Source organism: Cheilinus undulatus, linkage group 6 (assembly GCF_018320785.1).
Source record: "Cheilinus undulatus linkage group 6, ASM1832078v1, whole genome shotgun sequence".
In the NCBI taxonomy this organism is placed as follows: Eukaryota; Metazoa; Chordata; class Actinopteri; order Labriformes; family Labridae; genus Cheilinus; species Cheilinus undulatus.
The window spans coordinates 5,537,579-5,796,991 of NC_054870.1; the positions used below are offsets into that span (position 1 = coordinate 5,537,579).

A 259,413-nucleotide genomic window follows, 5' to 3' on the forward strand; every position below is an offset into this window, starting at 1 on the left:
TACACCAAGAAAAAGGAATATTCCTCACTGATAACTGGCTAATAGCAGATACCAACACAACCAGTACATCAGTGTATTTCTAATATTTCATAATTTTCCAAATCTTGATCCTAAAGGTGCAGCTGGTCCTGGTTTAGGACCAGCCAAAAGGCTACTTCAGTTCTGTATCCTAGCTGGACTAAAAACTACAGAGGCCTTTTGGAGACGAGGCAAACCATCTTCAAGAACCTAAACCTGTCCAGGTGCCTCTTTAGGATTGAGCCAACCAGGAGACAACAAACAGATTAAATCTGCCGTGCTCTGCTTAATGCAGCTTCAATCTGTGGTCATATAGGGTGAAAACATCACCCTGACACATGAATTTACCTTTTCTTTGTAGTTTTCAGAGGTGATCAAGGTGGCAGCGTTGTGATACGTAGATGTGAGTCGGCCGCAGGGTCAGCCTGAGGTTAGTGTGCTTACTTTACATAAGAGCAGGTATAGAAGAACATGTAGGTCTGTGAAGATGTTGAGCAACTTCAGGTGGCCCTAACACACTTGTGACACATGACGTTATCTCCACTGTGGAGACCCTGACAAGAAGCGAGGGTACACAATCACACGAGAGGCAGCGCTCACATGGACAGGAGATCAAAACGCACAGAGAAGCTCACAGAGAGATAATTCAATGACAGGAAAGGAAGTCCCCGAGAGTCTGGTAGACGATGAAGGGTGGAGGAAAGAGTGGATTAAAGTAGGGGACAGAGAAAGACAGACACACTGACGGAGAGAGGAAGTGACAGGAGAAGGATCAGACCAGTGACCCCACAAACCACGAGCTTCTGTTGGAGAACTCACTCACACTTTATATTTTTGTCCTTGTAATGAGCATTAAATAATAGTTAATAAGCATTTATTAGACCTTATAAGATGCTTAAAAACATTGATAAACTTCAAAGGGAGTTAATAAAAGCAGAGTATTGCAGAGAGAATTTTATTATTGCTTATCAGAACCTTGTTAACCGTGTATATGCCTCATTAATTCTTTATATAAAGAGAATTTATTAATGATTTATAATCTTATTTTAATTGTCTCATATAAAGTATTGTTGTTTTATAATTTCTCTTTGTATTCTTATATTTCTGAATTTAATCATTCAAAGACAAGGAACATAGCCACTTTTCTCAGAATGTTAGTAAAGATAAAACCAGAATTGTGGGTACATGCAGCAGTGATGAACTGTCTTTTCACTGAAGCACAATGAGACTGAAGCATAGATATCAAGAGTCGTAGATGCTGCGTTCACTATCTGACGGTACGTTTACGTGGCCGCGATCTTGTTTTTGTTGTATCGGCGTTTCATCCACACATAAACATCCGGCCAACACCACAATGCTGGATTACAGGGTTGTGTTCGTGCTGCAGAAGCTACTAAGCTTATTATGGCTTGACAAGGCGCCTAGCCACTTTTCTCAAGGAGCTGATCTGAAAACTGTCCCTGAGGTGAGAAAAAAAGCAAATACGAAGGGCGTGTAAACACACCTGTTGTTTAACGTGCATGCAAAATATAAAAACACTTGTGTGATGAACGAAACAGCTGTGCAAAAATAAAGCCTGCATGCTTAAGAAAAATAAATAAATTTGCCTCCTGAGGCTCCGTAGGATGAAACTTTGGTTGACATTAAACTGTTAGATTTCAGTTTTATGGGAGCATACTATTGATCCTTTTTCTTTGTCTAGGAATGTTTCAGTTAGGTTGGAAGAGGAAATATACAAAGTCCTTACAAATTTAATAGCCATTATATTTGCAGGAATTTTTCAAATAACCACTGTAGCAGGCAGCTGCTATTCCAATTGGGGGAATTTTTGCAGTTACCCGAAAAGTTTCAGATTGGTGTTACATTTTTTTTTTTTTTTTTTTTTTTTTTTTTAATTGTCTGTCTGTACTCATCACATTACACCAGGGTGTTGCCTGGGACAGGAACATTGCAGGGCCCCTGAAAACCTAATAAAAGGGTTCTTCAAAGGTGTGATTTTTTTTTTTTTATGATAACAGGTGCAAAGTCAAAGTGCTGCATAGCCCCTGAAGTATCTTTCAGTCTCTCCTCTTAAGGGCAGCCTTGCAGGGTGGCACAGCAGCAGGCACCCCGAGCAGTAGGGTCATCTTACCTTCCTAAATGCCGTCCTGTCTTCCTAAGAGACAGAGAAATAAACTGGTAGATCTCCAGCAGTCTTCCTTTTCACAGTTCATGCAGAGATGCCTTCCTGGTTTTCAAACTGACCCCCTCTGAGGGAAATGAGAAAGACACTTGAAGGTTGCCCTGTGGATGATGAACTGCAGACACCAGGATCAGGTTTTTCTCTTATAACAGTGTCCAGTAGATGGCATCAGAGAGTCAGTAAATGAACCGGTGTCTCCCACATGTCTCAGGCTCATGCTGCTGACAGATTCAATCTCTGTACAGACGTCGTTTGTCTTTATCGATGATGGCTGACTGAAACAGAAAGGGTGCTCAGGTACTAAGAGGAATGCTTAGTGTTTGTTGGAACAAATCATTTTTAGTACGACTGAACATGAACTAAAAAAACTATGACAGTGTTTCAGAACGTCACCATGCCAAGAACTGCTGTAGCATTAGCTTCTAGAGGAAACCCTCTACTTTTAACTTTTCTTTAATTACTCAAACATTATGGTGGCAAATATCAAAAATTTAAATTCCCTAAAATGTTTCTTTTAATCAACAAGAAATAATCCTGTCATTTCTTCATTTCATTGCACATTTTTCTTTGAGAAGTCTTTTATAATATATAAACATAATATAATTATATATGTATTAACAATAAATGACCGGAGCAATAAATATTAGTGCTGTCAACTGATTTAAAAATGTAATCAAGTTAATCACATCCCTATGCTGTGATTAATCATGATTAAACAGATGCTGCTGTTGATCTCTGTTGTCCTGACCTGTCCCATCTGTTTGGAAGTTGCTGTAATATGAGACCATATATCTAACAGCACCTGTATTTTGGGTAAAAAAAAAAATCTTTACTAAAATTACATTTCTATTACCATTGTCAATAAAATGTTACGTGGTGTTTATGTACTTTACTGTACTGTACTTTACTTAACTTTACTGTTCTTTACTTTACTTTACTTTACTGTTCTTTACTTTACTGTTCTTTACCTTACTTTAATGTACTTAACTTCACTGTACTTAACTTCACTGTACTTTACTGTTCTTTACTTTACCTTACTTTACTGTACTTTACTGTTATTAACTTCACTGTTCTTTACTGTACTTTACTTCACTGTACTTTACTGTATTTTACTTTACTTTACTGTACTTTACCATACTGTACTTTACTATACTTTACTGTACTGAAAATGTACTGTACTTTACTGTACTGTACTGTACTTGACTTAACTGTACTATGCTGTACTGTACTTTACTATTCTTTACTTGACTTGACTTGACTTTACTGTACTTTACTTTACTTTACTTTACTTTACTTTACTTTTCTTTACTTTACTGTACTTTACTGGTGTCAAATTCAATCCCAGCTGGCCTCAGATTACAGATACAATAGCAACATTATGAAACCATTAAACTAAAGTCTGGAGGAACCGCTCATTTATGTTTAGTTTCCACAAAGCAGTCCAGTTTGGTTCAGTCCACTCAGACAGGACCCATGTTTCCTCAACTGATGTTAGTCCAGTCTCTCTCGCTGTGACGTGAAATCCATCTCTTTTTAGAGATCCAGATCATTTGGCTCAGCTCAGCAGAGCTGGTTGTTTGGTTCCCAAATGGCTTTTCATTTGGCACCAGTTTAGCTTTTCAAGTATGGATTAAATAACAAAGGATGGAGGAAAGGAAACTGGCACTCCAACAGGCGCTGGCTACAGAATGGACTCGCTCATGAACGGCTCATCATTTCTCACCCCACATGGTTTATTCAGTTGATAGTCTATCACTGTTCAATTAAAAGCATGTTTGTGATAAAAGGATTTTTTTTTGATAGGTTAAAAGGGTTTAGCTAGCCTCTGCAGACACTCTTGTCTCCCTTCTCTTGTTATACTGATTGCCTCCACACCAGGTAAACCAGTTAACCTTTGGTAAAAATCAGTTTACTGTATTGTGTTCCATGTAGAAGTTTTCTCATGATAGCTGTGGACAGTCTTGATCAAATGATCACAAATAACCTGTAACATGTGGTCTATTTTCAATCAACCTACAACAAATTTAGAAAGTGAAATAAAACATAGACATATTAGAATAGGAAGCTTGTGCTCGACTGTGTTGTATTTTCTAGTTTTGACATTTTGACCAGAATATTTCATTGATTTGCTTTTCTTTCAGGACTAAATTAAGATGACAGCATCCTATGAAGTTTGGCAGCTTCCTGCAGTTTACTCTTGTTTTGTGTCTGAATCTGGGGATGACTGTCAGTGTCTCCCTTCTCTGCAGCATGCAGCTAACCCTAACCCTAACCCTAACCCTAACCCTTTTAAACAACCACTGTGATGAGCTATTGCAACTGAATCATAACAAAAGTCACAGAAACATTTGCTAAACATGAATGCAGAACATTATGCAAAATGGTAACACTTAGATATCCTGTTTTCATGACTACGTGCAGACAAGATCATTACTGAAATTGAAACTGAAATTGCCCAGCCCTATCTTGCATAAATTTAAAGGACAAGAGCTGCAGAGCTGCTCTGTATTTCTCTTTAACCACTTCTTGGTTTGGACCTGGGGCACGTGGCACTGAAGAATGTAAAATACAGGACCTAAAGCTGCGACACAATCATGTCAGATAGTTTCAAATATGGTCTGTATCACCTTTAAACCCATGGCCTGCCAGAGGACGGGCAGCTCAGAAACACTGAGCTAAATCAGAGCCGTCAGATAGAGTAAACAGGCCGGCAGGGGCCAATCTGTGCCAGATGATGCTGTGAGAGTGTTGGGCTTTTCTCTGTGAAGTGTGTTGGGATTTGGACCCGGGTTAATCCCATGTGAAAACAGCCCAGGGTGCACTCTGCTCTCCTGGGCTCCTGGATAAATAGTGGCCAATTAGAGGTGTCTGGGAGAGGTTTTAGACGGGAGCAGAGCAGAGCTGCAGCCGCTGGGAGCCCGAGAGAGTGTGCATGTTTCTGAGGAGTTACTTCATGTTGTTTTTAGACATTTCACACAATCAGGATCTGCTGTGATGATTTTATTTAGTGGGATACACCAGTATAACCTCACTACTACGCATAGCAAAGCATTAGAAGATACTGAGGCTGTCAGCGCTGATGCATTAAACTGTGATTAACATCCATACGTAGTGCACTATTTTTTAATTGTAATTTCATGCTTTATTGTCCTTTCATCCACTTTAGTTAAGCTATGTCAGCGTCTCCCTGCAGCCACAGTGATGTTAAATAAGCCCGTTTACCTGGCTGATGATGCTGCTGATCCCCTTTGTCTAACTGAGTTGAGACAACTGAATGAATCTCATTCCTGCACACCTTGGCACATACTCCAATAGTTAGGATGGGGCAATAGATGGCGATATGTCCCCATTTAAACAACTCCCATTGTTTTTCCAGTGTTATGCTAGGTAGGGACTGATGGTAGATGGCACTATGTTAAAGCTTAATAAATAAGCTGAAGATTCAGGGCTAATGAGGAGACATTAATAAGTTTAGCCCTGTAAGCAATCCCTTAGCACCACTGATGACAGTAATCCATTTAAAGACTAGGGCTACTAAATCTCTGTATTAAACCCTCGTGTGTTGATTAGATAAGTAAATGCCTGTTTTCTCCGCTAGACAGCACTAGTGTGTAAAGCTCCGCAGAGGTCATTATCGTGAGGTCATTATCTTTACAACATCACTTTCTGTTTTTACCTGTTCTCGGCCTGCAGACCATGGCTGTTTTCGAATTGGCCCACTGCATACTCCAGCCAAACAGAGTATGCAGTATACATTGCACACTGCGTACTGTGTTCGACAGTAGTATGCGGCATAAATGTCAGTCGGACGTTATTGTGCAGTATGCTCGGCCCGGTTTAGCTGGTTTCCGGTATACAGAAGTACATCATACCCTGGTCAATATTAAACGACGCTACGGTGTTCTCCATCCATTTACGTGCCGAAAAAATCTGGGAAGTGTTTTTATTTGATTTTTCAGGATTTTTATAGCCGTTGTTTTTAGCTTAGCATGTATAGTGCAGTGCCAGGACACACTTGACAGCACCTTCCCAGCTGTTACGAGCCGCAAAACAAAAACAACAGTGACCCTATTACAACTTATTTCACTATAGTACATGTTATAAAGGTAGAGATAAAAGGTAATGGCACTTTTTGTAATCGTCAGCTGTTCCGGTGAAAGTTCCGCCCCTCTCCGCTATTATGAACTCTGACCCAGCACTTTGCATTGTGGGTTACAGTAGGCGAAGCAGACTGGTCCGATGCATACTGTGAAATTTTCCCGAATCAGTACGTCATCTGGGTATTTTTGGCATGTTGCAACTCTTGCATTTGTTCACATACTGCATACTGCATTTTGGGCAAATCAGTATGCACTGCTAGTATAGTAGGCGAACTCGAAAACAGTCCATGGGTCCATTTGAAAAGTCCAAAAAATTACCTCCTAAGTCCTTTCCTATTCACTTTCACGTTACAGGGTCAAGGAAAGGTGGGAGTAAGAGGATAGGAAAGGAGAACTGTGGTGATTAAAGAATCCAACTGCACTTTCCCTAGGCGGATGTTACAGATGTGACGTTGATTTTTTTGAGTAAAATCTACAATTTAACGTTGATGGACTACAAAATTCACATCCACCACTCAGTGCATTCTCTGTGTTGTTATGTGCTGGGAATGAAATGCTAAAACGTGAGAGATATGAGCTCATTAACATTTTTATATGCCAAAGTCTCTTCAGGAAGAGGAACTTTGACTGTAAACGTCCAGAACAGCAGAAACTTTTCTCTTAATCTGAACTTTCTGCTATGCCAACACAACTACATGAATAAAGTTCAAGTCCTTTTATTTCACAACAATATTAAATAGTTTTGCTTTATGGGCTCGATGCATGAACTGCTTCCGCATTTGGCATTAGACCGCTCCCACACTTCCAGTCGGGAGAAGAATAAGGCATATGATGGCAAATTCATTGCAGTTTACTCGCTGTTTGCATGAGTTGCCTGAGCTGACTGTCAATGACGAGTTAAATTTAGCTGAAGATGTACATTGCAGCACGCAGCAACGATGTCCAGAATTGCTTTTAACCTGGTTTTGAAACATCATTTTAGCTTGTTTGGGTGCCAAGGGATGATGATAGAGTAAACACAAACAACAATCGAAACAAAAAAACCAACGAAACGGACAAATTAAGGCAGTATAGGAGGGTTTAGATTCCGTTTTGGCTTAGCACGTATTGTTGGGCAGAAGTTGTGAAACGGTCTTATTTTCCACTGGAAATACGCCACCCCCTGCCGTGTATAGAGCCCATTCCCTACCTGTCCATTTTTTCTTTAATTCTCTTGTCTCTGTTATTTTATTACAGTCTACTCTGATTCTTTCTTTCAGCTGGTTATGTGAAAAGCTCTATACGCTGCATCTTCCTTGCGCAATAATAATAATAAATATAATAATCACAATATGGCAACATGCCAGCTTTATCGCTTTAATTGATTGTGAATAACAAACTTATCGCATTTACTTTAATATTACAAAATTGCAACTCAAATACAGTTTAAAATACTGACTGATCAGTTTACTATTTGAATAAAATGGAAGTGAGAATGAAATCATTATCATAAGTTGAATCATAAAGTTTTCATGTCTGTTATATTCCTCTGTTCATCCCTACTGCCTTCTGTTTATCGCGTGTATTATACGTTTGACAATGAATTTTACTGTTTAAATCAGGGCTAGTAAAGTTACAGTCAAGTTATTCAAATGTTCTGATGAGCGGTCAGCAGGTGCCCCACTTTAAAAGAAGTTTACGCAAAGAATTGTGGGTCATCTTTTCATCTTTCCTTTGGTAAAGGATAGTTCAGTGTTTTCTAGGCTAAAGAAAATAGTAAAGGAAATAATGAAGATCCTCTCCTTTTCAGTTGGAAAATTAGAATGGCCTTTATCATGGCTGACACTAAAATACTTTCAGGTCGTTTCACTTAGGGACCTTCCTAAGCAGAATGGACTATTCGAACGGACCCCATGATACAGTCGGTTGATCAACACATCGAAGAGCAGTCTGGATATTCTGGTATAAAAATGCCATAAAAAGCTCTAAAACTTGATTAATCCAGTCATAATCACATTTAGAGGTGTTAATAAATGCATTCTTTAAGGAGATCACTAACAGCAAGCCACAGGGAAATACTTCAGCCAGGATCTAAATATCTTTACAAACCTTAGCTGAGTTCACAAATTTGTTAGCCTGTAGATTGCTAGCTACTGTGAAGCAAAAACAGACAATGTAGCTTGTTAAGCTTGTTAAAACTATTATTATTCAAATGAAGCAAAGTTAGAAGGTCTTTTCTACAGTGTTTTGTGTATTTTGGTACACTTTCTATCATGTTTTGATGCTTTGGAGATTGTAAACACTAATTGTTAGTGCACAATACTAACAGCTAGCGCGCCATGCTAATGGCTATGTGGTAAATACTAAAGACTGCGTAAAGCTAAATCCAAACTTTGTGTCTTAACACACTAGATATGTTGGAATATGGTTGCTGTAAACATGTCTACGTGTAACTTAATTTTGGATTTAGACCATTAGAAAGTTTTGTCACCTCTTTTCTCCTTAGTTTAATATGGAAAAGGCAAATATGTGGACTGGGGGCTTCACTTGCCCACGATGGGGATTTACCCTGCCCCTCTAAAGGCCCATTTATGCTCAATGTATAATACGAATCCGGATACGGACGTAACCTGTCTGTGCTTTGGTTTCCATAAAGCTTATGGATGCGGGCCAAACGGAGCAGTACCTCCAGAAACCGTGAAGGCAGTGTTGCTGCCACTACCCAACACGTAGCTCTAGTGAGACACCAAGAAGAAATAGCAATGGCAGAACTTTTTGAGGAAAAGTTGTGCAAGTTGGTGCAAGCTGCCTCCGTTTTTGTCTTTTATGCAAGAGGTACATTATCAATACCTCCTACACAGTCGCCATGTTTGTTTTTGAGTTTGTTGTCATAAAATTTTGACTCTGGGCTGCCACAATGTTTTATTAATGGGTAAAATCTTTAAAAGTAGGCAAGAAGGCAGAACTAAATTGGAAACTTTAATTACATTTAGAAGTTGACAAAACCATTACATAATGTATCTTAACACAAAATAAACAATGAATATGAACATGAACATCTCAAGGCCAGCCTACAGGCCTACAGCAACATAATGAACAAAACAAATGGGCCTAACAATGATAGCCCACTCAACTAGGCATGAAACATGAAAAACACAGAGTCCTCTCACCTGAAGTCCAGCTGTCCAACCTCATAGAAGGCGATGTATGATCTTTGGTCCTAATTCTGGAAAATTCCTTACCAACCTTTGGGAGACAGCGCCCTCTGGTAGTGAGATATGATGAGTGTGACAACCAACCTCTGTGACAACCAACCCAGTTCCCCCCAATGGCCACATCATCAAGAAATAGTTCTGAAAAAGGTTTGCACTTCTCAGAAAGTAAAGCTGCTTGCTGCTTCTTCCCTACTGATTCCTGTAACAGTTCATCCTTTGTCAGTAGCTGGAACTACAGAGGCTCCTTTTAGGTCCTCAACAATGTGAGAACATCTCATTTCTCTTCCCTTTGAGCATAGATAAGCATGATTGCTAATGAGTTGACATGCTGAGTCAAAGCCAAAGAAGTTTTCTTTCTTTCTTTTTTTTTTTTTTTTTTTTTTTTTTACAACTAACCTTCGGTTTATGAATGAAAAATACTCTTGAGTTGCTTTTGCAGACACTCCAAGCCAACCTTTTAACCACACTTAAGTCATCAAACGAAGGTTGCTATTTCACCACCATACACTGAAAAGAGAAATTTTGCCTGACAGGAAGAAGCCTAGCAACATTTTCTATGAGAGGGTTTTCTTCTGATTGGTGGATCAGTGGACCAATCAGAGATCCACCAAAGAATAAATTAAAGCGTGCACTACAACAGCAGCCTTGTAAATGATACGGAAATAATGATTAAAGATGTTCAAATTAGAAACTGACATTAAATACCTAAGTAAAGAGTTTGTTTATTTCACATTTTTATTGACAGAAGATATTTTCATTCTTATCCGTGAAATATTATAAAATAAAACTTCTCTCTGTAATTTATCAGACTTTTTTCTCAGACGTGTTCGTAGAGTCGCTGCTGTCAGCACCGTGAGCGTCTGCCTGTCTACCTGCTGTATATATGGACTCACAAACAGAACTCCAATCTGTGTACGTGGCGTGCATGTGGGAGGACATTATTAGGATGGTGGGGGAGTTCTAAGGCAAACGGGAAATTACATGCAAGACAGCACAAGCTGGAGGGGCTGAGCAAGAGGACAGAAAAGCTCGGGAGGTTGGGTCTGCAGCTTACTGTAGGAATGTTAATCCTCCTAATGTATTACAGTTGGAGGAAGAGCAGGACCACAGGCTGAACTGGGCCTTCAGGGCACCAGGAGAAGGGGGAGGAGGGGGTAAGGGGAGATGAGAAGGTGAGAGGTAAGAAACAGACTAAAGAAAGAACAGGACACAAAAAGAAGTCTGGTTACAGTCACACCATTTACATGCAAGAAGAAAAGGAGTGTTAATATTTGTCTGTTATTCCATCTAAAATCATGAAATCAAGTTCTTTAAGTCAAACTAACACCTGTAGATAAAGCTGTTGGGTACCAGTATTGTCCTGTGACCACAGATGCCATTTCTTGGATTTAATTTAAAGCCAGTTCTATCCAGTGTTGTGTTGTTCTTTGTCGCTGTGTTCATGTCACAGGAGATTATGTGGCATAGAAGGAGAAGATATGGGCATGTTTTCAGGCATTTATTCACTCCTGAAGAAGACAATAAAAACTCTGACATTGCCCTCTGTTATCTTCCCCTCTGCTCATTCAGCAGAGCTAAAAAGCTTTGTTCAGGCATCAATCCGTATACAAAATACATAAAAACACACTTTGCTAGCGCTGTTGTATGTATGTAACACAGTGTATACATTAATAACCAAGAACTGCAAAAAACAACTGAAAAATATCTGCTTTTTAAATCAAATTTAACCTTTATTCCGTAACAAATACTGAGATGGTCAAACAGTGACACCTAGGCTTAAATAATCGGCTATAAGAAAGCTCACTCTGGTAAAAGCCTTACCTCATATAACATCTACACTCATTAATCTATGAACAGAAACTTAAATCACAGCAGTAAAATAATTCACCTCACATGCATATTTGCACTGTTAATCTATTTAGCATACTGATTACTGTTAGTAATAAATCCAACAATCTCACATACAGTCTGAAGGCTCTCTGTGGTAAAATGCCTCATCTTATATGCACATTTGCACTAATCATCTACCTCAAATTATCTCTTCTACCTCGTGTAAATCTGCCCACATTCTTGCATGTCTAACACTCTGATCATGTTTAGTCACAGTTTCTTCCACTCCTTGCACATCTTCCAACCATACTATCAATGCACAAAACTAACAGGATCTTGTACATATTTAAATCTTAAGTTTTTATACTTTTTCACTTTTATTTATTGAGTTATTTATTTGCATTTAATGTTCAATTCCTGTACACTGAGAGCAAAGCTAACTAGAGTCAAAGTCCTTGTTGCATACTTGGCCAAAAAAGCTTATTCTGATTCTAGTAAATAAGCATGTGTAGCCTTAAAACAAACAGAAACCTAAATATCTAAGACATTTCTCAAAAAAAATACCTGTAGAAGACAATGCATTAATTAACCTTCTGGTATCTGGGTTCTGCATCTATGCCCCCATATTTACAAGATAAAGTTTACACTTGAAAATAACAGCAAGAAGTGGTTTGGCACAACCAGGACTCTTCTAAGAGCTGGTGTCCCAGCCAAACTGACCAATCAGGGGAGAAGAGAGTAAGTAAGAGAGATGACCAAGAATCTGGTGGTCACTCTGACTGAGCCCCAGAGATCCTGTGTGGAGATGAGACAAAGTTCTAGAGGGACAACCATCACCTCCGCCTTCCACTGTCTGGGCTTATGGCAGAGTGGATAGATGGTAGCTTCTCCTCAGAGCAAAACACATGAAAGCCTGTCAGACGTTTGCAAAAAAGCACCCGAAGGACTCTCTAAACTCTTTGGCCTCAATTCTAAACTCGTCGCCTGCCCAATACCATCCCAACAGTGAAACATGGTGGTGGCAGCATCATGCTGTGGGGGTTTTATCAGCAGCAGAGGCTGGGAGATTGGTCAATGCTGAGGGAAATCTGAATGGAGCAGAGATATCCCCAATAAAAATTGCTTCACAGTGCTCAAGACCTCAGACTGGGCCAAAGGTTCACCTTCCAACATGGAAATGAGCCTGAGACCACAGCAAGACAACACAGGAGGGGCTTGGAGACAACTCTGTGGATGTCTGAGAGTGGCCCAGCCAGAGCCCTGACCTACACCATCCCAGCATCCTAGGAGAGAGCTGAAAATGGCTGTCCACTGATAGTCCCCATCCAACCTGACTGAAGAAGAATGACCTCAAATCTCCTAATCCAAGTGTGCGAAGCTTTTTGGGTCATATTCAAAAAGACTTGAGGCTGAAACAAAACAAAACTGAAAAGTGAAGGGGGTCTGAATACTTTCTGAATTCACTGTAAATGTTGAAAATGTTAAATGAGCGATAAGCAAATTTTAGTGTGTATTTTCCAGTCTTTCTAGTGTCATTTAACAGGACGGAGTTTCAAACCAAAGAAACATTCAATCCACGTCTGCAGTCTGAAGGCAAAAGAAGAATCTGTTCATTTTATTTCCACATCTTTGAAACTTTTCTCCTGAATCGGTGCTTCATTAACTCCTGAGATTGATCCCCCTTTAAACAGAGCGAGCAAACAGCTCATAAAAAGTCTCACCAAAAGTCACTTTGTTTAGTTAATAACTTTGAAACGCGTATATCAGGCGGTTCTAATTTTTTCTAATCCCCGACCAGGAACAAACAGACTCCATCTCTGCTTTTGCTCCTCCACAAATTACCATGAAGGTGTTTTCTGCTTCAGTCCTAATTATAAATAACACTTTCCACCTCGTCTGAAACAATAATCAAGCATAGCAAGAAGACACAAAAACACTGAACTTCACCAGATTATATTGAGATACTTAATGCAACTAGTGGATTTAGAAATGATCTGACCTTTAATTCACTCGTCAACAGCATTTTAGTATCGCATTTACATTAGAGCACATTTAATCACGCTAATATCCATAGGAATGTTTGGCTCATAAACTCATGAAGCTGCATAGTGCTGCTCTCTGAAGCAAGGAAGAGGATATGACACATGTTTGATGGCAGTGTGTAAGACATAAGAAAGTCTGTAGCAGGATTGTTGGCATATTAAATGACCTGAAACTGTTATAAAATATGATCCTAAATCCCCCCTCCTCACATCTTCGGGTTTTTTTTTTTTTATCCAAGGCTTGAAACAGATGTAAACTGTCTGTTAAAGCGATCCTCGTCCACAGGAAGCGGTGGTGACGGGGACACAGACGGATCTGGTTGCACAGAAACGTGTGGCTGTGAGTTTTGGCTCGGCGCTGTAATGATGTTTTCTGGATCGAGTTCTGACAAAGAAATAAAAATTACCACTTTATTCTCTCTTTGTTCTTTTTACTTTGACTGTGAGATCTGTCCGTGGTTAAATAACTGGTGGAGAAACTTTTAGACTGTTGTGCTGAGGAAGACTCAGCAAATACAACCCTGGCTGCAAAAAAGTTGGGTCGCTGCTGTGTAAAATGTAAATAATAACAGAAGACAGTGACTGTCAAATAGAACATAAACAACATACCAGATGTTGAAAATGAGACATTTTGCCATTTCATGAAAAAAAAATCAGCTCATTTTGAATTTGATGGCAGCAACATGTCAGAAAAGAAGGGACGGGGCAACAGAAGGCTAGAAAAGTAAGTGACATTAATGAAAAACACCTGGAGGAGTACTAATTAGGCCACTAATTAGGTTAATTTTCAACAGGTCAGTAACAAAACTGGGTATAAAAGGAGCATTTTAGAGAGGTAGAGAGTCTCTCAGAAGTAAAGATGGGCAGAGGGTCATCAATCTGTGTCTAAAAAAATGTCAAGAAGTTTCAGAAAAATGTTCCTCAACCTTATTCGTAACACTTTGAATATCCCACTATCTACAGTCCAAAACATCATCTAAAGATTCAGAGAATCTGGAGAAATCTCTCTGAGCAAGGGCCAAGGCTGAAGGGGGCCACTGCATTAAACAGGCATGATTCTGTATGGGCTGCATGGGCTCAGGAACTCTTCCAGAAACCGTTGTCTGCCAACACAGTTGGCCGTGCCATCCATATAAGACAGTTAAAGCTGGGGCCACATGTAAACAGGATCCAGAAACACCGCCATCTTCTCTGAACCAAAGCTCATTTAAAATGGACCGAGCCTAAATGGAAAACTGTTCTGTGGTCAGAACATCTCCTCTTTAGTCCTGAGAACTAAAAAAGGAAACAGACCAAGGGAGCTTGTTCTCCTGGCTCAGTTCTAAAGCCTGCATCTCTGATGGTATGAGGTTGCAGTAGCGTCTATGGCGTGGGCAGCTTACACATCTATCAATGCTGAAAAGTAGAGAGAGGTTTTAGAGCAGGGGTGTCAAACTCAAGGCCCAGGGGCCAAATCTGGCCTGTGGAAGAGTCATATCCGGCCCGCCAGATCATATCATATTTTATTTGGACTGGCCCACTAGAATGAGGTCTGCAGATTTCCTCCAGTTTAAAAAAGGAAACTTGAAATTTGTTTGTTGAAATTTGTACATCTCATAATTTTGATTTTTTATCTTACACTTTGACCTTTCAGATTTTAAATGTGAAATTTTAAGTCATGTTTTGACCTTTTAAACTCATAATATTGAAGTTTATCTCATATTTGGACCTTTAAAACAAATGGTTTTGAATTATATCTCACATTTTGACCTTTAAATCTCATGATTTTGAATTTAAGCTCAGTTTGACCTTTTAGATTCACAATTTGAAATTTTAAGTCATATTTTGAGCTTTTAAACTCCTGTTTTTAAATCTTAAGGCTCATTTTGACCTTTCAAACTTGCATTTTGGAATTTATCTGCTTTCTAAAATTTTAAACTCATGATGTTGATATTTATCTCCTATTATGATCTTTTACACACCTGATTTTAAATTTAAAGACACATTTTGACCTTTCCAATTTATGACTGATATTTATCTCATATTTTGACCGTTAAAAATCATATTGTCAACTTTCTATCTCATATATTTGCCTTTTAAAAACACTATTTTGACTTTTAATTTCATGTTTTGAACCTTTAAACTTATAAATTTGAACTTTCAATCTCAAAATCATTTACCAACAGTGCCGAGTTTTTCTTTTTTTTCTTTTTTTGCCTTACGATTCATTTCTGGTGAAAATGAGGGTCACATTATGGTTAAACTCTGACCCTGTTAGGCCCTCAGGTTAGACTCAAATTCAGAATCCGGCCCCTGCTGTGATTGAGTTTGACACTCCTGTTTTAGAGCAACATGCTCCCATTCAGACAATGTCTCCATCATGAAAAGCCTTAACTATCTCAGCAATTTAAAGTTAAACCAAATACCACAACTATCACAACAGCATGGCTTCACGGTAGAAGAGTCTGGGTCCTGAATTGACCTGCCTGCAGTCTAGACCTTTCACCAATAGAAGACATTTGGAGCATCAGAAAAGAAAAAATCCAGCAAGGAAGACCCAGGACTGTTGAGAAGTTAGAGTCCTACATCAGACAAGAAAGGGACAACATTCCTCTCCCAAAACTCCAGCAACTTATCTCCTAACTTCCCAGACTTTCCAGACTGTTGGTAAAAGAAGAGGGGATGCTACACAATGGTAAACATGGTCCCTTCCCTACTTTTTTGAGACGTGTTGCTGCCATCAAATTCAAAATGAGCCGAGATTTTTCCTGAAATGGTAAAATGTTTCAGTTTCAACATCTGATGTTATTTATCCTGACCCACTTTGCTTTACCGTCCTGCAGTCATCTACCTTGCAGAGTCACATGACCTTAGGTGCTCTGTGTCTCCTTGCAAAGGTGCAACTGCATGCATCTTCTTTGCATTTCTTTTTTAACATTTCTAATGCAGCTCTTCGTGTTTACAAGCTGGGATCATTATGTTAACCGTTTTAACAGCAGCCCTGTTGATCTGAGCAGCCGTGTTTTCCTCCTACAGCGCTCCACCTTTAATCCCTCCAACTCTTATTCTGTCTTCTCTCCTCTTTATTCTCGGAGGGAATCGTTAGAACTTCCTCTGCCTCTGTATTTTGTTCCACGCTCCGTGCTCTCTGGTTCTGTGCCGTAGTTTTGGCCTGTGAGTAAACATCAGGGACCCTCGGCTGGAATATTGATGGCGTGGTGTGTTGTGGCGCTGAGGAGTGAACACTGTGACCGCTCCACTCCACTCCACAAGCAGGTCTGTGTTGGGGTCACCACGAGAATACTGCTGTTGATGTGGAAATCTGCTCCCTGTCTGTCAGAGGGTGTTTTTCAGTGCTTTAATACTGTCTAATGAAGCAGGCGAAAATGAAACAAAGAGACACTGATATTTACGTTATCCAGTCTCTGCTGCAGTGGAATAGCATGACGTTGTTTTTGGAGCATGTTGTCCTTGCTCTGGGCTCAATCTTCTTCTAAATAGTAGATAAACAGATGTAACTTCATAGACTGTTTCACCTACCCATCTCATGGGATATGTCTTACATCCATCTGGGCGACCGCTCATTTGGAAAGGCAGAACCTTTGAAAACAATCTAAGAACGTGATTGGATAAATGTTCTGTCTGTCTCGTTAACGATGGGCCAATCAGAGCATTGAAACATGATGTAGTATGATGTGGCCCACACCTCCTTTAAATAAAAATGGTTTTATATTTTAGTTATTCATCTCATTAGCTTCTGATAATCACTTTCAGTATTGACCCTGTAGCGCCACATTATGTAATAATGCTGTATTATGTAATAACTCTAACCATAGGACTTAGTGTGGGCTCAAAGGTATGCCCTACCCAACTACCTTGCCCTAACTCTAAACGCTTAGTGACTTATGCCTAAAGTAACCCCCCTTCAGGGCTGTAGCGCCTCATTATGTGATAACGCCGCATTATGTAATAATGTAATAAATTTTCAATTCATTATGTTATAATGCCGCATTTTGTAAGCCACTAAGCAGTTAGGGTTAGGGTAAGGTAGTAGGGTATACCCTGGAGCCCACCTTAAGTCCTAGGGTTAAGGTTAGGTGTTTAGTCTAGAGCCCTGAAGGGGTGTTAGGTTTAGGAATAAGTCACTAAGCATTTAGAGTTAGAGTAGGACATACCTTGGAGCCCACACTAAGTCCTATGGTTAGGGTTATTACATAATGAGGCGTTATTGCATGGCGCTACAGACCCTGAAAAAAATAATGATGGTCGACCCTTACTGTAAATGCAAATCGGTCCACTTATCAGTTATTGGTATGTCCTGGATGTTAGACTTATCACTAACCGTTGATTTCTTTATCTCCATAACGCTGGCTAGGGGCCGATTATTGGGTGATGGTTGGGGACGTCTCAACCTAGTCCAGCGGGGGTGAGTGCTAGCCCCAGTCAGGGCACCTCACCCTAGCTCTGCCTTCCCCCTGCTCTTGCTCTCCTCGGTATCTCTTGTGTAGCTTTTGCAGTAACATGTGTCATGTTGGTGATAGAAATAGAAGTCTTGATGTAGTTTGAGTCATGTTGACTCATTATAAACCTTCACGATGGTGTTTCCTCAGTATCCTCAGTACGTAAGTTCCTGTTCTTATAGTGACCTTTATTTATGATGTACATCACCGATGGATGGGTGGGTTAGAGGGTTGGGTGGGGTGGGGTAGGGTCATATTTCCTATTATTTGTTGGTTTGTAAAGCACTTTGTGCTACATTGTTTTGTATGAAAAGTGCTAGATTAATAAAGTTAAAATGGTGAGGTAGGTAGAAAGGGGAGGTAGAGAGTCAGCCTAGTCAGGCGGGGATGAGTGCTGGCCCATGTCAGAGCACCTCACCCTCGCTCTGCCTCCCCCACCCTCTTGCTAAGCCTGGGTGTGTTGAAGGTGGCTATGCTGGTTAGCCATGTGGTACGAAAGGTAAGACTGAGAATGTGTCCATGTTGGCATGGTGGATGTTGAGAGCTGGTGTGGAGGGGGGGTTGGGTCTGGGGTGTGTGAGATTACTGTTCAGTCCTCTGGAGGTGTCGTGGGACTAAGGCCCCGTCCACACAGAGAAAAATTCAGGAGTATACGCAAAAGTATTTTGTCGTATCGGCATTTCATCCACATGGAGATGGCGTTTTGGGAGGCAGTAAACGTTGCTTTTTGAAACTGGGTCCCAGAGTGAACAGATCTGTAAACACTTACTGTTTTTGTCTCCATGTGGAAAACCAAACATATCGTAGCTTACTTACGCCACAAGTGCAGTCAAACCAAAACAACGATGGCGGATTACAGGGTTGTGTTTGTGCTGCAGAAGCTATTGAGGTTATTGTGGCTTTATCAGCAAAATCTGATGCTCCTTTACTACCATCGAGGACAGCACACACCAGATATTCTTAAATCCACCGCGGAGAACAACCTGAAGGGCAACTAGGAGAGCATTTGTGGCAGTTTTTCAGTTATCTTCTTCTCTCTTTTGTTGCATTTCCATGGCTATGGAGCCTATAAATATAAAAGCAATCGTTTCAAACTTTCTTTCATTCCTACCTCAATCACACTGCTCAACAAAAAACAGACTGCAGTCCCAAATGTTCCCCCGTTTTGTATATTCATAAGTGCTATATCTCCCTGGCACCTGCTTGCATGTGAGCACTCTTTGTGGTAGGTTGTCTAGCTGGTAATGTGTAATTTCCTTTTTTTGCGTGTATATTCAGTGCTGTTCTTGCAGTTTGGAAGTTGGAATTATCAGTATTTATTGTATGAACTCTTATGATGTTGGATGCTCTCAGGCACTTTATATAGTATTACAGATTCTGTATTTTATTCTTAAATCTTGATGTTTACACATCAGTTTCTGTTTTGAGCTGAGTATGTCACGTGTGTACTGCCCAAGGCAAATTTCCCCTCTGGGACAATAAAGTATATCTTATCTTATCTCTCTTTTTTTAAATTTAATTTCATACATAAAGTCTGGAAGTTACCCTCACGTCTGTGTTTGGTGCGGTGCATTCACATGGACAATGTTCTTGAATTTACAGACATTTCTGAAGGAGAACATAAGGAGGCTGCACAGCTGCAGCAATGAAAATATACTATCAGTTTTTATTTCTCAAATTCATACATAATGCAATATTGTGCACATACAGCTGAAATTCACTCAGAGAAGCACTGATTATAATCTGTACGTGTCAAAACTTTATTTACAGTCCTCTACACAGCCTCTATTTTTATTTTTGGTTATAAAAAGAAGCAGGAAAAGCTGCACGGACTGTAAAAAACATGATTGCCATCCTAAATTACAGAGGTGCAGATTTGTATGGGATTAAGATTACCTGCGGACCTCTGTGTGTGCTGAAATGTGGTCGGTAGTTTGCCCTGGAAATTTTATTCCACAATTACAGACATGGTTGATTTACACAAGATTATTACAGGTTACCAGAGGTCCCTAAATAATACTAGTCATTTATTATTTTTGTTATCAGTACTTGTGTTGTCTGAAATCTTGTTGTTGAAACAGTTTATTACTGCAGATCTCCCTGGATGAGATCTCTGATCTCAGTGGGTTTACCTGGCTAGATAAAGGTTAAATAAATCAAATAACTGCTATCATCTCTGAAAAATCTATATCAGTCAACCCTTATTGTTAAAAAATAACAGTGATCATATCACTACGAATGATTGCTCTATTTATAGGACCTAAAAAAATCAATATCGATTTAACCTTACTGTTACTGCTTCTTATTTCCACAATAATCAGTCTTATTCACTACTAATATTTGCTATCATATTAACCTTAAAATAAATATCATTTGACCCTTAATGTAAATACATGTAGGCTCCAAGTACCAGTTGAATTACTGACAATTTTCATCTGTCTCAGCCCTTAAAAAAATGAATAAAGCTCCAGCCTTACTGTAAATGCATACTGGTTCCATATATCAGATATTAGCCTTATTAACTGCCAAAATTCATTAACTTGAGATACTGGTCCTGAAAAAACAATATCACTTGTTCACTTTTGTAAATAAACATCAGTTCAAATATTTGTTATCCATATCATGTAACATTTATCATCAGTTTTGGTAACAGCCCTGAAGATCAACACCAGATGACCCTTACTTTAAATAAATATCAGTTTTATAGATCAATTATTCACTGATAATCATTAAATTTAAAAAATATTATCATCACTGTATGTGCATATCAGTTACGTATGAGAGTAATCTGTCTCACAAAATACTATCGAGCCTAATCAAACGTTTGTTCAACCCTAGTTTCCATGTTTTAAATTTTTTTAATATTAAGAACATATTTCTGTCTTTATTATAATTTAATATTGTCAGCATCAAAACAAGAAGTGTTTTTAAATGAAATCTCTTTTCAGGTTTTCTGATTGAAATTTTTAATCCCAATTTCTGTCAGAATTTCTGTTGTTCATCGCAACTAATCTCCCTTTTATCACACTTTAGAATTCCACCAATTTTTTTTTATCTAAAATTGTTTTGTTTCATTTTTTATTTTTGTATAGTTTTTGACAAGTTAAAATCCTGTTTGGATACAGACCTTTTATTTTGAAAGAAAATAAGAAACCTTGGGTGTATTGGATAGGGTTGTTCTGATTCTGATACCAGTATCGGAAACACGTCCGATGCTGCTTTAATTTCAGGTATTAGTATTGGAGAGTTCACAAGCTTACGCGCCTATCCAATATCGTTTGGTTTAGCTTTATTTTGCTTTGTTTAGCCATGAAACTGGAAATAAATTATTTTTTGCTGCCAGAAACACTGCATGCACAAGCTACCGTTTATAGAGCAGCAAAGAAGAACCCAAAGACCCACTGTAGCAGCAAAGAATGGAGGCTGCGTGACAGTTTTTCTCTGAATGTGATCATTAAAATGCCTTCCAGACCGGCGCTGTCGTGACACAGAAGTGACACAGTTTATCAAAGGTTAAATAACCATAAATCTTTGCCTTTTACTTTTCTTCCTCTTGAAGCTAGCTGTGTTACCATTGATGCTATTGATGCCTTTGAATCCCTTGTGGCAGCATTTTCAGCAAGCCTGAAACTCGTGTGAATGATTAAATCCAGACCAGCAAACCCAATATTGAACATCTTTATATCCATTTTAATAGAATTATGATCATTTATTTACTGCCAACCGAAATGCCAATTCGAATGCTAACCGCCATATTGTTTTTCCTTTGTGAGGGTCTGTCTGCCAGTTGCAGGCTGTTCCATAATCACACCATGCTTAGAGCATAATGTAGGGATAGAGAGAGCCTGTGATGCACCCCCTCCATTATTATTTTAATATTTAGCAGAAAAACTTAATAATCAGCAAAAAAAAACGACTTTAGGGTCACAGAGATGCTCTACATGATGATTCTATTTGTTGAGCCATGTTCTGAGTCAAATCTAGGTTCAAAATAATTTGCTAGTCTGAACAGTTGGTCCAGAAAGTTCACATGCTATTGGAACAGTACCTGGTATCGGCCGATACCCAACACCTTGGTATAGGACTTGTGTCAGGAAGGAAAAATTGGTATCGAAACATCCCTAGTATCGAAGATTGTGACATCAACTTACCACAGAAACAGGAACCTGTTATGGATCTTAAATAAGGGAACAGTAAAAAGGTGAATGTTGGACCCCAATTTCTCTCGATGCTGGCAGCCATATTATTTTTAGATTATTATTTTCTCTGTCTAAGCTTGTTAAACCTTTGCAGTTTTTGAAAATGAATGATTTGGCTCCATAGGACACGTTAACGAGTAAAGCAACAAGCAGCGATAAAGGGCCAGCTCACCCCGGCGTTTGTCAGGGTGTGTTACAACTGCAGGGAGTGCGGCAGCCATAGGGTGCTGTAAAGCTCTGGGGTGTGTGTGAAGTTTGCTGACTGTACAAATACGATAGACACTTAAAAAAGCTACTTCCTGTTTTTTGGCGTTCAGAACTTTGGAATACAGCATGGCCATTGGATATTGCACATCAGTTCAGAGAAAGATCTGGCCAGCCATGTAGAAATGAGGAATAATAATCCAGAAAAGTCACTTCCTGTTGCCACCAGGGGATGCTCACACAAAATAAAAAACCATCTATGCATTCGGGCTGGTAGTGTTTTCATTGCTGAAAGTCTGACGATAATTGACAAAAGCACTGCAAAGATATAATGATGAATATTTTTGGCACAGTGCCAAGATTCATCATGCAACTTTGGTGCCTGATTGTGGCCCCGCCCTATGGTGAAAATCCAAGCATTATATAACTTAAGATCTCCCTCTTGTCTAGAATGAGGGGAAAAAATCGGGAGTCAATCAGATCAAATCCCTTTAAGGAGATATTCAGCCCGAAAAACAGCAAAAAAAAAAAAAAAAAAAAAAAAAATGACCTTTACCTTTTATTTCTCAGCTCCTGTACATTTTTTGAAAATTGCAGTAAATTGTTGTTTTGTTTGTCTGGGCATGATTTACATGTGTCCCAATGTATGTAGCTCAATCTAGTGGAAGGGATTATCCATAAAGGCTCCAAGGGGGCAAAGTGGAGCATCACATAAACATGTACATTTTTACCAATACTAATATGTCTGCAAATATTGGTAGATTTTTAGAAAATGTTAAAGCCCCCCAAATATACAGTCATTTGACAGGATAACTATGATGCTTTCAGTTTCAACAAGGTCTTCTCTTTGAGGTCAGTGCTCCTGCTCTCGAAATAACATTTTTTGAGCCATGTAAGCTGAAAAAAGTGGTAGAATTAATCATAAATATGTGGTGATTTTGTTGTTGCAGGATTGATGATTTGTTGAATGATTCCTTCCCTCCTGAAGAGAGAAAATTAGGAAGACTTTGTGGTTTTAAATGTGATTTTGTTGAAGTTTACCTGCAAAGAAAAAGCAAGAACAACAGCGGAAATGTCAGAGCAATAAACAGTTGCAGGGGCTGATGGGGATTGATGGGCTGCTAACCCCTCGTTTGTGGCTCCGCCGGGACACCTCGCTCCTTGAAGGCTCTTATGTAATCCTGGCGCTGCCTCTGTGAATTCCTGCTGTGTTATTGGATAGCCTGCGGTTAGCGCTCGGAGTGTAGGTCAAACATATCAGAGAGAGGCATCGGGAACATCTATATCTCTCTCCAGCCAGCGACTCTCTTTCATCGTTGCGCAAGTGCTGCCATGGAAGTGAGTCGGGGTTTCCATGGTGCTGCGCTCATTGTTGTGAGGACATAATGTTTTGGCCTGTGGGACGCCAGAGGATATAGATACATGATAGTGAAGGACATGTACCAATCTGCTTAATGTCAAATCCCATTTGTAGTTCATAAAAACTGATCTTTTAATGGTTCTTTAATGAGACAAAGCAGGCTACATCGGGAAAAAAAGCTTGTTTTTTTGTTATGACAACTGCACTCTTACATACAATATTTTACAGTCATGGACTCCCTTTGTATAACAGCACACAAATCTATATACTCAATGGCTTTTTAGAGTTTTACTTGGAAAAAAAATCTGTTAAATGTGTGACTAAATTTTTGATTTTGAGGTTAATGTGTTCACTCTCCAGGTCTAAAGTTCCTAAAGGATTTGCTCACAGTACATCAACCTAGGGCCTTTTGCTTTTGAAGAGCATGCTTTTCTCATCTTTAAAGTACATTTTCATATATTTTTGTCACATACAAAACAGAAAAAAGTCCATTATATACATCCTCCATTTCTCCCGCATTGCAACCACAGGTCCCTTTCTCCTGCGATAGAAGCATTTGGTATTTTTGGGCCAAAGTTGACCGCCAGTCCAGTTGACGCATCCATGTTTTATTTACCCTTGGTTTCTACGTTTACTCTAATCATGCAGTTCAAAAGAAGAAAAAAAATGTGTATTATAATCTTTAGAAATCCTTTGAAGCACTTGGTCAGTTCAGCGACAAAGTCTCACAAACGGGAGAGAATTCCTCTGAAGCGCGGTGGTCCTTCTGGGCGTGTTTACGTGTATATTTGTCAGTTTTGAGGATGATTCTTTCTACCATCACAACACAATCTGCCAGCCTGCAGCTCGTCCAGCAGCTCAGAGATGGAATTGACGAGATGTAATTTTAGTGGTAGTGGACTTACAGCTGGTCGTCGGATCCTCATTGAAGCTGCGTCTTCATACCGGCCGGTCCACGGCATATTGGCAGGGGCTCAAGTTGGACACGGGGTTCTGCACAGCCGGATATGCAAAGTTGGCGTGCTGCTTGGCCTTGAGCCGCAGGCTGGCCAGGCTGGAGTTGCAGGTGTCTCTGTACATATAGGGGCTGGCTGTGGTGGCGTAGGGGCACGTGGCTGCTGTCACCGCTACGGAGTTGAGCGCCGTTGGGCTGTTGAGGTTATTGAGGTTGCCCAGGTTGTTGAGCCCAGTGGTGGGAACCCCGGCCACCGCTGAGGGCACCATGCTGGAGGCCATGTTCATAGAGGGGATGGAGCTGGGTGGCGAGAACATGGGCTGGGAGGACAGGGGGCTTACATTCATTGAGTTAAAGAACGGGAAGCTCTTGGCGGAGAGCGGGCTGCTTGCTAGGCTCTTGGTAGCCCAGTTGTTGTAGGAGTAGCCCGTATACATGTCATCGTAGGGCTGCATGAGTCCATTGAACTGGGCTCCAAAACCATTTTTGCATAACTCTGCCTGCTGGTTCCTCTCCCGCTTTCTCCACTTGGCACGACGGTTCTTGAACCATACCTAGGAGAGTCAAAAAGACAAACTTGCTTTAGTCTCAAGCCTTCTCTTAACTGGTTCTCAGGGCTGAGGGGTCAGGGAAAATCTTTCACCACCAAACAAGGTGTCTAGGGCTGTACCATACTGGAAAAAAACATCATTGTGATGTCTTGTCTTACTGCAAAATTAGATTATTATTACAAAAATCTTCAACAGATATTGCAACATGTGAAAATACAGAGAATTAAATTGCATATAACATGGAGAACAATACAATATACTGTATGCTTAGAACAAAAGTAGGTTAAATAAGTATTAGCTATAACTACCACCAGGAATATGTAGGGGAAGTACAGTGGTTGGCCAAGAAAGGTTTGACTGTTTTCTGTGCTACTGAAGTTATAAGCGAAGGCATAAGGCCTAATGACCTTTGACCAACAAAATCTAATCAGTTCATCCTTGAGTGAGGGTGAAGCTATGTGCAAAGTTTGATGAAGATCCCTTGAGGTATAGACTTGGCTATGGCAGGCTTAATATTTGAGACTTGACTTGAGCTTTCAAAAAATGACTTGTGTGCACCTCTGGAATACGGTATTAGTCATAACCAGCTTAGAGGTCCAAAAGCGTGAGCCCCCTGGTTCAAAAACTAAAGTGAGGCCAAAACCATGAGAGGCAGCAGTGGGTGTTCCCCTAGATTATTTTTGAGTATCCAACATTTAATCCCTTTCAATCAGTGAATATTCAAGCAACAATATGTGATGGGGTTCAATTTTGTAAAAAATGAAATAAAAACTAACATTTAAGTAATTGTTAATTTTAAAAAATCAGCAACTGCATGCATTGAGTTCATAATTTCTTACAAGATTTTGTTTTATTATTCAGATGTTCGTTAAATAATTGAGTTGTTTATGTAAATGACTATCTAACGGGAGAAGTTTGTGTAATTTCTCAAACACTTTAAGTCACAAACCCTAAATAGCAGCCAAACCTGAAATATATCAGGAGTGATTTCATCACAATGAAGAGATTGTTTTATGTTAAAGTAGCAAAACTGTGCAGGAAAAGTGAGCCACAACTTGTTAGTCAAACTATTAATGTATAAAACACTAGGGAAAAAAATGTTGCTGTGTTAAGGGCATTTTCACATTAGGCAGAATTGCCTAAGCATGACTGCTTCCCCTTCCACATTTAAACTCACAACCACAGCAGAAGGGATGGGAATCGAGAACTGGTTCCAGTTTGGAACGGTCCAAATGGTTTCCAACCCATCAACATCATTTACTTTTAAGCTTAATGATTCCCTTGTTGATGCCTTACTTCCATGTGCCTGGAAAAACTTGGTCTTACTAGAGGCAGTCAGCGGAAACAAGACCAGAAGTTGAGGAAGTAAACATGGAGACCAATCAGACATGTCTTAACCTGACACGGCAGATGGATTTGTTTCACACAACCATCTGAAAAACCTTCAATACTAAGCGTATGGGAAAGGGCAGGGGCTTTGAAAAAAAAAACAAAACACATGACGTAGCTGCGACTGAGGTGCGCATGCGCAGTTACCAAGGAATAACGCGAACCATGGAGACTGTAGACATGTCAGTACACAACTTTTGTCATTTTTGAAAAGAAAACAACTCAGTGCTATTCTTCGCTCTTCTTTTAACAAAGAAATGTTGTCAAGTTCTGACAAAACTGGCACTTAAGGGAGCGAAGATGGTCGAGTGGTTTAAGGCGCTGCCCAGGTTTGAATCCGGCCTGTGGCCCTTTGCTGCATGTCTCTCCCCACTCTCTTCCACTGTTTCCGAATCTATCCACTGTCCTTCCTCTATCATATAAAGGCATGAAAAGGCCCAAAAATAAATCTTAAAAAAAACAAAAAACAAACTGGCACTTAAGCAGCATCCATGCTAAGCTCTTCCACCATAATTGCACCGGCCTCTTGTTGCTGCTTGCTTACGTCATGACTCCTCCGTGCCTGAAAATGCTGCCTTTGGGGCCCAATCATAGACAAGTAACAAATCTTAGCAGCTTCCCTTGCATGTTTATGAACCTGGCCATGCCATCCTTCAACTCAATGAGGCCTCAGAGTCAACTTGAAAATTTGAGAAACTATAATAAAAAGTACTCTGAGGCCACAGGTAAATACCATACAATACTAGAAGACTGTAGGAACATAAAAAAGATCATTTCTATTAACATTTTTGATCACTTCCATCCATCCATCTGTTTTCCTTTGCTTATCCGGGGTCAGGATGCAGTGGTAGCAAGCTAAGCAAGTCAACCCAGACATCTCTCTGCCCAGCAACATTTTCCAACTCCTCCTGGGGGATTCCAAGGCATTCCCAGGCTGGATGAGATATATAGTCCCTTCAGCCAGTTCTGGGTTTACCGCAGGGTCTCCTTCCAGTTGGACGTGCCCCAAAGACCTCCACAGGGAGGTGACCAGGAGGCATCCTGATCAGATGCCCGAATCACCTCAAACGGCTCCTTTCCACACAAAGGAGCTGCAGCTCTACTTTGAGATCTTTAATTTCTTCATCTGAATTAAAAGAAAGAAAAGAAATGGGGCGTTTTTTTATGTTGTAGTTATTTTAATTTTATTTTGTGCTTAAATTATTTATTTTGATCTATTTGATTTTTTATCTGCTTGCACAAACATTTCAATTTTACTCAAAATTTTAAAATTGAAGTAAATTTAAATTTGAGTTATTGAGTTAAATTGAATGGACGTAAATTTCTTAATGACCTGGCTACATCATTTTATTTGCTTGAAGTATGTACCTTTTAAATGATTGAATGTCCAGTATTTTAGGGTGCTTTCACATTAGGGGCCCAGTCCCAGATCCAAGTGCACTTGAGTCCAAAGTCCAGTTCGTTTTGGTCGTGTAAATGTAAATGAACAGCGCCCGGGCACAAGGCCTGGGCCCACTTGGGAAGGTGGTCTCAGGCACGATTCAAGTGGACTCTGGCACTGTTTGAATGAAATGTGAATGCAACCGCGCCTGGATATGGGACAGAGCGTTGTTTCAGCTTTATGACATCATCATAAAAGACTAAACTTCTTTCAACAGCCAAGCAGTTTGTTCACATTTTGCTTCAATAAAAGGTCTGTTGTGGCTCACCTTACAGATGAACACAAATCGAAGTCAGTGAGAGGAGGTGCAAAGGCATTAAAAGTCTCCTGTCACCTCAAAAACCACTGTATCTGCATAGCGCAAGCCCATTTAATCATCTGAGCTGTAGTAGATGTGCAGATACAAAGAGCAAAGTCTTAAAAAAGTGATTTTAAATCATCCATGGCTGCAAGACGGACTTTTTAAAACAAAAACAATTGTCGCTTAGGTCATGACCCGAGTGGTTGCCATGGTAGCTTCTTCTTCTTCTCTCTCCTCCTTCGCAGGTTCATGAACCCGCTACGTGCATACTGCCACCTGCTGTTTCAGACCAAGTACATACGCAAGTGGGCCCGGGCGTGGATCAATGTTGCTAGTGTGAAAGCAAGCCGGTGGGAGGGGAGTGATCACGCCGCACCGCGGTTCAAAACAACTGGGACTAATGTGAAAGTGCCCTTATTCTTTCTTCAAAAGTATTAGTAACAGTATCGGTAAAATTACATCAAAAAGTATCAGTATAATATCGAATTTTAAAAATTGCTATTGCCCATCCCTTCTAAAATTGGCTGGTGATGCAGAAATACTGTATTCTGGGGTATTAAAAAATAGCCGAAGTATTACTTTAATTACTTTCATAAAGAAGGCGCTGTGATGATTGACGCTTAAAAGTGTGTCTGTTTCTAGCAGCAGCACCTCTACCTGTGCATGTGGAGGAAGTAACAGTGATAATAGAACTCCTGTTAACAATGCAGGAATAGTTAGCCAGCTGTTGTTTTGGGCGCCAAAGTAGTATGTACCTCAACGATGCGTAACGCAAAATGAATATTACATCGAATCTTTGTCCGTTTAAAAGCACACAGAGCATTTCTTACCATTCATGGATAGGCAGTAGGGGAGGTCACTCCCCTGGTGCCCTGATGGTCCAGAGCACCAGGACAGACAGAATTACTGAGATAGTGTTGTACTTCTACCCACTTCTGACATCTAAGAATTTCATGAAGTTTGATGTAAAAATATTGAGTCAGAGTATCCTAACCTCTGTCAAATATCCTCCGTGTGCAGATGCGTGGAAAGAAATGATGGAGAGAAAGTGGAAGTGTATCGTCAAACAGCCGTATTAGGTGAGGCTTATTAAAACTAATCATTGACTTATTTGAATAAGGAGATCACAATGAAAAAAAAGTCACCCAGGATAAATCTTCACATTTGTCATTCTTTGGTCCTATTTTTGGAGGAAATGAACAGGATTAAAGCTTCAGGAGAATCTTAATTGAAGGTTTCAGAAATTAAAAATCTCAAAGGAGCGTTATAGAAAACATTAATTAAAAAGAAGCCTAACTTTTAATGACAGTATCCTACAAAAGGTCATCTGTTAACACTCCTGTGTTTAAACTGATTCAGTATCAAATGTTTTGATCGCTCTCACCCTCATTAAACTTCTCTAAAAGTCTGGTGACGATATTCAGCCCTGTCTCTGCTCCCCCAGCATGCATGCAGAGTATCATCCAAGCCTGGGTTATTATAGCAACAGCATGCTGTTGACCATTAATATGAGTATAAAGTGCATGACTCTACATTTTCCATTCCAGTGACAGCAGGGGAAAGTCCACGATGGGGGACAGGAGCTACCCAATCTTTGTGGTGACTCAGAGAATATGCTGCGTGAAGGTTTGTGGTAAAAGCCGATCCAGCAGCTTATCTGCAGCCATAGTTATCTGAAAAATGGCGCACTGATAGCATGAAAATGTCATCAAAATACCTTCTCTAAGGAAGAAAATCCTCTAATACCAACTGATGTCAGATTAAATGGAGCCAGTGAAGATCTGAAACAGTGGCAGCTTTTAGCATACTTACAACGTGGTAAGAAAAGGAGGACACTTGGGACTAAAAAATACTCAATTCATGCTTTTAACACTGACCTCAGAGCGAGGACCTTATTGAAACTGAAGGAATTATTATTCTCATCTCAAATGAATTGCTGATTTGGGAGCCTTAACATGCTGATAAAGTCACCAAATGTTGCAGTAGTGGTCCAATTTATGTATATCAGTGGTTTCATGGCTCACCAGCGCCTCCTAGAGGCCATTTTGGAATGCTCCTTCCACTGGTTTATGCTACATGCATGGACATTAGCACACATATGTATCATGCCCAGACAAACCAAAAAGTAATTTACTGTCATTTGCAAAAATGTACAGGAAGTGAGATAATAGAGGGTATTGGTCAAATTTGTGCCATTTTGGGCCAAATCACTCACATGGAAGCTGAAGCATTTACTCAGAGAGATTTGATCTGATTGACTCCTGATTTTTTCCCCTCATTCTAGACAAGTGGGAGATCTTAAGTTATACAATGCTTGAATTTTACCACAGGGCGGGGCCACAATCAGGCGCCAAAGTAGCATGATGAATCTTGGCACTGTGCCAAAAATATTCTTCATTTTATTTCAGCAGTGCTTTTGTCAATTGTCAACAAACTTCACGTCCATAATTACACTCCCAGCCTGAATGCATTCATCTAATACATTTTTAATCTTGTGACAGCGCCCCCTGCTGACAACAGGAAGTGACTTTTTCTGGATCATTATTTCTCATATCTACATAGTTGGTCAGATCTTCCGCAAAATTGTTGTGTAACATCCCAATGCCTTGGCCATTCTGTAATCCAAAGTTCTGAAGCCTGTCTCTAACCCTGTTGCAATGGTGATGCAGTGAATGCCATAAAACAGGAAGTAGCTTTTTAAGGGTCGAACACGCTGGTACAGTCATCAAATTTCACAAGCTTTAACTAGAGTTGTAAGGAGTTGCTTCCTGCAGCACTTCACTCCCTCACCTTCTGTAGCAGCTGTTGATGCCACATCCAGTGATTTCATGGGGACCATAAAATTCTGTGTCTGCCACAGCAGCTCTGACAAATGTGAAACGATAGTAAATACTCAAAATATTGCAAAAACTCAACTTAAAAAAAAATAGAAAAAAGCACTAGTCATTTCGATCAATATAAATATTTCAGTGCCAAAGTTTAACGTGTTGTTCCTTTAAAAATGTTTGTAACTGAGATACAGCTGCAATAAAAAAATAAATAAAAAATAAAGAGATGGGGGGCAGAGAATGAGAAAATGAATAAATGTCAGCTTTAACCTGTTATCCAAAGAGCACGTACATACATATGTGAGTTATTTGTAAATACTATTTAGCAGGGAACCTTAGAAAGAACGTAGTGACTTTCCAAGTGACTTCAGTAAGTAGTTACCACTCAGGGATTGTTTTAATATTAGTCACACTCAAGCTGCTGAGTGCAAAAGATGTGCTTTACATATGGTAGAAAAAAAATTATACATAAATATTTTCTTCTACTATCATCGAGCTCATTTTTTCCACCCGCAACTGACCTACTTATTATCGATTAAAAAAAAAAAACAGAAAAATGAATTATTTTCCAAATATTACATGCAAAGTAATAGTTTTGTGTTAAATTATCACAGCCTGGGATGTGACAATGATTAGCACTAACACTGATTTTTATGCATTATTATTTTCTGCACACTGTCACATATTCCCTCTCTAGCTGCTACACACAAAAAATGGGCTTTGCATAGGGTAGCAATAAAACAATATAATACATTAATATTTTATTCTACTCTCATTGAGCCAACTTTTTTCACCTACAATTTGCCGAACTATTGATATCAAATATTGATTATTTTTATGAAGAATTTAACCTGTTGAAAGCCATTTATTTGTTACGATGCCACCATGTTTCAATAAAAAAGGAAAATGAATTATTTCCAAAACACTACATGCCAAGTATTTTTTGTGTTGATCTATTACTGCCTATGATATGTGAGTAATTAGCAGCAACACTGGTTTTTATGCAATGTTATTTTTTACATGTTTCACATTTTTTCTCCAAATGCCAAATATGGTCAAAATTACACTATCCGGTGAAGAGTAGTAAAAATTATCCATTCAAAGTTAAAAGCCCAGGCTGAAATCCAGATATAATAAAACACATGTTTTATGCTTTAATAGATGTGGGATTGAAAATTGTGGTTTGAAAGGGTTTCTATGGTGCATTTTTGCACTTAACAGCCTGAGTGTTGCTCTTGCTTGTAAACAGTGTATATTAGATGTACTGTAGGAGCTGAGCTGGAAATAACAAGAGCAAAGAAAAAAAATACACCTTCTTGCCAAAATTCATGCCATTTACATGAACACAGCCAAACTTATCAAGAAATAAAGAATGAAAAGCATGTAAATGTGCATAACCTCCCCTAAGGGATAACCTCCCAAAAAACAAAGTTTTAAAAATTAGGATAAGTGTTTGTTGGTCTCATTGGAAAAAAAAGACTGGAGTGTTACCGTACCCTAAAGTCAGGCCTAGGACTAACTGACAGGAAGGATGAAGGTTAGGTTCAGGGAATCTGCACATGAGGTTTTTAACTCTCTGTAACTACTGGAGCATGAACGCCCATGTTCTCCTTCATGATTTGATATATCTCTATATATAATATATATATATGTAAGAATGCACAGTCACAACACTGCCCATAATGCCCCACTAGCCCCTAGGTCATCTTTTTGTCTCTGTTTTGATTTAGAGCCACCTAGAGGTGTAATTGAATCAATTAAAAAATAATTCAAACTGAGCCCTGATTCATAGAAACAGTCCATTGGAGGCTGTCAGGCACAGGCAGAGAACAGGTCAAACGAGTTTTGTTCAGATCAGGGTTTGAGTGCTGTTATAGAGTCAGATGAAAATTATCTAGAAAATGTTTAAATCCATTCACAGTCTCAGTCTAACTGTGACCGATGGTTCAGGTCTGGTAGAGGTCATGGTCCAGGTCACTATGACACATCAGCGTTGACCTTTGACTCTGTGTTCAAATGTATGCCAAAGACGGATCGTCCCTTTGTTTTCTGAACATCCTCTCCAACCGGTCCCGCTGTTAGGGCACCCTAAGCTGCAGGAAATTTCAAATCATAAATTAGCTTTAAAATTCTTTACAGTCTGTACACAGCCGCTCAGCTGGGCGTCATCAGTATATTCCATCAGACCGTAACTCCCACGATTAACAACCCCTCCTTGACAAACGTCATGAATCAGCGTGACAGGTGAAGTATTTTGAGCATGAAGGAATGTGGGCTTGGAAAGGCCGCTGATAGACATTAAGTAGGAGACGTTGGACAGTCTGTTGTCCTTTCAAAATAACAACCCAGAGTGGCTGCTATGTGACCTTTCAACCAGCCAACATTAATTTGATCCATTACTCGTCGGCGGGCCGGCGATTGTATTGTCATCCATCAGAATGTGCAGCGTCCTGCTGCTTATAGCTGAGTGACTAAACCACGGTGTGTGGGCCACCTCGGCCTCACCTCTGACTTTTACATCCAGGGTGTCACCTCAAGCTTTGGAAGAAGGGAATATGTTAGTCGTGCCTCCTTCATGACATAATTTATTTCTTTATACCCTCCTTCACCCAGCGTTCAGAGACTTCTACAGCTGTTCACTGCTGCAATTAAAGAGGACAAAAGCATCCTCTGAATAAAGAATTTGATTCTTAGGCTGGTTTCACATTAGTGACATGGCCAGATCTGAGTTCAGTTAACCCCAAAGTCCAGCTTATTAGCTCCGCCAAGGAGATTATGTGATCGGCAGGGTTTGTTCGTTTGTTCGTTTGTTAGCAACATAACTCATAAAGTTATGGACAGATTTTGATGACATTTTCAGGAAATGTCAGAAATGGCATAAGGAAGAACTGATTAGATTTTGGAAGTGATCCGGATTACTGTCTGGATCCAGGAATTTTTTCAAGGATTCTTCACTATTGGGATATAGGGCTAATGGTGGAGGTCTGCACTCTCCGAGTGCTCTTCTAGTATTATCAATGTGAGCACGATGTATTGAAGGTCCCCTTAAAGAGGTAGTCTGGGAGAGGATTCCTGTGTTCTCAGGCACAGTGCATGGAAGATGGGAGCACAATGGCACTTAAGTATATAGGTTACTTGTCAGGGAGTAGAAGAGTAGTCACTTTCATCGTCTCCTGTCTCTTCAAAAAGCATCGTATCTGTGCAGAACGTGCTCATTTCATCGACTGAGTTGCATGGTAGCTGTAGAAGTAGAAAGCGGGTCGATGTTGGGGTCATAAAAATAATAACACATCCATTGTAGCAGGATGAACTCGGTCTACATAGAGCATAAACACATGTTGGCCCAAGTGGTTGCCACTGTTGGCCCATTTTCTTACTGCTTCTTGGTGGATTTGCAAACCAACTACATGCATACCTGTACGGTATCAGACTGTGTAAATATGGCAGGAACACAGATGTGAAGCAGTGTCAAATTCATGAACTAAAACTCAATGTTCATTGACTACCTTTTCTCATGAAGAGGACTAGACTAAGACCAGCTAAACATAAATCTTTGATATGAAAAACTTTTCAAGAATGTTGAAATGAGACAAAATGCCGGAGCTAGACTGTTGCTAGAGATATAAAATAATATAAAAATGTATGTAATTATTATAATTGCCTTAAATGTCATGGTTATTACTGTTGTCATAATGTTGTAATGCATTGGTTCCCATCCCAAGGTCCAGGACCCCCTTGGGTGGGTGTGAGGGTCTGTCTGCTTTGAGGTTGTCAAATTCACTCATAATAACTTAAATTATGCTTAAACACTTGTGAAAAGTTCATGCAAAGGTTTCTTGATAAGAAAACATTTGTGTGTGGCTATTTCATATCGATTTCAACAATGAAAATTTTTAAAGGTCACATATTTTAACCCTTTAAGACAAGTTTCTTAACAAGTGGTCTTAGAGGTCCTCAATACATGCTTGTGAAGTTTTTTTGCTGAAAAAACACTCCAGTATTGGATTTTTGTATGTCTAAAAACCACCCTGTTTCAGCCCTGCTAAGAACGAGCCGTTTCTGTGTCTGTGGCTTTAAATGTTAATGAGCTGTCTGACTCCGCCCTTGACCACGCCTCTCTCAGGAAATGGATGTGGCTTAATAGATGTGGCTCTCCTGACCCTCCTCCGAGCTGCCAGCTGAGAGGAAGATCAGGAGAGGAGGGCCAGCGAACCTGGGGGCGGGGCTTACTCCCCACATGACATCATGAGGGGAAAATCTGAGAATGGCTTGTTTCAGCACACTGTGGATTGTGGAAGGGCCAGGGGCGCATATTTTTGCAAAAACTGCCTGAAAACGTGTATTTTGCATAATATGTGATCTTCAAATTTGATTATTTTTGAAATCCATGTATCCTCATGTTGGTGTGGGTCCTGGCGGTCCTCAGCTCCTCCACAATACAAGTAAGGGGGGCTCACAGGAAAACAAAGGTTGAGAACCACTGTTGTAATGATTAGTAAAAAAACATCTACAAAACATTGATTTATCGTTTCCAAATATTTCATCATGTCTGATATTTAAAACATTATGAATCAAATTAGCAGCTCAGATCACTATATGATCTGAGTTTGTATATATGAAAACCTTATCATATGAGCATTAACTATCACAGTACTACTGTACTTTGATTAAAAAGTTTCTCAACATTTTTGATACTTTTAAACTTTTTTGATACCACATTCTTCAAATGACATATTACCCATTATTTTAACGTTCAGGACAGAAAAGAACCAAAGTTACCAAAAAAAAACAAAAAGCAGATATTTAATCTAAAGCTCCGTATCAATCCGAGTCCTGAACTCCACTGCTAATACTTTTAGACAAATGACTGATCTGTTTTTAAAGGAATATATAAGATGAGTAGATTTTAGTAACAGAGTTAGAAAGCTTGTGATTCCATCTGTTAGATCTGCTCTATGTTGCTTAAAAAGCAAACAGATTGTGGTTAAATAATCATTTGCACATTTGCATGAATTAATGTAAGTTATGTTAATTTGTCTTATCAATGTGACATAACTCTATCATATTATTGCATACTCTTATAATTAAGATCATATCTATTCAGCATTCTTGCACACTTTGCACACCTTGTAATTAAACCAACATTCACATGGACTGTACAACCTAGTTAAAATACCAAACAGGAGCTTTTACACATTTAAAAGTTAATCTTCACGTTTTAATTCCTGCACACTGAGAGCAAAGTTTACCAGAGTCAAACTCCTTGTTGCCAATAAAACTAGTTTATTTTTTCTTAATGTCCTCAAATGCATCATATTATAGCTGTTGGTCAGTTTGTTATGTGAGCTAATTAATTTCTATTCTAGTGATTTCTATGCAGTTTTTAACACTGGATTAATATTTTATCTATCGAAGCTGCTCCAAAGTCTAGGAGGGTTTTTTATGGACACTGAGTGCAGACTGCTCCTAACCTTGCAAAGCAGATGGATACGCCCGCTTCCTTGTTTTTCACTGGCTAATTCATCTTGCAAAGCTCCCATCTGAACCGTTTGGGCCGGTTAGAACGTGACAGAACCAATCAGCAACGAGGGGCAGTACTTTCAGGCACGGAAGAGTCGTGATGTAAACAAGCAGCAGCAAGAGGGGGTACAATTATGGTGGAAGAGCTTAGTGTGAATGCTGCTAAAGCGTAAGTTTTATCAGAACTTGACAACAATTCTTCGTTAAATTAAGAACAAAGAACAGCAGTGAGTTGTTTTCTTTTCAAAAACGACAAAAGTCGAGTACTTACATGTCTATGGTCGCCATGTTTCGCGTTATTCCTCAGAGCTGCGCACGCGCAGCTTGATAGCTGTTACGTCACGTGTTTCGTTGCTCTTATTGGCCCATAGAGATGTGACAGACAGAACGTTCATCCAATCACACTCCAAGGTTTTTCAAAGCCTCTGCCTTTTCCCAAATGTTTCCTATTGAAGTTTTACCAGATGGATGTGTGAAACCTGACACGCCAGATGGATGTGTTTCACACATCCATCTGGCGTGTCAGGTCAGACTGCTCCCACAGTCTGAGTTTTTTAGGCCTTTTTATTTTATTTTTTTTATCAAGCTGACAGTCTCGCATAGGCTACAGTATTTAGGTTTAATTTGATTCCTAATGCTGATGTGTTTTAAGCTTATCCAACAGATAAACTGTTCTTTAGGCCTCCTAGCCTCTAAACTCTGACAGTCACAGTGAGAGGGGCAGGCAGGAGGAGAGACACAGTGATGTCTCCTCCCTGAGATGTTTCCTTACATCGTCAGCTGACCTGTGGACGTGTTTTTTTTTTTACATTCACATCAGTGAACGATTCTACGTAGCATGCTGTCTGGACATTATTTACTTCTTTAATCTGGTTTATGAAGATACCACTAACATTGTACTCTTCTTTTGCAGCTTGAGCAGCCATCCTGCAGATTATCCACAAGGCCCCTAAAAAAAGCCTCAGATTTCTAGCATTTCACCCTGACCCTCCATTCCAACAAGAACCAGGACGCCCTACCACCAGAGGTGAACCCACAAAATGTAGGGGAGTGTTGTTGGACTGAGACTTAATCTTCATATTCATCCTATAAAAGTTAAACATTTGGCATGTTCGATGATGAGGGAAGGATTCAGGATCTTCCTTCAGACCAAAATGACTTTTCCATCATATTCAGAGTTTTTAAGCTAATCCTTCATGGCCAGAGGAGAGGACTTCATCACAGGAATCATCAGCTGTAATCAAAAGAATAACCACTGTACCCACCCTGACCCGGGCCTCGGTGAGGTTGGTCCACACGGCAATCTCCTCTCTGGTGCTCATGTCGGGGTAGCGGTTTCTCTGGAAGGTGGCCTCCAGCTCCTGGAGCTGCTGGCTGGTGAAGTGAGTCCTCTGCCGCCGCTGCTTCTTCTTCAGCGAGCCGTCCTCTGCGCTCGACTCGTCCAGCTGGTTCTGGTGGGATTTCTCTGTGTCTGTGAGGACAGAAGAGGAGGGCGGCTAAGAACAGTGTTGTTTACCTTTAACTAAAAATGCTTTTTTAATAGCTGTTGCAATAACCTTGTTTAAATTTCTTTCTTCACCTTTTTTGTTGCTTTTTTGAAACCAAAAATTTCAGTTACAAGTCATTTAAATCACATTGTATGATCACCAATATTATATTTTTGTCAGCATAACACAAAATCAAGGACATGTGTTTTGATGAGTATGGCAGTGTGAAATTTTAAAATCTGATTTTTTAACGGTTTATTTTGGGCCTTTATTCATAGTGGTGGATGATGGATAGAGTCAGAAACAGGGATGAGACACTAGGGAATGATATGTGAGAAAGGAGCCACAGGCCGGACTCAAACCCTACCTGTCATTGGACATGGGGCCTTACCTGACTCCTCGGCTAGGCCCCATTTAACTACAAATGTTAAAAAATGTTTAAGTTTTAGGTTTAAATATTTCCTAAATGCTTTGAAAAGGGAGTAGCATAGTAAAATGAGAGAAAATACAGAGAAAAGAAGACGCAAGTTATGAATTATAACTTCATCCATCCACCCGGGTGGGGTCACAGAAACAGCAGGCAATTAAGTCCATCCAGACATCCCTCTCCTCAGTGACATTTTCCAGCTCTTTCTGGGGGATGCAGAAGCGCCCCAATGAGATATCTGATCTCTCCAGTGAGTCCTGAGTCTACCCCAGTCCACCTCCCAGTTATACGTGCCCAGAAGACCTCCACAGGGAGTTAGCTGTCCATGAGGCATCCTGGTCAGATACCCCAACCACCTCAACCAGCTCCTTTCCAGACAAAAGAGCAGCCGATCCACTTGGAGATACCTCCGAATGTTTGGGCTCCTCACCCTATCTCTAAGGCTGAGCCCAGACATCCTCCTGAGGAATCTCGTTTTGACCACTTGGGCCCGGAATCTCATTCCTTCAGTCATTACCCAGAGTTCATGACCACAGGTGAGGGTTAGAACAAAGATCGTCCGTTAAATAGAGAGCATTTCAGCTCCCTCTTCACCACAACGGTCCGGCACAATGCTTGCAGGACTGCAGACACTGCACCAATTCGCCTGTCAGTCTCTCAGCCCAGTCTTACCCTCACTGTGAATGAGACCCTGAGAAACTTGAAGTCCTTCACTTGGGGCAAAGACTCAGTCCCCACCTGGAGGGAAGAATCTACTGTTTTTAAAACTGGCAGATTTAGTACTGTTAAGATAAATTTATCATCACAGAAAAGCTGAAAATAAGCATGTTGTTTATGATCTCTTTGAAGGTATTTTAAACATGAGTAAGTTTTATTGACATGACAAAGTAGCTATGCTGACATAGTTTGTCTCAGGCTCATTGTTAAATGCTGGATCAACTGGCTAGTTACTGGGACAAAGAAGGAAACTATGGGCAGATGTTTACTCTCACATGTATTTGCTGATGGGACAGTGTGTAAAATTTTGCCCAGTAGCATTTACTGGAGCAAACATAACATAATTTAGAATAAGTCTTTCATTCATAGGTTCTCTCCACAGACCTCTCCATCTTTATCTTGCATTATTCTACAGTTCCACAGAAGAGACCAAATAAAGACATGCATTTTAAAAATTCCACTGGTTGCCATGCAATCTAGAATTTGACCATTAGATGTCACTAATGTCCCCAGTTTCACACACTGTATCTGTAACAGGTGGTTTCACCATCAGTCAGAGGTAGATAATACATGAGCCTCGTGATATTGTGATTAAATACATGCAAAGTAAACGTCTAAAAGTAAAGCCTGGTGGTTCTAGACCTCCATGAAGGATACCAGTAGATTACACTGATGGGTCCAGAAATAGGCTGGGAGGTTTTTTTTTATGTACATGTGACTGGTAGAAGTCGTATATTTATTTACTGGTGTATGTGCATGTTTTATAATGAAACGCAATGAGTCAGGATGCAGCTAGAAACAGAGCTCTAAATAAATCTGAACATTTTAGGCCCACTCATGTCCCTGCACGGCACAGCATGTCCTCCAGAAGATGATAAAATTCAGCTGGTTTGGGGGGGGGGTTATTTCAGCTATTTCAGGTATTGTTTTAAAATCCTGATACTATCACTTAATTTAATTTAATTCAATTTAATTTAATTTAATTTAATTTAATTTAATTTAATTTAATTTAATTTAATAATTCATTTAGTTTTCGGATTAAAGTACAGAAATGTCTATTTCCACAGACATACATAAAGATGTTGTACAGTGATATTTCTTACCCCTGTTTAGCGTGAAATCTTTAGATTAATTTCATGTTTAAGCAAAACTGTCCATCTTCTCATTGAAAAGGCAGAAAAGCCCCAAAGAAATGTATTAAAAAAACCATCACAATTAAAAATCTTGTTTTCTCAGAATTCTTGGATTAAAGTCAGGATTGTCTCTTAAATCTCAGAATTCTGATTTAAAAAGTCAGAAATCTTGACTTCAATCTTAGAATTCTGACTTTCATATCAGAATTCTGAGATGTAAGAGACAATTCAAACTTTAATCTTAGAATTCTGAGGGAGAAAAAGTCAGATTTGAAAGATAAAAGTTAGATTTCAAAGGTTAAAGTTAGATGTCTAAGATAAAGGTCAGATTTTTTTCTTGAAAATCAGAGCTATGTCTATAAATTTTAATATTCTAATAAAAAAAGATCAGAATTCAGAGATGAAACTCAAGATTTCTGATTGAAATCTGAGAATTCTTGAACAGAAGTCACAAATCAGACTTTAATCTAAGAATTCTGAGGGAAAAAAATAGAATATTGAGATTAAGTCAAACATCTAAGAAAAAATACAGAATTGATCTCAGAATACTGAGGAAAAAAATCAGTTTTCTGAGATTAAAGATATCATTTTGACTTTGATTCTGAGGGAAAAAGTCAGATTTGTAAGACTGAAGTCAGAAATCTTAAAGTCAGAGTTGTCTTAAATTTCAGAATTCTCATTTAAAAAGGTTAGAATTTGGAGATTAAACTCAAGATTTATGACTTTAATCTCTGAATTTTTTGATTGAAGATACAACTGTGAGTTTTATCTAATAATATGGAAAGAAAGAAGTCAGATTTGTAAGATTAAAGCCAGATTTTTTACTTTAAAGTCAAAGTTGTGTCTTTAATTTCAGAATATTAATTTAAAAAGGTCAGAATTTGGAGAGTAAACCCAAGATTTTTTACTTTAATCTCTGAATCTTTGGATTTAGTCACAATTCTGACTTTAAAACATTTTTCTCAGTCTGAGAAAAATAACCCTCCAAAAATCTATATTATTGGTCAGAATTTTGGCTTTACTCTCAGAAATCGGACTATTTCACCAGGATTCTGACCTTTTCCTTATATTCTGACTATATTTCTGGGAGAAAAAGTCCGACCGTTGTGCAGAGATAGTTGATGACCCCGGCTGAACGGCCTGAATTCAAAGATCTATTCAAACATTCTTCATCTAAAAAGCAGCACGTTATTCTGACACCCCTCGTCATCATTGTTCGCTCTAGCTGGCCCTCGCTGAAAGCAGTGGATAATGTTGTCAGATCAAACATGATGTGAATCCCTCCACCCCACAAGACGAAGCGGGGGTGACGTTGCCAGGAGAGGGTGAGTCCAAACACTGCATCACGTTCAAAGATGTGCAGGAGCTCTGAGTGATTGCATTTGGCCCCCAGCGCAGACACTTTAAAGGACCACACATCCATGTTATGTCTGCCGGGGCTCCTCTCACTCCTGCAATTTAAGGACCTCACAGAAAGAAGCGAAATTAGTTGGCCAGCTAATCCCAAGGATCAGGCTTTTGTGACTCGGGCAAGTTGGGCTCTGTTTGGTGAGGGCTTAGCTCTCAGAGCAGCTCCAAATGATCAGCAGGGTTTAAAAAGAGGCTCCGCAGGGCCACCAGCAAAACCAATAAGGGCCAGAGCCAGGCTGTTATCTGGCAGTAAACTGACACTGGGTAAGCTGTCACTTAAGGCCAAAGTCTATCACAATACAGAGGAAAGGGCAGCAACGCGCGGAGCAACAATAGGAGCAATCCGAGCCATAATGTGCCGACATGACAGAGCCGCTCCAGGTCAGCTTCTCAGAGGGATTTAACCTGGAAAACAACGGCCGACAGAGGCTTTTAACCAAATCACTTTTCAGCTCCTGGAAAAAAAAAGCAGACCTTTAGAACAGGGCCTCCAAACACCAAGACCCCCATGTCGAATTGGCCTTGTCTGTGGACCCTGTAATTACTTCCATAACTGGCACATTAGAATCCATTCTTAGCAATTATAGACAGTGAAAATATTGTTAAAATGTGAATTAACAGTGATTAACCACAATTTTTTGAAAGCTGGGTTCTGTCTGATCATCCACACCGAGGCCCTGATTCCTGCCAGACCTGTTGGATCCAGAAGTCCCTTAAATAGAAGCTGTCTGACAAAGTGAAGTAGATTAAAAGATCTCAAAAAGCAACACCTCATGGCACCGGTGATGAGAAACAAAGTCACTGACATCTATGAGGCTGGAAAGGGTTACAATGACATTTCCAAGGCTTTGAGACGCCAGCCAATAACGCTGAGAGCCATTACCTACAAATGGAGAAAACTGTGAACAGTGGAGAACCTTCCCAGGAGTGGTTGGCCTACCAAAATGACTCCAACAGTGCATGGACGACTCACCCAGGAGGTCCCAAAAGAAACCAGAACATATAAAGACCTGCAGGCCTCACTTGACTCAGTTAAGGTCAGAGTTCATGATTCAGCAACAATAAAGACACTGGGCAACAATGGCATCATGGGAGAGTTCCAAGACCAAAACCACTGCTGACCAAAAAGAACAAAAACGCTCCTCTCACATTTGACTAATGATCCCCAAGATTTTTGGGGGAAATGTTCTGTGGACTGACCGGACAAAGTTGAACTTTTCGGGAAGTGTGCCCGTTCCATCAGGAATAAAACTAACACAGCATTTCATCATACCAGCAGTCAAATATGGTGGTGGTAGTGTGATGGTCTGATCCATACTCACTTGGGATCCCAGACACATCAGCAAGTCCACCTCTGAACAGGACGAATAAAACTAAATGAAGGTTCTGGAGAGGTCTAAGTCTGGACTCAAATCTGATTGAGACGCTATGGTAGGACCTTAAACGGGCCGTTCATGTTGGGAAACCCTCCAGTGTGGCTGAATTAAATCAATTCAACAAAGAAGAGTGGACCTAAATTTCTCCACAGTCATTTGGAAGACGCACTGACAGTTATCACAGATGCTTGGAACAGCCAGTTATTAGGTTTAGGTGGGGATTACTTTTTCACATAGGGCCAAGTAGGTTTGGATGGCTTTTTCCCTTCACAAATGAAATCCTCATTTAAACACTGACTTATGTATACATTTGTTAAATGCTTCTTCTTCTGTGCACCAGTTTACAAGCACCTGGCAATCATCAACTTACAAACACAGGAGAAAAAGATGAAGCAGTTTAGGAATGAGTCAAGAATTGCTCGTAGGTTTTTCTTGGGAATTTTCTTAAGAAAACAAAGGGAGATATTGGTAGATGTGGTCCAAGATTATTACTAGAGCATCATTCCAACATAAGGCTATTTAAAATGCTTTACAGAGTTAGAAAAAAGAAATTTAAAACAGCAGGAGCATCAAAAGATGGGACAAGAAAAAATATGTAAAAAAAAACACCAACTCAAATAATAATAATATATTATAGTATGTTAAATTGTTCAAAATAAAAGGGTCACGAGTACAGCAAGGTTGGTTTGTATAGTCCAATCACACCCAAAAAATGGTGGATACTGTGTGGTAAAATGGAATAAAATAATGTAAAAATCAGGATTTTATAACAGAAGAATGAATACTATACCTCTAACTGCTTTGATTCATATTCCTTTTTGTCTCCTCCTATTATATTATTGCTCTTATATCTCTGGTCCTTAGGTCTCTTTTTTATGTAGCTGGGTTCCTGTGTTGCCTGGATTCGTCTAGGTTATTCTGGGTTTTTAGTTTTATTTTTATTCTTGGTCTTTAATTTTATTCTGGAATTTCATACATCAAGGATTCATAATGTATTTCTTATTTGTCATGTTTTCATGTTGTTGGAGTTACATTGCTGGCTTTATCTGTCATGGGTTCACCTGCTGATGCGGTTTTGTCTTGTTATGTTCTTTGCTTGTGTTATGATGATGCTTTCTTTTATTTGTGTTCCTGCTTATTGCCAAAGCATTCTGCAAACCTCTGTTTTTAAAGGTGCTACACAAATACAGTTATTATCATTATTATACTAGTATTGTGCATTTACTGTTTATAAGTTACAACCTCCTGACCTTTCACCAACAGTAAACATTTGGAGCATCAGAAATGAAAAGATCCAGCAAAGAAGACTCAGGACTGTGGATCAGCTAGAAACCTACACCAGACAAGAATGGGACAACATTCCTCTCCCAAACTCCATCAACTGGTCTCCTCACTTACCAGATGTTTACAGACTGTTAATAAAGAAGAAGAGGATGCTACACAATGGTAAACATGGCCCTGTCCCGACTTTTTTGAGGGGTGTTGATGCCATCAAATTCAGAATGAAGTAATTGAATGAAGTTATAGTAATTTCATTTTACACAGCGACCCAGCTTTTTGGAATTGGGGCTGTACATGTTGCCTCAACATATGTAAATATATTGAGATTAAACTTTGATTTCTATCCTTACTTATGTAAAAAGTGATCAGGGTTTGGGTATGTCTTGTGAATTGAAAAGAGATGCTTTAAAATATTTTATTGAACTTCCCATCTTTGTTGCTGACCTCGACAGAGAAGCTCATCATATTGCCTAAAATCACTAAAACCATGCATATATCCTTTATTAAAGAGGACAATAAGTGAATAAAAAATTCATATAGATTTACTTGCTCTAAACGGTTAAAATCAAAGCCTGTTACACTGAAGCTCTGCCTTTTATTGCATACAGAAGCTTTTAATGATGCTGAGATGGCTCTGCCTGAGGCGCAGGCGTCAGTCCGCTGTGATGAGGCGTGGCTGCCATAAAAAGCTTCAGTACAAACAGACATAAAAGGATTTGTTTAGCATCTATTATGAAGAGGACAGAGCAACAATGAGCCGATTAAAAAACAATTTTGTAAAAATGATCTTGAAAGGAAAAATCCCCCTGTGGATAAAAGTGTTTCCGTCGTATTGTCTGGGTCTGTTTTAGCCGTTTAGAGGCCCTGGGCAAAAACCAACATGGGCCCCTTTCCTATTGAACTTAGAGCAATTATGGCAGGTGAACAACATATTTAGAAGCCTCTCTTTGCAGGTGCCAAAGCCAGAGAACTACAGGACATGCCTAAATATGGAACCTACATATCCACAAACATCCTACAGTTCTCCACCAGCTCTTAAAGGGCATGAAACTCCTAATATCTGAACATCTCTAGTCCAGGTGGAACTTGGAAAATAAAAATAGATGCTCACTAGTAGTGACATATCTATTCTTCTGACTCCCACTGCTTCTAAATGGAAACAGATTAAAATCTAGTCTGGTCGTCATCAGAAAGGTCTCATTTCTTTACTTTAACAGACTGATGTCATGACTTGACTGTGTGATAAGATGAACAAGTAAAAGAAGCTGGGTTAGGTGATCAAAATCTGCAGATATCATCCTCAGGAAAACTTTAAATATATCCCCACATGCCGCAATTTTTCAAAATTAAAAAAATAAAAACTGTTCTTTTTTCTTGACTGCAAACTAGCATCAATATTTGAGGAGATAAACTCTGAATGACTTTGAATTTTATTAGTGGGGGATGCTGAGGAAGCATCCACACTATTGATATTCGCATCAGCCATTTTGTTTATTATTTTTCTTCTTCAGTGTCCGCTATCTCCTCCTTCATATCGACACCATTTAAACTCTAAAAACTCAGTTTTTTCTTCATTTGACTGCTATGACTTTTCTCATTTCTAAATTTTATGATTTTTAAAAATATTTCACTTTAACAATGTAAAACAGATGGCAAAATTTCACAAATCTGCACTTTCTTCAACTCCTCATAACTTTGGCATTTCTTGGGCTATTTTCACTATTCTACTATCATACTCTTCAGCTGCTTGTGCTCTTTCAGCTATTCATAATACATTTTTATACTATTTATACTTTTTTAAACTATTTTTCTTTTTCTAAAACCAAAATAACATTACTTCAGATGGGCCCTTTAAATCTTCTAAAAAATTCTTTTTTGTTTACTAAATTCTATATTTTGAGCAATGATTTCACATTCTTCACAAATCAGGTGTTGCACTCTTCAGCTGTTATGCTATTTTCAGCTATTTTGCGACTATTTCCATGGTATTTTCAGCTATTTATATGCTTTTCAGCCATTGCTTTTCAGCTGAAATTGCAATTTTGATCTAGCGTTAATATTAAAGTATAAATAATCTAAAAACAGCTGACATGTGCAAAATACAAAAGAATAATGATCGACCTCATTTAAAGTTGTATCAACTGGTAACAAGTCTAATCGAGTTTTTTCAAATGAAGTTCAAAAGTAAAAAATATTGGAAGAACTCAAACTCTGAACTCAAAAGACAAACAACAAAAATCCGCCCACTTTTGTCCGTTTTATGTGTTTCAATCACATGATAAATTTCTATCTGATTGAGTTCAGTAATTCTAACTTAAACCAATAAATATGTGACGAAACTTTAAATAACTGCTTCTCTGCTTTTACACACAGGTCCCACTCACCCATTGGAGATGGAGAATTAAACATCAGGATTGCATGATCCCATTCATATGCATCTACGCATACACATTTACACGCCACAGACACAGGGGTGAAAGCTGATTGGGGTTCAGTGTCTTGCCTAAGGACGACTGACTTTTCCTCCTGGGCCACAGGTGCCATGGATCAGTGGTGGCTGGCAGTAAACTGGTATCAATACTGTATCAGTATGGTCACTAGTAAAATGTCAGCCATAGAGTAGATTTTTGCAGCACCATCATCACCAGTTAAAATGCATGTGATGTGTTGTAATGCACACATGAGGCATAACTGATGCCGCTGTTGGTCTCTGTCCAGTCAGCAGCATGTTTCACTCTTGTATTAAGAGCAGCTGGGTGACTAACTGATGTCACCCACTCATGTTGATGTAATTAAGCACAGTAAAAAGGTAAAACATGTTCACTCCTCTCCAAGTCTGATGTCTGTAACAACAGCAACTTGCAGCGAGCGTGATCCCTTTGCAAAGCGTCTCTGTTGGCCTGTCTGAGGCTGTAACAAACACTGCATGCTGCATTGGATTACCTTCGTTTCTCCTTAACAGCATTGCAACAATTCATCTTAAAATAGCAACTAAACAACTGAAAGTGCATGATGAGTCAGAGGACAAGGCTGTGACATCAAATGAAGTGGTCAAAGTGCAAAAGTGCCAGGTTCAAGTGCAGATGCTCATCTTCTATGGTTATAACTGCTGACCACAAAACAACAATACAGAAGCAACTGCTGCTAGCTTGTTATGATTAAAGGTTGAAAATATCTGTAACTGGGTAAAATCAGGTTCATTTGTTCCTATAATACTAATGAAAGTCAAATATATATTTTTTTTGACTGTGAGTGATACCACCTGCTGGCTACTGAAGGGTGCTTTTGAGTAGAATATGTGGGCTCAAAATTGTTGGGCCTACTTTAAAAAACTTGTTTCATTTTGCAAAAAGAAATTGGATAAAGTTATCTCAACTTAAGTTACAAAATTTCACGAAGTGGCAAGAAGCTGCAGTTTCTCTCATGTCCACTAGAGGCTGTCTGCAGAAGCAGCAGAAGTTCCATCCACTCCCATATTTAAATGTCACTTTAAACAGCATTTTCAGCCTTTATGTCTGTTTCTGGGTTGATCTAATGTTAAACCAAGATAGGGTCACCACAGATTGAACTCAAAAGCTCTCTTCAGTCCAACAACGGCTGACATCACTCTGACTTTAACCAACATTCTCTCATGTCTGTCGTAGTGACTTGTTAACATGAAAAAACTGAATTCAAATGCTTGTTACCAACTGGAGCATTTTATTAAAGTAGGCCATGATTTTTTTCTTTTCAGTGTACTTTTGAATAATGATATTATTAGCTCTAAACATTGAGAGAACATCACCTGACGGTCCTGGTGTGGTGTTCCCTGGATCCTAGTGTTGCCTCTCAGTAAATAAAATCCATGTATGGAGAGAGCAGTAACTGAGACATCTTTGTCAATGACTGATTTATGTTAAAGCGTCTTTATTTATCCCTCCTTTGCTGACTCGGCTCATCTAATCCATGTGACGTCAGAAGCCAATGAAACGCCTCCTGTCCTGAATCAGAGAACGTGTTTACAGACGGCACATCATAAATTCCCTGGGACTATCTGAGACACTGGAGGGGCTCTGAAGAAGTCTGAGGCAGCAGCAGAAACATGAAAGCATTTTTAGACTAAAATACTTTGTGTTTGACAGTTTGTTATGACTGGATTTCTGACCACACACACTTTAGCAATAAGATTGGGTTACAAACACATAAACACACACACTCACACACTCCTGCATAGTTAGATACAGACGGGCTGAAAGACGACGGGAGTGTTAAATCAGAACAAAAATATAATAACAGAAAAATCATCAGTGAGAGAACTGAGAGAGAACTGTTTGATCATCATGAATCAGTTTATCTAAACCAGGAAGCATCCAAAATCAACCAATCAGCAGTCAGCATTCATAACAGCCTATTAACACAGGCCTACACGGATGACCATCTGTGAGCACGGGCATGACCCAAAACAGGGACCACGCAAAGAAAAATATATGTACAAATCACATTGTAGAAGGTAAGTTATCATTTCATCTCATAAGAGAAAGAAAGGAAAAGAAAGAATAACGAGGGGAAGAATGTGTGGGAGGAAAAAAGATGGAAGGAAGGGAATAAAAGAAACTGGCAAGGAAGAAAATAAGGGAAGGAAAGAAAGGAAGGAAGGAATGAATGAACAAAGAGAAGATATGAAGACAGAGAGAAGAGGAGGGAGAAAGAGAGAGAGTGCAAGGAAGGAAGGGAAAAGAAACAGAGAAAGAAAGAGAGGGAGGAAAGAAGGGAGGAAGAAAGAAAGAGGAAGGTAGGAAGGAACGAATAAACAAAGAAGGAAGCTATGAAGGAAGGAAGGGAAGAAGAAAGAGGGGAGAAAGAAAGAGAGAGGGAGCAAGAATGAAAGGAACGAACAAACGAAAAAATGAACAAAGAAGGGAAGATATTAAGGTAGGAAGGGAGGAGGGAAGGGAGGAAGAAAGAAAAAAGAAAGAGAGAGGAAGGAAGAAGGGAGATAGCAAGAAAGGAGGAAGCTATGAAGGAAGGAAGGAAGGAAGGAAGGAAGGAAGCAAAGGAAAAAAGGAAAAAAGAAAGCCAGACAGAGCAAGAAAAAAGGATGGAAGGAAAGGAGGAAGTAAGAAAGAGAGAGGGAGGAAGGATTGAAGGAAAATATTTAAAAGAAAGGAAGAGTGGGGGGAAGAAAAGAGAGAAGAAAGAAAGGAAAGAAGGAAGGGAGGAAGGAAAGAAGAGAGAGAAAGGAGGAAAGGAAAATATAAGAAAGAAAAGGAGAGTGGAAGGAAGGAAAGAGAGAAACAAGAAAGGAAAGAAGGAAGATGGAAAGAAAGAGAGGGAGGAAGGAAGGAAGGAAGGAAGGAAAGAAGGAAGGGAGGAAGGAAGACACACAGGCGGGAAGGAAAGGCGGGAAAGTGGGAGGAAAAAAACAGGGAAGGAAGCAATTATAATAGTGTTCAATAAGTTAAAAATACGCACCTGTAATAAATGAAAGAAATTTTAACAGTTTATGTTTTTTTTTTATCGTTTTATGACAAATAACATTGAGGAAAACAATGAGCCATTAAATCTAAAGTTTTATTTAGTTTTTTATTTAGTTATTCCACTCAGTGTCCTAAATAAAACCCTCCTGCTGGCCTCGTTCTGCTCTCGTCAATAAAAGCTTTCACTGATTAAAAATGATTGAAAATGTTCATATTCAGATATATGAAGAGTTACAGAGGCCATCAGCTGACAGGCTGCTGATTAAACAGACGATCAATAACAGTGATCAGTCAAACACTGACCAGCCTGGTCTGGATCAACTGATAACATCAGGTCTGAGAAACATTCGTTTTTATATTTGGTAGTTCGGGACAAAAAGATAAGATTATATTAGATAATATCAAATTATATTATATTATATTATATTATATTAAATATCAAATTATATAATATTATATTATTTAGTTTTATAGTGAATAATATTATATTATATTATTTTATTTTATATTACATTATTTTAAATAATATCAAATTCTATTCTATTCTATTCTATCCTATCAGATTATATTATATTAAATTATATTATATTATATTCAGGGCAGTCAGCATTAATGCATAAATCACAGTGTAATTAATGTCTATTAGTAATTCCCTTATTTCCTTTAATCGCGTTCATCTCCTGGTTTATTGTCCTTTTCTTTGGTTCATTCTCGTCAGCGTCTCTCTGCAGCCACACTGATGTAAAATAAGTCCACCGCTCTCTAACATCTCATTTACCTTTAAAACTCAGAGACAGCTCAGTGGACCAATCAGACGCCATCAAACATTTACCTTTAAACTGTTCACTTATTTTCTTTAAGATTCAGAAGTTTCTTTTTCTCTGGTTGAGTTCCTCATTTTCTTTAAAATAAAAGCAGGTGTGTATCCACACAGGAAGTCAGTTACCCTTAGTTTAAGACCATAGAAAAATACAAAATGAAACAAAGAAAGAAGAAAAAAATGCAAATGCTGTGAAATGTTGATACAAAAAGTGAGCTTAATTAGGATTTACTACAGAAACTCTGAAAGTTATAGTGACACAAAGATGAGTTGTGTGACAGCCCTAGTAAAGACTCAGCTTCTTATTGATAATGCATAATAACAATAATAATAACTATTATTATTCACTTGTTTTATTTATGAACATAGCTGTAAATGCTTTAACTCAGGTCCCGTAATAATGCACTACTGATTTATTTTTCTTTACTTTTTTATTTTAATGTTTTAATATATTCTCTGCTGTAATGGTCGATAGATAACATGGTAAAGTTTAATTATAAGCCCACCTCAGGTTTTCTTACCTCACCTGAACAAACTCACTGATGTTCTTTTCCTCTGACAGATGTGCTTGCAGCAATAAATAATTAATAAAAATAAATTACAAAGATAAATACTGATCCATACGTAAAGCATTATTTAGGGGTTCTTAAAGATTATTAATTCCCATCATTTATAAAGCATGAACTAGCTGATGTATCACTAGTGATCGCTCACTGATACATCTTTAAAGAAGAAGTACAATAAGATGGGAAGCTGCATATCATAAAATTAGACAAAAGAGGAGAAAAACTGGAACAAAAATGATCAAGCAGTAACAGTTGTTCTGACCATACATTTTTAATGTCTTTTTAGATGTTACTATAACTAAACTTGCACATTTCTCCTTTTATTTTTATTTTTTAAATAAAATAAAATAACATTTATCAATCTATATCTTTCTATCTATAAATATCAATATAAATAAAATTAGATAAATAAATATATATTAAAAAATATGTTGTTCTTACTGCATTAAAAGGATTTTCTAATGTTCCTTCTATTACTAACAAGCAATAAAATTGAGTTTTTTTTATTAATTTTTAAAAATAAATCTTATTAATCAAACATTTCTAATAAGTCTAAACATGGAGAAACCCAGATTAACAAATGTTTGCTCTGTGTAAATAAGATAGGGAATGACTTAGACCTGCTCTGTTTATTGTATGAAGATATTTTATTAATTTTAACATTAAAGACTGCTTGATTCAGAATTATTATTAGTATAATTATTATCTATTTATTTATTTAAATTATTACTCCCTTAACAAAGGCGCACACCTGCTTTTAGATAAATGTCCACTGTGACGGATTTTTCCCATGACTCTCTCCGTGTCTGATGCCATTGTCCCTGTATGGTGCATGTCTACATTGATTTAAATAAAGTTTTAACATTATAAAAAGTGTTCATAAACATGCAGTGAGCAGGCGGGCTGTGCTGGACTCACCGCTGGCGTCCTGGCCCTTACATCCCGGGTCGTGCTGCGGGGTCCCGGAGTCAGAGAGCGACAGCGCGGGGCTGCGAGCTTCACTGTCCGTCAGCAGGTTAAAATCCATAACCAGGCTCTGCAGAGACAGACGGGCACAGAAACACGAGGTAAGAGGTGAGGAGTCTGCACAGACACCGTCATTAACTTCATTAACACCACAGTCCAGTCATTCAAGGGTCATTAAACACGCGGAGTGTTTTTGTTCTGCTGCTTTTCTGGAGGATTTCCGTCCTTGACCGAGGCAGCCATGCTTCTTTAAAATCATGCAGCGTGGATAAACGCTGCAAAACACGGATCTCAGTTTCAACAAAGAACGCCACAGATCACAAATGAGTTTTCTGTCGCTGTGTAGAAGGCATAGAGGCGTCCATCAAAGCCTCTCTTACTACAACATTGCCTTTAGTTTCCCTTCCCTCTCTATCTGCTGCTTTAACCTCCATGGAGACAACGACAGCAGAGCAACGAGGCCTCAAACGCGGGAACATATCATGGCTTTTCCCGTATTTTTGCCTCTCAGGCAAATGTGGACCATTGAAACTAAAACGGAAATTGTAATCAGCAGCATGCGTGGGTTTTTAAAAGCTTTGCACCTTGAAACCCTGATTAAAACAGAGAAATCCAACATTTCTAGGCTGTTAAAACTAAAGAAAACGCCTTTAAAGAGAAACAGAGGGTCAAATCTTTACTGTACAGCAGGTAACGTTTAATGTGTTTATTTACATTTTGATCAGGAATGGGCAGTGTTGGGCCTTGTGTGTTGTCTTGAGGCACCCATGTCTTCAGGATCTTCATGATATTGTTTTGCATCACTTATTTTATTATTGTTCTTTACACAATATCAGGGCTTTAAAATGAGAGCTGTAGCAGAATTCCTCATTGTGTGGGAAATAAAATTTGCAGTATGACTTCATTGCTTGGCTCTTTTTTTTATAAAATGCATTTAAAGCTCAGTTCTGCTAAACTTTGTCTTTAGGAGCCTATTGCAAAAAAAAGACATTTACAACAATGCAGAAATTTCAGCAAGAAACAGAAAGAATGAAAACATGTATAAGAGGTGTGCTGTAATAAAGAATGAATGGTGTGCAGTGATTTAACACCATTTCCCTGCAAAATTAAGAGAGAAGAGCCTGATTCTGGGCCACTTTCTGATGAATTAGAGGCTGTTTCTGAGTGCTTTGTGGGTTAAAAATACAAAAAAAGCATTTTTATTTTAAGAGTCAAGCAGAGGTGGTAAGACTTTTGACCCTGAGGTCAAGGAAAGTCAAGAAAATGCATTTTTTCCTCACCACCAGATCATCTCCAATTAAAACGACACTCTCAGTTAGACTACCATAGCTGCTTTTGAAATGGCAGTTAAAAAAAACAAAAAAACAAAAAACAGATTCAATCAGGATTTATAACACCAATATTTAGGTTTTTCAGTGCATATGCAAACTGCAGAGCTTTATTTAGTGAGTTAAACATGGGGTTTAAAGCATAAGCTCAATGCAATTACCAAAGGATTAAAAAAAAGTACAAAGTATATTTTAATTGTATTTCTTTTCTTTAACGCATTCAGTGGTGCTGCAAATATTTACAGAAGCAAATATTATCCACCAATTTCTTGCAAAGGACAAAAAAGTAGAAATCAAGCAGAGAAAGGTGTCTTTTTGTCATTTTGTCTTGAGATTTATTTCGTAAGGGAGTTGTATGTCGGCTCAGTAGCTTCTTATTTAATGAATAACACTCACCAGCATGAGTAAATGTTAAGTACCTGTTTGCTCTAGATTAATTTATTGTCATAATGATTAAAAACAAAAATGCTGACTTCATTGTTTTTCTCAAAAATCAGCATTTCCCTGCGGTGAATTGACTTTTTGATGAAAGTATCAGCTGGTCTAAACGAGCCGCCTTGGTTCGATGCGGCTCCACGTGTATTTGTTTAAATTGGCAGCACACTCAGCTTCTATTTTCTCTTCGATCTTTCCATTCAGCCCCGGTTGTGGTTGTAATCCGGATCCCTTTATACGAGCCTGACATAAGCAGCTATAATGGGAGCTGCCCTGAATTGACTCTATTTTGGGCTACGTGGGGAGAGCAATTGAGTTATTGCTGTAAAATACATGATGACATTTTAGAGGCTGATTCCAGCCGCTGAGGTAGAAGTGTTGCTCAATGGAGGTCAAAAATAGCTGCTGGTTTATTTATCTGAGGGCAGTTAACACCTTGAAATATTAGGACACAAATACTGTCTGAGATGATATAGTGTTGTGTGATTTATGATGCTTGGAAAGTGAAAAGAAACATCTGTAAACTGATTTTTTTTCTGATTATGCAAACCCCTTTAAAGAGTCACTCCAACAGTTCTAAAAAGTGATCTATAAATCATTCTGAAACGTCTACACAAGGAGGAATAAAAGAGATTAAAGAGGCGTTAAGTGAAGGCTCACCCCAGCTGAAGTCAGCATGCTGTTACTGTTTACCCTCCTTTTTCTGTTTACCTTTGCATTTCCCAGGACACTGGCTGAGTAAAACCCAAAGTTTACAGGTTTAGAGGAGAGTCTTAAGGCTGCCGTGGGCCACAATGACTCCATGTCATCAAAGATTTAGGAGGGCGATAAACCTCATCCCTGAAAATCAAACACACTCAGAGTCGGGTATTAAGCTTCCAGGTTGCCTGTTTGGATGTGTAGTCAGCGCTGTGGTTTTATACTGAAAGGAAGTGAATTTGTATTTTTTTAGGGGAAGGCACATTTGTCAGCACCACCGCCGCCACCGCCTCTCTACGCCCCCCGTGGAGGAGGGGAGGAGGGCTGTGTTATTGCTGTTAAATAGAGAATGTGTTTGCCACCAGCCCTTTGTGTGCCGGTCACATGTGACTCCTGCTGGGGTTAAAGCTGAAGCCTGGCAGGGGCAAAGGCGGGGCTCAGAACATGGCATGGCATCAAACAAGCCCCCACCCACTCATCCACCCACACATAACATTCACAACAACACACTGTACAGCCTGACTGAACTGTTGAACCAGACTCACTCGGTACGTTTACATGAACAATGAAAGCAAGAACCAGATTCACTCGGGAGGTTTACATGAACAGAGAAGTCAAGAGCCAGTCTCACTCAGTACATTTATATGAACAATGAAAGCAAGAACCAGACTCAGGACATTTACATGAACAGAGAAGTCAAGAGCCAGTCTCACTCAGTAAGTTTATATGAACAATGAAAGCAAGAACCAGACTCAGGACATTTACATGAACAGAGAAGTCAAGAACCAGACTCACTCGGTAGGTTTACATAAACAGAGAAGTCAAGAACCTGACCCACTCAGTACGTTTACATGAACAGAGAAGTCAAAAACCAGACTCACTCAGTACGTTTACATGAACAATGAAAGCAAGAACCAGACTCAGGACATTTACATGAACAGAGAAGGCAAGAGCCAGTCTCACTCAGTACGTTTGCATGAACAAAGAAGTCCAGAACCAGACTCAGTACGTTTACATGAACAAAGAAAGCAAGTGCTAGTCTCACTCAGTATGTTTACATGAACAGAGAAGTCAAGAATCAGACTCTCTCAGTACGTTTACATGAACAGAGACATCAAGAATCAGACTCAGTACGTTTACATGAACAGAGTAGTCAGTTTGAGCTCCATTAGCATGTTAAACTGGACTCAAGCTGACTTTATATGAGTCTATGAACAGACATAGAGGACATCCATCAGTCATTTTAAGAACACAAATATACCAACAATAATGCTGTCCTCTGACACTCTGGATCCTCAAAAGTTTTCAACTTTGGCCTACAACTTGGCAAAAATGTATGGAAAAGCTCCAATGACCCCAGCTTAAAAACATTCTGTCTTCTGCCCTTGAAGATGACATCATTCTTTAAAGCTTATAAAACATTCAGTCCATGCCTTTAAAGTTGCCGTCTTCCTTTGAAGCCTATAAAACATTCCAGCAGCTACCTTTGAAGATACCGTCATCCTTTAAAGCCTACAGAACATCCCGTTATCTGCATATAAAGATGAAGTCATCCTTTAAAGCCTATGAAACATTACGTTATCTGCATATGAGGATGATGTCATCCTTTGAAGCCTTCTATAAAACATTCTGTTATCTACCTTTGAAGATGAGGTCACCATTTTTAGTCTATGAAACATTCCATCTCTACCTTCAAAGATGATTTCATCCTTTAAGCCTGTAAAACATTCCGTTATTTGCCCTTGAAGATATCCTCATCCTGTGAAGCCTATAAAACATTTTGTCTTCTACCTTTGCAGATAATGTCATCCTTTAAAAACCAAACAAACATTCCAGTTGACATCGTCCGCTAAAGCATATCCACCTTGTTCCTAGCCCTGATGATACTCTGTGTGAAATATGGGCACAACTTCCGGTCCTTTCTGTCTAAATGGGACTTTGCATAGAAGTGAGATGCTAAACACGGTTAAAAGAGTGATTACGAGATTAAAATTAAACTTTGTCTGTAGCCACCGCCACCGTCTGTTCTCAGACCAGGCACAAACATTTTAGATTGGAGCTCTGCAAACTGATACTCTGCTCATAGAATGATTGGACCAATCAGCATCATTTGAGGAGAAAGAGGTGGTAGCCTCAGGTGTGGTTTAGTAAACAATGGTGGACAGTGAGGACATAGGCATGGTTGCAGCAGATTAGAACAATATGATTTGGAAATCAGACCTGGAGATGAAGCAGATAGAGGAGAAAATGAACGCCATTCCTGCTGCTATTTACCACTCAAATCCACTCTTCTCTATGTGATATGTTCTTTAGACACATGCAGGTAGGGCTGGGCCATGTACTGAGTCTTTAAAGTGGGGGTATTATGCCTAAACCCACATGGTTTACAGCTCATGTTTCTCACACTGGCGTCCTGAAAACCCCTAATTTTAACCTCTGTCTGAAACGCTTCGTTTTCGCTGCTGTCTCTGTAACCCCCCCCCCAATGGACCTGCTTTCCTCCGATTGGCCCATTTTCCAGAGGCTGGTCGGCAGCAGGACTCAATCTTTTGTGCCCGCCCCCTCTAATGTGGCTACTGTTATGCTAGTAGTTGTAAACTTTGAATGAACCGGTCCGACTGAGTAAAATATGGCGAATTTTGATATACATCCGTACGTGTTAGACCCGGAGTCTGATCCTGATAGTTTTGAGAGAGGAGGAAGAAAACCAGCAGCAGTGAAGGATAGAGCGTAATATATCTGTTTGGTAAGTGTTTAGCTACTGTGTTACTAAATGGCTAAAAGGCCCTAAAAGGCCGGCAGCACGGACGAACCACGAACCAGTCAGGAGATCCTATTGCGATGACCTCATCAGTTCGCTCCATCGGAATCTCGTCTCGGGAGAATCTCAGAGAGATTTTCAACGAACCATTTTCATCAGTTTACACACTAATTCCAAGATTACCACCACATACGTTTATCTTGCAGTTTGAAAATTTGCATACGTGGGGTATGGACACCCAACATTGTGACTTTATGTTTTAAAAATCAGAAAAGTATAATACCCCCTCTTTAAGATATATCAATATATTTCAAAACTAGAAAATATTGTGAAATCTTTATGTTGGTCCGGAATAATCAATAAAGAGTTTGTGCCCTGCCTAATGGTGGGAAAAGGTAGTTAACAAACGAAGCACCAACAGTGTTAGGCATATTGATTACAGGATAATCTATTTGAACTGTTCAGTCAAAACATACATAGCAGGTATTTCTATCCACTAACACATGAATGATTTTTGTTCCACAGCACCCAGCCCTACTGACAAGAATGTTTTATTTTGTTGAAATGCAAAGCAGCACTGCTGAACCATATAACTTTGACTACAAAAACCTAAAATAATTTGGTGAAACTCCCAGACATGGGCTGTCCCCAAAACTGCACATTTTCTCACTGTTCAAACTAAATGTGACTTCACATTGAGAATGTTGTACTTTCTGTATTCACAGTACGCAGTTTATGTCATTGACATGTCCCCAGATTTTTACCAGATTGTCCAGAACGTTAAAGTATAGAACTGGAGAACAGTGGTTGTACTATACTGTCCCCACAATGCATTGCAGCTCCCAGATTATCTAATGGCAGAGTTGTCAAGCCAGCCAACGAGCAGTCAAATTGTTACACAAATTTAAACATCGTACATATCCCACAAATAGCTAAACTAGACGTGCCAATTAGCTATAGCATGGACTGTACCTCGCATCTATCTTGGCAACACCCCGTAGACGGTGCTTAGGAAGGGAAGGACCTTTCAAAATAAAACTCTGCAGAGTGATTGGACATTCAAGACAATCATTACAGGCCAATCAGAGCAGCAAAATACTCAAAGCAGTAAACAAGGAGTTAACCCAGTTGTTCACCATCAGTGGAGCCAGTTGGTAAATTAAACTCTTTCTGAATCCGGCCAGGAGATGAGCAAAAATGCCCATAAAACAAGAAAATCTTTCAGTGTGGTTCTTTGCTCCACCATTTACGGGATTGCAGTTCAACTAAACCAAGCCCAAAGCTGCCGCCTCTTTTTCCTGATATAATGCTGATTGGTCCGGTCATTCTCTGAGTGGGATCAAGCCTATCAGCTTAAAGCTATGAAGGATGGCTCCTTCTGATGACAGACATGGAATCTGGACAATCCATCAGCTTTTTTGAGGTCACAAATAACTATTTAGCTGTATTTAAATGACCATTTTGTTGTTGCATTATTGTATTTACAGGCTAACAGTTGCACTAGCTTATGGCTGGCTTAGCCAGTGGAGCAGACTGCGGTATGTTGGAGTATGTAGTAGTGATAGTACGCGGTTTAACCCCATGACTCATATCTGTGAGCATTACTGTGAAGGTTGACACCTTAAAAATGTAATGTGACTGAAGTCCTTCCTTTTGCATGAATATTAATTATGCAATTAAACTTTAAATACAAAATCATTAAGGGGGAAACCCTCATTTACAATGATGTCAATTCAATTGCAAAAGAAATTTAAAGAATAGAAAATAATTATGAACAGAAGACAGACTGATAAGAGGGAATTACAACAGTCAACCTACTGAGCGAGAGAAAAAAGAAGGAGGGCTGATTAATGGTTTTTAGAAGCCTGTGCAGTTTTATTGTGAAGGTTCCTGCACTGCATAGCGTACTTCCTGTATATATGGTGTTCTTCCGCTCTTTGTCCATGATATTGCGTGTCCAATTGTGTTCGATGTGGCCTATACACTGCTAAGCCCAGCAACAAAATAACTCTGGAGGACATATCTGAGTGCTGACGGTCTCTTTTTTATTTTTGATCATGCACCTGCAGAGGTAAAATTGTTCAGTCCTTCCTTTGCCTTTGTCTCACAAAAAAATTGGCAACTTCTTCTTCAGAGGTACATCTGCAGCCTCAAGACAGGAGTGTCAGAAAACTACATTTTCATTTTTAAGACCAAGATAAATATCTAACTCCTTAATACTTCTGTTTTCCCCTGTAGCAGTGTTTTAAAGTCATGAAAGTCACCACACAGAGGGACTAATTCAGTCTCCCACTGCACCGCACTGGTCTTCTGTCAGCAACTACAATGATGTGAACTTGGCACACAAACACGGCGAATGTCATCACTGTAAGTTATTAAAGTTTTCCCTTAAACTCTCCCTGAACCCCACTTAACATTGTGTCAGCGGCTCTGACAAAGCATCATAATGCTGCACCAAAGCCAACCTGCATATTCTGATTAAAGGTTTAGCACCTTATTACCACTGAATATCTGTGACATCTGATAGGTGAGTCAACATTTTCTTCCATCAAACACATGTGCCGACTTGCTCCAGCCACAGAGGCCTTAAATAAAAAAAACACATTCAACATTTTCCCTGCAAACAAAAGTGCCATATAGATGTGTGAGACGTGCATCTGTTTTTTGTTGAGCATCCGTGAGAATGATCAGAGCTTTTCCCAAAGATTAGGAGACAGGAAAATGAGTATTCTTCTGTCGGCCAGAGGCCATCGCCGCGTCTCTGGGAAACAAAAAAAAACTGGAGACTTGCAGGATCAGGTCGAGTCTCCCAGAAGAGAGATTACCTCGGTAAGCACGCACTCTCTGTGTTGTGGCGTCGGATTAATGAGCCTCTGATATGGATTTGTGGGTTAAAGTTGACTTGTGGGTCAGAAAGATCAGTTTTCCCTCCTTCAGAGCCGCACAAATATTGTTTCATTTTTTCTCCTTTTTGTAGCCGAATGAGTCAAGAACAGCAAACCCTTGGTCTGTTTTGGGATTTCAAAGCATGTGATTAAAATGTGACCTTCTATTTCTGTTCATGTTTGAGTTTTGCACGGTATAAATGGAACCCTTGATCTTACGTTTATCTCATTTTTGTTTGAGCCTTTTAAACAACCGTGAACCTTGACTCTGATCTGATCACCAAAATAAAACATTACTTATCTTGTACACTCAAGTAATCATCATATGATCATTTCTGCTGCTCCACTTCTTTCAAAAAGGTTAAAAATCTGTTTTCACATCCATCAGACAAAGGAAAACTGAGGTTTCACTTCTTTTGAAGAACAAAACTCAGAGAAAATGTGAAGCAAGAAGGAGGCCTGTTAGTGTCTTCTTGAGATTATTCTTTAGAAAGTTTCTCAGAGAAACTGGTGAACGTCCTGTCTTAATAAGCCGGAAGCTTGTGCATGTTTTTTCCTAATTATAAAAGAGGCATGCCCCCTTTTATGTCCATATAAGGGCATGAGACTAGGCCTACCTAGAGACATAGCTGGGCCCTTTAAAGATTCTGTAAACAGGCTCTTCTTTGAAGTCATTTAATTATAATACGGCATGCATATTGGATCAGTACCATTACCACTAGACCCCTGGCTAACGTTAGTCTCCTGATCCTGGTCCAATCAGCTTTTTCTGCCGAGTGAAAAAAAATTGTTGCCAATCTTGCCAGCTTTTTTTAAATTATTGTTTTTAACAGAATAGGGATGATCTTTTCTCCCCTTAACTCTACTAATCACACCACACATTGAGGATTAGTGCATAATTGTTTGGAGTAATATGTCAAAACATTGCTAAATTTGTCTGATATAACAAAGCAAACTTGGTACCAATCTAAGAGCCACATTAGAGTCAGAAGAGACGATCTTCCAGCTGAGCTGAGCCACATGACCTGGATCTCTAAGAAGAGCTGCTAGTCCTGTAATTATTAGTAATACTAGCCTTACAGTGGAGCTAAACTGGCCCACCCATAACTTTATAAAACGCAAAATGACTCACACTTTAAGCTGATGGGGTTTTCTTTTTACATTTGTTTCTCTGATGAGAAATGGTGTGGATTTAGTTTAAGACTGTATTAAACATTAGTCAAATGTTGGATGGACTACAACCTTGCTGACCTTTACTGACCCCTGAATGGTAGCTGGGAACCAGGGAGCCTTGTATGAGACTACAGGGCTGTGTGATGGCACAAAGGAGGGAGAAGATAAGTTGTGATAAACAATCGCACACTGAACTCCAAGAATTTAAAGAACTGAGATTAGGGATGCCCGATACTATATGATATGATACTATTAACAATACAGTACGATATGACTTTATCGCTCTTTTGTTTTAAACTGAAAGTGCTGAACACTATCACATATTAGCATACAATGTTTGCAGTGTATGTAGGCCTTCTATGTTGGGATACGAGAAACCATTCACTGCAATATTACATACAATATCCGATACGATAATACATAAGACCTGATATTTTACATCGCGATAGGATACGTAACTTTAAAATGCGATACCTTACACTAATTTATTAGACAATGCATAATATAATAAATTACAATACAAATATATAAGATAAGAAATGATATGAGGAAGATGTGACGCAATACAAAACAAAAGGATTTGTTTTGTTTCATTATGTTACATGATCTAATACTACATTATGTTACGATATAAGATATAATAGATTATATTAGATGTAACATGATACCTTATGATACAATTCAATATTATAAAAAGGTACTTTATGACAAATAAGATATGATGTGATGCAATAAGATACTTTACAAAAAACTACATCACGTCACGCCACGTATCATTATGTTTTGTTATGTAACATTACATTGCATTATGTTATAATATATTGCATTCAGTTTATTTCATTACGTTACATTACGTTATGATATGATAGGATGGAGGATATTAGATGTGATTAAATACAACACGATACAAACCGCAACATAGCTTTGCTTTCCAGTATGTAATGTTACATTATGTTACGTTACTTTGCATTATGTTACATTGTGTTATGTACGGTATGATGATGAAGTGAGATGGAGTACAGTACAGTACAGAACATTACGTTACATTATTTAATGCTAAATTTTGTCACACTACATTACGTCATGTTAAATTATGTAACGTTGTGTTACAGTATGTTACATTACATTAAGTTACATTACATGTTATGTTATGCTATGTTATGTTACGTTCTGATAGAAGATGATGGATGAGAGGTGATGAAATACAATATGATGCAAATTATTAAGTTACGTTACATCACCTTATGTCATGTTACATTATGTTATAACATATGACTGATGAGATAAGATGTGATAAAATACGATACAAACATTATGTTACATTACTTTACATCGTGTTACAGTATGTTACATTACATTACACCATCTTATGTTAAGTTGTTTTGCGTTATGTTACACTGTGTTATGTTATGTCACATTATAATACAATATGATGGAGGAGATAAGATGTGATGAAATACAATATGATGCAAATCGTTACACTATTTTTATGATACAGTACAACAGATAAGATGGATGTGGTGCAATACAATATATTATAAAATCATATTATAGGATAGGATAAATGTCATGTTACCATACCATATGATACCATACACCTTTGTGGATAAAAGCATCTGCTAAATGACATTGGAATAATTTAACTTGGACTGAAAGTGCTGCACATGATCAAATAAAAGCTGTGTGACACTAATGTTTATAGATATTAGATTAAAAACCATATTATCTTGTCAGCAGATCTGAATGTGTTCCAGTGTTTATCACTAATGTATCAGCTGTAAATATTAGCTGCTAAGTGGGAATAAGGGAGTGGAGTTTTAACCAGGACTACCAGAACTTTATCAGCCAGTCTTTAAATTTCTTCATCCTCATTTCTTAAACTTTCAAAAGAGTATAAAGGACTAAAGTTTTAGGTCTGAACTTAATTTATATATCAGTGTAGAAATGTCAGTATCAGCTAAATGAATTGGGTAAAATTGGATACTGGTGAAGACCAGTTATGTTGCATCTCTTCTTTATAGACAGTTTTAAAGTAGAGCTGCTCCACATGAATCCCTAAAAGGATGATTTAAATCTAGATTTAGCACCAGTAGTTGATTATCAATATAGCATATAAATCAGATATCACTTGTTCAAACAGCACCATCATCAGAAATCACATAAATCTGGCTGAAATAAGGAAAGGGTGAATACAAGATAAAATAAAAATAGTAAACTCCTTTTTCACACATTGATTCTAAAAACTGCCACTGTTAAATGGTAGAACATCATGAAACACATTTAAGTCCCTGTGTGCAGGGCAGTTTTAATTGTTTTAAATAAATAGTTAATTTAAAAATGACTACTATTGAACTAAATTTATATTTACAGTTTAACATTCTGCAGTTAAGGTCAAACATTGCATGGTTAAAATTCAAAGTTGGCCATGTTTAAGTTGCGTAATTTTACATATTTAACAGCTAAATTGATTTTTTTCAATTCACTCAAAATTATATTATTGAATCTTTATTTATTTAGCATAATTCAGTGCTGATAAGTGCAAAAGTAATCATTATGGCATCATGTCAGCTCTGAAATGTTCTTAAATTTTGCTCTTTAATAATAGGAAAACTTTGTTGAGTGTCAGAATCCTCTTTAAAACTGTGTGAGTGGGTTTTAAGAACAAAGTTCTAATGCAGAAAGAAGCCTGTTAAATGTTGGTCAAAGCAGCGTTACCTGAGCCATGCTGTAGATTTATATGAAGCTGTTTTTTAGGGATTTAAACCCAAAGTCCCTCCTCAAACGTCCCTGTGGCTGTTGGCTCAGGTCAGCTAGGGTATCCTGCTCACAGAGCAGCAGCTGTCCCTTTGTGAAGTGTGGTAGCAGCTACTTCCAGTATTTTGGTCAGAAATATGACTGGGAGCCAGTCCGGGGGACTTGATCCGCTGTGGCAGTGATGGATGGACAGGCGGCCCGGTGTCAATGTGGTGCTGAGAGGCCGGCTGGCTCTGGCAGCGAGGGGCGTGCGGGTGATGCAAGCCAGTCATTTTGTCCAGAACAAGGTGTCAGTAACCCCCCTCCCCCCTCCCCTCTCAAATACACATAGAGCAGGGGCGCCACATGATTATATTTCAAAAATCAAGAGCCCTTCTCCCCCCCTCGCCATGAGCTCAATATGTCCAACAAGCTAACACTGAGCTAACGAGCATACTGAGCAGACAGGCACATTGATCACTGCAATAATGAGAGGAGCGGCCATGAGAGCACGGGGGAGAGGGTTAGGAAAAGAGCTGTAACATCAGCACGTGTGACATTTCTGCTGATATATCGGACATGCAGATTGGCTGAATGCACGATAAGGAAGGCAGGTTTTAGTCATGTGGAAGCAGAGACCAACACGGGTAAATATAAACCCCAAAATATCCAGCAGTCCTTCAGCATCAGACTCAGCACTCCCTAATATCTGAACATGTGGCCAGTCCAGGTGGAACTTAGAGAAATATTCATATCTATATACCTGATACCATTTTACCACACAGTGATCCACCAGGTCATTGTTTCAGTATCTCTATAGGGATCTACCGCACCATCATTAGCCTGATGTGAGGGTATTTTTGATCTCTTTAAAGGAGCTTGGAGCCTGCAAAACCAAACCTTTAAAAAACCTTTTTTTTTTAATTCTCTCTTTGCCTCTTTTTAGTAATCATGCCCTTCTGCAAGTGATCAGAGGCCTTACGTTTTAGGATCATGGTCATCCGTGTGTCCAGGCTCCTCTTGTAACATCTCAAGAACACTTGAGAGATTTTATTCAAACTTTGTATCAAAATCTTTAGATAAACCTGCACATGTGAAGACATTTTGGGTCTTTCTGAGCAGCTTGGGGGTCCTTTTTGTTCATCTAAAATTCATTTACTTTTGCCCTCTTATTTACAGTCAGTAATATCTTAGACACAACTTCAGTTGTGCAGTACACCTCTTACATGATGCACACCTGCAGTGATTATATTTTGAGGTCCTTTGAAGCACAAAGGAGGCCGCTGCCAACCTTTGCCTGATGGTAAAATCTATCTATGGCAATCTTGGAGTTCAAGCAGACAGGCTGACCTCAGCTGAAGATTTTATCTTTTTCATCCTCATTCCTTAAACTCTGAGGACTGAGGAGCTCTGCATCTATAACTGTGATCTTGGTGTTACTTCATCAGCATCGTCCCAGCCTGCTGTTAAATCTGTTCTTTAATCAACTGTATTTATCTTTATTTAGAGCTCTCTCTGTCCTTCAGGCACAGGAAGCTCGGTTTGACTCTCACTGTTAAAAAAAAACATTTGACATATTAAAGATGAAACCTAAAGAAATAACTTCTCAGCACTGATATTCGATTATTTAAAAAAATGCATCTATTATTATTTTTGGTAGAGTCACGTTTGCTTTGTTTTTGTCTGTTTCTAAAATAGTCTGTCGTAATAAGAGATCCTCAGGTTCTTAACAATAAAAAATAAAAAAAATAAAGGTCTGTGGCTGATTTTAGGGTCAGACATCTAGAAGCTTAGCTCCTGGTAGAAATGACAGCATGTAGACTTGTTTGCAGGTGTTCAGCCCTCCTCCTACGTCACTCATTTCATGAACAATGAGGTTTATTTTCCTGCCCAACACAAAATTATAGCCATGAAGAAAAATGAGGCAAAAGGTGAAGTGAAAACTGTAAGCAAACATAAAAAGTCCAGAGGGTCAAACAGAAGTAAAGTTGGCACATTTTTGCTCCCTGTGTGTGTGTGTGTGTTTGCTTTATTGTCATATTTTTCTGCTGTGACTGTTGTATTTCTTGTCTTTGCTGCACGTTAGAATTTCCCTCAGGATCAATAAATGATTTGAAGTAAAGCAGGGATCAGACCTTTAGAGGAGCTCAGCTCCTTCCCATCGTCCCGCTAAACCGCTCATTTCATGGAAACTATTTTCCTACCACCTCACCATAAATGATTTCATTGATGAGCCATGTTTCAACCCCAAACATCAGGACTCATCATGTTTTATCTCCACACGGTGCTCTGTCACTACTTTATAAAGTCATACAAGTCTTTCTGCCAGGACTTCATTCTGCTAAAGGGCCTAAAATAATTATGATCTCACCAAAGAACTGCCTGGTTTGGGAGTTTTCTCACATTTACAGTGCTTAACAAATGTATCAGACCACCTGTCATGTTTGTCTCAGAGACCATCCATCATGAAGAGCTTTAATGCAGACTCTTTCATTTTCAGTCAGCTCTCCACGTTTTACCATTTTGAACAAGAATGAGGAATTTCAAACTGAATTCACCCAAATCTGAGCCGGCTCACTGGGTTTCTCTGAGAAGTCAGAAATGAATCAAGCATAACATTCAACCACTAAAACTCATTTTTCTGTTCAGGAATGCAAGTAAATAACTATAATTTGACATATTAATCAAGAAATATTAATGAGCTTTACTATTTTTTCAGTTTTTTTGTAAATTTGAAAATTCATGGATAACAATAATAATTATATTTTAGCATTAAAAATATCATTTGGGTTAAAGAGCTTCTACATATTGGTGTATTAACCATTGCAGACACATCAAAAATGATTTTGGTAATTACCAATGCTGTTCATTTAGGACAGCTGTGGCATAAACCTGACTTTGGTTAGGGTTAGGGTGGTCTAGTATAATTGTTAAGCACCATATCATGGAAGGGATGAGTTTTTCTCTGCATCATGACATGGAATCATCTTTTAGATTTTTCCTCATTAAAATGCAAGATTAAAATTTTTGCAAAATTTGTGTCAAATTTTGGAATTCTGGTGTGGCACCTACGGCAGTTAGAGTTATGTTAGGGGTGCTGGGAGAGCGTACCGGGGCGCTCCAGGACTCCTAAAAGGATCTCAGATCCACTATGAGGTCAACCATGACAGTAAGAGGCAGACGTTTGAGTTTTGCATCCTTCCAGAAGGAAATGAAAGATTGAACAGGCCTGTAGACGGCATCACCTTTGGACCTTTTTTCTGTTTTTTAACATTTATTTTGACTTTAAATGTCGTGCAGCAGCTTCGTGGGGCCCTCTTGAGTCCTGAACACCATCATTAATGGAGGAGGAATCACAGAGTGCAGCTTTTAACGAGATTATAATATTTAATTTGATAACTTTAGGATTATCTAAAAGCAGGCATCTTTAATCATTATATGATTAAATTCTGGACATTTGGCCACGGCTGGGTTTTACGTCGAGCCCCTGGATTCAGGTCTGCTGTTAATACAGGAAAGTTTTGAATGCCTGGCTTACAAAAATACATAAGAATATTTGTAAAAGACATTTCTTTCTGTTAAAATGTTAAAAATCTGCATATCTGTACGGGTTTTCAGAGGCACTGGGATCAATTCAGGGGTGTTTCGGTACAAAGTGCATCCATGCACATTGGTACTGACTAAATGAGTGTGGACATATCAGCACATCAGAAAAAGGCACCCTTTGGTAAATATAATCTACCTCTAATAGAATTTAATTTTCTCAGACATGGGCTCAAAAAAATATGCAGCAATTCAAACCAATTTTCACACAACCTTTGTGCACTCATCTGCAGATGTCTGGCATGAATCTGACATTGTGCATCTCTGTAATCACTGCAGTTCTTACAGAGTTAGATTCTCTGAGAGCTTCAGATGCAGGTTGGAAATGTTCCATAGAACATGCAGTGATACACCAAAGATCCTTCAGGAGTACTGGAGTTTCCCTGAATTTGATCTACAATAATTAGAACAGAGCGAGTTTGCCACCAGATTCTGTTTGAGAAAAATTTTAGTAAGAGGAACACAACATTTAAAAGATAATACCATGCCTATAAAAATGGAAGAAAAACACAAAGTTAACAGTGCAGCAGTAGCATAGATAGTAAAAACAGACATTTCTTCTGAAGGAGCTGAGCTCCATAAAGCTCTGAGTCTACATTTTGAACCTCTTTCCCCACAGCAGCCTGCCACAGTCTCACTGTGTTCATCTCTATAAATGTATTATTTAAAAATGTCAGAAACCAGAACTCTGCGGGAGGGTCTAGGCTAATTCCTGGCGCACCCACAAGCCCCACACACACACACACACACACACACACACACACACACCAACCTCTCTGAAATACAGCCGAAAACATCGCGCGGACGGTGCCGCGTGCGTGCCCTCCACGCTGCAGGCCTCCTGCTCTGATATTGGACGCAAATCAAGAGCGAGGCGCAAGTCTGCAGTTTGCATCAGCTGGAGCGCTTTGCATAAACAGGCACGGATCTCATTAAAATCTATATCTGCTGATGATAATATAAAAATAATAATGGAGGCCACAATGAAAAAATCCCCTCATTTTTGGGGAGATTGCGCGGGTCCATCTGGTGGTGCGCGCCGCAGCCTGCTCGCATTTCCACGGACTGCAGGCATTATCCCGGGAATTATTCATAAACGCGTCGAGAATTAATTCCCGGGATTAAGAGTTGATTAAGATGTGTGTCACTTTGCTGTCTGAGAACTTATTAAGGGCCTCCTCGAAGAGGCGGCAGATGGAATTTCAGTCCAATGTTTGTAGATGTTAATTTGTGCCCTCCTATAACAGACATTTGCATATGATTGAGGAGAGAGAGAGAGAGAGAGAGAGAGCAACAGCAGTCCACCACTGATTAACACTAAAACACACTCCTCTGCTCTGACTCCAGAACACACGCTTCAAGCAGAGATCGGAAATCCTTTCAAAATAAAACCAGAAAACTTTAAAGTCAGCGACACTGCTGAAGGCCATCAGTGCACACCGCAAACAGCCGCAGAAACGGCGCAAATGAACGCGTTAGCGCACTTTTAGGTCAAATATTTCAGTCAGCTTCATTTCTTATTAAACCCCAAATGTTTAAACATTATTCTGAGGATTTTAACCCCTCAAATGCCGGCTCAAGTGCAAAAGATCACTGCTGTTTTAAACGAAAATAGCGCCGTGAAAGAGTTGGAAACGGTTGGGGATGGAGAAAAGGGCTGTTCTGCAAAGTTTATTCCTTTTTTTTTTTTTTTTTTTTTGTTAAATATGAATAAAATGAATATTATTTATTCATCCAGTAATAAAACAGAAATAAATATATCTCTGCTTTGAACAATAAATGAACATTATTCAAGTGTTGATTATTTTAACGTCGATTTGTGCGATTTTAAGGTGATTTCCGGGTGACTTCAGGTCAGATTGATAGAAAAACACCTAAAAAATTAAAATGAATAAATGCTAAGTAAAAAGATAAAATGCTTGTATTTATATTTACATTTATAATCAATATTAATTTGATTTTTTCGTGCACTGTTAGGTTGATTGGGCCCTAGAAACAAATGGAGGTGAGCAGAAGTTAAGTCATTCAAATAATAATAGAATAATTAGAGAAATCGGAAAAGAAAGGCCGTTATATAACAAAAGTGAATTTTGCACAGATAAAAACCTCATTAGTGTTTATTTAGGTTATTTTTGCGTCTTAAATTCCGGTATAAGGAGAAACGCCAACTCAGCAGTGTTTGCTGAACGTGCTCATGAGTTTAAAAAGATGTAAAAATATAAATACAGTGCTTAACAAATATACCAGACCACCCTAACCCTAACCAAAGTCAGGTTTATGCCACAGCTGCCCTAAATCAACAGCATTGGTAATTACCAAAATCATTTATTATGTCTCTGCAATGGTTAATACACCAATATGTAGAAGCTCTTTAACCAAATGATATTTTTAATGCTGAAATATAATTATTATTGTTATCCATGAATTTTCAAATGTACAAAAAAAACCTGAAAAAATAGTAAAGCTCATTAATATTTCTTGATTAATGTCAAATTATAGTTATTTATTTGCATTCTGAATAGAAAAATGAGTTTTAGTGGTTGAATGTTATGCTTGATTCATTTCTGACTTCTCAGAGAAACCCAGTGAGCCGGCTCAGATTTGGGTGAATTCAGTTTGAAATTCCTCATTCCTGTTCAAAATGGTAAAACGTGGAGAGCTGACTGAAAATGAAAGAGTCCGCATTAAAGCTCTTCATGATGCTGGATGGTCTCTGAGACAAACATGACAGGTGGTCTGATACATTTGTTCAGCTCTGTATATTTGGGTCTTTGTCCGGTGCGTAAAGCAGGCCGTGGCCCTCAGCCTCTCCTCTGTTCCTCTCGGTTTGGTAGGCTAATTAGTGATTAACTATATTTACATCGCACCCCGAGGCCAAACGAGAACCCAGGCCTGATATAAATGTTATTTGCCTACATCCTGGATGCAAAAGAGGCCTGTCTGCGCTCCGGAGGCCTCCCGGAAAGGAACCAAACCTCGGGATTTGGAGCACAAATCTGCATTTTTAAGAACAGCACTGACGACAATTAAAAAGAGAAATTATCAAGCTAAATAATTAATAATTATTTCACGTGAAAACCGCCGGCTTAATATCACGACTGACAATTTTGTTAAAAACAAAAAAACTGAAACATGGTATACAATTTTCTATAACATCTTGTGCGTAACGAAATGTCTTTCCTCTTTTTATAATCCTTTTTTTCCACCTTCATTTATTAATTTTAACATAAAAAGGCGAACATGAGCGGGCTTAAACCGCGGAATGAGACGCAAAAAGAAAACAAACAGGACATAAATGAAATCAAATCACAGGCCCTGATTTATTTCGCGCTTTGGAAAATTAAATCGAACTTTTCTGTGCTTGAACATTTATACTGGAGGATGGTAAATATGTCAAAATAAAGATTAAATATCCTAAATATTAAAATGACATTCTTTGAGCTATGTAGTTATAATGTTTGTAATAATGGCGCAGGTAAAATAAGCGCAAAGCAGATAGAAGTAGTGGATTTGTGCGCTCTGCGTGTGTGTGTTTTCGTGTGTGTGTTCAGGGGGTGGTTGCTGGGGTTGGTTGGGGTGGAGGGTGGTGTGAGGGGGGGGCGTACAGCTCTGTTTTTCTGTCCGTGGTCTCCTGTGGCCCCGGCAGCCACCTGCCACCTATCAATTTCCCCAACATCCTCAAATATTTTGACCTCCCAAATATTTTCACAACGTCCGCCTCTGCAAAGTCTAACAAATTTAGGAGGAAGCAAACCAAAGAATTACGACATTAGGGCCCTGGACGAGCGCAGGGAATGCTTTTTTGTGCGCCGAGGCGCTGCGCCACCAAGTATCCAAACTCACTTTACCTTTTCCCAACAATGGATACGGCGAAAACAATTCAAACACAATCATGATGGATTATCACGAGACGATTTTGATGACGGATGACCAAATCACAACCGTGGGTTTCTCAAAAAGCTCTAAACTAAGAGAGGCCGGAATGGCACAGAGCTCCTGCCTCAAGGTTTTAATTTTAGATTTGGATCATTTATATTTTGCTGATATTTTCCAAGCATGATTTAATTATATTAAAGGACATTTCCCTGGTTTAAAGATGCCATTCATGCTTTTAATTTGCTCACATTTCCTGACGGGCCGATTTCAGCATCGCGCTCCAAACTCCTGCTGTTACTTTCCTCCAGCTGTGCGCTTCAAGACTCACCCAGAGCCCTTTAATGCGCACAGTTGCTCTTTAGTATCTGGCGCTGATGGCCTAACTCAAAGCTTCAAATCCCTGCGCAAGATTTTTTTTTTTTTTTTTTTTGCTTTTACGCACGGATGAAAACGAAACGAATGGCTCCCAGAGGCACACAAACTTTAAAAAAATGAGTGAAGAAGAGAAAAGTGCGCTTACTGCACTTACATGGAATCCCAGTCTGGTTAAATTAATCCGTAGAAAAGGCAAAGAGCGTGGCTACAGGCTGATGGGAGTGCTGGCCTCGGGTTTGCTGGTGACATGGACAAAAAGTTCCCCAATGCGTCAAAAAGTCAGAAAAAAAAGCTTCAGTCAGTCAGTTTCCTTTTGTCCTCCTCCTCTTCTTCTTCCCTCTGCGCTGTCAGACATGAAGGCTGTCGAGGAGTGAGGCTTGATCCCCACACATAGTATAGGGGTGGAGGGAGGGAGGGGAGGGGGGTGGGGGGGTTGACTTCATGCTAAATATTGTGTGTGACAGGTCCACTGTAGAAAGGACGTCCCCCTGTCTCTCTCTCTCTCCCTCTCTCCCTCTTTTTGCGCGCACATGAGGCGCACGCGCACGTTTCCACACACTCACTGCACACACACTCTCCCAAGTCCCTCCCCCCTCCATCACCCATTGGCGCTCTGTCTACAAATACTCTCTCCATCTCTTTCTCTCTGCAGCCACCAGGGCAGATCTGACCTGAAATGTTGGATTCAGGATGGCAAAGGTTGGAGCCGGCTATCCTGATGCGTAAAGGCAACTGTTCGATCAGCTTTGGACTGAGAGTGTTTGCAAGGCATGTTTGGTTTTTAACTTTGTGCTTTTTCTTATTTTTATTTTATTTATTTTCACTGTGCGAATTCTGTGGCTCAGGAGTTGCTCTGCGGTTTAGTTGGGTATTTTGGTGACAACAACAATACAAGGTTTCAATTCAATTCTATGCATCTATCTACACCCCATTCCAAAATAGTTGGGACACTGTGCAAAATGTAATAGACAGAAGTCAATGATTGCAAAATCTCATAAACCCATATTTTATTCACAAAAGAACAAAAACAACATACAGTCATGGACGAAAGTATTGGCACCCCTGGAATTTTTCCAGAAAATACACCATTTCACCCTGAAATTGTTGCAGTTACAAATGTTTTTGGTGTACACATGTTTATTTCCTTCATGTGCATTGGAGCAACACAAAAAATCTGAAGAAAAAAGACAAAATTGACATAATTTTACACAAAACTCAAAAAATGGGCCAGACAAAACTGTTGGCACCCTTTTAAAAATGTGGGTAAATCATTTTATTTCAAGCATGTAATGCTCATTTAAACTCACCTGTGGCAGTAACAGGTGCTGGAAATCTAGAAATCACACCTGAAGCCAGTTAGAATGTCTAAAAGTTGACTCAACCTTTGTGTTGTGTGCCTGTGTGTGTCACACCAAGCATGGAGAAGAGAAAGAAGAGCCCAGAATTGTCTGAGGACTTAAGAAGCAAAATTGCAGAAAAATATGAACAATCTCAAGGTTACAAGACCATCTCCAGAGATCTTGAAATTCCTTTGTCCACTGTGTGTAATATAATCAAGAAGTTTGTAACCCATGGTACTGTGGCTAATCTCCCTGGACGTGGACGGAAGAGAAAAAATGGACAAAAGAATGCAACACAGGATAGTTGGAATGGTGGATAAACATCCTCAGTCAACTTCCACACAAATTCAGGCTGTCCTGCAGACTCAGGGTGCAAAAGTGTCAGCTTGGACCATACGTGGTCATCTGAATGAGATGAAGCGCTATGGCAGGAGACCGAGGAGAACCCCACTGCTGACAAAGAGACATAAAAAAGCCAGACTGGAGTTTGCAAAAATGTACCTGAGTAAGCCTCAATCCTTCTGGGAGAACATTTTGAGAACAGATGAGACTAAGGTAGAACTTGTTGGAAAAGCAGGTCATTCTACTGTTTACAGAAAACAGAATGAGGCCTACAAAGAAAAGAACACAGTACCTACAGTCAAACATGGTGGAGGTTCAAAGATGTTTTGTGGTTGTTTTGTTGCCTCTGGCACTGGGTGCCTTGACTGTGTGCAAGGAATCATGACATCTGGAGACTATCAAAAAATTTTGGGCCGCAATGTAGGGCCTAGTGTTAGAAAGCTGGGTCTGGGTCAGAGGTCATGGGTGATCCAGCAGGACAATGATTCCAAACATACCTTAAAAAACACCAAGAAATGGTTGGAGACAAAGCTGGAGAGTTCTGAAGTGGCCAGCAATGAGTCAGGATCTAAATCCCATTAAACACCTATGAAGAGATTTCAGAACTGCTGTTGCAAGAAGCACCCTTCAAATCTGAGAGACCTGGAGCAGTTTGCAAAAGAAGAGTGGTCCAAAATTCTGGTTGAGAGGTGTAAGAGGCTTGTTGATGGTTATAGGAAGTGATTGGTTTCAGTTATTTTTTTCCAAGGATGTGCAACCAAATATTAAGTTGAGGGTGCCAACAATTTTGTCCAGCCCATTTTTTGAGTTTTGTGTAAAATTATGTCAATTTTGTCTTTTTTCTTTGGATTTGGATTTGTGTTGTTCCAATGCACATAAAGGAAATAAACACATGTATACCAAAAACATTTGTAATTGCAACAATTTCTGGGAGAAATGGTGTATTTTCTGGAAACATTCAAGGGGTGCCAATACATTTGTCCATGACTGTACGTTTAGAGTGAATATTGTGCTTAATTAAATTTTATAAAGCATCGAGTACTTAGTAAAAAATAAACAGTAAAAGCCAAAACAAAGAGGTCCAATCTTTCTGCCAACAACATGAAAACGACCAGTCGTTTAGCTTTCACAACACATGACAGTCAGTACATGCATATAGCAAGAGAATATCCATGTTTCTTATTAAAACAACTTTTGCATTGTACTTTAGGTTAGGTCAAACATTATAATAAAAAACCTGGTTGGAGGTCCACATTTTCTTGTTGTTATTGCACATTAAGGACAGGTCATTGTTCACGATGAAAGGCCCTTGGATATTAAAAGTACTCAGTACTTTGAGAACATTTTAAATGACTTACTTCTTACTTTTACTTGAGTAGATTTATAGACCAGAACTTTTACTTCTATTTAACTTAATTTTAACCAGAGTAACTGTACTTTTACTTGAGTACAATAGTCTGGTACTTTTTCCACCTCTGGTTGACAGACAACAATTTCTGGAGGAGTTCCTTAGCCCATGCAGTGATTTCTACAACAGAATCATGCCTGTTTTTAATGCAGTGGCCCCAAGGGCTCCTTCAGCCTCTTCCCATGCTCACAGAGATTCTCTGAATCTTGTGATGATATTATGGACTGTAGCTGGTGGGATATTCAAAGTCTTCACAATTTTACATTAAGGAACATTTTTTTAAATGTTCCACAATTATTAGACACAGTTTTTTCACAAATTGGTGAATCTATGCCCACCTTTACTTCTGAGAGACACTGCCTCTCTAAAATGCTCCTTTTATACCCAGTCATGTTAATGAACTGTTGATGGTTGCAAAATGCTCCTCAAGCTGTTTTGTTTTAGTACCATGCACTTTCACAGCCTTTTGTCACCCCGTCCCTGCTTTTCTGAGATGTGTTGCTGCCATCAAATTCAAAATTAGTTAATATTAAAAAAAAATAGTCTCAGTTTGAACATCTGATATGTTGTTTATGTTCTATTGTAAACAAAATATTGGTTTATGGGATTTGACAATTATTGCCTTCTGTTTTATTTACAGTGTTCCAGCTTTTTTGGAATGGGGGTGGTAAAACTAGAATTCAAAACTTAATAAAGGAAAGTCCCCCGGACACAGTCACCTGTGGTTTCTGGAAAAAAAAAATCAAATGTTGATTCATCTGACCACAGAACAGTTTTCCATCTTGACTCAGTCCATTTTAAATGAACTTTGGCCAAAGAAGACAGCATTTTTCCTGGATCCTGTTTACATGTATTTTACATGAATTTCAAAACTTAAAGAAGGAAAAAACTTCTTAAAATCATCCTGCCAAATAAAACAGAGCCAAAGTGGTTCCAAAATAAGAAATAACTACTTTTGACTTAATTGGCCATTTTGATAGCAGCAGGTTAAATTCAAAACACATTTATCTTTATAGGATGGTTTTCCCAAATAAGAGGAACTTTTAGTGAGTCTGGTGGGATTTTGTAGAGTAAAAAGGCAGTTATGGTCCTTCAGTGTGCTGATTCAAAGAAAGCAGTGGATCACACGTATTTGAACAGTGTTAACACATTCTTAACACAGCTGTGGCCCCTGAGATACGACGCCCCTGTATACAGAGTCCGTGCTACCGTTTTTCATCTTCCAGTGACCTTTCATGTTAATGTTGGAACTCTGGGGCTTACACAATCAACAGCAGGAGCAGCTTAAGTATGAAAATGACCAAATCGTGCATGCAGGTGTGTTTGCTCTTCTGTAACACCTGGGGTGTGAGAGGGAGCTTGCCAGCATTGATAAACGGCTTCAAACATTTCTGCAGGTCAGGCGATACTGAATGATAAAGATAGGAACACTGAAAATGAGAAAACCCTGGAGACTTCATGAGTAAAAATCATCACTTTAGAGGCATTTAATATTGAATAATGAGTGTGAATAAAGTGTGAAGCTGGATCTGTCAGAAATTAGTTTAGCTTAGCTTAGCACGACAAACCTGACAAATTCTCACTGTTTAATCCAGCAAAATCAGTGAGCACATTTTCACAGACTTTCTAGTGTCCTACACCATGCTTGGCCTCCTTGGTTCAGCTCTCTCCTGTTCATATCTCATCAACAGGAAACAGTTTATCTCCTTCAGATATTCCACTTCCACCGGGCCCCTCTTAGCCATGGTGTCCCCAAAGGCTCTATGCTTGGTGCCCTTATTTTCAGATTTTACAAGCTCTCCCTTTCATGTATCTCAGGGTTTGTTTCACAAATGAGGGAAATGGACCGTGAGATTGTTGCAGCCTCAGCAGTGAAGCAGACTGTCATGCCAAAGAAAGAGCTGAGCAGGAAGGCAAAGCTTTCAGTTCAGCTGTCAGTCTACACTGTGTCCCAGCCCTCAGCTATGGTCATGAGCTTTGGGTGAAGACTGAAGAATTAGATTGTAGATGCAAGTTGATGAAATGAGTTTCCTCCAGACGGTGGCCCAGCTCAGTCTTAGAGGTAGGTTGAGGAGTTCAGATGTCCATGAGTGGGTGTGTGGGTAGATGGATGGATGGATGGATGCATGGGTGGATGGATGCATGGATGGATGGGTGGATGGATGGATGGATGGATGGGTGGATGGATGCATGGATGGATGGGTGGATGGATGCACGGATGGATGGGTGGATGGATGCATGGATGGATGGATGCATGGGTGGATGGATGCATGGATGGATGGGTGGATGGATGGATGGATGGATGGGTGGATGGATGCATGGATGCATGGATGGATGGGTGGATGGATGCATGGATGGATGGGTGGATGGATGGATGGATGGATGGGTGGATGGATGCATGGATGGATGGGTGGATGGATGCACGGATGGATGGGTGGATGGATGCATGGATGGATAGATTGATGGATAGATGGATGGATGGATGCATGGATGGATGGATGCATGGATGGATGGATGGATGGATGGATGGACGCATGGATGGATGGGTGGATGGATGGATGGATGGATGGATGGATGGATGGATGGATTGATGCATGGATGGATGGGTGGATGGATGCATGGATGGATGGGTGGATGGATGCATGGATGGATGGATGCATGGATGGATGGTCCGGTCATTTTCTGACCAGTAACAGATGAATCCTCTTGAAGCTGTGAGAGATGGATGCATCTGTCAACAGATACATCCATCTCTCACAGCTTTGTGCAGTTAGGACATCAGTCCTCTCAGACCTCAAACACCACCCTAAATGTACAGAAAATAAGAGGATAAACAGGCAGACTTATAATTTATACATCTTTAGAGTAACAACAGCCTCATTTTTAGCGACACCCTCCAATAGCCTCCAATACTGTGGCACAGCACTGATGATGTGCATGATGTTTTCAAACTCAAAGAAAAACGAGCTGACCTGCCTTCTGTCATGAAGTCTCCGTCATCTAATATGTTGGTTTCTTGATAAATGATTCTCTGTCTTTTTAACTTCATATCAAACAGCTTCTAAAGAAGTTAAACTGGGTTTTTATTTCAAAAGTAAGTCTTGTTTTTTTCTTTTGCTGCCACTTTAAAGCATCCAACTGATTACAGAAATGTTATCCATGCATCTTCTCAATGCCTTCAGTGTTTGAATGCTGTATACCGAAGGGCACTGAGGTCTGCAGCCACTCTCAAGTCCTTAAGTCATCGTTGTTCTCTGTATGGCTGAGTTAAGAGGCCCTCATTAAACATTCACAGACAAAATCATTGTCATGTCCTTATTTTTAAGGATATGCTCAATTTGCTTTTGTTTGTCTGCAAAGGAGCTTCAGGTTGCCACTCCTGCAGGAGGAATCTGCTGCTGGAAACTTTGAGGAGTTGGTCTCTCCCATTTGTTTAAAAAGTAGATTATAAGTCTTGTAAGATGCATCAGTCTGTTTGGCTGATGATTTTCTGCTCTGTGAGTCAGGAGTTGATAGATGTGTGTTTATAATATTTATAATATTTTACTTTACTTTTTCTCTCTAACTGTTAGTTGTGCTGCTGTCCCTCTAGGCCAGGGTACTCTGGTTAAACACGTTTAGATAAATGCATACATTTCATATCAGAGGTGGACTAAGGATGTTTGAGGGGCAGGGCTGATAATTATAGAAAAAAAAGCACCTGCTGTATGCAGTGTGGCAGTGTTGTTCAAAAAGTTATCATTTCTACTTTCTTTTCTGGTGATAAACAAAGAAAGAGCGGTCAAGATTTGCATTTAAACTACATCTAAAGTACTGATGAGGGATTCTGAACCTTAAACCATTGATCTAACAAAGAAACACAAGGAAGGATGTCTGTGAAAATGAACTTTATATTGAGGAGCTTGGAGCATTTCCTGCATTTTTTCCATCTAAGACATGTGGATTCATCCACTGAGAGGACATCAGCCCACTGGAAGACAAGCATAGGGGGCAGTTTATCATGTTTTAGCCATTGTCCAACTGAAGACACTGTCATTTACAGTACTGTCCACTTTGAGGGCACTTTATCAACTTTCGTCCATTTGGAAGGCATTTAAGTGGCAATGTGTCAAATTGTGTCTTTTTAGAGCTCATTCAAAAGAAAATTTCTCTCAACCTTTACGTAGCAGAGATGTCAAACTCAATCACAGCAGGGGCCGGATTCTGGATTCAGGACTAAGCTGAGGGCCTAACAGGGTCACCTTTTCAACCAAAAACTGTCAACCTTGTTTCACCGGTAATAAAATATATAAAAAAAAACAAAAACAAAAAAAAAACCTTTGCACCAATGATAAATGATTTTGACATTTAAAAAGATAAAGGTAAGTTTAAAGGCTCACAATCTGAGAAAAGTAAATGTGTTTGTTCAAAAAGGTCAAAACATGAAGTTGAAATAGAAAAATAATGTTTTTTACAGGCAAATATATTAGAAAGAAAGTCAAAATCATGAGTTTAAAAGATAAAAATAATTAATAAGATTTGTAATCATGAAACTAAAAGTGATAATGTGATTCAAAATATTAAATTGTGAGTCTAAAAGGTCAAACTATGGGATTATGAAGTCAAAGTTTGGAGTTGAAAATATGAGAAAATACAAAATCACTGTTTAAAAAGGTCAAAATATCACTTAAAATTAGAATTATGAATCTGAACGCTCAAAATATTAAATGAGAAGTCAACATTATGAGTTGAAATGCTCAAACTATGAAATAAAAAGTCAAAATCTTAAGTTTAAATCCTAGTTGTGAGATGCCAAATTAAAAACTAAAATTAATTAAATTAATTAAAACATTAAAAAAAATATTTTCCCACATTCCTGACTTCTTATCTAAATATTTTTACTCCTTACTTTTTCAGATTTTATGACCTAACAAGGAAACCTTAAATCATCAAGGATAAGTTTATGTTTTTAAATCTGCTGACCTCAGACTGATGGACCAGTTAGAACAGAAATATGAGATCATCTTGTGGGCCAGATTTAACTGTTTCACAGGCCAGATTTCACCCCCGGGCCTTGAGTTTGACACCTATAAATTAGAGGGTATCTATGTGGCAATTTTTCATATTTTGTCTATTAAGATTTCATCTCAGAAGTAAACTGATTAGGGTAGGGTTTGGGCATTGTTTGTCCATTTTTTGGTCTATTTAGAGGGCAGTTAAGAGGCAATTTTTCCATTTTTGTCTATTTAAATATCATTTCAAGGGTAATTTCTCAATCCTTTATCTATTTAGAGGGCAAGCATGTGGCAATTCTTCATATTTTGTCTACAAAGATGGCATTTCATAGGGAATTTGTTATTTTTAGGCCTGTTTAGATGGCACTTAAGTGGCAATTCGTCAAGTTTGGTCTGTTTAGAGGACACTAATGAGGGCACTTGGCAAGTTCTGTCTATTTGGAAGCACTTTAGGAGACAAAGTGTCAAGTTTTTTCTGCCTGGAGGGCCCATAAGAGGTACTTTATCACAGTTTGTCCAAATAGAGGGCACCAAATCAGGCACTTTAGCAAAATTTGTCCACTGAGAGGCTACCAAACAGTGCACTTTATCATGTTTTATTATCATACTGCCGTTCAAACTATTGCAATAATCCTTTTTTGATTGGCCCACAGCAAATTCTAAAAATAAAATGATATATGGCCTACATGAGAACATGGAGTCTGTGCTTGATTGTATTATACTTCTAAGTTTCAGCACAAGGCAGTGCTACTGTTCTAATTCTGTAAACAAACATTTTGACAAGCAGAGTTTATTGATTTGGTTTATTGTGATGAAATTAAGACAACACTGTAAACTTAAACACATTGGTAACCAAAATTAAGACACTGTCTTAACAGCCTGATGGATAATGGCATATAGCCATATGGCATTCCAGTGATAGAGCCAGTTGTAGCCATGTCAATGATTAATTAGCCATCTAAGCATACCCAATCACTATCTTAACCAGTGTTAAAAAGGGTTTAACAACATAAATAGCCTCAAAGTGAGGTTAATGTGGCTCCACCATCCTGATATATTTTCATATGAGAAAAGGTTTGGACACCCCTGCCATAGGGGATTTAAGAGGGCACTTTTGCTGTGTTTTGTTAAACATTAGGGCATCAAGGGGGAGTTAGCTTTTGTTTAAATGACAGATTTACCACTCTTTTCTCCAATGTCCGTCTTTAACACTTAACAGATTTTTTTCCTGAGGCATAATCTTGCAATAATATTTTCAGTTTTGCTGTGTAATAAATAGGCCAGCAGAGATGGATTGGATAGAAGGATTTAGACATTAAGTCGTAGACCATAAAGGATGATTTCTGAAAAAAGAAAGACAAAGTTGCTGCCATACCTAACAGCAATTAAATAAATAGATAATGTTTTTTATTTGCACTAATCGTTTTAAATTCATTTTTTGGCATGGTGATTATACAGTAAGTAATAGAGGTTAGGCATATGAAGAACAGTGTTGTTATTGCTGCAGACGTGCAGTATTGGGGAAAATGACGCGTGTGTATTTGCAGATGAAATGTTGCAATTACAAATCCGACAGGGGATCAAACACTTTGCAAAGAGCAAACAGAGGCCCAACTCGAGTCGATTCTACACGCTCTAAACACAGAGAAGTAGTGCGTAGGTGTAGGTGCTGAACAAACGGCTGCTCCAGACTCACAGATAAGGGACCGCAGACGGAAGAAGAGCAATGGCATCTGGATACATGGTTTTTATATGTTTTAGCAAATCATAGCAGGATTAGAATGACTGGTGTATTCTCCACAACACCAGGGGCCAAATGTGGCCCACGACGCAGTTTAACCCGGCCCGCAAGTTCCAGTCATGTCTTAATTAGAGCTGGCCAGCTGCTATGAGGTCTGCAGATTTCCTCTAGTATAAAAATGCAAATTAAACCTTAAAGATTAAAAAAAACCTTTGTTAAGTTATAAAAATCTGGAAAAGTAGAGAGTAGAAATAATTAGAAAAAAAGTCAGGAATGAGGGAAAGAAATTAATTTGTGTTTTCATTTCATATTTATGACTTCAACTTAGAATTTTGACTTTTATTTCATATTTTGACCTTTTTTCTCATATTGTGACTTGTAAGATTCAAAATATTACATTTTAAATCAAATCTTGACCTTTTAAACTCCTAATTTTGACTTTTAATCTCATATTTTAATGTTTTAAACTCCTGATCAAGAATTTCATCTCATATTTTGACCTTTCAGAGTCACAATTTTGAATTTATCTTCTATTTTGACCTTTAAACTCAAGATTTTAATTCTCTGTATTGCATATTTGCCTTTTAAAACCCTTATTTTGACTTTTAATTTTGTATTTTAACCTTCAGGACTTATAGAGTTGACCTTTTATCTCTGATTCTGAGCCTTTAAACTCATTTATTTAACTTTTTTTGACATGGGCACACATATGCTGGTTTATTCAACACTGAAAATAGCACATACCTTTGCAAAATAATTTTGCTGACACTCATAGCTTTGTATGGATTCTGGGGGAAAAAATATTCTCAGGATTCAAATTTGGTGATTTAAGTCAGAATCCTTTTCTGAGATTAAAGTCAGAATTCTGAAATAACAGAATTCACAGATAAAAACGTCAAAATTCTGAGCTTAAGGTTAGATTCCTGACTGAAGGCAAAGCTCACAACAACCACCAGCACGTTTCAAAAGTGCTGATTTTTGTCTCAAAACAAACAAAAAAGTTTTGGATCAAGTAAAAGAGTCAGAGTTTTTATCTTAAAGTCAAAATTCTGAGATTGAAGTAGACATTCACAGAGTCGCTCTGATGACAACTCAACATTCACAGAGTTGCTCCAAAGACCACTTAACATTTACAGAGTTTCACTGATAACCAGTCAACAGTCACTGAGTTGTTCTGATGACCTGATGACTTGTAAGCATATTTGCACAAATTTATCTATTTCATGTGACTATTTAGTAATTTATTCTATTAGCCATTTCATCGATTAACCAATTCATTGTAACTCAAATACTGCAAGATCCATCCATCCATCCACCCATCCATCCATCCACCAACCCATCCATTCATCCATCCATCCATCCATCCACCAACCCATCCATTCATCCATCCATCCATCCATCCATCCATCCATCCATCCATCCACCAACCCATCCATCCATCCATCCATTCATCCATCCATCCATCCACCCATCCATCCATCCACCAACCCATCCATTCATCCATCCATCCATCCATCCATCCATCCATCCATCCATCCATCCATCCATCCACCAACCCATCCATCCATCCATCCATTCATCCATCCATCCATCCATCCACCCATCCATCCATCCACCAACCCATCCATTCATCCATCCATCCATCCATCCATCCATCCATCAATCCATCCATCCATCCATCCATCCATCCACCCATCCATCAATCCATCCATCCATCCATCCATCCATCCATCAATCCATCCATCCATCCACCCACCCACCCACCAACCCATCCATCTATCCATCCATCCATCCATCCATCTATCCACCCACCCATCCATTCATCCATCCATCCATCCATCCATCCTTCAATCCATCCATCCATCCACCCACCAACCCATCCATCCATCCATCCATCCAAGTATTTGCCCCTTTTTGATTCCTGATTTTTTTTTTGCATATTTATCACACTTGCATGTGACCCGTATGTGCCAGAGAGGTTTAGATGTTGTTTTTACCCCTTAACAAATAAAATAATCATTTAGAAACTGCATTTTTTATTTACTTCGGTGGTCTTTGTGAGATATTAAAATAGGTTTGGTGATCCAAAACATTCAAGTGTGACAAATATGCAAAAAAAAAAATAGAAGTCAGAGAGGGGGTAAATACTTCTTCACAGCACTGTATCTAACATCATTGGTGATGCAGGCCGCGCTGCTGACGTCATCAACTCAGTGCAACCTACTATACTGCGACCTTTGTCCCGCCTCCGTTGCTCTGTCACATATGTAATTCTCTCTTTAAACAAACTTATTAGACAAGTTATTACATTAGAAATGCAGTATAGGCGCTTTAAAAGTCAGTTTATTAAAAACCATGCATTTACAACCATTCTAAAGCACCATATCACGGTTAAAACGACCCTCTTCCAGTCCTGTCAATCAACAGTCATGGTAGGTTGAGAGTGCAGAGCTTTTCCACGTCAGTGTGTTTACCAAGACCAGACTGACAGCTGCAGGAAGGTGTTCAATTTATCCACGTATGGAGCTTTTTTTTTGGATGAGTGAATGAATGAGCTGTGTTTCGGGTTATTTAGATACCATACAGTGGAATGTTCGAGGTTTTAAGTGCAACATTTCGTCGTAGAGAACTGAACTTTGGTCTTCATTCACTGTTGGCCGGCTAGCTTGCTAGCTTGCTGAGCTAGGCTAGCATTAGCATCAGCAGGACTCCATCTTCGAAGTAACAGCATCATACAGGTAATATATTTTATTTCTTTAAGGTATAAGAGCGTATTTTATGTCCTTGTCCAACGACGTTTCAATCAGTCGGTTCAATGAAGCTGAGTTTTCTTTAAGTACAGAGGCTGACAAACCGTGGACTCCTAGCCAGTTGAAACGCTAGCTGCTAGAGCTAGGTAGTTAGCTCTCAGGTTTCTGAACAAAAATGATCTTGTTTATTCTACAAATAGACATCTACTTCAGAGGATTTACAGACAACAACCAGTGCTTTGGTCCTGCCTTATCGTCTGGTGTTGATGTTTGACTCAGATGACTGTCAACTGTCTCTTGACATTTCATTGTGGAGAGGAGCTAGCTTATTAGCTTTCCTTAGACTGGACCCTTCTAATCTAATTAGCCAGCTAGCACCTTCCTAGCTCACCTGACAAACATGTCATCAGCTCATGTCAGTGACTTAAGGTCGAGACCATAATATGCTGCACTAATGTACTTGTGTTGAGTTCTTCACTAAACAATGCTAGCCTCACATTACATCCTGCTAACTTCTTGCCTACAGTTGCAATCCATGTAGATAACTTGGCTCCCTTTGTTTTGAAAGTGTTCAATCAAAGAAGGTTATTAGTATTATTTTTACAGTTAATGATTTCTATATGACTATCATCCTTTGCTGCTGTGAAGCAGTGTTAATCATCAGCTGTCACTAGAGATTTAAGAGAGGAAAACCATGGGGAAAATGATGAAAATTGAGTAAGTGCTATAGAAAGGAATAGCTAAATATCTCCAGAGAAACTGCCAAATAAGACAGAAAATGCTATTTAAATAGGCCAACATGGATTGCAGTTGTTTGTAGAGCTGGGGGACATGGGCTAAAACTAATTTTGTGACATTTCTAGACTATGTCGTGAAACACAGTATCTACTTTAATATTTTGAAATCTCCTGAAATTACTGTAAAAATGTTTAGCTCAGCCCTTTGATGCTTAAAATGACACCGGCATGATGATTAAAGTAGACCATTGTATTTCATATTTTAAGGATTGTATGCCGATAGGGTAAAACCAATTTATTTTAAATTCAAGTTACATTTAGCACAGTTTTTTATTTTGAAAAAGACTTCACGTACAAGTTTTTACATATTGAAAATAGTAATAATAATGCAGGCCTTCAGCTAAGGAATCATGAAATACTCTTACAGTCTTATAGTGTATGGAGAATCATGACATTTTTTCTCTGATATGTTTACGACTGTTGATTATAAAAATGATTATTTTCTTTACTAATAGTGATGCAAGCTTGAACTAAAACTCACCAATCACAAGATGCAGACGATAGCCAAAACAGTGCAGCCATGGCCACCCATTCAGTTTCACAGCTTTGATTACATTAGTCCCTTAGATAGATAGATAGATAGATAGATAGATAGACAGATAGATAGATAGACAGATAGATAGATAGATAGATAGATGGATAGATAGATAACCTGACATGCCAGATGGATTTGTTTCACACATCCATCGGGGAAAGCTTTAATAAGAAACGTCTGAGAAAAGGTAGAGGCTTTGAAAAAAACTTGAAGTATGATTGGATGAACGTTCTGTCTGTCACATCTCTACGGGCCAATAAGAGCAACAAAACACGTGACGTAGCAGCTATCGAGCTGCGCCTGAAAGTACTGCTCCTCGTTGCTGATTGGTCCTGTCACTTTCTAACCGGGCCCAAACTGTTGAGATGGGAGCTTTGCAAGATGGATTTGCCACTGAGAAACAAGGAAACGGGCGTATCCATCTGCTTTGCAAAGTTAATAGATAGATAGATAGATAGATAGATAGATAGATAGATAGATAGATAGATAGTCGTTTATTGCCATTGCATTGTCAAAACACAACGAAATTACGTTTGGCAGTCTCCTCTGTAGCAGCAAACACAGTCGTCCAAGCGGTTGTTAGAAATCCGCTGCCTCACGTCGTCCATCCTGCTGGTGAGGGACCGGGCACCCGGGAGAAAGATGCTCAGTACGTCAGGTTTGTGTGGGGTCGCTCTTAGCCTAGCCTGCAGCCCGGCTTGTTTGCCCCGCTTTCGCTTCCTCGCACGCCATCTTTGCTTCCTCCCCACCTGGCTGTAGGTGTCGTGCTGCTCCTCGTCCGCCTCCTCTCAGTTTCCAAGCGCCACGCTCTCCAGATAATCTCCATCAGGAAAGATGTAAACACTGTGGGCATGCGTCCTTTGCAGTAGTTGAAGAAGCGGTCTCTTGTACACAGAAAGTCAGTTCTGGTATGACTGTAGGGCTTTGTTTTGCTGCTAGTGATGGAGTGCCGGGCTGCTACATTCGTATGCGCCGACCCAGCGTACCCGTCATATGAGCTGATGACCACAGGAGCAGTTTCTAACAAGTTCCATGACATGATAGCATCTGTCAGACCTTGATCAAGGAGCTCTCCTGTTCTCATTTGGAGGCATAAACTTTATAACTCCTAGTTGTTGATGTCATGTACTGCTAGGCTGAAACCCTAGATTCATAGTTGTGAAGTAGGTCACATTTGTGAGCTGCTGGGCCACCTTTTCTCTTACTGACATGTAAAACTCTGCCAGGGAGTTTTCAGCATTGTACCCAGGCAATTCATACTTTGAGTCAAATGTCATGATACCTTTAAAATTCTTGTTTTCAGCAACACTTACTGAGGATCAGCATCATCGAGTATACTCGCTGTGTCGCCCACCCATAGTTGTTAGTAAATATCTTATTGATGGGCCGTTGTTCTCCATACACAGATATATGGAGAACAACAGCGTAAAGTGTACTTATGCAAAATCATGATTCGTGTTGATCACTGACTGTAGGATAGCTCATGTAAGCACAGGAGGGACGTTGTAACAGAGCCTGGGTGGAGCACTTAAGGTAAATAAACAATTGCAGCTTCTGATCTCTACATCTGCGTATTTGCATACGTAGGGTTGTCCAAACTTTTTCCACTGACGGCCGCATATAGAAATATATCAGAATGGTGGGGCCACTTTCAGAGAGCGCAGCTTGAGGATATTAACGCTATAACAGTCTAATTTAGGTTAAGATATTCTGAATAAGTGTGCTCATATGGCTAGTTAGTAGTTGACCAGGCAAATAGCCAATCAATTTAAGGATTTTGGGGAGGCCAATCAGATTTCAGGGTCCCTGGTTGGTCCTGGCAACCACTGAAACCAGCCCTGGAATGCTATAAGTGCCTAGGTTTGCTTAGGCCATTACATATCAATTTATTGTTATAATTTTGGTTGCCAAATATGTTAACCTTTTAAAGTATCATCTTAGTTTAGTGACACATAAATAACCAGATCATTACATTTTTCTTGTCAAAATGTTTGTTTACAGAATTAGCATGGTAGCGTCTTCTGCCACTTAGCACTACCTTGTGCCGAAACTAAGAAGTACGACACACATAAGCACAAGCTTCATGTTCTAATGTGGGCCATATTTCATTTTATTTAAAAAAAATTGCTGCAGGCCAATCAAAAGTGGACCGCTGGCCGCATTTGGCCCGGGCCATAGTTTGAACACCCTTGGCGTACGGCCTCTAAGATGTAGTGTCCCTAATGTCCTTGACCCTTTCTGCTTTTACATCCAGGAACTTTTCAAAACAGCACATGGAAGACAAGGAGAGGGACAAGAAGCCAGTAGGTCTCATAGCTCCGCTGCTATTGCTGCAGGAGTTAACTTTTCTTCTTTGTGTGTTTTGTTGCGCTGGCTTCTTCTCCCTTTTCATTGTTTGGAAGAAAAAGAACATTACTGCCACTTAGATTTGCAGTGAAATGGTGGTCAGTGATTGGCTTTTTTTTCTTTCAGAATATTCATGCAAACATGACAGTCCAGGATGAATACAAATGACTGTCACTTGTATCTAAGGAAAACAGAAAAAGGTGTGAATATCTCCTTTCCTCAGTAACATGTTATGATTTGTGAATTTCATGGCTGTATCTCGGGATGAGATGATTAAAGCCTTTCATGGTACAGTCATAGTCTGAGACATTATCACATTATCCGCATGACATAGTCATCTGCAGATATGAGTATTTCTGCAAATATACACAGTTGATATGTCAGCCATACTCTATACCACTGGTGTCAAATTTAAGGCCCGGGGGCCAAATCTGGCCTGTGGAACAGTTCAATCCGGCCTGCAAAATCATATTGATATTTCTGTTATAACTGGACCATCAGTATGCGGTAAACTTGATTTCCTCAAGTACAAAAATGTCAACCTTTCCTTGACGATGTAAGATATCCTTGTTGAGTCATCAAATCTGAAAAAGTAAGAAGTAAAAATAATGAGATAAGAAGTCAGGAATGTGGGAAAAGAAATTGATTTGTGTTTTAATTTCATGTTTCTAATTTTGCATCTCAAATTTGGGATTTTGACTTTTTTTTCATACTTTGAGCATTTCAACCCATCATTTTGACTTCTTATATAATATTTTGAGCTTTAGATACATAATTTGAAATTCATGTTTTGACCTTTTTAACTCATTATTTTGTATTTTATCTCATATTTTCAACTCCAAAATTTGACTTCATAATTCCATAGCTTGACCTTTTAGACTCACAATTTAAAATTTTTAATCATATTTTGACTTTTAATTTCATGATTACAATTTTTATTTCATATATTGATATTTAAAGCTCATATTTGACTTTCTGTCTAATATATTTGCCTTTAAAAACATAATTTTTCCATTTCAATTTTATGTTTTGACCTTGTTGAACTAATAAATGTACTTTTCTCTGATTATGAGCCTTTAAACTTTTCTTTTATACTTTAATAACCTCAAAATCATCTGTCATCATTGCAAAGTTTTTTTTTTATCATATCCTATTACTTGTGAAATGAGGTTGACAGTTTTTGGTTAAAAAGGTGACCCTGTTAGGCCCTCAGGTAAGTCCTGAATCCAGAATCCGGCCCCTGCTGTCTTTGAGTTTGATACCCCTGCTGTATATCGACAGTATACAGGTGCATCTCAAATAATAAGATATATGAGAAAAAGTTCAATTAATTCCTGTAATTTAATTCATAAAGTTAAACTTTCATTAATTCTGGGTTCATCTCACTCAAAGTGAAATATTTCAAGTTTTTTTTTTAATCTGGATGATTACAGCTTATAGCTCACTAAAATCCACAGTCTCAGAATATTAGAAAATTAAAAAAAAAGCAACACCAAGAAAAAAAGGAAAAATATAGAAATGTTGATCTCTTGGAAAATTCTGTTTTATTTATCACTCAGTGCTTGGTCAGGGCTCCTTTTTCATGAATTACTGCATTTAACATGTCATGGAGCCAATCAGTCTATGGTCCTGCCGGGGTGTTATGAAGCACAGGTTGCTCAGGCTACGTTCACACTGCAGTTAAAAGTGAACTTAATCAGATTTTTTTTGCTCTTATGTGACTTGTATCTGATTTTTTTCTGACAGTGTGAATAATGCAAGTCACATTGAATCTGACTTTTTCGAATCAGATTCAGGCCGCTTTCGTATGTGGTTCTCAATCAGATCCGTATGTGATCTTTTGAAAGTTGACTGCAGTGTGAACAGGCAAACAAAAAAATCTGACCTGAGAAAAGATCAGAATTAAGCATAAAGGCCTGCAGTGTGGACTTAGCCTCAGATAGCAGTCTTCAGCTCGCCTGGATTGTTGAGTCTGGTGTCTCTCTTCTTCCTCGGGTCAGACCAGTTGGCTGGCCGATCCAACACAGTAATACCGTGGTCAGCAAACCAGTTTCTGGTAGTTTTGGCTTCACTGTAGACAGATGGGAAGGAAATCAGCATCTCTATAAAGTTTCTTAGCAGATGAAGCATGGAGGTCTTTAAAATCTCCTTGTAAACAGCTGACAGTGTGGACTCTGGACTTGATAAAGACCAGTGGACCAACAGCAGCAGATGACATGGACCCCAAACCATCACTGACTGTGGAAAATAAAAACACTAGATTACAAGACCTGAAGGATCCTGGGCCTCTCAGGTCTTCCTCCAGACTCTGGGACCTTGATTTACAAATGGAATGCAAAATTGACTTTCATTTGAAAACAGGACTTTGGACCACTGATATCACAACTGTCCAGTTCTTTTTCTCCTTAGCCCAGGTGAGATGCTGATGACATTATCTGTGGTTCAGTAGCACAACACTTGTGGTCCATTTCCTGGACCCGTCTGTGTGGTGGATCTTGGCACCGTCTCAAGCCACAGTCCACTCCTTGTGAAGCTCCCCTAAGTTCTTGAATCTGCTTGTTTTGACAGTCCTCTGAAGGCTGTTGCTATTTCTCCTTCTCTTACCTCACTTTTCCCTTCAGTCAACTTTCCATGAATCTGCTTCGATACAGCCTCTGAGAATAGCCTGGACTTTCAGCAGTGACCCTCTGTGGCTTACCCTCCTTCTGAAGCATGCAGATGATTGGCCTCTGGACAACTGTCAAGTCAGCAGCCTTCCCCATGATAGAGCTCTTCACAGGACTGAAATAACTGACAATAAAAACCAGACTTTAACATTCTAACATTTTAATCTTATGAGATAGTGGATTTTTGATTGAAGTTTCACATTATTTCACTTTGTGTGTGATCAATCTAGAATACAAGGGAGTTTTACTTTATAAATCAAATTAATAGACATATGAACATTTTCATGATCCCCATTATGATTTATGGACCCCTCAAATTTCTAGTCCCAGGCCTTGTCATAGCATAGCTGCAGAATCAATCACATCTGTGATGGGATGCATTGTAGAAACGATTCATTTTGACATCCCATACTCAACACAGAGCACCTCAGCTGATGTTTTACCTAAACTTCTCCTATACCTGCTTGGTGCTGGGAAGCTGTGTAATGTTAGTGGAAATCTAATATTGGATTAGGACTCAACATCTTTGATTCAGACAGTGGTTTAAAAACTTAATCTGTGCATTTCTTGGGGAGACTTACATCAGCTACAAGCCTATTACTCTGTTCATACATCTTAACACTACCTACCAAACCTTCATCCTCTTATCATTTGGAAAAGTCTGCTTACCATGAATTAAAGACGTGGACTCAGACACCCTGTTTCCACGCTCATAAATCTTCCTTTTAAGTAAGAGTTTTATCCAGCATGGCTTTCAAGACCCAAAGAAAAAGGTTAATCTGACCATTTTGAGATGTACTGCTGGTCAAATATGAACAGAATGTCATTTTGATTCTGTTTGGTTTTCCATATTGGCTCTTGGCATTGTCAAGGTACTCATGGAAATATGCTGTTTGGTTCAGATATTCCTTGGCCATTTTAGGGTGAGGAGCAGCAGTTTGACTTGAAGATATTAGAATTTATTTTCACATACTTTTGCAGCATTTTAATTGTTCATATACATAAATTTCAGGATATCCCAGTTGATTAAATTAGGACAAAATATAGACCTTTTTCATCCAATGTCATGATGTCTGTCTGCTCCAGCCTGTAGAGAAAAAAAGACATTTTACTAGCAGGATTCCAGTGTTCAGTCAGTACTTTAGTCCACAAATCTCACACACTAATCTGTAATCTACATATTCAGCCATGGGTATATCCTGTTGACTATTACAACAGTAAGACTTTTACAGTGGCTCTTAAATGTTATGGCGAGGCACACCGGTGTGCCTGGAGGCACGTCTAGGTGTGTCTTGGGAATTTATATAACAATATCATTACTGTATCTGTATGACTGAAAATAGTATAACAAGAATTAAAGAGGCTATTTTGCATGGAAACAGATTTTGTGCCGTAAGATTTTGGCTCAGTCTCAGGTGTGCCTTGGTTGGAAAAAGCTTCAGGCACCGATGTGAAATGTTAAATGTTTCATGAATGTTGTAACTACAACAACCACTGACACTTTCAGCTGAAAAGTCACCAGTTAACACGGTCACTAGCTAAACCATAACATCTGCTCTCCTACTGCATCATCAGCAGTTAGGTATTTTGATTTTACTGTTTCCTTTGCTGCAATTCAAATTAGGCCATTGAAAAAAAAACATTACAAATATGTTCAAAGGCATTATTTTGAGTACATTTTATTACACTTTTAAATGTCAAGATATAACATCCAGTCTCCTGATGCACAACAGACTGGAACAGATGCTGAAATTATCACCTCTTTATAAGAAATAAGGACATCTGTTTAAAGAGCATCTAAAGTGAAATCCTCATTCAACTGACACGGCCACGCCATCCTAGAGCAGAATTTACTGCCTCATTTTCATGATTTTAAAGCTTAAGTTTATTAGCTCAGAGGTTTTTTATTTGACTGAAATTTGAACAAGGGGTTCATTGTAATATTTATATTCAGGCAGATTTGTAAACAGTATATACTGAGGTCATTTTTCCCCTTTGGGTCTTGCGCTGTGTTTTACCTAAAGTTCACACCATGAGCTATCAAAGGCGTGCAAATGCTTCTGGAGCATCAAACCATTTCATCCAAACCGACGGTGACCTCTGTTACGGTGTCAGTGTCATCAGAAGCAGCTGTCCTGTCAGCGCCGCTGACCGAGGAGCTGAAAAGACAGCAGAAGGACAGAATGTCTTCACCAGGCTGACAGATATCAGAACTCTCTTTTAGACATACTTAGCATGTAGAGAGCTGCAGATTTGTTTTTGGATTGTGAGATTTTAAAAAGACAAGCTACAAACACTACAACACTAACAGTATTTTCTATGCTGGTGCAGTGACAGCTTCTAATGTCTTTGAAAATTCATTCCATGATGTCCGTTGTATCTTGATGCAAAACTTTATACCCTTACAGTCATATATGTGGGATCTAACTGACAAAATTAAATAATTGCAAAGACTTGGCTTCTGGAAACCAGACTTGAACTCTTTTGTTTCTCCTCTCAGCAGCAGCATGGTGGACAAGAACATCTACATCGTCCAGGGTGAAATAGGAACTGTTGTTGGAGCCATCAAGAGGAACTCGAGATGGAATACCCACACACCACTGGTATGTAACACAGTCACAATATTTACCAACAGAGCAGGGATGAAAGGGTTACTGGTTTAATGATTACCACAGAATAAGATTTAAATGATGCTTTTAGGTATTTATTATTAAAACCGTTTTTGATTCCTCTGCTTTTTCTGAAGAGACGCGGAGTGGAGCAAGAAGAACTTTAGCAGTAGTTAACTTTAGCAAAATCCTGCACTTCTGAATGTTTGTGTTGCCAGGATTCTGTTTTATAGAAAATAGATTTAGGATTCTTAACAGGTCTGCTCAATTATGGCACAAATCATATTCTTGAATAATGATAATAATGAAAATGATAATGATGTTCGTTCAAAAGGTAAAGTGCATGTTAATAAATGATACTTTTATAGGACTAGACTTTAAACATGCCAGATTATTATATTATTATATTATATTATATTATATTATATTATATAGCCATTAGCCAAATTGCTCCAGTGGTACCTGGTAGACTTTGCTTATTAAAAAACATAATTAAAACATGTGTGAATTACATGTCTTTTATGAATACAATTTCATAATCATAAATAGACATATGCAGTCTTATAATGAGCATAAACACATCAAGTAGCATGCTGTCCAAATGAAACATTGCACCCATTACTATAAACTTTTATACCCATTCATTTATTTATGTTTATTTATTTATTATTGTTGATATTGAAATTACAATTATGAAACACTTGCTAGTTAGATATGCATCACATATGTCTATTTAAAAAAGGGTAAAAATGGACAATATATTCAGAAAACCAAAAAGGAGCAAAACAGGCCATGTGGCAGAGTAATTGTTAAATCTTGATTATCTTGTGTTCATTATTGTGAGAAGCCTAAACTGTACATGAATTTCACATTTGATTAATTGCCCAGCACTAAAGTTTGATTTTGTGCTGTTATTTAGTATCAAACTTTAGCTCAGTTATCAATCATTTTCACTTTGAGGGAAAAATTATGTCTACGACTGCCATTGGGATTTCTTATGCATTTTTTCTCTGCACAGGACGAAGAACAGGACCCGTTACTGAACAGCTTCGGCCACCTTAAGGAAATACTCAACAACATTAAAGGTATGTACACCTTCGATGATATGCTTTTGGTGTAAATAAATCTTTATTTACACATCCTGAAATCACTGAATGTAAACCTATTTACATGGAGCTTAATTGTCTGCATGGGAGTTGCTCCTGTTTCCGTCTTTAGTACAGTCACATAAAAGTGAATATTTGTGAATGCAGAAGTGTAGAAAACAAAAACCATGTGGAATTTTATCCTTTCTTATGACATATCAGCTCCCATCAGTGCCAGTTAACAAATTTTGATAACGATTTATTGACATCTATAAACAGATATGTGGATAAAAGATCGTTTGACAGTGATCCATAAGCCATAAGTCTGCCTGATGCAAAAGTCAGTCAGTATTTGAAGTCCCTATCTACCTAAAATGCACTGTGTCACTGTGGGTCAGTAGGTAGAGTCTGTCCCTTCTTAAGTTTGAAAATTGCTGCATCAGCAGAGTGTAGATGTGTATGGATGTGTAAGAATGCCCACTGTACTTAGTAGCCTTCACCATCAGTGTGTGAATGTGGAGTGAATGGGTGTTAATGGTAATTTTTGCCCATAAGAGAAGTATTACAAACTTAAAATTGCACACTTTTTCACCACTGATTCACCATTTTCAGGTGTTACAGCCCCACTACTCCCTTTAAAAGGAAACCTGCATGATCAGACAAGTTCATGTTGTGGGATAGATATTTGTATTATATGTTTATTGAACTAAAAAAAAACTTACTAGATATCCTAGATATCTTCATTTTGAGTATATTTGAGCTTATAAACTCACCAGGAGGCCACTGTGTTTTGGTCCACGCTGGTACTGGGATGTCAGTAGCACTCCTCACCATTTTTATGCAGTAACCTTTTTCAGATGGTTTTGCTGCTTGCAGCTGTTGCTGCCGTAACAGCTTTCATACCAGACGCAAGTTTGCTGCAGGTTGAGTTTGTCTCCCTGCTGTCAGAGCTCTGTCGTTCCTCCTAAGTTTTACCGCAATAAACTTACCTAGAAGTGGCTGGATTCAGTGTATAGTGGAAGCGTGCTGGTAGATTTTTAAAATAAAAGCATTGTGTACATACAAAGGGAATTCTTCCAAAGAAATGCTAAAATGGGCTTTTACTTTGAAAAGCTCAAACCGTAAGTGTTTTTGCACTTTGTTTATCTTTATCAGCAACGTTTTGAACTGTGTGGAAACAGAAAGCTTCATAAATAGTAGAAGTTAGAGGAACAGCTTTATTAAACAGGCACATTTTAGCTCGTGGCCTTCATCTGGTTCATCATGAAACAGATTTCAAACATATTCAACCGATGTGGGCGCACATATTTGCTACAACAAAGTAAATGTGGCTCTGTATGTATTGATTTCCTGTCTAGTTTGACCGATAACTGCTTGTGCTGCAAGGAGAAAATAGAAAAGACCTCAAATCTTGAAATTATCCGTGTGCTAGACATGCAGCATCTCTGGATCAGCCCTGTGACTGCTAGTGCACTGCATAGGAACAGTGAGGAGCGCTGCAGCACTGTGACGTCACAGTACCAGTGTGAACCAAAACAATTTGAACAGTTTTAAGCTGTTTTTAGGTGAGTCGCTGCAGTGCGGAGCTAAAATAAACCAAGTTGATCCATTGTATTGTGCAATTTGTGTTAAAGCCCAGGCAGGCTGACAGAGACACTTTACACAGCTGCTATTACAGACATCGTACTTATGGAGGAAGAAACAACCATTTTACCTGCTTACTGTGCTGCACGTTATTTACAGTGACACACATGGCTGTGCTATGAGGGGCATCAGTTGTGTCTCTTGTGTGCGCTCCAACCTAACGTACAGTATGTATACAAACCGATGATGATGTTGCAGAAACCCTTTCCCTGTAGGGCTTAATGATTTTTTTTTTAAATATTGAATTGCGGTTATTTTGACTTACAGTGTGATGTTGATGTGATTTGTGGTATTAAAGAGAGACTTTTTTGCATCAATTATCGCTGTTTAATTGAAAAACCATATTAAATTATAATAAACATGATAGATGAGTATGTTTTTTTTTTTTTGCAAAAAAAAATACTTCGCTTTTACATCTGTGTATGAAGTTTGCATCAGGACATCTCTACTGTAAAATGTTATTAAAAAAATCTTACTTAAAATAAATCTTTGACACAAATTAAACTTCAAAGAGACATTGCACCTCCTGCAATTTAATAAAATACACAAGACCATATTATAACTCAGAAATTTTGATTTATTGTTCAGCCCTCATCCCAGGGCAGAAACTTTACCCATGGCTCACTTCCCACCATTAGTGCATTCCCACTCATCCCCAGTTTATGTAAAACTAGTCACAGACTTTAACCAGTCTAATCACACAAGCAGTGTGGTGACTGATCATTTGTGAGTGCTAGTGTGTGTAAACACCCCCCGCCCTCTTCTGAGAGAGGCCTAAACTGGCTCTGAGGACAATCCTGCATGTTGTCATGCCTTTGCGATGAGAGTCCTGGCAGCTCCCACAGCCGCCCAGCTCCTCTCGTAGAAGTCATCAGCAATGGGAAAGATGCAACACATGGAGCTCCGCAGCCTGAGCCCCCACTGCTGCTGCCTTCCTCCAGGGAATGCCTCTGCCACAGTAAGATGGACAGGCGCTGCTGGCTGTGGAGGAATCCACCACACTGGTTAACCCCCCTCTTTTCCTCTCCCCATAACCCCTCTCCATCCAGCTCTCAAATCAACAAAGCCTGTGTTCCTCCACTGCTCCACATAAACCACTGTTTTTGAGCAGAATGAGAATTAAACTCAAAGTTATAATATTTTTGGACATTTGCATGAGGTAACAAACCCATGTCAAGGATGTTTAAGAGGCCTGTTGCTTACTTAAGTCCCAGTCCCTTGTGCACCCAGACTCTCTGTTGTTACATCCTTGGCCTGATGAGAGACTAAATGGAGATCAGATAACCACAGTAGCTGAATTGTGTGCTTGACAGACTGATCAATTTGTTTTGTTTTGAAAGCAGAGTAACAACCCTGGTAGATCTGTAGCTGTGTCTCTCATACAGAAACCCAGCAATATTTTGGTTGGAGATCTTGCGGGTGGGCTCTTTTGCTGCTGCTTGGAGGCTTTGCAGCGGCCCAGCTGTCTGCTTAATGAAAGCCCAGTAATTCCATTGACTCTGGTGTGTATCTCCGCTCGCTCTAACAACAAAAGCCAACCAGCAGAGGAGATGTGAATTAGGTTTCCCAGCCCCTCTCTCTCTCTCTGTTCCCTCATTTTCTTTCTTTTCAGCTTTGTCTGTTGCTCTCTCCGTTTGGCTCAGGGTTTCACTGCTCCGGCGGTTCTGTTCTGTTGTTTGTGATTGACAGGACCATGTGCCATAGAGCTGGAGTAATGCAGCTGGAAGTATATCATCTGCAATTTTAGTTGGGTAAATATAGCAGGGAGTCTTGTCAAGCAGAAAGAAAAATTGCTCTGGGAAAGGAAGTGTTGTCTTTTTTCTCTGTATGCAGAAAAAAATGCCTTCAACTCCAGGAACTCCTGCTCCTCTCTCGAGCCTGAACAATGAGAGTACAGTTGGAGAAGCTGGGCCAGTGTTGGACCATATGTCACGATGCCACAGCTCCACCTTGCTCTGTCAGCCAGGCAAATCTGTCACAGGAAGCAGGAAACTTCCTTCTGATTTAAGTGGGATAGTTTGGAATCAGCCTGATATCTAATGCTCCATCCCTAACCCCATTAGACCCATATAATTGAGTGCTTTCCACAGCTTTGTGGCCAGCATCTGGCCATAATGTGTGCTAGTTTGCAAAGAAGTGTGTTGTCCTCCAGTGATTAAACTTTTAAAATACAGGAGTGTGCATTTCAAGGAAAAATACTCACTTAAAATAACTACAGTTATTCAGAGAAAATCCAAAGATTCCCAGGGTTTGACCAGGATGCATTTCAACATACAGCGAGTGTACTCGCTTTGCACAGCGTCTCTGTAGGCAAGTCTGGGGCTCCAACAAGCTGTGAGCTGCAGTGGATCGACTTGGTTCATCTTAAGCCCAGTGCTGCAGCGAATCATATAATGACTGCTTAAACAACTGCTTAAAAGTGTGTGTCCATGGGGAGTCAAAGAGGAAGGCTGTGGTGTTAAACAAGGCTGGAGAAGAGGCTTTAAATGTATTTAATAAATGCACTTACTGACACACCTGCTAAAGCTAACTTGAATCAGTGATAACCATGTTATTTCTGACAAGTTCTTCACACCTAAAGTCTGTAAGTGGTGTTACAGATAGGTTTTTGTTTTAGTCAATAAGAGTTCCATCAGAACTCCGGCAGTTCGGACTGCTCTACAGCAGATTCGCAGCACTTCTACTTCTGCTGGATGCCGGAGCTCTGTGCATGAATTCAGCACGTAGCAGATCGAGCAGGACAAGGAGTTTTGCAGAAACCAAATTAGAATATGCGGTTAAATTCCAGAATAAGATACTGATGTCAATGTCAGTGTTGATGCCAGAAATATGCTGGATTGTATTTCACTTTACATCGAGGACAGTCACGGGAAGTAGCTTAGCCTGGAGTGAACGGGTCAGAGGAGCAAGAGGAAGTGCATTTATGAATAGGTAACTTAAACATGGTAGAAGCTCAAAAATCCATCTGAAAGGACAAAAAGGAAAGTCCGCCCTTCTCCAGCTCCTGCAGATCAGAACAATAATTTCACGTGTTTATGTTTTTATAGAACTTCTTTATCTTTGCATGGCCGGGTGTGGTTCTGTAATTACAGCGTGAACTCCTCGGTCTAGCCAGTTGAGCAGTTTAGTGAGGAATCAGTAGTGGATTATTCCATACAAATTAAAATTCTCCATAAAATTCTCATTTTAAAATTGTGAACAAAAGATCTCACATAAACAAGTGAACATGCAGAAGGGGAACACCCCAAATGAGGAAAATAAGCTGAAAAAAACCCCAACAAAAATACCATCAGAAGGTACGAAACTACCCCCCACCCCAGTCCTGGAAGTTTTATGTAATTCTCACCGGGGCAACCAATGAAAGAAGGTATCAGTTTGTTTCTGATGCGCTGAAGAAGGGTTGCCAAACTTTGTTAAAGTGCCTCAGTTTATGCGATAGTGAGAAACGAATTCCTCAAGTTTGAGAGCTTTACTGTTTCTTCCAGCCACAAGTTAACTGGTGGAGCTTCTTCCTTTTCCCAAAACATTAAGATAGTTTATTTTTTTTTGCTGTTAAGCATGTGGGATAATAATTGCTGTTGATATTTATCAAGTTGAAACGACTGATCAGAGACTTCAAACAGAATAAGAACAGGGTCAGGTTTCAGAGTCCTGTTCAAGATGTCTGAAAGTGTTTGGGTTATGCTAGTCCAGAATGGAGAAAGCTTAGGACAGCTAACCAAGCTGTGAAGGGAATTAGCCTTTCCATGACATTTATCACACAGTGGGGAGAGTTTCGGAAATATTTAGTGTCATTTTGTTTAGTGCAGGGATCATCAAGTACATTTGCACAAGGGCCAGATTTAGTCTTGACAGAAACTCTGTGGGCCAGACTTTCAAATACACAAAAATTGAATTAATATTTTGGTCTGGTTAACATACTATTGTATTAGTATTTGTATTATCTTTTAAAACGCAGGACATTGTTTGGTCATTTACCAGTGAGATCGTTCCCTATTATCTATAATGCAGCAGGCCTGACAATAGAGTTGGTTGGGCCCCTGAAAATCCCAGAGAATGGGACCTCCACAATTGTGATTTAACCCCAAGTATTAACTCATTTTAACCCTTTACTACCTTGTTAGCTATATTTTTGCAATTTTTTAACCCCTTAAAACCACTTTTCCTGCATGTTTTATCCCCTTTGTGCCATTCTTTATCCATTTTTGCCACTTTTAAACCTCTTTTCACTACATTTTTCAACAACAAACCATTTTTTGCCACTTTTCACCCAATTTTGTCACTCTTTAACGCCCTTTTGCAACTTTCCTGCCAATTATTTCCCTGCTGTGCCACTCTTGAACACCTTTTCACTAATTTGCCATTTACTTTTTGCTGTATTTGTGTCACTTTTAACCCATTTTTGATACTTTTTTCCCCTTTATGCTTCCTTAACCCGATTTTTGCCATTCTTTAACCCCTTTAAATCACTGTTTTATCCTTCTAGTGGTACTCTTTTATCCATTCTTGTCACTTTTCTTATATTTTTGCCCATTTTTAACCCATTTTCATTACTTTTTTAAACTATTTTTGTCATTTCTAACCAATTTATGATATTTTTTGCCTCTTTTTCCCCCTTTAACCATTTTTTGCCACATTTTAACTGCTTTTCACCACTTTATCAGGCCATTTTGCAGCACTCCTGGCAACCTTAACCCTATTTTTAAATATCTACTAAATATGACAGTAATTTTCTGTAAAAACAGATCAAATGTGAAGTCATTCTTAAACTATTTCAATGTTTATTGTTTGTGGGATGATTTTAACAGCTGCAGACATTTACAGCCAAAGAACACTCTTAAAACCACAACATCATCTTTTTCTCCTTTTCTGAATTTAATGATCTTTCGGGGGCCGGATAGGAAGCTTTGGAGGGCCTGTTATGGCCCCCGGGCCACCAGTTGATGATCAGTGATTTAGTGTGAGTGTATGTTCTCTAGCGGCGGGGTACGCAGTCAGACTGCAGCACAGCCATGATGGACTGGACACTGGCCCAGTGTTAGCACGGGGTTAGCAGGACTCGGCTCGCCAACCAGGGTGATCTTGGTTGGACTAAAGCTTTTCGACCACACACTCGACCAATTGAATGGAAGCGGTCAGCCCTATTGAATGTGTTGTCTATTCATTTTGTGCCATGATGTTTACCTGTTGTTCCTTATTAATTTATTGCCTTCATCTGTTAGCTGGTTCATATTTTATTTGGCAGAAGGAACTGTGAGTTGTTTTCATAGTCAGAAATAGACAAAATATTTAGCCATTGGCTAAAATATTATTTTAAACATTAAGGATACACAATATTAAATTCATTTCAGCCTATATCAATATGATATGTAAATGTAGTTTAGATCTAAAACTTGACTCTTTAAAACAAACACATTCTAGGTCATGTGGGTTTAATGGTCCTACATGGTGCATCCCTATTAAACATCAGCATCTGCCATAATTGGTGCACCTCTAGTTACTAGTTATAGAACAGCTGGCTGAATGACCAGCAGCCCTTTTAATGGAAATAATGGCCATGTGAGTTGTGTTGTTTCTAACCTTTGTGTTTACACTGGAGTTAAAAACAACCACCTAATGGGGACAAAGTGTCTCTGAGACTGGATTTGTCGCTGGATGACTGAAATCCTTATTTCAGCCACAAAAATATCAGAATACACCTGGAGTGTTTTGGATTTGGTGTTCTAACATGTGAAGCGTTGTTCCAGCCTTGGATTGAGTCTTCGTCTCTAACCTTACATTGACAAGGGGTCTCTTCTATATAGGATTGCCATCACACGGACAAATCTGTCTCAATCTCTTGTTGAATAATTCTGTGGATTTATTTTATTCCTGCGATACCTCAGAGAGTACAAGATCACCGAGAGCAGCCTTTTATTCTGACATACGTTTTATTTCCTCTGTTCCTGCTCACCTTTTCTACAGCAGCACCTTTTTTATGCAAAAGTCACTGAGCCTCAGCTTCTCAAATCTTCAATTCTTTCCATCCACCCTTCCTCTCACATCAACCCCCTCTGCTGCAGCGAAGGTCAGATTTTTGACAAGTCTGCAGAAGAAACAGTCTGCTCCTAAATCCCTTCATTTTTATTCATACAAATAGAGGTTTAGAGCCCCTCGCAGCCCCCCCAGATACAAAGCCAGAGTGGCCTTTTGACTGACAGCTTTCTCCTTTTCTTTCAAACACTAACGAAATTCACAAGCACACCTCTAATTGACTCGAATCACCAGCACAGCACCAGACGAAGATATCAGGGGGCCTGGCAGTGGATTTGCAGAGTGAACACAGAGGATGATTTGATTACTCTCCAGCTGACCTTAACGATAATTATGCTGCTTTTCCTAAAGCAAAGCAAATGCAGAGCTAATTTGCTGTGGAATAGCAGTATTATTTCAAACATCATGTGTTTTTAATGATTGATCTCAAACATGTTACTGTCTTTGTACACACTCCTTCATTTATTCTATCCATTTTCCATAAAATCTTCACTAGAACCAGTTCAATTATCCACCAGTGCTTATTGACATGAGCTTATTTATATCACAGGTTTGTTTCTCTTTGTGGTAACAGTATTATTTGACGGTGGTTTAAAGCTGAAAGGGATTTAAAATCATGTTCAAATGGTATAATTCCCCATGTCTGAGCCTCTGATCATCACAGTACGGTGTTTTTCTAAAGTCCCTGTGCCTGTAACTTGATCTGTGGTTTAAGTTTCATTTCTCTCCTGAGTTGCTTTAATCTGCTACTGAAAACAGCCTATTTCCTGATATGGCTGTTTCACAATAAAAGCAATCAAGATAACATAGCAAGTATGGACTTTAAGTTGTTGGAAATAGCAGGGTTATGACTTTATTCATAGAGTTAAGGTGGAGCTAGAGGAAGTTGTCTGAAGTTTTATCTTTTGCAGTAGGCATTACGGGTTGCCTGATTATCCGCCTGGCCGATTATTATGACCAGTATTGGCATTAGGCAGATTATTGGTATCTGCATTTTTTTTATTTTTATTTTTACTAAAATGTATCAAAAGGTGTGCTACCTTGGCTCCACTGCAAGAAGTGGTTTTCCCTCTGGCTTAATTTTCACTCTCAACAGCCTCACCAAATGTCCTGTATTACAAACAATCTGATTGGCTAGCTGTCACATGAGTACTAGCCACACTTAAGCCGGGGTGTCAGTGACACAAGTGTATGTCATAGGGGTGTAACGGTACGGAAAAAATTCAGTTCGGTACATACCTCGGTTTTGAAGTCACGGTTCGGTATGTTTTCAGTACAATTAAAGCGAATAAATAACTTTTTTTGTAATTAAATTATATTAAAATAAATAGGCTGAATAATTCACATTTAAATTATCAATAATTCTGCAACCTCCCTCCAAAAGGTCTTCAATAATGAAAATATAAAAAAATACATATTTTTAATTACTAGGTTATTTTAATTGATATATTGACATATGAACACCTGTTCTTTAAGCACTAAAAATTTCCCAGTCAACTTGAACACATCATCATGCAATTGTAAGTTAGCTTCTTAAGTTTGCTAATTAATGTCAATCCTGCTGATTTGAACATGGACTTCAGCACAGGATTACTTTTTTAACCAACGGGACCTACTGCAAAGTTTGGGAGAACTTTTCACAGCCCATCTTGGTGGATTAAGAGGTTAGAGCCGTGCGAAATCTGAGGATAATTTCACCTATGACACAGCTGCAGACGTGATGCGGTCCCCTCTCCCCCTCCTTTGAGGCTGATGGTTGAAGGTGGTGTTAGAAATGATTTGATTCACAAAACCAGAGCACCATTGTTATAACAAAAAGATCTTAAATCATGGGAAATTCATAGCCGGCTGGTGAGACTTTTTATTGTTTCTCCTCGTAACACTGACTTTCTTGTTTGAGTGGAGCCTTTTCAAATGCATTGATTGGTCCACTGGACGACGTGCTGTCAGCGACACTGCTGAATAATGTCAGCGCTACTGTTGTTGTTTTTGTCCACTGTTGTATTTTACTGAGAAACAAAGTGTTCTTAAACAGGACACTTTTATCTGGGAATATTCAGGCTGTTGCTGTGGTTTGCTGTGGTTGTGTGGTTGCCAGGACAGTGTGACAGTGAGTTGTTCTCTGGTTTTCCGTCTGTGTATGAGCTTCGTTCAACATGTATCTGTTCAATACACATCTGTACCGTACTGAGAGGCCTGTACCGAATCAGTATGGTATGAATACACCTACCTTACACCCTTAGTATGTCATCACTTTTCTGTTGTGGTTCTCGGTGCCATTTCTCTTATAGACTCCGGACTAAATTGTTTATTTTTCTTCATTTTTTGATCATGCAATATACTTTGCCACATTAGTTAGATTTTACATGTCAAAAATAATGCATATAAATTCATTATTTGATCTCATGAACTACTAATAATCTGTATTGATATCAGCCCTGAAAACAAAAATCAGTCAACCTGATGCATGTTCCAGTGTAAGTATTTTAAAATCCAGTGAAACACATCATACTTGGTACACATGGTTACCTGATACCTGGGCTGCAATTCACCTACATCGTAAACACTGACCCTAGTCTGACCCTAGTCTGACACTAGTCTGACCCTAGTCTGACCCTAGTCTGACACCAGTTTGAGGTGAAGTGGTGGCAGAGCCTTTTGGTCAGTGAGCATGCTGGCTAGGGACATAATCAGTGACTATTATGAGAGTTGACTGGTAACCGGTGATTGACATGATTAGTTGACTGTTTGAGTGGATTTATCATTGTTACTAAATGACTCTCGCTGAGGTAGTATGTCCAAGAGAAATCTAAATTCAAGCATTTTTTTGTGTCGGCTTAAAGCATAGCCATTTAGAATGTAGGTTTGATGGGTTTCTTCATGTTTAGTCTGGTAATGTTATTGCTATGTTCATTTGAATAAAGTTACATATGAGACAAATATTAATATAAGAGTTTACTCCATCGTTTACTGTAAGAGTTGGAAACGAAGAAAATTGTAGAAATAATGTGGGAAGGAGAGAAAAAATAAAGTGTTTTAGGAAGAAGGCAGTGAGGGGCTAAAAATATAAATAAAAACAAATATTGCATTGCTTTAACTTTGAACAGTTAAATAACAAAAAACAGATTTTTTAAGACAAGACATTTCATGTAATTTCCCCTCAAATGCTCATGCATTACTGTCATGCTTCCACTATAAGTGAGGCCCACTTTAGATGTTGAAGGAGAAGCAGAGCTCTGTGTGTGACCAGATGAAGCAAGTGAGGAGAGACTGAAGCTCTGAGTGTCCCTAGTTGGCTTGGTACTAATTTGTTTGTTAATCAGCAGGATGAATGTTATGAATGTTATGCATCACTGAGGGTAAATGTTCCCCTTTTCCAACAAGCCAGTTCCAGAGCTGGTGCTTATCTGGAGCTGGAGCTGGTTTGGAGTTGGTTCGATGTAAGAAGAGTTTGCTTTTCCACGGACTGGAGCTGACCCTGACAGTGAGACCTTTGTAGATATCACTGTGCATCTCTGTTTTCCCAGCAACACTTGCGCTGGACCTGGAAGATGACACTGCAAGATGGTCGCTTTACAGTCACTTATTGGCACATGCAGCTCTCTGAAAAGATATCAAGGATGTTAGATTTATCTCTATGCTGGAAAACAATGCAGTGTACTTGTGCAGTGTGAAAAGCATGCACAATGAGACAATAAGTCTATCACCAATTATTTGTTTCATCCTTAGTGTTGGTTTGTCCAGCCTTCTCTGTGTCAGAGAGAAATGTGTTGAAGATCAGTGCTCAGTATAAGCCATCTAAAATCACTGGTGGTGACGGCATTGCCAAAATCCATTTCACAGCAGAAGAACCACAGGTTTACCTCCTACCACCAGTATAAAGTGTTTTCTGTCTTGATTTCACACAGTCCTGACAACCTTACTAATGTGACACCTATTACTGTCATGTCAGTCATCAGGAGAGAATGCACATATGCCGTCTTTCTCAGTGTTATTTCAAGGTCAAGCCCGGGTGTCGTCTTGGTCCCCAGCTGTGGTCAGGCTGGTGCTGTGGGGGCCTCCCAGGGGTCACAGCCCAAACACATGGGAACTGGTTGGGGCCTTTTAACCCCCTTCCTTGCCCCTCAACTTCCCCGCCACCTGATCTCCTCACATATATCACTCCCAATTGAATCGGCAGAAGGCAGCTGGCAAATGCCGAGGAAGAGGGACCATAATTCATGTCGCTCAGCCACTTATGCAAATATGTTTACTCATGAAGGCATTCTGAGCAAGGAGAATCTGCCTCATGGCAATTCTTTACATGTCTGCCCCGTGGCCCCCGGTGTCCTGTAGCTTTAAGCATGAGATCACAGGTTAGACTCACAGACCTGCCGTCACTCTCTGTTTTTTATGGTTATGGTCAAAATAAATAAACGGAGGGGCTGCAGCACAAAGCTTAGTCACTGGATGGATGGAAATCTCAATAAAAATGCATATGCATGAACAGGAAACAAAGCTGGAGACTGTTGTTGATGCTAACACATACGGAATCGCTCTTAACAGGCTAAAAGATTTAGCATTAATGCATTTGTAACTTCAGAAATAATCTCTTTTCTTAGACACTTCTAAGTAAAATAGTTTTTTTTTAATTGATTGTCTTTGTAAAATGATGAAAGCACCACATTACAAGCAGGCTGTGGTAAAAAAATAAAAAATATGCCATTTGAATTGAGATAATTGTCCCAAAAGCCGATCATTTTTTTATTTTAATAAATTGACTACTTGTTGAATGATCAAAAACCATTAGCCATCCCTGTCAGGAAGTGATTTTAATCTGAGACAAGGCAGGGATTACTGGGGAGATTAGATTCTCTATATTTGGTTAATTGGACTGATTGTAGTTAAAATAATTCACCAAAACATTAATGTACTAGGGCTGCAAGAAAAGTCTCCAAGAACTAATTTTAATACCATGTGCAATTCTGTAGAATATGAATAATAATAATAATATTTGTCAATGGTGAAATAAATGGACTGTTTTTCCTTTTTCTTTTTTTTGAGTTGGGCTGAAAATATAAATATTCTCTGCGTCAGTGTCTACATGTGATTAACAGTTTATGGGAGGCTGCTCTATGGATTATACAGGTGTTATACATGGACGAGCCTCTGCCTACAGGTTGTAAAAGTCCCCATCAAAAGAGCAATGATGAATAGGTGGGCCCCTCTCCCCAGACAGGCTGCCACCTAGTGCTAGTTAGTAGCTGTAAATCTGGCCAGTTAACAGTGCCCTAACCGGGGACTGACAGGCAGGGCTTAGGCCCGGTGTGAAGAGGGGATGCAACTGTTGTCCTGTTTCAGAGCCTCTCAACAATGTGCTGAGTGGATGGAGAGTCCCAGCAGAGGGCTATTAATCATGCCGGCTGGGGTGTCTGTGTGTCGTGAGGGGGGGTCGGGCTCAGGCATGGACGGAGTTGAGGGTGCCGTGGAGGATCTGGAAGTGCTGACAGGAACAGTGGGTAAGAAAGGGGCAGAATAAACTAGCCCCCATGAGCCCCAAAAGACAGAGGGAGGAGGAGGAGATGGAGGGCCAAGTGTATGAAAAAAATGGACTTTGGATTGTCTCTGAAGCCTCCAGCATGGATGGAAGTGTTTCTGCACACATCTGAGCCTCTTTTAATCACATTTTCACAATAATCATCAGTGCTTAATGCCATATTTGACACAAAGCCACAAAAATGTGATTTCATCAAAACAATTTTTCACAATTTTTTACTGCTCTATCTTTCATTCCTCAGACCTTATTCAAAGGCTGGGACTGCCTGGCAGTAACAGAAATTTTTTTCACAGTTAGAAGGGGTGTAACAATCAATCTGGGTACATCGATACATCGACTGGTCAATCAGTATTACAGCCAGACTGATAGAAGATCCTATAGCATCACCTTTAAGTTTTGCTTTTATTTTGAAATACCCGTTGACAGCTTCTAACCAGCTGCATGGGAAAATGGCAAAATGGCAGAGTACAACAGAGTGAAACCCAGGTCATTGCTCTTCTGAACTGTGAAATTGGTGCATAAAGTCACCTGATATCGATCGTAGGCTCCTAGTTACCACTTAAACCAGTAACTGTTCCATCCTGACGATGGAGTAATAAATTCTCAATTAATCTGGACCACCTAAAACCAGGCCAAAATCTCAAGGCTCATTATATTCCTGTTCATGCTCAATAGCCTTTTAACATGTGTTACTGTATCATTAGTTGTTTTATAGCTGTAGACGTCACATCACCCTCATTTTAGCGTCCTTACCCTGGCTTCCCGTTAGTTTAAGAATTGACTTTAAGATTTTACTTTTAAGGCACTAAAGGTCTGGCTCCAAAATGTATAATAGAACTTTTAACCCCCTACGTCCCAGCCCGCAGCCTTAGATCCTCAGGTGGGAACCTCCTGGTTGTTCCAAAGTTGAGACTTAAAACTAAAGGTCATCAAGCATTTTCCATCAAGGCTCCTTGACTTTGGAACGTCCTACCTGAGGAGATAAGGCGTGCACAATCAGTCAGCTCTTTAAGTCACTTCTTAGAAAGCATTTTTACAGACTTGCTTTTATATGATGTCGTCTTCTTAACTGGTTTTAATGGTTTAGTTTGGTTCTAATCTTTTGACAGATTTATTCCTACTTTACTCTTCTTTTATTTCATTTTATGTTTACCTCACCCTTTTAATGCTTCTGTCCATTTTGTTGTTTGCTCTCTTTCTGCTTTTGCTCTTAAATTTCAGTTTTAATGCCTTGTTTGTATAGAGTTTTATCTTACATTGAATTTTTTTTTTTTTACTGTCTCTTGTTCTGCTTGTCTTATCTCGTCTGATTGCTTTTATTTCTCTCAGTTTTTACCTCTTTATGTCTCTTTTAACGGCTCACTCTTACATTTTGGTCCTCTTGGTCTCAACCTGTGTAGCTGGGTTCCTGTCCCCTGGGTTCCTATGTTTTTATTGTTTATATGGTACCTATGACGTCTGTGCTCTACTGATGTCATTGATGTCTTAGTTTGTGTGGTCTCTTAAGATGCCTACACGCTAAAAATGTGTTTGATATCAAACCAGGTATCTGTGACATCTAGGTTCTGATGCTATTAGTTTATTATCTTGATCATGTTTTCTGTTCTTGAACTGTTGAGTTCTGTTGATGTTTCTGGGTATCATTGTTCTGTTGTCTGTCTTTTGTTCGTTGCTTTGTTCTTGTAGCTAATCATGTCAAAGCACTTGTAAACCCTTGTTTTTAGAAGTGCTCTATAAATAAAGTTAGCATTATTAAATAGCATGGCTGTTCAAATTCCCATGGCACACCAAGAGGCAGTTTATGTAATACCAGAAAGCTAGCGGACAGTTGATGCTGTGTATTTAGTCCGTTTTTTCCCCATAACTTCATTCCCTTGTCTTCAAAAAGCTGTTGAAGTGCAGGGGTCATCAACTCCATTCACTCAAGGGCCAGCTTTTTCTTGACAGATGGGGGCCGGACATTGAAATAAACTAAGCTAGAATCAATATTAAGGTCAGATTGACATATTCTTGTAAAAATATTCTCTTCTTTTCTTTTAAAAATAAGTGGAACTTTAAGCTTTTAACAATGAGGCAATATACTTATCACCTCTTATTTATCACCTATACTGAAGCCAGCCACAAGGGGGTGATTGAGATATTTTAGCTACATATTTCTGGAGCTCTCTTGATGTCTACCAATGAGTTTGTTGTTAATAAGCTGTGCTCTGATTGGTCAGATACACATGCAGGAAGCAGATCTTTTGTGTAGATTCTCAGTGGGAAAATTGCAAATGCATCTTTAATCAGGACAGGAACGATAATTTTTTCTTTCCAAGCCATATTACTGAAATACAATACCTATTTGCTTGTTGAAATCGTTAGGTTAAACTTCGAGAAAACAAGTTAAACAATGTCATTCAATATTTCTCTGATTTTCTGAATTTAATGATCCTCTGTGGGCCGGATGGGAAGCCATGGGGGTCTAATGTGGCCCCTGACCCTCCATTTGATGATCACTGTGTTAGTATACTTGTCCTTCTGTGTCTGCTGCATCACAGCCTTAAATTATTGAGTGTTTTTGTAAAGACTAGCTAATGTAGGCGAATAAGGCTTTTGATCCATAACTGTGACTGAAATTTCCATCCCTAATAGATTTATTATTGCAGCCCTGTTAATAAACTGTGTTTTCCTTAGTGATTGAGGGCATTCTTTCTTTGGATAAAGCTATTGTAGGTCAGTTCAGTGTGTTGCTGTCTGCATGGTGCTGGTGATTTGTTTCCCAGGCCTCTCTCAGAGAGTCTAGACCAGATCAGTCAGGGTCTGGACCTTCTTTGTGCTGTCAGCTGAGACTGGACAGCGAGGATTTAGTGTTTTCCTCTCTTCATCCAGGATCGTGTTTAAACGTTCTGTTAAGCAGATTCTTATGAGGTGGTAATTGGGGTTCAGCACACAGCAGATACCCCAACAGACAGCCTCCTTGTTTTGGTTTTCCCCTGAGCTAATGGGCTTTGAGTTCAGTGCTGCTTTAATTGCTCCTCACTGAGCTCAGAGCATCAATAAAACCGACGGTGTTAAGGTGGGTTTGGGATGTTTCAACACCTCTGAATGTAGCACCGAGTCTTCACCAGAGTCTGCTCTAAAAAAAGGGTCCACACGTGGCGACATGTTGATCAGATGGACAGCATTTTTCAGGCGGACTAAACAAGCTGGTATTGACAATTTCTGAAGGTGTCAAGTGTTGGTTTTCAATGTGTGAATAAGTCTCCAAGTTTAGCCCGTGTGCGAGGCAGAGCTGTTGGTATTTGAATTTAGTTGGAGGGTTTCATCACTTTGTGTATTTTAGGTGTGTTACAGTCAACAGTCAACACTTAAACAGAGGTGGTTATCGTCTGTTCATCGATGCAGTCTGCTGCACCAAACACCATGTTTGCTTTTGGTGGTAGAGTGTTGAAGGTTTTTGGCCATATTTTAAGTGTAAAAACAGCAAATTTTACTTTATATTGATCTCTCCAAGCTCCCTTTAAAAATGTAATTCTACCGAGACCATGACTAAAGACAGTATGGTGTTGACTTCTCATTAACTGGGATTATAGGTGGGTGCTCACATAATGATCAAGACAAGACAAGACGATCTTTTTTAAAGTCCAGCTTTTAATACAATTTACAAAGTACAAATATTGTGTCTACAAGTCAAGTTTTTCAGACAGTTTTTTTCCTGCAGCTACCTGCTGGCCAAGACATTAAAAAGATTTTAAAAAGTTGCCATTGCAAGTCGCCATCATCAAATACAGGATTACTGCAGGGTCTTAGGATGTATTAAAAGATGATGTAATGTAAAAAGTTGAAAATAATCAATCATTCTTAAAATGCAACGCTGTAAGGTCATAGCTGTTTGACTTTCCAGTTTTAAATGCAGACCAAAACCTGTAAATAGATACTTCTAGGGCTTGGTTGGCTTTATGGTATCAAACCCATCTTCTTTTTCACATATTAAAATCAGAACTACCACTGACATTTCCTCTTCTACGCTGTTACATTTTTATCTTGCATCAGCACAGTACTCAACTGTGTTTCTAATGTAATGGATTGGAAATTTGAGATATGTTAGGGTCTTAAAATGTATGAAGAGGGTCTTGAAAAGGGTATTATAAAAGGATTAAATTTAATGTCAAATTTCAGAATCAGAATCAGATTTTTTGGTGAAGTACACTTAAGCACCAAGCAATTTGAGTTCAGTTTTCTTTGCTCTGAATGTTCAGGGATTAAACATTAAATACCAAAACAAATAAAACTGAAAAAGTTTAAAAATTAAGATTTATGATTTACAAGTTCTTGATGGCTATTTTTTCTGTGTGCACTGATAGTATGGCTGCAGAGGCTGAGTAAACAAGATCAGAGCAATCAAATGTTCATGGATGTAGGCAGATTTAAATGAGTTGGATAAGAAAATTTAAGATAGTTGATTAGTGCAAATATGCATAGGAGATGCAGTGATTTAAGTTACCGTTAGTTTATTAATAATGACAAATGTGCATGAGGCATATATAAACCCTGAGATAAGGGGGTCTGAAGGTGTTTTCCAGAATTTTTTAAGCATCAGAAATTTATTTTCTGCATGCTGATTTATTTCATGCAACCACTTTCACTCTTTTTACCTTTTCCTGACAGGTAATGTTAAAAACGTGTTAAAATACCAAAAGAGCATAAGAATATTTCCTCTGTTATAATAACAGGATTAGATCTGCCTCAGCTGACCATGGTGTGTCTGATCCCTTCCTTGTTTGACTCTCAGCTGATCGTTTAGGATGCTCTCTCTTGAGATCACCAAAAAAATGCAAACTTTGTGTAGATTGTACAATAACTGTTTTATAGTGATGCACGATAAGTATTTTTTTGAACCAATAACCGATAATTTCCTACTCCTGATGGCCGATAACCGATAATAACCGATAATTTTTTTCAGTTGTGTGATTTTAAAAAATAAGTTTATTCCATGTATTTATGCACATCTGGGGGTAAGAAGGGGTTAATATGTAGTGAGCAAAGATCTTTATAACTAATTCTAACCAACATTATCCCCTTTCCCCTTGGAATACATTCTTGACCAGTGGTCAAATCTGACATTTCAACTAACTGAACAAGGATTCAGCTGACTCATGTCAAATCAGACATAAAAACAAATGATAACTGGCTGTCATGCTTAACAAATGGAGATTTTTGGGTGTCTCTTTTTATGTTTTTGCTGCATAAGTCAGAAATAGAGCTGATGTTTTACATAAAGATTAAAAATATGCACTGACATAAGTCATATCAGAGGTAGATTAAGAATGTCAAGTCCACCGTGGTCTGTAACTTCTGTTCCTAATGTCGAGCATTGCCTTTTGGCTCTGACGAACTTTCTGCAGTTTCCAGTTTCAATCAGCACTCTGCCTCGTCTTAACCTTTGTCTAGGTCCAAATGCCCACGGCTAACGCTAGCGGCTACTGCCGCTTCATTTTAACGCTGTTAGGATGATGACTTTAAGTGACTTTAAAGACCAGTCGAAGACTTCTTTCCACTCTTCAGGGCCTTTGCAGGGAAAATTCTACACACACTGTCATGTTATCCTCCCAGTAAATACTGAATAACTTTGCCGTGCTGTTAGCTCTTAGCACAGAGGCCGCTTCTCTTCTTCTCTGGTGGTTAACAGTGGGTCGTGTACTGCGGTGCCACCTACTGTTTCAGAATGTGTAGTCTCGTGAGAAAGAAAACAAATGCCTTAACTATCGGTGGACTTTATCGGTTAATATTTCATTACCGGCAGAATTAAAATATATAAAGTAGGGAGCGCAGATGGTCAAGTGGTTTAAGGCGCTACCCATGTACGTGGGCAGCCCGGGTTCAAATCCGGCCTGTGGCCCTTTACCGCATGTCTCTCCCCACTCTCTTCTCTGTTTCTGAGTCTATCCACTGTCCTTCCTCTATCTATTAAAGGCATGAAAAGGCCCCAAAAAATAAATCTTTAAAAAAATATATACATATGTAAAATATATGCGTTATCCGCCGATAAATTATCGGTGTGGATAATTATCGTGCATCCCTACTGTTTTATACACCCTGATGGGAAGCAGTTCCATATAGGCCAGTTAGAGTCCTGTTTCAGTTCTAAATGTTAAATTTTGTTTTATTTGTTTATTTCTGTGCTTTGGGAGAACATTAATACCTTCTGTTTCTCCATGATCTAGGATCATGCTATTGCACACCCCTTTAATGGTAAATATAATGGGTGAATACTCCTCATCTCAAGGCAGCGCGGGTTTTCGAGTACTGAAATGACTGAGATCCCATCTTTAATCAAACACAGGGTTTGTGGGTTTGTAATCAATATAGATTTTATTGTATTTTTGGCATGAAAATCTACAAGTATAGAAACTCTTATTTGTTATTTGCCAACATTCATTTGAGATCAGTGGTATTTTTTATACCTGAAGAATATTTGAAGCTTCTGAATTATCCGTCTTTAGCAGTTTTGTCTTGACCCTGTGTCTCGGTGTAGAGATGCCTGCCTACAGCCTCCTGATGAAAAACAGCCCAACATAAATAAGGCTAAGTATGTTAATGTCACAGACTGTAGTGTGACTGGTCAGAGACTTGTATTATGCAGAGAATGCAGGAGTCATGTTGAGTTAAATGCATGGCCACCATTCTGACGTCTGCTGTGTTGCCATGCTGGTTGTAAAATGTGTTTGTGAGTACGCAGACTAAAATAGGCTCTTCAAATCCTCCTTACCTTTGACAGAGGCCTGTAACTCCATATTGATAGTTATATAGGGTGAGGTCCTGTAAAGTGGGCTTCACACTGCCCTGTTTATTATCATGAACAAACAATGTTCTGCAGGCTGAATCACAATGGAAGGTCGGGGTTGAAGAATGGAGGCTGTTGCTGATAATCTCCTCAGAAGGACAGCAAAGCTGCTGAAATCACAGTCCTCTCGTAGTGGATGCAGGGCTGGTATGGAGGTGTTGTCTGCAGAGGGGGTGGGAGCAGGGAGGGGGGGGTTGTTGTGGTAGAAAATAAGGGTCCATATTAGTATTTTGGTGAGGCACTGTCTTGCTGTCTTGCTTGTGTGGCGCTCACATCCTTAAGCCTTTGGTGTCTCAGTGTGAATCCCACACTGCCTTGATGGACTGGGTTAATAAACCTCTCAGCAACCATCCCTCCCACACACACGGAGGAAGACAAACCCAGCTCACACACACACACATGTGAAGTCTCTTAACACACACAGCTGCTTGTTATTTCATGCCCCATAAGGGTGCTGTGACCACGGACATTGTAATACACATATCCAATTAGCTAAGCATCGAATCGCACATTGGTCTCAAGCTGGGATTCTCACAGAGACATACATGCTCACTTTTACTGGACATGGAATCCATTTTCTTCTTGGTCTCTCATCACAAACCAGACCTTTCTGTATCAAACAGGACAGCACTCTCATAGAGGGTTAAGTTAAAACAAATCTTAGGCTGGCTACATGATTTTCACATTTTAACTAATTTTAGAAACATGGAAGCCCCCAAACAAGATTGTAGTTTTAGATATTTTTTTACATTGAAGCTAGGATTTATTCAAGATAATGGTTTTTCACTGGCAACTGAGAGATGTGACTTCTCGATAATCAAATTCTGTGTGAAGTGACTTAAAATGGCACTTTTATGTTTAATGGAAATCAGTTTACTGGATTTTTCAACAATCAAAAGTTTGTCTGATGTCAACACCAGCATTCAGAGAGCCGATCACTGAACATGCAGTATCTGTGGTGCATGGGAAAATGTCAACGCCACAGCTGATACTGCTCCTGTCACTGATACACCAGCATGATGCTCGAGGCAGACGCTCAGGTACGTGTGGTGGATAGTGAGTGTATTCCTGTTATCAGCAGCTGTTTCAGCATGCTGTTTATATTACAGCTAGGGGTGCTTGACAATTGATTTTTACCCATAATCCTCATATTTAATCCATTTTAGCAAGTACCAATATACAAGCACCTTTTTATTGCAAAGAGGACAAAGTGTCTCCTATTCAAACAGAGGCTGAGTCAAACTAAGAGAGGAGCATGGAAGTATACAGGATGGTAGTTGTTCTACGTTTGGCGCCTTCTTGAGAACAGCAGCTATAACTAATGGTACATTTGTGTACATTACCAGTACTTGAGGCCAATACACGATTTATACTGCTGTTATATATGGTTGACATATTGGTTGTAAGTATTGGCAAACATTTGTATGTTAATACAAACAGCTGTAGGTAGGTGCTGCAGCGTGAGCCAGGTCAGGCAGTAGGCAACAGTAAGCTTTGGTTGTATCAGAAGCCAGGGACTGATCAAATGTTTGATGATGTTTTTGCATCTCAGATTTACCACTACTACTTAGATTAGACTGGGTTAGATTGCATATGTAAAAATGACTCATTTATTTCCATGTTAACGGAATCGCGGAATTGATCAATAAAAACGAAATTTAATGAGGAATATGTTCCATGGGGATCACTAAAGCGTGGCACAACTTGTGCCTCACTTCACAAACACTCACCCCACCCCTCCCCTAAACAATAACAGCATGTCAAAGCGGCTGCACGAAACACCGGCAAACATCACGTAGCTCAACACGGGGCTGTACCGTGGGACATAATGTTGCACCTTCAAGAAAACTCATCCATGCTACAGGTTATTTTACCTCACCACACCGGAGCGTCATTGAAAGAGGCACTCAGGTGAAATCACAACTTGAAGACCTGCTCACCCTCGAGGGCTTCAAACTCAAGTCGGACGGACTCGAGGTTTTATGAAGTCCTGCAGTCTAAATGATGTTACATTCAAGCATCACTTAGCTTAATAGTTCCTCCTGTAGATACTGTAGTTCCCTTTGGTTGCTTAACAAGCCAACACGTGTCTGCATTAACGTAGCGGTCTGATATGAGGCAGACGGACAGACAGTGAAGATGGAGAGAACTTTAATGTGACCTTCTTATTAAGTTACTATCACTCTGTTTGAGAGAACTGAACTATTTCTTCATTTACTTTATAAACATTACTTATAATGTGATTATACACGTGGATGTGTCTTAAAATGTTGGAAATATCTGACTGTAACACTGGTTATAATTATTTTATATATTATATTCTGTTTAGTTAGTGAACATTTTATTCATTTACATAAACAGGACACTCTTTATATGGTAAAATTAGTGGAAAGGTTAAAAAATAGAATTTCGAAAAATTAATTTGAAAAAAATAAAATGGAAATTGGCAAAATGCAAAACAGATTCCATAGGGCCCTCACCAAATTAGGAGGATCAATATATTTGTTTGATTTATGAGTTTAGTTAAAATGCTCGTCCAATGTTGAAATCTGTGTTGAAATTAGGAGAACAAAAGTTAATTAGCCGACTTAACGAGCTGACCAACAATTACATCCTAATGCATTCAAGGCCAGCTCAGTAAATTGACTATTGGGAGAATGTAAAAAAAAACAAAAACAAAAGAAGCATAATGTGTTCAGTTTCAACATCAAGAAAAAAAGATACAAAGATGGAATTATGTCCTTTAACTTTTACTCAGGCTCTGCTCAGCTTAGACCATTTCTGTTCAGAATGGATTTTTTTTTCTTTCCATCAAACAATAGAAGGACTGACAGCAGTATTTATAAGGCCTTGGACTTAACAAGAGCAAAAAATTGGGACATTGTCCAACAGATTTGATCTGGGCGTGGGTTTGGTTTTAGTAAACAAACTTTTCTTCTGTTTATTACAGCTCTAGTGCAGTCAGAGATCCTCATTACTTGTTTTAATTTTTGAAAAATGTATCTGAAGGGAAAATTCAGCTTTAGGTGTGTATTTTGTTATCAGGCATGCCTGCTGCAGAAGAAAATAAATAAACTAGAAAAGCACTCGGAGAGCGCAGACCTCCGCCATTAGCCCTATCTCCCAGTAGTGAAGAATCCTTTCAAACATTCCTGGATCCGTCCCCATGTGCCCCCCACCACGGCAGTCGCCAATTACTCCCTCCCCGGTGAGGTGGAAACATGGTGAGGCAAAGCATTGGCTTCGCTACGGCTGGACTGCCATGGTGGAAGCATTGCCTGCCGGTGCCAACAGATGCACTGACAGTCTCACCCATGGTCTCACTAGATGACTGGAAGTCATGGCAGAGGGTGAATATTCCTCTGTTCCTCCCAGCATTGTGAGTATTCTTGCTACAATTTGCTGTCTTTCTCTCTGTTATGCTCCGACTCGTCTCCTCGACTGGGTGTGTGTCTTTCAAACTCTATAAACTCCAAAACTTTGAATGGAAACAGCCAAAATGCTGTTGGGATTGAAGTTACTCATGTCCGCCATCTCCTGGTGTGAAGTGGTAACAGCGCAGACCTCCACTATTAGCCCTATCTCCCAATAGTACAGAATCCTTTAAAAAATTCCTGGATCCAGACGGTGATTCGGATCACTCCCAAAATCTAATCAGTTCTTCCTCATGTCATTTCTGACATTTCCTGAAAATGTCATCTAAATCTGTCCATAACTTTTTGAGTTATGTTGCTAACAAACTAACAAAAAAACGAACAAACTAACAAGCCCACGCGATCACATAACCTCCTTGACGGAGGTAAAAAAGTTGACTTCTTATTTGTTCACGCTTCTTCCTTGCTGGTGGTTCGGCAGTGTTTGATTGGTGGCTGGACTGATTGGAATAGGTTGCTGCTGCCACTACATTGCAGTTAAAAAATGTCTAATTCACCATGTGCTGCCCTTGAAAGAGGTTTTCTTCATTTTAAAACACAGCTATCTGACTCTGGCAATGACTGGTTGTAATAAAAGTAGGGGACAGCAGTCGGCTCCAAGTCCTGACTGCAGGAGGAACTCTGAAGTTTGTTGTTTTCATGGTCAAAGGTAACTTTGTCGGTAGTTTTCATTCTAGAAAGACTTATGGAATTCTTTGTGTCAAATGTACTTCTGATGACATGACCAGTGAGAGTCTGAGTCCTAATCCAGTGAATATAGACAGGCTGATCCTCGATTTCATTTCAGTGAAATCACTCTACAAACTCTGCACAACATCCATACGGTTGTCATCCCCCTCCGGCTTGGAACAGGACACTGGCACAAGGCCCCCGTCTCTGAGTGGACACCCAGAATTAAAAAAAGCTGTCCTATTTCTGGGCTGCAGCTGGGGGTTTGAAAGGAGCGTGTGCTGTAAAGGTGACATGGGTCAAAAGTTTCTTGTCAAGTGATGGTGGGAGGAGGAGAACAGGCGTGCTGGTGGGCATGTTCAAAGGGGGCGGGGGGGTATTAAACAACTGGTCACATATCGTAGCACAAATATTGAATCAAAAAGAGGTGACACATGCAGCAGGAGTGCTTTAAACCTGTTGACGCACCCCTTCTTAAATAGAGTGGGATCAGCAGCACTGATAACAAATTTTAACAAAAGCCGCCTGCTGACAGGGGAGGGAGCCGAGCGGGCCGGTGTGGACCAGCGCAGCTGACGACGAGACATGCTAACAACCTGGGACAACAAGGAGGTGTTGATTGCTCTGAAAGCAAAATAGACCTGCCGATATGTACAACCACGTTCACTCCCCGCTGCCTGACCCACTGTTGTTCTTTTTTTTCATGCTTTGGACGGCTTACAGGGAAGGCTTTAAACAAAGAAATAAATGAATATTTAGTAGATTTCAGAATAGAGAAGATGATCTCTAGGCCTTTGGATTGGAATTAAGATGTCATACATATAGGAGGAGTGAGATAATGCCTCAGTTCAAGACTTAATTTCTACTGTTTGTTTTGTTTTATTTTGGATTTTTCTACTGTCTTTAACTAAGGGTGATGACTTTCTGTTTGGATACAGACATGATTTTATCTTTTTCTGCTGGGCCTCCCTTTGGCAGATGAAATATTTAATATTTTGACACCCACCCACCCCCATTATACAAAGCAACATGTAAAAAGATGTAAAAGACAAAAGCACACTGTCAGATGCAGTTTTTGCTCCAAAAAAATCCTATTTTGTTTTATTTATCGCAACATAGAACTTCTAGTTTTTATAGAATAGTAACAATCATTGCCTTTAACAGAGTTTTGTAAATCTGACTTTCTGAAGATGAGCAATTCCCTATAAAAAAAGATTAAAAAAAAAAATTTGGGATCATTTTTGAGATTTATACCTAAATTACTGCAATATTTTCACTGACTACTACTGGCTTGTTTTGTGCTAGAGATCTTCTCTGGATCTGGGTGCAGCTGTGAGACCGCCACTCTTGGTTGATTTTCAGTGTCCAGCTTCGATCCTTATTTGCCTTGATTGAAGCAATCGCAGAAAAACCTGTCTCACACAGGTAGGATGTTGCAAAAGGAAGGAGTGTTCCTAGCAATGGATACCCCTTTTCCAGTCAAGTATAGAGTAGGGGTGTAATGGTATGGAAAAATTTCGGTTTGGTACGCACCTGCGTTTTGAAGTCACGGTTCAGTACGGTAATTCAAGTGAGTAAATAACAGAATTAAAAAAAAAACTGTATTAAAATAAATAGGCTGAATAATTTACATTTAAATGATTAATAATGCTGAAACCTCCTTTCGAAAGGTCTTCAATTAATTAAACTATTAATAAATATATAGATTTGTGAATTACTAGGTTATTTTTAATTGATATATGAACATATTTATAACCATTCTTTAAACACTAAAAATTTCCCAGCCAACTTGAACACATCATCATCATACAACTGTAAATTAGCTTGTTAAGTATGCTAATTAGCATCTATCCTGCTGATTTGTACACAGACTATAGCACTGGATTACTTTTTTAACCAGTGGGACCTACTACAAAGTTTGGGAGAACTTTTTACAGCCCATCTTGGCGGATGAAGATGTTAGAGCCGTGTGAAGTCTGAGGATAACTTTACCTATGACACAGCTGCAGACATGATGGAGTCCTCTCTCCCCCTCCTCCAAGGCTGATTGAAGGTGGTTTAGAGTTAATTTGATTCACTAAACCAGAGCACCATTGTTATAATTAAAAGATCTTAAATCATGGGAAATTCATAGCCGGCTGGTGAGACTTTTGTTGTTCCTCCTCATTACAGTAATGTTCTTGTTTGAGTGATGTCTTTTCAAATGCTCTGATTGGTCCGCTGGATGACGTCCTGTCAGCGACACTGCTGAATAATGTCAGTGCTACTGTTGTTGTTTTTGTCCACTGTTGTATTTTACTGGGAAACAATGTGTTCCTAAACAGGACACTTTTATCTGTGAATATTCAGGCTGTTGCTGTTGTTTGCTGTGGTTGTGTGGTTGTCAGGACAGTGTGACAGTGAGTTGTTCTCTGGTTTTCCGTCTGTGTATGAGCTTCGTTCAACATGTAACCATTCGGTACACGTCTGTACCGAAGCGAGAGGCCCGTACCAAACAGATACGGTACAGATACACATACCTTTACACCCCTAGTATAGAGTCATTAAAATGAATGAAAATTAAATATTGTAAGCTGAACAACAGGTGAAGATATTAACATCTGATTCAGGAGGTTTTGCACTAACGTTAGCTTTTTTAGCATCAGGTTCAAAGTGAATAAGGAGAGCTAAGAGCTGCTGAACTTGCTGACAAGGGCCTTCAAAATTTACCACGGCTTAAAAACAAATAAGAAAGTAAATTCTTAATCATATTCCATGTCAGGATGAAGATGAAATTACTCCTTTCTTTTATAAATGGCTGGAAAAAGCTAGGACTCACACAGGCACATTTCCTTAAGAACAGTGGTAGCCTTCACAATGGAGCTTCATGATAAAACAAGAAATCCTGCTTTAAAACTGAATGGTATTATAGTGAAACAATTAAAGCATTAAATTATGAGCAAAAAAAGTGTAAAAGTTTGTACTGATAACTTGCTAAGATGTCCAGCCTACAGACAGAAATGTCTTTTGGAGCTGAGCTCTCCTAAAGCTCTGATTCTAAAATCGCCCCTGAAATAAGGGGACAGTTAAAAGGTAAATATTTTATAACACGAGGTCCAGGTGACTTCTGACTTGTCCACTGAGCGGCTGTGAGTATTTAAAGTGAGATGAGAGAATCAGGGGCAGTGGTGGACTTATTTTATACCTCTGTGTCTGCAGAGAGACACTGCATTGGTTTAACCAAAGTGCACTGAATGGAGCAACAATTCATGCAACTTGTGTTACAGTGAGTGACTGTGACAGCTGTAGCTTTGGAAGTGATGCATCGTCTCCTCCAGTTGCAGTGGTGTAAACTCGTAGACTTTCAGAATGTTGCTGAGCACCACTGAACTCAAGTCTTTGCACTGTCTTTGCATCTAGCTGGGTTTATCAGAAAAACACAGTTCTGTGCTGCATCTATGTGTGAAATATTGCTTAGAAAACTCATCCACTCCTGCCCTTGGAAGATGGCACTGTTCATGAAATCACAGGTCTAAGTCTGACGAGTGCTGGTGGTGGTATGAACCGAGGCGATAGTGGCGACCACTAAAGTTTGAACGCAGGAAAAACCCTGTGTAAAGAAATGCACGTGTGTTTTTGTTTCTGCACCAGTCAGTACTCTGCCCCTCCCAGTCAGACCAGTGCTTGTATGCACAGGGCAGCCAGCAGCCATCCCAGTTATGCAGAAATGTCTATGTTGGTTTTAAACTGTAAAAAATCCTGTTAAACTGGCAGGAGCTGAGGGGGGTGTGAGTGGTGAAATGTTACTAAATTTACGACTTGGAAGGACCTGTGGTCTGCGGTGGCGGGTGTCTTCTGGAGGGGGGTTGGTTGACAGAGTAGACTCGGGTTGGGGTAGTAGGGGGGTCAGACACAGAGGTCAAGGGAGAAACGAACTTGTGAACTAGTGTGGATGAGTGTTACTGTTGAAGTCAAGTGTAGGTCGAACTAATCCAGAGCTCACAGCACAGATTCCACTTAACTCAACACCACAGATGTATGAGTCTGGCTTTACACCGCTGAGCTCTGAGAAGACGACGAACACAAGCAGCAACTTAAAGCCTTTTTTAATAGTCAACACAACCCTGCTATGTTTTTATTCACATCATTATCTTTGATAAAGAGGAAAAAATAAAGGTTATTTACTCTGACTACTAATGATCCCTGCGTTTTCTTAAAGGTACATTACAAATTTAAACTGAAATGAAGCTTAATCACAGAATGATGAGCACTGTGTTTTTCTTTAACTTGAGTACTTTTATCACCTCAAAATTTTCTGACAGTTCAAGTCATGAGAAATCCTTCATTTTTAAAGTTATAAAGGGACATGTGTTGACTTTTATAAAACAATCTTATTTACATTTAAAGCATATGCTCAGCTGACATAAGCTGCAAGAGGAACTGCCTGCAGAGAGAAAGCCAGAGATGGAGGCATCTAAAAAGGATCAAAAAACACTGATAACCTGATCATAACAATCATAATAGCATTTAGAAATACCTGCATGATTTAAAACCTTTCTTTTTATTGAAGAACATTTTTAGCAAGGTCCGTAAGAAGAGCTTAACTGTGTGCTAAGCTTACAATTACTAAATAAGCTCCATTTTTCCAGTAGGATTCACCATGGTGAATGACTTGCGGCTGTTTCCAGCAGAGGTCTCTTCCTCCACCTCTCCTTGGTCAGTTGACTAGGTAATCCAAAACGCAAAAATAAAGCCGTCTCTGACTGGAGCAGCAGTATGTTTACATGCATAGTTATGTCGAGCTACTGTTATGGCTTTGTTAGGATATTTAAATGAACTTCTGTCCTTGTCCCAGTGTACAAGCATCAGCATATTTATTATAGGAAGTGATATGTTAGACTCAGCTGTGCTGGGTGGAGATATGCCTCCTTTCATCTAGTTACTAATAGACAACGTTTGGTTGAGCTTACATAGAAGTTAGCAAGAGGCTAGTTGATTTTTCTTCCAACCTGACTACCTACTGCATGCTTTACTTTCTGTATCAGTGTGATGCATGTTGTCCCCTAGTTTATGTGACATCTGACTCAGTATGATTTCAAAATGACTGACATATTTATATGCATCTAAAAAGCCCAGTTTTATTCAGTCTTACACCATAACTCAGCTGAAGTTGGTCTTTGGAGCAGAGCGTCTCAAATATTAGCTCAGCTAGTGACTGAAACCCTTTCAGTAGGCAAATATCAAGCAGAACAACAATGGCTGACTATGCCTCAGGTTGTCTCTCAAGTGGGAAGTGCTTCGATCGCTTCTGCAGACTGAGGATTGAGTGACGTTTTGTCTGCTTTGAGGCTGCCAAAATCAGATTTGCTAATATTGACTAAAACCATGATAAAGCAGTTATTAAATAATTTATACGAAGGTCTTTGATAAGAAAAGGATGCACAGGCCTTTATGGCGACAGTATGTCACTTCTCTGTTGGGTCATGGGGGGGCTCCACTTTTCTTAGGTACATGTGGGGGAGGCTCCAAGGAAAAATGGTTGGGAAACACTGCTTTATGGTAGTCTGTGAGATCTTCATTGTTGGCATACGTTTTGTTATAAGCTTGAATGGTAATCAGTGTGTCGACTAGCCAATCATCGCAGGATGCTAGAAAGTCACTTTCCACCTTATGAGGTACTGTGATATTCCCCTTTACCACTTCAACCTTTAAAAGCTGTATCCACATGGGTTTCTGAGGCCTCTTTGGGATGCATCTGATAGTTTTGTCTCAGCATATGGTGCAATGAATAATGGTTTAAGCTTCCCATAATTATAGACACAGGATTGATATGAATGTCATTCTTGTTTTTGTCATGTATGGTAAATGTTTTCAGTGTTTTTCTGCTTATATTTTGGCATCATTTATTACTTTTATTATTAGGGATACACTAATGCATCAGGTTAACATCAGAAATGGCTGAAATCAGCCCTGCTAACACATCAGCCCTCTACACTTAACATGACATGAACAGACATCCTTAGATGCTTTTTTTGCTGTGTCCCATTATTTTAATGCTGTTATCTATTTCACTGAACTACTGAATCAAAGAAGAGAGTTTTTACTGAGGAGAAGAAACTCTGATTTGTTTTTATGGTCAAACATGAGAGAAATGTTGGCAGAGTGGGAGTCTCACACCAAAAGAAGTGATGGGAAATAAATCTGTAGTGGTGTCAGCCTTGGTTTTACAGTCATCCCTAATTATTATGAGTATTATTTCTGTTTTGAAGTGTTCAGAGTGTGTGTATTGTGCCTGAGCGTGTTGCAGATGTTGTAAAATTAATGTGTAATCATGTTCGATAATCCTGATCTTGATCAAAACCACCATAACAATGATTTTGGTCAAATTTGAGCAGCCTTATGAGTACCAGTGCTGTGTCCTGGTCCCTTCAGACCAGTCCACAGGATCAAATAAAGGTGTTCAACTGAATACAGCTCTCTTTTTTTCTTCATCTTTCTGCTTTTGTTTACACAGACGTTGTGTTTAGCCACACAGACGTCATTGTCACTTTCACCCACAGACACACCACTCATGCCATTTTCTTTAAAGGTGACAAAAGGGATAACCAATTGTTTTTCTGTTTATCAGAGGTGACATGACCAGTGGCGCAAGGGGGCGAGGAGGCCCTGTGTTGCCATAGCTAAATATACATCCCTGACAGCTCCATAATAGGTTCCAGGAAGTTCAGTCGAAAATAAAAACAAAGCAACATTTCTAGCTGATTGGCTTTGAAAGGCCGTTTTTCCTTGCTGAATGGGAAAAATGTGGACTTCAGCATTCCATGGCCGTGATGCCAGTCGGATTGGATAGGCGCAGCCTTGCGTGTGCAGAACGAGCTTGGTGTGAGGGAGACACATTGCACTGCAGAAACCAACTTTATGGGAAAGAATTTGTCTGCATGTTTGAAAGAGCTAAAGGCAAACAAAAACAAGAGGAATGTTTGGAGCTGTGCACGCCTGTCAGCTGTGTTTTTAAGTTTTTAAAGTTAGAGTTGGTCTTTCTGTGTCAATACAGAGCATTTTTCAGAGGTTTTTTTGTTGATACTGGCACATATTCACTTTTTTTTATGTGTAGAACATAGAAGAGGGTGAGCCCGACGTTTTGTGGTTTAGAGCTAATCCTTGTAAAGCCAAAGTAACTGGAAACCTTACACTCAGTTATTACTGAGATTATTTCTGCTATCTTTCCACTTTAAAGCTTTTTTATTTAATCACTGTGATTTTGCATTTCCAGATGTTGTAATAGATTTGTTTAAAGGGTATCCAGACACCAGCAATGACACTTAGGGTGGTTGCACATCAGGGACCCGAGCCTGGATCCAAGTACACTTGACTCTAAAGTCTGGTTCCATTTTATCAGTGGCATCGTGCCCGAGTCCACTTAAGAAGATGGTCCCAGCAGAGGTTGCTCTGGACTTTTCTGTCATTTTAAAGGATGGGGGTCATAAAAATTCTGTCAGACTCTGTCAGTAAGTACTGAATGATTGTGCAGTAATGTGTAAGTAGGATTTTACATTTTTGGCAATTTATGATTGTGATTACGATAAAAAACAAGAATATTCTCCTGAGTTTACTTGCTTAGTTATCAAGGAACATGAAGAAAATAATTATAGTTTTGATGTAAGTCTGTCACAATTCAATATATTTAAATATTACTGGAAAAAAATACAAACCTTAAGTTTTTACAGTACTGCTTTCAAAATAACAATGTTTTCCAAAAAAAAAAAAGTTAATTTTTTTCAAAATGAAAGTACTTCTGCAAGGTTCAGTAGTGGCACTATTGTAAACTTTTAAGTTCCTAATTTAAAAACATTGAAGCTTTTTAACTATTATGTAATAGCACAATCTCACATTACCGTTGCAATTAGGGCTGAATGATTTGCAAAAATAATCAAATTGCGATTTTTTTTCTCAAATTTTGCGATTTAATATGCGACTATTCTTGGGTTAAGCGTGTGTATTTTTCAACAAATTCAAGTAATAGATAATTCCATAAATAAGACAATGTGTATTAAAAACACTGAAATTATTTCTGAAGTAATTAATACACAGTAACATGAATCTGAATGTGGGGGTGCAACAAGCTTTAGGATATAAAGGAGGTGGCTGGGGTGGGGGAGGTGAGGCTGGCTACCAGCTGGGGTATGACTTTCATTTTCTAGAATTGTTAAGCCCTAATCACACCCTGGGATTTTAGTTTGTCAAAACGATGATCAACCCTCAGATTTTTCCACCACTGTTCAAAAGTATTGGGTTTAAACGACCTCAGGGTCTCAGGTATGATTTATGTTTACTTCCTGTGAGCAGGAGATGTGGGTGCAACCGTGGCCTACGGTGGGGTACTTGTGGTGAGGTAATGACTGATTTTAGCCTCTGAGCTGCATGGTAGATGTGGAAGGAGTTAGAGGGTTGTTGTTGGTGATTGATGTCTAAGTAGTAGTCATTGTTGTCCCTTCTTTTTTCTTCTTAGTAGATTTGCAAGCCAATGTAATCCTCACCACATCGGACAGAATACATACGCAGATGTACTTGGGCACAGAGCGATGTTAATAATGTTACAGAAGAACAACAGGGAAGGTATGAAACAGTCGTCCCTACTTGGCTTCTTGTCTTTAATCTCAGGTGATATTTGGAGCTGAAGTTTGATCAAACAGAAACAGACCTCTGCTCTGCTGTTGTAGGTGATCATCAGCTTTTTAGAATTCTTAAATGAGACTTCATGACGGTGTGTTTACTAACACCCAGGCTTCCATCATTTTCAGTTTAATATTTTTGAGATTTTCTAGTATTCGTAAAGATAATGCACTCCCTGGCTCTTCTCCCATTTGCTCAGCTGTCTGACATTAGTGGTACAGTATCTTTTGAGGAGGCACTCACTGCGCTATGGTTTAGAATTACAGCACTCCTGGCAAGCAGCCTCACTATTAGACTCCAACACCCATTCAGTAAATTGTTTGTTTTCCATTTTCCCCCCTTTTTTAGCCTCTCAAGTTTGCTTAAATTATGTGCTGAGTGATGTTTTATGACAAACAGCAAGCCCTGGGGAAGTGCACTTTCTACATCAGTGGAAGTGAGCTGCCATGTGAACAGCATTGAAGAGGCTCGTTTTTCTCTCCTCTTCAGCCTCTCAGCTCCTCCTTCAGATGACACGCTAAGAAAAAACATGAAACTTAGAGCTCTAGCAGAGGAAGAAGTCTGCAGAGTTAGAGAGCTATATTGAAATAGACTTAATTGTTTAGTGAGAATATACTTTCAAGTTTTCAGGGTTTGAATCCTGATCTTGGCGCTCGTCTTTGTCTTCCTCAACTTATTTCCTGTCTCTCTTCAGCTGTCCTTTCAAAATCAAGGCAAAAGCCCAAAAATGAAGAAAAAGAAGTTATAATAACTAAAAGGAAAATCCCTCACAGTAATACCAGCTCAAACTTTCAGCACCAATTCATTTTTGATTTCCAGGCTTAGAAAATATGACAGTAAATTCTCTCCACCCTGCATCAATCAAGGACTTAACTCTCCCAGATGTAGGCGATGAATGCCACGTTGGTTTGTGGGTAAGTCTGCAGGTTGGGACGTAAAGAAAAACCTTTAGGGACCACGTGACATCACTGTCTCTCTTCTGCCCTCCATCTGTCTGAAACAGATGTCAATGTTGGATGGTGGATGGTGGATTTCAAACCTTTTAAAACCACTGAACACTAAAATATTTCAACCCTTTTCACAGTTATGTGATTACACAGCCTGACATGATTATGATTTGATTAAGTGCAGTACTATTTTAAAGCACGTGGTATAAATGATCAAAGTACTGGACATTTTTACAAGCTTATTACCGAAGTATATTTATTATAAAACTTGTTTAGATGATTTCAGTAGGATGTACCGGCACTTTTTGAACATTTTAGCACATTCCAAAAACACTGTGATGGTTTTAATCACAGTAACCTTGGCATAAAATGTTCATATTATGCGTGTAGTCTTCAGTATCATAAATCTCAGTAAAAATTGTTTTATTTCAGTTATTTAAATATAGGAGACATGATTTTGAACTGCACCAAGGCTGAAACACTCCCCCCAAAGAACCACTAAAACACCCAGGTAATTCAGCGTTGTGACGGTGGTGTCGGTGCTTTCTTCCACCCAGCCCGTTTGCCTCTGAGTTTCCCTGAAGTATGGCAGTCATGCAGGCCCACTGGGGAGTAATTTATGACAGTTGTCGCCTTGGTCTGCTAAGCCAGCCCGGGGCATCTCCAACCACCCTGTGCGGGGCAATTCAGTGCCCCAGTGGGGATAAACCCGATAGGCTTTAATGTTTCCCCACCACGGAGCCTGCGTGGCATCAGCGCTCAGAAATGTCCCCTGTATGCCTCTGTTGTCTCAAAGTCACCATGTGTTGCCATGGAGAGGGAAACCTGTTGCATATGGAGAGTGTACATGACAGTTGTGTGTTTTTTTAAAACGGTCATGTGAAATCAGAGAAACTCTAAATCACATCACGTGACCTGTGTTTACATTTTGATGTCCTTCATGATTCTCTAATGAAGTTTGGGCCAGGTGGCAGTGGCCTAAAAATAAAATCTTTGATTTATTTTTCTTACTAAACCACATTTACAGTTTGAATAGTTTTTGTTTGCTGCCTATGCTACATGTGGGTTAGGGGAGAAATTGATTTTGTCAAGTGGTGTATCGATCATGGAAAGGGACATAATACGTTTTAAGTGCATTATTAAACCTTAAAACCTGCTGCTGGTATTTTAGTGGCATACTTCCTGTACTGTTTGGACACTCAGCCCATCCTGTTTACACCAAAGAAAAGATTTAAGACTCACTGAGGATTCTAAAATCCTTCAGGTAAGAGGAAGCCTGAGCCGACATGTTTGCTGAGTGTGCCTAACTAAACTAATGTGGTCCACTAAAGCAACGTTTCATTATTTAAGTTCACACCATACATTCACAGAGAGTGAGAATAAGCAGAACATCAGCCAACAACTGCTGACTAAGACAATAACAATAACAGGATCTGTCTTCTGTCCGTCAAAGACTGGTGTTACGATTTAACAAGTGACCATGTTAACTGGTGACTACACATCCAAAGTGACTGTGGTTGTCTTAAGGCAGCCTTACACCTAACGACTTTTCCTCCTATTCAGTCACAGAAAAAATTCCAGAGTCGGAGTAAAATCATGGGAGTCTTGCTAAAGTTGCAGCTTGCTCTTGTTGTCTCAGTCTTTAGGTGGCCAGAAGTAAAATATATCAAAAACTGAAAGAGCCCCTTTGTTTGGTTTTTCATTTATTTCATATCCTCCAGCCATACTGTAGACACAACATAAGATGTTCTGTGTTGTAACAATGTTATAACTATGGCTCTATTTGCATACGATTAGTATTACCTAGGGAACTTTGGTAATTTGTAATGACGGTGCAGGACGTCTGTGATTTACATCCCATGCTAATCAACCATGTCTGTGATATGCTGAGTAAAAATCACAGAGCAACTAACAACCATATTTCAGCTCAAGCAGAGGTCCATAGGTAATACTAATCCCATGGGAATTGGCATCTCTGTAATTTGGGTGATAATGTTTATTTATTTATTTATTTTTTTATGACCCGTGCAGCTTATCTGATCGAAGAAATAAGTGAGGCTGTGTAAAGGATTGTAAAAGCATAGTTCTAACATATGTAGGTTATTAATAGTGCTTTTCTTTCTCTTAATTTCAGTTCATGCTGAAAAATGACTTTTTTTCATTTGGGTGCACAGCTGCTCTCTAAATACTCAACAGCTGATGTGCACAAGGAAGGTTTATGTGTATGCGTAATGATCCCAAATTAACAGAGTGCAGAAAAACATCAACTGCATAAAAACTGTTAACAGTGAATTTCTATAAACACTCTAGCAAATGTCTACAGTAAACTGTTGTTAACAGTGGGCTATGTGTAAGACACATGAAGGCAGTGTCAAAATGCAAAACACATTACTATTTTTGTATGAATTTAAGAAATAAAAAGTCACTGTGTGTTTTTATTTCTGCTGTCATGCATCATCATGGATGTGTGTGTTTCACACATCCATCTGGTAAACCTTCAATACACAGCGTTTGGGAAAGGGCAGAGAATTTGATAAAAAAACTTGGAGGGTGATTGGATGATGTCACATCTTTACGGGCCAATCAGAGCAACAAAACACGTGACGTAGCTGTGACCGAGGAGCACGTTCGCAGCTACCGAGGAATAACATGAACCATGGTGACTGTAGACATGTCAGTACATGATTTTTGTCAATTTTTTAAAAAGTAAACAACTCTCTGCTGTTCTTTTTTGTTCTTTCAACAAAGAAATGTCAAGTCCTGATAAAAGTGGCACTTTAGCAGCATCCACACTAAGCTCTTTCACCATAATTGCACCGGCCTCTTGTTGCTTCTTGCTTACATTACGACTCGGCAACGCCTGAAAGTACTGCCCCTTGTCGCTGATTGTTCCTGTCACTTTCTAACCGGGCCCAAATGGTTCAGACGGGAGCTTTGCAAGATGGATTCACCAGTGAGAAACACAGAAATGGGCGTATCCATCTGCTTTGCAAGGTTAGCATCTTCATGTTTCCACCAGAAGTCTCAGTAAATTTGTAAATATTATAGAATTTGTTTATCCTGTGCGAATGCCTCATAACAAACACTGATGCCAGGGGGTAGTTCTTAGATTATCAGAGGTCCCTAGGTAATCCTTGTCCTGTGTGCATAGTGCTTAAGACAACCACTGACGTTTTCAGCTGAAAGTCACTAGTGAACACGGTCACTTATTAAACCATAACAGTGACGGCTTTAAATTTATGATCACTTCCTCTACTGACAAGTGTTAATAAAGTTTTCTAACTTAAGCTCTCACATTCTATTAATAAATTATTTTGCAATTTAAGATCAAAATCATGTCATCTTTGTTTCAAGGTTTCCTCTGTGCATTTGCTTTATTGCAATCAGATGAAAAAAAAAGCTGTAAACTGGCTAAAATGCTTCATGTTTAACACATCTCATAAACCTTTTAATGCTAAATCATAATTTACAGCTGCTTAGTGCACAATTGACAGGCGTAGGTGATGAAATAACCACCTCCTAAGAAGAAACAGAGGATGTGTTGTTAGTCAGGAATCAGTTTGAATCAGAAATTCATCCTGAATTGAATCATGACCCTCAGAATTTGAGTGGATATTTAAGATTTAAATCTCTGTTTTCACATAAAGGAGCCGGCTCTTAGATATGGCTCATTCGTGACACATGACTACTGATAATCTACAGGTATGATTGTTTTAAGGATCCTGATCCCTGTTCAGTCGTGTTTCATGGCTCTGTGCTGCTGTAGTTCTAACGGCTTAGATTCTTCATTTACCCTCCAGAGGAGCACTAGCTGTGGCTGTGGACTGGTCACTTGGCTGTTTTAATTATTCCCCGTCTTTGATTTCTCTGTTTGTTTGGATGTTTTATCTCATCTACAGGAAGCTCCACATGAGGATCTACATGTTTGGGAACCTTTCTGTTCATATGTTAGATCTGAAACGGTTAAACAGCTTGTAGCCCTGGAGGCGAATCATCAGCCAGGCTTTTACTTTGGCAGTGATCAGCATGCAAAACCAACTCAGTAATGTGGTTTATCTGTGTTTGGGAGCTGGCTGACTAGCTGCTGGCCAGAGGAGCGCACAGCAGCGTGTTGTCCTCTCCAACCACCCACCCCTTCAGCCCTGGGTAAACTGAAACAGCCAAGATTAGTATTAATCCCTCTTAATGCTGCGGCTCATAATATAGTCATTAGGTGACTTGAGACTAAGCCATCCCACCTAACTGCTGCGATTTATTAAACACACACAGAGGATTTGCTGTCAATGCTGGCTGGGTATAAAGCGAGCATCACGTCTAAATACAGTGGTATCAGCCTATTAATACTGATGAGATGTGCAGGCCATGGCTACATTCAGATGAGAGGTTCGCTCACAGAGGCAGGGAGAACGCTCATCCTGCTTTCCTCCTCCTAGTTTAAAAACAAATTCTGCAAGCTCCTTAAGGCCCCTTAAAAATCAATCTCTGTGTTTTAACTGGATTCTGTTTAATTTTAGAAAATTCTGTGTTTGGGATTTATTTGATTTCTCTGTTTTATGACAGGAACCCATCAGTGTCCAATCATATAATGCAGTGGTTCTCAACCTTTTCAGCCCGCGACCCCAAAAATAAATGTTCCAGAGACCGGGGACCCCCACTGTTGCTGAAGGTGGTTGAACACAGCCATGCACATTCAAGAATAGTCGTGTGGAGACGAGGCCGCCCATTAGGGGGGAAAAATCATGGTCAATGTAAAGTTAACTGTGGTATATGCTTATCAAAGAAACTAATATCTTTTTAATCCATTTATGTAGTAAGTAGCCCTCTTTAAAATGTAAATCCTTTGGATAAAAACAGAATTAAAATATGTTAAAATAGCTAAAATGGGTAAATAATGGGAAAAAATGCTGGGAAACGTGGTGAGATTGGATTTTAAAAGTAGCAGAAATGGGTTAGAAGTGCCAAAAATTGGATAAAATTGGCAAAAATAACCAAATCAAAGGCAAAATGGGTTAAAGTGGCAAAAACAGGCATATTAAATGGTAAAGGGGAATTATAAAGTGGCTGAAGTGGTGTTAATTGCCCAAAATAGGTGGAAATTTGTTGAGCCTTGCTGAGTGCTTTAGAAACATTATTACTGCAGCATTAGTCAGTGCTGTAACCACTACAATATATGCTTTAGATGTATTACATTTATTTGTGTGAATATGGAATTTTATATAGAGCAGGGGTTTCAAACTCAATCACAGCAGGGGCCGGATTCTGGATTTAGGACTAACCTGAGGGCATAACAGGGTCACCTTTTTAACCATAAACTGTCAACCTTGCTTCACTGGTAATAAAATATGAAAAAAAAAAAAAACAATAACAACAACCTGATGATAAACAATTTTGACATTTAAAAAGTTAAAAAGTTACGTTTAAAGGCTCACAGTCTGAGAAAAGTAAATTTATTAGTTTAATAAGATCAAAACATGAAATTGAAATTGAAAAATAATGTTTTTTTTAATAGCATATATATTAGAAAGAATTCAAGATCATGATTTAAAATGTCAGAATATGAAATAAAATTTTTTAATCAAGAAATTAAAAGTCAAAATATGATTCAAAATTTTCAATTGTGAGTCTAAAAGGGTGAACTATGGGATTATGAAGTCAGAGTTTGGAGTTGAAAATATGAGGTAAAATACAAAATAATTGGTTACAAAGCTCAAAATATCCCTTTAAATTAGAAATGATAAAATATTATATGAGAAGTCAAAATTATGAGTTGAAATGCTCAAAGTATGAAATTGAAAGCCAAAATCCTGAGTTTTAGGCCTAGTTGTGAGATGCAAAATCAAAAATTTAAGTTAATTATAACACCAATTAATTTATTTTCCCACATTCCTGACTTCTTGTCTTAATGTTTTTACTCCTTTTCAGATTTTGTGACCTTACAAGGATATCTTAAATCATCAGTGATAAATTTATATTTTTATATTTGATATTAAATCTGCAGACCTCATCCTGATGGGCCAGTTATAACAGAAATATGAGATTATCTTATGGGCCAGATTTAACTGTTCCACGGGCCGGATTTGGCCCCCGGGCCTTGAGTTTGACACCTGTATTAAAGAGAGTGATTTTGTTGAAAATGTCTAGAACATTAGGAGTTTGAGAGAATACCTGGCCATCAACATGACGGCAGGCTGACTTAGATAATCATGCATAAAGCAGCTCTCTGAGTCTAAAAACCGTTCCTGTTCTACTCTGTGATCGTGGAGGATTCCTGTGAAGTCAGCTCCGTTCAGCAGCACTTTCTCAAACATCAATTTGTCCGCGGTAGCCGTGTGTGATTTCCGACAGGCTGCAGTTGCAGCGCGAGCCTCTGTGGCAGCGGTGTAATGTGTCTCATGTGAACGCAGCAGAGTCGGCCTGTACAGTGCGTGGTTTCTGGAATCTCTGAGACCCCATGGGAAAGCCATTAGTGAGGAGCTGAAGGAGTGCAGCAGGTGAAACAAATAAGGACGATAACTCCCCGCTCCTCTCCTCACATACACAATCACCACAGCATTGTCTGGCTTTGTCTTCAGTCTTTCCCACTCTCCACACTTCTTACATATTCTTGTCAACCTCCTCTCATCACTGCCAGCCTTTACACAGTTTTTATGATCCTTTATCTCGCTGTGACATCACTACACATGGAGGAAAAGCCTGATCAATTCAAGCCTTCGCCTTTTAGTACATGATTGGTTCAGGTTTACTGTGCAATGTTGAAAAGACCCATTGTCCTTTTTTTAAAGAAGAGTGTTTCTCTTTAGGGTCTGCAGTGGTTAGTTCTGTCTCCTCACAGCAAGAAGGTTCCTGGTTAGAAACCCAGTCAGCCTTCCTAGTGTTGAGTTTATATGTTCTCCATGTTTTTGTCTGGCTTCCTCCCACAGACCAGAAACACGCTTGTGAGGCAAATTGGTGACTCTAAATTGCCCGTAGTTGTGAGTGTGATTGTGCCTCACTGTTTGTCTCTATACGTATGCCCTGTGATTGGCTGGTGGCCAGTCCAGGATGTAAATAACAGTTATTTCAATAATCAGTTAAAAGCTGATTCCTTTTATTTAGTGATTGATGAATTGGATGTGCTTATAAAATAATCCTCTCTGTTTGTAAATTAAAACAATATAGAAATCCAAGAGCTGTAAAAATAGTTTTACATTCTAAATATTATTATTAAAACACTTAAAAAGAGCAAACATTCCTACAAATTCTGGTATATTAGATATCTCTGACAGGCTGGATTTGGGAGTTTTTATGTCCAAGATCTAATTTTCTGGTTGCCAGTCTTCATCAGACACGTTTTAAGACTTGATATTTATTTCAAAATGTGGACTATAAGTAGAATTATACAGCTTATGCTTTACACATACAGCCTCTTCAGCTGAAATTAGTTGGGAAATGTTGGTATGTGTCAGCAAAAATCCAACAGCATTCCTTTCTACTTTTCACAGAGACACTTCAGCCTCTTAACCACCCTGTGTCCTCCATCAGCTGTAAGCAGGACATGCAGCGCTGTATGCTAAGCTAGTTTATGACAAATTCAAGCTGTAGGAGTAAAGTTTGTCTGTGGAAAATACATTACAAAACACTGAGCTAGCAAAGCATTTTTGTGTGTTTATATTTGTTAGGATTGGGCGGTATGTGTTTTTAAATATTGTAACAGCTTCCTCAAATGCTACCGGGGTATCTGGTATTACTGCCAGATGTTTTAAAACCACATTTTACACCCATTTGCCTGCATGCATGTGCAAGCACAGTGGGCAGAGCCTGAAACTCTGCAGGTGCACCATCTAATCCTTCAGCAATTTCTCTGAGTTTAAAGAACAGAGTTGATAAGAGGGCTGATGGAAGTGATTTATAGTTGAATCATTGTTTTCACACTTTACAGGTAGGCAGAATGACATCAGGGTCCAGTGATCCTCTGACTCAGTGATACTCAAGCGTGGCTCTTTTATGTCTTAATTTTAAATATTATTTCCCCAGGGAAACTTTTTGCCCTTTTTCACCATTTTGCCACTTTTCACCCTTTAAGCTATCTTTTGCCATTAAATACCACTTTTTTCCTACTTTTTTACCCATTTTTTGTCACTTTTTTCCTATTGTTGCCACTTTTATCCCATTTTTGCCCATTTAAGCTATCTTTTGCTGTTAAATACCAGTTTTCTCCCTACTTTTTTGCCCATTTTGACACTTCATTCAACTTTTTACCCTTTTTTTTGCCACTATTATCCCGTTTTTGCCCTTTTACAACATTTTTCTCCCCATTTTCACCCATTTAAGCTACCTTTTTTTCATTAAATACCAGTTTTTTCCTATTTCTTGCCCACTTAAGCAACTTCTTTTTGTCACTCTTATCCTATTTTTGCCCTTTTTCACAATTTTTTAACCATTTTTGCCAGTTTAAGCTGCCTTTTGCTCTTTAATACCACGTTTCCTCTTTTTTTGCCCATTTTGCCACATCTTTTAGCCACTTTTATCCCGTTTTTTGCCCTTTTACACCACTTCTCACCCATTTCATCTACCTTTTTTTGCTACTCGTGTCACTTTTTGCCTATTTTAGTCACTTTTCACTCATGTTTTTGCCACTGTTAGACCATTTTATTTCATTATAACTAATTTTTTTGTCACTTCTCACACAGTTTTGCTTTTTACTGACTCTTTTTTCACTATTCCTCTCCATTTTCACCCCTTTTCACTCATTTTTGTTGCTTTTTGACCATTTTTGCCACATTAAACTTATTGTTATTGTACTAAGGGCTGTTTTTGCCACTTTTCACCTCTTACATTATGGCTCTTGCAAAGGTATTTTTCAACAGTTTGGCTCTTTGGTTGAGCAGGGTTGAGTAACACTGCTCTAACTACATGTTTTCATATCTCTGTGCAGTAGCTCATATGCACATCTTGTATCTTTTCCTCCATCGTTACAAAAACGTTTCTGCTCAGAGCTGCAGTCAGATCTCTGCACCTGTGTGTTTGTGTGCCTTGTCTGTCAGTTCATTCCAGGCTGACATGACAGGTATGATAAACCACCACTGGGATTTTCAAAGTAAAAGCCCGATCAGTTTGTTACCATGGTTACGATACTTATATTCTGAAGTTTTTCCAGGATAGTTCCTCGGCTGCTGCAGTAACATGCAAAGTTGCTTCAGTGCTGAACTTTCCTATCACTTCTACTCGATGGAAATGATTCTGAAACATCGGGCTATGAGAGATATTAACTCAAATTTGAATTTCCACCGGATGCATGATGGGAAATGATCTCAAAAGGAATCATATTCTAGTCTTGTAGTTAGTGACAGTCTTTGCAGAATCTTAGTCTGAGACTAAAAACTCAACGGTGTGCTGACAGATAGTCTTTAGATGTGAGAGGGTCTCAGGGTCAGTCTTTTAGAGTCTTCAGAGTTTTAGCAAAGTCCTCTGGTGCAAGGCCAGGATAATGTGCAGTACGCTCCCTGTTGTAAAGTTGTAGAAACTTATTGCACAGTAACTGTTAGGGTCATGGGGAAAAGTTTCATGAAAGTCTGTCATGTTGGCAAAACATGTCCAACTGTCTCTGAGACTGTTGTTTTTGGTAAATTAAGTTCCCGACTAAAAACAACACAACATAGGTTTAGCTGTTTTTTAATCAATGTAGCCATTTTAATCTGAAATCTACATTTAAAAAAGTCCATTTGACTGAGAAAGGATCAAGAAGTCAAATCTTTAAAGCTGAATTTTGTTTCACCTCTACAAACCAGAGCTATAAAAATAAAGAAGGTGCGTTTGAACAGCATGACTTCATTACCCAACCTTGCCACGGCTGAGCCTGCCAGCCACTGCATGACTTTGCACCTGTTATCCTGTACATAAAATGTATTTTCTATGCTGCATAGTTTGCACAGAGGCCACATTATTCCGGCAGAGAGCTGGCCCGGCCCCAACGTCCACTTAATGTGTTTCACAGCCTGCTGTCCCCTCTGTGATGGATGGACATACTTTATGCTCAGCGTGCTTATAAATAACGGATGTTTTATCAGGCTACGTTCACCCAGATAAACTTTTCTCTCTGAATTTGTGTTGGAGGACGAATCACTGTGAACTCTATCTAGTCTATCAGCACGTTATGGTAGGGGTGTTAATGGTAATAATTCAGCGTAATCATAATCCAACTGATAGACCTGGTTTATTAGCTCGATGCTAATGCTAGAGGAATGATTTTATATCTGCACTCACACTAACTACTTTACTTAAATAGTCGACTTCACTGGACCATACAAAGTAAAGCAGATTGTTTAAGTGATCATTAACATGAAAATGTTTGGTAAAGGAGATCTTTTCTTCGTTTAGGGAAGTCAATTTATTTTTTTAATCCTTCATTCGTATCACTGAGCATTACTGCTTTTTCCTTCTATTTAATAGTGCTAACTAGAGATGCACCGATTGTGAAAATTAGGGCTGATGCCAGTCCTCATGTTTAAACATAAGAATTTAGCTGAAGCCGATGCTGATACCGATGTTTTTTATAGCTCTTTTAGGGTAAGACTCCTAGAATTTCAACATTTTCTTTCATGTTTGACCCAAAATGACAGGACCACAGCTGACAAGAAAAAGTACAAAAAATACTCTAGTGATCATTTATCGTCCTCTATAATGATTACTAGTAGGGATGCACAATATTATCGGCCTGGTATCAATATCGGCAGATATTAAAATTTCTGCCGATATTTATATCCGATATTTTACCTGTGTATTTCAGCGTACGTTGACTGTAAATATTGTCTATAAATTAATGGAGTTTTGGGCTGAACCAGCCCATCTGTGTCACTTGAGGTATTTTTCTTTATTTATCCTCATTCTTTGAACTTTGAAGTGATTTTTAATGACTAAAGTTTGTTTCCTTGGTCATCCTCAAACCTTAAAGTGTGTCAGAAAGGACAGAAATTTCTTGTCCAAAAAGCATATTTAAAATCGGTATTGATATCGGTATCGGCTAAAATGAATCTGTAAATATCGGCATATCGGATATCGGCAAAAATCCGATACCCCTAATTACTAGTGTATTTTTTGTATTTTGTCTTGTCAGCTGTGGTCCTGTCAGGTGTCTTCCCTTGTTTTTGGGACTTGTATGTTTTATGTGGGGCAACAGATGTAAATTAGCGAGTTGCTAAATCTGGTGCAACCATGTTTTCATTTACTTTGTATGGATGATCAATTTCATTGCACACTCTCCCTTGATAAATAAATAAACTAAACTAAAATCAGATCAGAGTTTGTCTACCTGGTCACTTCTGCGCTGTAAAAAGTCTCTTATTTTATTCAGCTGATAGATCGATAAACCAATCAGTAGATATATTTCTGAACTGACTGTTCAGACTAGCAAATTATTTTAGACCTATATTTGACTTAGAACATGACTCAGCAAGTAGAATCATAATGTACAGCATCTCTGTGACCCTAAAGTTGTTTTTCTGCTGATTATTGAGTTTCACTGACTGCATCACAGGCTCTCTATCTCTACATTATGCTCTATTCAGGCAGCATGATGTGATTACGAAACTGCCTGTCACTGGCTGACAGATCCTCTCAAAGAGTAAACAATATGGCGGTTTGCATTCGAGCTAGTGGTAATAAATGATCAGAATTAAATTATGATGCATAAAGAGACATTCAATACCAGGTTCACTGGTGTAGATTTTATCATTAAAGTCCCCAAAAGTCCCATGAGTTCCAGGCTCCCTGAAAATGTTGCCACAAGGGATTCAACAGCATCAATAGCATCGATTGGAAGCACAACGGGTAGCTTCAAGAGAAAAAACAAGTAAGAGGCAACGATTTATGGTTCAGAAGTTATTAAACTTTTGATTAACTGTCACTTCTTGTCAGGTACGACAGCCCCGGTCTGGAAGACATTTTAACGATCACATTCAGAGAAAAACTGTCATGCAGCCACCATTTTTTGCTGCTACAATTTGTCCTTTGGTTCTTCTTCGCTGCTCTAAAACGGTAACCTGTGCATGCACTGCATTTTGGCAGCAAAGAGGAATGATTTCAGGTTTACAGCGATAACATTTAGCATTGCTAAATGACACAAAATCTAAAGCAAAACCAAACGGTATCAGATCAGTGCATAAACTTGTGTACTTGCCGATACTGATACCTGCATTTTAAGCAGTATTGGATGTATTTCAGATACTGGTATCAGAATCGGAACAATCCTAGACACAACACTGCTAACTGGTATCTGTTCATGTCACATCATTTGGCTGATGCTCTTATAAAGGCCTGGTATAAGCCATGTCCATGCTGAACTGATCAATCAGAGCATCATTAGTGCAGCTAGTCTAGCCCTAGTGCCAAATCACTGCTGAGCACCAGTAAAAATAATGGAAAAATAATGCAGCCTGAGGTAATAGTTGGTGGAAATCTCTCCTTTTTTATAAAATAAATCAATAATTGTTAAAATTATTTCCCATCCCTACTTTATGGCTGCTTGATACCTTAAAGATATCTTTCTCCGTTATTAAAGCTGATAAAAAATAAACTATACACAGATGTTTTCATGAGGGCTGCTTTTGCTTAAACACTGCCGTCTAATCCAAACCATTCCATCTCATTTTTAAGAAGCAGAAGTGTTTGCTTGTAGTGTCACACCGAGGTGCCCTTCAGATGAGGTGGCTCGTATTATCACCTCTATTTCCAGAAAAACAAACAGTGGAGAGCAAGACGCACAATTTCCATCCCATCCTTTAACCACGTACCCTTGCCAATGTCAGTGTATGTCTTGGTGAAGATGTTGGGCGGGGAAAGACGAAGGGGGGATAAGGAAAGGATCATGAAGGAGGGAGGTGGGGAGGGGGTGTACAGTTGGTGTAATGAGGTTTGGAGGGCTGGAGGTTGGGTGGAGTGAAGGGTTAAGCTGCAGATGGCATCCATTCGGCTGGATAAAGCAGCACACATGCTCTGGCTCCGACTGGATTTTACACTCCTCTTATGAGTACCGCCATCTCCAAGAAAGAGCAATGAATGAAGGATGGAGGGACGAAGAAGAAGGTTGAGGGAGTGGAGCAACTACTTAGTAGGAGTTTGGGAGAAACTCTGGAAACATGGTTGTAGAAATCAAGTGTGAAAAAATCCAGTTTACAAAGTTTTCCTGTGCCTTCATTCTCTCACTCTAGTTCAGCACACAACCACAATCATGGGGAAGACTGCTGACTTGACTACTGTCCAGAGGAAAGTCGTTGCCACCCTTCACAGGGAGGGTAAACCACAGAATGTCACTGCTGAAGTCCAGGCTGTTCTCAGAGGCTGTGTCAAAGCATACTCATGGAAAACTGACTGAAGGGAAAAGTTTGGTCAGAAAAGGAGCACAAGCAACAGGGATGAGCTCAGCCTTCAGTTCGTTGTCAAACAAAGAAGATTCGAGAATTTAGGGGAGCTTCACAAAGACTGGTATGAGGTTGGAGTCAGTGGATCCACAGATCAAAGGTCATCGGTGTCTCACCTGGGTGAAAAAAGAACTGGATCGTTGTGGTCTCAGTGGTCCAAAGTCCTGTTTTCAGATGGGACTAACTTCTGCATTTCATTTGTAAATTGAGGTCCCAGAATCTGGATGAAGACTTGAGAGGCTCAGGATCCTTCAGGTCTTGAAGTCCAGTGTTTTCAGTTTCCACAGTCAGTGATGGTTTGGAGTGCCATGTCATCTGCTGCTGTTGGTCCACTGGTCTTTATCAAGTCGAGTCCACACTGTCAACTGTCTAGGAAGTTTTAGAGCCCTTCATGCTTCATCTGCTGAGAATTTTTATGGAGATACTGATCTCCTTTCTGCAACTACCAGGAACTGGTTTACTGTGTTGGATCGGCCAGCCAACTGGTCTGACCTGAACCCCATAGTGAATCTCTTTCACAAGGAAGATGAGAGACACAAGACTCAACAATCCAGTCGGGCTGAAGGCTGCTATCAGATCAACCTGTGCTTCATAACGCCCCAGCAGGACTAGGGACTGATTGGCTCCATGACACGAGCATAGGGGCTGTAATTCATGGAAAAGGAGCCCTGACCAAGTACTATGTAATACATGAGCAGAATTTACCAGAAGGTCAACATTTATATATTGTAAACCTTTGTTCAGACTGATATTTTGTGATTTTCTAATATTTTGAGATATTAGATTTTTTATTTTTGTGAGCTGTAAGCCATAATCATCAAACCTTGCAAAGAAGATGGATACGCCCGTTTCCGTGTTTCTCACTGGTGAATCTATCTATCTGGTCTGAACCGTTTGGGCCCGGATAGAAAGAGACAGGACCAATCAGCGATGAGGACGCGGCAGAGTCATGACGTATGCAAGCAGCAACAAGAGGCCGGTGTAGATATGGCGGAAGACATTAGCGTGGATAATGCTAAAGCGCCAAGTTTATCAGAACTTGACAACATTTCTTCATTAAAAGAAGAACAAAGAACAGCAGTGAGTTGTTTTTTTTTTTTTTTTTTTAAATGACAAAAGTCGTGTACTGACATGTCTACGGATGCCATGGTTCGCGTTATGCAGTTCTCTATGGCGTTTACACCTCACTAGCGGCCACGTCACATGTTTTGTTGCCCTGATTGACCCGTAAAGATATGACAGACAAAACTTTCATCCAACCACACTCGGAGGTATTTTCAGAAGGCTCTGCCGTTTCCCAGACACTGTCTATTAGAGGTTTGTCAGGTTAGTAATCCTCAACATTAAAACAAAAAAAAATCTTGAAATATCTCATTTCGTATGACATGAATGTAGAATATTTTGAAGTTTCACTCCTTCGATTAAAAAAAAAAAAAAAATTGTAATTTTTTTGAGATGCATTTGTATATGCAGTAGGGGTGTAAAGGTACATGTATTCGTACCGAACTGATTCGGGCTTCTCGGTACGGTACAGACGTGTACCAAACAATACATGTGGAGCCAAGCTCATAAACAGAAGGAAAACCAGAGAACAACTCACTGTCACACTGTCCTGGCAACCACAGCAAACACCAGCAACAGCCTGAATATTCCCAGATAAAAGTGTCCTGTTTAGGAACACTTTGCTTCACAGTAAAATACAACAGTGGACAAAGACAACAACAGTAGCACTGACATTATTCAGCAGCTGTGTCGCTAAAAGTATGTTGTCCGGCGGACCAATCAAAGCATTTGAAAAATCACCACTCAAACAAGAACGTCACTGTACTGGAGGAACAGCAGAGTCTCACCAGCCAGTTCTTATTCCTTAAGATCGTTTTTATTATAACAATGGTGCTCTGGCTCTTTGAATCAAATTAATTTTACCTTCATATGTCAGCCTCAGAGGAGTGAGAGACGGACTCTGCAGCTGCGTCCTAGGTAAAGTTATCCTCAGATTTCACACAGCTCTAACCTCTTTATCCATCAAGATGGGTTGTGAAAAGTTCTCCCAAACTTTGTAGTAGGTTCCATTGATTAAAAAAGTAATCCAGTGCTGAAGTCTGTGTTGAAATTGGAAAAAAAAAAAAAAGCTAATTAGCATACTTAAGCTAACGCACAGCAGTATGATGATGCATTCAAGTTGGCTGGGAAATTTTAATGTTTGAAGAATGGGTATAAATATGTCAATATATCAATGAAAATAACCTAGTAACTCAAAAATATATTTTTTTAGTGATATTTTTAATAATTGAAGACCTTTTGAAAGGAGGCTGCCGCATTATAAATAATAAAAATGTAATTTATTCAGCCCATTTATTTTAATACAATTTGATGAAAAAATTAAAATTACATTTTATTTATTTGCTTCAATTACCGTACCGAAAACGTACCGACTTCAAAACCGAGGTACGTACCGAACCAAAATTTTTCTGTACCATTACTCCTCTAATATGCAGCAATACTGCATATTTTAGCACCTTTGCCAGAGTGTTCATTTTCTCGACTAAAGCTATGACTAAAAATGTTCGTTGACAGCCTTTTTTTCATGACAAAAGCAAGACTAAGACTAACAAAAATAGATCTGTGATGGCTAAAACTGACAAAAACATGTTTAGTTTTCGCCAAGATGACTAAAACTAGACTAAAATGTAATTCGGTGATCGTCGGACATTCAGAATCCGTGATATTTTTGCACTCAGTCAAAATCTGTCATCTGTGAAAAAACAATGCATCTATATCTATTCTGTCTCTCAGCTGTAGAAAGCAGGGACCCAGGTTTGTCAGGGTGCAGAGAACACACTTCCATCATCTAGTACCAAATTTAGACAAGAAAATAAATGCTTGGACTAAAAGGAAAGACCATAATGTGAGGACTTTTTATGGACTAAAACTAGACTAAAATCATTTGAGTTTTCGTCAACTAAAACTAGACTAAAACTAAAAAGGATATGAATGACTAAAATGTGACTAAAACTAAAATTATTTTCATTTAAAGACTAAAACTAAGACTAAAAATTATCAATAGTTGCCAAAATTAACACTGTTGCCAGATTGGCCCCAGCATTAGTAAGAGTTCTGTCATCACTTTTAAAGCATCCTCAGGTGTTGATGTTGGTGCTGCTGGTAGAAACAGACAGACACATTCATTAGAAATACTAGTTAATCACACAGCACCATCTCCATGACAGTAATTAAAGCAATACTGGCTGTTTTTTAAATACTCCAGGACCTTAATCCCACCTATTCCTAGTGCAGTCCTATGACCATAATATCAAATATCCAAACAGTCGATCACCTGATCAGGCTCTGATCTGCTGTCGTGCCTCCATGTCACTACATGACAAATAACCCACAATCAAGCTCAGATGTTGCCAGATTCAATACTAGTGGTACAACTCATAATTCAGGTCAGATCTTAAATTTCACTGTAAATGCCCAGCCTTCGGTTTTAGGTGATAATAAGTTGGGTGAAAAACTTTCTCCTTTTTCCAGAGAAATCCTGTGAAGACGTGTTTTGATTGACTCAGCGCTGGATTATACTATAGGAGCTTATACACACTTTTGCAACGTCTGTTGCTTATCTGCTTCTGGAACAATCCGATAAGGACGTTCTCGTAAATACAAATGCAAACTATATTCCATGTGGCCCTCTAGGAAATGCTTTCCTGCCTCAGCCATTACAGCCATCCTCCCAAGCATTTTAGAAAAGTTTTAATTTCTCCGGGGCTTTCAAATTGCCTGTTTAGGTTCAGCGGAGGCATTGTTCCAGGCATCTATAAAGTACCTCTGTGGCTCAATGAAATGACCATATGGAGCTCCATAGCACTGTTCCATCCTAATTGCCTCCTTCCACAAGTGTCAATTTCATTCAGGAGAACACAGGGACGGCGGCGGAGGAGAAGAATGAATGAAACAAACGTGGGGGGTGGAGGGCCGAGGAGCGCTGACATTCATCAAACTTCTCCCGACAGATGGATGAGGATACTGTCGTGCAGGACTTTGTTCGGCAGATGAACAGCGGCGTTCTCTCTGGATTTCATTTAGCCTTGCTCTTCTTGTTAAAGCGTCGCCTCTCTCCTCAGTGCGTGGAGCCCTCGGCATCGCAGCCAAGGACCCTGACTCTTAATTTTAGCAGCTGAAGAGGTCCAGATCAATAACCATCAGTGTTTGGTTTTGGGCCGCTGCGTCGGTCACAGGGGGGATACACCCCGCCCTCATCTGCTGCTAACCCTCTCCCTGCCTCTGTTGCACTCATAGAGGGTGTCGTTTAGTTTTGTCCATTTTCACAGCACGCCTGTGAGCCGTGTGTCAGAGGGATTTCTGTGTTTTATGTGCTGTGCACACAGGTATGCCCCTCACTCACGTCTCAGAGATAAGACAGCTTGTTACAAGATTTCTCTCTGTTTCAGCAGTTTAATAGCCAGAACTAAATATCTATCTGATCAGCATTTAGAATATTTAACCAAAAAAACATTGCTTCCATGGAAGCAGTCATGCTTGGCCAAATAGATATCACAATGAAATTTTGTTGACTGGTTATTCTGTGTTACTTGTTCTTTAGGATGGCAACACATTGACAATTTTTAAACCCTAACTGATTTTAAAAAATGAGAGACCACAGACATAAGGACAAGTTTTGACTGGTTTTCAACATTATAGTCCTCTTAATGCATACACTAGATGACTCCCGAAGACTGGGTGACTACATACTTGCTGTTTGTAGTGACAATTTCACAGTGGAGATTCCACAGACACGAGATCTCACAGTGAAAATGTGATTTCAGCAGAAAAACAATCATGGGGGTCAGGGTCCAAAACTAACACCTGCCACTTGCCAGTTATGGGTAGATTTTGTCTCTGGCTGGTAAATTTTTAAGACCACTCGCCACTCTGGCAAGTTATTTTTTTACCAGCGAAAAATTCTTTCTTTGTTGTTACTGGAGAATGATGCTGGTATCGGCTGGTTTCCTGGCAGAGTAATGTGTATTTCAGGCCGAGATGATCTTTGGTCACGTAAGTGCGTCAGTCATGACGTCATTCACAGCGCGCCGAGGTGGACAGCTGCGGTGTTGACAACTTAGCAGCTTTGTTGCTATACTAGCGAGTTTTCAGACCCCTGTAGCGACTCTTCAAAGAAAAAAAAGCGACTAGTGACAAATCTAGCGAGTTTTTCTGGTGTTACTGGAGACTTTTAGAGACTTTGAGACTTTTACAGGCTTTAGGAGACTTTGACAAATAATAAATAGAAATATAAACCAAAAATCAAAATTAAAGTAACTCTGCCAGAGTATCTCTTGAGTGATTTCGGTCCTAATCCCAGAAAAAGGAGGAGCGTTAGAATTATGACATTATAAAAACAAGAATCACAGTTCTACACATATTTAGGGTCTTTTTACTCACTTTTTGTTTTTCTTACCAGCCAGCCAGGCTGGTAAGTGAAAAAGTTAGGGGGGTTGATGGGGGTTGATCAACATCCTCAGCCAGCTGTTCTAGTATGCTTTGCAGTTGCAGTGAAAAACAAAAATGAAAGAATATGATCAAAATCCTGGTTGAGATGATGGAAGGGTTGTGTGTTTGGACGATCTTAGAGATATCAAAGTGGTGCAGAAGATGCACAAATGTGTTCCAAAAACATTGTAATGCAGGGAAATAAATGTTGAATGCTAACAATATTCTTGGGGGAAAAATCTTCAGACCCTTTTCACCTGGTGCCAACTATGAAATGGCAAATTAAGGCTGGGCAATAAATCGAATAAATCGATAAATCAGGTTTTTGGAAAATCAAGATTTTGAAAGTAGAGATTTGCTTTTATATTTTACTGCTGTAAAAGTAAAAGCTACTATAAGAAGCTTTGATTTTATTGTGATTCTGGTAACCCTGTAAACAAAATGAAACCACTGTTTTTCTCATATTGCTCATGTGCAACCACAGTGATCTCAAAGAATAATGCTTTGCTCAGTCTTAATAAACATATTCACTCTAAATCCTTTTGGTAGAAATTGAAATTTAAGGTAGTTTTTGTCTGCTTGCGCACATTTTTATCTGACACTGGTTCTGTAGCAGAGATGACAAGCAATCAAATACAAACAGAAATAATCAATGTTCCCCTGATGGTCTGGTTTACTTGCATAGATCATAGAGAGAAATCAGCATTACTTTCAGAGTGTTTCTTAAGCAGATAAAAAATTTCAGAGCCTGAGTGTTTATGTAGATAACCCTCCATAGTATTGACTGTGGTTTAAACTGTGGTATTTTATAGTTAACCTGAACAATAACAACTATTATCAAAGAAGCGAATAACCTTTATTCATTTGTGTAGAAAGTAGCCCTCTTACAGTGGAATGTAATGGGCCTTTTATCAAAAATAGAATTAAAACATGTTAAAAATAGCTAAAATTGGTTAATAATGACAAGAAATGGTGGTAAAGGTGGTGAAATTGGATTTTAAAAGTAGTAGAAAATGGTTAGAAGTGCCAAAAATTAAATAAAAGTGTCAAAAAACAGGCACACTGAGTGGTAAAAAAGGATTAAAAAGTTGATGAAATGGCATTTAAGTGGTGAACATAGGTGGAAATTTGGTGAAAGGGGATGAAAAAAATGATACAAACTGGCAAAAATCAAATTGTAAACTGTGCTGTAAAAAGTGATAATAAAGCCAACAATAGGCGAATAGTGGCAAGACTTGGCTAAGAAGTAGCAAAAACAGGCAGAAAAAAGTGGTAGAGAGTGTTTAAAATGGACAAAAAATGGGTTTAAGCGGCAAAAATGTGACAAAATTTGGCAAAATTGGTGTAAAGTGGAAACAGTGTGAATTAAAAAATATTCTAAGTTATTTAAAGCATCCCTATCAGTGTCTTGCGACCCCCAATGGGGTCCCGTCCCAAACGTGGAGAACCCCTGCTTTAAAGGAACCTTCAGTTCAATTTTGTTGATAAGAATTAAATAAACCCCATTGGACACACACACAAAAAAAAAACAACTTAAAATTGTAAATCGAGTTTGGTGTGAAAAAAAATCAGAGATTGAATTTTTTAACTATATTTCCCAGCCCTACGGCAAATATTAGAATTTTTAATACAGTCTGGAGTGATTGTGCTCTGCCTGTAGTTTTGTCATTTTTATTTTTAGGTTATTTTTTATGGGTGTCAGTGTTGGTGCAGGGCTACGAGGCTGTCGTCAGTCTGCAGGTAAAGGAAAACTTAAATGGACCAGGAGACATCACGGTCTCTGTCCTCTCCTCTGTCTGTAAGAGACACCAATGCATTTTTATGAGACCCTGAGGAGACTTAATAATGTTTTTGCTAATGGGGGAATAAAATGGTGAACATAGAAGCTGTGATGGAGGATAGAGCAGAGTCAAATCTTCATCATCAGTCAAACTAAATCCTGAATCTTCTCTCCTGTCAGTGCAGAGGTGTTGCCGTGTTTCTAACTCCTTTAACTGCTGGGAAACATCAGGATATACTATCTTCTCTATCTGTATCACTGCTCTGTTTTAGCAATGTAGGACACCAACAGCTGTATGCTGTCTCTCTCTGCACATCGCAGAAATTCTGTTTTATTCTTTTTTTGATAAAATACTTTTGTACTTTCTTTACTTTTGCATCTTAAAAATGATAAAGGGACTGAGTATCAGAAACGTTGACGACCTCAGTAGAGGCATTAAACCATTACAAGGCAACTGTTGTGGTTACAAGGTTACCCATGTTTAATAATTAAGTGATGTTTTCTTTTGTTGTCAGCCCATCTGAACATAAGATTTCATATTACAGCTCTTTTTAAGAGCAAAGCTAAAAGAACAACAGACGCACTTTGCGACTGTATTTACTACATTTATTTGAAGAATTGCCGTTTACTTTTCTACTTCAGAAAACCTATGAAGCATGCTCAATGTGTGAGAAGAGTTTTGGCTTTTCTGACACGATCTGATGATATCCAGAGTATTTTTTGTTGAGTTGATATTTTAGAAAAGGAGCTCCCTCAGTTGTAATGCCAGCACCATAACATGTAAATCCATGTTTGTTTTCTTGTACCAGCTCTTTAAAGCTCCAGAAGTTTAGTTTCTCTGCTCATCTCTTTTCTTTGGTGACTCCTGGCTCTGTTTAGATCCACATTAAATATTTTCTGTATTTTCAGTTGCGGTGGTTCTCTTGGATGTAGATATTGTTGTCCGAGCAGATGCTTTCCCCTGTTTTCTTGACCATAAGGTGCATCTGCAGCTCAGATTTGTCTCCCTGCGTTCTAAGCCTTTTCTGCTCCACTGCCAATAGATGTGCATGTGTTAAAGATGGCTTCTGTTTTGCGGTGAGCCAGCCTCATCCCGAGGTGCTCTCCTGGGGGGCAAAGGTTCGCCCCCGCCTCCCCTCTCTCTTTGCTGGGGTCATTTGGAGAGGTAATCCACACATGGCTGGATACTCTCACTCCAGCTCGGAGCAGAAAGACGGAGCGTCTGCATGGTAAAGAAAGAAAGGATTAGGTTCATGGTGAATCGTAATGGGCTCATTTCACAAACCTCTTTTTTTACCAATTAAGCTGAACTCGACTTGGACTTGTACGCACTCTTAAATCACGACTTGTACCCAGCAAACCCAGCCCTTAGATGGCAACATGCACGCCTGGTTGAGCCGCTTTAATCCTGCGTTTTTTCTTTTCTCGTATTGTGGTCAATGTCAGCCAGAGGTTAACCTGGTTATAGAATGATTGCCTCACCCCGGCTGCAGCCGTCGTTATTTATTTCACTCCACTCCACAAGCCCCGGAGATTGAGTTGAAGTACAGAGCCTGTATTTAGACTTTATATAAGAAGATTGGTGGTGGCCACCGTCAGACCGCTCCAGTCAGCCCTGTGTTCACCGATGGCCAGCCGGATCAATACAACACAATTGAGTTTTCCAATCTGTGGTCTTTGGGAACGCAGCCACGGCTCTTACAGGGTGATGGCGTCTGATGAAGTCTTCATCAGGGTCTATTGACAGATTCATTTGAGCTCCCTTCTTTCCCCCTTACCACACTGTAAAGTAATGGGACACAAAGACCCTCTTTAAGGAGTTTTCTTAGCGCTGATTGATCGATCAAACTGACAGAGCTGTCTCACTCCTTCAAGTGAACACTGATTTCTTCATAGATATTTTATCACTTTGTAGGGATATTCAGCAGCTCCTGATCAAAATAACAGAGATAATCAAGATAAAGTATTCACAACCACAATTCCAAAAAAGTTGGGACACTGTACAACGTAAATAGAAACAAAATGCAGTGATTTAGGGATCTCATAAACCCATATTTTATTCGCAGTAGAACATGAATAACATTTCAGATGTTGAAACTGATACATTAATGAAAAATATCAGCTCATGTTGAATTTGATGGCAGCAACACATCTCAAAAAAGTAGGGATGGGGCAACAGTACAAATAAAAAACAGCTGGAGAAGCATTTTGCAACTAATTAGGTTCATTGCTCAGCAGTCAGGCGCTGCTGTAGCTGTAACTGTTATGTTAAAGCCACATCTGAGCTAATGGCTACAACGGTGACAGCCATTGCTATAAGAAGGATTTATCTGCAGTAGGGCTGGATGATTAATCAAAAATTAGACTAAATTGCAATGTGGACTGCTGCAATTTTGAAATTGCAGAAGGTGCAATATTTCTTTAACCTGAAGTTTGAGTAAAAGTACAACTTTTAAACTTTTTTGCTGCAGAAATGTTATGCATGACATCGTGCAACCATTCTGGTGCCATTTTTTTTTAAATAGTCTTCAAAATCCTGACCTTCTTCATTTTTGTACTTTTTTTCTTATTGAATATAATACTGACAAAAACCCTTCAATGCAACAATTTATATCCAGTTTGTAATATGAGCCAGAATCATCAGAGTTAGATATTTATAAAGAACTGTTCAGCCCTGGTTTAGGAATAATGGAAGGTTAGGAAATTATCATATATCAAATCGCAATTGCAATATTATGGGAAAAAATATCCCAGTTGGATTATTTTCCAAAGACCGTTCGGCCCTGATCTGCAGGCTCACAGGCAGCAGATTCAGGACCACAGATTCAGGACCCTGCTTGTGCACATGCATGTTGTTTATGAGCATTTTTTAGGATACAGATTGCTAGCTATTGCTCTTGCTACTACCCTGGGAGCTCCGGGTTCAAATCCGGCCTGTTGCTTTACCGCATGTCTCTCCCCCACTCTCTTCCCTGTTTCTGAGTCTATCCACTGTCCTTCCTTTACCTAATAAAGGCATGAAAAGGCCCAAACATAAATCTTACTAAAAAAACAAACAAAAATAAAACAAAGTTTGGAAAAAGAGGCCATCTTACTTGAACACAAACCAGCCATAGACTTCATGTAGGGCTCCAGCGAGGAGCGACTGTGAGGCCAGTTGGCAGACAACATAGTTTAGTGTGTTCATATACTTTTTGTTCCTAAACTGCAAGCTGCATGAGAAGACTACTTGGTCTTAATGGAAGAGCTGATAAGACAGCGAGCTAGCAGAAGATCACTGGTGTTCAAAGTTTGGAAAAACAGTTGGTGAATTTAAAGGGGGTTTAAAGACTTTTGGAAAAAATGCCTTAACATGCATTAAAAATGTAGATAAAATGGAAGGAAAACACGTATAACATCACATAAAGTACTTCAAGTTAACTTTAAATCCCTGCCTATCAAAGTCGTGTCAACGCAAGCAACTTGTTTCAACTGCAGTGCTCCTCCTCTTTGATAGGTGGCGCTGTCGCAGAAATATAGGTCCTGAATCTGCGGCCCTGAAACTGCTGCCTGCGAGCCTGCAGAGACGTACTATTGCTTTCTACCGGCTTCCAGTACAACTAATGCTGATTGGTCAGCTCTGTTCTCAGGCTGGGCACAATACTCTCAGATTGGAGCTTTGTAAGATGCATAAACATCCTGACAGACATGTAATATGGTCAGTGCATCTGCTTTGCAAGGTCAGGATAGTGCAGGAGATCTGAAGAGAAGGTGGGAATGACATGCAGGAAAGGGCCCACAGGTTGGCTTTGGACCCAGGCTGCTTGCTTGGAAGATCAACTTTTGAACGTGGGATGCAACCTAACCACTAGACTGTTGTTTCTCAGCCTTTTTTTTGTCAAGATACCCTAAAAATAAAAATAAATCTGAAGTCACCCCAGTCTAAATGTATGTGTAAAGCACAAACGCTCTACAGTCTGGCTAATTGGCCCACCAGATCCTATCATACTTTTATTATATCTGGCCCACTGGCATGAGGTCTGCAGATTTCCTCCAGTTTAAAAATGTAAATTTAATCCTGAAAATTTGAAATATCCTTGTAAAGTCATTAAAATGAGAGTGCCTAAAAAGTTCAATTAGATAAAAAGTCTGGAATATGGGAAATAAATTTCTGTTTCCTTTTCATGTTCATGTTATGATGCAATTCAAAATTTTAACGTTTTAGCTTATTGTTTGACCTTTTAGATCCTCAATTTTACATTTTTAAGTGATATTTTAACCTTTTAAACTAGCAATTTAGATTTTTTTTTCATGTTTTGACCTTTCAGCTCCTTACTTTGATTATAAGCTCATATTTTTTTGACCTTTCGTATCCTCAGTTTCAGTTTTAAGTAATATCTCGACCTTTTAAACTCAAAATTTCCATTTTTTTCACGCCTTGACGTCTTAAACCAATGATTTTGAAATTTATCTCCTATTTTGACATTTGAAATTCGTGATTTCAGATTTTTATCTGATGTTTTGACCATTTAAAATTATAATTTCAACTTTCTATCTCATATATTTGCCTTTTAAAAACATTATTTTGACTTTAAATGCCATGTTTTGACCTCTTTAGCTAATAAGTTTGAATTATCATCTCAGATTTTGAGCCTTAAAACTTAACATTTTGACTTTTTTTACTCTCAGAATCATTTATCATCAGTGTTAAGGTTTTTTCCCCCCATAATTCATTGCTGGTGAAAATAAGGTCAACAGTTTATGGTTAAATGTTGGCCCTGTTCGGCCCTCAGGTTGGACCCAGATTCAGAATTTGGGCCCTGCTGTGATTGAGTTTGACATACCTGCCCTACATCCATGTAACCGCTGAAGGATTTACAAACAAAACTGGACTACTTCTGTGTCCTTCAGAAAATGCTCATTATTTACACAGGGATAGCTCTTGATTTAGTATTAACAGTAGTATTAACATGAATAAACATGAAAAAAAAAAATTAATTGCAATACTCCAGTTGTTTTAGCACCTGTCTGTTGGTTCAATATGTGTTTAAATGTAAACAAGGTCACTTTATAAAAGGCTGTCATGGCGGTCTTGGGGACATGACACGCCCCATTACAACCCTAGAAATGAAGGATTTCTCTGGCTTTGAAAACTGTTAGAAATATCTGAGGTAATGATCATACTTGGCTTCAAAGTTTCCTTGTAAAAATGTAACACTTTGTGCCTTAAAGTCATGTGTTTGTTGTTCTGTCTTTCACATGGAGGCTCTTTATTTTCGATGAGGCTGTTGCTAAATTTACACCCCAGTCACCCTTCACCCATTAAACCAAAACCGCTCCAAGCTTTCGGTTTTTACAAAACTCAAATAAAAGACCACATGAAAAAATATTCAATAAAGAAGCGAGCGAGCTTTGCTTTTGAAAGCAAGGCCGAAAAGTGACCTGGCGGCTGATAAAGGGACTGTGTAAATTTCCAAATTATTTCATATTTGATTTCTAAACAAGCCGCAGGGGTATTGGATATCACACGCTAATGCAAGGCGGTCACATGTGCACTTGGGAAATTGGTTGGACGCTCTCCTCGGCGCTTTTGATGTCCAAGTTGTTTTTTCTGGTCTGGAGTGGAGCTGCTCTTAAGAAAGCCATAATCCTCACGGTATTGCTGTGGCAAGCACTCCTCTGGCACAACATTTCACAACGGCGTGCGTGACTCCACTAATTTTCTCCGTTGTTGTTTTACCTGTTTTGTATTTTTGCTCCCCCCTCCCTCCTCGTGACCCCTCCTCTCAGAATTCTCCAGAACAGAGAGAGTGAGGGACTATATGAGTCTGGGTGGATTGGCTGAAGGTGGTTTCCCACCAGAAAGCTCATCCCTCTGTGGTACAGACGGAGATCTTCTGATTCAGCTGGATTTAATCAACCGCTGATGTTTCTCACTGACATAAATGATCAGACGACATTTTACTCGACATTTACCTTTTAATTATTAATGCTTTTAATTTGAAATTCTTACATTATTTCCTTTTCTTTTTGAAAGGACAACTATTGCACGCTACAGTACAAGCACTATGACTGCACATTTTCTCATGCCATTCCAGAGACATCCAGGCCTGTCGTCACATCAGATTATATTCTAATTATTAAAACTTTAAACAGTATGGAGGCTTAGTACAGTGAGATAACATTAACTGCACTTGCACCTGAATAAAAAGGCGTATAATGCATGCACCACCACGATGTAGATATTAATGCAGTGACAAAACAAAACGGAATCATAACCTGTAGATTGAACCTGAAGTCATTTTGTCAGTACTACCATAAAAACCTAACATTCTGTAACTTTTTATGCTACTAAGTATTTGTATGTTTTTTGTTGAGATCATTATTCTCTGTATTTTCATTGATAACCAAGTAAGTAGACTCATGGTACCATTTAAGGATCATTTAGTAATCGCAATATCATCCAGTATAATTGCACATGATCGTGCAGCACTAGCAGCAACACCATAACCTGGTTTATTTAAAAATCATCAGAGTATTGCTTTAATAACAGCCATGATGATGGTGCTGTGGAATGAATGGATCCTTATAATAAACACCTGAACTCTTGATGTCGAGCTAAGTAGTCAGACTTGGTTCTTGGTTATTTAGACACACTCATCAGCTGTATACTCATGTCACAGCTCCAAACTTAAACTGTGAACACACTCCTCTGATTTTAATGTGATCCCAGAAGAGTTGAAAACCACTGTAACGTCTCTTTCTGGGGCTGTACCGGTGATAAAAAAATTATCTGAAGTTTGTTGTTAGTAACCCATCGTGCTGCAGCAGCATTAGGCATGGTTTAAAGTGTCAGGGTTTTTTTTTTTTTTAAACATTTAGGGTGCACTCACACTATGCCATCCGTACCGTGCTGTATTCGTACTGTGCTCAAGACCATGTGACCCCTTCTCCTGTCCCCCCTTTGGCTCACACTTACACTAGGCCCACCCTATCCTTCTGTGCCAGGGCCGTGAAGCGTGCCATGCCCAAGCACGGCATGGATGCACTCACACTGATCAAACGAAACAGACTTTTGGTTCAAACGGGCCCAGGCAGGGTACGGACGGCCTAGTGTGAGTGCGCCCTTAATCGTGAGCTAGCTAAGCTTTCTGTGGGGTGTAGATGAATCTGATTGGTGCTTGTTGGTTGAAGGACAACAGAGACTTCATTTGATCCTCTGTCCTGATGTAACTTGGTTTCTCTAACTCAGAAATGTGAAAATGCTGCTTCTATATAAATTATTTCCAGTTATCCTTTAATGAATGCCTTTATTCCTTTTTTTTTTCTTTTTTTTTTTGCAAAACTCGAAGCATTTGTCAAAGACTGAATGAATCCATAGAGGTGCACTCTCTGCTCACTGTGCTTGTGTGTGCATGGCAGCAGGAACCTGAATGAGGCTGATTATGATTCCTGTCTCTTTATATTTAAGGCTTTAAACTATCCTGAGACAACCAAACAAGTGAGAATTCTCCCAAAACTATTCCTTTAAATGCACTCCCCTCTCTAAGCTGTCCCTCCTCCTCCTCTCTGTGTCTCCTGTGACGTTAATTCCTCATTGATCGAGGCCCCTCAGGGCAGCAGAGCTGTTTACACAGACCCTCATACACAGTGCAGGGAAAAGTACATTAAACTCCACAAAGCACTGTTGACCACTTTTCTCTGCTTTGTTTAGTGAGCAGCCATGTCTGAGGTCAGCGCCTTCACCGAGGAGCGCCACATGGTGCTGCTTTCAGAGATTTAAAGACGGGGATGCACTGTTGTTTATTTGAAAGTGAAATCTCCCAGGTTTTATTTAAAGGCTGTGAATATTTGTTGTCTGCTTGATGCTTGAACAGAGCGATTAAGTTCTAAACGATTGGTTTGTTATTAGATTTAACTCAACAGGCTGTTGTTCTGTCTTCTTTCCTCAGAATTATCAGATGTGGAGCCCAATGTTTTCCTGAGGCCTTTTCTTGAAGTGGTTCGCTCTGAGGACACCACTGGACCAATCACAGGCCTTGCCCTTACCTCTGTCAACAAGTTCCTGTCCTATGGCCTTATAGGTGAGAAATCTTGCTTTTCTTCTTTTGTAAATACAGGTTTATTGCTCAGGAACATCAGAAATCCAGTAAATTAGAATATTAGGATATAGGACCATTCAAAAAAATGGAAAAAAAACAAAAGTATAAACAGCATTTACCGAGTCCAGAGTTGACAAAGCCCTTTACCAGAAGCACATCTACCAGTGACTAAATAGATAATAATTAATAGATGACTCAGGCATACAGTAATTAGCGGCTGTAACAAGCATTTTGATTTGCTGAGGATATAGACAATAAGGCACAATGAATCAGCAGCATTAGAAGAATAGAGTTAAGCAGATATCACAATTTGGTCAAAACATGACTAGAAAATAATGCTATGAGGCTAACGATATGTTATAGGGCTCAGCTAGCCTCTATAGTCTGTACTTGACTCCTCCAGACACTGGTCTCTCTTCATCTTGATAGGAGACAAAAGACGCTCGGAGGTCTGCAGGACGAAGAATTTTGTGATACAGTTAAACTAAATCACTTCACTGTGAAGTGAAGGGATCGTACTCAATGTATACATACATTTTGATGATGATAACTGCAGTGTAGAGCTTTAAAGAACTGACTTTTCTCTGTTCCCATTCATTCCTGAGCTGCATGTCATCAGAATCTAGTGACTCACAGAAACCACATAAACACTATCATACATTTTTGTTTGTATAAATATTAAAATATTATCATATTTAAATCAGTGCTGTTACTCAAAAAAAAGAATCAAGTTAATCACATCACTACACTGTGATTAATCATGATTAATCACAGCATTTTTTATAGTTAAAGTATATTTTTTTGTTTTTAGTTTTTTATAGGCTGTTATTTTCAAGTGTTTTATTTTTATTTTTTCTAATTCTATGTACAGCACATTGAAAGTGCTGTTTGCAGTTTGGTGCAAAGACAAAATAAGGGCAAATATTTAAACTACAAGTGTTCTTAGCTGAGTAGTGTTTGAGTTAAAAAGTTATGATTCAGTCTGTCACATCTTTTGTATATCCCTCAAATAGAAACACATATTCACACTGTATTTTGTGAAGTTTCACATCAAAAACTTAATTTTCCCATTTCAATGTGACATTTGAACACATCTTGATATATAGAATACAGGACTTGTTCAAAGTTTGGGAGCACTTTTCAGCATTTATCTGAGCAGCAGAGGAAGAAAACTGTCCTGAAGCAGCTGAACAGAGTGGTATGACCATGGCTTGATCCCGTGTTGTTGTTAGCATCTTTGCTAACATTAACAAAGATGTGCTTTGCCTGAAGGTGGTACTTAAGACTCGTTGTGCTTCGGTGTAAAGGCAGTTCATCACTGTAGCATGTACCCACAGTTTTGGTTTTATCTTAACTAACATTCTCCAGCTTTTTTAAAAAGAAAATTACCATTAAGCAGGCCCGGGTCTGTCTCCTCACTCGTCACTGCTGGCTGTGTCTGACCCGCCTCTCACCTCTTCACCCCCAGGCACGTAAACATCCGCAATCACGAGCGTTAACGTGTTCATGTTAACAGCCCTAGTTTAAATCAAACATTAAAACATCATCAAATGTTCATTAACACAGGTACTTTGTTCATAAGGTTGCAGGTTCTCTACAGCAGACAGTTGAAGGTACCACATTTTGTTTTGTTTTTTTTATTTAATGCTGATGCACTTCAAGCTCATGAATTGATTAATCTAGTTTAGTTTAGTTTATTTAGTTTGGTTGCGTCAGGGGAAATATAAAAAATACATTAGTCTCAAAAGAGAAAAGATGCTTTGGACCAGATTTAGCTTGCAAGCTAATTTCCATCTACTGTGAAAGCTCTCCTTGAGCTTACTTGCTTGTCTGCATCTCTGAACTCCTACAGACAGAGCAGTGAGGTGCAGACGAGAGGGACAGTGGTGTCTAATCCTCCCTGAGATGTTCCTTTTCATGGCCTGTCAACCTGTGGATATTTTTTGCCCTTTCGTCTTGGGAGACAAACCTAGGTTGACTGCTGTCTGGACATTATTTGCTGTGATATTTTTTGCCAATTTTTGCAATTGGTTGTCATGATAATTAGAATTTGAACAGCATGATAACTGTGGGGGTGTTTTATCAGTAGAATCATTCACTGTTTCCTCTCTACTAGCGTGCTTTATAGAGATAATTTTCTTTTCGCGGTAGGACTTGGCACCTGGCCACAGTGAAGCCAAAAACACCAGGAACTGGTTTGTGACCATGGTGTTGATTGGTTTAGATTTTTGATTTTCATGAGCTTATACGTCGTTATACATCAAGATTAGAACAAAATCAGACCTGAAGTATTTCAGTTTGCTGCTCTTCTTCAGACAGAATCTAAATAACAGAATGCTTCTCAGTGCAAAGATGAGTCAGTTCTGTCCAGTTATGTCATCCAGATCCTGATCATGTGTTAATATCATGTGGGCTGAACTGTTCCCAAGCGTATCATCTCTTGTGTTAAGATCCTATATTTTAGCCTCTGCTGTTACTGATGGTCATTTCAGATCAGGAATCTCATCGTCTATCGTTAGCTGGCGTACTCACAGGACCGCCTGTCCTCATCTTCCTCATCATGGAAATATGACCATGTTTCTGCCAGTTTAGGTCACCAGATGTTAGTTTAGATTGCAGGAGTTGAGTCAACGTTACACTGCTGTCAAAACAGCTGCAGTCTTTGCTGAACTGAAGAGCCTCAGCTTCAGGAACACCACTGTTGGAAAGTGCTGGGTTTACTGTGCGCCATGTTTTTGTGATTAAAGCCCTTTATAGGTAGATGGGATCAAAATTAATGTCAAAACAGAATGACCACAGAGCTCTAAATTAAAATGTGACCCTTTTCTATCAAACTTTTACTTTCAAATTAAAATGAATGCTCCACATTAAATAACAGCTTTCCCAAGAAAATGCTTGAACTAACACCAAATTCAAGTACAAAAAATAAAACTAGCTCACACCCAGTCTTTAGAGTTACTTATAGGTTTAAAGAGTCAGGATTTGCTACCTCTGGGCAAAATGTCAGGTCAGGTTTACCACTCTCAGTCAGGGCTGAAAGGCTCCTGCTTTGCAAGTTTCAAGGGTCATCTGAAAGCATATATATATGCATATTGTACATTCTTCTGATATTACAGCTGACACATCTGCTGTCTGCTATTTCACATCCTCTAAAACAGATTTTTATCATTATAGGGGTTTATCTGTCAATATCTTTATCATCCTGATAATGTAATGCATCTCTGATGCAAAAACAATCTAAAACTATAATGTTGAGGTTTTGCAGGAGTTTTTTTTTCAGATCAAGTCTTGCAAATCATATAATATAATAATGACACATTGGTTGCTTATCCCTAACAACAAATCCTGATGTTCATGTCTGATTTTTGTTAAAGTCATAACTGAAGTTTGGGTGTCTTACACTGAGGAGACAGAAAGTGCTGCTGTTGTCGAGTACTGCCATCTCCTGGCTGCAAAGAAACACAAAACCTGCCTTTTGAGGCCACGAGGCACACTTTCATCTCTTTTTGATTCTTAAAGTTTTATGTGATATAGTTCTTTATATTGTAGTTGTTTTGGTTTAGTAACCTTCAGCAACACAGAAAGGCTTTATTGTTGCTGCAGCATTGTGAGACATGCTGAACCGTCTCTGTTCCTGTTTATAATGAAAGCTTTCAGTAGAGGCTGCAGTGTGTTAATGTTTAGGATTATTTAGGTAGCTGAACCTTACACTATCGTTCCCCTTTAGTTGTATAGTCAACAGAACACAGAGTTATGATGTGATTCTTTCTGTAGGCTGTAGTATAAATCACTTTAAAGTGGATGTGCAACTGCAGACATTATGGTTGGATGTTTAGCAGCAGTTCTGCTAGTGATTTAAAGTGCTGTGGACCCTTCCTGGTTTCTTATTTCTTTGCATATTTGTCACATTTGAATGTTTCATTCATCAAACAAATTTTAATATTAGACAAAGATAACCAGAGTAAATACTAGTCAGGTTTTGAACGATGATTTCATTTATTCAGGAAAAAAGCAGCCAAACCTCCTTGGCCCTATGTGAAAAAGTCATTGCCCCTTAAACCTGTTGAGCAATTTTGGCCCTCTCTTCTTTGGAGAATTGTTTCAGATCTTAGTCCAGACTTTGCCAAGGCCGCTCCAAAAAACCTTTATTTAGTTTTTTGGTCCATTCAGAGGTGGACTTGCTGGTGTGTTTGGGATCATTGTCCAGCTCCATAACCCAAGTGCTCTTGATCTTGAGGTCATAAACTGATGGCTGGACATTTTCCTTTCTGGATTTTCTGTTAGAGAGCAGAATTCATGGTTCCAAGTAGTCCAGCTCCTGGTGTAAACCATCACACTACCACCACCATGTTTGACAGTAGGTATGACGTTCTTTTGATGAAATGCTGTCTTAGTTGAACGGGACGCATACGGTCCGAAAAGTTCACCTTTTTTCTGGTCAGTCCTAGGAATATTTTCCCAAAAGTTTTCAGGATCATCAGGATGTTTTTAGTCAAATGTGAGACAAGTCTTTGTGGTGTTTTTGGTCAGCAGTGGTTTTGGCCTTGGAGCACTCTCATCATGAGTCAAGTGAGTCCTGCAGGTCTTTAGATGTTCTGGGTTCTTTTGGGACATCCTGGATGAGTCGCCCATGCACTCCTGAAGTCATTTTGGTAAGCCGGCCACTCTTGGGAAAATTTAACACTGTTCCGAGTTTTCTGTATTTGTGGGTAATGGCTCTCACTGAGTCTCAAAGCCTCAGAAATGTCTTTGTAATCCTTTCCAGACTGATAGACATCAGTGACTTTATTTCTCATCTGTTCTTGAAGTTCTTTAGACGGTGCCATGATGTGTTGCTTTTAGAGATCTTTTAGCCTACTTCACTTTGTCTGACAGGTTCTATTTAAGAGATTTATTCATTCAACAGGTCTTCCAGTAGTTAAGTCTGGATGTGAATTGTCAGTCAATTCATGATTTAACAAGGGGGCACAATGACTTTTTTCGCATATGGCCAGGCTGGTTTGGATGGCTTTTTCCCTTGATAAATAAAATCAAACATTTTTTTTGATTCCCATCTCTTTCATCATCCTTTAACTTTTTTTTTTCATGAGCACGGCTTGAGAGAAAGTGAGAGGAAATCATCTGCCCCTCACACCCACTCATTTCACTCAGCCGTTTCATTTAGTGGGAGATAATTCCTCTCAATCTGTGGCCTGAGGTCTACTGGCATGAGGGGAGCAGTAAACTAAGCCTAGCTGCTGACAGATATCCAGATCCCTCTCTTTTCCTCATGCTCGTCTCTCCTCCCCCGTTCCCTCTTCCTTCTCCCTCTGCTTCTCCTGCCCAGCCGAGTCAGCAAAGCCCCTCTCCGTGCTGCCAGCAGCCGCATGGTCACTCGCCCCCTTAGGGCTCAGAGCGAGGCTCAGCTGAGGCTTAACCTGCAGCCACTAGTGGAGTATATAAGCTTAGAGTACAGCTGTAGTCTGCCATGATTTAAGGGTTCCATACGTTGTTATTCTTGAATAAAATCACTGTGACAAGAAGAGAGAGAAGCACACAGCATGAGAAACAGCTTCACATGGAGGTCAACAAAGCCCAGAGACTCTAAACATCCACAGGTAGAAAGAGAGAGAAATCACCACATTTTTAGTAGTCCCAGACACTGAAAAAGCTGTGTGCAGTGTTTTTTTGTCCAGCAGAATTCAGCAGAAACGACGACAGTAGACTCTTTATTTTAAGAGGAAGGACTACTGGTCAGATATCTAGCTTGCTTGCATGTTTTGTAGAGGGCACCCCTATACTGAGGCTGCAGTCCTCAGTGCACTGGTCACGGGATCTTTTCTCAGTCTTGGCACTGTTTGGTGCATGTCTTTCCCCCACTCTTCCTCTCCCAATGTTTCCTGTTTCTCTTCAGCTGTCCTATCAAAATAAAGGCAAAGATGGCCTAAAAACTGTTAGCTTGATGCTGACACATAATGGCTTTCCACTTACTCCAACTAAGACATTAAAATACTACATTAAATATAGGGATGCACAATATTATTGAAATGATAATGGTATCTGCTAAAATGAACATTTCTGGTGGTATTTACAGCAGATGTAGAGGGGATGAACTGCTCAGCCTGGCTGAGTGACTAAACATTTGAAACATGTTTGTCTGCTCCACGGGAAAAAAACAGACTAATATCATCTTAGATTTGGGATATTTGGGCTCCGCAGAGATCCAGACTGTTTGATAGAGACTCGGTGGACTTTTGGCATTGATATGTGGTCAGTGATGGATGTGAAACTGAATTAATGACAAAGTTTTGTTAATATGAGGCTTGTTCCTCCATTTCTTAGTGATTGATGTACTTCTTTTTACTTTAGATAATCTGTATAAAAATTTCTGTGGTGGTTACATCTGTTTATAAAAAATTTAGGGTGTAATTTAAAATGGTATCAGTGTTCCCCGCCTGTCTTCCTAAGTCTAGTTCAACTTTGACACCGGTTAATTCCGCAGTTACTTTTTATTTTTAAGATTTATTTTTGGGCTTTTTATGTCTTTATTGACAGAGAAGGGTAGTGGACAGAATCAGAAACAGGGATGAGAGAGCAGAAAAGTGCCACAGGCCAGATTCAAACCCGTGCCGACTGCTCACACGGGGTGAGTGACTTAAAAACGCTAGGCCTCTGCACTTCCTGTTAATTTTTAATGGTCCAAATTCACACGGTACAACTCTGAGTTTTCACACAATGACATATAAACTGTTGTATTGTTAAATCTGTTCATTTAAAGAAGCGTTCACAGAAATAACTTCAGTATTTTACCAAACAGCGATCTGGTTGATTTACAAAGACTGCTTTATTTGATGTGGAATAAATATTAATGGACTTGACATTCTTTTTTAAATTTCCCTATAAATGTTGCCATGTTAATTGGACAGGATTTTATACAGCTGTAAATACATAATTTGTTTTTATTAGATGCCTCGTCACCTTAGATAAGATTTTACGGTTGATCCGCTGAAATTTAAGGTTTATTTTCTTTTACAGTAAAAGCAAGAGGATGGGGAATTTAGTTGAGTTTATATTATTTTCATCACTTATTTTACTTGTAGCTTCTGTAACAGTCCAGTGTCTTGTATCTTAATTAACATAGCGCTCTAAGCATTTTTTTAAACAAATTCTATCAGCTGATGATCTGAACTCAACGAAGTGAACATCATCAAGATGGAGTTCTATGCATACCTGTTGCTTACACTGCAAAAAAAGGGGGGGGGCTAAATATAAGATAAAAACACTAAATCTGAGTAGGAAGGTACTCAGAATTAGTGAAATTCTGTCCATGCCGCAAGATAATTTGACTTCATAAGCTATCTTGAAATAAGATTGTTAAATCTAGAAGTAAGTAAGTCTGCAGAACCTTCAAAAGGGTTAAAATGAGCAGAAAATGCTGGTTTTAAGCTGAACTTCCTACTGCCTAAAATAAGCGAACTGTACTTATTAATTTCCTTAATTTCTTTCTTTATGCAAAGTAAGCTGAAAAATTAAAATAATATAATAAAATATAATCAAATTTACTGAAAAAATACTTATTAGTAAAGTATTATTAAGCTGTGTCTTAAAAAAGTTGGTTCATCTTGAAATAATTCTAAATCCCTGTTAAAACTAAAACAAAAGTTAAAACCAGTCCATATTTTTAGACCATGCATCTTTATGTTTCTACTGAAATCTGGCTGTATCATTTCCTCCAACGTTGTTTTAACGTGTTAGAATTCAGAAGTATTCTGCTCAATAAATTTCATTTTTTATCGATGCTTTGTGTGCGATTGTTAAATCACGCAATCACGCTTTTTGAGACAAAAAAGATATGATCATGCTTGATTTAAGATTATACAGTAAAGTTCCACGCTAAAAATAAGAAATTAACTTTTAAAGCAAGATAAGTTATCTAACATTTCTTAATCTAAGTTTTCAAATCTTGGTAAGCACCAAACACTTTGCACAGTACTCCCAACTGGTTTCTGCCCCTCAGCAGCTGGATCAGCAGAGTCTCACTGACTGAGATTTCACATGCATGCCATCTGTATCAGCCATACATATCTGCAGTAAAAATTATATATCAGCCTCAAATATTGGTAAAATGCACATGTGTTTCATCAGGTACAGATGAAGTCCCAAACATAAAACCTCTACCCTTTCCTCTCTCAGCTCTGACTGACTCAGCCTCCACAAGAGACACTTTTTTTCCCTATTAAAGAAAGGTGTGTTTTTAATCAGGATCAATATCGGCAAAAATTAGTTTGGATTTTTCGGCATATCGGTCAAAGTCAAATATCATGCATCCCTAGTTAAATAAATCATTAAACTGATCATATGCACTGAAATAGATCTTTGATTAGGTTAAGAGAGGGGAAAGTAGTTCCTGAACACTTCAGTTGTGTCAGTGAACATGGCCACTTTGTTTTTTTATTTAGTAGTATTTTACAAACAGCTCTTAGGTCTGCTGCAGCCAGTGTCAGGTGGTAGGACCACATTACAACTAACATCCTGTGGGAATAATGGATTTGATTTTTAAAGATGATAATCAAATGAAACCTCCTGTTAATGACTGTTTAAATATTTGAAATTATTCCCTGTTCCTAATTTATCAGACTTTAGGATTTTAGTTCTGTTTGTTGTTTTTTCTTCCTGTAAAGTCATCAGATGAAAATAAAGCAGAAGGATTGTTTTTTTGTAGGTTATTTTGTGAGCCAAACATTTCCCGTCACTCCCGTTTGGAGTGTAACTGTAGATGGATTTATAAACACCATTACTAGTCTTTAATAAACCCAAACAAAACTCTTACTGTATGTATTCTGGGCATTAACTACTCTGTGTTGTAGCTGAAGCTGAGAGCAGCAGCGTGGCTGAAAGGTGATCTTGTGCTATTCAGAAGATGAACAGGTGAACAAACTAATTTTCTTCTCTGGCCGTGGAAAAAGCAGCAGTCCCTTTGTTTGGTTTCTAAAGATGTATTGGCCCTTGTGCAGCGTGCAGCCTGAGAGCTTTTTGTGCGCTGCTCACTTAAAAACCAGCCACTCTGCGCTCTGTGCTCGCGCTCTCTCACGCCACGTCTTTGATTTCTGTGACCAGAGTTTGATATCACTTTAGCTGCTTTATGTGGCAGCTGGTTCAACCCCCTATTGACTTTGCCCACATACCCTCAGGCACTCACACATACTGAGCCTGTCTTTGCCTCAGCCATATTTTAACAATGCCCCCTCTACCCCTCCTCCGGACACGGCCTGTACCGTCTGAGTGCCAAGAGAAGGATTAGTGTTTTATATCACTTCTGACATTCTGACGGATCCCCCGGTGGCTCCGGTTTCTGTGTCTGGATGTTGGATGTTTTCAGCACAACTTCCACGCTTGTTGCTGCCCTCGCCCTCTGGAGGGACGGGAGCATTGCCCTGTGGAAAAGGCCTGGACAACACGTAAACCCGATCTCAGCCATTAACTTCAGACTGCTCTGCTGTCTGCTCTACAGGTCCTCCCAGCAGCCTCCAGTCATTAAACCAGTGATACCCAACCTTTCTCTACCAAGAAGACACATTGATGAAAAAATATGTTTCGAAGGCCACAATCCTCCTGAAAACAATTAACATTTGAGAACAAAGAGAATAGTTACAACTAGTGGAAAACATGATGTAAAGTAAGCCTGGGCAATATGACCTAAAATTTATGTGAGGGTCTCTCTTTACAGTAATGGTATATTATTGTGGTGTTACAGCATTTAAATGCATATTCAGGTGTTCCAAATACCTTTCTCTGCCAAAAAAGACCTGTGATGGCAGACTGAACTCAAGTCTGAGTATCGATAACAGAAAAATGATTAAATAAGTCTCCGTCTTCACTTCTTTATAGCTGCTTCAGTAATTTAAGTTTGATTTCTCTCCTGCTCACGTATTGCTACTAAATAAAGCACATTTCCTGATGTGGGCCTTCACAATAAAAACACTCAAAAAAGACAACAACTACAGGCTTTTATAGTGAAGAACTTGATGGAAATAGCATATTTATCATTGATTTAAGAAAGACGTGACATAATTTTTTCCGCTACTAGTATTTCCCATTTTAGAAGTAGTTTTGCAAATGGTGGCTCTCTTAGGTGACGCTACGTAGCAACAGCTAACATAGCTAAAGCAGCTACGCAATCAAATTTAGTATGTAGCCAACATAGCAAAGGCAGCTTAAGCAACGTTATCTTAAACGAACCTAGCTAAAGCAAGCATACTTACGTAAGCAACAAATGTAATGTAGCTACATAGTCACATTAGTCCTAGCAATGCTATAGCTACATAAGCTAACATAGCTTCATAAGCTTTAGCAAAGTTTTCTTAAACAAATCTAGCTAAAGCAAACATACTAATGTTAGCCACAAATGTAATGAAGCTACATAGTTACATTAGTCCCAGCAATGCTGTAGCTACATAAGCTAACATAGCTTCATAAGCTTTAGCAACGTTTTCTTAAACAAATCTAGCTAAAGCAAGCATACTTACGAAGGCTACCTTATGTATGTAGCTTACATAGCCAAATTAGTCCTAACAATGGTTTAGCTACATAAGCTAACCTAGCTTCATAAGCTTTAGCTACGTTTACTGTGTGAGAGTGTTTTCATGGAGGATGAGCGTTTTCCTGTGTGCAGAGAGTTAAGTCGGCTAGATCAAAGATTTTGTTTTTGCAGGTCAGGCTTTAACCTTTCCACTTCTGGTGTCCTAACCCTCACCGGAACCAGTTACCTTAAGTTTAATCTGATTTTATTTTGTAAGTTTTTGAGTGTATTTTTGTTCTGACAGCTGTGATGTCTGGCAGCAGTGGTCTGCAGAGCAGCAGTCTGAGGGAGGAGCTGAACTGTCTTGGATTTAGCAGCGGTGCAATTTAGTGTACACAGCTACAGAGTTTACAGCTGCTCTCTGACCTCATTAATGCCACCGCAGGCGTCTGAGAATCATCAAGGACTTAAAACAAGAGATTCATCAAGAGCTTCATAAGTTTAAACAAATCTTATTGAATTGCATCAAATCAAATCAGGCCACATTATTAAATTATATCATAAAATTAAGTTCAGTCAAATCAAATAGACCAATTTCAGTCAAAATGAGACCTGATTACTCTATATTTTAGTGAATAAAAGGAGTGCAGCCTGTAAATGAAGAGTAGAATTTTATACTCTTGCAAAGTGCAGATTCACACCTATAGTTTATAAACAGCAGAAAACAAAAACTACCCATTCTTCCCCCTTCCACACAATTTTTTCATTTGACTTTCTCCTCTTTTTTTATTCCCTTCCTGTCCTTAGTATTTCTTTTTTCTTATCTTATTATTATTTTAATTGATAATTATAACCTTTTTGTTGGTACATGTTTTGTCTTTGTTTTGATGTCTGCATTTTTTAGACTAATCGACTTTACATCTCAGTTTATCTGAAAATGTGTTTACTGTCCTCTGACACCTTATGTTTGCATGTTCTTTTATTTTTATTGTAGAGGACTTTAGTCACTTATTTCATTTTTGCACTTTGCCTGATAAATAAATGGATTTATGTCCACTGACGGCATTCTGATACCATGGACTTCTTGCCACTTTTCTCCTTTCCGGGCACAAATGGACCCATTTTTACATCCCGACCCACTAGTTGCGAACCACTCACTGAAGTCTAACTGCATTCATTTTCAGTTAGCGAGGGTCAGTGTCACTTGAAACCCTTAGCCACCATCTCATCACAGATCTTCATCTGTCCCTCCCTCCGTACTTCCGCCCCCCTCCCCTGTGCTTATTAGTTAATGAATTGCTGCTCCAGAGGGCGATGGGAAAGGAAAACAGGCTGGCTCCGGGCAGATAGCTGGCCAGCCGCTCAGGTTTCAAAAACACTGGCTCCTGTTGCTCTGACAGCCAATTTGTCCCAGCCCGCCTCCAACAAAAGGCCACATCTGGTCATTAGATCCCAGAGAAAGGACAATGCGGACAGGCCGTACCAGTTCTGTCTGGGGGTGTTTGGTATGAGGCGGTTGGAGATGTGTTATTGGATGCTGAGTTAGATAACGGTCATCACCCCTACTAGATAGATTTTCTCATTAAACATTTATTTTACCACTAGAAAGGTTATGTTCTAAGATTAGAGGTTTGCAACAATCCTCTTTGAAAATCTCAGGCATTATTTGAAGATAATTCAAAGATGCTACGATATGAGACCAGTAATCTTGTAATAAAAGAGTAATGTTTTGGGGATATTTGACCTGTTTATTGTCTGTTTGCAGATGCTAACCATGAAGCAGCAGCAGAGGCCATTGAGAACATGGCAGACGCAGTCACACACGCTCGATTTGTGGGAACAGACCCCGCCAGTGATGAAGTCGTCCTGATGAAAATCCTACAGGTAAAATCCAAAACCACAACCTGTACCAAGAAGTAGAAATTGTATTTTTTTACTAGTGTAGGGGCACATTTTGTACAGTTTCGGTTAAACAGCGAGGTAAGTCTGCAGTGGTCAAATTCGTGCATAAATACTGGAGTTGTTCCCATTCCGAAACCAGTATCAGAAAAACATCCGATGCTGCTGAAAATACAGGTATTGATACTCACGAGAACATATCTATACACCAATCCAGTACCATTTTGTTTATCTTTATATTTAGCCACACTAAATGTTAGATTTTGAAAACACTTCATACACGAGTTTTCAGAGCAGTGAAGAAGAACTGAAGGACCCACTGCAGGAGCAAAGAACGGAGGGTGCGTGACGATTATTCACTGTATGTGTTTGTTAAAGAACCTTTCAGACTGGCGTTGTTGTACATGACAAGAAGTGACACAGGATATTAAAAGTTGAATCATTTTTGAACCATAAATTGTAGCCTGTTACATTTTCCTCTTGAAGCTAGCCGTTGTGCAGTCCCACTGATGCAATCCAAGTCTTTGAATCCCGTACCGCGGCATTTCTATCAAACCTGAAGCTCATGTGACTTTTCAGAAAATAAACAACATATCAGAGGTTGAAACTGAGACATTTTACCATTTCATGAAAAATTTTAGCTCATTTTGATAGTAGCAACACATCTCAAAAAAAGTAGTTTCAACATCTGATGATGTTTTTGTTCTGTTGTAAATAAAATATGGGTTTATGAGATTTGACAATCTTTGATTTATGTTTCTTTTTTTTTTTTTTTTTTTTAACATTTTACTGTGCCCCAACTTTTTTGGAATATGGGTTGTACATGTCACTGAAATTGGGATATAGGAAATAGAGAAAAAGATGAAATAGCTGGTATGAATTTGCATTTTTAGAAGCAGAAGCAGAAATGTGTTTATATAGTCAATTTATATAGACCCAAAAGTGGGTCGCGGGGCTGTTTTCAATGGGTTGCGAACCGGTTCCTGGAATTTAAAAAAATTCAAAATATCTAGAAGTCTTAGGCTGAAATTAGTTCCTGTATTTGACTTTACTCTGTTTTGAAGGACAAAGAGTTCATCTTGGTTGATTTCTTAAGATCTTCACTAAGTATCCTGTTATCTTGGATAGAGATATCTTCACGAAAATTGATTTTCCTTTTAATAATATATAATTTTTTTGAGGATTTAAAAAATTCACCAACATTAAGATTATAAAAGCAAAAAAGACTAAATTGAAATCTTTGAATGCATGTCACCTTGAAGTTTTGGCTTGTCTCTTTGTTCATACTGCAACATTTTTCATTTATCAGCTAAAAAAAATTAAATAAATTTGGGTCACAGTTCACATTACAGAAGTGTTGGTGGGTCCTATGGTGGGACCAGATGAGAACCACTGCTCTAGTTCAAGTGTAGATTAGTGCAAAATTTATCAAAAATCCCTTGATGCATTTTTGAAATACTGGGTTTACAAGATTTGAGCTCCCAGTGACCTTTGACCATTTACCTCCAAAATATGTTCATTTTTTCTTTGAGTCAGAGTAGACACATGGGCAAAGTTTGGAAAAATCCTCAAAGTTTCTTAAAATAACAAGAAGTGATTTATTAATAGACATTAGTAAATATTCAAACAAATGAAAGCCTGTAAAGAAAAGTTAAGCAGTGATGTCTTTATGTATATTTTATTTACTACTGAACAGCTTGGATGCTTTCTAAAGTGGGTAGTATTAGACTTAGAGCAGGGAGTTGAGTTCACTCGACAGTTAAATTCTGTTCTTATTTTTTCTTATCTGTTTATATTTTTGATGGACTTGACTGATGCTAACTTCTTTCCATGTAATTCTCTGTTCAGGTCTTGAGGACTCTCCTTCTGACGCCAGTCGGAGCTCATCTGACCAACGAGTCTGTGTGTGAGATCATGCAGTCCTGCTTCAGGATCTGCTTCGAGATGCGGCTAAGTGGTGAGCTTCATTATTCACATATGAAACCCTGATTTTATCGTGGTAATAATTCACAGAAAGATTCATGGTTTTAATCCTATCATCATTCTGTAAAGAACTGAAGCTTCTGCTTTGTGTGCAGACTCATTTTTACCATCATGAAACCTGAATAGATAGCAAAATGAAAACCCAAGTGTTTCACAAGATGACTGATTTAATGTGATCCTAAATTGTGTATTTTTTCCTCTCAATCTTTTAACAAACTATTTCTTATTTATCATTGTATGTCTGAAAAATGAAACACTGTTAAAATAAAATTGCACAACGATGCAAAACAAGTGTAGATGTTAAACCACTCAGCAGTAGTCTAAGGAGGAGAGGAGCTGCCACCTGACTGTGTGTGGACCATGAATGAAGAACGAAGAAAGCTGGAGGATGCTACCAATGCTGGTGTTGCTGGGAAAAAGTGGTGTGATGATGCGTCTCTCAGCTCCATCCTGTGGAAAAGCAAACTGGTTCTCTGATGGTTCTTGAGTGGAACCAACCCAAGCTCTAGAATCAGAACCAGCCCTGGAACTGACTGGATGAAAAACGGGTATATTTGGGACTTTCTAACCTCTGACTTCTTTTCTGTGCTTGCAGAGCTCCTCAGGAAATCAGCTGAACATACACTGGTGGACATGGTGCAGCTACTCTTCTCCAGGTACATGAATGAGTTAATAGATGAATGGGACATGAGTGGATGCAAACAGAGGTGGTTTATTAGCAGAAATTAGAGTTTAGATGCTTCAAGGCCCTATTTTTATCAAACTGTATTTCTCAAATATTTCAAAATTACGTCAGGCCTTCAAGCCAACTTTGTTGAGGAACATTCAAAACAAGCATTCAAAGTGTAAAAGAGAACCCATTCTTAATTTTCTTGAGCTACTGTTGTGTATCAAAAGCAGTGAAATATTCAGGATAAAATAAAAACAGTTTAAAAATGCTCTTGGTGAAACGTTAGCAGGCAGGGATTAAAAAGAACTCGATATAATGCCTGGTTGAGCAGTGTCACACAATACTCATCTACAGTCCATTTCCACACAGTGGTTCTGTTTGGTTCAGGCCAGTTCTGTCATGGTTTAGCTCATTAAACTCTGATCACACCCGTGTTTCCTCAGCTGTCCATCCAGTCCCTCTTGTTCTCACAGGAACGAGATCCAAATGATCTGGGTCTCCTTTTAGAGATCCAGATCACTTGACTCAGCTCAGCAGAGCTGGCTGTTTGGCTCCCACACTGCTCTTCATTTGATACCAGTTTGGCTTTTTAAATGTGGATTAAATAGGGACAATGGATGGAGGAAAGGAAACTGGCACTCAAACAGGAGCTAGCTACAGTTGCTCACATTAAAGAGCCATTTAGTAGAACAGGCTCGTTTATGACTGGCTCATTCATAAACGAGCCCGTGGTGGCAACATTTTGGGAGTTGGGTTGTGTTACTGGGGTGAGCTCAGAAATTTAAACTCAATATTAGCTGATGTCAAAGAACAATGGCGGTCCATCACAGGTAAGCAGCACAAAACACGAATGAGATACAGCAGCTCTAAGGACCAGTTAACACCTCATCCAGTAGCAGCCTTTCTTGTCACATCCAGCATTTTCATGGCGACTATAAATAAGTCCTCTCTCTCACAGTAGCTCCTTCATGACAGCCATCATAAGAAGATCCCTGTTACACCTATAAACATTAGAAGTAAATGGTATACAAAACTGTTGGAAATATATCAAGGCAATGTGAGAACTCAACTGAATATATAATCATTTTTTAAATTAATATAGACATTCCAGTGTGAAATTTCTACATATTTCTGCTTAATGAGAAATATCAGTACTGCTTTAAATAAAGGAGAGTGAAGAGTCCTTTAAATATATAAACCTCCAGTTTCAGTCCATCATACACTGCAGCTGCACTCCTCCATTACCTCTGGATTAGAGATGTGTGGTTATCTGCATATATCGGTCTCCCAGCCCTCATTATTCCCCTCGACGCTCATGAATTTCATTTGGTACTGTGCACAGGGTCAATGGGCCACTGATTCACTAATGCCATAACATGATTTCCCCTTTGGCATTTAGCATAAGAGCTCTTCTCCACCCATCACACTCACACAGAGCAACCTGTCCTGATGCATCAGAGTGCCAGTCACATTCAGCCACAGACAAGCGGATGAGCCAATTGAGCTTCACACGGCATGATCTGCATATAGATGAAGGTGGTCTGTGCCTCGGCAGCACAGCTCCCCGCCCCATAAATACTAAGAGGCATACCTACACACATGCAGAATTAGCTTTGCCAGCGATCCCAGACAGAAGCAATCAGGAGAATCAGCCACAAAAGGAGCTCTCTGCTCATCTGCATGTGAGGAAGCACACCTGCAGAACAAACACAGCTCAAATACAGTTTGTTTTTTTCATCTCATTTCTGATGGCGTGTGTCTCCACTGAGACCGTTAGATGGAGGATGTGTCACAAATTAATGGCTTCTAGTCTTCTGGAGAGGTCCAGGGTTGGCTTTGATCAAGCTTCTAGAGATGTTACGTTATGAACACTTCATTATTTGACTGAATGGTAGGGGTGTGATGAGAGCTTGTGCCATGAGATTTTGCGAGACCAAAACATCACAAGATTTCTCACAAGATTTATTTTTCTTATCAATGCCCCCATACAGGCTGCCATGAAATGGTCTTAATTAAGTGAAAAATGCCCTGCTATTGCTCCTAACACTTTAAAATAGTTTTTTGGCAGCTAGTAAAGAAACGGAGCACATCTGATCCTCCCTCCCTTGTGAATAACCTGGTTGGAGGTCCATATTTTCCATATTTTTATCTGACCGTTTGAGCTTTCTATTCTGAAAACTTGCATATTCCTTGTCTACTTGCATTACGTAGCAGACTCTGGCCTCTGGCAACATGGCGGCGACGTTGACATCCGGCCAACCAGTCAATCTCCCATCACATATTTTGTCTGTGCTCAGTGATATGGGAATTTGGATCATTCATCGATTTATTAAAATTAATCTTTTGTAATCACTGTGCTTGTTGGTCCGAAAACTCGCATATTTCTCATCCACTTGTGTGTTTTTATGTGGTGGACCTGCCTCTGTTAATATGGCGGCGACGCACAAAGAAAACAACGAAGAAGACGTTCAGTTCAGGTGACTTGCTGTATTAGACAACGAGATGTGGTGGCGATCATCCAACTTCCAGTGTGAAGCAGAGGTCCTCATTTGCATCCAGGTGCCTCTCCTGTAAATCACAGGTTTAAAAAACATAAAAAAATATAGATTTACTTCCATCTGCAATTACTTGCACATGTCAGTTTACATGAGTGAAAAGGAGTTGGAAGAAGTCTAAACTTATTCAGTCCTACTTCTTCATTTCTATCAATACTTTCAAGCTGAAATAAAAAATGTTCTCAATTCTATCATCATTTTTTTGTGTACAGTGTAGTGTATGTGGTGTAGTAGAGATGAAATAGGTGATGGTTTTAAGGATAACTGTGATAAAATTCCCCTTTGGTTAACATACTGTTCATATTTTAACAGTGGGTGATAATAGCGCTTTAATATTGCAGTAAATAATGTCAGACAGCATGAGACGTTGGATCCCTGCTCCATCCGTCTGAGTATAGAGACGCAGGCCTAAGGAGCTTCAGCATTAGACTGATAAATTCATAAGCCCAAAAAACAGCAGCGTTATGAATCAAATTGAACTAAATGCTGTAACAGCCTTGTACCTTAGACCAGGGGTTCTCAACCTTTTCGGCCCGCAACCCCACAAATAAAGGTGCCAGATACCGGGGACCCCCACTGTGCCTGAAGGTGGCTGAACACAGCCATGCACATTCAAGAATAGTGATGTGCAGACAAGGCTGCACATAAGAGGGAAAAATGGGAGAGCTTTCTAAACCCAGCCAAACTGGGGGCCAGCAAACTCATGGTCCGTGGTATTTTAGATTTAACTTGAATGATAACCACTCTTATCAAAGAAGCACATTTTAATTAATTTGTGTAGTAAGTAGCCCGCTTAAAACTGTAAATCCTTTATGTTAAAAACAGAATTACAATATGTTAAAAATAGCTAAAATGGGCTAATAATGGAAAAAAATGGTGGGAAAGGTGGTGAAATTAGATTTTAAAAGTAGCAGAAATGGGTTTGAAATGCCAAACATGATATAAACTGGCAAGAAAGGTTTAGCTGAGGCAGAAATAGTCAGAAACATGCAAAGTATCATGGGGCTAGGAGTAAGGTGGATACATCGGAAAGATATGCACCATCCAGGATTAAAAGACAGCCTCTCTATCTTTCCCAGAGCGCAAACAAATAGAAACACCTGGAGACGAGCATGCCGACCTGCATGCAGAGACATGTTGAAGCTTTGCATCCAAAAATGCTGATTTCATCTACAGATGTGTGGGCGTCTCTGTTTAACAGTTTACTTCTCACTTTAAAACCTCAGTTAGGCCCTTAAAAGCACATTCTTTCATTATGAACTTTCACAAGGAGTGAAAACTTGTTCATGTTCTTTAGAGAACATGAAGAGGCAGAGATCATATAATAATTATATGAGATTTTAATATTGTTATACATCTATGATGATATTTTTTAAGTGCATCAATCAAAACAGATTCTTGTGATACTTAAATCTGAATATTTGGTGAATTTTACAGCGTTTATCATTAAAACTGGTTACCATTTCCTCCTCAGTCCCTCCAGTAAGGCCAGTGTTGGTTTTGCCAAGCTTGTCACCATCCACCAATGCCCCCTCCGGTCATTCTTGGCCTATTTTGATTTACTGGCAGGACTCTTCCATGGCACCTTGTTATCATATCCTTTAACAAGAAAAGCCCAGCAGCCAGGGTCGTAAACAGACGCATTCCTGCACGTGAACGTGAGATAAAAATTTTTACCACATCCTTCTGATACGGCTCACTCTCTCACATCTCATTTATCAACCCCAGCCCCCCACATGTCCACAGACTGAGGATAATAGAGATGTGAGAGAGTCTGGGCTGCCCCCCCTCCTCTAGCAGGGAATAATGAGCAGCAGCTCTCTTCAGCTCCTCAGAAGGAGTCTTAGATTGCCTGCTGAAAGTATTAGGCATGTTAATCTGTTGGACCCACAGATCATCCAATAATCGGGCTCGCAAGACAACACTCTATTAACGCTGACTTAATGTCAGGAGGGGGGGCTGCCTGCTCCTTTTTTTGTTTGTCTGTGTATGTGTGCGTGACTGCTGGTGACATCTCATTTCCCAGCAAAGCTGAAGAGTCCACACAAACCGAGCAGCGCACTTAAACACTCTTTGTGTGATGCCCTGAGAACGGCCGCCAACGCTGCTCATCAAATGCTTCAGAAGTTTATCGGCTCAGGTTCTAAATGCTCAGATTCCCACCATGATGTCGCACAATTGTAAAACGAATTTTTTCTCATGTTTTAAACCATTTTAGGTTTGGAAAGGGAAAAAAGAGAGTTAAACTAAAACTAAGTGTCATGTAGATAAGGAGAAATCAAATCAAACTGCAAATCATTCAGGATGCACAGAAATATTGGCATGATATCAGTACTGACAAATATTAGCATAAAAGTAAATCATCAAAATCTGCAGGTAGTTAAATTTCAGCAGCACCTTCAGTAAAGTTTGTGTATTTTTTGGCTGGAGAAACAGATCTGGGGGCAGTGGACTGAAAACAAATTAGATCCAACTTTTTTTTCCAGTTCTATGATCTTTCAAAAAAGAGATAAAACTCTGAATTCCAATTTTAAAGTCAGAATTCTGAGATTTCAGCAGAGATGGAAAAAGTACACAACTCTTGTACTTGAGTAAAAGTTCAATTACTGTGGTTAAATTGTACTTTAGTAGGGGTAAAATCACTAATATAAGTCGATACTAAGGAGTTGTGCAGTCAAATATGATCTTTCTTTATTGCCTAGAACAACAATAAAAGAGATCTCCAACTAGGGCTGCAACAGCGAATCGATAAAAAACAATAACTAAAAGTGTGTGATTATGGCATCACTAGGCGTGATGCTGAGCCGTTTATGTCACACACACATGGCTGATAAACTTTACTTTCGCTTAGTTTAGTGCTTCTCTGATTATGATCTGATGATTAGCGGAAAAATTAAGTAGGTATATTCATCATCAACCGTGTCTCATGATGGAGATGAGATGCTAGCGATCTAAAAATAGCCCGCTGTCGTAAAAACTCTGGCGGATCTTCAAGTTCATTTCTGTTTTGATATGAGACTGGATAAAAACAATAGCGCTCATTTTGTGTTCTAAATGTCCGCTAAAATTTAACAGGACAGAGGAGGAAAAGCATGAGCTGCAGTCACAGGGGGAGAGGACCAGTTCAATGTGTGTGTCTGTGTATGTGTGACATAGAGGAGAGATAGTTTATGTGTCTGTCTGTGAGTGCAGGTCGGTCTGACAACAAGCATCAACAAACTAAGGTTAGCTTGTTGAATAAGTGAGTGACAGAAGTTTCTAAGTTATCAAAATATCAATAACTTATATAGGCTGAGGCTTACCTGTGGCTCCTCTGGGATCCAAGAGGACATAATAAAAGCAGTATCCCACTATAAGAGTATTTCATTGAAATCATATTCCCAGGCTGTTGTCATTAGTAAGATATTAAAGTTTTTTTTAGTTTTAAGAATATAGAGATTTAAAGTCTAACATTATTTTGACAGTGTTGCACACTTGGACCAAACAGGGACTTCCAGGTGTGCATGGGTTTGTTTAATGAAATTTTGACTGTAAATACAAGAACACAAGCACATCAGCTTAGTGTGGCATCATACCAGCGGGGATCTTAGTCTACTGAACAACGCGTGTGCAACTGTGCGTCAGCAAGACCACTTGGCTGCCCTAAACAGTGCCTGTGTAATCTTTACTCGCTTTTACCACAAATAATCCTGCTAGAACTCTACTAGTGTTTTTTGCATGAATATATCAAGTTGGAACTGAACTCCGTAATTTGCAAGTTAATAAAAAAATAAAATATATTAAAGGGTGGTGTTCCTTGAGGGGTCTTCCTTGAGTCCATTTAAATGCATAAAAGTGTCCATTAACATGCTTCACATTTCTATTGGTCCCACAATTTTGGAATATCCATGTTCAATTTTAGTTAAAGGATTTACCCTCGGCCCCCTGGGAAAAAAAGCAACTGATTCGTCAATGAATCGAGAAAATAATCATCTGATTCATCGATGATTGAAATCATCGTTTGTTGCAGCCCTATCTCCAACTAGGTTGTTCATGAAAAGTCACATATAATAATGTTAAATACACAACAAAGTCAACGTTAATAAAATACTCAGAAAATGTTCAATATTTTACAATTTGACATACTTTCAGTAACTCATAAAAATCTGTTAAGGTGGCCCTCCTCTAGAAAGAACAAAGCAGAGAGTCAACTTCACTGCAAGGCAATGCATACTGATGAAGAATATGCACTTGTGTCCTTGAGGATCACCTAAAGGCGCAGGCGGAAACTCTGTGGATACCTTCGCCCATGGTGCAAATTTCACAGAAAAGTAAATAAATAAAAACAACACAATCAGCTGGAAACGTGACCAAAAGAATCCCAGCAGGGATCACTGTACAACAGTCAACATCCACACACAACTAAACACATGTAACACTCTGCCCAAGGGCATGATGGGAAACTCTGCCCCCCAGATTTGAAATGTCAATGGGAGGAGCTTTAGATTTTTTTGACTTTACTGAGTTAAACTAACACCGTCAAATAACTCCAACAATGAAGACCATTCAGTCCTGAGAGATTAAACTCTGAATTCTGAGGTTAAAGTCAGAATTATGAGATCACTTAAGATTTAAACAGAATTATGAAATGGCAGACTTCCTTTCGCTGAGTTCCGACCACAATTTTAGAATTTTGACGTATTTGCCTGGATTTTGACTTTTATACAATACAATACAATACAATACAAAAACTTTATTTATCCACGCAGGGAAAAATTGTCTGGAGTCTCTCTCATCTGTTTACGGTTATATCAGTTATCAAAATCGGTTTATATCAGTATCAGGGAAAAAAAGTGTCTGAAAATCTTTTTCAGTGATCAGACTGCGTGTCAGGTGAAGTCTTTTCTGGCAATCCTCATTACTTACATTCTGAAAAATATCTGAAAGACTGGAGTTTTTTTCTTTGTTCATGCTCAGAGAGTGAGTGAGAGTGTTAAAGGATTTTATTTAGGTATGAACTAAATTATTTATCTGTACTGATGTTGGTATTGTCTAGGGCTGCATCGATCCATTTTCTACACCACTTATCCCATTGGGGGCCACAGGGAGCTGGAGCCTATCCCAGCTGTTATTAGGCGAGAGGCAGGATACACCCTGGACTGGTGGCCAGTCAATCACAGAGCTGACATATAGACAGACAACCAGGCACTCTCATACTCTACTAGAGTCACCAATTAACCTAATGAACATGTCTTTGGTGGTAAGAGGAAGCCGGAGTACCCAGAGAGAACCTACGCATGCACGGGGAGAACATGCAAACTCCACACAGAACGGACCTGTGTGGGAAGCGAACCAGGAACTTTCTCGCTGTGAGGCAACAGCGCTAACCCCTGCACCACCGTGCAGGATTTTGAAAAATACTGTATCTTTTGTGATTATTTTGACTTATATTGCAAATTCAATATAAATTGTATTGAAGAAACAGTCATTTTTATGTCATTCTCATTTTGATTTAGAAAAACATACAAAACTAAGGAAAGTAGGATTTTTTGCAAACTATTCTAAAAAAATGACACGTTTGCATGTTTAGCCCATAACTTCTCTGCTGCAAAGCAACTGTATAGCAATATCGCACCTTCTGCAATTTAAAAATTGCAGTTGGACATATTTTCATTTAATCAATTGCTCAGCCTTAGTTACAGCTAAAATAAATGTGCCAATATTGTCATATTGCATATCTGCACAAATCCAATATCTTTGATCCCTACAAATTACTCAATCAGTTGATTTTCAGCTGATGGTTCATAGAGGTCACATGTCAGTTCGTACCTAGGTATGACGAAGCAGTGAGGCGTGGTGGCTGAATATTTCTAGGTTTCCTTCATTATTTTGACCTGTCAGCAGTGAAAGTACCAGTTTGTTCCATTTTGTGTTGTTTCAAACTCCCTGCAGTAGTTGGTACAGTTTGGTGGATTAACATTGAACTAAAAACTGTTGGTATTGATATTGAACTGTCAATTAATTCCTGCCAAAACAATAACTGGTGTATGTTTTTTTTCTTGCAGACTACCCCAGTTCAAGGAGGAGGCCAAGAGTTACGTGGGTGCCAACATGAAGAAGGTAACAGAGGTGACTTTTTTATCGTGTTTCTCATCTGCTCGCTTTTTCTCCTTTCTCCTGTCTTGGTTTTCTTCATTGTCATTGAGCTGTTTTTTTTTCTAAGTCTCAAAGTTCTGTTTGTAGCCGTAAGATTAAAAACAACATCATTTAACTCACAGAGATGTGTTCAACTCCATCACAGCCACATATTCCTGCATTTTGTAACTCATTTAAAGTTGCAGCATTTAAGACAGATAGAAGTGTGATTAAAAAGTCTGAAACAGCTGTGTTTATGGTTCCTCCTACTGTCATCTGTCTTTGTCAGTGAAGCCCCCTCTATGTCAATGTTCCCTTACACTTCAGTTGTGCTTTTAATTTATTTTTGGAACTTTTGGTTTTTGTTTTGAGTTGCCCATCTTTCTGTGTCTGCCTGTTTTGCTTCCCACAGACGTCATCCTGTGTCCTGGACACTCAGGATCTTATTTGTGCAGAGCAGCATAGAAACACAAGTCAGAGTGGCCTAGAGAGGGTACTTAACTGACCCGTGTGGTTTGCCTTCAGACGTAGTGCACTGACATAGACAGGATCTTGGTGGAAGTGCATGACAGTGCATTGGGCTGCTTTTGAACTTTGGTGTTTTTGAGGGTCTTGTCCTTTTTTTCCTCATGCATTTTTAAATTGATAAAGATAATGACTGAATTAATTTTATTCTTCTTTTTGGCTTCCTTTTACCATCACCAATGTTCCAGTTCATGCAGATCTTAATACAGTGGGCTGACTCTAAGTGAGCAGTGGCTTTTAGAGTATTGTCAGCATGTAATGTAGCCATAAATGCATCTAAAAGGAAGCTCATTTCAATTATTCATGTGACAGTTGGCAGGTTTAAATCACAACTTTAACTTTAACTCTACATCGCTGTATCTAGTTAGAGTATTTAACTTGAGGACCCAGGTAAAAGTACACTTGAGCCCAAAGTCCGGCCTCATTTGGTCAATGTTAACACAATTGTACCGTACTCTGGCATCAGCCCAAGTCTGCTTTCAGAGGTGGTTTTGAGCATCATTCATGTGGACTTGGGCACGGTACACAGGATATATGAATGCAGCCCTGCCTGAATACTAGGGACTCACCAGCTAGTAGAGTAGTGAAGGCTTTTCTGAACATCCTACTGCCTCTTTAAAAACCCTCGTATCTGCACACAGGCCCAGTTTATCCTTCAAGCAGCATGGTAGATGTGCCATTGTTGTCTTTTCGCCAATGCAGATTTGCAAACCAACTATGTGTACACCTCAACCTGCCCTATTAGACTGTGTAGATTTGCAACAGTGTTCGGGCACAGCGGGATGTTCCTTATGTGGAAGCAGACCAGGGGTGGAGAGGGGAGAGAGGGCCAATAGTGCCTGAAGACGATAACTAACAACTGTGCTAGGGAGGCATTTCATCAACATGATATCTGTATCCACAGATCTGAACATTTCTGCTAGTATTTACAGCCAATGTATTGATTGTATATGCATGCCATTAGATGGTGCATCTGCAAAACTAATTCAGTCCCAATGAAGAAATCACAGACCCCATTCTCATCTGGTGAAACCCTGTAGATGTTACTAGAGCATAAACTCCATTTTACTTTTATTTTTCAACCAGGCTATGTTTGATCTCACCCATAACTTGTGCAGCAGGTGCTGCTCTTTAAAAATAAACATAGTAATATAAAACTGTTCTAATATTGCATAAATCACATCCTTTATTAGTAGTGGTAGTTCTAGTAGCTGTCATGGCTGTGTGCATGCTCTGTCTGCCTGTTCACTCACGCTGCCGCTCATTAGCTGGCTGCTCATTCTCCGCTGGTTAGAGCCTGTAGTGGCTGTCTGTGTCCCCACACCCCCCACCCTGTTTGAATCCCCCATCATGCATCAGTGTGTATGCTTGTAGCGTATTTTGTGTTGGTCCCACTGCTGACATGTTACCCATCACTAATCACGGGCACATGCCCGCTCCCCTTCTCTTTGAGGCTTACAATATCTTGTGGAAAAACAAACGAGTGCAGGTAAGGAAGCTAACTTTGAGTATTTAGGCTGGAGAAACTCTCTCCTTAACCCCCGTCCCCATGTCCATTTTCTAAAACCTCATGAACCCCAACCCCCCTTTAGTAAGTACGTTTGACTAGGAGGAGCAAACTTACATGTGCTGTATTCAAGGCATTACCTTTAGTAATATCAGACCAAGCATAAAATAAATGATTCTGGTGAACATAGCTTGCTATCACATGTCTGTGCTTGTGAATGCTCACATTACATCTGAAGTAGAGAGTTATTTTGAAGCATCCCTTTGGTTCATCTCTTTATGCATTTGTTTCAGCTGTCACACCAACCATATGCTTCCCAAGCTTTTGGAGAATAGAGCATGTTTCATTTTATTCAAGAAATATTAAAGCGACCATACAGATGAGCTCAAGGCCTGATGCTGTGATAAGTTTGATAAAATATGCACAAAGCTCAGCCTTAGACTTGGCCTTAACAGCACATTAATGCAGAATAGCTTAATCTTAGCCTTTAGTGTTTGTGTGCATGTCCACACCGTGCTGTTTTATCTTTAATTCAGCATTCCATTCAATTCTCTGCTGGTTGCTCTACAGCTGATTGTTGGCTGTGATCAAACAGGATGTTCATTCATACCGTTCTCCAGCATGATTCAACCCCAAGTTCCAGCTTACTATATTTCACTACTGTGAGTGCTCTGTTTCATGTTAAAGCCCGGTACACTTCCTCAGCCCTGGCAGGTTGGAGAAGGTGAGCTTTGGCGTGGTGCGGTCGCCAACGCACCAAGAAAGACAACATAACAAATGCGCAGTTGACCATAATAAATAGAAAAAAACAGTCCTGGAAAGAAAGTTTTGTCACAGAAGAAAATTGTCATGCTTTTATGTTGAGAAAAATGGTGAAAAATCACTGGAAGGTTTCCTGTATTTTACACTTGAAGCATGGTCTGTATGACAGATGTGACAGGATGTGCAGCGGGTGTTGTAAGTCTGACTTCAAGACACAGTTCTCAGAATAAGGTTGGGCTGTAATCAGAGCTGGAAAAGAACATGACTGCTGGACTCAGATAAAGCATAGTTACTCTAGTTAAAATGTACTGAAGTAAAGGTAAAAGTCCCAGTCTGTAGTTTGTTTATTGGCAAGAACAACAAGAATAGATCTCCAACCAGGCTGTTCAGGTAAAGCCACACCTCTACATTAAAGTCAAATACACTGAAAAATTGACAGTGTTGATAAAACTTAAACAAAGTTAAATTCAGCTATTTAAAATAGTTTGTATTTCTCCACACCAATTACACTTTTGAATGTGTTAAATACACTGCCTGGCCAAAAAAAAACGTCGCCACCTGGATTTAACTAAGCAAATAGGTTCAAGTCTCCTATTGGATAATTACTGCATGGGCGATTATCTTTCAGCTGGCAACAAGTTATTTAACCCCAGCTGATGCAATGAGTAACTTCTCATTTCTCAAACAACCATGTCGTAAGACACATCCTGTGGTCATGGAAAAGATGTTAGTCTGTTTAAGAAGGGTCAAATCATTGGCATGCAAAAAAGACTTCAGTTTGCTAGGGAGCATAAAGATTGGACTCTGAAAGAATAGAAAAAGATGTGGTCTGATGAGTCCAGTTTTACCCTGTTCCAGAGTGATGGGTGCATCAGGGTAAGAAGAGAGGCAGGTGAAGTCATGCACCCATCATGCCTAGTGCCTACTGTACAAGCCTGTGGGGGCAGTGCTATGATCTGGGGTTGCTGCAGTTGGTCAGGTCTAGGTTCAGCAACATTATGTGCCCAAAGAATGAGGTCAGCTGACTACCTGAATATACTGAATGACCAGGTTACTCCATCAATGGATTTGTTCTTCCTTAATGGCACGGGCATATTCCAAGATGACAATGCCAGGATTCATCGGGCTCAAACTGTGAAAGAGCGGTTCAGGGAGCATGAGATATCATTTTCACACATGGATTGGCCGCCACAGAGTCCAGACCTTAACCCCATTGAGAATCTTTGGGATGTGCTGGAGAAGGCTTTGCACAGTGGTCAGACTCTCCCATCATCAATACAAGATCTTGGTGAAAAATTAATGCAACACTGGATGGAAATAAATCTTGTGACATTGCAGAAGCTTATCGAAACAATGCCACAGCAAATGCGTGCCGTAATCAAAGCTAAAGGCGGTCCAACGAAATATTAGAGTGTGTGACCTTTTTTTTTGGTAGTGACTTTTTTTTTGGCCAGGCAATGTATTTTACAATCTAACAGAGCTGAAGTTCCTCTAGAAAATTTGTTGCCGTGGGTCTCCTCTGGCAAAAAACAAAGCAGAGTCAAACTCATAGCAAGGCGATGCATAATCATGTTCTATGTGTCTTTAAGGACCACCCAAAGTCACATGTATAACTCAGTAGATAACTTTACGCATGGTGCAAATGTGTTACATCAAAAACAACAACAATCCACCAGAAACATGAGCAAAAGAACCCCAGCTGAACAACAGGAAACATCCAAACTAAACACTCTGCCCAAGGGAATGGTGGGGAACTCTGCCCACAGATCCCCTTGATTTTTAAAATTGCAGCAACGGAGCTTAGATAAATTAACTTGGGAGAGTTATATTAACACTGTCAAATAACCCCAACACTGAAGTAACCTGACATAGATAGACTATTTCATATATTGATTGCATGGATATTTTACATTCATCTGGGAAAGCTCACATTAAAAAAAGCGTTTGGGAAGGGCAGGACATTTTTTAAAAAATCCCGGAAAGTGACTGGATGAACATTCTGTCCGTCAACATACATCACGGGCCAATCAGTGACAAAACATGTGATGTCGCAGCATGCATGCACAGCTACAAAAAGACCTACAGTTAAATGCTACCTTAGTTTAGGAACTGTGGATTACGATGTGGATTGGGCCAGTTGGCAAGAGAGCGACAACCTCTTTCGTGCAAAGAGGAGTGTACAGTGTGGCTCTTTGCTCTTGTTTTGATAAAGAAATGTGGTCCAGTTCTGATTCAACTGTAGCTCTACTAATGCTACAGCCAAGCTAACTGCCCCACCAGCTCCCATTGTGTATACAGACCCATTACAACACCCCCCTGTTTCTCCTGTAACTCTAGCAAAATCATGCTGAAGCAGGTCAGGAGAGGGGCAAAAATATCCTTTTCACCATGAAAAGCTTTCAATGCCAATTCGTGCTCTTTATTGTACAAATAAATGTGGTTCAGTTGTGATAAAACTGCCACTTTACTCCACTGAGTTAACTGCGAGTAACACAGCAGTTGTTGGCTCACAGTACAACTAAACCCCACCCCTAGTTTAACCCCTCGTTCTCCTCAAACGGTGCTGATTGGTCAGAACGGCGTCTGGTTCACCACAAATGTTGCTGACAAGAGCTTTGCAAGATGGATTTGCCTGATGACAGACATGAAGTCTGGCCAATCCATCGGCTTTGGAAGGTTAACACTGAAGACCATTTCACATCATAGTAAATGTAATTAGTTACTTTTTACACCTGGCAGTGATATGGTATATTCAGGGGTATTATAAAATAGCCATGGTGTTGCTTTAATAGCAGTCATGAAAAACTCCAGTATAGTGAGCACATATTCATAATGAATGCCTTAAAAGTATGGATATTATATATTATAAGTCCCACCCACTTCTTTAAATAATTTATTTGTCACAATCTCAGCACATCTGTCTCTCCATCCTGCAAAGGGTAGCTAAAATCAGATTAAAAAGCTAACATCAGATTAAATATTCAGAGATGGCAGACTAGAATACTAATTAGCAGACATGTTTGCAGTGTCAAACTAATCTGGTGTTACTCATGTTTCTGAAGCATCCTGTCTGATCCCGGCCTTTATCAGCACTGAGTCTGATGATCCAGCAGAGGTGTATTTTCAGAGTTGTTGCTCACTGATTCACTCTTTCCTCCAGTTGAAGATGCGTGCTGGTGGGATGAGTGAGTCATCCAAATGGAAAAAGCAGAAACGCTCGCCAAGGCCACCTCGCCACATGGTCAGAAGTCCCTCCGGTCAGATGGACCAAACGCAGCCCAGCACCCTCAGTAACAACAACATTTCAGGTAAAAGACTCAAACTCTTCTCATAATTACACCCAATCAGACATCACGAACCCTCCATCAGCCTCCAGGACTTGCTTAAGAGTCATGTTATATTGATTAAGCTGATTTTTAAATAAAAGTTGAACCAATAGTTTCCATCAATCCATGCCAAAATGCACCATGCTCCACCTCTATCTTATTGACAATCTTTTTTCCCTTAGGTGGCGTCCCCTTTATCGAACCTGGCTTGTCCAACTCAAGCCTACCAGCTTCAGACAGCGCCGCTTCCTCTATTTCCAGTCCCACAACCACAGACAGCGGCCTGGACACGTGCTCCAAAGCTACCTCCAGAGAAGACCTGTCTGACTTAGAAAACTGTAGCTCGTCTGCCACCACTCCAAGTGCTCCTACCATGCTTTCTGGGGCCGAGCCTGGATCTCCAGATGCACAGGTACAGCTCTTAGGAATACTGTCAAGATGGCCGATGACTTCCTGTTTGCTTATGATCAGCTCTAACACCACAAACATTACATTACATCCAGCAGGTCATTGTTTGTGTCTGTAGTTCTCTTATTTATAACAGAGCTTATAGAAACATCACATTATCCTCTAAAGATATGAGAAGAACACCTCCAGGGTTGATACTCAGTTTGGAAAAAGTTTTGACTACCTCTCCTGTGTGCTTCCCTCCAGATAGAAATGATAGATACTTTTTGAGTTCATGGTCACATGACAGAACCTATGCACAGTTGCCTAGATACAGGCGATGGTCAACGTACACACTAACTCATCTTACCCTACTCTCCCCTACATCTCTCCCTTAAATTTTCCAAACAGAGAGGCCACATCCCACGTTAAAAATGGAGCTGTGGAAAACTCTGTTACAACAACTCAATTTTTGTGTTCTTATATGAGACTTTATTCTAAAATGTCTAAGTTTAGTATTGTGTTTCAAGTCTGAGGGCAGGCCGTCTGGGCCAACTCAGTCGACTTCAGTGGAGTCCATCCCAGAGGTTCTGGAGGACAAAGACTCCATCACAGAGCAGTCTGACAGCGCTTCTGTGCACGATATGGACTACGTCAACCCCAGAGGAGTCCGCTTCACACAGTCCACACAAAGAGACGGTGAGGATGATGAAGGATCAAACCTCTTACATCCTTTTTCTGTTATATTTAGGAGCTTTAGCTTTATTTGTTCTAAGGTACAAGCAAACAACATTGCTTTACTTTTGTCTGTTTAGGAGCTTCCCTCATTCCCTATGGCCTGCCCTGTCTCAGGGAACTTTTCCGCTTCCTAATCTCACTGACCAGCCCACATGATCGCCACAACACCGACGCCATGATGCACATGGGCCTGCAGCTGCTGACCGTAGCGCTTGAATCAGGACACATCGCTAACTACCAGTCTTTACTGGGACTGGTTAAAGACGAGCTCTGCAGACATCTCTTTCAGGTAAAGGAGGAATATTCACTCATTTTTGTCATTTTTACCTTGCTGTTGAACTCAGTAATGTTTCTCTGCATTTTACTGTAATAGAAAAATGTATGCTTGCTGCTGTAAAGCAAAACATTTGGTCCATATCTGCCTGAGCTTACATCCCAAATGTTGCTTTGAGCTCTGTGCAGGAGATGTCTTGTATTCATCCATTTTTTCCAGTTCACCCAGAGCAATTCTATCATTTAAAGCACTGGTTTCCAACCTGGGGCCCTGGCACCCCTAAGAGAGGAGAACCAGATCTCAGGGGGGTGCAGGGCCATGTAAGCTCAGATGATGTCAAAATTATATATACATACATTTTTTCAAAATCATAATTAATAATAACCAAAAGATTTTATAAAATGGGACAGAGGGTCTGTTGATTTTTTTTTCACAAAAAGTTATTTTTTGTGAAAAAAAAGAGTAACTTTTTTTTTTTTAGCTTATAAAGTTGAATATATACAAAAAACCAAACTCAGAATTTCTGAGTTGTAGAGACTTGTAGAAAAGGCAGGACTGTGAAACCAGGGAGATGCAGCCAACACTGAGCATGCACACCCCTGGTATGAAAGCTGGATTGGATACGTGCAGCAGCCGTCTCGCAGCAAACACACACCCAGTCTCCCAAATTAAGCCTCAGTTCAAACGACTGCAGCTGTCCCCTTCAACACATTTTAAAGCAGTCTGATTCCATGGTGTATCTTTGACCTTAACATTTGAAATTAAAGTCGTAGCAATAATGCAACTGGAAATTGTAAACTTTCATAAGTAAAGTTGATTTGAAAGTTTGTCCTCACTTCTATTTTTGTTGATCATTTTATCTTTTGTGTTTTAGCTGCTGAGTGTGGAGCGAATGAACCTGTATGCTGCCTCCATACGAGTTTGTTTCCTGCTTTTTGAAAGTATGAGAGTCCATCTGAAGTTTCAGCTCGAGGTAAGAATGGGACTAGCTCGTTCTCTTTTTTATCAACCATCAAATAATTTTAGGCTGTTTCAGTCCCATTTAGCTGAAACTCACAGTGAACTGGAGTAGCATAACCACCTAGCTTTTAGGTGATCCTGATAGACTCGTATTCTGATCCTGTGTGCTGAATTACTAGATGTACCTGAAGAAACTGATGGACATCATCACATCAGAGAACATTAAGATGCCCTATGAGATGAAGGAGATGGCTCTGGAGGCCATCGTCCAGCTCTGGAGGATCCCCAGCTTCGTCACTGAGCTCTACATTAACTATGACTGTGACTTCTACTGCTCCAACCTGTTTGAAGACCTCACCAAGCTGCTGTCCAAGGTAATAGACCACCGTCTCTTTGAGCACACTGATGATGAAGGTTTAGTTAGTCTAAGTTAAAGATATGTGTTTTATTTATTAAATTGTTTATGTGTCAGCTCAGAGCTTTTGTGGCAGGGGTTTATTCATGCCTTTACAAAATGTGTGCAGAAATGCTGGAGAAGTTTAGGAAACAAAGGTTCAAGGGGAATTTGGCACTTTTGGTATATTGTTCCTGTTATCCCTGGTGAATTTGTGATCCAGCTGTTCTGTGCTTTAGAAATGGACCCAGTAGGCGAGGGTCAAAGCCGTCAGACAGAGCAAAACCACAGTACAGATAAATCACATGGATCTTTGTGGTTTTGAGGGCCAGACTTGTTGCAAACTCTGCTGCAGTTGTGAGCTACAGTAGCCAAGAGGTTCACATGCGTAGATGGGCAGATTTCAACCTAAACATAATTATCTGTGTTTTAATAAATACTGAGAGAATTCTTTAAACATGATTTATTTTCTTATCAAACCCAGTATTTCCTAAAACCTTTCCCTCCTCTGTCCAGAATGCGTTTCCAGTGTCGGGGCAGCTCTACACCACACATCTCCTGTCACTGGAGGCTCTGCTCACAGTCATCGACAGCACCGAGGCCCACTGCCAGGCCAAGGTTGTCAACAACACGGCTCAGCAGGACCAGGCAGAAACAATGCTCTCAGAGGGAGAAGGTTCAGTTAAAAACGGAGCTGAAAATTCATCTGGTATGTACACACCAGAGCACATCTTATGTTAAAACACTAGAATATAAGGTTTCTAGTTCAACTACAGTTGCAGCTAATGTTTTACTTAAGAGGGTTATAATGGTAATAATTATAACCATGATGACTGTGCTGCTGCCTGTCAAGGCTGGAACACTCTGGTCGATTCGACTTTTAGGGCACTCTTAGCTGACACAGTCAATGCTAGAATGAATCATGTTTGACCTCCCCAGTGGAGTTAATTTAAAGAGTGTGACTACCCTAGGGGAATGGAATAGTTTGTAACAACCAACAGTATATATTTGCAAATCATAGTTAATAAAGGTCATAGGTTAATAAAGGGTTTCCTCCCATCTGAAACACCACCTGATTTTCTGCAGTGACTCATCATGCACCTCACCTCTGTGTTCTTGGTGTCCGTATTATAAATGTGTAATCACTTGATGTGCAACCAGGCAACTTAAAGCAAAAAGGGTTATCATGCAATGCTAAGGTCGACTAGTTGACTAGTCCATGTAACTAGTGAAGTAGGGATGGGCTCCTGACCATCTGGGGGCCACATGTAGTCTTCCTCTTCACTTAAGCCGTGTTTCCATCAGGTGGTCCAGTTTGTAAAGTAAGGTGTGGTATGTTTCTGTACACTAAACACCAATATAGTTTGCGTGTCCACAGACTCCTGTACCCTCAGTTGTCTTGTGCGGTGTGAGTCTGCTGGTCCAGCCACGGAGTTGTAGAAAGGATGAGTGACAGAAATCAGTAGGGAATAAGCAGTAAGCAGCTTTATTTCAGCTGAAAGTGCTTTTATTTTAAATAACTACATCTCAATTACGTTAACCACGGTCAGTACAGATCCTCAGCTGATGGATTAGTGTACAGAAGGGTTTTGAGTCTTAATGGTACGTTAATATGTGAATATATCTAGTCTAGAACAGTTTACATGACATAATTTAAAAGCTAATAGCTGTACCATGAGAATTTGTCACATTAAAAATATACTAAATGTTTAACTGGTGTTAAAATCAAACTAGATTAAGTTAGAAATCCTGGGATCTCGTGTTAAAAAAGCCTGCAGCCTGAAGTTTTACAAACAAGTTCAACAACCACAGAGCAATGTTTTCACAGGTTACCTAAAGTAAGAAGCAGATGAATAACTAGTTACAGTACAGAGAATCAACTGATCAAAAGCTTTGTATTCACAAAACTTAAGCATTAATTTAGTTTCACACCCATCACGGATAGACCAGACTGATGTGTGCTTCCAGGCTCTGCTTTGTGTTCCTAAAATCAGGTCCAGATAAACATCAGGAAACTTGATTTGTGCCCATATATCAATGTCCACAGACTAGGAAACTGTGTGGATTTCTGTCAAGTCCAAATATCCCTGATTTAAGCAGACATTAGTCTGTTTTTCTCCCGTTTTCGCGCTCCTCACAGAGCAGACTTCCGTGTTTTGCAGCCCGGAGCTGAACAGTTGTGTCACACTGATGTGACATCAGTGCAACCCCTATTGTCGTGTGTGTAGCTCCACCTTTTTGGGACGGGGGGCTAAGATTGGTACCCCTACGGAAGGGTGGCACAAAAGTGGGATGGTACAGGGGCGGTTTCTTGGGACCCTTTCCAACTTCTGCTAACTGAAGCAGTCCACTTGCTGAAAACGACCTTTTTTTGCCACCCCTAAGGTCCATTTCAAAAACCATTAGATTATAAGGACGAAAAAAAAACATCAGAATCGGCCACTGAAGCTTGAAAAATACAAATATGTCTCTTACACACTTGGACTATTGGTTTGTGTTTAGTTCTTTGCAATAAATTACAGATATAATCAGCTGTTATCACTTCCAGGAAACATTTTTGATATGCATTAATGAATGCATCTTTAAAAAATAAAAATATAGGTAAAACATATGAAATTAACCTGTAACTATTATGTTTACTGCACTGAAAAAAGGAGCTTAAATCTGATTGAGTTATTTGTCCAGCTCATCAAATTAACCATTTCTGTTGGCACTTGAGTTAAAAAAAATCAGTAAATGTTGTGATAAAGTTGCCCATACCTTTCATAGAGAGCTCCACAGCTTTTATGTACACTTCCTTTAGCCTGGCATAGACTGAAGAGGAAGGCTTCAGACGGTACAGTTACTTTCAGTCAGCTCAATATGACCTACACAAGTTCTTAGAGTTTTTGGCAAATCTGCGACTGTATTCTTAGTGATATGCCATGTTACAGCATGATGACATTTCTAAAAGATATAACCATGCTCAGGCACAAGTAGGATTGTAGCAATATCAGTGCACACTAGTGGGGGACTGGGAAGGGGAGATGGCCATGCTTCTGCATGATACAGGACAACTGAGCCTAGTGTTAGCGCACCCCTAAATGCATGAAACACTAAAATCATTGGTTATTTTAATCAACTTGACTTATTTTTCTCTCGTCTACAGATCTTAATAAATTCGGCAGCACCAACGGGCTTCCACAAGCAAAAACAGGACCAGTGTGTCCTCCGACCAGTGGACATCTGATGGCAGAAAAGATGAGACTGGGACGACAGGATCAAGGAGACGCTGAGACCAGTGAGGCTTTTGGCTTTTTAGGACTTATGCACACCAAGGGAGATGTTAACAGCATATAATTTTTGTCTCATTCAGCAGCAAATTTTTTACAGGCCTGTCTAGTCACATCAGGAGATATTTAATGATTAAACTATGTGCATTATAAACAACATTTGGGCCATTAAAAAATTGCAGTACTGATTCCTCTTTTCTGTGGTAAACTGAGATAGGAGATAGAAATATCATTTCTCTTTTTGTCCTCCTGGTCTGTGCATAGAGGTGCAATCAGGGCTGGTTAATTTCTGTCATGATAAGCACTGCTTTCTTGGCCTGCAGTTGTGATAAGTTATGGGAGGTGGAGGTGTTTGATCCTCTGTTAAATCTGCTCACGTAATGTGGGCAACAATTGGCATTTTGATTGGTCAGACGTGTGCTAGTCAAAAGCAAGCTTTGGAAAATGTATGTAGTCATCATTGTTGCAAAACTTGAGTGCCTTTTTAACATTTAGAGATCATGACTTGTTAATTTTGGGCTCAGATTTCTCTAAAAATCTGAGCTGAAAACTAAAGATTTGAGAGCAAGCAGAGTTTAGAGAGCAAAAACAGAGTAAATCTAAGAACAATAATGAAGTTTAGATAACCTTGAGTTTTGCAAAAATAGTAACTCCATGAAAAACTTCTCAATTTTGGAAAAAATAAATGCATATTTTCACTTGACAAACATGCATCACTGCAGCAAAAGCTTGAGTTAAGTGACTGCAGGTTTAGAAAAACAAATTACATCTGAATTAACTGTATGAAAACAGAGTTTGTGGTGTGCAAAGGTGTTCACTTTTAAGTTTCATTTGCATTCAAATGTAAAGTAAAGTAAAATAATACATCTTTTATATTTAAACCCAGCTGAGAAGAGAGCCCCGAAAAAGCCCCAGCGGTTCTCGTCATATTTACCTGATTCTCAGGAGCTGTTGGACATCCGAACAAAGAAAAAGGTGAGGAGTGTTGATTGTTCTAAATTTGTTTAAAGACGATATATCCTAAACAGATTTAAACCACATCTTAAAAATCTCTTTTTTTCATGTGTCCAGCTGCTGATCACAGGCACAGAGCAGTTTAACCAGAAACCAAAGAAGGGGATCCAGTTCCTGCAGGAGAAAGGCCTCCTCAGCGACCCCATCGACAACAACCAGGTGGCCCAGTGGCTCAGAGAAAACCCCCGGCTGGACAAGAAGATGATCGGGGAGTACATCAGTGATCGCAAGAACATGGAGCTCCTGGACAGCTTTGTGAAGTACAGTGAAATTCAAAGTCTTTAAATCTCTGGATAGTAAGGTTATTAAGAATATGAGGACGGGTCCATAATTCTGATCTTCTTTATGCAGCACATTCACCTTCCAGGGGCTTCGCATCGATGAGGCTCTGAGGCTCTACCTGGAGGCCTTTAGACTTCCTGGAGAGGCTCCTGTTATCCAGAGACTCCTGGAAACCTTCACGGACAATTGGCATGTAAGGACCATTTTATTACCCACATTAAAAATACACGAAAATGTCCCATCTGTGTTGTCTGAGCTCCTAGTTTGGTATCTCAGTTTGCTAAAAACAGTGAGGCCGGATGCAATACAAATGAATGGAGGCAAAGTAGTCATGAGTGAAAAGGCTAGAAGTGCCTCTGTAACAGCTTCCCCTTTAATTTTTCCCAAACATTTTAGGGAAACAGGGATGCAGTATTTAGTAAAAAAAAAAAAAAAAAAAAAAACTTCATGGGATGCAGTTAAAGATGTACAGTCTTCAGAGTTAAAATCTCACCTTTATAACTGCTGTATTCATCTATACCAGTTCAGTCAGAATTTTCATTAAAAACTTTCCTTTTTGCTGTAAAAAATATCAGTTTAGTTAACGGTTATCAGTTTAATGAGCTACTAATAATCAGTACTGCCCCCAAAATAACAATATTTGTTGACCCCTTGTCTATAGTATGGAAGAGGAAGAGGAAAAAAAAATCAAAATTCTGAGATTACAGCCGGAATTCTGAGATAAAATTCAGAATTCTGAGGAAAAAAAATCTAAATTCTGAGATTAAAGTTAAAATTCTGAGATCAAAGTCAGAATTCTGAGCAAAAAAATCTAAATTCTGAGATTCAAGTCAAAATTCTGAGATTAAGAGGGAATTCTGAGATTAGAGTCAGAATTCTGAACAAAAAGTCAGTTCTGAGAAAAAAGTGAGAATTATGAGATTAAAGTCAGAATTCTTACTCCTGAAAAATGTCACAATTCTGAGAATATAGTCAGGATTCTGAGGTTAAATTTAGAATTTTTACTTTGATTTCAAAACCCTCAATTTTTTCTGAAAATTCTCAGTTTTTTTTACTCAGAATTCTGACTTTTATTCACAAAAACAAGTTAAAAAAATTGTGTCCCAAAAATTGTTTTTTTTTTTTTTTTTTTGTATTTTTTGCTCAATCATTTTCTGTACTTTAGTACGTGTAGTGTATAGAAGTGTATAAAATTAAAGGGAATTTTTGATTTGACGAGGTCATAGGTGGAGGCTGGCTATGTTGTTTTTGCACAGTTTACATGACTCGTGAAACTTCCTGGCATTAGAATTAACCGGAATTAATCCAGTATCTTTGCTTTCAGTCTTGCTGCCTGTGGACGGCCTTTCTCTTCCATTTTTGTTCAGAAATGTGCGCTGTATCATGTTATTGAGCATCTGCTGCCACCTGTTGGCTGTTTTGTTAACTGCACCATAGACAGAGTGTATATCTTTGTATCATCACAGCATTCGACGTCCATATCGCTTCTGTAACGTCTTTATTGATGCACATACCAGTGAGGAGTACATGATAAAATAATGCCGTATCGATTCTTTGAGCAGAAGCCTTTCAGTAGTAACAATATCATCCTTGTCCATCCAGTAAATCACTGTCTCATGATTCACCCTCAAGATTATAGAAGCAGGATGACGTAAGTGTAAAGGCAGATACAAATATACACACAACGATGGACAAAGGACAGACCTCACCGTAGGGACCTCTAACTCCTGAAAATAGCCAGAGGAGCCATGTGGAAACTATTCCTAGTAATGTCCTTTTCTTAGACTGCTCGCACTCACAGAAATAGAGGCCTTGAAAGAGCTGATGAGTAAATTTAGTGACACTGTAAATGAGTTTTCCACTCTACAGGAGCTGCTGGAATATCAGCTGTATGTGCAAGGTCAGGCTCCGTTCTCATTCACACTAGGATAGCTGTTCTTATGTAATGTAGACATCTGCTTTCATGGTTTATTGTTGATTTATATATCTGTTTTTGTTTTTACAGAAAGTGAACGGCTCTCCCTTCATGACCAACGATGCAGGCTTTGCCCTGGCCTACGCTGTCATAATGCTAAACACCGACCAGCACAACCACAATGTCCGTAAACAGAACATACCCATGACTGTAGAGGTGAGTGCTGTCTTCTGCTCATGTTTCTATTGGTGCAGCTTAACCAAAGCTTGACTCACCTTGATTTTATCCAGTTTTGCTACCAGGCACTTTGGATAAACTTTGATTGTACCTGCTTAGTGAAGGTGGGTTTTCAAGGAGTGTCTCGAAAACAACCATAACATTAAACAAAACAACAATGAAGGACACCGAGGTGATGGTGGATCTTGGTCTGTGGCTTTTTGCCAAATCAAGGGGGCGAGTTTTGTTCCAGAAATGACTATAAGCAGCAAGCCAAAATACTATTAAATAGGAGATAAGAGTTTGGGAAGTAACAGAGCTGTATGGAGGCAGAGAGTCTCACATTTTCACATTTTAGTTTCGGCTCAGTTCGCTTGGAACCTCACTAAGGTACAAGTTTTTTAGTCCAAATTTAATTTTTAAAAGGAGCCCTACATGATCAGACAAATTCACCTGATCGGATAGATATTTGTATCTCTCATAAGTATATCCATCCATTTTCTACACCCCTTTCGCGTTTGCGATTGCAAGGTGCTGGAGCCTATCCCAGCTGTCACTGGATGAGAGATGTGGTTTACTCTGGACTGATTGCCAGTCAATTGCAGAGCTGACATTTAAAGACAGACAACCAGGCATGCTTACACTCACACTTACGGGCAATCTAAAGTCACCAGTTAACCTACAAGCATGTCTTTGGGGGCGAGAGGAAGCCGGAGTACCCAGAGAAACCTGATTCATTCATGAGGAGAACACGAAAACTCGACGACCCTGATGAAGGCCACGACCTTAAATGCATCCATTTAATATAGGCGTTCCCCAAACTTCAACTTTTTAGGAAGCTTTCTGTTTCCACATGGTTCAATAATATGTCCCAAGTCAAGATAAACACAGTATGAAAACACTTCCTGTTTGTGCTCTTCAAAGTAAAAGTCCACTTTAGGATTTCTCTGGAGAAACTCTCTTTGTTTGTACATAATGCTTTTATTTTGAAATGCTCCTGGCATGCTTCCAGTATACACTGACTCAAGTCACTTGTTGGGAGGTTTTTTGAGTTAAAAACTTTGAAAAGAAAGGCAGGGCTTTGGCAGCAGGGTGACAAAGCCAAAAGGCAGCAAACTCACACCTGGTATGAAATCTGTGACGATGCAGCAGCTGCAAGCCACAAAACACGCTGCCAATCTGAAGGACCAGCTGAGGAGCACTTCAGCCAAGTGATAACGCACTACCAGAGTTTGAGTTTAGAAGCTCAAATGTACTTTAAATGCAGATATCTAGTGAGTTTTTTTGCAATATACATATAAAATTAAGTGAATTTGTCTGATCATGCTGGGTTCCTTTAACTCTACCCCTACATTTTGCGCTTATAAGTCTTGGTAAAGGATGTGAGGGTGAAAGGTGAAGTGTTGGGCTACATGGCCTTTTATGGCACACGGCGAGGGTTATGGAAACTCTCTCAGGAAGGCTAGTGAGTCGTCGTCAAGATTTTAACAACAGTCACGTATCACAATACTTTGTTTGAGTACATCCACAGTAAAAATTCACACTGGGGCCTTACTAATGCTTATAATGTCTTAATAGCAGTAGTAGTGGCAGCGGTAGTAGTCTTCACTGAAACAGATCCTCACGCTTCACAGTTTCAGATACAGTTCATGCAGTGTGGTTCTGTAATGATCCTGTGTTATAAACTGTGACTGTTTCTACTTTATCTGTTCCTCCATTATACCCTACTATCTGACTCTACAATGTTGGACATCTGTTCTCTTTATTAAAGGACAGAACCCACAGCACTGATAAAAAATAAATGTGCATCATGTTATGTGTTATGTCAGTTGCTATTAATGTTTTATTACGTCAACTGTAAAGAAAAACCGTATGAGTTGTGGTTTGTCACTCATCTCTTTCAGAACATCAGTTCCATCTCTCTCTGAATGCTCTGCCATTCCCCCATGGTAACAGCCAACAGGAAGTAAAATAGTGCACATTATATGGAGCGGTGTATATGGCACTCCTACAAAACACTCTACAGTTTGAGGCAGAGCTCCTCTTGAACGTAGCACCCCAGGGGATCACCTGGATTGTGTGAGTCAGCCTGGTCTGTTGCAGCTGCAGCTCTTTCCATTGACTCACCTGAGTTCAGCTGCTCAGGCTGCACAGGTGGAGGTTTATGCAAGGTGTGATGGAGCTTGTACTGGCAACACAATGGATATACAGAATAAAATGATTGGACATGAGTTTCAAACCTTAAATAAGAGTCTAAAGCTTTTAGAGGTGAGTGCAGGTCAGGTTTCTGGCAGTGTGAGTGGCGTAAATCTGAGACTGGTCATGCGAGGAGCCATCAGGAGACAGAGAAGGCCTATATTGAAAAATCCATCTTTGGATTATATTAATCGATAATGTACTTTAACCTTTTCATCCCTAGGCCCTTTTTCAGTGTTCAAGCTTGAAAATGACCTACCCAAATACAACTGAGTATTTCTCTGCAACTACAAAGTCTACGTGAATAAGCTTGGCATCAATGTAAAGATAATTCTTACAGATTTCAGCAGATGTGTAAAAATCCCTGTAGAAGTTACTGTGACTGAGTAAATAAAAATGGAAAATAGCTTAACTGATTTTTTTCTGCCTAAAAATATTTACACTTTTAGAGTAAATATCTCCCTTGTGTCTGACATGAAATATTGTACAAGCATAGAGGGTGCCTTGTTTGCAGTAAAGTACTGTTTTTAGAGAAACTGTAGTTTTTGACGTCTTTTCATTCTACTGGTTGTGGTTTGAGTTGTGTTTTGTTTAGGTGGAAAATGTTGTGCTTGTTAGTTTTTCGTGTTCTGTGGGCGTTAAATGGTGTGTGCCAGGACTGTTGATGGACTTCGAGACTGCCTTTTAAAGGTTTTCCTCAGAGGAGAGCTAGACCCAGATATGGGGCCTCTAGGGATTAAGGGTTTTAAAAATGAGATTCGATCTGAGTCCGAGAGCTTTTTTTTTTTTTTTAACCCAGTTCTAGCTTTGACCGAAAGTAAAGGCTAAAATGTGAGGATTTTTCAGACTAAAGCTGGACTAAAATGTCTTTGAATTTTCAACAATTAAAACAGAGACCAAAGCTTTCAAAATTGAAAATGACTAAAATGTGAAGGAAACTAAATGACTACATTCAAAATTGCTGTCAAATGTACACTGGCTTGGATACCATGCCCTTAAACTAGGGATGCACAATATTATTGGCATGATATTGGAATCAGATGTTAGTCTGAAAAGTGAATTATCAGGATCAGCAGGTATACATTTTTGTTGATAACTCAACCTTAGTGATAAATATCAGCATATATCGACTGTAAATCTCTTTTTTTGTTTCATTTAAAACCTAAGGTGTTTTAAAGGTTGAAGGTTGAGATCTGTTCCACATACAGGATCACGCCACAGCTGCCCTAAGTAAAACAGCACTGGTAATTACCAATTTCATTTTTATGTTTCTGCAATGGTTAATACATCAGTATGTAGATCGCTCAGAGCAGATCAGAGCTGCAGCAGTGCAGGGTAGACCAGAGAGAGTGCGATGATTAACTGCCAGCCTTAAACACCTTGTGGAATGGCCAGATCCACCCAGATGTGGCAAACCCCACCTACCAACTTGCAAGGGAAGACAGACAAGACACCAGTACAGGGGCAACACACAAAACTCAACAGCAGGCCCTAGAGGCAGAAGGCCGTCACAATTAAGATGTCCAATTCTAGGTATTTACTTGCATTCCTGAACAGAAAAATGTGTTTCAGTGGTTGAATTTTATGCTTGATTTAATTATTTCTCAGACAAACCCCAGTGAGCTGGCTCAAAGTTGGTATAAAAAGGTGAATCCAGTTTGAAATTCCTCATTCCTGTTCAAAACGGTAAAACGTGGAGGAAAGAAAAGGGCATGAAGCCTGTTATCATACTGTATGGTCTCTGAGACAGATAAAGACATAAAGTGTTATCAGTGTGGTCAAGGATGCTTTGGAGTCGATTGCCTAGACTGGTACTTACACAATGAGCCAAGGAAGAGGCAGGAAACAAAAAACTGGAACAGAAGTCAGACATCTCAAGATATCAGTTCTACAGACAGAAGGACGAGCACTGCTGATCCTCAGGCAGAGATGAATGCTTCTAGACCAGAGTCTGAGAAAGTCTCCAGAATGACCACAAGTAGACGACTGAAGGCTTAAAGGGAAGAAAAGTTTCTAAGAAGCCATTATTGAGGCCTGCAAACATCCAGAAGCACCCCGGATTTACCAGGAAGCACAAACACTGGACTGTTGATGACTGAAAGAGGGCACTCTGAATGGACAAGTCCAAGTTTGAGCTTTTTTGGTCAGCATCGTCATGTTTATTTCTGCAGAAAAGCTGGAGAACATTTTGATCCCAGATGCTCCCACAGTGAAACACAATGGAGATTCTATTATGTTATGGGGTTTCATTTGTGGAAATGGCAAGGGCAGATTAGTGAAAATCAGTGGTACCATGAAGAAGAATGCCTAAGTGCATCATGGAATCCCCTCTAGACTGAATCTGATTGGTTGTGGGTTCAAATACCAACAAGACAATGACCCCAGGCATACTTAAATCTGTGAACACAGAAACTATTGGGCCAAAAAAAAAAAAAAGAAAGGAATCTGTCAAAGTCTGGATATAGGATTTAGTTGATTCAAAGATTGATCGCACAAAAGTTCCAGGTAAAGCAAGTCTGTTGGAACAGCTAGGAACTATTTGGAACTCAGTAACAAAAGAAAAGTCCATAAAACAGTGGCAGCAAGAATGAAAACTGTCATCGAGGCCAAAAGAGGCCATACAAAATATTAAATTTTTTGGTTATTATGTGTGAAAAAGGACTATTTAGTTGTTTCAGTTTGTTATCTGTCAAATAAATAACAAAAACATTCTAAAATATTTATGTTTTTTTATTTTAATAGCAGGTGGTCTTATGATTTTGTCAAGCACTGCATATATATTAGTATTGATATTGGTATTGGCAAAAATTAATCTGGAAATATCAACATATTGGATATCAACATTGAATATTGTGCATCCCTACTTCAAAACTTCCAGTGGTCCATGGACATGTAGTTGTGTTTCCATATATTTATGTGGATTTGACCTATAACTGACTGTTTTTGTTATTCAATTTAGCTTATAATTATGGAGATTTGAGTATTATACTCATTGCCCAGCCCTAATTTGCCGCGGTTAAGCTCGGCAGCTCAGATAGCCAACAGCTGTAGCCAGTGGTGGTCCTTCTGAGGGGTGAACTCATCCTGAACAGGCGGTGAGAGGGCGGGGGCAGTTGTGTATGTGTGCGTGTTTTTTCTGTCACTGATTGACAGCTGATGAAGACTAAACAGAGTCTCTGGGGCCGTGTGTGGGTGGGCCGCTCTCCTCACAACAATAGCTTTCTTCTGCTTTCTCTTTCTTTGTGTCTCTCTGTATTTTATGTAGGCATAAATCGTGGAACAGATCGAGCATTCCTCATCATACAGCTGGTGTTTTATGCAGTTTAAAATATCCTCATACATTCTTCAAAGGTCAGCTGCGGTTTGGTGAAGAAAGCTCGTTGACCTCCAGGCTCAGACAACAGGCAGAGGCTTCCACACAATGGTGTGGAGAGGCCCAATAAAAGTGGCGCCTAGCACTTCACTTACTTAGCAGCTTGCAATGTGTAGCATTCACCACAGCATGTGTTGGCAGTGTGGTTATTTTTGAAATGGGTAAAGTATGCCCAGCATCAGTGTGTGTAAATGAGCTCCTATTCTCAAGGATCCGACAATGAGACGTATGTTTTCAGGGAGGTGGAGGTGAGGTCAGCGGGATTATAGCCATAAAACACGGCGAGCTGTTGATTTGAAAGCTTGTTGCTACCAGTGGCTGCTCCACGAGCCGCTCAATAAATTACTAGGGTTGGGCAGTGTGTCGAGATATTATTGTTTATAGGATCCCTATTAACCTCAACACATGGCATCAGCTACTCCTCCTGGAGTCTGGAACATAATTTCACACATAGCATGCATAAATCGCATAAAAACAAATGATATGAAATCTACATACTCGTTTGTTTCTACCCCGAAACACCCACCTCCAACAAAGCCTAAATTCAAAAGAAGTAAAAATAGTAGTAAAAAAGCCTTTAAAAGCCAGAAAAAAATCAATATATATTCTCAAACCAGATATTGGTGAAGACAGTATTATTTATATCCATAGAATTTTTGTTGCATTGAAACATTATAGGTTCCATTTGGCTTTATATGACCATCACTGAGTGCAATGTATTAATTTATTCACAATAAAAGACCTGACCACTCTAATGCTCTAGCGAAAGATTCTTTACAGCAGGGGTCTTAGTCAGTTTGAGTCTGAGCCATTTGGAGCCAACCAAAGACACAAAAAAACAGTTTTTAATATTGCTTATGTCAAAGCTCTGTCCTCTCTCCTAGCTCATTTTGAATTTGATTGCAGCAACACATCTCAAAAAAGTAGAGACAGGGCCATGTTTACCATTGTGTTGCATCCCCTCTTCTTTCAACATCAGTCTGTAACAACTGGCAAGTGAGAAGAAGTTGCTGGAGTTTGGGTGAGGAATGTTGTCCCATTCTTGTCTGATGTAGGATTCTGGCTGCTCAACAATCCTGGGTCTTCTTTGCTGGATTGGAGAGGAAATGGCGACATTTCTGGATCCTGTTCACATACAGTGCTTAACAAATTTATTAGACCACCCTAACCCTAACCAAAGTAAGGTTTATGCCACAGCTGCCCTAAATTAACAGCATTGGTAATTATCAAAATCATTTTGATGTTTCTGCAATGGTTAATACACCAATATGTAGAAGCTCTTTAACCCTAATGATATTTTTAATGCTAAAATAAAATTATTATTGTTATCCATGAATTTTGAAATTCACTGATTTACAAAAAACTACGGACGAGTAAACTCAACAGAGAACTGCATAACGTGAACCATGGCGACTGTAGACATGTCAGTATACGACCTTTGTCGTTTTTGAAAAGAAAACAACTCACTGCTGTTTTAGTTCTTATTTTAATGGAGAACCGTCGTCAAGTTCTGATAAAACTGGCGCTTTAGCAGCATCCACGCTAATGTTTTTTGCCATAATTGCACCGGCCTCTTGTCACTGCTTGCATACGTCATGACTTCGCCACGCCCAAAAGCATTGCCCCTCGACACTGATTGGTCCTGTCACTTTCTAACTGGGCACCAATGGTACAGATGGGAGCTTTGCAAGATGGATTCGCCAGCAAGAAACACAGAAATGGGCGTATCCATCTGCTTTGCAAGGTTAGCTTTAACTGTTCTTTGTGGATGGCACGGCCAACTGTGTTGATGGACAATGATTTCTGGAAGTGTTCCTGAGCCCATGCAGTGATTTCCAGTACAGAATCATTCCTGTTTTTAATGCAGAGGCCCCTGAGAGCCCCTTCAGCCTTTTCTTTTGCTGAAAGAGATTTCTCCAGATTCTCTGAATCTTTTGATGATATTATGGACTGTAGATGGTGGGAGATTCAGTCTTCAAAATTTTACATTGAGAAACATTTTTCCAAGATTTTTAGACACAGCTTTCAGAGATTGGTGAATCTCTGCCTGATGACACTTACCCTATTTAGATGCAAACTGCTCCTCCAGCTGTTTTTCATTAATATCACTTGCTTTTTTCAGCATGTTGATGCCCTTATTTGATGCCATCAAATTCAAAATGAGCTAATATTTTTCAAGAAATGGTTAAATGTCTCAATTTCAACATCTGTTGTATTTTTTATGTTTTATTGTGAATAAAATACGGATTTTTGAGATTTGACATTCTTTGACTTCTTTTTTATTCCCACTTTACACAGCGCCCCAACTTTTTTGGAATTGGGGTTATATTTTTGACACTGTGATGGGGTTTGGTGGGGCCACATACCGAAAGAGTGTGAAAGAGGAACTATTACTCTGACTGTATCATTTTATTAATTTATTAATTTTATCTGTTTTATTTTAACATGTTTTTTTCACAAATATGTGGTGTTATGTTGTAAGTAGAAGTGTCTGTTTGGTATTTGGCTCTAGGTCCATGTGGATTTGACTCAAGACTGCTTTTTTTTTTCTTTACAGAATTTACATTTACGTTGATGTTGTATAGCCCTAACTCCTGAAATATATCTAGATCATTTTGTCTGTATGACCCAGCCCTTAGCTGTATATTAGTTAGGGTATGAGACAGTGCATGTCCCTGATATGAGCAGTACAAATGGAGTCCTGATCCTGCAGCCTCCTGTTTTCTCTGGCTCGCTCTGCCGGTGTTTATTTTCTGTGTGTCCCTGCAGAGAAGCTTCTGTTTCCCCTCTCCTAACCTGCGAGTCTGAAAAACGCTGCCGCTAAAAGAAGCCTTGAGGCCGTCAGTCATCACAGTGTGGCCATGTTTATTTACAGGAGGCTCTAGGCTCTAATCCCTGTTTTCCTAATGCTGCAACTTAAGCATATTAAGTAACACATAACGAGTGTGTTTTCACATAAAACCATTTTAATTGTTGCTTGGATGCTCCGTTAATGAAGCTCTGAATGCCAGAGGCTTTGGCGTATTTACTGGTGTGTTAATGGTGTTCAATGACGTTCTACTAGGAAACAAGAAGTTGTTCATTTCACTACTAATTGCGTTGTTTTATGTTTTCTCTAAACAGCAATTCAAGAAAAACCTAAAAGGAGTAAATGGGAACAAAGACTTTGACCAGGACATGCTGGAGGACATCTACGCTGCTATCAAGTAAGCTTCCGTCCCAATTTTATTTGCCTGCTTCTAAGTTTGATATGAGGAATGATGTCACCTTTAACCTCTAAAAGAACAGGACAGTCCTGACTGAAGAGATGAAATTACTAGAAAAAAGATGTTCAGTCTGGAAACATGACATAAAATAAACACATTTTTTTTGCTTCTTTCACCGTGTTTATGCAATTCAAAAGCATTATATTCCACTAGACTTGGAATATATTTGGGGATAGGGCCCTTTTTCATGACTCTGTATTTAACCTAGTCCCACCCACATTCTGCAGTCTGTGCCATCACTTTTGCCTGTACCCGCAACAGGGCTGTCCCATCCACAAATACTGACAATCCTTGTAATATATTCAGAATAACTGATAGTGTGCTTAATTAAAGGACTGGCATAGTAATTTGTTCACTTCAGCACTAGCTTGATGTTTCCTCCCTGAATGATGTAAAACTCTAAGAAAACACAAAAACACATCTTCATCACGTGTAACAGTGTTACACATTTTCCCAGTTGTATTTAAATCATATGGATCACTGGAAAGTTCAGGCACCATATAAACTGCAGCACACTTCCATCAGCTCTCACAGACAGTAGGGCAATCTTAAATGTCTTCAACATTAGATGCGTAACACAGTCAGGCCAATTTGCATGTAGAGGGTGTTTTTTTCTCTAATTAACTGTATAATGGCTCAGCATCTCTGCATGCCAGTGCATATGTGCGGTGATAGGCCTGCAACACAATAAAGTGAGCGTTAAAGCTTTTGTGCATGTTTCCTGAATTAGACTGTGTCTTTTGACTTATTTACAAAGTTTTAGTGTAGACGCTTTATTGTGGAGCTGTGATAAAGGATCACACAGTTTGGCTGCAGCAGGTACAGCACAAATTAAACATGTATACTCAGCACCTGTAACTATAGCTGACAAATAACAGCAATTAAAATGTGATTTCTCTGTGAATGATTCTACCAGCAACATGTGACACATGTCCAGTGTCATCTTGTTTAGTATGAGCACAGAGAGGTGCTTTATCATTACAGAGAGGTTTTATTAAGGAGTGTGCAGCAGGTGTACTGCCTCATCCAGGTGTGCCAAGTAGGTGTCCCTGTGGATGTTTTTCAATAGAGTGTCTCAGTTAAGAAAAAAGTCATCCACTGACTGGCAATGCCATAGATTTGTATTGTAAAATCACAATATTAATTTATCAATCCTTTACTTCTATCAGAGTAAACACATTCCACAACAGATTTTTGTCCGCCTGCTCCTCTCTGCAGCAATGTCAAAGCTGCTCGTTCCCACGAGACTTGCATTGTCCCGTGGGACCCCTCTCCAAATGCAGCCCTCTACTCTGAGATTATTTTGACAATTGATTGGTGCAACATTCCTCCAGTCAGCCGCCCCCAAACATTATGTGGGGTATATCAAGCCCAAAACAAGGTTTTAAAACATCTAGTGTGTTGCCAGCCTATGTTGAATGAAATACACCTTTGTCAATCTGTAACTATATAACAGTAGCCTAAAGGCTTCCATTTGCCAAATAATCTTAATATATACATATCGCTTTTTCAAAGTATGAGGAAATTCTAATGAAGACCATTGTCTGTTCTCTCTGCTACCTCTCCTGATGGCTCTGTTTGTCTGATTGTTGGAAGTGACATTCTACCATTTGGCAGGAAGGAGGATTGGCACAACGCCTGTATTGCTCTGGATGTCCTTGCATATTACCAGGGGCATGGAAAAATAACCTGATAAGAAAAAACAAGGTCTAGAACACAGGTGTCAAACTCAAGGCCTGAGGGCCAAATCTGGCCTGTGGTACAGTTGTATCCGGCCCACAAGATCATACAATCTTTCTATTATAACTGGACCACTAGGTCTGCAGATTTTATCCAGTAAACGTGTAAACCTAGCCTTGATGATTTAAAATACCCTTGTTACATTATAAAAAATCATATTATAGAAGTAGAAGTAGAGTAGAAGTAGTTAAGTAAAAACTCAGGAAGGTGGGAAAAGAAATTAATGTTGTCAGTTCATATTTTAATTTTGCATCTCACAATTCTGACTTAAACTAATAATCTTTTACTTTTTTCATGTTTTGACCTTCAAGATTCACAATTCAAAATAGGTCATATTTTTACCTTTTAAACTTGTAATTTTGACTTTATATCTCATTTATTTGCCTATTAAAGACATTATTTTGCCTTTAAATTTTGTGTTTTGACCTTTTGAACTATCAAGTTTGACTTTTTATCTCAGACTTTGAGCCTTTGAACTTATCATTTTTACTTTTTTTCATCTCAGAATGATTTATTATCAGTGTTATTTATATTTTGTCATATTTTACTAATGGTGAAAATGAGGTTGACAGTTTATGTTTACATGTTGACCTTATTTGGCTCTTAGGTAAGACCTAAATTCAGAATCCACGATTGACTTTCACAATCCTGCCATAAATAGTTCGTCCCTCAGGACGTCTCATCGGAGCAAATCTGGCCCCAGACTTAATGAGTTTGACACCCCTGGTCTAGACCTTTGGAGTGGAGTAAGGGGTCATGAGGCAAGTCAGCACAGCCTAGTGTACTTGTCTGACTTGGGAGGGTAGTAGGGTTTCCACAAGCCCTTGGTTGTGCTGTGGATATCCCAAGGGCCCGAAAACCACCATCCTGGATGTATTACCAGGCTTGAAAAGTAGCGATGCTCACTATTATTATTATTATATCTGCATCAGCAGTTATTGGCTAAAAAAGTGAATTATCAGTATTGGCAGATAAGAAAATCTCTGTAATATTTAAAACCAATATTTTGGCTAGAAAAATCAGCCTGTATCAGCTGTAAAAATGGGCGTTTGAACAAATAAATCAGTGAAGTTTCAAGCTGGACAGACCTACTTCAGCTGAAGTATTTTTCTTCATTCATTATCATTATTCCTTACACTTTTTTGTCTGTTTTAAGGACTGGAACTAGTAAATTAGTTCATCCTGAAACTTTAAATAGTGTTTTTCAAGGGTTGAAGTTTTAAATATCGATATTGGTATGGGCTAAAATAAATTTAAAAATATATCAGATATGAGCAAAAATCCAATTTTGTACATCCTCGAGTGAAAAGGCCCCGACAAAAGGGAGGCTGTTGTGACACACGAGTGTCGACGTGTGTCCAGCTTGACTCTGCTGCCCCCAGCCCATTTCACTGATAAGTTTTTGAGGCTGCTTGTTATTTAGACTTTTAAAGTTTGGTGATTTTTACTTTATATTAAAAAAATCAAATAGAAATAAAACTTTTACACTCCTGAGGAAGTTATAAACTGTATTTTTTTGACCTTTTAGGAGTCACATCAGCAGTAATCCTCTCATAAAGTCTGATAAAGGTTACCTTAAAGCCTCTTTCATTACCTTAAATAATAATCTAACATGATGAGCAGATGTAACATGGATGTAATTTTACTCGCTGTAGGAGTGAGGAGATCGTGATGCCAGACGAGCAGACCGGCTTGGTGAAGGAGAACTACGTGTGGAGTGTGTTACTACACCGAGGTGCCACGTCTGAGGGCGTTTTCCTCCACCTGCCTCCTGGCAGCTATGACCACGACCTGTTCACCATGACCTGGGGTCCAACCATCGCTGCCCTCTCCTATGTCTTTGACAAGAGTCTGGATGACAACATCCTCCAGAAGGCCATCACTGGTTTCAGGTACATGGCTTCAGATACGCAGTATCTCCCTGTTTCTTCTAGGGCAATGGTTCTAAATGGTCAGTCTGGACCCAAAAGTGGGTCGCAAAGCTATTATCAGTGGGTCGTGAATGTCTGCGAAAAATATGTGGCAAAAAGTCCAAGATATGCTTTTATTTTGAAGAGTGTAACCTTAACAAACTTCAGGACAGTTCTCTACAGTGACAGCTAAGAGTTTAAGCTTTCAAATACTTTATTTCTTGTCTCAATCTGCTACAAAGCCTGTGAAATAAAGTTGTTTAGTAAACATTGACATGTGAAACTTTTTTGGGAAGCCCTTAGGTTTTTGAAGGTTTTTAAACTTAGATGTAAGACAGCTTTCTTTTTTAAGCAGCCTTAGGTGTAAATGAGTATTAAAAATTGTATGAACCCAAAACCAAATCTGTCATTATGTTTCTTTCTTCGCAGGAAATGTGCGCTGATTGCAGCTCACTACGGCTTCAGTGATGTTTTTGACAATTTGATTATCTCTCTTTGCAAGTTCACCACTTTGAGCAGTGAGGTGAGTGATCACAGGCGTCCTGTATAATTTCCAGGATAATTTCACAATAAATCTCCTGTTTAAACCTAAACCTGGATATTCCTCAGATATGACCAATTTCAGAATTACTTGTGTTATTAAAACTAACAGAAATATACATTTCTGGTTGTGACTTCATGTGCCTTCTGTCAAACTGGTGTTTTCAATGGGAACGTGACACTAATCCTGATTGTCAGAGAGATTAAAATGTGTGAACTTCATCTGTTACACCTCTAACTCAAAAACATTATTTCCTGTCTTCTACTGTGTTTTTAAGGATAGTCATGATTTACACAGGTTACCTCTTTAGGTCAATAAATCTGAATTATTTCCAGATGAATCCCTGATGTGGAGAGACAAAAGGAGCATGTTTCAAAAATGTAGATCCTTAAACTTAAAATGTAATTTATTTGAATTTATTAAAAATCTGGGAAATCAGGAAAATACTAATGTGATTTATGAAATCTAATTCTCTCTGGTAGCTCAAACAGCCAGAATAATAATAATAAAGACGCACAAGTGTTTCAGAGTATCTGCGGTCTGAGTTTCTGTGTGTCTCCTCTCCCTTCAGTCGGTAGAAAACCTTCCTACAGTGTTTGGCAGCAACAACAAGGCACAGACGGCCGCCAAGACCGTGTTTGACCTCGCCCATCGGCACGGCAACATCCTGAGGGAGGGCTGGAAGAACATCATGGACTCCATGCTGCAGCTGTTCAGAGCCGAGCTGCTGCCCAAAGCCATGGTGGAGGTCAGGACTGGTTTACTAAACACTCTTTCCCCATCTGTCAGCCAATGATTAATGTGTGCCTTTGAATAAAGACTGCACATACATACTGGAGGCCGTTTGAAAAAACGTGACTGTATTTCGTGAGCTTTGCTGCCACCTGCTGGTCACTGCTCATAGCCTGTGCTTGTTTCCTCAGGTGGAGGATTTTGTGGAACCAAGTGGGAAAATCTCACTCCAAAGAGAGGAAACACCTTCAATCCGGTATGAACCATCTCACTTGTCTTAAATCCTTCAGTTAGTGACTGGCTTTCTTTGATTCTAAGTGTTGTTCTGAGTGAAACAAGCCTGTTAACTTTTTTAACTTGCATTTTCATGTCAGCGGTGAATCGGCTGTTTTGAGTTTTGTCACCTGGTTGACGTTGAGTGGAGCCGAGCAGTCAGGACTCAGAGGACCGTCCACTGAAAATCAAGAGGCCAAGCAGGCCGCTATCCTCTGTATCAAGGTATGTATATGAGTTCATGATGTGCAAAGAAACTTTTATCCTTTTAGAAAGTGTTTTCTCACTGTAACAGTTATGATATTGGTTTTAGCACAGCTAAGCTCTATCCTCTGTAGAAAACACAAATGAAAATGATTTTGTTGCTTAATTTTTAACCCTTTAACCCTTTCTATTTTTATTGATCCATTTATGTCCTCCAGTTTTTACTTTTGTCCTGCTTCTGTGTTTTATTGTTTGTTTTATTGTTTTTAATTTTAACTCTATAGCACTTTGGTCAGCATTTTGTTGTTTTTAAATGTGCTTTATAAATAAATTTGGATTGAATTGGATTGGATATACTCACTCTGGCAAAAACGTCCACACCTGGATTTAACCAAGAAGTTATCGATAAAGGCTGCAATAATGAAATATGTATTTGTTTAGATCCAGCCGCAACCCCAAAAATTGACATTTATTTGGCATTAAAGTCAAAAAAGATTAAAGGGCAGAATCCTGCCTGTAATCACCAGATTTTTCCTTGGATCTCAGAATTCTAACTTTGATCTCAAAATTTTGTCTTTCATTTCAGAATTACCACTTAGATCTCAGAATTCCAACTTTGAGCTCAGAATTCTGAGATTGATCTCAGATTTCTGGGATTAATCCCAGACTTCTGACTTTGATCTAATATTAATCTTAGAATTCCAACTTTGACCTCAGGATTCTAACTTTAATTAAAGAATTCTGACCCTGATCTCAGACTCCAAATCAATCTGAGAATTTTGACTTTGATTTTAGAATTTTGGTTTTGATCTCAGAATCTAGTACTTTATCACAGAATTCTGACTTTAATCCAAAAATGCTGTACACTGTGAGACATGCAATGTACCCTGGACACACTTGTATTAAATCTCTGTAGCTGTTTTGAATTACCTCACCCTTACTAGGAAAATTTTCCTGCAATAATAGTGGCCTGACTTTTTCTAAGTTTTATTTTCTCTTTTTGTAGCAATGTGACCCAGAAAAACTGATCACAGAGAGTAAGTTCCTGCAGCTGGAGTCCTTACAGGAACTAATGAAGGTAAACAATTTTTATTCATAACATTTCTCATTAGATTTTACATAAAACACTTGTATTTGTTCTGCAAGAATTTGTCTGCCTTGCTAGATGAACCTACTGAAGGTGCATGAGAGCTAGTCATGATTAAAACTTATATGTGTGAAACTGGTCATTTTTGAGTCATTATTGAAACAAAACAGATAAATAAATAATTTTCTCCTCTTCAGGCTCTGATTTCAGTCACCCCGGATGAAGAGACGTACGATGAAGAGGATGCCGCCTTCTGCTTGGAGATGCTGCTGCGCATCGTTCTTGAGAATCGGTAGTTATGTGTTATTGCTGTCTTTAAAGATAAGTGTTTGTATTGTTCTTGTAATGTTGAACACAAGTTCCTGGTATTTATGCCTGCAGAGACCGGGTGTCATGTGTTTGGCAGACGGTACGTGACCGTCTCTGCCACCTCTGTGTTCATGCCAACGAGAGCTGCTTCCTGGTGGAGAGGGCTGTGGTTGGACTACTCAGACTCGCCATCCGTCTTTTAAGACGAGAAGACATCAGCTCTCAGGTACACAAGTGTAATGGATTTTATCTATTCATCCCTAGTTTAGACTTCCCTATTGGGAATATGCAGTCACATGACCAATACGTCTTAGTAGAGAATAAGGGTAGTTACATGCGGACCACACTCTTGTTGGTGATAAACTATCCACCAACTGTGTTTTTAATAGTGTCATGTGAGATTTCCCAGTCTACAAGTCATGAAGGGAAAGGAATTCATAATTTTCATAAAGTTTGTCGTCAGACTGAAGCATGAAGTTCTCTAAATTCTCCTGGCAGATGACTGCATTAGCTCTGGGTGTAATAAAACTCAGCAGACCAACAGCAGCAGATCACCTGGTCTTGTACTTGCAGTACATTTTAGGCTTAATCTTCTCTTTCTGTGTTTAACCACAGGTTCTTCTCTCTCTGCGTCACCTGCTGATGATGAAGCCTCATGTCTTGTCCCGGGTCAGCAGGGAGGTAGCCTACGGCCTCCATGAGCTGCTGAAGACAAATGCGGCCAACATCCACTGCACAGACGACTGGTACACGCTCTTCTCCTTGCTGGAGTGCATCGGTGCTGGAGTGAAGCCTCATGCCTCTTTCCAGCTTGCCTCTACTACCACTGACAACGATACAGGTGCAGTTTTCCTCTCAGCATTTGACTCTGTGTCTAAATGGTGGAAACTGCTGGGATTTTATACAGATGAGAAGATATTAGACCAGTACCCAGTAATCATGGTTTGACTCCAAAAGCTTTGTTGAACTAAACAAAAACTGAAACAAAGGTCTTTCAGGGGGGTTGCATTCAGAAGACATTTGGGGAGGTATGTGAATCAGAGTTTCTGCTAGACTTGTTTATCTCTTGCCAAAATGACCAACAATCCTCAAAAATTTCGCCCATTCAGAACAGTTGCTTTAGATAGCCACGTGACCAGTAACCTTCATTTAACAGCAATACATTTTATAACAACAGAAACACTGTGATACAGCTATTTGTCCATCCTAAAACAGGACTGAGGACACATTTTTATTCCTGAACCTGCTCCAAAACCGAGACAGTAGAAAGCAACAGTAAATCAGAGTGATTTACCCTGTTATTGCAGCCTGTTAGACACATATTACACATGACCAGACCTTGAAAATGACTGAGAAAGAAATTCTTTTATTTTTCTTTGTGTGAGTCGTCTAAATAAACATAAGGAAAATTGTGAACTTTTCTTTAAATTCATGCAGCCAGTGTCACAATATATACGCCAATATCAACAAACACTGGAAACAGAAGCACTTAGCTTCACATTAGCACTGTTAGCTCTAAGTTAGCCTGTTAGCAGGGAAGCTGCTACTAAGACGTAGCAGCGGAAGATAGCGGAATACCATCCTCCACTGAAAACACCAACAAATCGCCCAAACAAATAACTAACCAGGCTCTGTTTACTACAAACCCCCTTAAAACTCCACATTACAAATGAAGATTGAGTTTTGCCATCAATTGTCCCATATTAGTCCTCATACTGATGATCTCAACTGTAACCTCTGCCAAAACAGTAAATCCAGCCATTGTGGTTTATTTGAAGTAGTCCTAAGGAAAGACAGAAGCATCCACTGTAGATAGTTAAGTCCAGTCCTCCTCTCATCAATGGCTCTTCCCAGCCCAACTGCTGCTGCTGATTAGCCAGGACATTCTGAGCATGAACACCCAGCAACAGGGAAGTGAGACCATGCCCTAACCATCTGCCCTAACGATCCATGCCTTTCTGAATGACATGATTCTGTGTTAAATACAGTTCCACTTCATCTGAGAAGTGGTCATAGGTAGATATACCCACTCATTGAAGTCCACTACAACTCTGCTTGGCCCAAGCCCATCATCATCCTTGTGCTGCTCAGCTATCTGCAGTTCCCTGTGTTTCAGTTTCTTTATTACCTGCAGGAATGACTAACAAAAAATCCATTCATACTGCTGACTTCTCTGCTTAGTTTTAAGTATCTCTAAACTTTGTTTGACTTCATCCACGCTTATCTCATGAATATTCTCTGCCTACATAAGCCATGTGCTATTACCTAAATAAAAACCCCAGCACCAAACAAGAAGTAAGTAGTAGTAAAATTACCTTGAGTTTATATCAGAGGTTTAGTGCAACCTATCTTCTAGGTGACATAATATAAGTGCAATCACTCACTACTTACTTATTTGATTGTTGACATATTTTTCAGCCAGACATTTTCGTCATCAATATTTTTATCTACCAGATATCTGCCTGTGAAACCAATAAAAGACTCGTAGATTCCAGCTAACAGAAACTCGGACATCATCGATGGGGTGGTGGCGAAATCTTCCACCATGAAATGGGACAACACTGAAGCTCTGGACACACCACTGGTCATCAAGACAACATTACCAAACATTTCTAATATAAATGATTATTTTAAAAGCTTGTTCAAAATCAGAATGACTTTAATGCATTAAAGCAACATTGAATCGTGGTATTAGATTGTGGTCATGAATTTCAAATCTTATACATGAATGAAATACTGACATTTGAACATGAGGAATTAAAATCCAAACAAAGCAGGCCCACTGAGGACAAACCAGCTCTGCAATTAGAAAGTGACTTTGGCTTAGAGATTTGATATCCCATAAGTCCATTAATTTCCTTTTCTTTTCTTATAAGAATCATAAATATCTTTGCACTTTAAGCAAGATTATCAAACCAGGAAAAGAATGCAAGTGGACAGCTGATTTTGATGAAGTAAACTGTGATACATAATGAGTCCTTGTTATGTAAAATCCTTAATTCTTCTTCAAACTTTGCATAAAGCTGAAGCTGATCTTTTTTGCCTTGTATCTCCAGGAGCTCAGTCAGACAGTGAGCTGCAGTCTCATCATCCCAGCGAGGCCAGTTTGGACCGTGGCTATACCTCGGACTCTGAGGTCTACACCGAGCACAGCAAGGCCCGGATCCCTCGCTCTACAACAGATGTGGATGTAGCCAGCAGTGGATGGCTTGTGGTCAGCACAAACATGCTCACATCCTCACAAATGCACAGAAAATAGTGAACTAATTTACTGTCAAATTAAGCACAATATAATGTCATTTGTGTCTTTTTTTTCCTGTGTATTAAAATATTAAAGATGTGCTGATGATGGGCCAGGTTTTAATGAGCGTTTTTGTCTTATATTCAGGTTGGCAAAGATGACCTGGAGACCAGTAAGATCCCGACCATCGGCTCTAAAGCTCAGCTCAACCACCCGCTGGTAAACCAGTACAGCCTGACTCTGGGTCAGGATCTGGGCCAGCACGACACCAAGTCTCTCATCAAGTGTGTGGAAACGCTCTCTTTCATTGTCCGCGACGCCGCTCACGTCACGCCAGACAACTTTGAGCTTTGTGTTCGAGCCATACGAGTGTTTGTGGAGGCCAGCCTCAACGGAGGTGAGACTTCTTTGTGGGAGGTCTTTAGAAGACTGCATTTTCTCTCTACTGAGGGACTGTGATGAAGAGAAAATAAACTACTTCTGTATTTTAACTTAAAAAGCTGATTGTTGCCATCAAAATACCTGTAATAAACACACACACTGTCATGACACAAGTCTAGCCAACATCATTACACAGACACAAGACCTGACCTTAATGAAGATTCACCCCAGGTTGTGGTTTTAGCACTTTACCGCTCACAATGTTAGCAGCACATACTTGCGTTTCCATTGCTGGTGCTGTTTGAGTATGTTTCAGTTTGCTAAACCCCAAAATAGTTTGTGTTTCCACAGCTGTGCCCTCACTGGTGGGTCAGCTGAAGAGGGTGGTCATGTGATATCACAGCATGAGTCTCTCCAGCCAAAGTTTGAACTGGTGACAGGAATCCATTTGGAATAAACAGTTCACCATGGTCAGTCCAGATCCTCAGCTGATAGAATATGTTCATAGAAATGTTTGGAGCTGTAGCGATACATTAATAAAGACACAAGATTAAGCTGGGCTGTTACTGTAGATACAACAAGCAGGAAACAGTCTGGATCTCTGTCCAGTCAAAATTACTAACTCAAGCAGATGTTAGTCTGTTTTTCTAGCGTTTTCTACTACTCCTCAAAGAGCAGACACCCCTGATGGCCACTCAGCTGAGCAGTCGTGCTGCCTGCTAAAACATCAATTCAATCCCTCTGTTGTATGTGAAGCTCCAACTTTTTGGGACAGACAAGTAAGCTTGGTGCCCCTAAGTCAGTCCAACTTTTAATTATGGAATCGCAAATAAACGTGTACCATACCAAACTGAACTGAACCACTTAGTGGCAACAACCTAACATTGATGCAGACCAAACTGGTGGGAATTGGTGCCACTTTCTACTAGGGGTGAGAGAAAAAATCAATACAGCATAGTATCGCGATATTTTGTCTGGTGATATGTATCGTCTCGTCCACCAACTATCAGTTTTTTTCAAATTGATTTAAACTGATATATTTATATCAAATTGATATAAGCTGATATAAACTGAAGTCTATGATACATTTTTTTTTTAAATATGGAAAATTAATATCAATTGTTGCACAACTGTTTGTCCAGTGAGGTCAGCAGAGGTGATGGTCATAGAGCAAGAGAAAGTACAACAAACATGGCAGCACCAGGGGAAGGACATTAGGAGTGCAAGCGGGGCACGAATGAGATGGACATGACACATGAGGTTTGCAAGAAGTGCTACATGAAAATAAAATACTGCGGAAATACGACAAACATGAAGGCAAGACTATTGCTAAGTCAGCTAAACAGTTAAAAAAAATAGTTTAGATCGCAATGTATGGTATCACAATGCTCTCTGTATTGCAAAATGTTAAAAATCGCAATAATATTGAATTGTGACCCAAGTATCGTGATAATATCGTATCACAGGGCCACTAGTGATTCCCACCCCTACTTTCTATCATCTTTTCTCCCTAGTAGGTCATATTCCTGCATTTAAAGTGTAATATTCTTACTGAGCACGTCTGCCTTTCTTTTCACCTTTGCATTACTAAAGGTTGTCCTGCAGCACTGCATTGGCCTCGTGTTTATTGGTTTAGTTAATGGTTTTAAATTTAAAAAAAAATGCATACATCTGACATCACAGACCAGATAATTGAATTTATGTTGCACACAATTAGGGGATGAGTGGAGGAGGTGTGCAGCAACAGCGAGGGACAGAGTCAGTGACTACTCTAGCCTTATTAGGAAATCGTAATGGAGGGATCAACACACAGTGGAGACATCATTTCTGATTAAAACTTGATTCCTCCTTCAGGAAATAACCTTTAACACAAGCCCATTAACAGAAACACACAGTTGACTCACTGTACGTTATTGATACCACTGTGATTGGCTGCTGCTTCTGTCCACTGTCTTGATCAGTTCATTATGATCACTGATCAATTCCTGCTGAGTTATGTTACATTTTCCTTTATGTTAAGAGTAAGGAACAGCTTCTTCTTCCGTTTTAGACATTTTAGAGCAGTGGGACAGCTCTGAGTATGTCTTATTGGCCTCATTTTGATAAAAAATGTCATTATAAAACCTTTTTATGGAGCCTGCATGTAACCAGTGCAAATAAAATCCACTATCAGCATGATTTTAACATGACTGAAGAAATATTGCACATGTAAACATGGCTAATGTTCCCATTAGTTTATTCCAGGGAACCCATTCATTTGATAAGGACTTTTACAAGATTAAAATGTTGTAGTGACAGTTTGTAAAGACTTTTTGTTTCAGCCTTACCTGTAAATTCCACATTTAAAGAAACCCACAATAGTTTAACAGCCCTATAGCTGCCTTTTTGTCCTCCATGCTTTCACCTCAGTGTCCTGCCCTATATTCATCCCCTTTCTCTCTTTATCCTCCCTGTCATCTGCCCCTCTAACCTCTTTTTTCCCTCTTTCATTCATCTCTCCTTGATGTGTTTGTGATTTACAGTAAAACGGGGATTAGGCCTGGCGTTTTCTTTTCTCCTGTTGCTTCAGGCCATTAGATATTTTTCTGTCAACAGAGTTTTATACAGACGAACAAAGAGAGGGGTTGATCAAAGCGTAGGGCTGAGGATGGTGATAATCTCTTTGAGATACTGATAGAAAATGCAAAATCTTTGATACACTTTCAGGTCTCTGTGGTCTGACTTCATGTCTTCTGATTAAAGGTGCTTTCAGGATCAGTGAACAGTGGTTTGCATGATAATTACATGTAGCACGTCGCCCAGGGGCGCAGACAACGGCTGCACTCTAGTAGTACAGGGAATAGGAAATACATAGTTTGACTTTTAAAGTTCTTATTTACTGATTTTATTTTTGTCAACTGCATTAAAAATGTTCCCATTGCATGGATTTTAAAATGGAGTAGGACAATGACACTAATAATGTCACTTGTTTTTAATCCTTCTCCACACTGACTGGAAGTTTCTTGATATAACTACAGTGTTCTCTAATACAACATACAAACATACTACTGCAGACTCCTTCTTTCAGAGAAAACTGGCTTGAAATTAAAAAAAAAATGAAACATGAAATTACCTTAAAAATGTAATTAGGGGTCATTTGAAGACACTTAAATCCAGAAGTAAAGAACAGCGGTTCTGAATTAACGATAATGTATTAAAGTTAGTCCGTTAAAGCTATCCTTAACATTTCTAACCCATCGGCTCTAATCCCTACACTTTACAAAAAAAGTGATTGCTACCACAGGTTAACTGATCAACCTGGAGAGGAGGAGATCCAGATCAATAATGACTTAGGGCGCTTTCACACTGGGGGCCCGGTCCCGGATCCCAGTGCACTGGAGCCCAAACTCCGGTTCGTTTTGGTAGTGTGAATGCAAAACGAAAACAAACCACTCCTGGGCCCACATGGGGAGATGGTCTCGTGCGCAAACCAAGTGGACTCTGGCACGGTTCAGATGAGATGTGAATGCAACCGCGCCTGGACAAAGGGACAAAGTGTCGTATCAGCTTTATGATGCCGTCATAAAAACTAAACTTCTTTCCGCAGCGCTGCGGTTTGTTCAAATTTTTCCTCAATCAAGGGCGGAAATCATCAGAATCCAGTCACTAAACAGTCTGTTGTGACTCACCTTACAGATGGACACAAGTTGGAGTCAGTGAAAGGATTTGCAAAGGCAATAAAAGTCTCCTGTCACCTCAACAACTGCTGTATCTGTGCAGCATGAGCCCATTTAATCCTCTGAGCTGCATGTAGATGTGCAGATACAAAGAGGGAAGTCGCTGGGATCTTAAAAGTGATTCAAATCATCCATGGCTACAGGATGGACTTTTTTGCCCAGGACCTCCTTCTGCTCGTCTAGTCAGATGAAGGCAGTCTAGAGGAGTCCAGGACTGAGCTAAGAGGCTAGCTGTAGCTCTTGAACAGTTTTTCTCCCTTGTTTTGTCACAAAAATGCAAATTTTGGAAACACAACCCTCAGGTGTTTTTAATCAATAACCTAGACCATTGCGCTCCCCAATAGTCAGATCTTTACCATCATAGTCTAATTTGCCCCACCAATGTTACAGCAGACAGCAGACGTACCAACGTTGCCCTAATTTCAATGCATATTCAGGTGTTTCGACCTCCCCACCCCTGTGATCACAGAAAAATGATTTTATCAGACTCTCTGTGTTTACTTCTTTGTAACTGCTCCTGTTGTTGGGTGATGTTCTGTTAGTTACCTGCTGCTCGAGTGAAAGGTTTACTGTGACAGACTGGACTGAACCAAACCAGACTACTTGATGGAAATGACGGGTTTGGTGCAGTACTTAATAAAGGTGAATAACATCTCTTTTGTGGGCATCAGCTTCATTTTAATTCCTTTCTTCTTCAGGGTATCGTAACCACGACAAGAAAAAGAGCCACAAGTACGACTCCTCCAAGTCCCGCGTGAGAAGGAAGGCAGGGGGAAGGGAGAAAGAGGGCGGAGGTAGCACGAGGCGAGGCGGCAGCCGGGCATCCAGCCAGCGTCCGTCCCGCTCCCACAGCGACGACGAGGAGGACGAAGGTGTCCCCGCCAGCTACCACACGGTGTCATTACAGGTTAGTCAGGATGTAAGTACAACGGCACTCTTTACCCTTCTCTCTTCTGTTGATTCGAGCTCAGCCATCCCAAAAACGTCTCGATTCATCCACAGGCTTTTATTATTTAGTTTTAAATTAGTCCATGAAGGAACCAAAGATTTAAAGTCACATACCTTAGACATGGCAATGGAGAAAGAAGTGGCCGTGGCATCAAGACGTTTTTGGGAAAGCATGGCTTTGGCTCTCAAATGAACATTTAGGACGGGTGTGAGTTTGGATGATGAAGACAGTGAAGATGTTTCAGTGAAGCTAAACCAACAGCTGTCACATTGAAAGACAGATTGATGTCATTGTTTAAGCTGATTATTGCACCCGTCCTGATTGTGTCCCAGTGGTCCTGTGTGGTGTCAGCCGGGGTGGGGATGGAGCAATAAAGAATAATACCAGTGTTTTTGTAATGTTATTAACAGTCAAACTATCCAACTTAAAAAGTGTACCAAACAGCATAAAAAGACTATAAACAGAAACTATGAGGAAAAATGTTTGTTAACAACCTTTTTCCAAGAAGATGGGGGACTAGTACTAGGACTAATAGATCACTTACGATAAAAAGTCTACATCATCCCCAAAACAAGAAATAAAACACTGGTATAATCCTTTCTTTTATGCTGTGAACCCTTGTTTTCCCTTCTGAATAATCACATTAAATTTCACTCTGTGTACGGCTTTATCTAGAAGAGGGAGAATCTATCATTTAAAAGGGTTTAATGTTCTCTTTATGTCTTTATCAGATGAAAATGAAATGTCCTTTAAATTGATGCTGTGAGAGGGAGTTTTATGACTGTTGACGGTAAACTTTCAGACCAGATAATCTGTAAAAAGCACCTCAAATCAAACTAAATTGTCTACTCATGACTACAATAATGAGTAGAAAGCTACATAATTTAACAACCAGCTAATCTGGACTCTGATTGGATCAAAAATTAAAGGTTATAGAAATTTAAACAACTAAAGGAATTGGCCATGAGCATAAATACGTTACCTGTAGATGTTAACACCTGTGTCGGTTTTTGTGGCCGTGCAGCTGTTAGACCTGATGCACACTCTGCACACCCGAGCCGCCAGCATCTACAGCTCCTGGGCAGAGGAGCAGCGCCATCTAGAGGCTGCAGGCAGGAAGATCGAGGCTGACTCCCAGACTCTGTGGACCAGCTGCTGGTGCCCACTGCTGCAAGGTAGACACCTCTTTGATGACTGAGATTAAAGTTTGGCCATTTTAGCAGATGAAATGAATAATTGTTATTATTATTCAGTGTTGAAAGCATTTTTCAAAGGCTGGAGTGACCAGAACTGCAAAATTATAAAACCTAATAGTTATTTGAATATTTCTTGAAAGCATTTCAAATATATTAACATATTTATGTTTAAATATTGATGTACATACCTTTGTTTTTAAGTGGTAGAGGGGGGTTAGTTCCTCTAAATTCAGCCAAAAATGTGATTTATCTGTCTGAATTTAGAGTTATAAAATTTTTTCATTTTTATAAAGATTTTCTTCCCCATTGCAGCATTTAAATCTGTCTAAATCTCCACTACAACCTATTTATTTGGTATCATTTCCTGCTCCAGGCATTGCTTGGCTCTGCTGTGATGCTAGACGACAGGTTCGCATGCAGGCCCTCACCTACCTCCAGAGGGCGCTGCTGGTCCACGATCTGCAGACCCTTGACGCCACTGAGTGGGAATCATGCTTCAATAAGGTAAGAAAGATGAGGAAAAGACAAATGGACAATGACACATATAAAAATGTGTCAGTAGACCTTTGCCTCTATGTTCACCTGTAACAGTATTCTGGCTGTTTGGAAATTTAAAACATTATCAAACTTACTAAAAGTGTGGGGTTGCAGATGGTTTAGGGGTTAGGATGCGTCCCATATACCTAAGCCTGGCCTGTGGTTCCTTTGCTTCATGACACTCCCCGGCTCTCTCATCCCTGTCTGACTCCATCCACTCTCTCTAAATAAAAACATAAAAAGCCCAAAACATATCTTTAAAAAAGGGCATAATACAAAGCAAACTTGGTGATATCACAGGCTGTTATAAAGAGAAGAATCTAAATATTCTGACAGAGTCCAGCAGTAGTGACTCACAGATACACAGCCACAGAAACTAGCCTCTTAGAGGAAAACCAGAAAAAATCAAACTCACGGTGTGTGCTGTCAGCCTTCTCTGTCATACAGTCTTCAAAAAGTCAGAATAATCTGGTTAATTCTGGTTTCAGATGAAGGTAAGGATCCAGCAAACTAGACTAGTAACTTCATTTTGTCCCATTAAAAAACTAACCTTGTTTCACACATCCATCTGGTAAACCTTCGATAGACAGCATTTGGGAAAGGGCAGAGCCTTTGAAAAAAACTCAGAGGCTGATTGGATAAACGCTCTGTCACATCTTTACGGGCCAATCAGAGCAACAAAACACGTGACGTAGCCGCTACTGAAGTGCGTTCATAGACTGTTGAAGGGCCATATAACACGAACAATGGCAAACCGTAGACATGTCAGTACACGCCTTTTGTCATTTTTAAAAAGAAACCAACTCACTGCTGTTCTTTGTTCTTCTTTTAACGAAGAAATGTCGTCAAGCTCTGATAAAACAGGCGCTTTAGCAGCATCCATGCTAATGTCCTCTGCCATAATTGCACTGGCCTCAAATGGTTCAGATGGGAGCTTTGCTAGATGGATTCGCCAGTGAGAAACACATAAACGGGTGAATCCATCTGCTTTGAAAGGTTAAAAAAACCCTTTAACTAGTGCTAACTATTTTCAATAAAAAAAGAAAATACTGCTGATGTGACATATGTGTTTGATTATCTGTTTGTCATACCTAGGCATGCAGAAACAGTGAGATCTTTTATATCATTTTCTAAAACTCATTTTTATAGACTTGTTTTTATGTGATTTCGTACTCCACCATACTCCCTGTGAACCTCATTTATTTCTTTGCATCTTTGGCTGTTTTTAATCATTACTGTCTTCCTCACTGTATTGCTTTTATCTCTTTATTGCTTCCCTTTTGTGTACTTTCGCTATTGTATTTATCCATTTTACTACCTTTACAGCTTTAGAGTTTGTTTTATCACAATTTGTCTGTTTTTGCCCCTTTGTTTAGACTTTACTGCCTGTTTTTACTCCTCTTTGGTTCTCCTTAAATCTCTCACATCTTAAATTTTGGTCCTCTTGGTCTCAGCCTGTGTAGCTGGGTTCCTGCATTGCCTGGGTTCATATTGTTTTTATGATACTTGATGTCAATGTCTTGCCTTTATCCTGATGATGTCCGTGATGTCTTAGTTTGCATGGCATCACATGACATCTTGGTTTGGATGTATTTTGATGTTGTTGAATTATTATCTCAATCATATTTTTGGTTAGATTCTTTCAGTGTTTTTGCATGTCATGTTTCTGTCTTCTTGTCTTTTGTTTGGGTTTTGTTGCTTTATTCTTCTATTTGCCTCTGCACATGTCAAAGCACTTTGTTAACCCGTGTTTTTAAAAGTGTTATAAAAATAAAGTTGTTATTATTATTATAATAGGGGTGGTGTATTTAAGAAAATTCTCCCTCTCAGTGTCTTAGAGATGCCAAGGAACAAAACAAGTGCACACACAGGACCCTGTGGCCTGTTTGCTGAGTCATGTTTGTCACTTTATGAGGTTTTAGTTGGTAAACCATGACCAACAATTTAAAAAAATCCAAAATGGAACAAATAGTTTTCTTTGAAATAATCATGAAAACTTCACATTCATTATTTCTAATGTCATTTTGTCACCAGATGTCCATTTGGAGTCTCCACATAGACATTCTGAATACGTCTGGATATTTCTATGTAAAACATTCATAAACAGTCGTTTTTAGTTTGTCTTGCATCAAATTTTAACTCGAATATGATCAGACATGTGAAAACAGCTCCATTAAGTCTCTAAACTAAAATGTCACAGCAAAGTAACAATGAACAGAATAAAAACTAAATTTTGAAAACACTAGATGATTGAAGGAAAAATAATTTAAAAATAGAATATATTACACTTTAAGGTCACAGATATACATAAAAATACATTTCATAGTTTCTATAGTGATTGTATTGTTTTTTTAAAATCCAGTTCTAATAAAAAAAGAATTTAAAAAGGGGATTACCATGGAGGGCTGCACGGCTCTGCAGGGGTCACTACAAGAAGGCTCCTGGTTCGCCTCCCAGCCAGGGCCTTCCTGTGTGGAGCATGTCCTCTCAGTCTAAAAACGTGCTTGCAAGGTTAATTGTTGGCTCTAAATTGCCCGTAGGTGTGAGTGTGAGAGTTCCTGGTTCCTGTCAGCCCTGTGATTGACTGATGGCCAGGTCAGGGTGTAACCCGCCTCTCGCCCACTGACAGCTGGGATAGGCTGCAGCCCCCCGGAATGAGCAGTGCAGATAATGGATGGATGGATTACAATAGACATGGAAGGCCCCCATGCCTGTGTTCGCCTTGGGCCCTGAAATTGCTAGATCTGCCACTGGTTATGTCTACAGACCATAGTTTACCCTAAATTGGTCTTTTTTTTTTGTTTTTAATCTCCACTTATCATTTTTCTGCTTGGTTTTCAGGACCTGGGTCTTCATTGCTCTTTTCAAATAATTCTTAGAGCTTGTTGGTAATCTGTGATTTTGTATTTTTGTGTTTTAGGTGCTCTTCCCTCTGTTGACTAAACTTCTCGACAACATCAGTCCAGCAGACGTGGGCGGGATGGAGGAGACCAGGATGAGAGCCTGCACGCTGCTGTCCAAGGTTCAGATTAGCACACAGAAAACACTCAAAACAGACGGCTAATAAACATGAGGAAACTATCATTATGGGCTCTGATTGACCAATAATCAATGTGAATTTTGTCCAAGTCCAAGTCTGTCACCCTCCAAGTCTTGTTCTTATCCGGGTTGGATGTGAAATATCTCCCATGTCATTAATATGTTAGTGAAATGGTCTATCTGGTGCGTCAGGTCAGGAGCAAAAACAAAAAGAGACAACAGCCAGGCAAGAGAAGCCATTAAAAACTTAGTGCAATAAAAAGTGTAGAGGAGAAAGAGGATGCCATTACCCAAAGTCAAGAGGCGAGGCTGTCATTCCCCTAGATGTCTAATAAAAGTTTTTATTTTTTTAGATGAGTGTCTGATGTGTGATTGTTTCTGTCCAGGTATTCCTCCAGCATCTCTCTCCTCTGCTGTCTCTGCCAACCTTTGCTGCTCTCTGGCTCACCATCCTGGACTTCATGGACAAGTACATGCATGCAGGATCCAGTGACTTACTGGTGAGCCATTGACACTGACAAACAGTGTTAGAAAGCTGATTTATAGCAGGTTTAATCCTGTGGGGACCTCAAATTCTTCCATGTAACACATTTTTTGGTGTTTTCCTTGTACATTGATCAATTTAAAGCCTTAATGGTCCGTTCCACAGCTGAAGGAAGTTGACTTTATATATTTAAAAACCATGAAATTTATTTTTTAGGTGAAAATAAGGAGGACTGTTTAATTAAAAAAGGACATTATTGCCTGATGTTGTTAAAGAGAGATCACATTTTCCAGGCTGAAGCTGGCACTGACTTCCTCCATGTTTGTGTTCATAGTTGGAGGCAATCCCAGAGTCTCTGAAGAACATGCTGCTGGTGATGGACACCGCAGGGATCTTCCACAGCGCCGACTCCAGGACCGGATACTCAGACCTGTGGGAAATAACGTGGGAGCGAATCGTATGCTTCCTGCCTCACCTGAGAGAGGAGCTCTTCAAACAGACGGTCATACCAGGTACACGGCAGACGAGCTTTTAGCTGCTTTTCTTAGTTTCCCGTTCTGATGTTCATCACAGTGACCACAAGTGCCATGGCAGCGGGGTTCATGTTAATTGGTGCTTCTGTTCTAGATCCAGTGCCCAGTCCTCCAGCTGAGCCCGTTCAGCCGACACCTCCAGCAGGCCGGCCTCCTTCCCCTCAGGCTTCACCACCACCTGCCCACCCACCCTCCCCAGTACCAGCCCCAGTTGCTCCAGCAGAGACCAAGACCCCCAGTAGGCCCGGGTCCCCACAGGAGCCCCAACCAGCCAGTGCCAACGGTAAAACACAGACACAGCCCAGCAAAACTGATCTATAAACAGGCATGTTTACTTGGTAAAGGAGGATTTAGCAGGGGTGTCAACTCAGTCACAGCAGGGGACAGCAGGTCTAACCTGAGGACCTAACAGGGTCAACATTTCAGTGTTAATATCGTCGACTAAAACTCTGACTGAAAATGTTTGTGGGCAGCCTTTTTTCCATGAGAAAGACTAAGACTAGCCAAAAATAGATCTTTGATAACTAAAACTGGCAAAGAGTGTAGTTTTCGTGCGCTGTAGGTAAATCCGTCAAAATACAATGCATTTGTATCTCTTTCGCTTCTCCGCTGTAGAAAGCAGGGACCCAAGGTGTATAAAGCACACTACCATGATCTGCTACCAGATTTATGTAAGAGAATATGTGCTTGGACTACAAGTAAAGACTAAAATGTGAGGACTTTTTATTGACTAAAACTAGACTGAAATGTTTTGAGTTGACTAAAACTAAAAAGGGTAGAAATTACAAAAATATGCCTAAAACTAAAAGGCATGTAATCTAAAGAGAAAGACTGAGACTGAAATTTAAAAATAGCTGCCCAAATTAACAGTGCAACGTTTAACCATTAACTGTCAACCTCATTTTCAACTGGTCATAAATTGTGGGGGGAAAAAAGTGGTAAATGATCTTGAGATTTAATAAGTAATAATGATAAGTATAAAGACTCAAAATCTAAGATAAAATTCAAACTTGTTCGTTGAAAAGGTCAAAATACAAAATTAGATGTCAAAATGATGTTTTTAAAATACAGATATATTAAATAGAAAGTCACAGTCATGTTTTAAAGGTCAAAAGATGGGTAAAAATCTGAAATCCTAAAGCTAAAAGGCAAAAATATGTGATTAAAAGTCAAAGGTAGGAGTTAAAATGGTCAAGATGTGAAATCAAATTTAAAATAGTGACTATAAAAGGTCAGAATATGACTTTAAATTTAAAATTGTGAACCCAAAAAGGGCAAAAATTTAAATAAAAAGTAAAAATCCTAAGTTTAAGTCATAATTGTTAGATGCAGAATTGAAACTATGAAATAAAAAACCAAATTAATCCCTTTTTTCACATTCCTGACTTTTTATCTAATTATTTTGACTCTTTTTCAAATTTTCATGACTTAACAAGGATATTTTAAATCATCAAGGTTAGAGTCGTTCCGATTCGGTTACCAGTATAAGAAATACATCTGCTACTGCTTAAAATGCAGGTGTTGATATCAGCAAGTACAAGTTTATTCATCAGCATGGTTTAGTTTAACTTTATATTTTTCTTCATTTGCTAAACGCTAAATGTTAGCACTATAAACCTAAAATCAATTCTTCTTCACTGCCGGAAAATACTTCATGCAAGCGCTACCATTTTTTAGGCAGCGAAGAAGAATCAAAGGACCCACTGCAGCAGCAAAGAATGGTGTCTGTGTGACAGTTTTTCTCTGAATGTGATCGTTAAAACACCTTCTAGACTGGTTTTTCCTCATGGAGCTAGCAGTTGGGCCTTTCCATTGTTGCTGTTGATGCCTTTGAATCTCTTGCAGCAGTATTTTCAGCGAGCCTGGAACATTTGTGACTTTTGGGAACTTTAGTAAATAGATCCCAGGCATTAAAGCAAAAAACAAAATCTTTTGACTGAATTTTTTTTTTGACACCAAATCATATTACCCAACCATCAACCCACCACGCCACACATTTAAGAGCCTTTTTTCTGCCCATCAGTCACTCCCCAAAGGTTTTCATGTAAAAAGGAGTATACTGTGTACATGCTCTTAGCCCAAGGGCATGTATACAGTATACTGTTCTCTAATGAAGCATCAGAGTTTTAAAAAGACTTTCACCTACACTATTAAGATTCTCAAGACCAATAGCAGTTTAAAGGAAGAGGGCGATTTTGAACATTTTTTCTGTTAGTTTGCTTTTATGTAATTTCAATGTTTTCAACCTATTCAATAAAACAGCAGCCTGTTCACAAAACCTGATCTGAGCCCTATTTCACCTGACCTCAGTGCACAGAGTCCAGAGAGGAGAATGAGAGAGAAAGGAGGGAGGGAGAGAAAGAGAGAGAAAGACTCCTGTCTCTCTCTTTCTTGCAGAGATTCACCGCACTGCTGCACTGTTACCATAGAAGCTGCTCTCAGAGTACCAATCAGCTGTCATCGTTTAGTAATATATTTCCACAGATAACGTTAGACCATTCCATCCATGTTAAGTTTCGCCAGTTTCTGATGATCTTGCAAAACAATCATTCTCGCGCCTGGGCCCACCGAGCATTGGCAAGCACGACCTGCCCTGCTCTGCCTCTGATTGGCTAAAACTAAGGCTCTGGCTAGCTGTATTTGTTGAAAGCAGCGTCATTTAATATCATGATTAGATAGGATAGCCTTAATTGGGACCACAACAAAAAAGTAGTTTTTCCCCCTCGCATTTTCCAGATGACGGAAATCTGTCATGGCGACAGAGAACTTTAATCCATGAGATTCACACCAGTAAACCCAACATTGAACACTTTTTTTATCCATTTTAATCCAATCACCATCATTTATCACCGCTAGCTTGAATGCTAACAATCATATTGTTTACCCTTTGTCTCAATGGCGTAAAAAATGCGAAGCCACAGCTGAACTAAACAGTTACTGATTGTTTGTATTTGTTATAAATTTCATATTTCCCCCAGGCAGAAGCTGCAGTTTCATGAAATTTCTCAGTTTTATTGATTTCTTATGAAAAATACATTATTAAGCAAAGAGGAGTAAACAGAGTGATGGTTCTTATAAAACATGAACTTAACCCTGAAATTAAATCACATATTATTTAGCTAGATAATATAATACAATATATAATTAAAAATTAATATGATAACAAACTTTAAAAAACATTCCAGCATATATGAGGGAAAAAAGGTCAAATTAAATAAAGAGTGTGATAAACAATTTTCTGGCGGAAATAAGTTTCATTTAAAAACAGAGATGGTCATGCAGGTCATATGACTTTTTTTAGTTGACAGTTACTGATTTATATGGCCATAAAATTGAGCATCTATTAGAGAAAGACTTAAAAAAGCTTTTTAATGTTAATAAGAGTTTTTTTGGGATAAAACTGGTTTCTTCAGAAACGTTTATCAGGAAGTCAGACTAAGAAACAGGTAAAAATCAGATGCACAAACTGTAAAAAAGAGAAACATTTTTCATAGATTTAGCCTCTTAATTTTGCTCTCAAAGTGTACTAGATTGTTGTTAATACTTTTAAAATGTACACATTTTTCTCACAGGGGCGTCTGCCCCTGCATCTCCCTAGAAAGGTCAGAGTACACATGATCAGAACCACCTCTGCCTCAATTTAAGCCAGGAAAAACCCTGAGTTGTATGCAGTTTGTTCTATTATTTGTCTGCTAGTCTTCCTTGACTAAAGCTATATCTGGTGTTAAATGAGGAAATCTTTCTAAATCATCCATGTTGTTTTTATTTCTGTTTTTCAGGATCAGACCGATCGTCTCCAGTCCCTCCCTCCATGTCCCCCATCCCGGTCCCGTTAACCACGTCCCACACTCAGGCTTCCTCACCTCTGAGCCAGTCCCCCCTCATCCTCCAGCCGCTCGCCTCTCCACTTCAGGTGGGAGTCCCGCCAATGTCCCTGCCAATCATCCTGAACCCCGCCCTCATCGAGGCTACGTCTCCTGTACCGCTGCTGCCCGGACCTAGACCTACGAGCCCCTCTGATGAGGTCAAATAAGAGAAGTATCCCGATCCACCTCCACCGCCCTGTCACGATGCCAGACCTCCAACCTCAGAACGACTGGACACATCAGAATTCAACGCCATAAGCTGCTAGAGAAACGATTTTTTATGTACAAGATAGATAAATATTACACCGCATTTGAAGGAAAAAACAAACTCAGCATATGAGACTGGTGAAGGAAGATAACAGTGGGGTACCTTTTGTTATTGTTCTTGAATGCAGACTTCGTGGCATCATGTCCCGGTATTCAGTGGAGGAAACACTAGAGACTGATGACTTTAGATCTAAAACTAGCGGATAGTTCTGAGGGCCAGGGCTGAAACTCTAGTGGGAGAAACAAAAGCCAGAGAGGAGATTTATGAACATTTTAAAGTTAATACCTAAAATAAATCAGAGCCTGTTTACATTTAGCATTATCATCCATGCTGGATAATCAGATACCAAGTTTTCTGCACTTTAGTTTGCATATTCACACTTTGCATGAATAATATGTCTCCAGTGGTGACCTGATATCAGAATTCACTCGCCTGGTTTACAAATAACAACCTCCACACACTGAGGCTCACTGTGGCTCATTTACGTCCACCTAGCCTCGCTCGTCATGTGTCGTCTCTGAGTTCAATCAGACCTTTTACTACAAGGTGTTTACCCATTTCCTTTACAAGCCTGTTTATGACAACAAAGAGAGAAATGCCATGAAAAAAGATACTGCTATCCAGCAACTTCACTGCACTCAGCATGCTGGGACACCCAAGACATGAGCTAAGAGGCTGGCTGAGACTTTTTAACAGCTTTTCTCCCTCATTTTAGCTTGAACATGCATTTAAAGTAAACAGTGATATACTGTTTAACTAATAAATCTTATGGGGTGCTGGTTTGCTGCAGGATTTGGTTAAAATGTGCAATTATACTGGATACCATTTCAATTAATGATTATGCTGTAATCCATAAATGGTATCATGAGTCTATTTGCTTGGTTATCAAGGACAACACAGAAAAGAATGATAGATCAGAAGTGTGTATTTCTCAACTAAAACATACTAATAGTAGCTTGCATAAAAAGTACAAAACCTGAAGTTTTGACAGTGCTGCTTTCAAAATTATTTGATTATATTTTCCAAAAATTAAAGTTTTTCCTTTTCCAGAAAATTAAGGTCCTTCTACAAAGGTCAGCAGTGGAACTATTGTAAACTTAAAGGCCTTTCTGTAGGATTTTATGATCTGAAAATTTAAGATGCAGCCTTTCATGTGATTATTTAATTGCACAGCCTGACGTCTGATAGAAACTAGGTTAATTGTGCAGCATTACGGGATTGTGATTTATGCAAACCAGTACGCAGTTTGAGACACTTATTTTAAACAGAGAAGTGATGTGTGTCGTTCAGGTACAAGCTGGTTCTAAGAGCTTTGTTGATGTTTTAAAGGACTTAAAACAGAAAATGGTATGGTATAAGAGCTGTTTAGGAGCTGAAAACTTGGGGTGCATGATATTATCAGTATGAAATCGGTCTCAGCAGAAATTAAAACATGCCCTCTTTTTACAGCCAATATGTCAGCAGCATAAGTCATTTATCAGCCTTAAATGTCAGCATAATATAGGAATGTACCATCAGACTTCAAACATGAACACTGTGACTGAAACTCTACATGTAAAACCACTCCCAGCCTCTGTTTGCACAGGGGACACTTGGTGTTCTTTACAGTGAATAAGTGTGGATATGTCGGTGTCAGAATCGGCTAAAATGAGTGCAGAAATATCGGCAAAAATCTAACATTGATCATCTGCCCTGAAAACCAACTCTTCCTATAAGCTGAGCCAAATAATCTAGATCTCTAAAAAGAGGCAAGTCTCTGAGCCTGGCTGGAATGACATAAATAAAGCCATCATGTTTGTTTACTAGCAGAATACAGCAGATCAAATCAACTGATGTGGGTTTAATGCATGCCAGCGTGTGCTGCAGCTACACAACCAGTCTAGTCCAGATGAAGGCATCCCAGACCAGCGTTTATTTCAGTAACTAAACTCTGACTCTGAAAATGTTAAACTTCCTTTTTTCCATTTGGAAGATTAGATTGAGACTGGCTAAATAAAAATTTCTAAGGAAAAGTCAGTTCATCAAGGACTAAAATTCGACTTAAATGTTAGTGCTCAACTGCTGAATGTTCAAAATCCATATTTCTCTACCATGCAAATAATGTTTTAAAGACGAGGAAAAGTTGGAGAGCATTAGAGGTATGTTCAAATAATAAGAGTATTGTTTGTGCATTAATGTGGGTGTTTCACATTTCTATTTATTTTTAAATACCTAATAAAATTAGACTTTGACTAATGTAAGGACTTTTATTGGCTGAAACTGGACTAAAATGGATTTTTTTGTCGACTAGAAATAAACTTTAAAGAGAGTCACTAAATGTGACTAAAACTAAAGGGTATTTTAATCTAAAGACTGAGACTTGATTAAGAATAGGTGCTGAAGTTAAAGGTCACATATTTTGCAAAATACACCTTTTCAGGCTTTTCTAACAAAGATATGTGCCCCTGGCCTGTCCACAAGCCCCCGAAAACTCAGAACTTCCCCCCTTCTCCACCTTTTAGGAAATGTGCTGAAACAAGCCAGTGTCAGATTTTCCCCTCATGATGTCATGTGGGGAGTTAGCACCATCCCCAGGTTCAGTTGCCCCTTCTCGCAACTGAAGAAAGTTCCAATCCTCCTCTGAGCTGACAGCTGGGAGGAGGATCAGGAGAGCCACATCTATAGGTCTTTCTCATTTCATATTTTGGTTTCCTTCCTTCCTCCGTTCGTGTCGTTTCCTCGCGTCTTAGCTCCCCCCAGTGAGGAACTGAAAGAGAAATGCAAGGAAGAGACAGGTGGAGAGAGGAGGCACAACTTAGTGAATGAGAAATCCTTCACAGCGTCAGTCTGAGTGACATCATGTACTGATGATCAGCTGATTCACCCTCACAGCCCAAACATTAGCAGACCCGTATTTAAATCATTTAGAAAACCTTTATGATAACAAAAAATTAGCAATAAAATGTATTAAGAAAAGCATTCTTTATATTATATATCTGATTATCAGTGGAATTACTTTGGTTTATAAACTCAACCATTAAATTGTTGTTAATATCCTCATCTATCTAGCCTACAGATCCATTTTTATTAGCTGATAACTGAGGCTCTCTTCCACATAATCTGTAATCTGATCAATAATCCACCACACTGCTCTGTGAGTTTGTTGATTTTTTTCGGTTAGATAGGAACAATAAACTTTTGCCTTAGTGAGGCCGAAATTCTGTCAGATTATATCATCCTGTATAAAGTTAAAGCATAAACTTATTTATTATTTAATCTATCTTTGTTTAAGGGTTTTATTTCAAGAAAATACGTGCTGTAAGAATATAAACAGTCATGAACCGTGCAGAGGTGTGGCTATTCTGGCAGGTGCTGCACCTCCAAACCAATCATGTTGCACCTTTGGTAAAAAGACTTCTGTGGAGGATACAACAGTGCTTCCTCGCTCAACGCTCCTCCAGGAGCTGTTTCCTTCCTCGATCCTCGCCTCCTCCAGGTACATTTAAGGAATTGGAAGATCCTTCATCATGGCGGAGGGAGGACAGTTTCCGGGTCAGTTGAGGAGAGAGGAGGCGAGGATGGACAAAACTTTGTAATGAGAAGCACCCCATGAAGCCACATCCATTTTCTGAGAGGGGGGGAATCAGGGGTGGAGTTAGACAGCTCATTAACATTTAAAGCCGCAGACACAGAAACAGCTCATTCTTAGCAGGGCTGAAACAGAGATTTTGGACATGCAAAAATTCAATACTTTTTTTAGAAACAAATTTCACAGGCATGTTTGGGGACCTCTGAGACCAATATAAACTTGTCTTAAAAGGGTAAAACATGTGGCCTTTAAAACTCTCCCAGACCACCTCTGTATGGAGTCTGAGCTCTCAGATATGGAAGTATTTTTAGCACACACTGAGGTTTGTCCACACAAAGCATGAAGGATTACTGCCATGTCAATGCAAAGTGTAAACAGGCTCTCTTAGACTGATACCTAAAAATACAAATTTACATCAGTGATTCAGTAAAGAAGGCTTTGAAGGATAATCCAAGTCTTGATTTATGTTTTCATCATCGCGTTAAAATCTGATTGAAAAGGCTTCTGAAAGTGGTTGAAATATGTGTGAGTTTTCATATGTGAGGCTGGAATTACTCCTTCAGCATCAGGTCAAAATCAGCCTGATGTTGGACGTGACTAAAATGTGGTATAAAAGATAGAGGCTGGTCTCTATTTCATCATTAGAAGAAGAAATGTGAAGGATAAACCCTTTACCTGAATGGCAGCAGACTCTCCACCTTCACCTTAACTGGACAACAGCAGGCGGACCTCATGGCTTCATCCCGCACTGACGTTTCATATAAGGTAGAGATTACATGCAGCGACATGTTAGTTATTAGGATATAAGGTACTGCATGTTAACCATTCAATAGTCAATGATCCAAAAGTCTAAACAGATCAGTTAAACTAACCACAGCTGAGTAAAACTGTACAGAAACATTCATTTAGAGTCCCGTTAGCTTCTGTCTAACTGACTCTGTCCTCGACTGATGATTTCTCTGTCATTCTTCATGAGCTTTGGCCCTACATCACAAACTTCAGCTTTGATTTAAGGTACCGTTTGTTTTCTATGACCACATGGAGGATTGTGTGCACGTGTATGGAGCTATTATTGCTGCGAAACTTCACACAAATGTGAATTCTGTTTCAGGTGCCCCCTAAAGCACCTCGTCTCCAACATTCCTACATGTAGATATCCGAGTGAGCCGTGAGCCCGGTTCGCTGTAAAAAAGAGAGTTATTAGAGATCCAAATAGTGACTTTTATGCTTTATGATGATGTTTGGTGTCATTTTATGCTTGTGCAGATCAGTCCACTCATGATAAACCCCCCCAGAGCCTGAGGAGCTCCACATGTGACTGATAACTGACCATATCACCGGGACACTATGGAGGCTGCTGTAGGGTTAACCCTGGCTGTAGAGGGTTAAAACTAAGGATTATTTCACGTTTAAACAGAACTATCAATGGATTTACAGCACTGAGAGTTTTGTCTTGGAAACCATCATCACTTTTCATGTGCCACAGAAATTTCAGCCGTTTATTTTAGACTGTTTTTTAAAATCCTTTAGATTCTGTGATTTTCTATCCAAACCACAGAGCAGAACATGATCTGATGTCTTGATTGAACCTCTCTTTGGGCTGTGAAAGTCTGCAGTTTTCTTAATGCACGGTGGAAATCATGAGAATGTAGCCAACAGTTGATCTGTTATGACTCACCTTACAGGTGAACGCCAGTTGTCAGCAAGTAGAGCTGCAAAGGCAATGGTCATCTCGCGTCTCTTAAAACAAGGTAAAATAAGAGCACACTAAAATGATCCATCGTCTTAAGATGCACTACCAAAAACGACGACAGACAAACTGAAGGGTCTTGAAAATGTCCTTTCAAGTTCTTTTCATTCTGGGTTCAAAAGACACAACGAATGAGGCGTGACAAATAGTCTTCCTCAGCATTGTGAATACAGCTGGAAGAACATCTGATACACAGGAAGCTTGTGGCATATTGCAGGTAAAACCTTCACAATAAGACAAACGGCTTCCCAGAAAACCAGGATTATTCGTCTTATTGTGAAGGTTTTACCTGCAACACATAACAAGCTTCCTGTATATCAGATGTTCTTCCTGTTACCCAGAATTAGAAGAACTTAAAAGGGTATTTTCAAGTGCTGACCCTTCAGTCATCTGCTGTCCCTTCTCCTAAGAAACATCAATAATCGTCATTAAGTTCATGACATGAGAGGTTGCCATTGTGACTACTTCTTCTTTGTTCTTCTTGGCTAATGCTCAAACCAGCAATGTGCAACAGGCTGTGTCAGACTGTGAGCAAGTGAGCTTGCAATTTTGCTAATGTGAACGCAGACCAGCGGGAAGAGAGAGCAATTACACCATGGTGTAGTTTAGCCCAGTCATACCCAATGGAACAGCACCCAAGGTTGGATCGACCAATCACATTTCACTGCCGATGTGCTATGACCTCCTATCTCCAAATCACCACTTTAAAAACTGAAAGAAAGAAAAAAGAATTATTTTTAAAATAATTTAGCACTGAATGGTCATAGTTAGCATCTTTTAGATACTTTATATTGGTTAAAAATGTCTGAAACCTACCGGCAGATGTAGAGGGTGACCAATAGCACTGATAAATGAAAACTAGATCTATTTAAAATCATGAAAAACGTAGATATGAGTTCATGGCCTGGTGACAGTGATTTGTTGCATAAGAGCAACTGGAAAAATATTAAAGCATAGTTGATTAAAGCAAAAGTGTGTTTAATAATGATCAAACCACCAAGGTATAGAGCTTAAACACTCTATCTCAATCTAGACCACAATTTAACCTTTTTCATTTTCATATGAATCAGCTAAATGTCATCTGACTTAGACACAACTTAGTAAGTAGTTACAACACTGTTAATAAAGTCTGAATTTTTGTAAGGTGAAGACACACCAGACAGGTGGGGAAATTTCTTCTTGAGGTGTACCAGCAATTCCCAATCTCGGTCACACCACGGCCCAGTTTGAAACCCCAAAGTACAACCATGTATGAGACTCTTTACCTCCTTATTTTTTCACAGAGAATTTCAATGCCATCGCTTAGCTTTCAGAGACATTAATGCTATAAAAAGTGTTTTTTGGAGACATAAAATAGGAAAAAAAAATAAGCTACTGTTTACTTTGTTTTGATCAGACATCTGTAATTTATTTCCTAGCATCCATGTCTTTAAATGTACTTTATGAATCACTCAAATAATGTGAATGCTACAGAAACCCTGAGAAATTCTGATAAACAGGACGGGGGCCATGATAGTGTCACCAGTTAATCCAACACCAGTTAAACCATGACACTAGGAAAATAAATGATGAAACGCCAACATTTGAGTTGAATCTCCTAGCTGTGCTTTGGCTTTAAAAACATGTAATCAAGTATTTTACCAGCATTTAAAGTGCATTGTCAGTTTAGAAAATAATGTTGCCTTTATACTTACTGGAAATGGACTATCGTGGAGTTCTCTGGGGCTAACCAGAGTTAAAAAGAAGGGGGGGCTTTTTTTTAAGGTTTATTTTGGGCATTTTGTGCCTTTATTTGATAGAGGAGAGGATAGTGGATAGAGTCGGAAACAAGGACGAGGGTGGGGGAGAGACATGCGGTAAAGGGCCTCAGGCCAGATTCGAACCCGTCCGCGTACACGGGGCGCGCCTTAACCACTCGGCCATCTGTGCCCCAGAAGGGAGGGCTTTTGTGGGGGTCTTATAAACAAGGGGTGACGCTTCAATGACCTTGACCCTATGAAATATTTTTTTTCTCCTTTTGTATAAAATTTGAAGTAAAACATTCTTGAGATGTTTTCATCAGCATGTGATTAACATGAGGCCCAACGACCATGACCTTTGACCTCCAGAATCTAATCAGTGGACATTTATTCAACGTTTTATGAAAAATCCTAAAGCATCCCTGGCTCAACTTTGACTTTATTAAGAAAGAGTGTATTTCAGAACGCATTCTAAATTTAGATGGTTTCAGAATAAGATCCCTCAGTGCTGTAAATCCAGAGATGTTTTAAATGAAGTTCTGGTTCTGTTTGACGGCTCTACCACTCTGCTTCCATAAACGTGCTGACGCATTCTTGCATGCTGATTGTGCCTTGTGTACAATGACATGAAGCTGACGAACTGATGAAGACTAATTTCACCGTTTTAATGCCAAATATGTGACCTGGAGTGACGTGTACACAGACAGCTGAGCATCCATGAGTGAGGAGGAGTGAGCCTGAGGCTCTCACTGATCTTTAATGTTATTTATTGAGTTGAGGAAGCACACATGGATGTTTCAGTCTGATATACTTACTGTACATACAGTGTCAGTCTACAACACTTCAGCCTTATAGAGCCACCAACATGAGACCGTCTGTGTGTTTACTGTTGTATGGGACTCTTCCTCATTTATCAGGAGCTGATTCTTGCTTGAACAGGAAACTACATGAATATAATGTGTATATATAAATGCAAGGTAAAGTACTTTTTACTATGTAATAAATATAATGTAAAGAAAGAGTTATCCTGGTCTCTGTGCTGTTTTTCTTACCTCCAGGCTGATTTAAGGCCTGGCTCCACTTGAGTACAGTGCTGTGAAAAAGTATTTCCCCTTTCTGATTCCTGATTTTTTGCATATTTATCACAACCAAAAATGTAGTTTCTAAATGATCATTTTATTTATTAAGGGGGGGAATCCAAACCTATCTGGCCCTATGTAATTAAAGTAATTCCCCCCCTTGTTAAACCATGAGTTAACTGATTAACCACAGTTCTTTGAAAGCTGAGTTCAATTTCACAGTCCACACCCAGGCCTGATTACCACCAGATTCGCTGAATGAAGAAATCACTGAAGCTGTCAGACAAAGCTACGAGATCTCTAAAAGAAATGCATCATTCTAAAGAAATTCAAGAACAAATGAGAAACAAAGTGATTGAAATCTATCAGTCTGGAAAAGGTTACAAAGTCATTTCCAAGGCTTTGGGACTCCAGCGAACCACAGTCAGAGCCATTATCCACAAATGGAGAAAACTTGGAACAGTGTTGAACCTTCTCAGGAGTGCCAACCATCGACCAAACCACATCCAAAGACCTGCAGGCCTCATTGGCCTCAGTTAAGGTCAGAGTTCATGACTCAACCATAAGAAAGACACTGGGCAAAAATGGCTTCATGGGAGAGTTCCAAGGCCAAAACCACTGCTGACAGGTAAGAACACAAAGTCTTGTCTCACATTTGACTAAAAACATCCTGATGATCCTCAAGACTTGTGGATAAATATTCTGTGGACTGAGGAGACAAAAGTTGAACTTTTTAGAAGGTGTACGGCCCGTTACATCTGGCATAAAAATTAGGACTGAAGTAATAGACTCTTTTTGTAGTCGAGTACTCTATCGATTCTTCTGATGATTAATCAAGAACTCTAATAAGAAATATTGCATTTTTTTAAACAGTCACTTTTGCTTTTTTTCAAGAGTAGTACTAGACAAATGAGAAAAGAAGATTGGTCCCTTAAATGAACTACTTTATTAAAAATTAGTATTAACAGGTTCTCTAAAGAAAATACATTTTACAAATTGCAATGAAGTTTTGATGACAATATACATCACTTAAAGTTACGAGGAAAGAAAGTTAAATAATTACATTAGATTATGCCACATTTGGGGTTTTAGGGATCCTCTCCCAGGAAATATTTGGTGCCAGCACTTTATTTCTTTCATTGTAGTTCATATTTATTTTCCATAGGAGGGAATTTCATGTTAATACTGATCATTAAAGAGCTGTAAATGTTCATTATATAAAACTAGCTGACTGTTACTGTAATAGGGTTTATGGTTGAGGTTAAAAGCATGTAAAATAAATGAACTACTAGCCTTCTGTGTTGTGTTTTATAGCTCTAAATCCTTCTAAAATGTGATGTTATTTCAGAAAGAGGAGGATGTGTTTTAAAAGGGAGGGTGTAGGACATCAGCAGGTTTATTTCTGACAGAGGTGGAGTACTAGATTATTGTACTGAAGTAAAAGTAAAGTTACTTTGGATAAAATATACTTAAGTAGAAGTAAAAGTAGTAATCTGTAAATCTACTCAAGAAAAAGTAAAAAGTAAGTCATTTAAAATTTACTCAAAGTACTGAGTAGCTATTTTTGATACCTGAGGTGGTTTTACAGTAAAATATGATCTTTTCTTAATGTGAAACACCTACAAGAGAATATGAATCTAAAACCAGGTTGTTGTTCTAAGGTGAGACTCAACCTAAAGTCAAATGCAGCAGCAGTTTTAGGATGAAATGTGAAACCATTCTCTCTCTGCTGATCATCATATGCTGTGAAAGTCAAACTTCTGGTCATTTTCTTGTTGGCTGAAAGCTAAAATCGCCTCATTTTGGCTTTTAGTGTTTTTTTTTACTCAGTACTTAATACTTTTTAAAATGTAGTGAGGTACAATACTTCCCTCAAATGTAGCCTATTTAAGTAAAAGTATTGATTTGGAAACGTACTCAAAAATGCTACTCAATTACAGTAACTTGAGTAAATGTAATTAGTTAATTTCCAGCCCTGATTTCTGTGTTTTCTGTGTTTTTCCAAGTTATTACCATAAACACATAAAAAAGATTGATTTTATTTTTTTAGTGTGGATGCTGCTGATGAGGCGGGTCTCCAAATGAATGACTGACAGATAAGAAAAAGAGGAAGAGGTCCACCTCCTTCTCAAGTTTCCACTCCTACAGACTTCAGGACCTTAAGGGGCTCCAGCTATCTCCTAACAGACAGTCCAGAAAAAAATCAGAATAAAGGTAAAACCCAGAACATCCCGGCACAGAGGAGTGGAGGACTTCCTGATCTCCCAGAGACAATCACAGTCCTTTCCAGATCCACATCAGTCCAGCTCACAGTTCAGTTTACCAGTGGGCCTAGAGTGTGAATTAATAGTCACTACCATTATGTACAGGGATGATCATCAGTGGACTAAACAGACAGTTCATACACACTGGTCAAATACATGAGTCTAGTTTAACCCATTTAAAGAATCAACTGAGACAAATCACTTCAGCTTTAACTAAAGTATAAAACGTGATGTTATATGTTGAATTTCTCTCAGTATCTATAATGTGGTTTGAAATAAAATGAACAAAATCTCAAGTTCTGTGACCTCATTTTTATCTCCACTGGGGTTTAGATTAGTTGTATGTGCAGATTATCTATCATTGACTGCATCAGTAACAGTGATCAGTGGTTGGGGGGCCCAGTCAAACTTTGCTTAGGGCTCCAAGTAAGCTCGGGCCAGCCCTGGACCAAAGAAAAACGTTGCAAATGTAACGCATCACAGACTTTGTTCATTGCACTAAGGTTTTTTGCCACAGGTAGTTGAATTAATCAAGCAAATTTTAAAACATTAGTGGTTGTACTAATTTAGACTTTCCTTATAAATATGCCTATGGTGTCTTATAATCCCATGTGGGATGGGTCATAAGAGGAGACACGAGATTTATTCATTCATTCATTCATAGATAGCCTACTTATATGCTGCTGCTGGCAACGCTGAACCTCAGCAAGAACACATGCTGCACTGCGATACACAAAGTGCCGATGGCCCTGACTGAGCCACGTAATGTATTTGCGGTTTTCCCCGGCCACCTACCCATACATGCAATCAAAGAGGGGTTTTATGCGATAGCAGCTGACATAATATAGGCTATGTAAAATACAAATAATGTACACCTTATGATGTAGGCTTACTGAGCTATACACTGAATGCAGCATGTCCCTTCCACAGGGTTCCCTAGAGTAATCGGCACCATAGATTGTACCCACATCCCCATCTGGGGGGAAATGAGGCGAACTACGTGAATAAAAAAAAAAACTTTCACAGCCTCAACATTCGGGTAGTTCACATAATACAGAAAAATTTGCAATGCACAAACATTTCACATTCAGTTAGTTCATTATCAATATGTCTTGTCTTGTCTTTCCATAATTTATATCATAATCATTGTAAATCACTCCTGGATCTTCAGGGAGTCTGCACTGTCACAGAAACTTGAGCAGGGTGTGACAACCGTACATTTAATGCTTGAATCATGTTCATAAACTGTATTTTGTGTTGCTAATCAAGGCCATTCCTTTTTATCTTTGATCTTCACTTGTTCCCAAGTCCTTTGTGCTCCACTAGGGTTGCATCTGAAATAATGGGGTTAATAATATGGTCACACATGGCATAACTGCAGAAACATGGATTAATGAAACGCACAACTACTCGTGCCGTCACGGTGAGGAATTAATATTACAAAACAAAATTGGCTGAGGAAGCTCTGCCCCAAACATCTGTGCCGTAATAAAGTGAAACTGAGTGATCAGAGTGCTGTCTGTTTATATTGTCCCATGAATTAATATTGTATGATCTGATGAATTTACGCATTAACAGAGTCGTCAGTTTTCTGCCAGCATTCCTTCTTGGCTTTTGCTGTGGCGACGGTGTTGCTTCTGGCCTGGATGACTGCTTTGAACTCCTCATATTTTTTGAGGATTGTCTGTTCCTCCGTTGAGAAATACGCTGCTCTGCAGGGTTTTTCCATGTTTGCGAATGACCAGATGCTGCAAACACCACCCCTTTTATGTGAGCGTGGACTGATCCTGGGTGCAGTTACCGCGTTGCAGTTACCTTCGTCGTACAGGCCTCTGTTAGAGTGGTGATGTGGGTATAGTCTCTTTTTGTAGGTCCTGGAACTATACATACGCCTGCCAAAGTTCATAATCCGTATCACTGAGCCATTGAGCCACGCCCACCAACATATTTCATATTTGTCAAGACCTTCTTCTGTCAAGTTCCATGGTTATTATCAAAGCTCCTGCAGAGAAACCTCTTGTTCATGGTGAACAAAAAAACCAGCATGGCCGCTCTGTAGGCGGTAGAGTCATGGATTCCATGATGCTAGGTGGTAAATTTGAGTAGGAATTGATGAACGGCATGAGACTTGTGGGTAATAATAAAGAAGTAGTAACTTCCTGTTACCAGTCGGTGGTGCTGTTACTAAAAATGTCAAATATACATAGATGGTTCTAGGCTGGTATGATGATCAGGCACATGAAAAAATGTGAACAAATGTGTTGACATTAACTCTGACTCTGCCTCACTTGTTTATTCTGACTCCATCTCCTTTCCTGTTCCAGAAACGGAGCTTCCTCCCGTGGACGCAGATTTGACCTGTGCAACAGGTACTGGTAAAGCTTACAGAGGCACAATTACTGAGAGATGGTTGGATCAGGCACCGCACAAAGATGACCGCACACCAGAGAACTCCCCCTGCACATAAGAGCCAGTGGAATACAAAAATACAGTTTGTTTCTTTTTTTACATGAAAACATATTGACACATTCAGAAACACATTTGTTTATCATTTTCTTACTATTATTATTCAATCTATTATTAATGTAATCCCTCTCATATTACTGATGTTTGTGATTCATCAAGTCTATAATCTACTAGATTATTTTCTAATGGACTGGCAGCACTAATTGAAACTGAGTAAGTATAAATCCTAAAAGGTTGCTTTTATTATTGTTTTGCCTAAATTCATCGCTGGTACTGTTTGTTTTCTCATCAGTGGTCTAGGGGAGCCCTGGTGTTACACCGCCGACCTTGACACTGGCTGGGAGTACTGCAGTGTGCCGACATGTGAACCTGACCCAGGTATGGTGCTGATCGTCCACGATGGTGATGACATAGACGGGTCTTGTCTTTGGGACCTGTGATGACTTCAGTGGATCCGGCTAAAACTGAATGGGTCCTCACTAAAATGTTTGTCCCCTGCATTCATGACTGAGTTGTTGTTTTTAACTTTCTTCCTGCAGAGGTTGTTAAATTCTCAACAGATGCAGGAGACTGCTACGAGGGTGATGGCTCCACATATCGGGGCATGAAATCAGAGACCATCAGTGGCAAAACCTGTCAGGCCTGGAGCTCCATGACTCCTCACAGCCACAGGTTCTCCCCAGAGAAATACCCCAATGTGTGAGCATCAAATAAAGCCCTTCTTGTTTTAAATCCACCCTAACCACACATCTTAGTAAGGGAGGCATGACACTGGCTTTGACTGCCAAGTAAATGTTCACATACAAGGAATTAGACTAGCTGTTTGATGCAAAGTAAACAATGCAGAGAAAGAATAAAGATATTAAGGGGTTAATAAAAATATGAATGGGCTAGGCACTGAAATGGAATGTTGTAGAAAAGTAGAACAATAACATGATTTAATTGAATATAAAAATGGCAGAAGTATGTTAAAAGGTGCAAAGGAGAAAGCGTACTTATGTCCAGGTTCACTGGAGAATAGTGCATGTTTTCTAAAAACAACACACACAGCGAGCAGTTCTGAACAGAAGTGAAAAGTCTGGTGTGGAATAATGTGGCTTAATGACTGCTGGAGTAACGCTCATGAGTCTGACAGCAGAGGGGAAGAGACTGGTCTTGTGGCAAGAGGTTTTTATCGAGCCTCAAAAGGTCTGTGCCCCAGGTGAGAGGGGTCAGCTGCCATTCTACCTGTACACCTCAGAGTCCTGAAAGTGTGCAGGTCATGGAGATGGAAAACTGCAGCCAGTACCCATGTCTGCAGAGCAGGTGATCCCATTACCCACGAGGGTCATTGATCATGTGAGGATGGACTCCATGATGGCAGGGTAGAGTGCACCGTGGTCATCAGGGCTACTTTTGCCCCATTTTTGTTCCTTTAACCCATTTTTTCCCTTGGTGCCTGTTTTTACAGCTTTTTGCCATTTTTTTCCTCTTTTCTTGCCACTTGGAACCATTTTTGCTGCTTTTTGCCCTAATTTTCCACTGTTTTGTCGCTTTCAACACTTTTGCTGTTATTATTCACCCATTGTTGCCCCTTTTATGGTGCTTTAACCCATCGTTGCTGCTTTTGCCCATTCTTGCTTCTTCGTTGCTGATTTTTGCTCCTTTAACCCGTTTTTTTGCTACGTCACTCATTTTCAATACTCATTTTCCAGTTTTGCTACTTTTCTGCCACCTGTAACCATTTTTTGCCACGTTTAACCCTTTAGTTGTTATTTTTCAGCCATTTCTGGCTGCTTTATTCCACTTTAACCCATTCTTGTGGGCCTCAATCATTTAGTAAAGGTCCATTCTTCTTCAAATATTCACAGTTTGGCAGCCCCACTCATTTTGTGGCAACCAACTATCTCAGACAAATCTTGTATTAGTAAAGGCAAACCCTACAGTGATAAACTGTCAGTGAGTTTCATTGCTGATTCTCTCACCTATGAGGAAAGCAGAGTTACATCATGAATGTACAAATATAGAGTTCTCAGCTTTCAAAGTTAAAAACCCTGCAGTTTGGATTTTTCAGTGCTTTCCTACCTGCTGTGCTAAAACTCCTGGTTTCGTCTCTTTTCAGGGACATCAGGGAGAATCTGTGCAAGAACCCTGATGGTGACCTGGCCCCTGGTGTTTGACTACAGGCCCTGATGTCTACTGGGAGTACTGCAAGCTGAAGAAATGCTCCTTCTAAAGTAATGACAAAGAAGACTGAGGATAGAAGAAGACTGAGTCTGGAATACGTGTAGTTGAGCTTTTGTCCAGCCCCGGTCCCCTCAATCTCTCATGGCCGCGCTCCTTCCCACCTGCTTTAGCTAACCTTTATGTACAGTGCATGTTATTGATTTGGCTCTTTAATAAACGTAGCTAAATGTATATGAAAGAATAAAGACAGCAACCCTGTAAGGTGGGTAAGGATAACTCTGTAAAAGTAGCTACTCTTCTTACTTTCTTTCAAATAAAAGCATCAAAAATAAACCATTCCTGATTCGTTCAAGGGTTTCTTTTCTTTTCTTTTCTTCTTGGTTTTATTTACAGGTACTTAATATGACTGCTTTTAATATCAAATAAGCCCTTTCAGACACGTTAAATCGACTCGTTTTCCATAGAATCATCCTGTGATTCAAACTCTCTTTGAAAAACAATCTGAGGCACTCTAAAAGTTTAAGTGATATTTTTCCCCCAAATATCTGCAGATTGGCTCAGCGTTGATGTGCTGTGATTGGCCTACAACATGATGAGCTTTTCTTTGTCAGGCATTTTAAGTTTTTCCTCACTTCTTTAGGATCAGTAGGACCTGATAGGTAAAAAACCTAAGCCCTGTCTTTGAACAGGAAGTCATTTTGACCCAAATATGATGTCTGCATGTGGGGACAGCAGGCTAATTTTACTCTACAGAGAAAGTCAAATTTCCACTAAAGGTTCTGGAGGTCTTGGAAAACATAGTCCTACATTTTCAAAGATTATTAAGACATCACAAGAAATTTCTGTGAATTTCAAAAAAAATCCCTCTAAAAGTACCCCAGATTATCCTCAAATATTCCACAAGATTTTCAGTAAACTTTTCTATCAAAAAAAAAAAAAAAAAAAAAAAAATTCACAAAAAAAATACAAATAAATCCCATTGACAGTTTCCTTAAAGAAAAACAAAGTCCCCAAAAGTCTATGAAAATTCTGGGAAATTATTAAAGTAAATTCCCTACCAAAATTTCCAATCAAATTCCTGTGGCAGACAAACAGCTGCTCCGAGCGCCTGAAGCTTTGTGTAGCCTCAATGTATAAGCGCAGTGCCCGGATGGGACACAACAAGTTGGCCTTCTCCTCCATCTCTGACCTAAATGGAGGAGGACAGTAAGCCTCTAGTTTTATGGCCTGATTAATATGACTAAGGGACAAAACCTTTGGCAGAAAGGAGATGTTTGGCCACAGTGTCACACCAGAGTTGTCTGCCTTCCACTGAAGGCATGTGGGACTAATTGAGAGAGCGTGAAGTTCACTTACACGCTTGGCTGTTGTAATTGCCAAGAGAAAAGCAGTCTTAAATGACAAGTTTTTCAAGGCTGCCATAGGCTCAAAGGGTGCCCTGCCCAAGACCTGCAGGACCAGAGGCAGGTCCCACATAGCTGCATGCTTAATTCTAGGAGGGTGCAGCCTCCGGGCACCACGGAGAAACTGTGACACCCAGTGATGTGCCCCCATGGGTCTGCCATCAACAGGGCAATGATTTGAAGATATTGCTGCCACATACACTTTCAGAGTTGAAGCGGCACGGCCAGCCTCAAAAAGATTCTGCAAGTAGCGAAGGACATCCTGCACAGAACAAGATACTGGGTCCAATTCTCTGTCCCTGCACCATGAAGAAAATGCAGACCAACAATTTCGGTATACTAACCTCGTAGAAGGAGCCCTAGCATTATGCAGGGTTTCCTGAATCGAGGGTTCAAGGTCAGTCAAAAGTGACTGCTCCCCCTCAGTGGCCACACCCATAGCTGAAGGAGGCCCGGAGACGGATGCCACACCCTTCCATCCAGCTGGGACAGGAGGTCTGTCCTCACTGGGAGCTGCCAGGGAACTCCCTCCACCAGACTGAGGAGGATGGAAAACCATATCCTTGATGGCCATCTGGGAGCCACCAGGAGGACCCTGTGGACAGACAACCTCACCCTGTGAAGCACTGGCATTATCAAGGGGATTGGAGGAAATGCATAAAGAAGACCCCTTGGCCAAGCATTGACGAGGGCCTCCATCCCCAGTGAAGCACTGGTCTCTGCCAAAGAGAACCATAGGGGGCAATGTGTCGTGCTCTCTGAAGCAAACAGGTCCACCTGTGCCTCCCCATACCGATCCCAGATCAACTGTACCACCTGAGGGTGCAACCGCCACTCCCCAGGGGGGAGCCTCTTGCATGAGAGGTAATCTGCCACCGCATTTGACTTGCCTGGAACATGGATTGCGCTTAGGGAGGCCAGCCGAGAATGAGCCCACTTCAACAACCTCTAGGCTTCTCTCAGAGACCCCAGTGACCTGGTTCCCCCTGATGGTTCACATGAAACACAGCTGAGATGCTGTCTGTTCGGATAAACACATGCTTGCCCCTGAGAAAGGGGGAGAAGTGCCTGAGCGCCAAGTAGACAGCGCAGAGTTCCAGTATATTGATGTGCTGCCCATTCCACTGAGGGCCCTAAACCCCCTGAACCGTCCTCTTCTGCCATACTGCCCCCCAACCATGGGGCGAGGCATCTGTTGTCACTACCTCCCGCCTTGCTGGGACCAAGCCAAGAGGAACCCCATGGAGAAGGAAAGTGCTCTCGCCACCGGTGAAGATGAGTGAGACACCTGTGGCTGACCTTGACCTTGACCCACCTGCGCCGTCGAGGGTCCAGGTGAAGGCTGTTGTACCACCTCTGCAGGGGACGCAGATGTAGCAGCCCCAGAGGCGTGATCGCTGATGCAGCCGTCAGCATCCCCAGCAGCCTGAGCCACGTCTGGGCAGTCGGACGTGCCCCAGGGCTGAACAACCTCAGCAGGCTCTGGATCCTTTCCACACGCTCCACCGTCGGGCGTGCCATCATAGACACTGAGTCCAGGGACAAGCCAATGAAAGAGGTCTGTTGGGTTGGAGTTAGTGAGCTCTTTTCCCAGTTCACTGTCATACCCAGGGCCTGGACATGAGCGAGAACCCTTGATGTTGCCTGCTCTGCCTCCCGACATGAGGGAGCGCAGATGAGCCAGTCGTCGAGGTAGGGGAGAATTTTTATCCCGGTCAGGCTTAATGATGTTAAGGCTGCCTTTGCGCATCTTGTGAAGATGCGAGGGGCCAATGACCAACCTGCCCACCGCCGGCCCCGAGCCCTCAACATGTGCCCTGAGGATTATTTGGGGGCTTGGGGGGGGCGCTGGTTATGTGCCTGCGGCCGCTGAGGGCTGCGTTGGGGAGGGTGGTCCCCTCTGGGCTGACGCCAACTACCCCCAGTTGGCTGGCTATCCTGTTGCCAGCGCTGTGGTGGTGGGTTTACGTTTTGAGTGCGTTGAGGGTCCCGGGCGCCTCGCTTTTTAGAGCGCTGACCATGACGACCCCAGGCTTCTGATGCCTGACTGCTTTCTGCACTCCAGCACCTTTTCTGCCTCTGGCCCAAACAACTGGCCCTGCACAACTGGGAGCTTCCGCAGCGCCTGCCTACAGCCATCTGACATCGGCGCCTGCGCCAGCCAAACCTGACATCACGTGACAACCAGAGTCGACATCAGACGACCAAGCTCCCTGGTCATCAGACCAAATGCTTGGAGAGCTGCATCATGGACATCCCCCAGCTCTCTGCCATCATGCTCTGGGTGCAGCATCTGGGACTGGGCAAGAAGGAGCACTGAGAGTGAGTTCCCCATACGGGCCATCCGGGCCCCTGCCTCATAGGCTTTTGTAAAAAGGCTGTCTGTGACCCTACACTGTGGCCTTGGACAGCGAGCCTTATCTTTTAGGGCCTCATCTGGAGAAAGAACCAGAGAGGCGATACATTGGTCCACAGGGGGCATATGGTCCAAGCCATGCTCCCCTGCATTGCGCATGGAGGCCAGGGTCCGAGAGTCCCTGCCATGGTGGGCAGCTGCCCTAGGATCAGCCCAGCAGCGCCTTAACTCCTCCAGAAATGCAGGTGAGGGTGGAACCTCAAAGGGTGGGGCCGTGGGTGTCCGCCGAAAGAATGGGTTGCTAACCAGGCTCTGAGCCGCTGGTGTGTCATCCAGCCCAATCCTGGCCAGGGCTGTACGTAGTGTTGCTTGCAACGAGCAGGCTCCTCCCCTGGCTCAGCACTAAGGGAGCTCCTTTGGGAAGTCTCTGAGCCATCCCTGGCCTCCACATTCACCGGTTCCCCCTCCTGGAACCGATCAGAGAAGGGGTCCTCCCTGGGGCTGAACATGGTTTCCTGTCCACCCTGAAACTGAGAGTTCGATGCCCTTGTTGACATAGCATCCTCATTATCGTCACCTGAATCCCAGACTGTCAGCCTAGGAGCTGGTGGGGAAGGCGGAGCCTGTACCAACGCTCTGAGCTGCTCAATTTCAGCTCTTAGTGCCTCCATTTCCTGGCGAGAAGGAGCCTTCCCCTTCGCCTTCTTACATACCGGGCTACCATCCTCCTGTGCCCCTCTGTGCTTACCCCGCCGCTTACTGCGGGAGCCGGTGCTCTTGTGTGTGTGCCCAGAGGGTGGGAGGTCATCCCCAAACAGGAGACTCTCCACCTGCCGTAGCCTTTCGTCTCTCACTGCCAGAGGCAAACTGCTGCAGTTGATACAAGGGTCTGAGAGGGCCTCCCTCAGGTGACCCACACCCAGACACTTGGGGCACAAATCATGGCCATCCTACACATGCAGTTGAGTTTCACAGGAAGTACAGGCCATCATACACACCACAGGGTGACGCTAGGAAATCTGAGTGGGAGCTGTGACTATCTGCCACTGAACACGATCAGAACCTCTAGCAAATACCTCGGAAATGATTACTCGGAGAGAGAAAAAAAAAAAAAAATATATATATATATATATATATATATATATATATATATATAGCTCGGAGGGCTAATGTAGCCTGCGGCTAACCTGTCCAGCTAAATAAAGTGTATACAGTCAGGTAATCTGAGTGAGAAATGTGACTGTTAGCCACAAAACGCGACCAGAACTTCCAGCACTTACCTTAATTACCGCTCCGTCAGACACAAATAGCTATGCAGGCTAACAAAATATAACGTAGCCTGCCGCTAACCTGTCCACCGAAGCCTGTATGCAGCCGGGTAATCCAAGCGCGAGCTGTGACTATGAGCCACCGAACGCGATCAAAACCTCCAGCCACTTAACAATATTATCTAGCAAAAAAACGCTAGGACACCAGACGAGAGACGTATTAACCGCACTCGCGTCTAGCGTCAGAGGAATTAGCCACTACAGCTAACTATTTACAATAGTAGGTCTAGCTAGCGGGCTAAAACCTCCTGGCAGGAAAGGAAGGGTAGCTTGACAGCCCCCGCCTTGGAAGGCAACAATTTGCACTTCGACCAGAAGTCACAGGCAGACTGTCAAACACCAAACAACACAAAGCGTGCTTACCTTTCCTGGACCTGCAGAATTAAGCACCTCAATACGGACCTTATGGAGCGATTAACCAGCGATACACGCCAGGCTAACAGCGAGAAGATCAAAGAGGCCGGAAGTAGGCTGTCACATGCTATTTATAGCAGGTGTGGTCAGCCCACATGTCACTCACGTGACTTTGTTTACATTAGATCTCGACCTGCATGGAGTGCGAGGAGACACATCCACTTTGTTTACTGCCACTGGCAGTCAGGAAGGAATGAAACAGAACTCCCATAAAAGAACCAACAATTTAAATACTTAAGCATTAGGTCCCCGTAAAAATTACAAAGATCTCCTTAAAAACACCCTGAAATGTCCTCAAATTTTTTCCCAAATATTCAGTAAATCTTTCTGTAAAAGGCTTCAGATAAATAACATTTTCAACTAAAATGGAAGAAACTGACAACTGTTCTTGGAAATATAGTGACAAACCATAAAGGTGACAAAAACTGGCAAGAATGGGTTAAAATAGGGGTGCAGGTGGCCAAGTGGTTAAGGCGCGCGCCCCGTGTACGCTGACGGCCCGGGCTTGAGTCCAGCCTGAGCCCCCCTGCCGCATGTCTCTCCCCGGCTCTCGTCCCTGTTTCCGACTCTATCAACTATCCTCCTCTATCAAATAAGGGCACAAAAATGCCCAAAATAAACCTTTAAAAAAAAAAAAAGAATGAGTTAAAATAGTAAAAGAAAATGGCATAAATGGGGCAAGGACGAAGTGGGGGGAATGCAGAAATGGGTGAAAAGTGGCAAAAATGGGCAAAACGGCATAAAGGGGCAAAAATAGCTTAAAGTGGCAAAATGGGCATAAAAATAGCAAATGGCAGCTGAAGTAGGCAAAAAGTTGCAAACTGATCATGTAGAAATTGGCAAAAAAAAAATAATGACAAGAAAGAGCATAAGTGGCAAAAGTTGGCAAAAAAAAAAAAAAACAATGCAAAAAGTGGCAAACTGGATCAAAATGGGCAGAAATTTACTAAAAGTGGACAAATAGAACTTGGGGGAGTGAGCAGAAAAAGGGCAAAAGCAGTAAAAAAAGAACAGAAATGGGTGAAAAGCTTTATAAAGAGGCAAAACTAGACAAAACTGGCAAAAACTGGCAAAAAAAAAGTGGATTTTATGTGACCATTGCTGTTGGTCTCTCTTAAAACCACTCTTCCATTTGGTAACTGTTAGCAGATGCTGATCTGCTCATAACAGATCCTATTTATAAAAATCTCCCTGATGTTAAAGAGGAGACATTAACACACAGAAAGAGGAGACCCATTCCTTTTATTATTAAAGGTAGTGAACACATTAACATTTTTTTTTTCATCTGTACACTGAGGATCTGACTGAACTATGATAAAACACATCAGTGTTGGTGTTATACCTGAAATTTGCACCAAACTGATAAAAATCTGGATTTTACGGCTTTTAGTTAGCTCAAACAGACATCAGCCTTGAAAAATCTTTTCTGAACAGGTTGGGCTAATAAGATGTAGAAAATCTACCGATGGTAGGTTTGGATGAAAACATTACAACATCAACACTCTCTAGACTCAGCACAAGTGTTTTAAAAGTCTCTGAGTTTAATCTTCTTATATCCTTCTTCTAAAGCTGATTCATTCTTCTATTTATAAACAGTTAGTGTACAACAATTACACGTCTAAAAGTTAGTCAAACAGTTGAAAACTACAAAGAACTTTAGCTCTCGTTTTTGACACATTTGTGTGTTTTCACCCCAGAGCTCGATGTGAAGTTTCTCTCACAACCAACACACCAGTACGGCCTGTGTCCGGTGTGGATGTGCAGATGCTCCTCAGGCTTGTGAGCTGAAACAAACCTTTTGACACAGTGCTCACACTGGTACTCTCTGACTCCAACATGGGTGAGTTCATGTTGGCCAAGTGAAGATGAACTAACAAAACTCTTCCCACACTCCCCACAGACATATGGTTTCAGACCGGTGTGGACGCGTTCATGTATGATGCATTCCCGTTGACTTTTGAAGGCTTTCTCACAGTGTCTACATTTGTGCGGTTTCTTTCCAGTGTGGATCTGCCGGTAGCATGTTAAGTGGATTTTTTGACTGAAGATTTTCCCATGTTGCATACAGCTATATGGTTTCTCTTCAGTGTGGGTGCACTCATGTACTTTGCGTGTTCCTATTGCTGTGAATTTTATTTCACACTATCTGCACTTGTATGGTTTCTCTACGGTGTGAAAAAGCTCATGGTGCTTTAAAACACCTTGATCAGTAAAGAATTTACCACAATCCTGACAAGGGTAGAGTAACTCTCTGGATTGGATGTTTCTGTGAGTCTTGAAGTGACCCACCTCACTGAAACTTTTACCACAGTCCTCACATTTGTATGGTTTCTCTCCGATGTGAGTGCGTATATGACGCTTCAATGCAGATGACTGTTTGAAAGCTTTTCCACAGATCTCACAGCTGTAGGGCCTCTCTCCTGTGTGAGTTCGTTGCTGGATTGTTAACTGCCCTTTAAGAGCAAAATTTTTCCCACACTGATCACAGCTGTATGCTTTCTCTCCAGTGTGAACTAGCATATGCCTCTTTAATTTTGACGAACAATAGAACTCTTTACCACACAGCTGACAGTCATGACTGTGAGGCGTGCCCCTCCGTTTCTAGAACAAGAAGCAGAAAAGAAAACAGTCATGGTGGAGATCTTCAGCTGACAGCTTTGCATTACTGTGGAGGTAAGTTGTCACGATAGCAGTGTTTTGAATGTCAAACTGATAGACTTTTCAATACCAATGCAACAAAACTGGCCTCCTGGTAAAAGTCAGTGATATGGGTAAAACACTGACTCGCAATTTTTTCCTTCATGACCTGAGGTCAGTCATAGTAACATGAAATTTTTTTTTTTTTTTTTTTTTTTTCTTTTTGTAATTAAAACAACTGTAGAAGACTGGGCTACGAGACTATTGCAAGACAGGAGCTCAGTTACAGTTACAGAAACTACACCAAATAACTACAGTCATGGACAAAAGTATTGGCACCCCTGGAATATTTTTTCCAGAAAATACAATGTTTCTCCCACAAATTTTTGCAGCTACAAATGTTTTTGGTATACACATGTTTATTTCCTTTATGTGCCTTGGACACATAAAGGAAACACAAAAAACAGAAGAAAAAAGCCAAAATTGACATAATTTTACACAAAACTAAAAAAATGGGCCGGACAAAATTATTGGCACCCTCAACTTAATATTTAGTCACACACCCTTGGAAAAAATAACACAAACCAATGTCTTACTGTAACCATCAACGAGCTTCTTATACCCCTCAACTGGAATTTTGGACCACTCTTCTTTTTGTTCTAATGTCAATTAGGGAGATGAAAAGAGCCCTAAACCCCAGATATCAGCCCCCCCAGCAGAGACATGCTGTCAAATACACTCATACCTGCATGGTATGGAGTAGAGGAGAGAAACGTCAAGAAAGAATTGCAAGACGTCAGGGGTGTGGCTGTGACCGCGGAGCCTATATATTAGCCTATATGGATGGATTTTCATGAAATTTTCAGGAAATGCCAGAAATGGCATAAGGAAGAACTGATTAGATTTTGGAACTGATCCGGATCACCGTCTGGATCCAGGAATTTTTTTTAAAGGATTCTGTAATATTGGGAGATAGGGCTGTGCTGTTACCACTTTACACCAGGAGATGGCAGACATGAGTAACTTATCCAAAGTTTTGGAGTTTATAGAGTTTGCAAGACGTACACCCGGTCGAGGAGATGAGTCGGAGTGTAACAGAGAGAAAGACAGCGAATTGTAGCGAGAATACTCACAATGCTGGGAGGAATAGAGGAATATTCACCCTCTGACATGACTTTCACACGTATCGAAGCCAATGCTTTGCCTCACCGTGTCTCTACCCTACTGGGGAGGGAGTAATCGGTGTATTCGATTTAAGGAGTGAACTGGATCACCGTCTGGATCCAGGAATGTTTTTAAAGGATTCTTCACTATTGGGAGATAGGGCTAATGGTGGAGGTCTGCGCTCTCTGAGCGCTTTTCTAGTTCACGTTATGTCACGTTCCCGCGCTTGTGCGCCTTCATTTGCATCCGTGCCGTGCCTTGTCCTTCAGGGCCGGAGCAGTGAAGCATGCCGCCCCAAAGCATGGAGCAAATGTGTTCTCAATGGTCAAATGTTCTGGACTTTAGGCTCAAAAGAGCCCAGACATAGTCCGGATGGCCTAGTGTGAGTGCACAGTAACTGCTTCATCACTCTGATACCATCACTCTGCAGAAACTTCTCCCTAACTGCTGGATGTTGGTTCTTCTTAGCCCTCAACTTTGCAGCACTCTCCTTGTTGGGCATCCTGGACTCAATTTTTCCTCAAAATGTCAAACTGGTTCTTTAAAAACATTGATAAAGCATTATAGCTGTTAATAATTGCTAAAAATAATGACCATGTTAAAATCTCCTTCGGTGGACATACAAAGACAAAATGTGCCTTAAGGCATAAAAATATGTATCAATATTTTATTAACATTTTAAATGGGTTATTCGTAATAAATAACAACATATTGTTTTGCCGACTTTAAAACAAAATGATGCATGTGTTAGCTAACGAAGGGCATTGTGGGATAGCAGAAAGAAAATGTCTCCAATGACAAAGAAACAAGTTACAGGACGTTCCCGATGTTTATTATGATGCATGTATACAGTCATGGACGAAAATATTGGCACCCCTTGAATTTTTCCAGAAAACACATTTCTCTCAGAAATTGTTGCAGTTACAAATGTTTTTGGTATACACGTTTATTTCCTTCATGTGCATTGGAACTACACAAAAAATCCGAAGAAAAAAGACAAAATTGACATAATTTTACACAAAACTAAAAAAAATGGGCCAGACAAAATGATTGGCACCCTTTTAAAACTGTGGGTAAATCATTTTATTTTAAGCATGTGATGCTCATTTAAACTCACCTGTGGCAGTAACAGGTGCTGGCAATCTAGAAATCACAACTGAAGCAGTTAGAATTTCTAAAAGTTGGCTCAACCTTTGTGTTGTGTGCCTGTGTGTGTCACACCAAGCATGGAGAAGAGAAAGAGGAGCCGAGAATTGTCTGAGGACTTAAGAAGCAAAATTGAGGAAAGATATGAACAATCTCAAGGTTTCAAGACCATCTCTAGAGATCTTGAAATTCCTTTGTCCACTGTGTGTAATATAATCAAGAAGTTTGTAACCCATGGTACTGTGGCTAATCTCCCTGGACGTGGACGGAAGAGAAAAAAAATGGACAAAAGAATGCAACGCAGGATAGTTGGAATGGTGGATAAACATCCTCAGTCAACTTCCACACAAATCCAGGCTGTCCTGCAGACTCAGGGTGCAAAAGTGTCAGCTGGGACCATACGTGGTCATCTGAATGAGATGAAGCGCTATGGCAGGAGACCGAGGAGAACCCCACTGCTGACAAAGAGACATAAAAAAGCCAGACTGGAGTTTGCAAAAATGTACCTTAGTAAGCCTCAATCCTTCTGGGAGAACATTTTGTGGACAGATGAGACCAAGGTAGAGCTTTTTGGAAAAGCAAGTCATTCTGCTGTTTACAGAAAATGGAATGAGGCCTACAAAGAAAAGAACACAGTACCTACAGTCAAACATGGTGGAGGTTCAAGGATGTTTTGGGGTTATTTTGTTGCCTCTGGCACTGGGTGCCTTGACTGTGTGCAAAGAATCATGAAATCTGGAGACTATCAAAAAATTTTGGGCCGCAATGTAGGGCCTAGTGTCAGGGTCTGGGTCAGAGGTCATGGGTGTTCCAGCAGGACAACGACCCCAAACATACCTCAAAAAGCACCAAGAAATGGTTAGAGACAAAGCTGGAGAGTTCTGAAGTGGCCAGCAATGAGTCTGGATCTAAATCCCATTGAACACCTATGAAGAGATCTCAAAACTGCTGTTGCAAGAAGCACCCTTCAAATCTGAGAGACCTGGAGCAGTTTGCAAAAGAAGAGTGGTCCAAAATTCCAGTTAAGAGGAGTAAGAAGCTTGTTGATGGTTATAGGAAGTGATTGGTTTGAGTTATTTTTTTTCCAAGGGTGTGCAACCAAATATTAAGTTGAGGGTGCCAATAATTTCGTCCGGCCCATTTTTTGAGTTTTGTGTAAAATTATGTCAATTTTGGCTTTTTTCTTCAGATTTTTTGTGTTGTCCCAATGCACATAGAGGCAATAAATGCATGTATACCAGAAACATTTGTAATTGCAAAAAATCTGTGGGAAAAACGGTGTATTTTCTGGAGAAATTCCAGGGGTGCCAATACTTTTGTCCATGACTGTAGATAATCATGAGAAGATTACAATTTTCCATTACAATTCCCTCCTTTTGATTATTTTTAATTACTTGATCATCATATATTCAGTTAATCACTATTCTAACTCACACTATATGTGAGTAATATATGAGCATTCCCCACTTCAGAGAAGGTGTCAAAAAGACTAACAAAACATGATTAAGAAAAGACATGAAGCATCATGTTTAACTACACATGTGACTATAAAGTAAACGTCAGTGTTATAAGCAAAATGTCATAATGAACTCTACTGTCAGCATTAAACACATTACTGTTCAAGCAGTTTAAAATGTGCTATCATTGAGACATTGAGACATGATCAAGAGTCATTACACACCTGTGTCAGAGTCACTGTCAGTGTTGTAATCATCTGAACAGTCTGTCAGTCCGTAGTCAGGTTTAGGAAACATGTCTACAAAGGTCAGTCATCATGTTGCACACTGATCTGGTCTGTTGGGCTGTTTGTCTTTGTGTCCTGATCAGTGCTTTCATCATGTATCATTGTCATGCACCGGTGACGCGGTGACGTTATTTGGAACCACAGTCGTAGTGCTTGTCATGTTGTCTGTCTGTTGAATTTCCCACAATAGCATTGATGTACCCATGATTTCAGGAAAGAGCAAATTAAAGAAAACCAACAACTGTAATCAAGCATGTTGTGCTCTGAGGCCACACAAGCCTGTGTGACACATTGGATGCCATGGTTGTGGATGTTCCATTGTGTACCTGTGTGTGTGTGGTAGCAGTCTTCTTCTTCTTCTGGCTGGAAGTGTGTCCAGCTTGTTCCTTTATGACCTAGAGCGCTAGGGGAGAGGTTACTAGCACATAACCCTTTGTTGTCAAGCTTGAAGCTAACAGTGAGGTGTAAATGTACTGATGTCAGTGTGAGTGTGTTTATTTAGGGGAGAGGTTACCAGCACATCACCCTGAATCAAAACTATGTGTGCCTAATGTTCTACTTCTGCAGGTTCTGACTCCTGTGGATCTTCAGGGTTTGGCACACCCCTTCAGTGGCTGGCGTGAACCCAAGTAGCACGTTCTGCCACCTTCACCGCAGTGAGTTGTCAGCAGGACTTGATATGGGCCCAACCAGCAATGATGTCTGCGGGATTTTTTTCTGAGGTTTTTTACCAAACACAAAGTCACCAGGTTTTATCTTGTGCAGCTCCTGGCTGACTGGTTTGGGCCGCACTTCACCAGGGTCGTCAAGTGGGAACCCTTCTTCGTCAGTGTTTCGTCCAGTTAGTCCCACGACACCTCCAGAGGGCTGAACAGTGATCTCCAGTGTCCCAGAGCCCACCCCTCCATGCCAGCTCTCACCACCCACCATGCCAGCACAGAGACATCATCTTAACTATCTTACCACATGGCTCACACAGCCTCAACAGCATGCCACCTTCAACAGACCCAGGCTCCATACATGCAAGCTCCAGGTAGTGTTAACAGGAGGTTTCTTAATTATTTGAACATAAAACATGTCAGGAATAAAGTGATTTTCACGTTTTTCAGTTGGCTTTTATTTTGAAATCCACCACTAGTCTTATTAAGTCGACCTCCTTCTCATAAATTGTTATCAAACCAGCATGGAGGCCTTTAATTCTGAAATACAGTTGTTTCACGTATTTGCCCTAATTTCTCTTCTATACATGCACAACAAAACCTTGTGGAGGCTGGCTTGACTGCAGTAGACCATCGACATCTTTCATGACAAGGGCTTCAAGACATCATCCGGGTCGTCTTGACCCGTACCACATAACACCTACGAGAACTACAGTCAGAAGAATCCGTGAACTGTATGACAGCTAAAAAGGCAACTACGGTGGAGCAGCTGGCCCAAGCTACATTTATTACACTGATGAGAGACCACTGGACATCAGTCAGCAACTTCAGCTACCTCGGGGTAACAGCACACCTGATCAGTCACTTTACAGCACAAGTTATTTTCTACCTGATGTGTTTGTCTGCTGGGCTCATTTACAGTTTATAAATATTATTGATCGGTGAATTAAGACACTCTGATTTACAAACCACAAATAAGTTAAAAAAACTCTAGTTTGTTTAATATTTCTTCATTTAAACATGAAACGTATACTAATTTATCTCAAACAAAAATACAAGTAAATTGTAGTATTTCAAATGTTAATCTATAGATGATAATAATAATAATACTAAAAATACATTTTTTTTGTAAAAAGCGCTTTCAAAGGGCTGTACATAAAGTTAAAATAATGAAAATACACACTTAAAATAAGAACATTTAAAATCTTAAAATTTTTAAAATTAAAGAAATGTTGTGAT

The 259,413-nt window shown here is 39.6% G+C and overlaps 2 protein-coding genes across 12 annotated transcripts; one reads left to right on the forward strand and one right to left on the reverse strand.

Annotated features, from left to right (window-relative positions):
- Positions 1-23,720: 23,720 nt before the first annotated feature.
- pitx3 (paired-like homeodomain 3) lies at positions 23,721-72,407 on the reverse strand. 3 transcript variants are annotated; one of them, XM_041789704.1, is made up of 4 exons: positions 72,215-72,407; positions 52,145-52,262; positions 37,819-38,024; positions 23,721-25,077 (listed from the first exon to the last, which is right to left on the reverse strand). In XM_041789704.1, the coding sequence occupies exons 2-4, from the start codon at positions 52,251-52,253 to the stop codon at positions 24,508-24,510; spliced, it is 885 nt and encodes a 294-aa protein (XP_041645638.1). In that variant the 5' UTR covers positions 52,254-52,262; positions 72,215-72,407; the 3' UTR covers positions 23,721-24,507. The 3 variants fall into 3 exon arrangements, with proteins under 3 accessions (XP_041645638.1, XP_041645639.1, XP_041645640.1); XM_041789705.1 differs by having other exon boundaries at positions 72,206-72,407; XM_041789706.1 differs by lacking the exon at positions 72,215-72,407 and adding an exon at positions 52,907-52,943.
- Positions 72,408-84,339: 11,932 nt separating this feature from the next.
- gbf1 (golgi brefeldin A resistant guanine nucleotide exchange factor 1) lies at positions 84,340-233,335 on the forward strand. Of its 9 annotated transcripts, none has more exons than XM_041788730.1 (41): positions 84,340-84,623; positions 93,480-93,582; positions 94,607-94,673; positions 157,010-157,141; positions 169,423-169,541; positions 171,405-171,513; positions 172,135-172,195; positions 180,809-180,872; positions 181,291-181,371; positions 186,833-186,980; positions 187,181-187,410; positions 187,916-188,084; positions 188,201-188,412; positions 189,272-189,370; positions 189,537-189,731; positions 190,268-190,460; positions 192,900-193,031; positions 193,910-193,998; positions 194,095-194,297; positions 194,389-194,512; positions 196,325-196,450; positions 205,143-205,225; positions 208,681-208,917; positions 209,365-209,458; positions 210,048-210,224; positions 210,400-210,464; positions 210,583-210,706; positions 211,692-211,763; positions 211,970-212,064; positions 212,154-212,307; positions 212,697-212,922; positions 215,138-215,295; positions 215,470-215,719; positions 220,118-220,338; positions 221,393-221,543; positions 221,938-222,068; positions 225,022-225,123; positions 225,527-225,640; positions 225,959-226,136; positions 226,252-226,440; positions 229,937-233,335. In XM_041788730.1, the coding sequence occupies exons 2-41, from the start codon at positions 93,487-93,489 to the stop codon at positions 230,188-230,190; spliced, it is 5,724 nt and encodes a 1,907-aa protein (XP_041644664.1). In that variant the 5' UTR covers positions 84,340-84,623; positions 93,480-93,486; the 3' UTR covers positions 230,191-233,335. The 9 variants fall into 9 exon arrangements, with proteins under 9 accessions (XP_041644664.1, XP_041644668.1, XP_041644665.1 ...); XM_041788734.1 differs by having other exon boundaries at positions 220,118-220,326; XM_041788731.1 differs by having other exon boundaries at positions 93,483-93,582.
- Positions 233,336-259,413: the final 26,078 nt, after the last annotated feature.

Excerpts from the sequence above, each read along its gene's own strand:
- pitx3 (XM_041789704.1), bottom strand. The coding sequence starts at position 52,253 with ATGGATTTTAACCTGCTGACGGACAGTGAAGCTCGCAGCCCCGCGCTG. Across the intron at positions 38,025-52,144 it reads TAAGGGCCAGGACGCCAGCG|ACACAGAGAAATCCCACCAG; the intron begins GTGAGTCCAGCA and ends CTGTCCTCACAG. Across the intron at positions 25,078-37,818 it reads TCACCGAGGCCCGGGTCAGG|GTATGGTTCAAGAACCGTCG; the intron begins GTGGGTACAGTG and ends TGACTCTCCTAG.
- gbf1 (XM_041788730.1), top strand. The coding sequence starts at position 93,487 with ATGGTGGACAAGAACATCTACATCGTCCAGGGTGAAATAGGAACTGTT. Across the intron at positions 211,764-211,969 it reads CCTTACAGGAACTAATGAAG|GCTCTGATTTCAGTCACCCC; the intron begins GTAAACAATTTT and ends TCTCCTCTTCAG. Across the intron at positions 215,720-220,117 it reads GGAGGCCAGCCTCAACGGAG|GGTATCGTAACCACGACAAG; the intron begins GTGAGACTTCTT and ends TTTCTTCTTCAG.